Source organism: Onychostoma macrolepis, chromosome 03, assembly GCF_012432095.1.
Source record: "Onychostoma macrolepis isolate SWU-2019 chromosome 03, ASM1243209v1, whole genome shotgun sequence".
Lineage (NCBI taxonomy): Eukaryota > Metazoa > Chordata > Actinopteri > Cypriniformes > Cyprinidae > Onychostoma > Onychostoma macrolepis.
Genome location: NC_081157.1, coordinates 32,443,587 through 32,687,379, shown reverse-complemented (window position 1 = coordinate 32,687,379; position 243,793 = coordinate 32,443,587). Strand labels below are relative to the sequence as shown.

The following is a 243,793-nucleotide window of genomic DNA, read 5'->3' as shown; positions in this document are numbered from 1 at the left end:
ATTTTTACAAATATAAGTACAATGTAAAAACATGTATGTACACAATAAGTGCAGTGTATCAAATGATTAATTTAAATGTAAGTACATAGTAGTTAATTAAGGCCACCTAATATAAAGTGGGACCAAATACTTAATATCAGTTTTAATGCAAAAGATACAAGATACAAAACGTAAAATAAAACCACACTGTGTGTCCCTGAACTTTTCGCCTCTCAAACTAAGCAGTATAAAAAACAAAACACTCAACAATGTTTCTTAAGTTATCAGTATCTTTTATGTTTGCAGAACAGCAGTAGGCTTGTTTTAAATGCGGGTAGCAGTTTTTCAAATAGTTTTGTGGGTTACAGATATACAGCTATTCGTGAATTAGGATAGCAAGGTTTGCATTGTTACCGCTAAAAGTTTCCCGCGGTTCTGCCGCTTCACGCGCTTGACGTCAGCAGCGTGTCTGTGGAAACAGGCAGGATGCGCCAGTGACGTCACCGCCGGCAGATCAAAAAATAACAAGAACGTTAAGAGTTTGGTTTGAAGGAGTTCTTTTCGAAAGGTGTTAACTAGATGTTGATTTTCACTCTGTATTTACAAGGTGTCGTTAAAGGCGGGCCGACAGCTGAGTCTTCATGAGGCAGCTCGTGCTGGAGGCAGAACTGGAATAAACCTGTTTTACCCGGCAGAGGCTCCAGTCATGCTGCGCGTGCACGAGGCTTCACAGACTCACTGCAGTGATCCTTCTCACAGGACTGTTGATGTTTCACATTGTTGTGCATGAAGTGTGTTATCAGTAACTAAACTATCTATGAAATACCTGTATTTCCACAGAACACAGGCTTAAGTGATGTCGCGGTTAAATAACACTATCTGCTGTGGCATGTTGACTCCCCAGATAGTCTCCAGCAGGATATGAAGAGTTAATAACTCCGTTTTTATTAAGTTTCATAAATCATATATATTTTTATTGTGTTAGTTAGCTGTATTTTTTTTTAGTTATTATTATTTCATCAAAACAACCCAACTGCAGTTTGATTGATAATAATTTTAATGCAGGATAAAATGTAAATAAAACCCATATGATTTATCTGTTGTTATAAACGAGCTCTTGGTGTGTTTGTGCTGTGTAAACAGACATGTGAGATTTGAACTCAGTTCCCAGCGCGCTCCCGACTCGCTGTACTGCTGTCGCGCGCGCGACTGAAGACCGGCTCCAGCCGGTATAAAATCTGTCAAGCTTCAGTAAGAGGAAACAGAGACAGAGAGCTGGCACATAGTACTTGATCTAGTTATCATTTTAGTGTTTAAAAATTGTTAATGAAGTCCAACATAAGCCTGAAACGATATATTCGAGCCGGGTCATCTTCACTCGGTTGTCTTTCTCCTCAGAAGTGACTGATGCTCAGAGCGATGTTCTCCAGTTAACACTTCAACAGAGAAGCTGCTAGCTCTCTTGCTTTTTCTTTTCTTTTAATACCCAGAGTTTTCCTGTTTCTTCAACGTTTCGGTAAGTTAAAACCATTTATACTCAAACTATATTGTATTTGTGGCGCACGAGACTGCCACGTTTATCTAGTGAAGATATGGGCATCAAGATATATATATATATATATATATATATATATATATATATATATTTTAAATAAGGTAAAAAATTACGGGGTACGTGATTCACTTTTTCGAGTAACCTGTTTTCACAGACGGTAATGTGAGTCGCTGGAGTAATTGATCACGATACCATGCAGTCCTGCTGCACTGCGTCTGAGGACAGATACCCTGATAAAGTTACTTATTGCGACTTATTATATTGCCTATGACATAATAGTCAGCTAGGTCATTTTTGAATTATAACAGTGCCTATATTTTTTCTTGATAGTTAAAAAGTCCATGTCTTGAGAAGTTTATTAGTGTATTATAGACACTACTATCTTGCGAAAGTAAAAAAAATATATATTATATATATATATATATATATATATATATATATATATATATATATATATATATATATATATACAGTCATGGCCAAAAATATCAGCACCCTTGGTAAATATGATCAAAGGCGGCTGTGAAAATTAATCTGCATTGTTGATCCTTTTGATCTTTTATTTAAAACAATTCACAGAAATCCACCTTTCATTGGATAATAAGAATTTAAAATGGGGGGAAATATCATTATGAAATAAATGTTTTTCTCAAACACACGTTGGACACAATTATTGGCACCCCTAGAAATTCTTATTCCCATTCATATTCACAATTTTGAGCACTCCAGGGTGATTATGAACATGAAATTATCCAACCATGGCTTCCTGTTTCACAGAAATATAAATAGGAGGGAAAACAAAGCCCAAATTCCCTTAATCATCCATCACAATGAGAAAAACCAAAGAATATAGTTCTGATGTGCAGCAAAAGATAATTGAGCTTCACAAATTAGTGAAGTGGCTTTAAGAAAAGAGCTAGAGCAGTGAAAATTCCCATTTCCACCATCAGGGCAATAATTAAGAATTTCCAATCAACATAAAATGTTACGAAACTGCCTGGAAGAGGACGTGTGTCTATATCGTCCTAATATACAGTGAGAAGGAGAGTTTGAGTGGCTAAAGACTCTCCAAGGATCACAGCTGGAGAATTGCAGAAAATAGAGTCTCGGGGTCAGAAAACCTTAAAAAAAATTGTCAAACAGCACCTACATCACCACATGTTGTTTGGGAGGGTTTCAAGAAAAATTCTCCTCGCTCATCCAAAAACAAACTCCAGCATATTCAGTTATCAGACACGACTGGAACTTCAAATGGGACTGACTTCCATGGTCAGATGAAACAAAAAAATGAGCTTTTTAGCAGCAAACACTCAAGATGGGTTTGGTGAGGGATAAGAAGTACCCCATGTGTACGATGAAATATACTGCTGTATTTTTGATGTTGTGGGCCTATATTTCTGCTGGAGGTCCTGGACATCTTGTTTAGACACACGGTATCACTGATTCTATCAAATACCAACAGATAAAAAAATCAATAAGTGACTGACTCTGTTAGAAATCTTATAATGGGGCATGTTTGGATCTTCCAACCGTACAATAATCCAAACACAAACCTCAAAAACAACACAAAAATGGGTCACTGAGCACAAAACCAAGCTTCTGCTGGCCATTCCAGTCCTCTGACCTGAACCCTGTAGAAAATGAGTGGAGTGAACTGAAGAGAAGAAGCACCAACATGGAGCTGGGAATCTAAAGGGTCTGGAGTGATTCTAGATGAAGGAATGGTCTCTGATCTCTTGTCAGGTGTTCTCTAACCTCATCAGGCATTATAGGAGAACATTTAGAGCTGTTAAACTGGCAAATGGAGGTTTCAAAAAGTATTGAATAAAAGGGTGCCGTTAATTGTGGCCAATGTGTATTAAAGAAAAAACATTTATTTTATAATGATATTTCCCTCAATTTTAAATTCTTATTATCCAATGAAAGGTTAGACATTTGTGAATTTTTTAAATAAAAGATCAAAAGGATCAACAATGCAGATTAATTTTCACAGCCTTCTTTGATCATATTTACCAAGGGTGCCGATATTTTTGGCAATACTGTGTATATATTTATGTTTGAAAGTGTTGCTTGGCTCCGGAACTCCCATTTTTCTCTAATATCCAAACAGTGGTTACATAACAAATGTTTTATGCAAACTGAGTTTTAGCACCTTGAAAGGTAAAATAATCCAGGAGACAGAGCTGATTAAAGACATGAGCGGCTTGCAAACACAGCCCGCTGTTGAGTTGACAAGGGCACACCATCAAAGCCGATATGGAAATTACATCATACCTAAATTTGTCTGTACTGTAACTTTGCTTTAATATACAGAAACGCCAGTGTGCATCATGACAGGAATAATGTCTGCCCTGAAGGGCTGCATGAGCCCCAATGTGTACGATGAGGTGCCAGACGGAGGCTGGGGTTGGCTGGTGGCTGCTGCCTTCTTCTTCGTGGAGGTTTTCTCCTATGGCATCATCAAGATTTTTGGGATCTTCCTCCAGGACCTCATGACAGACTTTAATGAAACCAACAGCAGAGTGTCTTGGGTCGTCTCCATCTGTGTCTTTGTCATGGCCTTCTCAGGTAATTCAGTCTAGATGTTTAAAGATACAATACGATAGTACTAGGTGTACCTCACAGTGTTAACACAATACGAATGGTGTTTACACAAGAGAAAAATACTGTGTGGTATTTCAGAAAGATTTAAGAATGTTGTATGGTGAATGTTTTTGCAGGTTACTCCAGTTTTGCAAACCTAAATACATTTTTAATTACTGGCTTTTGCTTTTACTATCATCTGTACAGGCCATTGTATACTATTTTTAAGTTCGTTCCATCATTATCGGTGCAGGTTTTAATCTACAGCGACCACAACTTCAAAGCTACACCGAACACACAACTCAGTTATAGTTCAGGGAAGTTGAAGGCAAAAATAGGTCATTATAAAAAGACTGGGCATATCCCAAAAGGCGGGGCGTGTATAAAGTATAAAATTATGAAACAAGCTGTGTCATCAGATCTGTCATTTCCATATAATTCTCTCAAGCCTCAAGGGTATAGTTGACCTATAACAGTGAAATTTTTGCCATCATTTTCTCACCCTCATGCCATTCCAAAAGAGGATATTTTGAGAAATGTCTTTTTTGGTCCATTCAGTCAAAGTCATAGGACTCCAAAACTGTTCAGTTACCAACATTCTTCAAAATATCTTCTTTTTCATTGTTTCACAAATGAAATAATGGTGAGAGATGTGTCAACTATCCCTTTAAAATATGCATGAAAAAGATACTGAGTTCCTTCAGTGTGAACCTGTCAAACTGATTCTGTGTCCCAAGCTCATCTTTTCATATTGGCATTTGTGCTGAGAGCGAGCAATGCCCCATTTAGTGCATGTGCTAAATTGTGCTGTGTAAGGACTGCCGGCTGACTGGAGATTCACTCACTTTGCCCAGTGACAAAGCAGCCCCACCATTACATGACTCAATGGATGGATTCACATTTTTCCAGCTGAGAGGGCTTCAAAGGATCATTCTTGTTCAGACAGGGGCAGTCACTCAAATGGCTCAGATAGAAAGTGACTAGGCCAAGCAAAACTTGCTAGTGATACTGTCTTCATGCCTTTGCTGCAAAAATGAAACCACCATTAATGGACAGTTTAGGACAGTCGTGAAAAGAAAGTGCATAGGTTCACTGTGTTTGTAATTGAATTTGAGCTGTAAGACTGCAAATACGTCACAGCTGTTCTGTGTCTGAGTGTTACTGTAAGTGTTTATGATTGGCACCTTCTGTCCCACAGCCCCTCTTTCCACAGTGATGAGTAACCGCTTTGGCTATCGGCCGGTCGTCATGCTCGGAGGACTCCTGATCAGCCTGGGTACAATTACAACAGCCTTTACCAACTCCATCATTGAGATGTACATTACCATGGGAATAGTTGCAGGTAAATCCAGCTCGAGTGTGAGTTTATATTTGTGATACATGTTATGTCCCGTTTTGTCATATAACAAAATATGTAAGGTAAATGACTGCTGAATTTATTCAGTACTTGCTTTTTTTGTTGCAAGTGCAGTGTGTAACTGAAAATATTTTTCCTCAGGGTGGCATTGCATGATATTGTGAAAACTGATTAATATTGAATTTTTATATTGACGAAGGAACCGATTTACTATGCATAGCATTTGCAAAGTAACAATCTTTCTTTTTGTTTAAAGGTCCCATGGCATGAAAATGTCACTTTAAGAGGTTTTTTAACATTAATATGAGTTCCCCTAGCCTGTCTATGGTCCCTCAGTGGCTAGAAATGGCGATAGGTGTAAACCAAGCCCTTCGCCTTTGAGAAAATGAAAGCTCAGATGGCCCAATCTGGAATCTTCCCTTTATGTCGTCATACGGGGAAAGGTCACCTCCCCTTTGTCTGCTTTGCCCACCCATGAGAAAATGAGCTACTACCGTGCGAGGCGAGCGCAATATTTTTTTTTCCTCGAGAGACATCATGGTTTGCAAACGAGCGAAGCATGACAGTTGCTCAGTGTTTGGATGAACAAATGAACACCGAAGTATTTTTTTAGTTCCTTCATTCGAGCCTATGGCTAGCATTAGCTACATGATAATAACTGTAACAGCATACATAAACAAACCAACTAAAGTACCATATCCAGACACAATATTTTAAACTAACCATTCGGAGACGTCCTGCTGTAGCCGCTGAGTTGCAGCTTCTTCATCCGGTGCTTCTCCATCCGGATCAGATTCTGGGTCAAACTGAAAAGCTTGAATGACTGCGTGTCTATGAGCCATTGCGATACATCCACTGTCAACATTAGCGCATGGTAGCGCAAGCTGGTTAAGGCCACACCCCCACCCTCCACCTTGCCCCGCCTCTCTCGTCCTTAAAGCTACAGACACAGAATGGCATGTCCTAAGGAAAGCTCATTGTGGGACTGGCTCATAGTGGCTGAAATTCTGCACCAAGGCTGAATTTCGGGAAACAGACTTCAGATACAGTATTAGGGACCACTTAGGCCTATATAAAAGCATCCAAAAAGCAGCATGTCATGGGACCTTTAAAACTTTTAGATAGCTCTTAGAATCTGAAGTTCTATTTCAAATAAATGCTGTTCTTTTGAACTTTCTATTCATCAAAGAATCCTGGAAAATACACACAAAAAAGTATTCAAATAGAAAACAGTAAATTTAATTTGTAATAATATTTCACAATATTGCTCTTTTACAGTATTTTTGATCAAATAAATGCATCCTTGGTGAGCATAAGAGACTTCTTTCAAAAACATTTATAAATCTCACCAAGCTCAAACTTATGAATGGTAGAATATTTTCTGTCATATAAATAATAGACATGGATTCTGTCATTACCCATATTTATTTTCTGTTTCATTACTTTATGATTACGTATTTGTCCCTAGTAAACATGATGTTCTCTTCTATTCGCTTACTTTTTTTAAAGACAGTGAGGGAATTCAAGCAGTGCTGTAACATACACCCTTATATAACAGGATGAATGTATCATAGTGTTTTTGGGTGGAGTGTTGCGGGATTCAAACACATTATCCAAAAGTTAAATTGGCTTATTTCAAACATCCTTCTTTTAAGAAAGCTGTCAATTATAAACAGACACTAATTCGTTAAAATATATCTCAATATATTTATTCTCAATATAACACAATATGTTTAAAGATTAATTTTTATTGAATAATTTATTCATATGGAGAATTCCTTTTTCATTTATTGTTAAAAAAAAAAAAAGATTTTTAAAAATATAAATAAACGCTCTCAATTGCTCAATTTTGAATTGACACTCAATGTGACCACATAATAATTTTTTTTTTTTTTCAGATTTCTCGAAAGATGCACTGCTAGCTTTCCCCAAATATCAAAACACTTCCTCCCCACCATCATTAGTTGATCCTAACCTCACCGATCTTTGTTTCTCCTTGTCTCTTTTTTGTCTCTTTTAAATACAGTTTTCTTTCAGCCCTTTGTCCAGTTTGGAAAAGTTTTGTCCTACGGAAGAGAGTGGCCTGGTTCTTGGTGTGCTTTGAGCACGGCCCCTCAGACTGACCTGAGCCCCTTGTGTTGAAGGGACCAGTGGCTGTCATCTCCCTCTTTGCTGTTTATTTACAGGCCTGGGTTACTGCCTTACCTTCCTGCCAACAGTTACCATCTTGTCGCAGTACTTCAGCAAGCGCCGTTCCCTCGTCACATCCATAGCCTCCACAGGAGAATGCTTCTCCCTGCTAGCGCTTGCACCAGGTATGATCGCCAGAGCTGTGCAACATACTCATCTGGATAGTTTGCGCAAAATGGAAATTGCGTCATTTTCTCACCCTCATGTCATACATTCTTCTGCATAACACAAAACATACTTTGAAAAATGTTCCATCTGATTTCATTCAAAACTGTATTGGACCCCATTGACTTTCATTGAAACAAAAACACTGGGACATTTTTTAAAATATCTTCTTTTGAGCTCCACAGATTAAAGACTAAAGGTTAAAGGTTTGAAACAACATGAGAGTGAGCAAATGATGATATATTATTAATTTGTGGGTGAACTAGCCCTTTTAAAGCACAGGCAGACTTGTTTTGAATGTTATATATTAGCTAATCATGTACATAACATGATAAAAGTCTATTTGGAAGTCAAATATATTTGCATAGCCATAAAAGACTATTATTTTTCACAGATAGCCTAATGTTTTTCAGACATGTTGGAAAACTGGTCTTTCTGTAATTCATTTCATTTGAATTCACGTTGCAGCTATGAATGTGCTGAAGGAGCAGATCGGCTGGCGTAACTGCTTGATCATGATTGGAGTTATGCAGGCCTCAATTATTTTCTGTGGGGCTTTACTAAAGCCAATAGTCATTAAACACAAACCCGCCGCCCCAGAGGGTTCCACATCCCCCCTTAAAGAACCTGAATCCAAATATGAGCTGGAGAATGAATTCACACGTACCTCTTTCGGCTCTGTGGACTCAGGGGTCCAGTCCGTCACCTCTTCCCAGATCAACCTGTCTGAGGGCCAGGAATCTACGGAACAGGAGAAAAAACCACTTAAGGAAAAGGAGGAAGAAGAAAACGAGCCACCAGTGCTGCCTGAGACCCCACTCAAAAAGGAACGAGAAGACTCAAGCATCTCCAGGCCCAAGTTGTTGGACTTCTCCGTGCTCAGAGATGCCAGCTTCAACTGCTATGCACTGTTTGGCCTGTTCGCCACCCTGGGCTTCTTCGCTCCTCAGCTCTACATCATTCAGCTGAGCGTGAGCCGAGGAGTATCACGTGACAGCGCCACCTACATGCTCTCGGCCATGGCCGTAGCTGAGATTCTAGGTCGTCTGTCCATGGGTTGGATGCTCAATCGCAGGCCCATCCACAAAATCTACATTCTGCTGATTTGCACGGTGCTGCTGTGTCCGGTGCTGGTCGTCTTCACCTTTGTCACTGAGTTCTGGGGGCTCATGTCCTGCTCCTGTTTCTATGGCTTCCTGCTGGGCGCTGTGGCCTCCAGTCACATCCCAATGTTGGCTGAAGATGACGTGATCGGCATTCAGAGAATGTCATCGGCTGTTGGAGTCTATGTCTGTATCCAGAGCTTTGCAGGACTGGCCGGTCCACCTTTAGGAGGTAAAAGCAGCCTCTGTAAACCACTCTGAAGACCTTAGCAAACACATAGTGATCTGGCAACCGGTTAGAACAGGGGTTTTAAAAGACATTCAGATATGCTGTGAGGGACCCCGTTACTAAAATACAAAAGCAGCTATATATTTTAATGCATAAAAAAGCCATTTATATTGTGTGAGAGAAATAAAAAAGAAAACCCCCAAAGAAATAATATTAAATTACATTTTATTTATGTATATAATTCATATTATTAAATGAAAATACAAATAATTAAATTAATATGACATTTTTCACATTGTCATTGTACTAATGTAAAAGCTACTTGAAATATAAATAGCTATTGATCAGGAAAATATTTACTTTTTATTGTGATGGCAGCATATGAATTTAGCAACAGTCTATAGAAATATGATCTAAAATATAAAGGAAGCTACATATTTTCAAGCATAAAATTTTATTTATATGTGAGAAAAATACAATTTAAAAAAGGTATCGAACATCATCAAATTTGATTAAATTATGTATTCAATTACATTTTAAGTAGACAACAAATTAAATAAATATAAAATTTCTCATATTAAATATTTTACATTGTCAGTGTACTGCTAATGTGAAAAGTATACAAACATTTTAAACTAGTTTTAGAAATTTATCAACATTTGGTTGAATGTGAATGTAAAAAAAAAATCATGTTAAACCCATTTCGGTAGCACTTTATTTTACAGTACGTGTACTTCCCTGGTACATACATGGTAAATATCTTGTACCTACAGCTACAGCAAATGAGTGGTAACACAAGGTACTTACCTGAAGTGTATGTACATGGTAACAAATAAGAAACACGGCTGTACTCAACAGTCGTACATGCATGGTAATTAGTTTGTACATAGAGACAAGTGTGGGTAAGAACAGTCACTAACAGGTAGTTCCCGGACATGATAACTAATTAGATACTTACTAATGTATATATATCGTAAATATGTAGTACTTACGGACAAGTGGGTACAAACAGGCACGTCCTTATACAGTATATACAGTATCCATATGTGGTAACTAATATAACTAATGGTAACTAATAAGACACATTACTGTACAAACTAATAATATGTACATGCAAATGTGTAGCACCTACGGAAAAATGTGTTACTATGTGGTAACAAACAAGACACATACTGTTCTTGGTATATACGGTACGCTTGGTAAGTCTTAACTGTACCTAATAAAAAGAGGACTGTTTTTCAATTGCTTGTGTAGGACTGTTAATGCTAAATTGCTCTCCACAACAGTGCTTACAAAGTTAGAAGAACTGGTAATTCCTGTGTAATGTTTATGTAAAATGGTGCACTTTATTTTACAGTCCTATTTCCATATACTTCCTATATAAGTACTGGTGTATGTAACTATTAGTAATGTACAGAATAAGTTATGCGGTACTCAAGTTGGGTACCAACATGGACCAAGGTACTTATTGAGTAATTGATGGTAGGTGCCAAGATATTTACCATGTATGTACCAGGGAAGTACACGTACTGTAAAATAAAGTGCTACCCACATTTCATTTATATATTAAGTGCATCTTAACTTTGATAGCACTAAAAATACAGTGTAAAAATACACTAAAAAGATTTTTTACCTATATATTTGCCTCCCACACACATTTACGGAGGTCATCTTGTGTTTTTTGTTACAGGTTTTCTGGTAGACCGGACTGACAATTACGGATCAGCCTTTTACTCCTGCGCAGCTGGGATGGGAGTCGGGGCTCTGTTTCTTGGACTGGTGCGTCCAGCCAAAACCGGCCTTTGCCTTGGGAGGAGAAGAAATGACCAGCAAACAACAGACAAAGACTCCAGCTCACAGGGTAGTGATGAAGGCCCTGCTGACTTTGTAGAAATGGACATGGATATCGACAACAGTCCAGCAAAGAGCAAACCTTGGCCAGTATGAATACCGCCTCACCTCAAGAGTAAACATAGTTATCCTCCACTTGAATGATCATCCCAAAGGCTGCCATACACAAACCCAGTGCAAACAGGGTAAAAAACTAACTTTACGTAAATTAAAGAAGAGTTTAATCACTCTTCATTGCACTTTTTTGCTGACCACCCAATCATAATCCCAAAAACACGTTTACATTCCTTGTGTCATTATTTATTGAAAAGAAACAAAAGTTTTGAGGTTCCTTTCCTGTCACATTGTGTACCGCGTACTAGTCTCTACAGATAAAAACGCTTTTAGAGAGGACAAGAATTAAACCCATTAAGCATTCAATTCTATTCCTCTCGTTTACCAAAGTTTTAGTGTGAACATGCAACTTCACTCTTTATTTCATTATTATATTGTCCACAAACCATCATACCACTTTTACTTTTGGCTTTAACATCTAAAAAAAAAGAAACCTCTGGCTGTTTTGCTGCTTAAAGTGAGGCCATGATGCATATGTATATTACATTAGGTTGCATAAGCCTCATTCAGAGTTGAAGGTGAGACGGGTAGAGCTGTCTAGTGTTTCAGGGTTATATATCATTCGCTTGCCTATAGATAACGGGTCCGTGTTCAACGGTTTAATATTTAACTAGTATTGCTATTGCAAATGGAAACGAAGATGGCAACATCTCAGCTTAGATGTTAATGTAGCTCTGATGATAAAGCAGGATTTGGATCACTCGGTATTCCATTAAGACTGAGTCAGGACTGAATGAAGGATTAGTTATGCTGACCCAACATCTAAGGCTTCAGTCGTCTCAATTCCTGCTCAGAGATGTAGGCTGTCTAGAAACACCTTCAAGAGTTTATATAGAATGTTGTTATCGCTGTAAGTTGAAGTGCGCCGTCTGTGCCTTGTCAAAGAATTCTGCGGAATTAAGTAGAGTGTTTGACTTGAAACAAGGAAGCTTAAAAGGGGCCGTTCACACAGAAAGCGTTTTTTCATTTTAAAACAAGACATGCATTTCGAACAACTGTATGCGAGTTTTTTTTTTAAAACCTTTAAATATCAGTTTCAAAATCATTCTGATGGTACACTGATTTCTAGTAAGGCGAATATCTTCTGTGTCTGTTCTGAGTGTCTGTATGTTTGGTGCGCAGGTACGAGATTCTGCGAAGAGGGTGCATTGTTTTACGGCAGCAACAAATGCACGTGTACAGCTATACACTGGTATTACTACAGTGATATGTGCACAATAGTAAATTCCTCTCAACTATTGGGGGTTCCAAAGTCGCAATAAAATAAAACTACATACAGTTGCTTTATTTTTATTTTTTAAGTAATGCACATCAATGATCAAGAGGTAAAGTAACGCAATGGAATGGTGTTCGGTGAGAATCGGCCCTGAAAACAATACACTGAATGAGCATCTTGACTGTAGTATTTTTTTTTGTGTAATTCACTACATGGATTACAGAAGAATGGGTAATTTAATGGAGAGAAATGACAGTATATGAGCACTAGAGTCAGTTTAAAATGAAAAAAGAACGAAATGTATTCTAGCACCATGTACTGCATATGAGAAGAGTCTGTAGGTAAAACCCATTAAAGCACTTACCTAATGACTTGAAATCTTATGTACCTCTTATGTGTGTAAACTCTTTTAATTTGTCATACGTGCATTTAAATACCGTTTGCTTAGGTTTTGTATTTTTGATGAGAAGACATTTTGCGCGTCCTTCTTTAATTTGTATTTTTTTTAATGTAATGCAGACTTTTGAAAGTGAGATCCTGCACTTCTTATTCTGAATATTGCAATGACAGTACGTTCAATGTAGAATAAAAGCAATGATTTTTGTAACTGAGTCCTGTCATCCTTGATCATTATTTGATACTACACAGGTTCATCCTCATTGGGGAACACCACATAAGCCTACAATATGAAGAAATCACATGACCATTTACAAAAAGCTGAGTCATGTTGCTGTGCTGCAGCAGTCGCCCTCTGCAGAAGATAAGCACAGCTCATGCAGTAACCGTAACCTCACCCTGTGGAGACAGCAGTCTGGTATCTTAGGAGAGTAAAGTTCCCTGGAATGCCTTGCCCCATAGACTACAAACACTGAAAATCCATTGTGCACATTATTTTTTTAGATACATTTTAGATTTAATATAAATCAAGCATAATTTATAAAACTCTTTAAGAACAGTACTTTTTCATGCTTTGCCATCTATATTTATAATTGAGCATATACTTATAGCATACTTGTGCATATAGTGTACATGTCAAACATCACCCCCTTTTTTTTAACACCCATGAATATAAAATGAATAATGCATCCTTTTAAAAAGACCTTAATCTTTAATGTTAAAACCTTGGATAAATTTGGTGTAACACTACAGCCTAGTGTTCCCAAAATGGAATTGCACTTTTACTGATTTGTTTTAAAGAAATATTTGCTGAAATTAAAGCAAGTTGCAGAATTGCTCAGTTATTCCTAGTCAAAACAACAACAACAAAATGACTGTTTTTGCAAAATGATTTTATTGGGTCAATGATGAAGAATGAGGAAGCATAGGTTAGACTGTACAATGAAAGCAGGTCTATATTCTGTACTGAGCACAAAACTTGTGAAATCTTTAGTATGAATTATTTTGATATGAGGACTCAAAGCATCCACATTAATCAAATTTTAAAAAACCTAAGTACAAAAAAAAAAGGACCAGAAATGTCTGGAGGCACTAGGAATTCTTTGTGGCAGGCATAATTCTTGCATAATTATTAATAATCAAACTTGATTATCTGGGCAAAACCAAAAACAGCAAATCAGCCATCTCTGATCAGAATCACGTTTCAGAAAAGGCTACAGTGAGAAAGACTCCTTTCTTTATACACCATCCTAAACAATTCTTGCAGTAAGAGTGGAAAAAACGAACGTGAATGGCTAATGAAAGCCAACAGAACTGCAACAAAAATCACGCCTCAGCAGTGTACAGAGGAGAAATACAGCTAAAGTAGTGTATCTATCTGCAGCATTGCCCTTCCTTTAAACATGTCAACCGTTGGGAGCACTCTGACGGGGGTGATGGTCATACTGACACATCTGGCACGGCTACACCAGACAGCGCCATCATTTGCACAAGCACTTGGGCTTGCCCTCAAGGCTCCCAGATGCAGGAAGTCTTGGACTCGTCAGCATCCTCAGCTATTCCTCTGGGTTTTGGCAAGTACACAACACTTGCTTCATTAAGGTCTTTAAGCTCAAAAGGCAGATAATACAACGTTTTAAGACTCGGCATGCTAGAAATAGGCAGCAAATACTAGAGGTTGATACTCAGTATTTCAGCATCAACAAAGGACACTGAAATTCACTTTAATCAGTCAACATCTTGTGCTTGGAACGGTTTGAGTTTGTAAAGTTAAATACTTAGAAGGATACTACGGCTTTACTACCATCGGACACTAAGACGACAACAAAAGCTCTGCAATGCCCGGTTTCCTGGCATTGGGGGGCAGTGAATGGCACTAGAAAACACAGGACACTGTCAGTGGAGAGTGAAGACGTAATACTTGCTTTTCACGAGCCTCCCGGGACTTCAGCCAGGGGTGTAAGGCAGAATTCGACAGCAGACAAAGAGTCCTCTACCGCCAGGCCGAGCTGCAGCCATCTGAATGCATAGACGACATATACAGGCACCATTCAGCTGAGACGCACCAGCCAAAAGAGCTACAAGAGCAACCCTGAATGGGGCGAACTGCGGGCGGGGAGTCAGTATCTGTGGATTTCTGGGTGCACAGTGGCAAAAAGAAGTTATACATTTCAGTGTAGGTTACATATCCGTTAGAAAAGAGTGGGTGAGGAGGGTGAGGTACAGACTATTTACATAAAATACTTACTACAACAGTAGTATTCAGGGCGGACATGGCACTATACAAAGTAGCTATACACAACTGTTGAGGGAACAAGGTTCACAAAGTAAGATCTATCCCTTTTGAGGAAATTTGTTCGAATTATTGGTACCTTAAACACGTGGCACTTGTGAATACAGACGCTTTTTGTTAGCGGGTTCTGACTGAGAAGCCAGTTTAGTTTGGTTGTGAACCAAAAAAAAAAAAAAAACAAGATTTAAAAGCAAGCAAATAAATTAACAAGAAACCGTTTTTCGTTCCCTGATGGATAAAGAAGGTCTTCCAGACTCTAGCTAGGGCAGAGCGGAGGATGTCATCTGCAGGCCAGCAAGGAAATGTGATTTCCAGCCACCGATGGAGAGCTACAATTAGTGGATGTTCCTGAAGGCGAACAGTTGCGCTTAAGTGGTCTACATTCAGCCCTGAGTTTATGCATACTGCATCTATCAGCTCGCCTAGCATGGCTAACCACAGTACGAGTTCAGTTTGTCAAGTGGTACGAATCGTGAGCATTATCCATCAGCAGAGGAAAATCAGAGTGTAAACTTTTGAAACATAACTTAAGAAGTTTATCGGCAAATATATTCATAAATCTATATAAAAAAACCGAAACAACTGAATTCTAAAATTTGTACAATTGATTAGACATCTACACGTTAAAAACACGAATCAAAACGAGGGGGGAAATTAAGGCCAGGCAGGCATCGACAGAAAGGCTCAGAGCATAGTTCCTGTTAAAAGGTTAAAACAGCATTTACATCTCATCTTGCTATTTGGTCAGTAATAAAAGGCTCAAAGGTAACAGATCAAAGAACAGTGCTAGGATATCTCATCCAGCTTCTCTCCTCTTTTTGAGGGAGGAGCGCATTGCGTTTGGCACCTTCGGCGAGAGGGTGACACGTTCAGCTTCTCTTGGCGGGACGAGGGCGAGTGGCCAGACCCACTCTCTTCTCGAAGCGCACTCTTTAAGAGAATAACTACCCGCCGCCCCATGCTCATGACAGACCACTAGGCTAGGCCACCTTCTTCGCATAAAAGCACGTCAGAGCTATTCAGAAAGGTTACTGTGTGGAGTACAAACATTGGAGTCAGTTTCTTCTGAGCAGAAGAGGGTTATTTCGGAGAGATCTGAAGGTAATGGCTGGACCAGCATCACTGCAGCATGAGTTGTTTGAGGTTGTCGTGCAAGATGGTGTCCTTGACGTCGCGAAAGACCAGGCGAATGTTCTCCGTGTTAATGGCAGTGGTGAAGTGGTGGTATAGTGGCTTCTGCTGCTGGTCTCGGCGCTTGTTCCGGAAACAATCCACCAGGAACTTCTGCACGTTCTCCAGGCTGTGCGGATCCCCTGTGTACTCAGAGAAGTAGTCCTTGATAGCCACTGCTTTGACCTTCTCCTCCAGCAAGTCTGTCTTGTTGAGGAAGAGGATGATGGACACGTTGCTGAAAACGCGGTTGTTGACAATGGTATCGAAGATGTTGAGCGACTCCATGAGGCGGTTGGTCTGCCGGTCCTCCATCAGCACCTGATCGAACTCGCTGGACGAGACGAGGAAGAGGATCGAGGTGACGCTGTCGAAGCACTCGAACCACCTGCGGCGCTCCGACCGCTGGCCGCCCACGTCCACCATCTTGAAGGGCACATTCTTGATCTCAAAGTCGTACTCATGAATGCCCTTGGTGGGCTTACGTGCCAGCAGGATGTCTTGCTGTGTTGGTAGATAGTCCTGTAGAGAGAGAGAGACAGTGGCCGTCAACCACAGAAAACCAAAGATTCAAAGCAACATTTGAAAGGAACTTCTACTTCAGGGTCGAAAAGGCACCAAACGGACAAATGAATGCTATTCTCTTCCTGATGTTTCTGATAGAAGGACTGTGGTGTAGCCCTATAGCTTCTAATGAAGATGTGAGCTGTGAGCTGTAAACTGACTGATGCTGGAATGAGATTTGCATGCGGTGGATATATGATATGATATGATGATATGATATGATATTAAACGAAATCATGTGGCAGTAGTTTGCATACCACATATCCACTAAATAGCCCTTAACAGTTTGAACACACTATACAACTTTTAAAATCTAGGCATCATACACTTTCATTTTTACACATTGTTAATGATTACAGAGAAAATGTGGGAAATTTCTGTGATTTTCTTTGAAACTGATCATCTCTGAATGCCTGAAATCAAACATTTTCAGTACTGTGTTTTCAGTACAGCCTACTTTAGTTATTGACAATCATTGTTCAATTAAAAAAGGCATTTAGCCTTAGAAGTTTCCCTAAAGATACTCTGTGTATACACACAGACTCTTAATTCAGCAGCAATTGTCAATTCATAAATGTCTTTTTAGCATAATACAAATAAAGAAAGAAATTACGGAGGATTTAATTTAGAAGAGAATTGTTCTAAGAGAATTTAAGAATTTATACATACATATATTTACATACACATACAGTATCTCACAGAAGTGAGCTAACACATTTTTGTAAATATTTTACACCCCTCACATTTTTGTAAATATTTTATTATATCTTTTCATGTGACCACACTGAAGAAATGACACTTTGCTACAATGTAAAGTAGTGAGTGTACAGTTCGTATAACTGTAAATTTTCTGTCCCCTCAAAATAACTCAACACAGCCATTAATGTCTAAACCGCTGGCCACAAAAGTGAGTACACCCCTAAGTGAAAATGTCCAAATTGGGCTCAATTAGCCATTTTCTCTCCCCGGTGTCATGTGACTCGTTAGTGTTACAAGGTCTCAGGTGTGAATGGGGAGCAGGTGTGTTAAATTAGGTGTTCTCGCTCTCACTCTCTCATACTGGTCACTGGAAGTTCAACATGGCACCTCATGGCAAATAACTCTCTGAGGATCTGAAACAAAGAATTGTTGCTCTACATAAAGATGGCGTAGGCTATAAGAAGATTGCCAAGACCCTGAAACTGAGCTGCAGCACGGTGGCCAACACCATACAGCGGTTTAACAGGACACTCAGAACAGGCCTCGCCATGGTCGCCCAAAGAAGTTGAGGGCACGTGCTCAGCGTCATATCCAGAGGTTGTGTTTTGGAAATACACATATGAGTGCTGCCAGCATTGCTGCAGAGGTTGAGCCTGTCAGTGCTCAGACCATACTCCGCACACTGCATCAAATTGGTCTGCATGGCTGTCGTCCCAGAAGGAAGCCTCTTCTAAAGATGATGCATAAGAAAGCCCGCAAACAGTTTGCTGAAGACAAGCAGACTAAGGACATGGATTACTGGATGTGGTCCTGTTGTCTGATGAGACCAAGTTAAACTTATTTGGTTCAGATGGTATCAAGCATGTGTTGCGGCAACCAGGTGAGGAGTACAAAGACAAGTGTGTCTTGCCTCCAGTCAAGCATGGTGGTGGGAGTGTCATGGTCTGGGGCTGCATGGCACTGGGGAGCTACAGTTCATTGAGGGAACCATGAATGCCAACATGTACTGTGACATACTGAAGCAGAGCATGATCCCCTCCCTTCGGAGACTGGGCTGCAGGGCAGTATTCCAACATGATAACGACCCCAAACACTTGCTAAAGAAGCTGAGGGTAAAGGTGATGGACTGGTCAAGCATGTCTCCAGACCTAAACCCTATTGAGCATCTGTGGGGCATCCTCAAACGGAAGGTGGAGGAGCGCAAGGTTTCTAACATCCACCAGCTCCGTGATGTCGTCATGGAGGAGTGGAAGAGGACTCCAGTGGCAACCTGTGAAGCGCTGGTGAACTCCATGCCCAAGAGGGTTAAGGCAGCGCTGGAAAATAATGGTGGCCACACAAAATATTGACACTTTGGGCCCAATTTGGACATTTTCACTTAGGGGTGTACTCACTTTTGTGGCAAGCGGTTTAGACATTAATGGCTGTGTGTTGAGTTATTTTGAGGGGACAGCAAATTTACACTGTTATACAAGCTGTACACTCACTACTTTACATTGTAGCAAAGTGTCATTTCTTCAGTGTTGTCACATGAAAAGATATAATAAAATATTTACAAAAATGTGAGGGGTGTACTCACTTCTGTGAGATACTGTATATGTGTGATATACATCACATTTATACATAAATACAGCCCCATTTCAACCTAGAAATGAACATTAAGAAGTTTAAACAAATAAAGGTTATGACAGAATGAATGAGAAACAAACATTTCTAAAATTGCTAAGCTACTATCATATTTTTTTTGTAATCAATCATTTTGTATTAAAAAGGAAGGAACATGATCTCAGTCTTTTGGACTCCATTGTTTGATTTCATGGTTTTCCGTAGAGGAAAAAAAAAAAGTTATACTCTGATAATAAATAAGTAGAACATAAAACTCAAACTGTGGGGACAGAACAAGGGAGAGGAAAAAAAACAAAAAAACAACTATGACGGCCAGCTCATGGCTCATTCTCCACATTGCTGGCATACCAGAGTTGGAGGTTGGGGGTGGGGGTAAAGCATTAGCAAAAAGGTGTATCTGGATCCAAGCACTGGCCAATACAGGGTGTAAGGGCAAATGCACTCCAAATGCACTAGATGAAACTCTACACTAAAGCAAATGCAAGACATATCAAGTCGATAAGAGAACAGTGCTCAGTGCTAGCACATAAGACCTGAGATAGATTTCTGAAATTCCAGACAGGATGACGTCAAAGACACCTGCCTTGAGTGGACGAGCCATTCATCATGGACCCATCATCATGGAAACTCTGCATTGTGTGTTATTTTCAAAATAAATGTATTTTATACCAAAAAATCTTGATTATTATCGCTAAAGTTTTAAATTTTAGAATCAAATTTGATCAGTTTAAATGACTCCCCTTAGAAACTGTCAACATGTTTTTGATTTATTTTTATAAACTGAAGTACAAGTGAAAATTATTGTGTATTAATCATCAGCTTGCTGCATATGCTGTCAACAGAGCTTAAGTTAAGTATTTATTATACCTTTATGATGATAAATAAGGATTTCTAGTCATATAAAAATGAATTGCTTTTTCTATTAAGTTCTATGACCAAACAAACACATCTCTCTCTGACACGTGCTCTGCATTGCCTGCACTTTGTCACATGCCTAAGGTAACCCTTCTTCCTCATCTCCTCCCAAATATTTATGAGTCTGGGCTGCTGAGGTCTGTCTCTCCCCAAACATCTGACACCCACACTACATCCAAGGATGAACGTAAACTGAAACAAACACATACTTTCCAACAGAGTCAAGTGGCCATTTCCCTCTCTGAACACACTCGGAAGCATGCACTATTTCCTCTTCCTGTTTGTCGATGGAGTGATTGCAGAAGTGGGTCCACATTGCTGTGACGTGGCTGAATGAAGAGTAGCCGTTTGGCTCCAAAAAAAGAAAAAAGAGGGGCCAGTCTGAGGCGTGCCGCCAGAGCAGAGCGCATTCAACTTTGCTTCCTCTTTCTCAGAACATAAAGTCAGAGCGATAGACACGGGAACTGAGACCGTGCGACAGAGTGACGTCAAGGAGCATAATACAGAAAGTGAGATATGCGGGGAAACAAATGAATTGTCCTTTCGCTCTCTCTTCCCAATGCGGCATCAGTGATTTGAACAGGATGACTGAGCATGCCTGTTTGCATAGGACGTGACTTTAAAACAGGTTATCTGATTCTTTGTCCTAAAGCAGAGCTGCCTGGAGTCAAAGCTGAGATACTAATCATCACAATTACTGCAGTCAGCAGCGTCTAGAAAGAGCACAAAACCACAAACATCCGTTTAATACTGAGAGAGAACATGAGCAGCAGGCGGCAAGTCACATGACGCAAAGGGAACTGCACTGGCGCCTCGTGCATCAGTCCGACACTGATGCTGTGACAGCTGCACAGATGCAAGTCTCAAAACTAATCTGGCAAAACTCCACATATAAAACGCCAAGGAAGTGGGAACAAATATGGGCCATAAAATAGAGAAATCTAAATAACTAGGGATCTCAAAAGGTGCTGGAACTTAAAATAATTTCTCTGAAAATGTACTACTGAAATGGGACAGCTTTATTTATAACTGGTGGTCAGCGTTGCTTGTTAAGAAAGCATATGGTATTTATCATCATTCCTCATCAGCGTGAGCACACAGATCATCTGAATGAGTAAGAAAACCCTCATGAGCAGATGAGGAACTGTCATATGGTCATCCTTAATCACACAACCTGATGACACGCAAAGTCTTCAAGACTGATTCTTTCAAATATCTTACACTTTAAAACTGGTGAACTTAAGTGAAAAAGGTGCTATAGAAAGCGTTATGGTAAAGGGTTGACACACGTGACCCTTTGATGTCGGCAGAGCTAGTTTCACTTCTCTGTCTATGCTGGCTGGTGAACAGGGTAACCCTGTCACACCCTACAGCATCGCGAGGGAACAAACAGATGGGCAATTATCAGTCTCACATCATCTTCAGCATTTGCCATTCAGTATTTTCTACATCCACTGCTGAAATGAATCATATTTGCTGTATAAAGTGACTTATCTAATGCTGCTTTGACTCTGTGAATATAAAAGAACGCTTTAGCGATGCTAGCTGTGACAGGACTGTACTTACTAATCTTTCAGTATGAAATGAATCAGTCTCCTGAAAGCTAGTACAGATTGACATTTTTATTTTAAAGAGATATTTACTATGAATTTAAAGGAGTAGTTCACCCAAAAATAAAAACTCAAAATATTTTGAGAACCGTCTCAGAAATGCTACTTATTTGTTTGTTTGTCCATACACAATGGAAGTCAATGGGCTTCAATTGCTGATGTTTTTAAAAATATCCACAGAAGACATGCACAGGCGTGGAATTACATGACTGAGTAAATGATGACAGAACCTTCATTTTTGGGGGAACTAACCCTTTAAATCATAGGTAACAGGACAGCAAGTTTCCTATCCTTCTATTCCAAAACCGATACAAAGACAAATGAGATTTGTCATTGAGGTCAATCTCCATCTCATCAGTTTTCAGGCCTACATGGAATGTGTGCCCACAAATCTCCAGACAATTGAAACGTTGCCATTTACAAAGATGAAAGCGTCTTTGTTTATTACACACTTTGGCTAATTTGTTAGTGCTTTCCACTTGCAGTAAGAGTCAGTTCCATTACCATATTTTATCACATTTAAAGACATTCTGCAGAATTGACTCTAAAATCAATGTTAAAAAAATAGAGAAAAAAAGTGTGGACAAAAAGTCTTTAAAAGTTAAAAGCATCCACATTAGATTAGCATTGATACTAAACATAAATATTACATCTAGTAAGAACATGTGAGGCGAGAAACCTCAGACAGACACATGCTTACCGGTGTTCCGAGTTTGTCCAAGTTATCCAAGAAATATTTCACTGATTCACCCTGTGAGGATGACAAAGAGCAGAGAGAATCAGTCAGGTTATCAAAGCACTGAGAACTGACAATAAAACAGCTGAGCACAAACTAGACATACAGACAGCAGTTCAGAAGGTTAACAAACTTCCTTTCTTCATACTTAATGTATTTGGATTTATACACAAAGTATGTTATTTGGTGTTCATGACAAAAAGGGTATTACAGTTGAATGTTCTCAAATAAACCAGGCAATATGCGAACACGTAAAATGTGCAGACATAAGCACTCAATGTAATGAGGGCCTCATTCAACATGAGAACACACAGACATGAGTCATGAAAAACCCTGTCACAGGATGTCAGTAATTACAAGCTTACTCTATTTTGAAAGCAAATGTTACTGGCATCTTTTGTTTACCCCTGTAGGGGAAATTCTGTAGTGTTATTGGTTATCTGCATCAGTTTATAGGAGGTGACTGTACTAGTGCTGTACTAGCACCACCTCCTGCTTCAGCCATGAATTCGTGACAGCTGGTCTCAGCACGGCACGCCACCAGCAAACACAGGACACTAGAAAATGCACAAGCAGGGATGAGGAAGAACACACAAGGCGGGCTCTGGTTCGGAAAATGAAAATCTTGAGTAACAGGAACAAGCTGCCCAGGAAACAGCTACAGGCCTTGTGTTAATGTTCCGTGACGCTCAGATGTACAACGGACCAATTAGCCTCTTGCAATTTCAACAGTTTGGCATGCTGACAGGACAGCAGGAAGGAGTTCTGTTCTGCTTCCTTCACAATGCTCATCTATCTCAGTGCATGATGAAACCGTAAAGCTCTGTAGGAACAGTCAGAAAAAAAGTCTTCCTCATTGCCTACATAAAATACCCTTTCAAACCATTACAGCATCTATTTGCATCTTGGGGTTAACTGAGGTCTATAAGAGGTACATGCAGGTCTTTCGAGGTGACTGTCAGTAGAGAGGGGATTATGTCATAAGAAAACCCCTGGTAACCCTCCCCCAGCTGGGCATGAAGCCACAGCCACACTGTGCTGTTCATCTTCAATGAAGGGTGTGGGCACACAGGAACAACATGGTCAGAGCAGGCCAGGATATCAGTTTCTGAGCAACGCTAAAAAGGAAGTCCTGTTAACTCTGAAGCTAAGCCTGAAGCAAACGTCTGCTTTTGAACACAAAATCTCTACATAAAAATGTAAAAACCAAAAATAAATAAATATATATATATATAGTTTCCAAATATATATACAGTCATGGCCAAAAATATCGGCACCCTTGGTAAATATGATCAAAGGCGGCTGTGAAAATTCATCTGCATTGTTAATCCTTTTGATCTTTTATTTAAAAAATGCACAAAAATCTAACCTTTCATTGGATAAGAATTTAAAGTGGGAGGAAATATCATTATGAAATAAATGTTTTTCTCTAATACACGTTGGCCACAATTAATGGCACCCTTTTATTCAATACTTTTTGAAACCTCCATTTGCCAGTTTAACAGCTCTAAATTTTCACCTAACAAGAGATCAGAGACCATTCCTTCATCCAGAATCACTCCAGACCCTTTAGATTCCCAGCTCCATGTTGGTGCTTCTTCTCTTCAGTTCACTCCACTCATTTTCTATAGGGTTCAGATCAGAGGACTGGAATGGCCAGCAGAAGCTTGGTTTTGTGCTCAGTGACCCGTTTTTGTGTTGTTTTTGAGGTTTGTGTTTGGATTATTGTACGGTTGGAAGATCCAAACACGGCCCATTATAAGATTTCTAACAGAGTCAGTCACTTGTTGATTTTTTATCTGTTGTTATTTGATAGAATCAGTGATGCCATGTGTCTAAACAAGATGTCCAGGACCTCCAGCAGAAATATAGGCCCACAACATCAAAAATACAGCAGTATATTTCATTGTACACATGGGGTACTTTTTATCCCTGTGTTCACCAAACCCATCTTGAGTGTTTGCTGCTAAAAAGCTCATTTTTAATTTCATCTGACCATTTTGGATCAGCGAGGAGAATTTTTCTTGAAACCCTCCCAAATAACATGTGGTGATGTAGGTGCTGTTTTCTGACCCCGAGACTCAACTATTTTCTGCAATTCTCCAGCTGTGGTCCTTGGAGAGTCTTTAGCCACTCAAACTCTCCTTCTCACTGTGTATTAGGACGATATAGACACACGTCCTCTTCCAGGCAGTTTCGTAACATTTTATGTTGATTGGAAATTCTTAATTATTGCCCTGATGCTGGAAATGGGAATTTTCACTGCTCTAGCTCTTTTCTTAAAGCCACTTCGCTAATTTGTGAAGCCAAATTATCTTTTGCTGCACATCAAAAATATATTCTTTGGTTTTTCTCATTGTGATGGATGATTAAGGGAATTTGGGCTTTGTTTTCCCTCCTATTTATATTTCTGTGAAACAGGAAGCCATGGCCGGATAATTTCATGTTCATAATCACCCTGGAGTGCTCAAAATTGTGAATATTCAGATATTTTACTCATAAGAATTTCTAGGGGTGCCAATAATTGTGTCCAACGTGTATTTGAGAGAAACATTTATTTCATAATGATATTTTCCCCCATTTTAAATTATTATCCAATGAAAGGTTAGATTTTTGTGCATTTTTTAAATAAAAGATCAAAAGGATTAACAATGCAGATTAATTTTCACAGCCTTCTTTGATCATATTTACCAAGGATGTCGATATTGTTGGCCATGACTGTATTTCCAGAATATAAGTTGTTCTTTGTTTTTTGGTTTTTTGAATCATCTGAATATCACAATGCAAACACAGCGAGCAAAAGCTTTAAATACATTTGTTTAGGCTTGGTACTTATAATTGTTTTTTATAACACAACAGTAATTTAGGTTTGTTTTTACTTATTTTATAGTTGTATAAACCTCTTCTGTTCTGAATACTGTTACAAGACTTACAAAGGCCACGTTCGCACAGCAGCAGAATACGGTTTTCAGTCCTGTATTTGAGTCTTTAATACGGTTACGTTCACACACAGTTCGGTTATTTAAGGGTGTGACAACCGCATTCTGTAACTGAACACACACTCGTACATTTTCAGGACTCACAACCGCATTCTCGGAACAGGACTGGACAACTAGTTGTCTGTCACATCATACAGCGTGAGAGAGAGCCGCACAAACGCGCGTCTACCGTGTGTTTCGTGTTTTCGATAACTTACAGTGACGGAGAAATGAGCTGCGTGTAATCAATTTTTTTTTTATATCCCATCAATTTTCCACCGGAGCCGCTCCCGTCAGTTCTGTGTTCTGCGAGTGTCCGCGCGATTCAAATGCTCTGCTCTCTACCCAAATTTAAAAGCTGCCATCGGTTAACGAAGATTTGACGAATGAATTCGCGGCTCGATTGGACTCTTGTCGTGTCAGAAAGTGACAAGACTTTCAGTTTTGTGGCCGGCGCCATCTTTGATTTTACTTTGGTCACTGTCACTATGGTTACTGGTGAGGAATACGGGCTTGACTCCTGTTGCACGTTCATACAGACAGTATTCTAAATACAACTGTAAGTGGCTGTGTGAACGAGACTCACACCTGTAAAGAAAATGCGGTTGTCAATCCCAAAAACTGACAGTGTGAACGTAGCCTAAAATACATTTATAGTTAGGGATGTAACGATTCGATTCACAAATTATAAATTAAATGTGTCCTTTTATTATTGCTTGGACAAAATGCTGCACGTTGTGAAATTGAAATATAACACTATAATAATATACTAATATAGCAGTTGCATATTATTGCTCTTTTGTTGGTTTTGATTGCTTCTATTGTCCTCATTTGTAAGTCGCTTTGGATAAAAACATCTGCTAAATAACAAAATGTAAATATAAATGTAAATGTATTTAAAATTGAAATTTTAAAACAAGCCCCAAATCAAATAAATAAGTAACAAATAAAAGAAATCTCTTCATAAAAACAAAAGGCTTTGTCTGTGCTCTTTCCATTTAAAATTAAGAGGCAACCACTGAATTTTAATCATGATCCAAACAAACCATGAGCAGGTTTTAATCTAAATTAGATTGTATAATTTCGAAATTTGAAGCAAAAACAGAATGGTCTGACTTCAGGTTTTGTGATACCATACACAGAAACAGCAGTCGAGCTGAATAAGCTTGGTTTCCGCTGTAAACAAAGCAGCGCTGCACTTATGAACTTTATTATGCATTATACAGAGGCAAGATGGGAAATTTTTTAAAAGACAGTAAGCTCAGACATACATTCATATAAACTCCTACCCCTAATTGAATCGCGATTTGTTTAGCATCTCAACCGATTTGAATCGTCACATATTTTAATCGATTTCCAATCGGCTCGCGGTTAATCGTTACATCCCTATTTATACGGTTTACGATGTTTGTAAAGATTTTATTTACCGGCATATTATAAATGTGACTTATACAACAACGTAACTTGTGTGTTCTTTTCTCTCAACAATAGAATTTTGACCTATTGCAGCTCCAGAAAATACAAAATAAAGACAGAAAATATGAAAATGATCTAAACGATAATATTGTAAACTTTTTCACAAACAGTGGAAGAACTCACAAGAAATGTGAAGGTTAAGGGAATAGTGCACAAATTAACGTTATATAAATATCCCCCACATTGAACAACTTAATTTGTCAAGATAACTGGCAGACAAAATTATTAATAAAATAGCCCAACTGCTATCAGTAATGCATAAATACCAATAATGAGTGCAAGTGAAGGTCCGTGAAATATCTCCTTCCCTGGGCCTCAGATTTACAGGAGTGCAAAAGAGTCATCGTTTTAAATCACAGCTCAACATTCCTTCACGGATCACGCAATCCTTCTCCCAGATCCTAGTAATCTCAGGCCGAGATGAAGGGAAGGGAAGACGGGCAAGCCTGGGACTTCAGGCCTGTCAGCCTCCACAAAGTGCTCTACACCCAACAATGACACCTACACACAGAAGTTAAGAGTACTACAAAAATGGAAACAGAATTCTTTAATGCTTTCCTATCCGTCCCCATATGGGGTAGTGTTTGGGAAAGCAGGAGAGATCCCACTTGGGTGGAGGTCTCCTATCAAAATATCTCTTCCGGTGACTTGAGATCATGATTCCCACGGGGAACGCAGCAGAGATGTACAGCGCTGAAGACAGTTTCATTTTATGAAGCAGCATGACCATCTAAATCGAACGGGCAGTCGGCATTTTGGAAATGCACCATCTCTACAGTCACTACAGTATTACCTAAATCAGATTAAGCCTTCAATAAGTGGGGTTAAAATGAACCTCACTGACTCGCACAGACTATAAGTAAACCTTGTAATGATTCACCAAACTGAATTTGACAGTTATAAACGATGTGCTGGCTTTTTAGTGCAAAGCAGATGTTAAAAAGACAAACAAAAGAAGACAGATGACAGCACTGCTTTTCGGGGGTAGTGAGAGCAGAACAGCAAGGAATAAGGCAGTGGATTAGGATTATGCAATGCCTAGCAATAAGAGGAGGGGTGGAGTGAGGAGGAGCCAGAGGCGAAGGGATCTTGGCTGAAGGAATCTAGAACAAGTTTTGTTTTGTTGCATGTCGGGTGCATACCATAACCCCCAGAGGCTAGAGGGGCAGAGTTGTGAAAGCAGGAAGCCTGATAATGTTTTGCACTCGACACACGTGGTTTGTGGATTACAGGGCACAAAAGTGTTTTGTTTTGTTGCCTTCACTCACATAGACTGCATGCAAATCACCAGAGCCTGTGGCAGAGCCGAGGAAAGAGGCTGCCTACTTAACGGGCAAGCTGTATGGAAACCTCAACGGTAACAGACGAATTTGCCTTTGACCAGCCTTGGTTCAGCATAAATGGAGATTCCTGAGATTGGGGATGAACAGACCTAGCCTGTTATCAGCTCGATACATCTGGGCCGCAGTAAAGCGGCTCAGTGTCGTGTTGTTTCTTGTCCTCAACAGCATGCATCCACTGCTCTGCTTGAGTCCCAACTTCACTAGAAATGGGCAAAGACTACCTTTATCCCTCACCAAAAAAGCAAACTATCTGTGCATGACACCAGTGATGGATGAAATAAACTACACTATAACTCACGCACAGGAAAATATTGTGTTACATATGTTCTAAAGAGAGTTCAATGACAATCAAGAAGCTGCCTTGGGCAGTCACGGTCATGTCATTTTGGCTGACAATTGCTTTACAACGAATTATCAACTGACATTTAAAACTTCAGTTTTATTCATGTCATTCAGGGTGAATGCTTGATATACATATAACATAAATAGCCATTCATGTTGGAATCATAAAATGAATGAAAAGTGAAAATAACCAATTTGCACTTGCAATGCATGTTAAATTGTTTAGCGTCAATGTGGCACAATTAGTACTACAGCACTAGAGACATAATGGGACTTTCATGTAGCATGCATGATTGTGATCTTGTGATGTATAAACGCCACTGCCCTAATTCCTCCTCATCAATTTTACTCAGGAATGTTGGGAAAACATGAAACAGTCTGTCTCTGCAATCTCTCTTTCTCTGTAATCTCTACAAATCAATAGTAAGATTCAGTTACGGGGTGTAAAGTGCTTTGGTGAAATCAACATTTAAAACGGGGAAGTAATGCACTAGGAACTGAGAGCGTTTAGAGAAGTCTGAAGTTGCTAAGATGGCACTTGCTTATGTCAGGCCCTAATGAGGAATCATTTGAGATTTATTGGGGAAAACCAAAAATTACCCAACCAAACTGATAAGCTAGCTAAATAAAAACAGGAATAGCAAATGGTTACCTAGGTTTGATAAGTCCTCATAAACAGACAGATGAAAAATGCACAGGCCTGAACACATCAGTGATGTGGTTTACACATCCTCCTAGATATACACACACCATCTTGGCAAGCCAATGTGCGAAACTTTCAGTTGGGGTCTCTAAAAGTCTTTAAAAGGTTTTTTGTTCACCACAAGACTTCTGTCAACTGCCAAAAAACCAACATACTCTGTGGTGCACAGCAGGTGACTGTAGTTTGTAGTTTAAGACAGTTAAGATAATATTCACTCTCTTAATAAATACTGCTGTTTTTATTGTGCACAGTGTGCAAAAATTTTTGCTTTCTTGTGTCATCAAAAGGTAATAATTTTCAATGCCTGCAAAATACATTTTTTGCTCAACAACTGTCAAAATCCCACTGCCTGCTAAATATTCGGTTTCACTAAAAAAAGCATCACATTACAGAAGTGAAATTAATTACAACTTCAAGTCATCTTTACAGAGAATCTTTACAGTTGGGCAACTCACCAGCTGAAACTCTCTGCGCCGGTCATACGCGTTCTGTATGCCGCTGTCATCCCAGAGGGCACGGATTGAAGGCAGGTACTGCAGGAACACTTTGGTCTCCATCATCCCTTGCGACACCATGGCTGATCGTGTATCAAAAGCCATCATGGTGTCTCCATGTGCCTGGTTTGAAGGGTCTCCCCATGGGATATGCAGCTTTTCTCTAGCATCCACAAGCACTCGAACACCTGTGATGGCAGAAATAGGAGGAACAATGTAAATATTTATGCATGTTGTTGTGTACACAAAGTAGAGCTGCACAATTCTGGATAAATTGAGAATCACAATTTTTTGTCTCAAACAGAGATCACGATTCTCCCACAATTGTGAACTAAAAATAACGTGAGACAAAATATTATTGCTGCAGTCTATTTAAAATTGTTAAATTTATTTGAATTAATTAATTTAATATACATGTATTTAAAATATATTTAATACATGAATTTGTAATTTAAAATGATGAAAAAGTGGTTTGATTGAATGATTCAATGGCTCACACATAAATACTTCACTTGTTTCATTACTGGATGAATCAGCATTTTTGAATGAATCTCTTGAATGATTCAATGACAAATAAATTTTTTAAGTCACTTATCTATGCACTCGAAACAAACGTAATTTGAAGCGGCAGTTACTTTCAAAAGGGGATTTGCTCCATTTTGATCGCTACCATAGACATCAATATTTATATCTGAACTATGAAATTTCACCCCAGTATTTCTGTAATAATATAGTTGAAAAGACTATTTGTGAAGCCATTTCTTACTCAAACATGGCAAATGTCTGCTCTCTGTGTCAGTGGCAGCGCAAATGCAGATTTGAATGTTCCGATGTGTGTTTTTTTTTTTTTTTAAATAGACACGGGCGGATTGTTTTCATTTAAAAATGGTATCGCATGAGTGTTTGAATTGAGATTAGGGGTGGGACAATAAATCAATATGGCGATATATCGTTGTCCTTCTCTGTGCGATACGAGAATCGATATCTGGCACCAAATATCAACATTTTAATTAATACAATAAGGCACTCTAAATAGCTTCCCCTGTTCCCAGCGTCTAGAAATGCGTGAAAATTGCGGCCGCACCATTTCCACCTTATTCCCAAAACACTGAGCAACCATGAACCGTGTTCTCTATGAAGATGGGGAAGCACGAGGAACCGAAGTATAAACAGATTCCTAGCCACTGTATTAGCTCTACTGCTGTATCATATAGCCTATGTTTATGGAGATAAGAACTAAAAAAAAAAACAGGAAGTTTTTATATTATATATTATAATATATCGATCTATCTATTTTTTTTTTCTGTTTGATAAGCACATTGAGTCACACATTAGTCACATTGATAAAATGTGTTAGTTTACACACAGAGAAAAAGAAAAGTGTAAGCTTTTAATAAGTACAAGAATAAACTGATTAATTTAGCCTACTCAACATGTTAAAATTGATTTACAGAACTTTTTTTGCCATTTTCTAACAGTTTGGACTTTAGTAAAGAAAGAAAACTTGCACTTAACCTTTTCACAGGCATTTTGTTTTCATAGTTAGACAGATATCGTGATGTATCATTATATGATTGTCTAGCAATATATAGATTAATTGCAGAATCGCTGTATAATGATATTATCATTATAGTGAGCCATGTATCGTGATTATATCGTATCGTGAGGTACCCTGCGATTCCCACCCCTAATTGAGATTGCGATCTTTTAACGATTAATCATGCAGCTCTAAAGCCTTGTTCAGACTGTCAGCCCAAATCTGATTTTGTGCATATCCGGATGTAATCTGATTTGAATAACTGACTGTCCACACAGCGTATCGCAACGGTTCATATCCGTTTTGTGTGTCCATAAGCGCTCTTTTTTACTAGAGGTGCAACGGATCACAAAACTCACGGTTCGGATCAGCAAAAAAAAAAAAGTTTGCTTTTCATTAATTACTAAAAGCTTACTTTAAGTACTTCTCTACCCCAGCAGAAACTACTAGCTTAACTACTAAAGTCAGTAAAAAAACAAGAACAATTACACAAATTACAAGCATAGATGAACAGCCTACAACATAAAATTATAAATAAAGACAGTAACAGTAGTATTCAGGTGCAGAAATGTAAAAATGAAGTGTAAAACAACACAATGCTTACTGCATAGGTTAAATACAGATTCATCTTTCTTAAAGGGGTCATATAATGCCCATTTTCCACAAGTTGATATTATTCTTTAGGGTCTTAATGAAAAGTCTGTAACATAGTTTGGTTAAGATTTTTCATTGGTAGTGTAAAAAACACCTTTTTTACCCTGTCAAAAACAGCTCTTGTTAGAGCAAGCGTATTGTGTCATTCTCCTTTAAATCTGAATGAGCTCTTCTGAATCTGGATCACGAATGATTCCGGCGAACAGACGCATTTAGGTAGATCAGGGGAAGCATTCCCTATTCAGAACCAAACCTAATCCGGGAGTAAATGACTACTGCTATGTTCATTATTACATCCAACAACAAAAAGCCTCAATCGCTTAGGAGTCATTCTTGTCTACATCTGCTCCGGCAGAGAAACAACTGATGACAGCTCACTCAGGGCGGGTCTGAGGTAAGACACCAGTGCAGTCTGTGCTAAAACACTGCTGTCAATCAAACTATCGTGGGAGAGGCCTTAGTCCATGTGACGTCACACAGACAGATGGCTCGATTTGAGAAAGGGGTAAAGATTTTAGACCACTGGATGGATTTTTATCATTATAGGGTGGTTGTGTACACACACTGCCAACACACATTTCAGTTCACACAACTTAAAAGTGCATGTAGCATTATATGACCCCTTTAAAGCTGTGGTGTTGTTTGATTAGCAGACAGAAGCAGGAATTATAGGCTGCTGTCTCTTTAAGACTAAATGCACGTACCTAATACTGACACACATCCGGTTTCTTTCTCAGCTGTATACGTTAACTTAAGACATAACTGACTGTGTTTACCAGAATACTTGCCAAAACAGGTATTTTAACATAACTTTGTGCATATGTATCCATCCGTTGAGGCGTTGTCTGAAACACAGTATCTGAATCGTGCCTCTCTCTCTCTGCGTGTGCAGCAGCGGCTGAGCACAGAAGACGGTGCGCGAGTCCCGATTCGACTTCTCCGTCTGAATGGTCAGAAATTGCTTGAATGTGTAAATTGGCAAGACATAACACGTGCAAATGATAAACTTTCACTCTATGATGGTTAAACTTAACAGTTAATCCGAGAATCACATGCGTGCCGAACTGTGGGGACTGGTCCGTTGCACACCTAGTTTTTACAGAATGTGCATTGGTTTCTATGGTAATGCTGTTGCGTTATGCCTACGCTAAAAAAAAAACAGTAACAGCAATGCAGTTTGAAATACAGATGTTGTCTTACGACATGACATCATGTTGCCATCAGCTGTGTCTCATTTAGAAGGCTGCGTCCTCCGGAGGTCTCATTCGAAGGGTGCATACGTCATCGAGGCTGTCTCATTTCAGAAAAGCAAGTAGGACACTCCGAATGCAACCTTCGAATGCAACCTTCTTTCACGTGAATTCGGAGGATGCATCAGGTGTATCCTTCGCTGCAACAGATAACCCACAATTCTTTGCGTCAATAAACAACTGTCGTTAATTTGAAAAATGCCGGTGCCGGCAGATGTACACACAAGCGCAGATGTGGTGTTTTCAACTTAACTTAAATTGCCTCCAATAAAAACTTTGAGGTTGATATAGGTTAAACTTTGTTCTTAATATCCTCCTCCTTTTTTTCTCTAACAGCTGTCTGTTGTACGAACGTTGCAGCTCCTCAAACATTGAGCGAAATAAAACAAGCTTTTTTTTTTAAATTACTTTCCAAATTTAGAAACATTTTTCCTTAAATTTAAGTAGTGTGAGAGTGCAACAATGCTCTAAATGTGTTGGCAAATCAACGTGATACTTCCTGTTTTTTTTCTCCGCCCGTCCTACGAAGGCCGTCTCGTTTAATTCTAGGTTGAGGACACTTCGTATACGTTATGCATCCTACAGAGGATGCAACCTCCAGAGGATTCGACCTCCGGAGGACGCAGCCTTCTAAATGAGACACAGCCAGAATTACAGTTACAGTTGTGCTGTATTATTATATTTCGTCTTGTGAGGCAGCGGCAGAAACACAGGAAGCTGGAATGTGCAGCTTTATTCCGTGCTGCTATCTCCGCTACATTCAAAACTCAAAGAGGTACGTGTACTAGCAGTATAATGTGTTTTTCCGCTTGACTAGCACTTCGCAACGACACAAGCTTGTTTCTGCAAAGATGTTCAGCATGTTTTCTGCAAAAAGTGTCTGACGTGTTTACGTGGCGTGAGGACATGAAAAAGCTACGCTAAATCCGATCTGACCGTTCAGACTGAAATGGATTTCCAGAAATGCGATTTGAATAGGATCCCAAACCACATACGAATGCAGCTCAAAACGGATTTGCACAAATCCGATTTCATGTAGTTCAGACTATCTAAATATGATCGGTTTTCAATCGGATTTGCACAAAAATTGGATTTGGGCTGACACTCTGAACGAGGCTTATCACAAGTTCAATATGATGCTTTTTGAGTGTAACAAAGTAAACAACATTACACCCCAGTTTTTCAACACATGGAAAATTAGGATGTACACAATTAATAACAAAGACATTTTATCACAACTTTATCATTTATCTATTGTGACAAATGACAAGTGGTCTGTAAGCAAGCAATTGTGCAGTGGCATGCTATTAAGGCTTGTGGTTTTGTTGGGTATATACATCTACACCCACACATACACAACGGAGATCTCAGGACACAAATGAAATGCAGAGCTTTTTAATAACTTCACACAGCTATGTAGAAACTTTACATTGCATTTAAAGGAAGAACAGTGGCAGGTGAACTAAAAGACAGTTCCAGTGTAAACGTATTGTGTAAAGACTAATAGTTTTACATTCCTGTATTTCAGTTGAATAATTTATGGGATACTACTCATTAAAATGAGTGACCAGATCACAAGTGTTTATTATGCAAGAATTTAAAAACACACAAAAAAAAAAAACTGGCAAAACAGGGCTAGTGACACTCATCACATTTAAGATATCAAGCCAGAGAAATGGCACTCATTGCATAGAAGAAAAAAAAAAGTCCATCAAAGTGACATGAATTATTTATTTTACACTATCATTTCTGCATTATCATTTTACATTTAATAAGAATACAACACAAGAAGTTAAGAATATTATTTTTAGAAACAAGACAATAAAGATAAATAAATAGCCTAATAACAATTACATACAATCTTTCAAATTGAGCAAAAACATTTCCAAGTATCATTTAATAAAGCAGTCTATCTGACTCAAAGTGACAAGATTATTTGATAAATAATGATTATTTTTAGTGCAAACTCTGCCTCAAGAGTTTCGGTTGTGTGCTGATAAGAGAAAATGCATTGTCATTTACACCTTTGTCAAATCCATCCCTCCATCTCTAAATACTTTCGCAGAGACCACGATGACATCTCGGGTACATTTAAATTGGGCTTTGAATGTGGTGAAGTGTTTTCTGAATGTGATGCATGTTCACAGTCTATGCTGCTCATTACCGTTTGCTTGCCGTCTCTCTCGCCTCAGCCTAACTGTGCTGTCATCATCAGCACGTGCTGAAATAACTCTGCTCTTGTTTGTCTAGATTATTACTGAACATGCATTCAGTGCAATAAACTTCAAAATCCATTCTACATATGGAATAAATGTGATTTCTGCAGTTCCCACAATACATGCTGTAAATATCACATACCTAGGTATAGGAGTTGCAAATCTCACTTTAATTTATTCTTAATCGATAAGTGCAGAAACTACAGTGAATCTTAGTTGCACTGCACCAGAATATTTCAGTTGAAGAGCAAATGAGCTATCATGTGTCCAACGAAAGATATAAATCACCAGAAAAGCTTCAGTCAAGTCCTCAAAGGCTATCTGTCCAATTCTGTGACGCAGTACAGCAACAACATGAAAATCCTGCTTGTATAAACAGAAAGATAAAAAGATTAACGTTTCACTGATGTACTGGCAAGTCCCGAGCATCAAGCATGTGGCTACAACTTCCTACACCACTCCTGGGCAAGGGTTTGATTATCAGTAGTGAAAACAGTGGTGATGTTGGTCTCTAGTTTTGTATACTCAGATTATCGGCATAGCAGAGTCTCGTTGTGAGCTGGTTTTCACACCTGGCTTTCTCTTTCAAAAACTGGCGTCCCAATCAGTCACAGTAGAAATAACCTGCTAAACCAGTTTCCACTTGTAGCTGTCTCACAATGACAAAGAGCAAGAGCACTTTTGACCTTTTAGATATTATCCTTTTGACCATTTTAGTGGAAAACACTTGAAGTTCTTGGTAATTAGGAATAGAGAATGAAATTATGAATGGAGTTACTTTGCGGTTATCTTCCATTCTGCATAAAAACAAACATCCCAGATTTATTTGGGCTGCTTTTTCTAAACCATTTGTTCACCAATATAGCTCATGAAGCATATGATTTATGGAAGACTTCACACAAGATTCCTCATCCTTCTGGACCTCACGTGCAGTTATCAGCACGTTCCGGGGTCCTTTCACGGCATAAGTCCTTAATTGTTCTCGCCACACATTCCGGCATGAGGTGACGCCAGGTCAAGTGTGTTTAACCGAAAACCTTTTAAGAGGTGAGCAATGTCCAAGCAGAAGCCCATTACTGCAGCACAAGACTGCATGTAGAAAGAGCTGTCTATATTATATGCACGTCCTGAAGCACAATCAATAACAGCAGTCCATAGATGCACATTAGTGAAAGCAAATAGCCATTCGGTCTAAAATACTCATGCACTACATACAGTGCAGTTTCTGTCCTGTCCCTACAGAGTTAAGAGCATGTCAGCCTTTGCAATTTCATCCCTAAAGTGAATTACACAGCAACTAGGGATGCACGATAAATCAAAATGAAATCAAAAATCGCGATTAGGCAGAAGCTGCGACTGTCATGCATATCTTTCAGTGAAGCATGGTTCTGTGACCAGTAGTAAATCTTCATTCGAAGGCCAGAGGGCGCTCCGAAGAAGAAACCCAGGAAATGCATATCGCTGCAGCTGAAAAACAGATTTAACTGCTTTCATTGATTCAACGTGATAAATACACGACTACGACAATATATGGTTTATCGAAGTTTGTCTTATTATAATGAAGTATATAATAATGCAATGCTCACTGCTTAGAATACTATGAAATATTGCGTGCCTTAATTATTCTGCATAAGAAGCCACATCATCTCACAGAAGGTTTTATTTCAAACACTCGACTGATGTTATGAAGTGAGTTTGGAGTAAAAACATGTAAAAAAAAAAAAAATGACCGTATCGGAGTCGATACCGATACTGAGTTCGATGCAACCCTAATTTAAACCACAAAGATTTTAGGCTCAAATGTATATCCATGTGAAAAAGTGTCTTAGGGTTCTCCTGTAACTGGTCTCTACAACTTCTACAAAGTTTTACACCACTGTTAATCTTTTTTTTTTTGCCTTCATTGTTTTATTTTAAATGGTTTTAGTGTGACATTCATTTTTAAAATAAACAATTCAATTTAGCCTTTTGGGAGCTAAAAAGGACGCTAAAATATTTTTATACAAAATATAGTATGTAACAACACAGGACATGTCAACTAACCATATAAAGTAAAAGGCATCAGACAGAAACACTTGCAGGGCTACAGTGACACACTCCATTGTGCAGGAAACTGAAAGTACAGAGGTGCTCAAAAGCATAACCCCTTTGACACATCCCACATCTGTTGCGAAGTGGTGTGGCCATGTGACTGCGGCTATGAGGGTGTCCTCATTATATACAAGTACATGCACTTTCACCTTAAAACTGACTATGTCTAACAAAACACGTCTTTAAATCTTTACCATAACTGCAGATGTTAATGGGATGTTTGGGAGATGAGATCTGACATCAGCGAGACATAATTTCACATAACATTCTATAAACAACAGCAGAAAGCAACAAATGCATGCTGGGCTAAACTATTTAGGATTATAAACAGAATCATGGCTGAGTTAGAAAAGATAAACAACGAGCTACAGCCTGGAAGAGAAACCACAGAAGGCAGGATTTCATCCATATTGTCCAACAAACTCATAAGATAAACTACACTGACACACAGCTGGTGTTTCAGTCTGGTTATACAATGCGGATGCTCAGGACCGTTACTCTGTTCTCAAGTGAAATCACTTAGAAATGTGTAGTACATTAAATGAACCTGACTATCAATAGGTACTTAATTAGAGGAATTATAATGGGGACAATTACGACCTTTCATAAAACATCTTGATAAGTACCTAATGTCTACTTCAGGCTCTATCATATATATAAGTAGTTCACATCTGCACTCAGACATTTCTATACCAAAGAGAATCATCTGTACAAGCCTGGGTAAAAGAAAAAGGTAAAAAAAAAAAAAAATTATTCAGCAAGCATGCATTAAATTGCTCAAAATTGATAAAGACGACTTCTGGAAAAACGTATCATGGTTTCCACAAAAATATTAAGCAGCACAACTTTTTTCAACATTGATAAGAAGAAATGCTTCCTGAGCACCAAATCCATGAATTTAAATTATTTCTAAAGGATCATGCGACACTGAAGACTGGAATAACAGCTGCTGAAAATTCAGCTTTGCATCACAGGACTAAATATCAATTTAAAAAGTAGTTTTGTTTTTGCTGTACTTTTTTTCTTTCTTTCAAATAGGCTAATTGCAGCCTGGGTGAGCATAATAGACTTCTTTCAAAAACAATGAAAGAAAATCTCACAAACCCCAAACCAACCTGTCAAACTGAGACACTATTCTGCTTCAAACCCAACATCTTCACAGGTACATGTGAGCAGAAGCTGGAGTGAAACATGAGAAAGCATTCGAAATGCTACTGATTGTTAAAATGCTTTTTCTGTCTCAAGGCATTATAAGAACAAATTTCTGTGTTTTCTGGAATGCCTTAGGATTAGATCCAAGCAGCCATTTGACTAAATACTTCCTGTTTAAGTTGAGCTAGGGAACAATGTGATGTTAACGATGCTACAGACAGACGAGTCGCCATGAGATCACAGCTGAACCATTTGTCATTGTGGTGCCTCCGTAAATGATGACCATCGTGACATATTAATCTCATACAGGAAATCTCAAATCTTTTCATAGCAATAGGCACTGGAAATCCCCAGCTGAGGCAGCCTAAACGGGGAGCCCCGTATTATATAAGGTGAGTACTGATCATTTATCACATCCCCTTTTGAAAGACAAAAAGCGAGATGATGGAAACCCGACATGAACTCCTAGGAGAAAAACACACACTTGCCTTAAACTCTTAACTCACATATGACAAACTGAGGATCGTCTGACATGCTCTTTCCAAATTGTCTGAAAGCTATGGCTGAAACAGTAAAGCTGGTTTGTTTCCATAACAGGTGTTAGTGCCACTGTAAACCCATGTTGTCTTCTCATCATGTGCTAGTAGTCCAAGAGCTCTGGACTCCACCCATTTCACAAATGCCTAAACACGTGAATTCAGACACTTCCTTTACTACTAATACACTTGAAAAAAATCACCCTTTCATTCAAAATGTAAAAATGCCACAATGAAGCCAATACATAAGGGTCTGTAGGCTTTGAATATGAGTTGAGCGAGTGGTGTGCCCTCGGTAGACACCAGTCTCTTTGTTATTTATGAGACGGGCTCAGCATACCAACAAACAAGTGAGAGCTGATTTACAATTTAAGCCGGGCTTTTCATACTGGATTGATTTATTTTACATAATCCAGTTTCTGTTATGGCATTACCTCGGTCAGACAAAACATTAGCACGCGGGGAGAGATTTAGCAGCTCTTTGAACAGCCCCGAGATTCTGGTAAAAACCCAAAATTAGGATAATCATCAGCATACACTTTCAGAAATGAACATTTATGCAACTTCTAAAGTAGTAGTTTTGAGTTTACATGAAACTAGGGAGTCGTGCTCTTTACTAAGCCGTTAAAAACTTAAGCGCAAACGTTCATTTCTGATGAAATTCAAACCCGAGTCTAACGTTAGTCTTTCCAGACCCTCTGTAAAAAGGAGTGCGAGGGAAATCACACTTTTATTGAGGCGACGAGCTAGGAAACGATTTAGACAGCAATCAAGTCCTTCGCGGAGGTCTTTGTTTAAGACCGCGACGCTGAAAAGTTGAGAGAATAACATGGGCGTTTCTCCTGGGCAGGTTACAGCGCAACTTCAGCTAACGCTAGCTAAACCTCATTTCGCTAGCCTCTCATCCCTCCCGCGCCCGTTAAAAGTCAAGTTTAGAGCCCACATGGCACTTTGTATAGGTGTGTGGATGAGAAACGCGCCTCCTACCTTTCATAACATTACTGTAAATGGTGGCTCTGAACTCTTCTTTGGCCCGCTGATCGAAGTCCTGGCCGTGTATGATGCGCATCTGCTTGAGGAAAGTGGACTTGCCGCTCTCTCCGGCGCCGAGCAGAAGTATCTTCACTAACCGTTTCACATAGGTTTTGTCTTTCAGAAGACCTCGGTCTATTTCTTTAGATTTCCTCAGTTGTTCCGCCTCGTTGCTGTTGAGAAGACAGTTTGGAAAACAAACGGATAGAAAGGACCGGGACGGCAGGAAATCCGCCATCTTTGTGCAACTTCATCGATACAGTAGGGAGTGAAACTGCGCGCGCCGCAGTGCTAGAGGCGGGCGGGGCGCCGTTACCATAACAGTGGCGCGAGCGCAGTGCTCTGAAAGTTTTGGGCGGGTTCGAACTTCGAAATGTACGAGGCAAATGTTCAGCCACACGAGGTGTCCGCTACTTAAAGGTGCACTCACTATATTTTTAGTTCTAAATTAAAACTTTTACACAAAGAATTTAACCCTTCACAGTCAGAAAAAATCTACTTTTTATGGAACAGTTTATTGGACCTTTAAACAAAATATTTTTTAAAAGTTTGCATATGTGTTTAGTTTTTGTAGTGGTCGACCCATATTGTTTTTTTTTTTTTTTGACAGCGATGCCGATATCTTAGAAAGCAGGGTGGCCGATAAAAAGCTGATATGTATCATTTTTATTTACTCTAATTAATATTTAAGAAATTTGAAATAATTTGAAAATGATAAATGTGTAAAATAAACACACTTTAGATGACAACTTCTTGATTCTGTAATCTTATTACAGTATTTTTTCACAAATAAAGTATTATTTATTTAGTAAACACTGTAACCAACAGGGCTCTCAGTAATCTGCAAAGTTTGTGTGCATTGGGAATAATTTTTTTTATTGCCCGAACACATCGGCCAAATAGAAAAACTTATCGGCCAATGCTGATATTTGAAAAATATCAAATATCGGCCGATATATCAGCCTTGGTCGACCACTATTTGGTATCCTATTTGATCAGGCTTTATCACATAATATGATATACTGAGAATATGAAGCTCACATTTGAGGAATAAAAAAAAAAAAACCCACACATTTTAATTAAAGGTCCAAAGTGAGCAAAAATGTACAGTTTGGTGCAGCTGTTGTAATGGCCAAAAATTAAGATAAATATTTTTAAGTTTTAATTAAGTTATATATCAGTAGGCTATAGCAGGCTACTTAGTAAAACATATCATTTGTCACTGTATATATAATAATATGATATGTAAGTTGTTTTTGTAAGTTGATATTTAAATGCTTAGTTTTATGATCAGAGCTCTGTATTTTGTAAGATATAATGCAATGCTGTAAAAAGATGATTAAGACATGTACAAATAAAAGTTCCTCAAATGTCTGATGTATTATTTGATACATTTAACATGATTTTTAATTTTAAAAATGCTTTGATGCAGTAAATGTTCATCTTGAAATATTAATAACAATATAAAGTTATTAGTATGTTTGCTTTATCAAAGTCATTACATTTTATAGCAAAAATAACATGGCCTGAAGGTGGAGCATTTTGAATTCTAATAAAAGACCTTTTATTTGCTAAAAGAAGTATGAACTATCAATCAGAGGGCAGATTGCATACATAGATGATTGTGTGCAACAGGTTTTTCAGATCAAGTGTTGATCATGTTGGTAATTTACAGGCCTTAGAAATTCATGTATCAAATATGATACAGTAGCATTTTTGAGAAATATCATAAAATGATTTATAATCACATGAGATGATAACTAGATGTATGTATTTTATTCTGCTTGGAGCAGGTTACATACACTGTAAAAAATGACCGTGATTTTAACGGTAAAAAACTGTGAAAAAGCTACGGTAAAAACCTGTTAAATGGTTAATGGTAAGTTCCCCTAATATATACGGTGAAAAACTGTAATAGACATTTCAGACAATTTTACGGTGAAATACCACTTTTGGAAGTGAAAAAGAATGTAAAATTTACAGGGAAAAACCGTAAATTGACGTTCCCAGAATTCCCTGCGTTGCATTTCAAATTTTGTTTGAATTTGATGTTTTTTCTTTGAAATAACTAGGTTTCTTAGTTTTTTCTTATCAGTTATGTTTATTAGGGTTGTATGTTACATCTAATGTTGTTAAATTAATGTTTATTGCATATTTCAGTTTAATGAGTCTCACCATGATGGTGTTTAGTGTTTGTGTGAATGACACTGTGCACCTTCTATACAGGTGCTGGTCATATAATTAGAATATCATCAAAAAGTTAGTTTATTTCACTAATTCCATTCAAAAAGTGAAATTTGTATATTATATTCATTCATTACACACAGACTGATATATTTCAAATGTTTATTTCTTTTCATTTTGATGATTATAACTGACAACTAAGGAAAATCCCAAATTCAGTATCTCAGAAAATTAGAATATTGTGAAAAGGTTCAATATTGAAGACACCTGGTGCCACACTCTAATCAGCTAATTAACTCAAAACACCTGCAAAGGCCTTTAAATGGTCTCTCAGTCTAGTTCTGTAGGCTACACAATCATGGGGAAGACTGCTGACTTTACAGTTGTCCAAAAGACGACCACTGACACGTTGCACAAGGAGGGCAAGACACAAAAGGTCATTGCAAAAGAGGCTGGCTGTTCACAGAGCTCTGTGTCCAAGCACATTAATAGAGAGGCGAAGGGAAGGAAAAGATGTGGTAGAAAAAAGTGTACAAGCAATAGGGATAACTGCACCCTGGAGAGGATTGTGAAACAAAAGCCATTCAAAAATGTGGGGGAGATTCACAAAGACATGGGTTTCAGCTGTCGCATTCCTTGTGTCAAGCCACTCTTGAACAACAGACAGCGTCAGAAGCGTCTCGCCTGGGCTAAAGACAAAAAGGACTGGACTGCTGCTGAGTGGTCCAAAGTTATGTTCTCTGATGAAAGTAAATTTAGCATTTCCTTTGGAAATCAGGGTCCCAGAGTCTGGAGGAAGAGAGGAGAGGCACACAATCCACGTTGCTTGAGGTCCAGTGTAAAGTTTGGTGTCCTGGTGTTGGTCCACTGTGTTTTCTGAGGTCCAAGGTCAACGCAGCTGTATACCAGGAAGTTTTAGAGCACTTCATGCTTCCTGCTGCTGACCAACTTTATGGAGATGCAGATTTCATTTTCCAACAGGACTTGGCACCTGCACACAGTGCCAAAGCAACCAGTATCTGGTTTAAGGACCATGGTATCCCTGTTCTTAATTGGCCAGCAAACTCGCCTGACCTTAACCCCATAGAAAATCTATGGGGTATTGTGAAGAGGAAGATGCGATATGCCAGACCCAACAATGCAGAAGAGCTGAAGGCCACTATCAGAGCAACCTGGGCTCTCATAACACCTGAGCAGTGCCACAGACTGATCGACTCCATGCTATGCCGCATATGTATATGTTATTATTTAAAACCTGCTTGTGATGGGCTTTGGTTCATCATGGTTCTCATCACCTTCTGCATTTGGTGGTTATCAGTGTATTTCAAAGGTACAAAACAGATTTCAGTACTTCAATAGGTTGGTATATTAACATTATATCAGTTAAATAATTTACAGTATTTAACTGTAAATTTAAGTTAAAACCTAAAACGTTGCTAGCATATATTTTATGGTAGAATTCCGGCAACCACAGCTGCCGGTTTTTTACCGTAAATCTTACGGATTTTTTTTTACAGTGTACATATTCATGGGGATTGCCATGTTGACATCCCAAACTGGAATGCACCTGTACAATGCATCTGCTTACTTTTTCTGAAAGATTACATTCAGCCCATCTGAATGAGGAACTTCTTCTAGGCCTTTAAATCAGGCTGTAACTGAAACGGCAATTTCTGGTGATGGAAAAACATCGCAGATAAAATGAAATGAAGTAGTCCTACAGACAGTTCCCCATGGGAAGCATCGGCGCGTCTGTCTGTCCTGTCGCCGCCTGTCGGTGTGTGAGAGCAGTGATGGCAGATAATAGAGCTGCGCTGTGATTGGTCCGCTGTCACTTTCTCATGTTTACTGCTCTCTGTCTTCTCCGGTGTGTGTGTGGCGTGCAGCAGGGATCTGCACTGTCCACCACTCTTTAAAATATATACAATTATATTCTCATTAAGGCTGGTCACAACAAAATTTGTTTTCTGCCCTTAAAATAATTTTTTTACGGACTACAAAATGACTATAAGATCGGACCGAGACCATGGACAACGTTATCGGCCACGGATGTCCTGCCTTAAAAAGGTAAGTCCATTCTTAAGGCAAAGTAATTACTATTGAACGTCATTGAACAATTAACTCCTTATTAAGGATCTTATGCACTTTATAATTAGCTATTTGTTTCTATGTTCATTCTGTTGTAAATACGGCTATACTAGTGTAGTGTTGTTCATAAAAAGTGACTTTCCAACATAATTATTTTTAAAGTTATTTTTATTCATTCATTTTATTTAAAAAACTATTTAAATGCTGTAATGTGTGATTCTAACAAATTAATGATTTTTAAATGGAAACTAAAATCATTTTATCTCAGCCTTTGCATCGAACATCCAAATCTTTAATTGTATCTTTATTTTATTCTATATCGTTTTGTTCTTGTTTCTGGAGTTCCTGCTTGTTCTTAGCTTCTTGGAGAGATCTTGGAGTCATTGAAAAGATTCGCTCCAAAAGAGCTTTCTGATTCAAAGCCAATTAGCCTGGCATCATGCCACATCTGACAGCTTGCCTTAAGAACTTCATGTCTTACTCTAAGTTCAAAGGGCATGCATGTTGCCATTGTACAGGAGTGTCAAACTCATTTTAGGTCTGGACTAATTGGTACCTGTAATAAATATTCAGTTTATTTGTTAAACTTTGGTGTAGTCATGCAGAGCCTACTGAGTGTACAACACATGCTTAGTGGAGAATCAGCTATGCTGATTTAATAACTAATACTGGAGTAATCCATATACATATGAAACTTGTCATTAGGGAATATTAATCAACCAGCAATATTAACAAGGCGAAAAACCCCTTGAGATGTCATTTGAACAAATTTATTATCAAATGGGCATTCACAGAAAATAAAAGTTGCCTTGTTGACTTATAATGAATAAAATATTGATTAGAAAAAAATTATGTTTTAAAAATAGGCTGTATGAAATGTTTTGTTCTACGACAGAGTTTATATGGCTAACCTACAGCATATAGAAACCTTGCACAAATAATTAATGGCAAAAACTAGAAAAAATAAATTGGTGTAATTATGCAAATATATGACGGCTGTGAAAAAGAAATCCAATGTTTTAATTTAATCATTTAATGTATTGTCACTTTTTTTCTCAGGCCATTCTGTGGCCATCTCTTTGACACCCCTGACATAGCACAACAGCTACTGGAAAAATTATATATATATATATATATATATATATATATATATATACATTTTATTTTTTATTTGTTTTGTCAATGGTGTACAGATTTTAAAATCCTTATTTGTAAAGTAATCTTTTGGTACCTGTACAACTGAAATGTTACAGTCATGGCTGAGTATGACACAGCTGAATGGGGAACCCTGTCTATAGTTGTGGGGATTGATACTGCCCTTTCCAGAGCATTGCATTTTGTCGTTTAGCACCTGATTTTATATATTACCATTTTTAATATTTTATATATTAATCTAATTTCCTGAATTTCACAGGTGGAGGCCACAGTGGTTCAGATGCAGGACCCATCGACTGGAGTGAAGGGAACAAATCAGAAGCTCAACGTTACAACCATTCCCCATGCCATCACTGGTGAGTTTGTAATTTAGTGAGGATCTTACAGAATCCTAACACCGTTCGCGGATCACCATGTATTGTACACTGTATGTTCCCTTTCGGTCTATATACAGACACAAGCGTTGTGCTGCCAGATCATAATCTGACGGCGCTGGCTATATACAGCAGCCTTCAATTGGATGAGATCTTTGCTACTTTAGGTTCCAAAGTTGCTCTTTAATCTCCACAAGGGTTGTCCACAAATCTAGTAAGCCAGGAACTTTAACTTATTCTTGCATTTGACTGGTTCTTGTAGTAATGGGCTTGAGATTTGTAAAGCACACATGTTCAAAATGCTTGAAAACTGATATAAATATTTTTGACAGTTTTTCACTACAGTTTAATATTTGTACATACACTGAGACCCTTAATCATTATTTTAATAATTATATTTTTTATTCATTTTATTTTTGTTTAGTTTTTTTTGTTTTTGGTTATTTGATTTTATTTTTAAACCGCATATCATGTTAATTTTCAATAGCTCAGCACACATTTTTCTTTATTTGCTGTTTTTACAGTTGTCATGACATTATTTGATTGATTGTCTGACAGGTCAGGATATTGTTGCATGGATCACCAAAAATATGAACATGGACAATGATGGTAATTGTGAAATGTATTGTTTTTAATAAATAATGGTCTGGAAAAAATATCCTTTATATATGTTTGAATATATTACCCAGCACATTAATGTCCTTGAATGCCTTTTGACAGAGGCTCAAGCATTTGGCACAATATTAGTGGCATTCGGGTACATCTACCCTCTGCAGGACCACAAAAAGCTTGTCCTCAGACCAGATGGCAGTTTATACCGCTTTCAGGTAAATGTGTCAGGAAACCTTGTATCTTTGAAAATGGTTTAATAGGGGTGCATAGTAAACAGGTGCCTTTTCCCCTCTGTCTAGACCCCCTATTTCTGGCCTGTGCAGAAATGGAAGGCTGAGGACACTGATTATGGTTTGTAATCTTTTATATATTAACAAAATCTGAGAAGTTTCTGGCCAGAGGCCTTTCATCTACCCATGTAAAGAGACATGTTTTTGTCACCATCCCCTAATAAAAGTGTTTTCTGTCACTAAAGCAATCTATCTGGCAAAGAGAAACATTCGAAAAAAGGGAGTGCTTGATGTTTATGAGCAGGTATGTAAAAATATTCATTTAAATACTAATTTAGCTATTATTTAGAATCATTTGACATATTTAGAATCAGCTTGACTGTAAGAAAGTGGCGGGATTTAAGCATTAAAAATTACAGGCTCAAATTTAATAAAAAAATCAAACATAGTAATGGATGAATCGTTCACAATAAGATGCATTTAGATAGTGTGAATTTCATTTTCATGCCAACTTTAATATCCTTATACTGCAACACTGATGTTAACAGGAGGAATACAACAAACTTCACAAATGGATGAACCACAAATGGGATTTTATCGTGATGCAAGCTAAAGAGCAGTACCAGTGAGTTTCTCTACTCTCCTGCTTTCTTAAAAAACATTTTCTGTGTTTTCAGTCTCTGTCAGCTATATTTGTGTCATGTGGTTTGTCCTTTTTCTTCCTTTTCTGTAATTCTTCATCGTCAGTACTTATTGTTATTGGTACTTACTTTATGGGTCCCACTTTATAGAAGGTGGCCTTAACTACTATGTACTTGCATTTAAATTAATCATTCGGTACAATGCACTTATTGTGTACATGTTTTTACATTGTACTTGTATTTTTAAAAATACCTGCATGTAATTGCATCTGTAATTTCTGTAATTACATTTATAATTACACTGTTGACCCATCCCTTACACCTTAAACCAACCCACACCACCAAACCTGTCCCTAACCTCACCCGTATCCCAACTCAATAGCAGCAAAAGTATTTTGCAATACAATATGAACACAATAAGTACATTGTACTCATCATTAAGGCCACCTAATATAAAGTGTGACCACTTTATGGTATTGTGTTCCATCTTTCAAGTGCCGGGAAGGCGCGTCAGAAGGCAGACAGAGTTGTGTTTGACTGTCAGGAAAGAGCCTACTGGATTGTCCACAGGCCTCCAGTAAGTGGTTGGCAGAAGCTGCTAGTTTACAGTTGCTTTGAAGACGCTATAAGGAGGATACATTTTCTTTTCTCTAAACTGTCTCCAGCCACAAACTCACAGCGCTATGGATTACGGCCTGGATCGTCACATTGACCCTAATGTGGAGGAGGTAACTGGTAAGTGTACATGTGACCCCTTAATATCTATTAAGCTAAAGTCACCGCACTCACTCTTCTGGAGTATCACTCAAGATTGAGGTCACTTGCTGATTCTACTTTAAAGCGTCAGTGTTAAAAATCACTAAAGCTATTATGGCGTTAAAGGGATAGTTCACCCAAAAATGAAGCTTCTGTCATTTATGTAGTTCCAAATCTGTGTGACATTATTTCTTCTGTGGAAGACAAAAGAAGATATTTTAAGCACAGATGGGAACCAAACACCATTGACAATCCACTGAAACCTATTTCAAATCATCTACTTTTGTGTTTCACTGAAAAATAAAGCTGTACATGTTTGAAACAACATGAGGGTAAGTAAATCATGACATAATTTTCATTTTTAGCTGAACTATCCCTTTAAATGCTGTCACATGTTACTATGGGAGGGACTTGGTGCTTTACAGGCAATACTGCTGAATGCTTTGACTAGAGCTGATTAGCAGTGTGTCTGTCTCAGTCCTGGGATGGCCATGTAGATTCTCCCACAATCTGCTTTGTGATATAAGAGGATTCTTGACCTGCTGATCCTCTGAGGAGTTCCCCTCCAACCCACCCACGCTTTCCCCTCATAGAGCTTTTTAGAAATACACCAGGGCCGCTTATCATTGCTTTTGCTGCTACTGCTGATGATAACTTGTAAATTTGAAAATTATTTTGAGTTCTTTAAACCCAGTTTGAAACATTAAAACACCCAACAAAGGGTCTGTTTAAATGTGAGGAGATTATGTTGATGTGATATTATATCACTCTTTGACGCATGATAGTTCACCCAAAAATAAAAAATTCTGTCATTTACTCATCCTCGTGTTATTCAAAACCTGAATGACTTTCTTTCTTCTGTGGATCACAATATATAATTTGTCAAATGAATGAAGTAACTGTTCTTGTCCATGTAACGAAAGCCAGTGGGGTCCAAAAAAATGCTCAGACATTTCTCTAAATATATTCACTTATTTTACACAGAGTAAAGAAAGTCATAAAGGATGAGTAAAAGAAAGTCAACATGAGGATGAGTATATTATGGACATTTTTTTTTGGGTGAATTATCTCTTTAATATTTAAATGCATAAAGTCAGAATACTGTAAGTTACACTACCAGTCAGAAGTTTGGGGTCAGTAAGATTAATACTTTGTGAAAAAAATAAAAAGGGTATAGTAAAAACATGTATAATGCTACAAAAGTTTTCTATTTTTAAATAGATACTTTTCTTTTGAACTTTCTATTCATCAAGTTTCCACGAAAAATATTAAGCAGCACAACTGTTTTCGATATTGATGATGATGATAAAAAATGTTTTTTAGGCACCAAATCAGCATATTAGGATCACATGACTGCTGAAAATTCAGTGCTTGGCCCCTAATAACTGTATTTACTGTGTTTTTGATCAAACATATGCACCATTGGTGGTGAGCAATTAAACATATTTTTAAAAAACCTTACCAACCCCAAACATTTGAACAGTAGTGTATCTGTTATGATTTATCATTGTATTACAATACAATGTAACCTGATAATATTCTGTGTATATAACTTGGACTGCTTTGAGTTTTTTTTTAGATTGTGACTCTGTTGGTGACTCTATCTTTTTTTCTCTTTTCTTTCCACACAGATTTTTACTTCTAATATGTCTTCAGTTATCAAGATGATTCATACACACACACACACACACACACACACACGAGAGAGCACAAACTATCAGTTCCAGCCTTGAATATCATTCAGACACTTTGTAAGCAAGTGTGTGTATATATAGTGTGCCACAGTACTTCCCTGGTTCTGTACCCTGAGCGTTGTTTCAGACCATTGGCAATTAAAATGACTGTCCCTGTTATATTAAGAGCTTTATGTTGTTCCTTGTGCTAGTTTGTGATTGGTAGGATATGTAGATATCACAGTCAGATATCACCTGTATTTGGCAGGATAGCATGTAGCGAGTGGGTCTTGTGGTGTCGTATCAGAAGCATTTTGTTTGTAAAGTAACAGGATGCTGTTTCTCCCTTTTTCCAGAAAAAAACCTATGATTATTACAGAAGAATTGTAAGTGACATTGCTTCTTTACAAAAAATATAGAGAACTGATTGTTGTTGTTTTTTAATTTCTTGATACTGATTAGTTGGTTCTAATTGTATATTTTAGAACATCTACACACAACAGGCCATCATGAGGTCAAGGGTCAAGTCTACAGTATCTCTTGGAGCGTAAGTCAAAATTAGCCACAAACAGTCACAAGTAACACGACAAGTAACACATTGAATTAGATGTGAAATACTGAAATAGTATTTTCTTGTAAAACATAATAATCTGGGAAAACTTGTAAAAATCGTTTTTCCGGTTTAAATGTGCTTCATGGGCTTTTTTTCTAAATCTCTATTTCTTTTTCAGCCTGGTCAAGTACATGACGACACTTAAGAACCATGACCCATTCCTCGTTCCCTGCCTCCCAAGCAATCCCTGGCAAACTGATGACGACTCTTACTGGGAGCTGAACACGCCGGAGTAAATTCCTTGAGTAAATTTATATTAGTTAGATAATATTAATGAGATTTTAAATCACTGTTGGTGTATTACATTTTTTTTACAGTGTTGAAATTCCCACAAAGATGAGAGTGGAGCGCTGGTCCTTCAGCTTCTATGAGTTGCTTAATGATCCACGGGGCCGTGCAGACTTCAAGATTTTCCTAAAGAAAGAATTCAGTGGTTTGTGAATATTTCATTGATGCTTTGACAATTTGTTGGTATAAAGTGAGAAACTACTGCTCGCTCACACACACACACACACACACACACACACACAAAAAAAACAGAAATCTGTCATTTACTCAACCTGAAAACTTTTGTTTTTCTTTTTTATTGGATCATTCCATTTTAGAATGATATTTTAGACCACTTTTCTAAACTGGATCAGCTGATTAATTTTAAAGTTCAGACTCCTTTGAGTACTAGTCCTTTGATATACTTTTATAATGCTGTTGATAATATTGGAGTCAGTGTTATTTTATTATTATTTATGTACTCCTATTAAGAGTCTTATTAGAAAGTAATTTGAATTAATTTTATATTTTAGTTTTAATTTTAATTTTAATTTGGTTTAGTCATTTTTTTCATGTACTTTTTTAATAGTTTTTAAAAAAATATTTCTATTCAATTTATTTTGATTGCAGTTTTAGTTCTGATCATTTTAGTACTTCAACTTGTTTTATTTTAGTTACTTTAATTTTTTATTTAAGTTTTTAAAATTGAAGCAATAATTATATATTTTTAATTTCAGCTTGGTCACTTAATGAAAATTACTTTTAATAGTTTTAGTTAACTATAACAACACTGATTGGAGATTGACGTATTTACAGTTGAGGTCAAAAGTTTACATCCCCCTTTCAGAATATGCAAAATGTAATTATTTTTTTTAACAAAATAAGAGGGATCATACAAAATGCATGTTTTTGTTTATTTAGTACTGACCTGAATACAATTTCACATAAAAGCTGTTTACATATAGTCCACAAGAGAAAATAGTTGAATTTATAAAAATGACCCCGTTCAAAAGTTTACATCCCCTTGTTTCTTAATACTGTGTTGTTACCTGAATGATCCACAGCTGTGTTTTTTGTTTAGTGATAGTTGTTCTGTAGAATAAGTGAGTGTTTGAACCTTCTGTAATAGTTGCATATGACTCCCTCAGTTGCCCTCAGTAAATACACAAAACGCTGCAAACCCAAAACAAAAAGAATTTGTGGGACCTGAAGGATTTTTCTGAAGAACAGCAGGCAGTTTAACTGTTCGGGACAAACAAGGGACTCATGAACAACTATAACTAAACAAAAAAACCACAGCAGTGGATCATTTAGGTAACAACACCGTATTAAGAAACAAGGGGATGTAAACTTTTGAACGGGGTCATTTTTATAAATTCAACTATTTTCTCTTGTGGACTATATGTAAACATCTTTTATGTGAAATTATCATATTCAGGTCAGTACTAAATAAACAATAACATGCATTTTGTATGGTCCCTCTTATTTTGGTAAAATAATTAACATTTTGCAGATTCTGAAAGAGGATGTAAACTTTTGACCTCATCTGTACTTTCATTATATTTGATAAGTCATATGGTTGTGAAACAATATGAGGGTGAGTAAATAACTGAATTTTCATTTGTAGACTTTTTTTTTTTTTTTTTCACTGCAGGTGAGAATCTAGCTTTCTGGGAAGCCGCTGAGGAGTTGAAATGGGGCACAGCAGCTTCTATGTCAGAGAAAGCAGAACACATTTTCAAGTGAGATGCACATTATTTGTGCACATAATAGTTTTACATGAATTTGCATATCAGGCTTCCATTTCTCAGCATCTCATTTTGACTTTATTTTTGTAGAACCTTTTTGGCTCCAGGAGCACCACGATGGATCAACATTGATGGCAGGACAATGGGTATAACAGTAAAGGGACTGGAACATCCTCACCGATACGTACTGGACGGTGCCCAGACCCACATCTTCATGCTGATGAAAAAGGTAGGATCGCATCTCCGCTTCTGTTGTTGTGTCTGATCACCTACAATCTGTATGCTTGCTTAGTAATTTGAACTCTGCGTGTATGTTGTTGGTTTTTTTTGGGGGTTTAATAAGGATGCACACCAGACATTTATAGACCACTCTATATTTCCTATTTAGGATACCTTTTATCGCTACCTGAAGTCACCAGTATACAAGGAAATACAGAAAAAAGCCATTTCACCTGCACCACACGATTTCTCGTAAGTCAATTTTTTTGTATATGCATGTCGACCAATAATTCATCCTCTCTTGTACAATGTAAAATTTCAAATTGTTAATAAAATAAAAAAAGATTGGAGTATGTACATTAGAAATGTCTTACAAGAAAATACTATTTTCATTTTTTTACTTCAGCATTTCTTATTTGATGCATTGTTACTTGCCATTTCTTTGTAACTGTTTGTTAAATTTACTAGCAGTTTTTGAATGTAAATTGTTTATGCACCAAATCTTTGTTGGTGTACTTGTACATTTTGTTGATATTGCTACTGAGTGTCTTTATTGCAATTTCTACACCAGTAATTTCAGAAATATAAAACACGTGTCACCAAACCAACGTTATTTTGCTATAAAAAGGCTTGTTCTCCCCCCTCAGTGAGGCCCAGCTGCAGCAAAACATGAGGAACCGCAGACCGAGCATCAGCCCCATCATCACCTGGGAGAAGGAGCAGGAAGAGAAAGCAAAAGCAGCAGCCGCAGCTGGACCCGTAGACATTAAAAAACTGATGGCCAGCAAACTAGATCGCAAATAGAAAGTCGGAGACAGAAATACATGCTGGAAATGCTTTACCTAACAATCTGACTAATAAAAAGAGACCCATACAAAGCTTAATAACTCTTGGGTGCTCTACATGTACAGATCCATTACAAGGTCTCATATAATAGAGCTAAACTTAGACTCTAAGTTTAATTCTTCCATGAAATTTGCTGTACATATAATTGATACCAAATATACATAAATAAGAGTTAAACTATGTGCATATGACTCCCAAACAGCTAGTTCCATGCAGTGATTCTGTTCATCCAGTACAAAGATTGAGTTTCTTTCAATCCGTTTACCTGTATAGCACTTTCCCATTATAGTGTAAAGATGTTTTGTATGTGTGCAGTAGTCATGGTGATACCTGTATATCTTCGTAAAACAATAAAGACAGCATGTTTATTGGTTCCTTGGTGTATGTTTGAAATATTGCCTGCAGTGTTGAAGAAGCTTCTTTGAAAATGTAGCTAATTTTTTCTTAATTCAAATTACAAATCTACAGTCAAAAAGCCATTTTATTCAAATTTATATTCTTTACTTAAATAGTAAAAAATAGCCCCTTTAATTATTTCTCAGATACAAAAAAATTTAAATGGAATATACACAATCAAACTTATAATTAGGGTTACTAATGAGCATATCATGATAAAATATACATTTACACCAAAATGTAATTTCCAAAGAAAAAATTAGAACTAAATTGTGTTTCTGATTCACTCAATTACAATTTTAATTAGAATAAAATAATTAAAATGCCACAAAATCATAGTTAATGTGCTTGATAAATACAAAGGTGTAATTTTCATTTAATCTCACCCTTTTATTAATATGCTTTGCATTGCAATTTCTCTTTATATTGTGTGATTTTGTGAGAATAGGCAATACTGGACACAGTTTTAACATTTCAAAATGTATTTTAAATATTATTTTACATAGTGTTGTATACGGTTAAAAAAAGACCAACTTTTTAATAAGTTTATTTGGCCATGCCAGAAAGCCAGCCTAATTTAAAGAGAGAAGGGGCAGCGGATTCCTCTTCTTGATTGGCTAACTGCCTGAAGAGATTTCCTGGGCGGAAACTGTCCTGTGGAGCAGAAGCAGAGGAGGGAGCCACCTAAAATAGAAAAAAAATAAAATTTAAACACTCATGTAAACTGCCTTAAAAACTGATTTGCATTTCATAATGTTGAGCCGCAGAGCTTTAAATAGTTTTTCCACACAGCAAAAGCCAAAAAGTGTCACCACAAGCAAACATTTTAGCAGTTTTAAGGACCAGTGGAGAAATCTGTAACTATATGATGGTTGTTTGCTTATAATACAGAAGTATTAAGCTCAAGATGAACTGTTGTGATTGATGATGCTAAAACTGCTCAATATTCATAATGTATTAGCTGCATTTGTGTGCTGCTATGCCATGTGTTGCATTCACAAAGCATATCAGCTGATGCAACCAAAGTGATTAAAGTGCAGAAAATGCAAAACTATTCACTGCAAGCTCACTGCAAAAAATGAAACAGCACTACACAATATCACATCACCTATCGCCTTGAGATCCAGTAGCTCTTCTGCTAGGCCATGAAAAACTGGGAGCATTGGTAGAAAGTGACTCATTTGCAAAGCCATGAGAACATAAAACACCAACTGAACTCGTTTTTTTTTTTTTTTTTTAATAAATATTATAATGATTTCAATGGTTTACTATTATAGAGGCTCAATGGTTTACTTCTGAGTATTGTACACATCAAATGCTTAAGCAACCTACCAGTGGTCTAGTGATATCTGCTCCATGTGTGGATAAATTAGTCTTCCGAGAGTTTGTCATACTCAGTGGCAGCAAACCAAACCTTGAGGAGAAATAAAATAAATAAAAAATTATAAATAACATTAAACATAATCATAACATAATGAACTAAAATATAAATGAATTAAATGATTGCATTTAGAAAATATTCCTTTTAAAAGATATATTTGTATAATTTTATTTTACATTTTAAATTTAACATAATATTAGGCTCAGTAAAGTGTGCTATTAAGAGTTTATGATGTTTCTAAATAAATATATTTTTATTGTCTTGTACAACAATGAAACATACAGCATGACAGCAATAAACTAGCTATAAATACATAACAATGAGTTAAACAGTGTGAAGGGTAAGATAAGAGCTTTAAACTGACCGGATCTGGCTGCTTGCCAAAGGAAGGATGTTGTATGGTTCCTGAGAGTTGATATTGTTGGTCCTAGAGGTAAACTGCTTCTCCGTGCCAGTCAACAATCCTAAAAGCACCTAGAAACAACATGAGACTCAATCAACATTAGGTTGCACAGAATTGCCCACAGGATAAAACGCTGTTAAAGGCAGCAATCACCATGCCAATCTAAATCACATGAGAATAAGCAAATTGGATGGGCCAATTAAACAGCAGGATGTTTAAAACAGGGTTCGTTGGAGAAAAATTGGCTGTGCTTACAGAGGTCCTTTGTGAGAGTCGGTTCAGGTTACTGTTCAGATGTGGAGTGAAAACATCCAGGTCAAACGGATCAATGTGACTTTCCAGGGAGTCACAGACCTGCTGGATCCTTTAACAAACAGCAAGAATTTAAGGAAAAGTGTAAAAGGTCTGCTTCTTAGGAAAGAGCTATTCTTGGTGTAATCGGTTGTGCTTTGTTTTGAAGTTGGAAGGTCAAGTCACGCTATGATTGTGTTTTCATGACCAGTCATTGCTGTTACTTCCTACTGAGGACTGAGTGCTCATCCTTAGCTTATGAACAGGTTACCTTGGGTCTTGCTGAGAGCGGGAACTCCTGCCCTCTTCAAGGCGGGACCCTAGAGTGGCACTGAGATAGCGAAGGTCAAACAGCAGCTGCAAAGCTCTGTTCTGGGTCATGGGGAGGGCTGCATCCTAGAGACAGAGGAAAGAAGGACAGGAGACAAACAAGGTTTTCTAGAATTATTCCATTATTATAGTGACTAGGCAGGAACGGATAAAAAAAAAAAAACATTTGATCGTCTCACCTTGCTCTGTGTTTTCTGAGTGAGTTTTTCATACTCACTCACCACCTGGTCTAGACAACCCCGCAAGAGGTCCAGGAGAGTGACCTTTGGTAACGCGTGACCTCCGACCCTATTGACCTCAAGGCACAGATGGAAGAGTAACGACTGAACATACCATGATGGCTGTAGAGAGAGAAAGAAATCAAATGATTATTCTACAATTTATATAGCACTATTCTTTTAGTTCAATAAAACACTTTGCATGGGGTTTCAATACAGGTGGCCACAAGAGGGTGCTAGGGAGATTTTTACTTATTTTAAAGGAATAGTTCACCCAAAAATATAGAGATGAAACTGTTGAATAAAGTCATTATTTTTGTTTTCTTTGTGCACAAAAGGTATTCTCGTAGCTTCATAACATTACAGTTGAACCACTGATATCACATGGACTATTTTAATGATGTCCTTACTACCTTTCTGGGCCTTGAACGTGTCAGTTGCCTTGCTGTCTATTGAGGGTCAGAAAGATCTCGGATTGCATCAAAAATATTTTAATTTGTGTTCTGAAGATGAAATTTAAAAAGCTATTTTAAATTATAGTAATATTTTACAATATTACTGTTTTTATTGTATTTTTGATTAAATAAATACAGCCTTGGTGAGCATAAGAGACTTCTTTCAACAACATTTTAAAAATCTTACTGACTCCAAACTTCTGAAAGGTGATGTAGCATATTTGTTTACCTTCTGTTAAATGGGTCATTATAAACGAAAATACATAACTGACTTTATTTTTTTTAAGGAAGGTGGTCCCTTAAAAGTGTATCATCATATTAGAGAGTTTCAAAAAAATTGAAACACAATATGCAATAAGGTATAATTAAGTGGCCCACATTAGGTCTCATTAACATTTAATATACTAATAATATTTAATATATAATATAAATTAATATATTAACTTTAATAATAATAAAAGAATAAATGTAGCTGTTACCTGCACAGGGAGGCGTATTTTGGACATTATATTGTTTCCTGACTCTGTCTCTTCCTGTATTTCAAGCTCTTCCCAATTTGTCGCGGTACTCAGGATGGATCCAGCGGTTCCACCATGAAGAGTCATAGCAAAGCTGCCAACAAGTGCCTGAAATACATTTTTATTTATTTTAATTTTATTGCAGAATATAAGCCTTAAAAAGCTACCCTAATACGTGTTCTCTGCATAAAAACATCCACGCTGGTGATTTCCTGTTCTCAGAATGCATTGTTAACACCTCCAGCTCTTAAACAAACAGTGCGTTCATCACCTTACCCTGGTGAGTGCGGAGCTCCAGATACCATAGGCCTCCATGCTGCAGGACAGGAGTTCCTCTTTTAGACAGATCCACTTAGACTGAGCTGGGCTGACATCCGCTGCCTTGGCTGTGTTGCCTTTACCTAACTTCTTGCCTTGTCTTGGAGTGCCTCTGCTCACGGGATCCAAGCTGCCCTGCTTCCCCAGAATGCACTGTTTCAGACTAGGACACAATTCCCCCATTGACTGACATAGTCTGGCCATAAAGAGCACTGAACTTAACTGGCTGGGGCTGTTGGTCTTAGCCTGGGCGTTAGCTAGCTCGGCACGCACGCTGGAAAGGATGTCCCTGACACATGCCAAGCAGTGCTCTCTAAGAGTGTCCTCCACCGCTCCAGCATCCATAAAGCGGTTAATAGGGGAGTTAGTGGTGACTGGGACCGTCTCTGAAAGCTCCTTGCCATTTTTTTCAGAGGGCAAGTAGTGCTGCAGATCATCTAATTTGGCTTTGAGCTTGGAGTCCAGGGAAGAGCAGAAGGTCTGAACACAGGGGGTGAGGGCCTGGGTCTTCATGGACAGGCCGCTCTTCTGCTGTGGGCTGCGCTGGGCTACACTCACCCAGGCTGTGTCGCTGAGCAGGTCACCTTGAGACTCAGACCACAGGAAAGCTGCAACGTCACTCTCGTACTGCCCCCCGCGGCTGAAGCTCCCAGCTGTGGCTTGACCGTGCAGATCCCTCAGAGCTGAAGACAAGAGCTGTCTGGAGCTGCTGGAGATCCCTTCGGTGCCCTCCTGAGTGATTGCCTAGAGAGAGAGAGAGAGAGAGAGAGAGAAATCAAGGGTAAACAAGACTAGTGTTTTCATTCAATTGCCTAAAAAAAATGCACAAAATGATAATCAATAACACATTTATGAATTATCAAAATAATATTCTAATAATCAGAACAACAGTGTTCCAACTTTTTCTGATATATATATGATTTTTTTTTTTTTTTGCTTTATTAACAAGCAGTACCACCCTGACATAGTGAATTATGTATATAGTCAGATACCATACACTAATTACAGGTGGTCAAAAGAGACGCGTTTAAAACACATATTACATCCAGGTGAGAATAGCAATCTGTCTTGCCTGAATACTTGTAAAGGGATCACAAGTGTATGATAATAGCAGTTGTGAACAGTGCTAACACACTTATCAGACTAGTTAAACTAGTTAAATTTGTTACGAGTACCTGAAGTCGCTGCAGGAAGAGCTGCTGCAAAAGGTCATCCCACAAGGCCAGAGGTCGCTCGAGGAGGGACTGACACACAGTACTCCAGTGCTGACTGATGGACTCGCTGCTGAGCAGTTCCCACACTGCATCCCGAATCGCAGCCAGACCCTTCAGACTCTTCACATAGACCAGAAGGCTGCTGACTCCGCTGCGGATATCCTCCTTACAGCTATTATAAGACAAATGAGGGTTTAAAACAAATCCCGAGTAATGTTAATTAACATTTGTAGGAGGGACATACGTATCAATCCACTGCTGTAGCGTGTCTCTGAGCTGCTCCCTCTGTATAGGCTGCGCTAGTGTCCGAAGGGCAGGCTGGAAGTTCATCACTGAAGGGGGAAGGTATTTAAACCAGCTTCCTGTGCTCATCTCCTTGTCCAGAACTTTCTTCTCTTTCCCTGGATTTCACAGAAAATCACATCTTTGTTTTTAGTCAAGTTAGTTAAAACTTGATTCTTAATACTGCGTTATTATCTGAATGATCCACAGCTGTGTTTGTTTGTTTAGTGATAGTTGCTCATGAGTCCCTTGTTTGTCCTGAACAGCTAAACTGCCTGCTGTTCTTCAGAAAAATCCCACAAATTCTTTGGTTTTCCAGCATTTTGTGTATTTGAATCCTTTCCAACCATAACTGTATGATTTTGAGAGCTTTTCCATCTTTTCACACTGAGGACAACTGAGGGACTCGTGAACAGCAGGCAGTTTAAGTGTTCGGGACAAACAAGGGACTCATGAACAACTATCACTAAACAAAAAAACACAGCTGTAGGTATCCAGGTAACAACACAGTATTAAGAAACAAGTGTATGTAAACTTTTGAACGGGGTTATTTTTCTAAATTCAAGCTGAAAAATCACTGAGGCTGTCTACACTGCAAAACAAATCTATTACATCATGCCTGTATTCTGATGTTTACGATGAGAGAATATGTGAGAGTGCAGAGTTCATTCAGTGAGCAGCATGAGCATTGAACAAAACCATCGTTTTCAGTGGTGACTAATCTAAACACCTCTGATTGGCCATTGCATTTATTGCACTGGCCAGAAATGTGTGCATCTTGAATTTGGGGGCATATTTGTTCCTTTTGGTGGCATTTTTGCCCCAAGCTTTCATTTTCAACCCTGGTGACCCCTTACACCAATGTCTGAACATCACAACGGGAATGAAAAATCGATAACCCACCAGATGTGTTGGAGGTCACATTCTCCAAGGTAGTGAAAAGCAGGCCACATCCCAAACCGGTATCGGACACTTGGCCCTCCGGGGGCACGTAAAACACAGCATACGCCTGGTACAGTGTGGTGACCAGCAGCTCCACCAAAGAACAAACCTGTGCTTTAACACCAGCACCTAACAGAGGGACAGCATCACATCTCAATAAATAAACTAAGAACAAATAAGAGTAAAACTTTACGTATTCATAAGCTAAAAGGTTATTCATATATTATTAAAGTTATTCACCATGCTGGGGCTGATTGAGCAGTTGTTGAATGGAAGCTTTCCTAGCCAGCAGGAAATCAGCAAGCGCCTGGCGAGGGGAGCTGTCTTCCAGGAGCATAGTGGAGACCAGCGCTTCAGCGATCGCTTGATCAGACACCGCTCGGCCGCGCAGCACAGACTTACTCTCCAATAAGATGGTAGACCTACAGATAAAGACAAATAGCTTTTAGTAAGAGAAAAAAACTGAGCCAAAGCCTTTAAAAGTGGTAGTACGGCCAATAATGACAATTCTGTCATAATTTACTCATTCTCATGTCATTCCAAACCTTCCAGACTTTGGTTAATCTTTGAAAAACAAATTAAGATATTTTTAATGAAATCTGAGAGGTTTCTGACCTCCATTAAAGGTCCAGGTGATCAAAACATACAAGACCCAAAAAAGTTATTAAGGCATTAAAAATTTATTAATCTTATAAAACTATCAATGAATCTTCATGTGTGTTTTGAAGATGAACCAAAGTCTTATGGGCTTGGAATAACCTGAGGGTGAGTAACTGATGACAGACTTGTCATTTTCGGTTTTCATTGTTGGGTGTAATTCCATAATGTACCTGAAATGACCAGCAGCTGCTACCTGGCGCACCAGGATGGGGAAGTGAGAGAGGATGGGGCTGTACTGATGCCCTCCTCCCTCCAAGTGTAGCTGGCTGTGAAGGTGACAGCACAGCAGGTAGAGCTGTGTGGCCTGCAGGTACTGAGAGGACTCCATCGCACTCCACACACGCTCAGGGATCTCCAGAAGGAGCTTTATCTGTGACGCCATTGTGTAGAATTTCTCCTGCGACTGTTTCTGACCCTGGCAGGAACAAAACACGTTCCCAACACATGAATATCAATCTCAATATACTCAACATAACCAATCTCATGAATATCTAACAATTTGGGGATTTATTGTATAATGATAGAAACTGGTTACCAATAAAGACTGGAGGCATTGACAACAATATATACACAATATAAAAATCTATATATGCATATATAAATATTCCGTGGTGGCCAAAATTATTAGAACACTAGTATTTTCAGCAGCTAAAAATGGTGTTCACTCAGTTATTATCTTTTGCTGTAGTGTGTCAGTAGTAAATATCAGTTTACATTTCCAAACATTCATTTTGCCATTAATTGTAATAATAATCCAGAGGTTTCTGTTTGACAACAGCCAGTGCTCCACACAGAGATCTGATCATCATCCAGTCTGTCTGGAATAACATGAAGAAACAGAACAAACTGAGACTACATCCAGAACAACCGTGGCAACGTCTCCAAGATGCTTCAAGAAACCTACCTGCAAAAAAGCTCCCTGAAAAACTATATGCGCAAGTGCACCGAGGCCAAAAGTTGCTTTAAATGCAAAGGATGGTCACACCAAATGTCGATTTAATTTAGTTAATAGAAGTTAAATGATAAAGAAAATTCATGACTTAACTGACTTAAAACCATTTTTAGCTGCTGAAAATACTAGTGTTCGAATAAGTTTGGGCACCACTGTATTTATCAAATACATAAATTGTGATACTACACCTTATACGTTTGAGACAGATAGATAGATAGATAGACAGACATACAGACAGACAGATAGATAAAGCTGAAAGAAACAAGTTGCACTCTTGCAGGCGAGAATCTCTGACCACACTGAATAAATTAAGTCAGAATAAAATATACATAAACTTTATTATTTTCATTTTTGACAGGTTGTTTTGTCCCAGTACTCCAGAATGAGAGCAACACAAGAGCTTTACCTCAGCTTTGCCGCTGGACTGAGGGGCGTGTTTCGCCTGTTTCAGTTTGTGGCAGTACCGGTACATGTCCTGGATGGACTGAACGACACTCTCCGAGCACTGTCTCATCTCACCGATCGTGTCAGCGGCGTCGATCAAATCCCGGTAACGTTCACCGACCATCTGTCGAAGTTCCTCCTTCTTCTGCTCGATCTCTCCGCGCACTTTCCTCTCGACAGCGCGGATCTCCTCCGTACTGTACCGTTCAAATAAAAGGGTGGGGTCTTTAATCTCTGAGACCCGGAGAGACTGGACCGGTACCGTAGCCATCTCTTTAAAACTGAGCAGATAACTGCAGAACTAAAACCCGGAAGCACGAACAGGTCTCCTTCCACGTAAACAAAGGGTCAGAGGTCATTCCTCACATAATGAATAAAGTGAGACAGCGACCCCTGTAGTGGAAGATTGGTACTAGACCCTCCATCACAATAGTCTTTTTCTTTCTTTCTTTCTTATTATCTTTCTATTGTCTTATTACTGACACTCCACTTCTCCTTTTAATACTATTATTATTCATTTTGTTGTTGTTGTTGATTGAGACCCTGGACCACAAAATCAGTCATAAGTAGCACGGGTATATTTCTAGCAATAGCCAAAAATACATTGTATGGGCCAAAATTATAAATTTTTATTTTATGCCAAAAATCATTAGGATAAGTAAAGATCATGTTCCATGAAGATATTTTGTAATTCCTACCATAAATATATCAAAACTTAATTTTTGATTAGTAATATGCATTGCTAAGAACTTAATTTGGACAACTTTAAAGGCAATTTTCTCTATTTAGATTTTTTTTTTTTTGCACCCTCAGATTCCAGATATTCAAATAGTATCTCGGCCAAATATTGTCAAACATACATCAATAGAAATCTTATTTATCCAGCTTTCAGATGATGTATAAATCTCAATTTCAAAAAATTGTCCCTTATGACTGGTTTTGTGGTCCAGGATCACATATTTTTTAATTCTGTTTATGTTTACCTTACTTGAATCTGAATAAAGAACATTGAATACATCGCAAATCTAAAGAAATTATTTATTGAATGGACTACAGACCGCATATTACACCTTAGTCCAGGTGATATGTGCAAAATTTGAGGTGATATGTTCACTTTTTCATAAAAGCATGAAACTTGATACAATTGTACAGGTTAGGGCCCTGAACATTTTCAGAAATGGAGCCATCGCAAAAACACCTCGTGGTTGCCATGGCGACCATTTTACTTTCCGCCATAACCAAATTATGTATTTTGTGTCATATCTCCTGAACCAAACCTGACAGTGAAGGGGATGTCTACCCCTATGTTTTGATGGTCAATGATTACAACGATACCATACACAAAAACATAAACTGTTCAGGTGAAGAGTTAATGGTGAGCTGTCAATCAGTGGCAGCGCCATTGGCTACATTGCTCAGCGTGTACTGGACCGAGTCGAAATAGTCTTGGTGACCCACAACCTGACTGTGCTTGTCATCGTCCGGCCCGCACTAGCACCACACTCTACACATAAATATTATTCCACCCGTTACATTAAATATTAGTGGTTCACCTACGTGTACCCGCCCGCATGCAGGACCCTGGCTTCCCCCTTGTGGACAACATAATATACAACTCAGAGACTGATTGTAAATTAAGTTAACATAAAATATGTTTGAAATTTCATTCTGCATTTTCTTTGAAATCCTTCTCATAAAGTCACTGAATTAACCATTAACTGTTCACCTGATCGCGATAACGCCGTCTGTGTGTGATGTTAGAGCGTATGTTGAGAGAGAACAAGAATGTATTGGAAACACACTACACTTACCAGAGATTTTTTTTATATATATATCTCTGAAATAGTGTTAGAGATAGTATTCTTGAAAACAATCTTTTAATGTATTATTGAATGAAATATTAGTTAATTATCAAAGAAAGTAAAAATTAATAGAAATAATATGGACTGTTGTAAATGCTGTGATACTGTGATGCTCAGATACTGTGATTTCTTTCTCACATTGCTGATTTCACCATGAACTCTTCACCTGAACAGTTTATGTTGTTGTATATGGTATCGTTGTAATCCTTGGTCATCAGACCATAGGTGTAGACATCACCTTTTCTGTGTTATCAGGTTTGGTTCAGGAGATATGACACAAAATACATAATTTGGTTATGGCGGAAAGTAAAATGTTCGCCATGGCAACCACGAGGTGTTTTTGCGATGGCTCCATTTCTGAAAATGTTTAGGGCCGCAAACTATACAAGTGTACCAAGTCTCATGCTTTTATGAAACAGTGAACATTTATTTCACATATCACCTGGACGACCTGTCAGCTGATTTAATATTAAGTAGGGTATGGTGTATTCTCTGTGGTTAATATTTTGTCAACACCACATAAAGGCCAATACTTTATGACTAGATTCCTGTAGTTTTGTGCAATCATCGCACTTCCGCAAAACTGTCTGAGAGGTTGAACAGTCTGCTCAAAAGCGCCACAGCAACAGGTGTGTACGCAGTAACCGGAAATACCACAAACGAAAACAACAGGTGAGTGATCGATAATTCCTCTGAAAGATACATTAGGACAGTTTGTGAAGTAGAAAATACGCCACATTAGGCAGATTATTAAAAGAGTATCTGTTTATATACGATTAGTCTACATAAGGATGGAGTTCTTTGATTTTCTTTGAAGTACGCCATTTTTTTCCCGTATAATATCTAGTTTCTTAATTCAAAATACATTTTTCTGAAGTTTAGAATATAGTTTATACCTTAAGATTCTCGTGGTGGTTTATTTCAGTTATTTTCGTCGAAAACTAGAAAGAAAAACTTCCTGTTTATTCAGGAAGTCATTTGAGTACATTTGTATGTTGAACAGGTTGGATTCGTTTAGGGCATCAGGCTTTTATTTTCATAGTTCCTCTTTTAAAAATATTCGTTAACAGCTTGTGTAATTAATAAAATTCCCTCCATTCAGGAATTGTACTGAAGTTATGGATAAGAACATTCAACAGGATTTTGAGAACCAGTTCAATGATGTGGTCTCAAGACTACAATCAAAGAAGATGTTTCAGTCGGACTGGGACATTGCCTCGTTTGCAGTTTTCTTCATCTTTATAGGTAAGACAGAATTATGCAAAAATAAGAAATGCAGATAAGTAATTAAGAATCAAGACGATGTTAAATGTCCATAGGCATGGTCCTGTTGCTGGTTATCTTGGTTCTCATCCGCTGCTGTTGCTGCTGCTGCTGTGATGAGAAGGTCAGACTGCTACTGGTGTAATCTCACAGATAACCTCTCAATAGATTCATGAAACAATATAACTGTCATGACATTTGTGGTGACGGCAAGTGTTTCCACGTTACAGCCGAGAAGACAGAAGGTGGGCATCGACAATATGGGAATGGAGCCATGATCTTCCAGAAACAACAGGCACCGCTACATCTATTTTTTTCTCTATCTGTTATGCCACCTAATCATTATTTATATGTGAAGAAGTAATATAATGGAAGGAGAAAGATATTTTAGGTAGATACTTCCTTATAGGGATGATAAAAGCAAAAACCGGGTAAAACTGCTGTTAATATTTACCCAGGAAATCACATGATTTAAGTTACATTGCAGATACCAGATTCACTTCATCAGAGATCTTATTTACAAGCTTGCTTACCAGTTTTGAAGACATTGGTTATTTAAACACTTTATTGAAGCACGTTATAGCAATTTTCCTGGATGGATCCAGTGCAGGCCATTAACAAATGGCATCTATTGAAACTGACTTGTTTTTGGTTGTTCTTTGAGTAGTATGGTTAATCTGGAACCTGGCTGTTAAAACTGGTCTTCCCAGATGCCACTTAACCTACAATCTCTTCTTCAACCAGCCTTGTCCAAGACTTATGTGTTTTTAGTGGATTTCTTTCTAAAGCTTGACTTAAATCTGAAATGTATATAATACAGAACCTACACACTATAGAAGATAAAAAAAAAAAAAAAGTTTAAAATGCAAATGAGACTTGCAAACAGATAAGCAATGCTTTACTTGTTAAAAACTCTACCTTAGAAAAATGAGTGTCAATGTTTGGTTAACTTTTTAGAATGTATACATTTAAACTTTGTAAACAAAATCAAATACATACCTTTAAATGAACCGCATATACCAAATAAAATGTACCTTTGCCTATACATTTTATTTAGACATAAGCACTGGATAATTTATTCCGTGTAAAGAATATTGAGAAATGGGAGAAGAGCAAAGCAAAGTTCATAATGTTGATAGTATGTTTATTGCACAAAATATTCCATATTAAGCATGAAATATACATAAAAATAGCTTTTCCTTAAATGTGAATCAATATTCAAATTAACATGCAAGAAATCAAGGACACAAATTAAGTGCATTTAACATGAAATAAATACATTTTTGCAATAAATAAACAAGGCTGACAAAGTAAATGAACCATCAGCACAGCGAAACCTTTCTGTAACGATCAAACCCTGAACAGCATCTGAACTATCGCTTGACATAATAATAGTCTTTTTTTCATCACGGAATGCTGAACTCTGCTCCCTAATCAGCCATCCTCAGGAATGTGTGTAATTTTAATCAAATAATGGAATATGAAGCCCTGACCTGTTCACGGTTATCGGTCATTTAGTGTTAATAGTCATACCACAGTTGAGTCACAATGGCAAATACACTATTGGTCATTTATGCACATTCATAAGCATATGATAATGTCTCAATGCTTGTACTTTTCTGCATTGATGATCGTCCCTGGCATCAGATAATGTTCAAGTGTTACAACCCCCTGGACTAAAAGGCAAAAACACTGGTAAAATGAGTTTGAAGAGGTCTCTCAACAAATCAACTAGAATATTTCACAGTTTCTGTGACACGAACATAAGCATTGTGTATTTAGTAGCATTTCCTTCCTAAAGCCTAAACACATATTAGATGAGGTTAACTTCAATAGCGGCAAGATTACTGACAGAGTCAAAACTGACAGTGACAAATACTGCATAAGCACAAAAACATGTCACTGAATACCTTCATCTGAAGAGCCTGTTGCTTCAAATGAACGAATTCAGTTTGTTTACTACATACACCGCGCACTCTACTTCTGCTGCAGGACACATACTGAACAATAAAGCACATAAAATGAATACATGGTCATATAGTAAAGTCACAGATTATTTCAGGGAGCTTGTTCATGGAATTCTTTGTTCCTAGTGCATCCTAGAGCATAATAATTTTATCATATTTATTATCACTGACTGTAGGGTTTTGGTCAGATATAGCTTAAAAGGGTCTGTAGTTCCAGAAACTAGAGAAGACAGAAATCTGCAAATAAAAGGAAAGAAATGAACATGTGAAATGATCATCTATTAGGCAATGACACATTGATTACAGCATTCCATTTAGATCTGCTCCCCCGTGTCAAAGTTTTGCTTTGTGTTTTGCAAAGTAAATGGCGTATCACACAGATATCTGAATTAGTCTACAGGACAATCATTAACAACAACTGGTGAATTTTACCTGGGCTACGTTTCCCAAAAGCATCGTAAGCCTAAGTTGATCGTAGCTCCATTGGTTTCAATGAGTGTACGATGTACTTAAGCTTACGATGCTTTTGGGAAACGCAACCCAGGTCTGATCCACATTTTACAGTAGAGTTCAATGTTTGGGTTTCATAAGTTTTTTTTTTTTTTCTCATTCAGAAAGGATGCATTGCATTGATTAAAAAGGTACAATAATAGAGAATTAGGTTTAAAAAATTTATTTCAAATAAATTCTGTTGTTCTTTTAAACATTCATCAAAAAAAAAAAATCCTGAAAAAAAAAATATATATTCACAGTTTCCATTAAAAATATTAAAGGACAATGTTTTCAACATTGATAATAAGAAAATGTTTCTTAAGCAGCAAATCAGCATGTGTGACCCTGGACGACAAAACCAGTCTTAAGTGTCAATTTTTCGAAATTGAGATTTCTACATCATCTGAAAGCTGAATAAATAAGCTTATTTAATTATTATTAATATTTAGCCGAGATACAACTATCTGAAAATCTGGAATCTGAGGGTGCAAAAAAAAATCTAAATATTGAGAAAATCGCCTTTAAATATTGCTAAGAACTTCATTTGGACAACTTTACAGTAGGGAATTTACAAAATATCATGATCTTTACTTAATATCCTAATGATTTTTGGAAAAAAATCTATAATTTTGACCCATACAATGTATTTTTGGCTATTGCTACAAATATAACCCAGCGACTTAAGACTGGTTTTGTGGTCCAGGGTCACATATTAAAATGATTTCTGAAGACTGGAGTTATGGCTGCTGAAAGTTCAGCTTTTCCGTCACAGGACTAAATTACATTTAAAAATATTAAAATGGAAAACAATTACTTTAAATTGCAATATTATTATTTCACAATATTGTTTTTACTGTATTTTTGATCAAATAAATGCAGCCTTGGTGAGCATAAGTGACTTTTCAAAAACTTTTTTTTAAATCTTTAAAAAAAAAAAAAAACCTTTGAAGGCTTAAAGCTTTGAAAATCATTGTCAGTAATTAAGAATGATCGTAGTAATTCTATTAATCAAAATCAAAAAAATGTTTTCTTAGGCATTACAATATCAAGTAATTAATCAACAATCAATGCAGCACTAATTCAAAACTCAATAGCTCTGATAACCCTCTGACATTGTTCTGTTACCATGCATTGTTCTTAAATTATGACAGCGAGTGTGCACGTGAGATGACATCGTTACCATATCAACAGGCCACACCCACCTTATCTTTGAGCTGCTGACAGAGCTGCAGGGAAATGGTGAAAAACACCAGCGTGTCATTCAGCCATGGCACCACACACTCCACCTTATGGACGTGGCTCACCTCAAACTTGGTATTGCTGTATTCACTTGAGAGAAAAAAATAAAATAAAATAAATAATCATCTAATGTGACAAAAACACATTATGAAACTGTTTGAGACTGACTGCTGGTGTTGCAGCATGAAAACAGGAAACATGAGCACTTACAACATTGCTCCTGGATTATGCAGCACTGAACTTCCTGCTGATTTGAAGTTCTAACAGAAATAAAAAAAGATTGTGCATTTAAAAAAAAAAAACACACACACACACGTTCTTGTTAAGAATAACTGTAAAAAACTAGTCGTTTTATTTTTTTTAGTGCCAATGGTTTGATACCTTAGTAGTGTTAGGCTGCAGTACATGTAGTTGATACACTGTCAAACACAGTTTACTGAGATTGATATAGAAGTTCACCATCACGTCACCAGGCATTGGAGGCGTGAACATTTTCTAGAAAGAACAGGAAAAATATTTCACAAGAGCATATGGAGAATCCACATTTGATGATCAAGTGATGGTCCACTACTAACCATTAAGCCACTGGCTGCGAGCTCAGGAAGCGTCATGCTGGCCGGGGTCGTCAGTCTGTTTCTGGCTCGGGTCAACTGAAGCATTACTGCATCCATAAGCTGAAACACGAATTATGTGCAATCTCACTTCACATACAGTACCAGTGAAAAGGTTGATTGTAAGGAAAGAGTGGTCCTATTCTTGAGTAACCTGTAGCGCACAACAGCTTCAAATATACTCATGGGAGAGTTCAATTCTGCACATATGAGCCATAGAAGTACACATGAAGAAAACCAGGGGCCAAACATCGAACATTTCTAGAGAGAAAACTTGTGAAGAATTTGGATTACTGAAAAGAATATTCTTAGAAATCATTCTAAGTAAACTTTTATAGTTAAGGTGAAGGAATGGATTGCAGATCTACAATGGCCCTCACAATAATGTTAATTATAATATTTCTTGAATAATAGTTTATCAAAGTTACATTTATGCATGTTAGAAAATAAGTTGAATATAGCTTTAGTCTGCCTTTTTACTCTCTAAGAAGCTGATCTCATTGTGTGTGTGTGTAGTTAACCATATTTGATAATATTCAGGGCAGAGCCCGGCAACTTTGAAGTACAGATAAGTGTTCTCTGCGTATGTGTGTGAATGTCTGTCTTTGCAGCTAGATGCAGAGAGAGATCTCTGGGAGGAAATCGTCATTTGCCGTCACCCTGATGTCCAGGGTAACAGATATACGTCTCTGGAGAGACCTACTGCGTCTGACCTCTGATCAGTTGTCACCAAATATAATCACTACAAGATATGCTTCGAGTTTTACGTCCATGTGTGGAGATTTTCTAAGTTTATCTACCAACCAGAATCTTGCTTACCCATGTATTGACGTAATTAGTGACCTCTGTTAAGAGTATAACTGTTGGTGTCTAGCACATGAATGCAGAGCGGCCTACGAACTCAATTGTGAGTCTTGAAGCTGATTTCTGCTGATGAAACTGCAAACTATCTTCAGTAAATTTTCTTCATTTTTGATCGAATCTCTTGACTTCTGGCCTTCATTCAACACACCTGGTCCAAGGGTCTTTACTGTAAATTCCCCTATAAAGGCAACTTTTTGGACCTTGTTTTTTTTAAATTTCATTTTAAGTTACATCAATTTTAGGTAGTATTTAGCACGTTCATACTAGCAGCACACACACAAGAAAGATGGAGCACATCTTGAATGACTTTAAAATAGACAAAAAAAAAAAAAAAAAAAAAAAAAAGGGAATCTGAGTGCAGACAGTAATGAGAATATAACCTGCAGGCAGCACAAAAAGACAGTCGCCTTCTTAAAATTAAATGTTGTTAAGTAAACATGAGAACTTATTAAGAGTGTACTTGTGTACAAAGAATGTATGTATTTGTTTTTAGAAGTTTCCTATATTCTTTTTTTTTTCTCAGAAGATTTTTGTGAATCTGTCCCCTGGACATCAACTCCAAATATTAATGAAATATAAACCTTATTGTATGGTGAAAAACAAACCTTATTGACTTCAGCGCCAGTTTTGAAGGTGTAACTCTCGTCACGGCTGCTTAGTAACTGCAGGGTCTGATTCACATGGTTTCGGGCATCCTGAATCTGAGGAGGGGCAAGATGCGTTTAACAGCCATTTTTATAATATATAAACCACCCCAAAAGAGATTATGTTGAAATAAGGCATTTTAAAGATCTTGTTTTGATTTATTCATTTATTAATGTTTTTTAAAGATCATTGAGAGAGAGAGAGAAAGAAACATTACCTGTTGCAGTTTCCATTGTTTATCGTCGCGGAATGCAAAATGCATGACTTGACTGCTTTTAGAGACTTTAATATTAATATCCTGCAAAGAAAAAAAATGAAATAAAATTATTCTTTCCATTTTATATAAAGTCTAATAACAGCAAAAGTAATCAATGAGCTCAGATAAACTGCACTGCAAAGTGTTGCAATTCCACTGGCTGACAAAGAGGTTTTGTTAAATATAAGCGGTGTCCAAAATGACACACTACGCATGATTGAGTACATAGTGCATGAAATATATATAAGTTATTTTGTCATTCATAAACAGAGTCTGATAGCCCCTCCCCCTTCACTATGTAATTAAAGCTGGAGTGTCCAACATTGTTTCCCCAGTTATTTAAGTGCATTATCCGGATATTTAAAGTGCACTTTCCTTTTTGGAATTTTCAGTGTGAACACACTACTCACACTATTTATACTACAAAACATCACAGAATAGTACACAAGTACGTGATTTGGGGGATGCACCTATAGTCTTTTATAAATTTTAAAAAGTCCAATTGAAGCACCAGAAGCAAAGCAGTGCCTTTCTTGCTGAAAGCTGACTTTATTTTCATGATGTTGTGAAACATACTCACAGCCTGAGTTAGAGCTTCTCCTTGTAGTGTCAAAACCCCTTTCACCTGGTCCATCCTAAATCATATGCAAATTTAAAATAGTTTAATTTAAAAGTATTTCTATACGTGTTGTACACATCTTCAGCACTGTACATGTTCCCATAAAACTGTAATAACAAAAACCATTCATTACTGTATACTTTAAATCTAAACTTTTCCAAACTAGAGAATAGTCTGATTTCAGGGCTCTTACGTTGAGCTGCCCAGAATGAAGTTCTCTTGTTTCAGTTGTCCTTCCAGACCTGGTGATGGCATTGAAAAACGCCTTGATGCCTCCTTTAGTGAAAGCAGATAAATACCATTTTATTAATGCATTTTTTTTTTTGCTTAATAATACAAAATTATTCTGTCGTAAACCATGTAGTAAGTATCTGGAGATACCTTCAAAATGTCTTGCAGCTGTTTTAGCACCGCATGGACCTCTTCTTTCAGCAGCCAATTAAATTCCTCTTCCTACAGCACACAAAAGTTGCACATAGTAAATACATATTTCGCTAAAAATATACATTCTGTCAAAAATGTATTCACACATCATGACTAAGGTATGGCTTCCTTTCTTCTGTGTAACTCGAAATAAGACTGAAATCCACAATCACTTTGACTGCAATTTTTTTTTTTTTTACAATCCAGTGAAAGTCAGTGGTGCCTGAAGCTGCCGTTATTTTAAACAAAATAAGTCAACAACATAAAGGTGCGTAAATTCTAACCATTTTCATTTCTATCACTTTAAATCTGTTGCACAATTAAATCGATCGGTGCATTGCTGGGAAAAACAGCAGTCAGTATCAGACTTCAGTAGCACATCAAAGGATAAACTGAACAGAGCTACGATGATAAAGCAGGACAAATCACTGTCACGATTGCTGAACTATTTACACTGGGATGAATTTGGACTTTGTCCCACCAGCTGCTCTGCAAAACTGCACCAACAAGCTCTGCACGGCAAAGCAATAAACACATCCGCAGCTGCGACGCACCTGAAATCTACATCTGAATATGACTTGTTCATAGTCAAATCATAATGACCTAGCATATGTCTGTGAAGCAGCTTAACGTTGGGTGTATTCAACACAAATCAGTCTCTCACCAGCACAGTCCTCTCTGCTTGACTCGCGGCCGTCATCTTCGCTAGTTCAGACAGAGTAGATTGCTCTGCTCCGAGCATTACAATTCAGTGAAGCTGTCCTAAATCTGCTGAAAATAACCGGAGCAGTCCGCTATTTAGTGTGACTGGCCAGACACTGATCACACGTAAACAATTAGGCTTGATACGCCTCCTTTTCTTGAACTTCCGGTTTGTGTAAGCTTGAAATCTTCCGGCTTGGAAAGGACAGGATTTTTTTTTTTTCGTTTACTTTTTATTTTTTTTTTTTAACGACGCCAAACCCTGTTTGAAAATTTATTTCGATTAATAAAAACTACATTTGAAAAAAAATAATAATAATAATAAAAAACAACTTTTTATATCATGGCATTGCGCTTTCATTTCATATAAACTCATACGGACATTAGACCTAAGAATAAATAAACAGCTGGACATTCGGTTTGTTTATTCAGAGGGTTCAGTTGACCGCACAAACAAAAAAGAAAAAAGAAAAGAAATTTCACATTTACATGAAATTATAAATAACTCCAATTATAACACCAATACCTTCCTTGCACAACTGGAATCAAGTCGTCAATGTGTCATTACCAGCTTTGTTTAAGCCACAAAAATCAAACCATTTACAGTAAATAAACCCATTAGCTAAGACAAAAGAACAGTCTACAATATTAAGACAACAGATGATTAATAAATTCAGTAGAGTCAAACTGAAAGCATGTTATTCCATGTATTCAAATAACCCAACCCTTTGATGGGGATATTTACAACGTCTTAATCTTACGGAGTCCCTGCTAAATCGCCAAATTTTCTTATCCATAACTAAGCACTTCAGAGTCTTTTTTTTCTCCTTTTTTTGGCAGAACAACAATTTATAGAAAAGGAATCACCCTGTATTTGCTCTGAAAAAAAAAAAGACCAAATTATATGCCACTGAATTTATGGCTTGTAATGTCATTTAAAATTAACAAAAGCAATCATAATTTAGGGATAAAATGCAGCATAACGTTAGCTTGACAACTTTGTTTTACATCTCTTTTATGAATCATAATGGTAATTTAAAAAAAAAGGGAATTAGTCAAATCAACAGATCACTCTGCCAGCTGACTGACTTGGACAAAATATGACACGTCCAATTTAAAAAGCAAAGCAAATAAAGCAACTTAAAACGTCTTCAAATTATTCCTCTTTTTTTTTCCCCACAACAGCCAAAAGATTTAAATGTTGTGAAACAAATCTGTCCGTAAAATAGTCAAGCTGGAAAACAGAAACATCCATTGCAGAGGTGACAGTCAAGACTCAATAATGGGGAAACTACTGGATGCGTTTCAGCATTAGCTTCATTGTAAATGATAAATCATTTCAGGATCTTCTGTGTGATTATTACACAACCAAATTTCAATAAAAAATAAATAAAAAAAATACTGCATTTCTGATAAGGCAATAAAAACAAAATCGTTTTCTAGTGAACAGGTGTGCTCCAAAACTGAGAATAAAAAAAAAAAAAAAATACGGCCAAATTGCACCTGACATGATGGTGATCTTTAAGAGATAAAATAAATAAATACATCTATCTTATATGGGTATTAAGGCAATGCAGTGGCTTTTTCTTCGTCGTGCTCCTTAAGCCTGTTTGTGATCAAAAGTTCATACTTTACAGATTTCTGAACATCGAAAATTACAATGTGGGAATTCATTTGTAAAGTTATGAATGATAAATAAAAACCCTAGCATCTTCAAACAACACTGCATCGTATGCAGTAGCCTTAACGAAATGCGGATATAATACACTGCACGTTCTATCATAAAATAATCACTCGCAGGGAGTTTAATAACCTCCCTTTGAGCATACGTGCAGCTATATTACAGTCAGTGCAATGCTCAGATTAGGCTGCTAAAGAGATCCCATTATACATGGGAAAACATATCACTGGTGCCCAACAAAATTCATCAGCAGAGGAGAGAAAGACAGAGGGAGAGGAACAAAGTAGTAGGTGAGGTTTGTGGTCCAGGACGTAGAGCACATCTACAGGATTAGTGAATGTAAGCTCTGTAGACTGCAGACATGTCATTATCCGACTGGTCCAATGCTTTTGCTCTCTTGTATACCTGCAGAAGTATAAAATAATGCATTACTTCAAATGGAAGCATAAGCCGAAATTACATTTAGTCCTAGAAAAGTTAATGACACTGATAATAATTTTCATTATATGGCCAAAATTTAAATTCTATATTATTTTGTCTCGAAAAAAAACAAACAAAATGTATCGTTTTAAATACTACAAGTCAATTTAGGCATCACAACATTATGTATAATGAAAAATTTATATTTATTTTGAGATTACATTTAACAGATTTATTAAATTAGTATTTTTAAAGATTAAGTGAGCATTATATTTTATTAAATGTAAAAGCAGGGGAAATTAATATTAAATATCCATATACTACAATTAAATATGTATATTATAGTTCAATTCAGTTCTGTGGTTTAGTTTAGATAACTATCAAACTGCATTATAGAATCTAAAATACATACATTAGTTAGCTACATGATCACTCTACCAAAAATCAACAAAGTACCAATTGTGGCCAAATGATAATCCATTCAGTTACCAAATGTTGTTTTACCTCATTTGCAGCAGCTGCCATTGGTGTTGGATGATTAACCGAATCTCCCATTGAAATGGCTAATCTCAGATCTTTCTGAATATGTTTCAGGTAGTAATCAGGTTTGAAATTGCCCTGCAAGATATCTGAGAAGAAACACATCAAATGTTAAATAAATGAGCTCAATTCTAGTATCATTTTAATAGCTCCAAAGGTTAAACTGTCACACTGTGTTGCCTCTAGATTCTAATAGTCACCAGTTCCATTGAAGTTTTGCAATAGTTCTGTAATGTTCCTTTGGAAAATTTGTGCAATAAATGACTAAATAGGCATTTGGGTGGACACCGTTTGACATCGAGACCAAAGGTTATAATGTCCAAGCAGCACCATGTTACAGGAAATGGTTAATGGCAGGAAGATTCAAAGGCAAACTCAAATCTAGACACACACTTCTTATCAGTATCTTATAAACGTTAACAAGTAAACCTACTCTGGCATTTCTGGTCCACAAACGTGCTTGCCATTTGTCCTTGGCAAAGAATATCCAAGAATGTTTGTTGTGACTGTCCTGTGGCCTGCGCCAAGGTCAATCCCTCTGCGATGGTTGCCATGAAACTGCCTTGAACCATGTTAAGGATCAGCATCATTCTCGCAGCATTTCCTGCTTCCCCTGCTTCGATGGAAGAGACAAAGTTAATATCATGTGGAAACATCTACCTCGTACACAGCGACACTGCTGTAGTACCTATAAAGAAAGACGTCTTCCCCATTGCCTGGAAGCAGCTGCTACAGTCTTCATAAACACTGCGGTCTCCTGCAGCAACAATGACCAGCATACCATCATTGGAAAGCTGCTGGCTGCCTGAAACTGGAGCTTCTAGGAATCTGCCGCCTCTGGATGTGATGACCTACAGATTCAAATGAACCTTAGTTACTGACTTCCCCAGGTAATGTCATGAAAGACCCGTCAGGATGATGTTGGTTACCTGTGCGAGCTCTGTGATGGTTTCTGGATCAACGGTTGACATCTCCACGTAACATTTTCCTGGTCTGATTCCCTGTAGGACTCCACTAGGACCTAACACAAGCTGAACGGAAATAATATTTTATAAATGTAAACCAAAGAAAAAGCAGTTTTGAAAAAAAAAAAAAAAAAAAAGAGAATAGCCATTTACAAAACATTGACCTACATCTCTGGCAGCTTTTGGGTCTGATACACAGGAAAATGTGATATCGCACATGGACACAACTTCTGCTGGTGTTCGTCCTAATCTGGCACCTTCTTGGATGAACAAATCACACTGGACAAATGAGAAAATAAAATAAAATAAAAAAAAAGTTAAAAACAAACCATTCACTCACTTTAGTGTAACATAAGCAGCAACCATATTTAAACTAGTGCTGTCAAACGATTAATCGCATCCAAAATAAAAGTTTTTAAATTTAAACACCTTTGATTGTACCTTTTCTGCCGTGCGATTCCAAACAGTGACAACATGCCCCATCTTCAACAAATTAGAAACCACACCACTTCCCATCAGTCCAAGTCCAAGGAACCCTATCCTGTTGTGAAAACAGATACATATTGCAAACATTACAGGTACTGTCAGCATACTGATTTAAAGTGGTCATCGGATGCCCATTTTCCATAAGTTGATATGATTCTTTAGGGTCTTAATGTAAAGTCTATAATATACTTTGGTGAAAATTTCTCAATGGTAGTGTAAAACAACACCCTTTTTACCCTGTCAAAATCAGCTCTGTTTTCAGCAACCCGTTTTAGTTCATGTTCCTTGAAATGCTAATGAGCTCTGCTGACCCCGCCCTCTCTTCCATGGGGTGAGGAGCCGTTCTCATGATACAGTTTACTTTAGCGTGAAACTTGCCAACTAGCACGTTATTAGGAAAGGAGACAAGCAAAGATTCATAAAAGAACCTTATACTCTGTAGCAGGGACGTGGGAACTATATTTTGAGAGGGGGGGCGGGATTCCTCAGACGACCGTTATTTAGAATGTGTCACTTTATGGTTTCCATGGTGACGCGTCATTGCTTGTCACGTGACACACCGCAGCAGCAACAGCGCTGAATGAATGATGATCTGCTTAAACTGCTTTTATGTCATTTTTCCTTTTTTATTCAGAATATTCACAAATGTGTTAACTATGGCATGAAATATCTGATATTCCGATTGTCAAATACATGCAAGTGGAAGTGTATTGTTGTTTAAACACCTTTATAACGATCGCGTTAGTCGAGCTGTATGCGCGATGGGCGCCGCGATGTTAGTTTGTGCCGCAGACGCAGTTCAGAGAATCGGATCTGTTGGATTTACAACACGTGAATTCATGCACTTCTCCTGAAATACTTAAAAGTAAGTGGCTGGTGAACTGGGAGAAGAATAGAGTAAACATTAAAGTTACTTACACAATGTGTATCTGATATGAATAAAACGTGTCAAATTATAAATGGAAAGGATTATTATTACCTCTTCCATAGACATCAGTGTGTATTTTACAAACTCTAAATGCATTGTTTTTTTTAGTACTTATGTGCATTTATATGTCTGAAACCTAAAATAAACAGTATGTGGTTGAAAACACTGAAACGTTGTGATATATGACAGCTCTGAGCACGCCTGTCTCTGGCTAAATTCAACATTTGCTTAAAAACAAGAAATTTTATGACAAAATTTTGAAATGTAGGCTTAAATCAAACATTTTAATTCAGATTCTGTATTATATATATATATATATATATATATTAAAAAAAACGGAAAACAAAAACAACGAAAAAAAACAGCTGGCTGACCCCTAGAGGGGTGGGGTGGGGCGGCCGCCTCCCCGCCCCCCCTGTTCCAACGACTATGCTCTGTAGGTGAGGCTGGATCACAAATGATTCGTGAGAACAAATGCATTTAGGCAGATCGGGGGCGCATTCCCTTCAAAAACAAAGGTAATCCTCTGCGTCTTCAGTGGCTCAGATGTCGGGAGTAAATGACTGCTATGTTCATAATTACACCTCAATTGCTTAGGAGACATTCTTGTCTACATCTGCTCCGGCGTCGAAACAGTGGCGGAACCACTGAGTGGATTTTTATCATTATAGGGTGGATGTGTACAAACACTGCTAACACACATTTATGCTCAAACAACATGTAAAAGTGAATTTTGCATCCGATGACCCATTTAAGTTAATGGTTTAACAAACATTAGTCGTGCAGTATTTTTATTTTTTTTATTTACTAAAAAGAACCAGCTCAGAGTCATTTGTTTGTGAATCAGACTACACTGGTAGTGTAATGCAGTTGTTTTTGCATGCAACCAAACAAAAACACAGGTCAGCGCAATACAGTGGTATCTGCATGAAAGGAAGCACTGCACAAATGCAAATAAATAATACTCTAACAATAAAAAAACCTTCCCTGGGATCACAGAAAAAAAATGAATTGAAATAAAATTCAATATTAGATGAAAAATGTATTAAATTAGAAATTAATCTCAGAAACTAAAACTTCTAAAACTGAATTTCCAGATTTTTAATCTCAGAATTTCAATGTGGTCTCAGACATTTGGACTGTCACTTTTTCTGACCACTAAAACATGATCCTTTCTTATTACCTTTTGTCTGTAGGTGTGATGCTGCCGTTGATGGCTGTGCTGTCTGCTGCTTGAATAGATGTTGATCCTGTGTCCTTTTCAAGAAGAAAACAGACAATTATTAAAATTACCAAGCAATGCTAGCTGGCTAATTAGCAGGTAAATGAAGAAACCACAAGCTGTGAAATCCTAGACCGCTCACCTCCTCAATTATCTTTAAGCGTTTGGTGATGGGCTCCATTGATGAAGCTGGCTGTAAGGAAAAGGGAGATTTTCTTGTCAAAGTCAATTCAGCAGATTCATTTTAGATTGTTTAGAAATAGCAAACAGTCTTGCACTCAAAGGATTCTAGACACATTTATTGAAAACACCAAGTACAGAGCCAGGGGAGGAAAACCAGGTGGAAACCTTTTGGCCCAACAGTCACAAATGATCTTAAAGGTGCAATAGGTGATTGTCTTCAGAAACATTTTTTGTTATTCTGGTTGAAAGTCTCTTCACATTCCGATAGCAAACATTAAGTTAAGTGCTCTGCGCACCCGGTTCGCGCAGACAGGATACGTCATCAGCGCATTCACGTACACTATTGCAGACAGAGCCAGAATGGCAGACAAACAACAACAACCCGATCTTCCTTCCTGGTATTGTAGTACTTTTACTAACTGTCTATAAAGTTCTCTCACCAGTGAATGACATGTTGTAGCCCAGCGGTTCCCAAATCCAGTCCTCGCGCTACCCGCTCTGCATATTTTGCATGTCTCGCTTAGTTAACACACCCGATTCAGATAACCAGCTCATTAGAAGAGAGTAGGGATGTAATGGTTACCGGTTTGACGATAAATCATGATAAAATACCCCAAAGTTAGTATTACTGTTTCATATTTAAATTATCATTAAAACCGTATTCGATTACCGCGATTTGAACATCTCACGATAAATAAATACTGTCCAGCATAAAGCACAGTTTTCAGTAACAGTCTCACGTGCGCACAGCAGATAACAGAGTAACTTAGTTTAGTTTTGAGTGAAAACTCGGTGGAAAGGCTGGGAGGTTTTAAAGAGTGCTGAGGGAATTATACAAATAAATATATGAATGAATTAATTATATGAATGTACCTCTGGAGGTTCTGACTGTCTTCAGAAACGATTCGATGGCATATTTGTTTTCATCTTTGCTCCATGTAATACCTAAAGGAAGTGTTCTTAATCGCAATACTGCTTTGTCCACGGAGTTTATGGGAAACAGCTGTATTCAGCTTTTCCATATAAAGCGCCACCTGCTGCTAGTGAGTGGATTTACAGAGACTTATATTTACAGTGGGTACGGAAAGTATTCAGACCCCCTTACATTTTTCACTCTTTGTTATATTGCAGCTATTTGCTAAAATCATTTAAATTTCATTTTTTTCCCTCAATGTACACACAGAACCCCATATTGACAGAAAAACACAGAATTGTTGACATTTTTGCAGATTTATTAAAAAAGAAAAAACTGAAATATCACATGGTCCTAAGTATTCAGACCCTTTGCTGTGACACTCATATTTAACTCAGGTGCTGTCCGTTTCTTCTGATCATCCTTGAGATGGTTCTACACCTTCATTTGAGTCCAGCTGTGTTTGATTATACTGATTGGACTTGATTAGGAGAGCCACACACCTGTCTATATAAGACCTTACAGCTCACAGTGCATGTCAGAGCAAATGAGAATCATGAGGTCAAAGGAACTGCCTGAAGAGCTCAGAGACAGAATTGTGGCAAGGCACAGATCTGGCCAAGGTTACAAAAAAAATTTCTGCTGCACTTAAGGTTCCTAAGAGCACAGTGGCCTCCATAATCCTTAAATGGAAGATGTTTGGGACGACCAGAACCCTTCCTAGAGCTGGCCGTCCGGCCAAACTGAGCTATCGGGGGAGAAGAGCCTTGGTGAGAGAGGTAAAGAAGAACCCAAAGATCACTGTGGCTGAGCTCCAGAGATGCAGTCGGGAGATGGGAGAAAGTTGTAGAAAGTCAACCATCACTGCAGCCCTCCACCAGTCGGGGCTTTATGGCAGAGTGGCCCGACGGAAGCCTCTCCTCAGTGCAAGACACATGAAATCCCGTATGGAGTTTAAGATGGTGAGAAATAAGATTCTCTGGTCTGATGAGACCAAGATAGAACTTTTTGGCCTTAATTCTAAGTGGCATGTGTGGAGAAAACCAGGCACTGCTCATCACCTGTCCAATACAGTCCCAACAGTGAAGCATGGTGGTGGCAGCATCATGCTGTGGGGGTGTTTTTCAGCTGCAGGGACAGGACGACTGGTTACAATCGAGGGAAAGATGAATGTACAGGGATATCCTGGACGAAAACCTTCTCCAGAGTGCTCAGGACCTCAGACTGGGCCGAAGGTTTACCTTCCAACAAGACAATGACCCTAAGCACACAGCTAGAATAACGAAGGAGTGGCTTCACAACAACTCCGTGACTGTTCTTGAATGGCCCAGCCAGAGCCCTGACTTAAACCCAATTGAGCATCTCTGGAGATACCTAAAAATGGCTGTCCACCAACGTTTACCATCCAACCTGACAGAACTGGAGAGGATCTGCAAGGAGGAATGGCAGAGGATCCCCAAATCCAGGTGTGAAAAACTTGTTGCATCTTTCCCAAAAAGACTCATGGCTGTATTAGATCAAAAGGGTGCTTCTACTAAATACTGAGCAAAGGGTCTGAATACTTAGGACCATATGATATTTCAGTTTTTCTTTTTTAATAAATCTGCAAAAATGTCAACAATTCTGTATTTTTCTGTCAATATGGGGTGCTGTGTGTACATTAATGAGGGGGAAAAAAAATGAACAAATCATTTTAGCAAATGGCTGAAATATAACAAAAAGTGAAAAATTTAAGGGGGTCTGAATACTTTCCGTACCCACTGTATGTGTGCAGGGGACGTGGCTTAAGACGGCAATTGCAGGGAGGGTGGGACGTTCGCTTTCAGTGCTATCAGGCTAAAGTTAGCATTTTCCAAGATCTCCTACTGCATCTTTAAGTGCATGTTATTCATTGCTCTGTCGACTTCCAGTAAGGATTGCACTTATAATATCCTCTGCTGTCATGTCATGCAGCTCTTTCTGCCATATCTGATGTGAGAGCCAGGAGCGAAGCCAGTGTTAGGAACTGAAAATCAAGTTATCATGCTCAGCCACATGCTCAGTTTCAGTTTAACTGAAACTTATACAGGGCAAGAAAAAGGCTGACGCAGCCTAAATGAACATTTTTGAGAAAAACCTCAGGCAATTAAGATCACCGTGTCTCCTTTTTGGAGATATAATTTTAAGATCAATTCGTTTCTGACTGTGGTGCCTGAAAGCAAAAGGGCAAAAGGACAAGCAAGAAGGAAATGTTCCTCCAAAGAGGAAGTGCCAAGAGGAAAGGAAGAGTCATTTAAACAGTTTGTTGGTATAACTGGCACATGAACAGAAGCACAAGAGTATTTTGGCTGGGCGGCTTTGCTGGCTGAAAACAAGCTTTTCCACTACAGTTTTTTCCTCCAATCCAATCAATTATTCAGACACACTAGCATGTAACAAACTGTGCAACCATAGCCAGAGTCCAAAATTAACTTTTTGCCACAAATAAATAAATATTTTTTTTTTACTGCCTATTTATTTTAATATTTTTTCTATAAAAAATTATTTTTGACCATTGTAGCTCACAAATGCTGTGGCATAAAAAAAAAGAAAAAGGTTTGCTTTATTACAGCATTGTTTCCATGGTCTATCACCCCACTTTTTGAGCACAAGATTGACAACTCTATAAAATGGTTGCATGTAACAACTTCTTTGTATTAACAGGCATACATATGGACATAACGGTCTCTTTTATCCAAAAGTCAAATTTTCTGAAATATTGTGAACACTACCTCTCAGACGTTTGAGGTCAGTAAGGTTTTTTTTTTTTTGTCTCTTAATGTCTCTTATACCCACCAAGGCTGTATTTATCTGTGCAAAAATACAGTAACAGTAACATCATGTATTATTATTACAATAAAAAAAAATATATGATTCTAATATATCTTAAAATGTAATTTATTCCTGTGATGGCAAAGCTGAATTTTAAGTAGTCGTTACTACAGCCTTCAGTGTCACATGATCCTTCAGAAATCATCCTAATATGCTGATTTGCTGCTTTTATTAATGCTGCTTTTTTATTTATTTTATTATTAATGTTGAAAACAGTTATTGCTGCTTAATATTTAATAACCATGTAACTATTTTCAGGATTCTTTGTTGAACAGAAAGATCAAAAGAAAAGCATCTATTTGGAAATCTTTTGTAACACTAAATGTCTGCCAGTTCTGATTAGATTTAAGGGTTACTCCACGTAAGGGTTTAAGGGTTACTGAAGCGACGAGAATACTTTGTACGCAAAGAAAATAAAAATTACTTTAAACTTTATTCAACAATTTGTCTCCTCCGTGTCACTGTAGCACCGTTTTGTAGAATATTTGCTGGACGCAAACAGCGTACGCTGATATGCGTCTGCCGCGCCACATAGATACGCTGTTTTCATTCAAATCAAAGCATAAATAAACAGAACGTATCCATGCAGTCGGCTGACACAGAACAGCGATGCCGTTTACGCTCAGTGGATATTCTCCAAAATGGCTCTACGGTGACGAATTGTTGAATAAAGTCGTTATTTTTATTGTCTTTGTGTACAAAAAGTATTCTCGTCGCTTCATAACATTCAGATTGAACCACTGATGGCAGATGGACTATTTTGACGATGTCTTTCATACTTTTCTGTGCCTTGACAGTGTTAATTACTTGGCAGTCAATGGGACAGTCACAAGCCTCCCGGTTTTCATCCAAAGTATCTTAAATTGTGCTCCTAAGACGTTAAGGGTTTGGAACGACATGGGGGTAAGTGATTAATGGCAAAATTTTCTTTTTGGTGTGGAGTATCCCTTTAATGTGTCCTTGATTAATAAAAGTATTATTTTCTTTCAAACAATAAATCTTATTGATCTCAAACTTTTAAATGGTAGTGTAAATAATTAGAAACTTCTAATTCTAATTCTGGATAAAACAAAAATAATTTCATTTTGGACCCTGACCACAGCCGAGACAAAGACCTTGTACAAAACCATAGCCAAAAATAGTTTTTAAACTGCAAAGTTGAGTACATGTCAGCTCACAGTCTCAGAGGATCAACCAATAAGCTTGACGTTGTTGGTCCTGTTAGGTAAAAAAAAACTCAGTACAACTGCCATGCTGCAGATTCGGCCGACTAGCATTGCCAGAAGCAGTTTGAGGGAGGATATTATTCAGAAATTATTAGAGCAGCCATTGTGTGCAATGTGCAAGAGAAAGGGGTAAGGTTGCACTAACTAGAAAATCATTCAGCATCCCAGCAAAGGGTCTCCTTACCTTCTCAGACTGGCTGAGCAGAAAGTGATGAAAATGTGGGTCATCCTTTACTGGCTATAATGGAAGAGAGTTAAATTGGAAACTATTCTCCAAAGAGACTTACTGACCTGATAATCATTTCATCTGCAACTAATTACAGCGACATGTGAGAAGTGCAACTATATAGTGAAGGACATAATGACTTGCATTTTGAAAGTGAGGTGTTTTCACACCAGCCGTGCAGCTGCTGTGAAAATTCACAGCTGTGACTGCACCAAAATCAGCCTGTGGGTAAGTCTTACTGATAACTAAAAAAGGGCATATGTGCAAATCCCATAAAAGTACAGAAGCAAACTGTGAATGTAACCTACACTGCTCTCCCATTTGAATCCTGATACTGTTCCAGCGACCAGCCGTCGTACAGAGGATGGCTCTGGGTCAGAATCAGTCTGTTCCTTAAGGGAAAGAGAGACACATTCACCGTGTGTACAGAATGGCTTTTTCATGAAACAAAGCCTTAAAATAGAAGCATCTCGACCCAGTCAAAATATGGCCAGGCGGACACACTGGTCACACTGCAAAAGATGACACCAGTCTCAATGAATGGGTGGGTCGCACTCGACAAATCCACCTCTAAAACATACAATTGTAACCTGACTCCACAGCAGGTGCAACAGCAAATGGCCTTAGCAAAGGACTTTGATGAAGCTGACAAAAAAAAAACGTGTTGGGTTATGACCTAGCCTTTCCCCTCCACAATGGCATTTAAGGGTAAAGCAATATTTTCCAACCTTGTCCGACGAGCCACCCTTGAAGGCATCTTCATCATCTTCTTCAATGATCTTCATTGGTTTAGCTGCTTTACGCCCTTTATCTGACTTGCTTTTGTCATCAGAGTGTGTCTGTAAAACAAAGTTTACACAACATGATGAATTATTTCTAAAACACTACCTGGTGAATTTCGAAGAACCTGTTTGTACCTGGTACCAATGCATTTTGGGTGTCAATAATAAGTCGCAACATAAAAGAGGGGTGTAAATAGAGCCCAGAGCTTCATATGGAATTTACCATCCAACAACAACAAAAAAAAATAAAATAGTGTTTGACAAACATTCATCTCAAAATATCCTGCTTACAGTGAGATTAAACTTAACATATGCGGAAACAACAGTTTGTTAACTTTGTGATATAAACACTGGCATTGTGAGCAATGTAAGTCCAATGGTGACCGGAAACATAAATGCATGTTACAATCGGGCGTAAAGAGGGATTTGTCTTGACTGACCACATCTTGATAACAGGTGTAACTAGGGCCTTTCACCCAAGAGACATATTTCACCCAAAGATTACAATTCACTTACTCTCTTGTCCAAACCTGTAAGACTACTTGGCAAACATTTTGGTAACAGTTTTGGTGCCTACTTACTTCCATTGTACAGCCAAACAAAACAATGAGTCATTTCTTAAAATATCTACTTTCGTGACACAAAAAAGTCAAACAGGTTTGGAACCACTTGAGTAGAGTTATATTAAAAAAAAAAAAAAAAAAAAAAAATTTTCATTGAGTGAACTATCCCTTTAAGAACAAAAACAGACCACATGGTTATTTTAGGCATTTTACAGCTGGTATTAAGAGATGCATTTTCATCAATCCGATTAGAAGTGAACAGTGCTAAACACAGGTGTAAACTGGGTCTAAAACATTTTGAGCTTGTTCACATTCCACACATCGAAGCAGACTGCTTTTGTAGTGTAGGCGCTCATGTGATCGAATACGTTCGAACGGTCACAAAATACCACCTACTGGCCTAATACATAATCATTGTAGGACGTCGTGTGAGAAGGCGCACCAGAACAAGCAGTCTAAACTTTGCTGTGTTGTACCAAAGCATATGAGTTACAATCAAAAAACACACCTGCTTTCTTTATCCTTTAGGCCATTTTTCGATTGCTCAATCCACATAACGCAAAATCATTTTATACATGTACAGTGTGAGAAAATAAGGGGATGACGCATTTAAGATGCAGTTTAATACCAGCCACAAAACGTCTCAGCTGACCACTTGCGATCAGATCACAGAAAAGCCACGGTTTGTCAACGTACTAACCTGATCTTTCCCCTTGGCCTTCTTTAGGTACTCCTCAACTGCATCCACAGCTTGTTGGAAGCGCTTGCCTTTGTTTATCTTGATCATCTCCTCTTTGTGGGGGTGGTAAGGCTTCAGCTGCTCTACCTTTATCCAGGCGCTAAAAGGGCAAAGCATACCAAAAGTCAACATCTGCTTGGTTTAACCTCTCAAATCCTCTGCAAACAAGAGGAAGCGATGGTAAAAGACTGCGATCGTCTCTGTACTCACTGATCTTCAGTTCCAAAAAACTTCACAAAGAAACATTTTTTGCCTCTTGGCTTTTTCAGATCCTTCGGAGGACTGACGACCTGAAAACACAATGTTTAGGGATGAGTAAATGTAACAAACCAACACATTATCCAAATAGCCTGCTGATACAGTAACTGTATCTCAAACCTAGTGAACGGTCTACATAGAAAACCTTTCTGGACTTGTTTTAACGTTTAATTTGAAGCATTCTTGCTTTGGCTTGATTGAAAGCAACCAAAAACGCTTTCTAGACAGCTAGCTCACTAGGTTTTGAAAACAGCCGGCGACTTCGACCTCTATATGCAAAAGCCAACAGCTGACCTCAGAAAAAACAACAACAACAAGTTCAACTCAATCGTTTACATGAAAAGATCTTACCTTGCCTGGCCAAGGTGGATAGCGTCCAAGCTTACCCCTGAAACATAAATTGAGACGATAAGTTAGTGTTTTAAATAAAACGTGACACGATTGAGCGTTTATTAGATGAAAGATCTCGTCCCTCGAAACAAGCTAGCTAGTGTATAGCAAAACCCGTTTCGACAAACTGCACCGAAGCAGCTTGTATTAAATTCATTGTTTATATAATTACACACCTAAACTTAGGATGAAACGCTCTTTTAGCGTTAAACACACTAACATCGCAGGTTTTCCCCAAAAATAATATAAAATAATCGTTAGCTTGTATGCTAAGCTCTCTCAAGCCTGCTGCTCGGTGTTTGGCTTGACGACACATAAACTGGGCCATATGTTAGATTTTTAACAAAACATTTTATTGCAGCCACGACAAAATGCCTTTCACGAGCACGAAAGAGAATTTAATCTTGACGTAAAATTAAATTGTACAGAATTAAATGTGTTATCTTACCAAACCAGGTCCCCGATCCTTAGATGCACGGTCGCCATCTTAAACTGTTAGTGAGAAACGTCGCACTGAATGCAGGGAATGAACACACCCACTACACCCATCTACCCCTGCGAGCGACGCGACGCGACGCGACAAAAGCAGTGCGCGCGTCTCGTCTCGTTGATCAATGGAGGCTGTTACTACGAGCGTTGTAGCTTCGCTCGCCGCTCACTAGCAGTGTAATGACACCGACCTGCTTCATGTATTTTTAAACAGCGGGTTCTGGAGAAATTATACCGAGTTTAAGGAGAAATTCAGAGAACCAGCTCGGAGAGAAATATGAATTTACTAAGATAAGCTTTGAAAGCGACCTTACTCAGTATCTAATAATGAAACGGTTCGATAGTATTTTTGTTATTTGTTACTGAGTCAATTTATTTTATTAGACAATATCCATTAAGATAGAATAGAATAGACAATGGAAGAAGCCCAATAGAAACCATCACAGAAATTACAATGGTTTCCATTAAAATACCATTATAAACCATTAGCTTTTTCCAGTAAAACCATTACAAAATTCCTTTTTGTAGTGTGTTTTGGGCATTTTTCCAATAGGATTTAACATCCCACCAATAGAATCCATCACATACCAGTAGACACCATTATAGTTTCCATTAAAACCAATACAATTCCCATTATAACCATTAAATCCATTACATTTTCTATTGTGTTTTGGGCAGGGTTCTATTGTTTTTTTCTTCTTCAGCAGGTTGGATATGATGGAGAAAGGGAAAAGGAAGTGTCCTTGAAGCTTGGGAACAAATTTGAGATGCGATGTGCAGTGAAAAGTGAAAACAAAGAAAATATAATTTGTAAAACAATTTTAAAATATTTTATTTTGTCAAAATATGTAAAAATTAAAATAATGTAAAAAGTGTGAAATTATGTGTGAAAAATTTGCGAGAAAATGTTTGAAAAAAACTTTAGCTTAAAAACATTGGCCATTTTATTCCAAATATGTATAAAAATGTCATTTTCAATTATACTAAACACAATAATAATTTAAGATGTGATAGAATTGACACAGCATTTGATTGCATTTCATAAAGCTCACGTGAAATTACAAAATTGCAACTGTGGTCTGAATGCTTAATTGTAAATTTACTTTACTGCAGTTCAACAACTGCCCAGACTTTTTAGTTCCAAAATTTAAAATAAATTCATGCAAAAACTCTTTTTAAAATATAAATTGAATAATTGAGAGTCAATTTAAAGTCTACTTTACATATTTTTAGTCTTTTTGTGTGTGTGTATTGTTTGGGAATCATTTAAACCATTGATGAAATAGATGAAACAGGTATTGTTAACTAAAAGTGATTGCAAAGACAGCTTGAGCTTTTATTACTTCGTGATAAAGATGAAGGAAAAGAACACAGTACTCCGATTTATCCTCATTTCATTTTTTAATCTCAAATCAAACATGAAAGTAGAATTATCTGACACAAGTAAAAAGTGCATAAAGAGAGACAGATAGGGCCATAACTTAATCATTAAGGCACACATTTTATATGCATATATTAGATCAGATTACAGTAAAACTGAACTAGATTTCAGTAAAACATTCTCAAACATGTCTCGTCTGCTAATCTTCAATGAAGATTCATAGGTATAGTGATAGAAACATTAACCCAAATTCAGCACCATAACCAAAGGAACACCATCTTGCATTGATATAAGAATGCATTTAAAAATAAATACATACTGTATTGAGAAAGTGAATATAAAAAGAGATTTCAACTGCAATTTGGGAACACAAACAGCACGTTTACTTAAGCTCTATTTGATGCTTATTTGCCTGTGCCTGACAGCATGACACCGAACTCCTGGATGCTGATCTCTTTGTTCTGATATTGTTGCAGCTGACGGTTTGTGATGTTTCCAGCCCTCAGAGCGTCTTCAATGGAAAACTTCTTGCCCGATTTTCTGTCATGAAGAACGGAGGACTCGCCATTCGGACCCTTGACTGTGATCTCCTCCCAGTCGCATTCTTGACTCTGAAGGTTGACGAACATTTTCCAGTCGATCAGGCCGAGCTTGTAAGCCTCCTCAGGCCTCATCTCCTTCCCTGTGTCTGGATCGATGACGACAATCGAGCGGCGGAGGTGACTTTCTCGCTGCTCCCTCTTCACTCTCATTGCAGACAGACTCTTCTGAAGCTTTTCGATTTCTTCGTCTTTCTCGAGCCGGATGCGCTTAAGTTCAGTGAGTTCTCTTTGCAGGGAGTCCAATCTAATTTCCAGGTTCCTGCTGTTCTCCACCGTAGAAGTCTCAGTGATGTGTCTGGTTTCTTTTGTCGTGATCTCGATCTCGGCTTGAAGCTTCCTTATTTCGTTTTGCAGGCGCTGGTTCTCCTGCTGTAACCGGTTGCTTTCATCGCGAGTGTAGTCCAGTTCTTTGGATGATTTTGTATTGGTGAACTCCATCTCCGAAAGCTTTGAGTTTAGATTGACAATCTCTTGGTCCAGCTCACGACGTCGCTTTTCCTCTTCTTCAATGCTTTTCTTTAGCCTTATAATGTCCACCTCGGCTTCTGGGTCTCGCTCGACTTGAACTTTTTCGGTTCGCACAACTTTTTCACGCACTTCCGTCCTCTCGAGTATTTCCTGCTTTTGCAACAAGACATTATACTCCTTCTCCAAGAGCATACGCTTGTGCCTCTCCTCTTCAACCTGAAGACGTAGGATAGAGTGCTCTTTTTCTTGTTGCGGGTCCTGCTGGAGTACAACCTTTTGCTTTACTGTAACCTTTTCTCTGTTTTCCTTGTCCCTGATCTCCAGTTCATTGAGCCGCACTCTCAGCCTCTGGATTTCAAGCTCAGCTTCTCTGCGGGCTCTGCGTTCACGTTCCAGCTCCTCAAGCTGAATGTCCAATTCAGCCTTTTGATGCTGCAACCTGATCAGCTCTTCTTTCAGGATCTCTCTCTGTTTCTGCTCATTGTTGATGTTTTGAGTAAAGGTGTCACATTCAGACTTCAGGAGTGGATCCTGCTCCGTCTTCATTACTTCTTGCTGAACAAACTTCTCCCTCACCTGTGACAAGTCGATCTTCTTAATCCTGATCCTTTCTTCATTTGAGGCCCTTTCGTTTTCCAGGTCCAAACGTTTCCTCTGTTCCTCAGCCAGTTTACGCTTGAGACTCTCAATCTCCTCCTTGGTTTTAGGATCTTCTCTGTATTGCAGGACCTCATTTACAACCTCTTTGGTATGAATCTGAGGCTTAGTGTCTTTCCATCTTTGAATCTCCTCTTTGAGTTGGAGCATCTCCATCTCGAACTTCTCTATTTGGTGGGTTTTGTCCACAATTTCATTTCGGAGTTTCTCCAGTTCTCTTTCAGTTTCCGGGTCAGTCTTGTATTTGATGACTTCTTTGATGATCTCCTTGTATTCAATTTGCGGGCCTCTGTTTCTTAGCATTGTCAGTTCATCCCGGAAGGTCTTCAGCTGGAGCTCTGAATCTCTGCATCTTCTCTGCTGCTCCACCAGGTCAAGTCGAAGATTTGCCACCTCCGCTTCCGCCTTCGGATCAGGTCGAACAATCTCACGCACTTTCTCCTGAATGATGACCTTCGACTTCTCTTCCTCCAGGCTGGTAATCTTGCGATTAATGTCCGTTTTCTCTCTCAGCAAAGAGCTGCGCTTGGTTTTTTCATCTTCATATTGTCTTCTCAGGTTTTCTACCTCTCTCTCCAAAGCAATATCTTTCTCAACTTTCAGTACTTCATGGATGGAGATCCTTTCCTCAGCCATTGCCTTTTCCTTTTCAAGACGCCTTAGTTTATCCTGCAGGAATCGAAGCTCGTCTTCGAGTTCCTTTCGGCTGTCTATTTCTGTTTGTTTCCTGTCAAGCAATAGTCTGTACTCGCTCTCAAGTTGAGGGTCATTCTGAAGCTTAATCACTTCCTCCTCTCTGATGATTTCCTGCTCCCTGCTTTTCTCCTCTGCAAGAATAGTCACTTGCTTATGAATCTGAACGATTTCATTCTCTCTGACCATCTTCAGTCTCTTAAGTTCCTCTAGCTCTTCTCTCAGTCTCCTGAGGTCTTCCTCTTGTCCCCTGTCCCTCTCAATGCGGAGCACCTCTTTGACTGTATACTGCTGAGCTCCTTCTTTCATTTCGGTCTCAATCCCACGCAGCTTTACACGGAGGGTGTCCAATTCGCTCTCTAAGACACGAGTGGTCCTGCTTTCTTCTAAGAGCTTCTGCTGAACCCGGTGATATTCTTCATCAAGTTGAGGGTCATGCACCTTCTTGATGAGCTCTTTCTTGACGAGTGTATCCTGAGGTTTCTGGCCCTCCAGTAAATAGATGTCACTCTGGACACTCTGAATTTCTCTTTCCATTTGGTCTCTCCGCTGAATTTCCTCCTGAAGCTCTTTTCTGATTCTCCAGGGCTCTTCTCCTGGGGCTGATGATCTCACAGACTGGACATTTTGCTGGATTACTGTAACTTCTGGTTGCTGTAAAGAATATTGCAAAAATATTGAACGTGTTAAAACGCAAAGCAATGCTTATGCCATACTATGCTTGTTAATGTATTTTACCTGGTTAAGAAGGCTTTGAGCAAACTCTAGGTTCTGCAGCCTCTGCTTGTTCACAGCATTCGCTTCAGTGAATTTGGACTCAATTGCAGATTCCTTTAAAACACAACAATAATGTTTAAACTTTACCAGTCAGAAAAACTGTTGTTAAAAGGCCTTAAAAAGTACTAACTACTTGATCCAGGAAACGGTTTACTTGTTGAAAACATTCACCTCTCTCTTCACTTTCAAGGCAGGAGACTCAAGTCTGCTCCTTTTGTATGTCTGAGGTACCAAGCCATCTTCAAGGTCAAGGATGGATTTAAACCGCTCCGCTTCATTTTCGTAGTCCTGAAAGTCACAACACAAAGGAGTTCACATGGCTTTGCATAAACACGATAGTAGGATAATGCTCTGTAAGTAATACACTGTGGTTTTTGTACCTTGACTGCTTGCTGATAAAGCTGTGCATTTCTAGACACATTGTTCAGGTCTGATTCCTTTCTCGTGATGTCAGAGAGCAGATTCTGTACATTTCAAACATAGTTTTGGTGAATAAATGTAATTTGTAATATTATAATGCAATTATTGTAATGACAGAAGTGATTAAATTCTTACTCTTTGATTTTTCAGTTTGTCATCAATCTGTCTGATGTCATCAGTTTCACGTGGCTCATAGTTTGGCAATCGAGAAAGCCAGCTATTAAGGTTGTCATAGTCATTGTGGTAGTTGCCATAGGCGGTTTTGGCTTTTTGCAGACATTGTGATCTGAAAAGTGAAAACATTTGAAAGCAATTAAAGATGCTGATATTTTGTGATTAAATACACTTTCTGTAGGACCTATGCTTTAGAAATAAGAATGTATCTATATAAAATAAACAAGAATAGCACTTTACAATAAGGTTCAGTTCATTAACATTATGTACATTCGATTGCACAAGCATGAATGAACAATAGCAAATTTACAAATGAAAACAAATTAATAAATGCTGTTCTTGACACATAATGAAATATTAAAAAAAAATCAACCTTGCATGAAGTGCAAGCATAAACAGTAATAGTGAAATCAGTCCTAGTAAAGTGAAAGTGAAGTGACGTGTGGCCAAGTATGGTGACCCACACTCGGAATGTGTGCTCTGCATTTAACCCATCCAAGTGCACACACACACACAGTGAACACACACACACACACACACACACACACACACACACACACACACACACACACACACAGTGAACACACACACACACACACACACACACACACAGTGAACACACACACACACACACACAGCAGTGAACACACACACACACACACACACACACACACACAGCAGTGACACACACACACACACACACACACACACACACACACAGCAGTGAACACACACACACACACACACACAGCAGTGAACACACACACACACACACACACACAGCAGTGAACACACACACACACACACACACACACACAGCAGTGAACACACACACACACACACACACAGCAGTGAACACACACACAGCAGTGAACACACACACAGCAGTGAACACACACACACAGAGCAGTTTGGGGGTTCGGTGCCTTGTTCAAGGGTCAAGGGTCAGTGGTTATTCACTCCCCCAACTGACAATTCCTGCCGGACTTGAGACTCAAACCCATAACCTTCGGGTTTCAAGTCTGACTCTCTAACGACTGTGTAATAGAAATAATATAATCACAGCACAGAGTAAACTACATAAGATTAATCCGTGGAATTAAATTCTTAAGTCATTTTTAAGTACATTTCCATTTAAAATAACTTAAAATAATATGAACTCACCTTGATTCTACCTGTCTGTTCAGGTTGTCAAAGCGCTTGGTGAGTTTCTGAACATCAGCCTCTTGCCTCTCAATATCAGGGCAATGTTCTTGCACTTTGTTGGTCATATTGTTGCAGCTGGCCTTGGCATCTCTCAGGTTCTGCTCAGTCTCTGTGATAGTAGATCTTTTGCTCCTCAGCTCAGATGCAATATCCTGGAGACAGGAGAACGAGACATGAGTGCATGGTATACTTTTTAAAAAAAGTGGAGAAAAAAAGTGGCATGTATTACTAAACTTACCGCCAACTCACGCTGGGTCTTCTCCAGTGAGTTGGGGTCCGATGGGGCGACCTCCTCTCTTGCCATTTTGTTTTCATAAGAAGAAAGCAGAGTTTTGCCATTCTGCAGAGAATTCTCCAGCCGATAGGAGTTCTGCAGTCTACAAAAGTGCAATTTTTAGGCTCACAATTCAAGCTCTCAATTAACATGACATTCTTGATTTCCACTGTAAAAAAGAAAGTAATACTTACTTGTCATCAGCACATTTCAACAGCAAATCAACTTTATTGTATTTTTTGTTTGCCTCATCCACCTTGGAGAAGAGCTGTGGTGCACTTGCACATTTGGGAGAGGATCTGAGGAAACTCTCAGATTCCTGTACTTTTGCAGACTTTTCTGGCTCTATCTTACGAACAGCAGCAGAAATGTCCTGTGAAGAAGATACTGGATTAAGGTATAAGGTCAAAACATTAATTCCCACTGACAGTAATGCTTTTGTGCTTAAATTTCAAATTCTCATTCACTTTCAAACATTTAAATCTACCATTTTTTGATAGACACAATCAAATTTATGTGCAGTTTCTTATTTTTAACATGTTAAGAAAAATAAAAAAAAACACCAAACTTTGTACCTTTATGTCCTGTAGCCTGTCAGCGCTGTCTTGCACAGGACGTGTCTGCTCCAGTGGGGGGCGCACACGAGAGTAAATGGCCTTCTCCTGCTTATTAAGATCACCGACCACTTTATCCAGTCCTGCCATCAGTTGACGGCATTGCTGCTCTTGTTTATCTGAGGTTTGAGAAATGAATGAATTGAGTATTTTACTCTCTTTTGGAGAGCTCTGCATCTAAGTTTATCATAACATGAGACAAACCTTGACCTCCCGGACTCTCCTTCTTCAGCGCTGCCAGTCGTGTCTGTAGTGCAGATTTGCTGCTGCCTACTTTCTGTTTGATACCTTTGTGCTGGTTTATTAGACTGCAAAGATGTTTTCAGATTAGACTCATTTGTAAGTGTATACATTCTAAATTGCACATACAGATCAGGGAATACCCACTTATCAGCAACGCCCACAGCCTCAGGGTCGGTCGGTGGGATTATGAAGCACACTGCTGGAACACTCATGGTGCGGCCATTTGCGTCCTTCACGTCCCATTTTGCCCCATTGTTCCTGAGCAGGGTGTACCGTTCCCCTCGCAAAATTGAACCCTGTGTCATAAAAACGTGCAAAGTAAGCTCTGTTTCAACTTGATATTGCAGCACAAATTCTTAAAATAAATGTGAAATCCGTGCAAAATCCCCTGCACACGTCTCCAGAGGTTTATACGAGATGAATCGTTTGGGTGAAGGCCTTCTTAAGGATTTAAATACATTAGATGGGGGAATCCAAAACACGAGCGGAGACAGAGTGTAACGTTTTTCTGTGCTTACTCATGATAATAGCTGATGTTTCACTGACTGGTATTAGTGGAGCTCTAAGCCGCATGCATAAAGTGAGCGAGAGCTCAAACTCCATACCTCATTAGTCTCGTATTCACACAGAGCCTCGATAGGGAGCAGTTTCTCAGGAGTCTCCCTGCGGTACTTCAGAGGGAGCACCTGCAGGCTGCGCTTCTGAAGAGCTTTCAGCCGCTCGTCGTAATGGTCCATGGCCTTTGCCTGATCCTATCAATACAAACACAGACAGCCTTAGATAGCAAAGACACCTTTTAGTTCAGCAATTCAGTAAACATTTTGCAATAGGTGCCAAAGTAGAACCATGTATTTACATCCAGGTCAGCAATCAGGACCTCCATCTGGTACATGTCTTTAAACTCAGGGTTATACTTCTGGTTGATCTCAGTTTCCAGGCGCTTCAACAAATCGCTGGTGTCTCTTGCATCCTTGTGAAACTGGAAAAATAAAAAGAACGCAACTGAGCAAGTCTGACAGCAAACATAATGCAATATAGAATAGGAAATGATGCAAAATGCAAACTGACTTTGTGATAATCATCCATGTTCTTGAGGTGGTTCTCTTCACAGATAAGCAGGTTGAGGTATTCCTTCCAATCCGCATGTACGGCATCCATGTGTGCCTAAAAACAAGACAATCATGATGCCACTGTGATATTAAATGTAGGCATTAGTGTTGTCAAACGATTAATCGCATCCAAAATAAAAGTTTTTGTTTACATAATTTATGTGTGTGTGTGTGTGCTGTGTATATTTACTGTGTGTGTATATATATATATATAAATAAATAAATACACACACATACAGTATATATTTTGAAAATATGTTCATGTATTTACACATATATATTATACATATTATATTCATATAATTTATATTATATATAAATATATTTAATATATAAACATAACATTTTTCTGAAATATATACATGCATTTGTGTGTATTTATATATACATAATAAATATACACAGTATACACACAAACACGATTTAATCACACGATTAATCGTTTGACAGCACTAGCGCAAATGTATGTATGCATTTATATAGAAAGGGACTTTTGAGAATTCCTTTAATGACCATTCACTGATTATATTCAATTTAAATGTTTTTTTCTTATTAGTTATGTGCACTGAATGCAGTGTATCGTTACATAATGTGTGCTAGCCTGATAGTGCTTTGTCTTTATTGGATTTTTCTACAAGTTAAAATTCTGCAAGATTACCCCAAACAATAACATACATTAAACAGTACAATAAAATACCCAGCAATGAAATAATATCATAATAAATGTATTTAAAAATAAATAAAATCGACTGGCAAAAAGTCTAGTCTACACATTATCCAAATGGGACATCATAACTTATCAATTGTTTTTAAGAAGCCTGTGGTTGAGAATCTACATATCAATTATGGTGGTTATTTTAAAGTATGAAGCAGATTATTGTGCTTAAAATAGATGATATATATGGCATATGCTGTTTGGCTTAGCTATGCTCAGAGAAAATGTGAAAACTGATATCAGATCAAAGTTTTTTGGTGCTGTAATTACTGCATACTACTCTGCAGTGCAGCACAGTTATGCACGGTAAAAAAAGACATCCCATGATGCCTGTGGCAACCACCACTGCGAGTTTTTGACTGTAAATGTTTTTTTAGCAAATGACTTGTAATTACCCCAATGACATTTTTTCCAGGATGGTTCTGCTCAATAAGTTCCTCTCCATCTTCATTCAGCTGGGTGATGCTTTTCTCCTTAGCCTCCAGACACTTGCCAATAAAGTTCTGATGAAGTTTTCAAGTACAAAGCAGCATGTTAAACATATACAGATTCATTGTTTGCATTTCAATACTATAATCATATCATATGTAGGAGGTTTGAATCATGAAAGCATATTTAAAATGTAACATCAATACAAGTTATAATCCACAGTTTTAGTACAATCTAGAATTACGACTCATTTATGCATGACCTATCATTAAAGAGCTGTTTGTTTACCTCGTACTGCCTCTTTCGGGCAGGGTAGTCCAGGTTGTTGTCACTCCAGTCATAAGCGGTTCGCTCGTCAGCTTGCTGTTCCATCCAGTAGAGCTCGCTGGTGCAGCGCTGCATGTAGTCCCTCAGACCGAGCAGGTTTTTCTGACGTGCGGAGGAGCTCGCCTGAGACAGACATGGTAAAATCCAGTGTTTTGAGAAATGAGAATTGACAACTAGCTATTACAACTTCAGTGCATATCTAGGTTGAAAATTAAAAGTAGAACATGAAGTCTCACCAGTAGTTTGCTGTACTTCGCCTGCTGGCCATCCAGACCGTCCTGTTATGCAAGTAAACAGATGAGTCACAGATATCATTCGCATGACTGTTCAAAAGAGTCAACTATACTTCTTTTAGTCAGAACTGCATTTAAAAAGTACCCGGTCTCCAGTGATGTACGGAGCCAGTGCCTCGACTTCACTGTGAAAAATATTGTGCTCCTCCACTTCATTCTCGACGATCAGGAGATCTTGTCCGTATCCTTTGTTGTTCACATTTGCCTGCATCAGAACACATTTGGACATGAATCGATTGCATTTGAAACCGTACATTCAAAAGAAAGATAGGGAGGTATATTTAGATACACACCAGTTTCTCATCAACTATCTTTCCCCAGTTGACGGTGGGAACCTGCTCTGATCGTGTGATGTGGTAAATGCGATCATGTTCCTCGCGGAGCTTCATCACACGCACTCGCAGCTGTCTCATACTTTTCCATTGAGGAGGAAAAAAAATGAGTCATCCACAATCCCAGCAAAATTCACAGAAAAAAAAAACCATTCACACCATAGAATTCTGCTTCCATGGCATAAAGCATGAGATGCTATTGGATATTTCAGTTTAAAGGTGGCTATGTAGACAGAGTTATAATGTTAGTACTCACTCCTTCTCAATCATTTCAGCTTGAGGGTGCTGCAAACGAGAGGCTTGGGCTGCATCGTCATCCAGACTATTTAGCAGCTCCAGTGAGTTTAGGATCCTCTTGTTGGTGTCCTCCTGGTACAGGGGCTGCTTGCCCTCATTGATCTTCCTGATATCCTAGAAACATCAATGAGCAACACAATTAAGGATAGTTATGTATCAATAGTTAAAGAGATGGTTCACTCAACATGTCGTTCCAAACCTGTATGACTTTTTTTCATCTATCAAAAGAAGATATTTAGAAAAATATGCATATTTCTATTTAATAATATATTTGAAATTAGTGTTGTATATACAGTATATGTGTGTACATGTCTGTATGTGTATATATTATACAGACATGTACACACATATACATACATACACAGACACAACATATATTTGATGTGCAAAAACACAACAAAATTACTAAAAATGTAAATGGAAAAAAAAGCTAATTCAAAATACTATAATACTAAAAATGATACTAAATAACACTGGTATACACTTTCTTCTATTTGACCCCAAATAACCCTAATCTGGCATCTTTGAAGGGGTATCGACATGCTTATTGGTGGGAAGACAGGAAGCGTGACTAACTCTCTGGTTTTGATTTGTAATCCACAGAAAGAGTCGCTCTGTACTCACTCTGTTGAGATTCTGTTCGGTCTCAGTGATGTTCTTCTCCACCTTGTCTGCATTCTTCTGCAACTTGTCAATCAGGGTTGCCAAATCAGTGTCAGGCGGTCTGAGGTGAAATAACAGAAAGTTTTTTTTATAGGAGCAGTTTGAGTAAGCCAGATATACACATTTAAGTCTGCATTTTCCCCAAAATACTGCTGTAAATGTAGTAGGTTTGTTATGTTGTATCTCTGGACCTAGGACAGAACACCTCACTTCACTTGGCTGTCAAGCTCTGAAAATAAATACAGGACTTGAAACACTTTCATTCCACATCATCTGGCACAAATTTCAGATCTGTTAGTAAGAAGAACCATGGTGCTAACAAAAAAAAAAAAAAAGTTCTCTTAGCTGAGCCTAATTGAAAAAAAAATAAAAATGCAGAAATGCTGTTTAACATTACAGCAGTCTTGCATAGTTTTTAGTGCATTCTGCGAATTCTAGAAAAATGCCATTTGACAGTGCATGGCAGACATGACTAAACTTGATCAGAAACAAATTACACACTATGGGTCGTATTTGCCTCAAGGACAAGGCATGTTGTTTTAACATCCAACAGTATGAATCATTAGTAATGAAGTTCATGGCAGTTAAAAATATCTCACACGGACTAAAATGATAATCCTGTCCTGTCAGGAAATACAACACAGTTTTGTGTTCACTGTGAAACTGAGTTATGAGTGAGATATGTTAATGAGGCTGATAATTACAACAAGAAGGTGGCTTTAATGAGGGCGTTAGAAACTCAAACAGGTCTAACAAGTTTACTAATGTGTCACTACACATGCAAGGAAGATTTTTAATGTCGTCTAATCTGAATGAATCTGCATGTGAAACCCATCAAAATGAGAGGCAAAACACAGCTGAACTGTTAAAGCATGAGATTATGTAACCAATGTTGCTGTTGTAATTTATTTAATCAAAAACAACTATTAAAGCAGCATGACATACAAAAACAAAGCTGCAATTTTATATTTGTAAAATTGGCAGATTTATGTAACACAGATGATGGGACAAGCAGCAACATTTGAACTGCTGTCTAAAAACAATTATTTAATCCGATTTGAGATGAAAATCTAGGTGTGGCAAGTAATTATTTGATGCTCGCTTCCCTTCCCTAGAGGCGTTCCCATATCCAAAATATACAAATGCAAAAACAAAATAAGAAATGTGGGCGTCTTAAGCACAGTATTAACTAGCCTAAGGTTTTGTCCTTTTTAGCCCACTGCAAACAAACTGCCCATATCTCAGTATGACATGCCTTGTTTCTGTCAAAAGCTGACAGACAAGTCACAAAACTTGGCACATTTGACACTGAGTGACCCATTGTGTGTAGCGCAGTCAAACAACACCCAAAGATGACCTAAACCGAAAACTATGCGTTTAGAAAAACCTCTTTTTGGTACATCTGTAACCAATAAAATAATTTTGACTCAAACTGAAACCATACTCCTAGAGTAAAATCCTTCATAGCTGCAGTGAACGACGCTGCATTGCTTTCACATTATTAGTGTCCGATATTGAATCCTGCTGGAACGAAGCTCGAGGCCAGACACATCTCTCAATTCATCAGAAGTTCATGCTTGTTTGAACTTGAACTTGTCACTTTGATTACATTTCTCTCCTTAACCAATCAGCTTTCTTTAAAGATTCCCTACACATTTTGACAGCCTGTTCTAATTCATATGTAACTTGAGAACTACATACAATAGGAACAATAAAATGTCTATTACTGTAAATTAATAATAAAAAAATACTGCTGCACATTCCTGTAATATGCATTTCACAGTTGCATGACTCAACTCTGCTCAGTACAGAATAACCAACAAGTACTGTGGTCTTTGACAAACTAGTTTACACAGTCCTGTCAGTCTCATCTTGGACTGTCTTGCCTGAACTTCTCAAATGGAGTGTGTCAGAACTAAAAGATCTGTTTGAAGGTTATCTAGTTGTTTATCACAAAGGGTCTAGATATAGTCAATGCAATCATTCAACACATACACTCCCTCACTATAAACATGTGTCTTAAGTAGACTGCAGTTGGAACCAGACATAAAAATTTAATTTTAATAGTTTTGTCACTCGCACAATTAAAAAAGTTTTTAAAAGTGAGCTGAGACAACCCAGACGAGTTGCAGAGAGACCACCCAAGTCAAGCAATATGTATCTCAGAGAAAGGTTATCCAACCTGTTACGGCGCCACACCCTTACTACAGTAACCTGAAGTCAAGCAAGTAGAAAACCGATTTAGCAGAAAGATATTTTAAAATACGGGTTAACTTGTACAACGCGGTTAGTGTACTACAATCCAAACGACAATGAAACGCAACCCAGTTAAAACACCCAATGACACCCAATTTAAAGAGCTCAGCGCAACAAAACAATGCAAAGCGAGAATGTATCGGGTCACCACCGACCTTTTATCATTGATGGCCACGCTGCTCTTTCCGGTCTTCTTTCTGAACATGATGACAGCAGCGGAGTTTCTGCTAAGATGGCACAGTTAGGATCCCACTTTGCTGTCTGTCTGTCGTTTAACTACCTGACGCTTCTCCCAGGACAGGTACACCTCACATACAACGCCCACAATGAACGAAACAGCCACTACCCTCCCAACAACACGAGCTCTCGCTGTCCGACGAGCTTAACCGTGCTTTTAACATCAAGCCCATTTAAAAGTACGGGCTGGTGTCCACCCCTTTCTGAGAGACATACCTGTAGCCTATCCAAACAGAGGCGTCGTCCCTTTTTCTTCTGTACAAGTTTCGTGGGATAGATTCAACAGGCTACAGTCAGAGCAAACTTTTACTCAACATTGGACTGTTTCATACACAAAAGTAAACAACAACAGCAGCAGCTGCGTTTTTACTGTGATTATTTGTACATTGACTGTAGCCATGGCCAGTGTGTACAAGGCTCAGTCCACATTTACAATATACTTTGGCGTCTCATGACTTTTCAAGTGGCATTAGAAGTACAAAATGTTTGAGACCTAATGAGTATGCTTCATAAACGATTATCTAACATAAACATATATTAAATTTTTTAAACAAATTTGAACATAATTTATAACGTATTAAAAATTAAAATTTCGTTAAATTATTTGACAGGAAAAAATGATCAAACCTTCTTTAATTTATAGGATATAATAATAATAATAATAATTATTATTATTAATTTAATCTATTTAATTTTGATGATCAAACATTCTCACATTTTTTGGAAATATAAGTTTGTCAGAAACTACACACCAGCATTTGATACATAACTTAAGCTTTGTGCAACCATATATATATATATATATATATATTAGTGCTGTCAAATGATTAATCGTGATTAATCGCATCCAAAATAAGTTTTTGTTTACACACACATAGTGTATATTTTGAAAATATTTACGTTTATACATTTATATATTCATATTCTTATATTTTATATAAATATTTTGAATATATAAACATAACATATTTTTCTTAATTATATATACATGCATGTGTTTGTATTTATATATACATAATAAATATACACAGTACACATACACATATTATGTAAACAAAAATGTTTATTTTGGATGTGATTAATCGTGATTAATCATTTGACAGCACTTTTTTTCCCTCATCAATGGAAAAGTATGAGACACATATATATATATATATATATATATATATATATATTCATTTTGATGTTTATTTAACATTTAGCTTGAAAATTGCAAAATGCCAATCCAGCAATTTTATTTATAATGACTATTGCTTTTTCATGTAAACAAAACGAACATATGCAGCATAGTACAAAAGTAGCATGTCTTATTTATTGATGTCTTTTTTTAGGCATAATGCTCTGGATTGACATAAGTCATTCTTCTCTCATGTTGGTGTCAGCTCAACAGAGAGTTTACATAACCTGTTCAACCTTTGTTTGGGATGCAGCTACTTTGTAAGACTCAGCGTCATGAAGAGTTTTAAAAGCAAGACCTCTTCTTAAAGTGATTGCTGATGTTAAACTTCCTGAGCAGTTTTCATTTTTATAGCTGGTACATATCGTTAATAGTTTTAAAATATCGCAATTGTTTCTGAACAGGGCCTCACACTCAGAGCAGCTAAGTCGTCACTAGGGGACCGTTTTTAATGCCAACAGAGGAAAAGTCATGAGAACCGGGTATTGTTGGATGGCTAGAAACAATGAGTCATCGGGGGGGGGTGTATGTGTGCATTTGTGTGTGTTCCAGTGCCTGTTTTTGAATGGAAGCAGATGGAAACGCAACAGAAATACTGGTTTGGTGTTCAGTATCTCCCTTACTATTCCATTTTACACCATGCCTTAGGCTTCACGCCATATAAATAATAAGGTCTTTCTTTCAAAGACTATTTCAGCAGGTGTCAGATGAAGACTGCAATCCAACATAAACAAGCGTACATGGGTAAACAGCAGGTGACAAATTATTTCAGAGGGTGTATAATTTGAAGTGTTAGCATTAGCTGACCCAGTATGCATTTTGATTGTCTGAATTAAAGATAATCAAAGAATAATGTGATACAGGGTAAGCTCCAGAAGTCCATAAATTAGACTGAAAAAATATCCTAGTGTCCATAGACTTCATCCCTCAAATGCAGTGAGCATTTGAATTGACCGCAAACCCAATTCAAATCAGAATATTTAAATATATTATGCTAATATTTACACTGATGCAACTTCCTGATCATGCCAGTCTCAGAGAAGCTAAAGTGCATTTAAGCATGCACCAGGGTTTTAATAATCTGCTTTGCCTTTAGTGCAGTGACAAAATATTTAATTTTAACTTCTTGTTTATATGAAATGAGTCTTTGTGCATGAAAATATTTGTATGGTTTGGGGATGTTTATAGCATTAAAAAAACTGCAAACCCCTGCATCAGAATACAGTCTGCAAATTGTAAAATTATTTCAGTATTCACAGTTATGATGGTAACAAGAGCTTCCATAATGCCTGACACTTTAGAAGACATGAAATGTGTTATAGTCCTATCTTACTACGGCGATAATGAATATAGCTGCGCGGCAATGTGATATCACTACTTTAAAGGAATGCCCAAAGATAAGCTACAACTGTGTGAAATTGGCTAGAAGTGAACACAGTCCATTCCAAGGGCTTAAATATTAACTTTGTCATGTACCCAAACCTACCATGCAGCGTTTATTTACAACACCTCTAGAGTGATCAGATGCCAATTGTTACACTGGGATCTAGAGTCTCTTTCAATGGCCCACAGAGTTTCTTCTGTGCCAGATGTGCTTGTATGGACTGTCTCTTCAACTGGTGTGGCCACATTCTAGCGGTTACACACATGCTATAAGTGAAAAGGGCAAGAAATATATTTGTCATCACATTATGCAAATAAATAGGTGTTTGCATGCGCCGCTGATAATGAATACTGTTCAGTGTAAGTGGTTCTGGAACCAAGAATTTCTGAAACAGGTGAAAGGCCGGAATTCCCTTACACACCCATATGGTGCAGGTGAGGAATGGAGGCGATTAGAGCTCCTGACTGACATGCGTGGATCATTATGCCAACACAACTCAGCGGCGAAACCTGTGCGGCCAGATTTGAAGTTCCGTAGTGAATTTATGTGTGTGGGTTTTTTAACATTCCTCTGCCAGGATGGGCCTGCTTTGGAACTCAACACACCCTATGCAAAGTTGTAATGATGAGCTTGTGTGCAATCAGCCATCGTGAAGTGAAGTTTTTAGTGGTGGGGGTACCAATGAACATTCATTCTCCTCCAGGAGAGAGTCTTGTCTGTGATAAACGTGTAGTATGGACTATGGGGTGTGTACTTCCTGTCTCTCAGTGCAAGGTGCATTGTCCAAACATGGGTGGAGAGAGTTCAAACAGGTAGACGTGGGCTATCAACCAAAACAGACTGTCCATACTCAACATTTTAAGAACAAAGCATGCATTTCATACCAAGGATTCCTTAAAATCTTCCATTAACAGACAAACGTATACAGTATAAGTTAACATTTGATTGGAACATAAATAAGCAAAAAGCAAGTCATTTACATTATTGATTCATATATATTTTTAAAATATATGTATAAATCACTCTCATCAATATCCTAATTTCAAATGGGAGAGGAGTGTCGGTTTTTACGGGTGTGAAGATTAAAGGTTCAATGGCAGGAGTGTCAGCACTTGTTTTGTTAAACACACAACAGACACTGAAGGTGTGTCGCACAGTTTCTCTTAGCAATATGTGCCTAAATAAATGCACCTAGAAACTATAAAGTGCAAATATGCTACCTATCCACTGTGGTATGTTAAGACATTGTTGGTGGCAACACAGCTTTTGTCTCTGTAGGGAATACCATTTAGTCTTGAAGCCCTGCTTTACACTTGTTTAATATAAAAGTGACACTTGTGGTCTTTAGACAGATTACTTATCCTCTCTTTCTTTAGGTCATTGAGGAACATTTACAATCACTGAATATGCTGTTTCAGTAAGAGGCCAAGAAAGGTCATTACTATTAAGTGTTATGTTTTAGTCTGGCTAAAGCAGTAACTTATAATGTAAATGCTGCTTATTATGTAAATGATTACGTAAAAGTCCGACTGAAATCATTCAGTTTGTGAAGTTGAGATAATATGACTGTTGCTCGTCTTCACCCAGCATGTATACAAATCGGACTAGAATTGACCTCATCGTTGTGTGTTTGCTCTACAATATTCACCTTGTGAAGTTTTTCCAGAAAAAAAGTGCATTGTCCACTGTCAGTAACAATAAACAAATCAATAGTGATGCATGAAGCACCACTCACACAGAAGTCCCACACTTGAACCAGATGTGAAATTTGTGTGGGGAAATGTTTTGCCCTTACGTGAAAATCCTGTTCATGTGGATTCATATTGGCGAGTAAATGGCAATGGTAAATGTCACCATACCATTAGTGTTTTGTTGCATAAAATGCAGTTTTGGTGAGAGGCTGAGTAAGGTCATTACATGCACTTTAACAGTTCCGTTTCAGTCAAATTAAAGCAATAGTTCATCATGTAAATGCTTTAGTCTGACTGATACTGTAACAATTGGATGATTCAGTTCATGAAGTCAGACTAGATAATGTGATTGTAGCTCAACTTTGTCCAGCATGTATACACATAAATCTTATTGCAATTGGCCCTCGCCATTATGTATTTGCTCTGAAAAACAGAAATGCCACGCTACATGCATTTAATCTTTGAAAGTCAATCATTTGGCAGAGAGATAATGATTATAACTGTGAATGTGAACATACTTAATTACTGACCCAGTGATAGTCACTTCCTACTTTTCCACATTATTCACCTTAGAAAAATTTTGCCAGCAAAAAGGTCCATTGTCCATTGTCATTAGTGATGTGTGAAGCACCCGGTGTTGGGGAGTAACTAGTTACATGTAATGGTGTTACATCATTTAATTACAAAATAACTGTAACTGTAATGCGTAAAAAATGTGTAAATTAGTTATTTACGAAAACATTTTAATGATTGCAAAGAGGGTTACATCTGAATATTTTCACACACACATACAGATTTGATTGATTTCTTTCCCAAATTGCATTGACTGCTCTAAAATATAAGACACCAATATTTCAGGAGTTTAGGACACATGCTTATTTCATAACTCTTTTATTTCCTATTTGGGTTTATTCATATGCTTTATTTTTTTTTTTAGACTAACTGTTTTTTTTCCCCAAGGCAGTGTTTCCTGTCATAGTTATGCAAAGATTTGATTTCAAGAACAGTACGATAGCTATTTAACTATTTTTTGTTATGATTATGATTGCAAATCTGTATTTAACCTCAAAATGTAAAAGTAAAAGAGGTGCTAACGCCTGATTTTGTGTTGGGTGTGCTTTAAAATGAAATGTTTATAATCTTAATTCAATTGATGAAGGATTTTGAAAGTCTGACAGTAATCAGTGTCGAGTACTACTGTAAGGTTAACCCTATCAAGTTTAAATGTTTAAAAATGATTAACAGTTAAAAACATTAATTGGAAATTTAGAAAAGTATCCAAAGAGTAATCAAATGCAATCAGTTACATTACTTTAATAAAGTAATTGTAATAGTTACCCTACTTATTACATTTTAAACAGGGTAACCTGTAATCTGTAACCTATTACAGTTCCAAAGTAACCTTCCCAACACTGGAAGCACTGCTCACACAGAATTCACTTTCAAACAAAGCTGCATTTATTTGGTCAACACAAATTTGAGTGAAAAATTTAACCTTGACCTTTAACCTTACACAAACTTCCCAATCGTGTGATTTTCTATTGAAATGACTATATACCGCCAACAGAATTTCACAGAGCAAATGTAAATGTGACCTCACCTGTTGGGCTCAATTTTAGTAACATTATTTTATTTTATTTTATGTGGTAAATGTGTGTTTTAGCTACATGGTAGTACCACATTTCGACGCTGTTGGGGTCGGGAACTCTTTTGGGCATGCAGAGCGAGTCCAGAGAATGGCTGAATCCTCCCCGAGACTGTGGACAAAGCAGGATGCCAAGGCTCAGTGAGTTTGAAAACCTCCCAAAGACCCTCTGACACACAAAACTGCTGTGTTGCAGCAATCCTGTTACGACCCAGCCACAGTTCAGCAAACCAGACTGTCCATGGTCTCAAATCTCAACAGAGCAATGATTATCAGCCGCCGTTGGCTAATCACTCTATTCATCCCTTCAGAATTTGCTTTTGTTTTTGGCATCGTAGAATGTCATAAGCCTGGAAATCTGTTTGGAAATTGTACAGCTGAAAGCAACTATGTAAGTTCAACAAGTATGTATAAAAGAGTAATGGAGTGGCATTGACACATACGGGTGACAACCACACCCAGGTCAAGAATGAGACTGAGAAGGAACCTGCTCGGCTGGGTCAAACATTGCAGACAGTGCAGCCCCACCTACATTCTAGAACGGGGAAGGTCTGATAAAACCAGCCAATCCTGCCCAGCCCCAGCCATTCATTTTAATTAAAGAGAGTGTTAAACGTGCTTTAGAGTTTTGTGACTAATATGCTGTGTTGAAAACATTACTTTAGGGAACCTGCTGTCAAAAGCTATGATTCTTCTCTGCTTGCTTAAGACAGAAAAGGAACATTGCTTTACAGATAAGGAGGGATGTTGACAGAGTGATTGTGAACGCAGAGTAATGTACACTGATCTACTATACTATCTGAAACATGCTGCCACACCCATCTTGTCACTCTTTCTATCACTTTTCGCCTCACATCGTGGGCTTGCTCTCAAATTTAACACAGACCTGAAATGATGCACTCTTGGATTAAAAGCAGAGTGTAGACAAACTGATTAAGTGCCAGACATCTATAACATGTGACACACATCTTAAATACTGTGCAGAACAGAAGTATACATGCACTGATGTCTCACTTAAGCAGCAATAGCCTATAAATACCTGTTCTCTGCGCGTTACCAAACATCACCACTAGGGGGAGTAGCATCGTTTGGAAAGGTATTTCGTCTCAGTTTTGCGCCATCATTTAGAATATAAACAAAATAGAAGATAAAATGTGTGTTTGAAGATAAACAAGATACATTTAAGATACAACTATTGGTGGTAATTATTATTCATATTCTGAGATAAATTCTGATGACCAGGCTAATCAGAATTTTGACTTGAAAGAATTGGCTCAAATACAACAAATACAAGCTCTTTTACATTGTAAATATAAATGCAACAAATTTGATCTCTTTGACTTTTTTTAACCGTGGTAACCATAGTTAATAAAATGCTGTTAACTTACTATTAGTCACACACAGGCAGATTCAACACCCTCCTTTTAGTGTAAAGTTGCTATACATGGTTAAAAAAATGCAAGAAAAGACAGACCAATCAGAATTCAGTATGCAAATAGCTGTGAGAAAGAACATAGAGCAAGATTCTGTATGCAAATATTATGTTAATTTGGAATGTTGAACATTCTTTCAAGTGAAAGGGAGAATTTTATACATGTGATGCGACCATGGTCCACAAAACAGTCATAAGGGTCATTTTTTCAAAATGACATAGGACAATATTTGGCTGAGATACAACTATTTGAAAATCTGGAATCTGATTCTGAGGGTGCAAAAAAAAATTTCATAAAAATAAAAATTCAGAAAATTCAGAAAATCGCTTGTTGTCCAAATGCAGTTCTTAGCAAAGCATATTACTAATCAAAAATTAAGTTTTGATATATTTACGGTAGTAAATTTACAAAATATCTTCATGGAACATGAAAAGAAAAATCGATAATTTGGACCCATACAATGTATTGTTGGCTGTTGCTACAAATATACCCGTGCTACTTAAGACTGGTTTTGTGGTCCAGGGTCACATATTATTAAGCACATTTACAAAGGTCACCAAGTTCACCAAACTGAAATGTTCTCAAAAAGTTAAATAATTGAGCATTAGAAGTTTGTCTATGCATTACTGCCATTATCCATGTTTCTTTACACTACTTACACTATGAGTCCTGTCCTTTATTAATTTATGATTTTACATTAACTACAATAGGCCTAACTATAGTATTTTCAACAAAGTGTGATTATCATGGTAAATGTGTGATTAAAGTAATTACAAACAGTGACAGTTTATGCACTAAAAGAACAAATGTAGACACAGGTTTTGATTTAGCTTACAGTGTGAAGCTACAGGGACAGATAGGCTATTGGTGTTACAAACAAATGTCTATGTGAGGAAATTGGAAACTCCCCTGGTGTTTTGGCTGCAGTGCAGCAGATCTCTTAGGACAGGTCAAAAGCCTTACTATTAATCTCAGTTACCTGAAGCTGAACGGTCATATGGCGTCACCTCATATGGCGTCTGACTGCACACTTAGCTATACAAACTATTGTCTCTATATAGCCTATTTATCCATGCCTCAAATTTTAGTTAGCTACCTATCTCAGCAACAAGCCTATATGTGATGCCTTAAAATGCTCTCTAGAATAGTTTTTGAGAGGCAATCAGTGAATCTGATCCTCACACACATCTCAGTATATAGAGACGTTGACTTTACCTGGTACCTAGGAAAAGTCAAAGTAATGTGACCAGAGGGCTGTCGACAAGATGTAGATTTTGTCTAACAGACGGCCAGGTCAGCATGAAAACCACGTGTCTTACAGATTAGAAACAGGCATAGTTGAGTCTCTCTCTCTCTCTCTCTCTCTCTCTCTCTCGCCTGGCAGTTGCTGTATCGTTGATTTAATGCTGAATGAACGCTGACTCTTGAGCGATGCTGCGAACCACGAGCATGACATGAAATCGCGGTGATGTGTCTGATGGTAATATTTGGAGGCAGCATTTAATTCCGTTTCCAGAGCAGACTATTTTTAACCTTAACGTTTCTGTTGGATGCAATGTCCTATCTGAACCCCCGGGGAAGAGAGCTCGAGCGTTTTGATGGACTTTCGCTCATTTACTGGTAAGAACTGAATATGTTTGTAGAGTTGTGCATGCCGTCTGTTTATTTTTCTTTGTCATTTCAGGCATTAAATTTAGTGTAAACTGTAATATTCATATAAAGTCTCAAGCTGTATATGTAACAAGTGAAGATCTTTTAATGAAAAGCATGGAGTACATACAGTACTGTTCACATAACGTTAGCGACGAGGTCCCGCTATTTCTCAGAGGACAGGTATCTGTGAGTTTCTTCACATTGTCTGGTTTTTTGTGGCATTGGCAATTTTTGAAAGAAAGAGTCGCTTCAAAAAATTAGAAGTCAAGTTCGCACGCAATAAAAGCATGTTTAGTTATTCAACCAAAAAGTACATCTGACCAAAAAAGAAGAAGAAGAAAAGAAAAAAAATTGTCATTTTGCGTCTATAAAGAGCCTATACGTACAGTATATAGATGAAGTTAACCGTATCTTTATGGTGCTTGCTTTTTTGCAAGCACAAGGGATTTTTGATGGCAAGAACCCCAAATATGATCATTCCCCCGCCTATATAAAGGCATAGCCTAATTATATTTTCATAAAGACTTGCATGTACTGAAAACTCAAGTATTAAGCCTGATATAATATAGTCAATATTATTCATTCAACTTTATTTCCAAACTCAAGGTCCATTAGCAAGAAACACACAATACAAATCAATACACATTAAAAAAGACAGCTATTGTTTTCCAAAATTAAATAGGCTAATTGTTGTAAATAACTATGTTGTTGGTATTTTAATTGTCAGTAGCCTATATTAAAGAAATGATTTAATATCTGGAGGATATTTACATTGCATATTTTCTACCCACTATTAGAGTAATGTAAAATGTTTAAACCTTTGAAAAAGATGTGTTTTCAACGTACTTCAGTTTACTTTTCAAAGTAGGTTTTCAAATACTTAGTATTAAAAATCGAGGCTGTTATGTGAATAAAACAGTTTATAGTGATTTAACCTAATGATTTCAACCAGCATTTCGAAAGCACAAACAATACATTCTGCTAATGTATTAAACATGTTTCATCAAAATCTTAAGGTAACAAAATAACTTTGACAACCCTAATTTCTTTTCTCTCTCAAAATGTCGGGATTATGCCTAAGCACGTACCCCTTTGCCCCCAGGTAGTCAGTTTTAAAATTGTAATTTTAGCCTGTTTTAAATACAGTATGGCACAGATTTTTTTGTTTGTTTGTTTACATCTAGAGACATTACTCAAATGTAGATAAGGTGTACATTTAAGGTGAGTAAGGTGAAGGGTTTTTAACACAGCTTACGGTTGTCAGCAGCCTTCAAATTCATATGGAAGTCAACGAGTGCATGTGACTGACACGTGGAAGCATTTCTGTGAGCGTTTTTGAATATTTTACTCATTTATATTAAAAGATAAGAATAGCTAACAGTGTGTGTACCTGAGAATGATTCTGCCCGGTGACGTGCTAAATTTAGAGTTTGGTGACCGGGACTTGAATAGACTGTTGGGAAGAGTAGGAGACTTAGAGAAGTGATGCTGTCCATGACCTGAAGAGACAGTCTAAACATCACAGCAGGTCACCGGAATAGTGGATATTTACTCAGTTTATACAAATGCACATGTCTAGACAAAACCAAACTTCCTTAACACTGTGAGGTCTGTAGAGCTGTGCTGAACAGACTTGAATAAAAAGCATGTCGTTTTTGAAAAAAAAAACCAAACAAACAAAAAAAATCTATTATTTCTAAATTTAACATTATAACATCTTTAAAATATAACAAAATGTAAAAAAATATAACAATCTGTCTTTTCATGTTTAAATCTGGTTCCAGTTTGCCTCAAGATGCTTAGGTTTCATTATGCCATTTTTTAGTCTTTTAATGTTGTTTAATTGGACATTTAATTTGTACTTCAACTTCATAATGTTGGAGAATTGTCACTTTTTATCAATAACTCAAATGTTATTTATTCTATGCTAAAATAGTGAACTAAGGAAACGTGTATATTGCATGTACTTGAGAATATGTGTAGGAGTAACACCGTAAAAACTTGCGTGTAAATCATTGATCTGATAATGGAGACGGTGTCTGTATCTTGTGAGCGCTGTGCTCAAATAATACAAAATTAACTTAATCGCTTAAAGATGCTGTTTGATTGACGCTGAAGTTAATCATCTCATCCTCACACACCTGTGATGCTTGTGCCGCAAATAGCATAACAAATGAACATTTTTAATAGTGACTTTATTTACCATTGTTTTTACCTGCATATGGTCTTTCACAAACATTGCATCATGTTCATTGCTGATGTTGCACTTGGAAAATTATTGCATTTCTTTTGGCTTTGACTTTCTGATTTGAAACAAATATAAACCAACCACAGGAGAGGATTAGCTGTGTACAACATCATGCTTCTGGTTTGTGTTTTGTCCAGTTTTTGCAGAATGAAACTCATACCCAGTGTAAAAGTTTTGGACCTGTATGAAGTTTTCAGGAAAGGCCTCCCTCTACCACAGGGGTGTCCAATCCAGTCTTGCTCCTGGAGAGCCACTGTCCTGCAGAGTTTAGCTCCAAACTCAGTTAAACACACCTGAACCAGCTAATCAAGGTCTTAATGGGCATACTAGAAACCTCCAGGCAGGTGTGTTGAGGCAAGTTGGAGCCAAACACAGCAGGACAGTGACTCTTAAGGACCGAGTTTGGACACCCCTGCTTTACCATGAAGCTTCAGTGTTTTTGTGTGTGTGTGATTGCATGAGTCTGTGACTGTTATGTGAATATCTGTGGATTAAATACTTGACAGCATTATACATCGAAAACATTTATTTGAAACAATTTTCTCTCAGAAATTACTTGTAAATTTCACAAATAATTAAAACAATAAAATAAAATAAGTGATTTAAACATGAAATTTTAAGTTGAAAATCTTTAGTATATTCTTGTGAAATGTACTCCAGTAATCTGTTTAAAAAATAAATAAATAAAATGACAGTGTATAGCACACTATGTGCACACAGCTTTGAATGCGACCTTTTTTCTCTGGATTAGAACAGACACAGTCAGCACTAAATCTTTATCTGCATGGTGCATTTTTTAATTGATTTGTCCCATGTTTTTGGTAGTAGCCATTATCAATGAATCAACATCATATTTTTGCTGACTTAGCTGATTTTTTATTTTTATCAGCCTTGTTAGTCTCGGCATTGCCTAATAATAAGGCTTTGTTGACTGGTTCGTTGCGTCAGCTTTGATGAGATTCATTGATTTCTCTGCTTTTTGCTACGTTGTTAGACAGTCATTAAAAACAGGCATGTTTTACAGTAGCTGACTGTTAGGGTTTAGTATATATATATATATATATATATATATATATATATATATATATATATATTTAATATTCACAGTTCATACACCTTTATTGCCGCTAAAGAAGTTTGAATTTATTCATCTGTTGTATTTTTGTCAGATCAAAATATATTGTGATTTCTTTCCCTCTTCTTTGCTTTCAGCAAAAATTAGACCATTAATAGACATGTTGGACCAAAATCGTCTCATTAAATTGCAATCTCAGTCCTTCCGTGATATGAGAAAAATAATTCCAACAATCCCTTCATGATTGTTCATCCCATTCAGTGTTGTTTTATGCTGACAGCATCAAGCGTGATTAAAAGTGGATGATATGTTGTGACATTTCCTGGGATGTGTTTCTGTTTGTTACCTATGGAGGGCAGTCATGGGCCCAGAATGCAGCAGTTAGTAAACAGGTCAGACTGGCCTGTCAGACTGTTTCAGATTAACCCATTTCACCACACTCGGTGGTCCAGCATGGAAACTTGGCTCCTGAGTAAAGCTGCCACCCTCATTTCCCATTCTTCATTACTGCAATGGGTGGCACGTTTACTGAGCTTTGCCTTGATGAAAAACAAGAAGCGGGACTGGCCAAAAACTGACATAGTGTGTCTCCACCTCTCCGCTGTTATGATTTCTCAATGTGGACTGGATTATCCGATAATCTGATAACAACCCACTGTGCAGATTTGGTGATTAAAGTTCTGATGCAATGGGTAGTTGCCATGGCTGCTGGAAGGAAAGGGGATAGTACGCATGCGTGTATTGTGGTTCATGCTAGTTTAGCTTGTGTTTAGGTGTGTGCATGTATTTGCAGTCAGAGACACTAATATATATTTTTACATATATATTCTTACATTTTTTACATACATATTTTTGACTGGTTGACATGACTTGCTGTTTCTGTGTTCTCAGGGTGTCTAAATTGTCTTATTAAATATATCATTTGTTGTTTAAACTTTGCTTGAACAAATATTTCGTCTCGTTACTGTGTTTTTTTTTTTACAGTAAACTAATAATAATTTATTATTTAACTAATTCAAATTGAATAACTAAAATCTAAAATAAAGACTGCTATTTAAAATGATTAAAGAATATGTATTTATTTATGTGTATGAGAAATTGGTAACATGTTTCTAGTTCATTCAGTAGTAGGCATGAATTCTGACAAAAAATATTTTTTTGCTAGCACCATATTTATATTATGTAGGCTATGTTTTTTGTTTTTTTAAGGGCTCTTAAGTGTAAAATGGATTAATATTTTTCCCTGCCTGATGTCTTTCAGGTCACAGCGTAGGATTTTGAGACTGTGTGTGTGTTCTTGTGATGCCATTAGTCAATCAGTGTTGTCGTGACATCAGTTCCACTCCAGCGTAATTAGTCACATGGCATTTACAGCTCAGGTGATTGGCTCAAAAGCCGATGTTTAGAAATGAATGCCAAAGAGCAAAGATAGCAGATATATTATTCAAATGATTAAACATGCGGTTTTCATATTATTTGGGAGACTAGTTATAAAATTCATATTTTTAAAAAGCATTGAAACTAACAGGTTAAATCAAAAAGTCAATTAATTGCTACAAAATATGCATAATGTTAATAACTTACGCATTTATACACAGTTACGCATTTGTCAAAGATTTCAACACAAACCATCATCATTTAAGCCTAAAACAAGTATATGATTTTCATGCTACTTGTTTGTTAAATCTCACCCATCCATATATGTGTGTGTTGCACAATGGATAATACACGTATATTGTTTACGGTTCCTACAAGTTCTGATCAGTATGAACAGAGTGACGATGGAGAACAATCTTTTCTATTGTAAGACTTCCATTTCAGATAAGCCTAATATATAATTAATATACAGCCATAGTAAACACTTTACATTATCACAATAAATACTCAGTCTATGGCAATAAATCATGATATAGATACATGGCCCATATAAATTCATTCTCTGCATCATGAGAAATCACATGGACAGACAATCTGTCATGAATCATCATTCACAGGATTTACAGCTTCAGAGATTTAAGAGGGTTGAAGGGCTGTTGGCTTTCTGAGATTCTTGAGTGGTGAGATATAGGATACTTTGCAGCAAGAATTTATTAAATTTAGAGATACTGGTACAAATATTTACATTTAGATTTAATTATTTATTTATTTAAATTCTTTTATCCTAAGCTTCAATGAAAAAAATCTACAGCACAATGTAAGTACTGCAACTTCAACATGCATGAACATTCTACAAATTTTTTTCCTTTTGATTAATAGATGTGTATTTGTGTTATCAAACATGTTACAGCATTCTGCACTGGACAGTAATGCCAGTGTCTGACAGGCTGTGTGAGTTTGTGGATCAGGGGTGGTTGGTGGGTGAAGATTATGAAAGACATAAATAGAATACATACGTAAATATTTTGTATCATGAGTAACTGATGATTATGGCTTATTGTTTTATGTAGGATTTTTCAGAACGTTCTCTGGGACATTTGAATAGTTCATTTCAGATTGTCTTCTAGCACATAGTCTTACGCTAAGCCTTCCAGTGCTAAATATCTGCCATTCTGCCTGAGCTTTATGTTCTGTCATTCTCGGGCAGATTCTTGAATAAAGAACAGCTGCCTCCTGTATCACAGAGGCTGCCCTCAAAGACTATTTATAGACTTTTAGTATCAGGCTTTGTAAGTGTAGGCACAGTCAGTTTTTAGAGCAAATGAGATGAAAAGTCCTGTACTTCTGTTGTCAAAGTACAACTCTTTCTCTTTCTTCGTCCTGAAGTGTTTTTTTTTAAATGGGTTATGTGTTGGTTAAATGCCTATAATAAGGAATGTGGTTAATGCAATTCCAAGATTTATTTATTTTTTTGGAACTACAGAAGTTGTCGGGGAAATTAAACGTCATCATGCTGAACAGGAAAACTCATCTACTCACTTGTCCACTTTTTTTCATTGTGTTGTAATTGTGCTTCTGCAGACTACTGTAAATCAAACTTTCCAAAAGTTGTCAGACGCTTAATGGTGGTGACAGTGAAGTCATGTAAACTTTATACTGTATGTCTGGCAATTGTATATAGTTTTCGAAATCCATAAATCTTCTAGATCTTCTAGAATCTTCATCTAGATTCTAGATGAACAAAATGTATAAGAATCATAAACTTTTGTTGGTCACAGAGTGATTGAAAAATCCTCTTGACTTTTTATTTATCGAGGTAATCAGGGTGATACTACTTCCTGGTTGGCCTATAAAATTATATCATTCTTGGAGTATGAATAAGAGATAGATGGAGTCTGGTGAAGTCTGAAGATGCCTGGTGTTTCTAAGTTGTAAGAATGCATCACACATCATTGTTTTTCAGCTTTTTGAAAATACTGCCTCACAGATCTTAGTCAGGATATTTATTTTTTTCGGCTTTTCAAATAAATACAAAGCCGTGACAAATAGATATGATGCCTTAATTGGATAGTTCACCCAAAAATTAAAATTCTGTCATGATTTACTCACCCTCGTGTCGCTCCAAACTGTCATGGATTTCAAAAGATGATCATTTAACCAAACAGTTACTAACCCCAAAAAAAAACAACACTGAGACATTTATCTTCTTTTTTGTTCCACAGAAGAACGAAAGTCAGTTTTTGAACAGCATGAGTGTGAGTTCATATTTAAAAAAAATATATATTTTTATAGGTGAACTATGCTTGTAAGGTCCTGTCACCTTTTTTAAAAGATGTATTTACATCTGTCCCTCACAGTAAAATATTTTTTAAAATACTTCAGCAGTACAAACTGGAATGCTATTTTTCATTTTTAATATTTGTTTTATTTTAGTCTACCAAAACACATTTTTTTTTAGGATGAGGTGTCTGTGAAGAGGGGCGGTTGAGGTTGGGGGACCAAGGGTCTCGTGGGACTATGACCTGGCCCTGCATGTGGTTGATTGACAGGTTGTCCTAGCAGATTATTGTGCACAAAAGTACTCTGTCCAGTCATGGCTTGATATGTGAATGTGCAAATCACACTTGACATATTAACCTCATGAGAGGATTTACAGGAGAAATTTAAGGCAAGCCAGACAGAATGCTGTAGTTTAGTGTGATCATTTTTAAAATAAAGCTTATCATGGCCGGGTGTGTAAAAGCTATCCTCAAATTACATCATTACAGCCTGTGAGTTTGGCACAAGAAAGGCTTAGTCCGGTCACTCTGTGACTGCCACAGAGACTTGACAGACTGTGTACAGTAGTAGATACATTATTTATATTGTTAAATAAGACATCTGATGAAATTTTTTTCACTTTGCCTGATAACATTATCCAAGATGTAGCATTCTGTTAACTACAACACAAACAACAGGCATAAAAAACTAAAGCACACTTCTAAAGGCTGGAATACACTACATGACTTTTGCCCTGATTTCCCCCGATTTACAGTCTGGAAAAATTGCTAGTCGCTAATCTTGTGGCTTTTAGTACAACCTTGTGTGACTTGTTTTGGATTGTAGCTCAAGTTGCCAGTGAAAAGTGGACTCTGAGTCACAGGACATGTGTCGAGGTAAATGACGTTGAGGAGTTACACAGTGACAGTGCATTTAAGGGAAAGTGTCAATCTGACTCTAACTAGGGCGCAAGCAACACTGTTTGTAGAGCACTAAATGACAATAATCTCTTTTAACAGGTAGTCAGTTCATTACATCATGAATGCAGTTAGTCATTTCAAATAATGTTTTTTTAAGCCCACTAAGCATAAAGACTTGAAAACATTACACATGATATTGTAAGAATACAAAAACCTGAGTAAATTTGGACAGTGTAATCCAGATACTGTGTAATTTTACCTCAAGCATGTGTGTATAAATCTGATTGCTGTGCGAGAGGAAAGCACTCTAGCTTTGCATGGGATGACCATAGAAAATAACACTGGCTAAAAATGGAAACAGTCGAGAGATTAAATATGTCTTTCTGAGTTGACAAGGATTTAGAGTTTTCTGCTTTTGCACAAATGTCGTTTTCTCCCCAAAAGCAATAGCGTTTCCTGTTTTTCCATTTTTTCATGACTACAGTGAAATGGCTACAGTGACAATGTGATTCCATCATCAGGAAGTTAAGAAATCACAACCGTCCTTCAGTAGCCTATACTGTAAAAAGAAAAATATGCTATACTGTCTAATTAGACTTTTTCCAATGACGTTTGTTGGTGTAACCAAGTTTGATTTAGTCATATTTTTCGCTTAAATAAAAGCAGTTGCATCACATTTTTCTTCATTAGACTGTGCATGGGCTTCATCTGGATGTGTGGTCCAGTGATATTATTTTGTTTTGTAGATCCTGTGTCTTGTTTGAAGTCTCAAGAGATTAGCTTGTCAGTTTTAATTCCCATATCATGTTTGATCTGATGCAAAATACTTTTTGGTATTTCTATACTACAGTTCAGTCTGATGTCTTTGAAAGACCCCTTGGATTGAAATAGTTTAATGTCAGCAACACTTTGTATATCACACCACCTTTAAGCCTTTACAGTCCTTTCATGAACATTTGGCTTCCACTTTGGGAACCACCTGTTCCAGTCATTGTTAAACAATGACAAAAAATCTATCTATAGAAAAAACACTACCCCTCATTTCTGTTGCATAAGATTTAATCTGTGGGCAAAGTTGGTGATGTTTAGGATCATCTGTATTAGAGGGCTGTGGCAGTGAATCATGTGGCTCGCGCTGTATCGGACCTCCGCGAGGCGCTGATCACGAGAGGAATGGGCATACGGTACACGCCGCTGGATGCGCAGAAATTTCTTCAAAATGCCTACATTTTCGGTCATGTACAAGGGAGCAGTCATGATTAGCAGGTAATAACCTTTCTTTTGTAATTTTGTGGTAGCTGAGCTGCATTACGACTCGTTTTTTCAGCTCATTAGCTCCAGTGAGCAATAAGCGCTCGAGCGGTCTTGACAGATGCGTCGACATAACGCGCATCTTCACTTCGTCCGCTACTGTTTTTGGAGACTTTTGGGCAGTTTATGGTACCTGGGCTGTGCTCAGGTGTGTCACTAACAAAGCGTGTTACTAATGTAATTGGTGAGAGAAAGGAAAACGTGAGTAAAATGTGTTGAACGACTGTTACTTCACCATTTGTTCTTAGACAAATCGCATTGACTGTAGTTACAGCGTGGAGAAGTGCGTATTTCATTTCATTTCACCCGCTACGCTTTGAAGAATCCACAACACTATAAATGATGTACTATTAATGTGCTCTAATCACCTGGAGATTATAATGTATTCGTGCGTACTCACTAAATCCATTCATACATACCTCGTGGAATTCATCAAACTTTGCTAGGCTTTATGCGTTTTAAATCAGAGGTTTTTAAACTTTTTGATGCCAATCACCCACCCAAAATGATGATACATTTGCAGGGGACCCACTTTGTAAAATATAAAGGCAGCTGGATATTTTCATGTACAAAGAACATATGTGAGCACTAGCCTATATTAAGCATGATATTCAGGACAACATGGTTGTTGCAAAATTAAATAATTGGCTTTTATATAGCCTATCAGTTACTCTAAAAACCTAAATAAATCATTCAAATATTGGTAATCTGGAAAATATTTACTTTGTATAAAGGTAACTGTATGTTAATGTTAACATGTGCAGTTAAATTCAAATTTATTTGTATAGCACTTTTTACAGTACGTATTGAAAACATTTCCAGTGAACAAACCAAAAAAGGATACAAAACAAGTAGGCTATTAAATATTCTAGAATGTATGTATAAACATTTGATGAACTCCTCTCAGAAACCCATATGTTTTTTTAAATTCTTATTAGAATAAAATAACCGTTATTAGTTCCACATTGATAGTTCAGTGTGTGCCAGGAACTTTAACAGCCCTAAAAAGATATATATATATTTTATTTCCACTGACCCCCTACTATTTTAAATGTCTGTTTTAGAGGGTGCTGTGCTGGGGACAGTGGACACTCTGATATGTAACTCTTGTGAAGAATGTTTAGCTTGAATTGTAGCCTCAGACAAAGTCTTATAAGGTTCAAACAATCTGAAGTACAATTTCAAGGACATTGCAGTGAGTCTGCAGGAAAGGCTGGAATCATGCATCTTTCTGGTGTAGTACTGGTAAGTCACATAACAACAAAATGCCTAAAGAATGTCAGTGTCCTGATATATTGCCTACTAAACAAGAAACGTCATAATATTCATTTCTCTTTAACTGCATGAAAACAGTGTTTCCACTGCCAAAGGGGTTGAGTTTCTTTAATAAATTACTTCATTTTACTTAACAATTTAAGTAAAACATAATCACTGTTCTCAAAAATCAGAATCACACACAGATTCTGAGTTCATGAGAAAGAGGAGCCTGTCCAAAGCAGGACATTTATGCTAAATAATTTATACTGATCCCACTGGAATGAACTGGTCTTGATACTAATAACAGTCCACAGGCACAGTGTGTTCAGAAAATTCACCCCCAGATAAACTCACAGTGAATATTTTTTTTCAGTATTCAAATATGAATTGAATCACCAGCCTAAAATGTAACAGAATTTCAAGAGTTTGTTTCACATAAAAAGGTTTTTCTGAATCTAACAAGCCTCACTATGTTACTAAGTTTTCCATGTTTTAACATGGATGCTCCTTTTTTTCTCCATCCTGCACAGGACACTGATGGGTCCGTATGGAGTAGATCGAGCAGTGCATTCTATGGAGTTTACAGACTGTGAGAATGGATTAGGTAAGTGCCTCTTAACATATTAATTTCATTGTATATTTGTGTGTTTGTATAATTTACCAAATATTCCATCAGATCCTCTATCAGAACACTCTGTCTTCAATCTTTGATGACCACCTTAGAAATCACATTTCTTTTGATAAATGCTGTCTTTTGTGTGCGGATTGAGAATGACGGGTTACTAAGAAATATTCAAGACATAAGAAAGGTATGGAGTAGCACATCTTTTAGTCGATTTTAATGAGGCCTATTGTACAGCATGCGTCTCTGATCTGGTCATGGGGAAGTGAAATAAGGTGTATGGCGGAGTCTCTCAGCGAAGCGATGGGATATGTTTGGGGTATGGTTGTTTTCCAGTCTTTCAAGTCTTGTGCTGTCTTTGTTATATTTATTCCGCAGCCTGATCTCCCTCTTCACAATAGATCAAAAACATTATTTGAAGGCAGCTCTAAGCTCCTTAAACCTGTCCTTCTTATATCCCAACTTGCACTGTCAACAATCCATTGTGTTACAAGACGATTCTGTTTTAGGAGACATTTTCATGAATACAGACTCAGGAAGTGGAGCTCTGTATAAAAACAGCACTGATAAATCAAATATTTTACAACACATATTTGCAGTGCTATCATGTACATACATAAGTGTGATGCTGTCATAAGCATTCAAGGGTTTTTTCCAGGACACAGTCCTTACTTTGCATTTATTTTTGAGTTATATGACATTTTTTGAGTTTGAGTTTAGTAAAGAACACGCTTTGTGGATAACCGGGTTGCAGTCCTTTTCATTAAAGTGCTTCCAACTCTGAAGATTTATCTTGAAGTGAATCTATTAATATGCAATACCAGCGCAAAACTCAATTAGTGCCAATACATTGTCTGTCTATTAATACCAGATAAGCCTGAAGCAAAAAGAGGATATTTATTATTCCATGAGTGTGACTAAACCGTGTGACCAAAAGCGAATCTGAAGCATCTGTACTGTCCATCAAGGGAAGTGTCTTCTTAGCATGTATTCTGCCTTTGAACTGCCTGCTAATGGATCTTCCACAGGTATGGGTGTGAAAGATGCTCATCTCATTAAAGGATTTCATGTTTTGGTGGCGTCAAAGCTCTTTGCTGTTGTTTCAACAATTAATGGCCTGACAACATTGATTTGCAGTTGCTCTCTCACATAAGGGATCAGCCATTGTTTCACACACTGACATCTAGTTTATTCAATATAATAGCTTTTAGATGAACCCTAAGTTTTATCAGTTTTCTTATTTCTTATTTCATCGATATGTTTTTTTTACCACCTAATTTTTAATCAAAATATCATACTTGGGTCTGTTGCTACTTCGCCACAACTTTAACTCAGTATTTTTTGTTTATGTTGTACTGGACCCGTCTTGTTGTTAAAGGGATAGCCCACTCAAAAATGAAAATTCTGTCATTAATCACTCACCCTCATGTCGTTCCAAAACCGAATACTCGTGGTACTCGTGGTGCTGTCGTGAACGTGCGTCGAAAACTGACACAGAGGAGAAGAAATTGTTCAATAAAGTCGTTATTTTTGTTTTCTTTGCACACAAAAAGTATTTTGAGAATAATTTTAAAATGATTTTAAAATATATTTCAAAGGTACCATTAGGGCTGTGCGATTTGGGGAAAATATCTAATTGCGATTTATTTATTTTTGACAGATATTGCGATTGCGATTTGATTTGCGATTTTAATTTTGCAAAGTCAAGCTTCAGCTCAATATTGTCAGTAGTGTGAGGCACAGTATGTGTATTGTTCTTTGCTGAAAAAAACAATAGAAACCATCACAGAGTGGTTTCCATTAAAACCATTACAAAATTCCTTTTTGTAGTGTGTTTTGGGCATTATTGCAATAGGAATTGCTGTTGTTCTATTGGTTCCCATCTGCCAGATTACATCCCACCAATAGAATCCATCAAATGCCAGTAGACACCATTATATTAAAACCAATACAATTCCCATTATAACCCTTTATAATTATAACCCATTACATTTTCTATTGTGTTTTGGGAGGAGTTCTATTGTTTTTTCAGCAGGGAAGATTATAATGGTATTACTACTTTTACAGAATTTACTTAATTACTGAATTGTATAAGATTTGTTTATTTTGTGTAAATAAAGAACTGTATTACTTTAGTCAATTATTCAAGTATTACATAGGTTACATAGGCTGATTTATTCATTTTTAAGTATTTGGGATTTTAAGAACAAGTGGAAAATGTGCTGAATGTTTCATTTCATCCAAGTGAAATTAGCAAACATTTGTTTCAAACGTGGAGCCAGGCGTGAGTTGACACAGGTTGCCGTCAAGCCTCCTCCATACTGCCAGATGCGCTCGTATAGAGACTTGCGGTGCGTGTGTGCAGCAAGTGTAAATGGCTCGTCCGTGAGATGCGGGATACGTGCCGTGTGAGGCAGAGAGGAACGAGTATGAGAAGCATTCAGAGACGCAGACTGTGTGTGCGGTCTACTGAATTGGGAATAGCGAACATGCATTATAAACTTATTTCAAATTAGAATCTGTTGGGGAGATAAAATGTGTAAGATAACGTTCATGTACTAATAAAAACAAATAAGAAAATGTATATTTTATTCTCCAGTACTAAAAGCAGAACCGATAAGGGAGCTCTTTTGCATTGTGGCACAGCTCTTGCAAATTAACCTTTTTTGTTCGGTGTCTGTCATTTCAAAGCCGAAGTAATCTCATATTACATAAAATTTTCTTTAGTATTACTTTGCCTGACTATTGATCTGACCTTGTAGATGCCATAATCCCACTCGCGCCGCTTTCTATTTTTATTTATTTTTTGACACTCAAGGCTGGCAGTCATGCATTTGCGTTTGATCTGGAACAGAGAACATTGCGTCCACATCGCAGGCTTTGCGATTAGTTAAATCGCAACATCTCAAATCGCGATTGCGGTTCGATTTCGATTAATCGCACAGCCCTAGGTACCATTCATTTCGTTCGATGTAAAACTGTCTTTAAGGTTTCCTTTAAACTCAGTACCTTTAAACTCAGTGAAGTGAAACAGGATTTCTTTGTGTTTAACTCACTTAGTAATCGATTCAGTGCAGCACAGAGTTTACATTACTGGAAGAACATCATTCTGTCACCAGGGAGATTTGGAGCCAATAAACTCATTTCAGTCCACTTGATGACCTCAGGGGGATGCAAACCTCACAACATATACCTGAAGCTCTGAAAGTCTTATGTGTGTAATACCCAGGGTTCCTACGCGTTTTGGAAAAGTATGGAATTTGATTTAAGTCATTTCCAGGTGTGGAAAAGTATGGAAAAAAGAAAGCAGATTATGGAAAAATATTAGCATTTCCAGACTTTTGCCCCTATTGAGATTTTTATGATAGAAAATTAAGAAATTAATGAAAATAAATGTATCAAACAAGAAGTGTGTTTTCATGGCAGCTGCTTAGTGATTCTTTAATGATTGTCAAACATGACTACGTGCCGAGATGAGGAAATGCCTCCCCGCTTAGAACGTGAATTTGAAAATGCAACACACGCCGAGCCGAACATCTTCCCTTGTAATGACGTGTTATGAGAAGCATTTCTAAACCTGTTGTCCCACAAAACAGAACATGTTTTTACTCCACAACATCAGTTGAGTGTTTAAAATAACTTCCTTTTGTGATCTGATGTAGCTTCTTTATCACTGTATACTGTAGATTAGCAATGGAATATAAATATACTTAATTATTATGAAAATACCCGAGATGGCTTGAAGTACACACATAGACTATACATTGTTGCAGTCGAGTGTTTATTGTCTTCATGTTTGATCATTTAAGACGTTTCTATCATCTTTTTATTCAGTGAAATCGGGAGGCCTTTGCCCATATTAGGGATTTCCTGGAGCTTCATCAGTTCTGTTACTTCTGTGATACTTATGTGGAGTTTCTGCGCAAGGGTGCCCTCCGGCTGCCAGTATGAATGAATCAGACAATAATGCTCAATAATGGCCAATCCATCCAATTTTGGGTAAAAATAGGAAAAATAATGGTTCTCTCGAAAGAAATTTGAAGTAGACATGTGATAATCCATGTTTGTCTCCAGTGTACCAAAGTGTTTTTGTTAATATGTTTTTAAAAATCACATTTTAAATCGCCAAAAACACTCTGATGTGCCAATCCATCAGAACTGAACCAACCCAAAAACTGTGGTTAAAAACCGATGTAGAGCGGCCGGGGACAGTTCACCTCTCCCAAATGGTGCGGACAAGGAGGGCTTATCCGCTACATTAGTGGGACAAGTGGGCTAAAGTCAGTCACACCTTGACTTTCTTCCAAATAACGCACATTTCATTCATAATATTAAAACTAGGAGTGTCAACGTTAACGCATGCGATTAATCTAAAAAAGTTAACGCGTTAATATTTTTTTTACGCAAATTAATCGCTTGATAAGGTTTGACCCCAACTTCTTCCCGTCATCGCAGCGCGGAAGGTTATTGTGTGATGAGGGGACAGCACCAGTGTTGCCAGGGTAACGTTAGGCACTAGTGGGCTATTTTGAAAATACAGTCGCTGGAAAATTGCAGAGCCGTGGTTTGCGTTTTTTTGGGCTACTTTTATAATGTACCGCGGCCGCCCAAAGTGTATATAGACAAATAAAATTAAAATAGATCCTTTTACTAATGTGTATTATACTTGGAATGTATCCCCGGCAACTTAAGAACAGAGAGGCGGTTGTAACATCACAAACAACGTGAGTTTCAGCAGAGCACACATGTCTTTTACACAGCAGAAATAAACATGACAACAGCCACTATAGATTATATAAGATAATATACACACGATTACGATAGATATGGTCTGTATGTGATTTTCTTGAGAATGTGTACATCTGAAATGCTAATTTGTGCAGTGATATACAAGGTTATAAATAGCATATTTTAACAACAGTAAACGACCAAATTCCACATGTGATCGTAAAAGGAAGTTATTACTTCATGTAAGGTCGCAAGAAAATCTTTTGTTGTATTTATTTAGAAATACTTTTGATAATAGTTGGGTAAATGTATACTGGGATTGAAGCGATGTGGCTTGGTAAACGTTTTATTGTCAGTTTAAAGGCTGATAATGGCTGAATAAAAACAAAAGAATAATGATAAAAGAATAATAAGGATTATGTCTCATACCTGGCGGAAGTGTGAAAGCTTCTGTTTCCTTAAAACCGTTTGTGATGCATCTTTATTTCAACACATTTACAGGTAAATCCTAGTATTTTAAATTTGTGATTAATCATGATTAATCACAGTCCATGACTGTGTCTTGACTTGACTTCTGGTCGTGAGTGACAGTGTTGGGGGATAAGAAATCTGTTGATTGTCGAGTGCCAAATAAACACAGAGTGTTTATTATGTATATAGAGTATATTTATTTAAGTTCTGATAACTTATACTGTTTTGTGCAGAATTGTGTTTTTCAAATGTTCTGTTGAAGGATTTGTGCAATTGAGAAGTATAAGCTTGTCTTACACTTATATTGTTATAGTAAAACATGGCTGTTTGTGCAAAATTGTTAGTAAAAAAACCTACAATTTTTTTTTCTCGGCCGGGGGGTGTTGGGCACGCACAGAGGGGGTCTCGCCCGGAGAGTAATTCAATGTAGAACCGCCACTGACTTTTATGTGTGCATGAGAAACCATTAAATTTAGCATATAGGATGATGCACACTGAGCCACCTAGTGTGCCATGAGCCCATTTCATGGTGTGGTTTCTTAACCGCCACAGAGTATGCATTAAAGAGACCTAAGGCTTTGAAATATGACATACTGCCCTATAACGAAAGCCAAATTTTGAACACTTTTTTTTTTTACAGTACCAGTCTTTTTTATAGATCCTTGTACTTGGCAAATAGGAAAATGCACACAGCCGTATTATACCATCAGCCCATTTCAAATAAGCTGCCACAGAGGAAATTTAGATCTCTATTAATTCATGTGCATTCATTTTTTCATAATAAGATGGCAGTGATGCACAAAGGAAACAGGTTATAAGAAACTAGAAATTGTAATGCATAAGCATGCAACAAATCACCATGTGCATGTAAATAGTTTCTCGAGGGCACAGAAAAGTTTCTTGTGTGCATTATTTTTTTTTATTTTAGGGGCTCTGTATGTTGTCACTTTGAGAAAATCAATGAAAAGAACCCTGAGAAAATAAAAATATTTACAGATGATGGTACCACATACCAAATATAAAGCTGAAAATAATGCTGTATGAACCATTTATGTTAAATATGGTCTAGAAAATCTACCGAGAGGTTTGGAAATTTGAGTCGGGAAAGGTATGGAATTTTGAAATGGAAAATGTGTAGGAAACCTGAATACCTAAAACTAATACTGACCCGAGTCAGCTGTAAATCCTTACTTTAGGGAGACTCATTTGAACATAAGCTGTTTAAGACCTCTATTATCGGACTTGAAATCAGACACAAATGGACACATCTACAGCAGCTGGGGTGCAGTATTGATCTATTTATATTAGGATTAGTTTCCTTACCAGAGTGACAAATAATTTAATGTACAGTACCATTCAAAAGTTTTAGGGTACTGTAAAAACTGTTATACTGTAAAAATATTATTGCCATTTAAAATAACTGTTTTCTATTTTAATATAACTTTATTCCAACAATTAACAATTTATTCCTGTGATGTCAAAGCTGAATTTTCAGCATCATTTCTCCAGTCTTAAGTGTCACATGATCCTTCAGAAATTAATCTAATATGCTGATTTAATGTTGAAAACAATTGTGCTGCTTAATTCTTTTGTGGAAACCATGATATATTTTTTTAAGGAATTTTATTTTTATTTTTTATGAATAGAAGTTTCAAAAGAACAGCATTTATAATATACATTATAAATGTTTTACTGTCATTTCTGATCAATTGTATGCATCCTTGCTGAATAAAAGTATGAATTTATTTTCTTTTTTAATATATTATGACCCCATTATGACTTTTGAATGGTAGTGTATGCTACAATTTACATTACACACAGCACAAAGTACATTCAATGTCAAATGTTTTTTTTTTAACTACTAAAATGGCTTTGGGTTTCTAAAAGGGAACAAATGAGAGTTAAAGCTTTCAGCAGGCATCAGGTAAAGCTGTCTATTGTTCATGGTAAACATCATAAGTCTGCTTTATCTCCTCTTATTTAGATAGAAATAGAATGATTCACAGTCTGTTTTGTCAAAAAACAATAGCGAATGTTCATTTCACAGTCACCTGTGAGCAAATTTTCTGTGCATACTGGCAATGTAGTGGCATTCATTTGACAATGAAAATGGCCACGCAGTCCTGATGTAAGGAACTGTGGTATGATTTCTGTGTTTTGCTTACATTTATTTGACTGGAAAATACAATATCAACACCTAAACAAAAGTATGGAAGAATAATATTTTACAAGGTCTTTGAATGAAGCATGCTTTGTCTCTTCTTAAGGAATCAAAGTGATCGGTGGTGTGAAAGAACTAACAGGGGAAGAATATGGTGTTTATGTGAAGAGGATCTTACCTGGTGGCCTTGCTTCCAGTGATGGTAAGTTTTCTCAATGTTTTAATTTTAAAAACATTTTTTCACAGTTTGCCTTAACATTTGGTGTTCTAAAATTTATAAACAATGTTATAGTCCAGGTGATATGTGAAAATAATGTTCACTTTTTCATAAAAGCTTGAAACTTGGTACACTTGTAAAGTTTGCTGCCTTAAACATTTTCAGAAATGGAGCGTAAAAACACCTCATGGTTGCCATGGTGACCATTTTACTTTCCGCCATAACCAAATTATGTATTTTGTGTCATCTCCTGAACCAAACAAGATAACACAGAAAAGGTTATGTCTACCCCTATGTTTTGATGGTCAGTGATTACAATGATATAAACTACCAACAAACATAAATTGTTCAGATGAAGAGTAACGGTGAAATCAGCAGCGAGCATCACAGTATCACAGCATTTACAAAAGTCCATATTATGGCTATTATTTTATTTTTTTCTTTCTTTGATAATTAACTAATATTTTATTCAATAATACATTCAAATATATTTTCAAGAATACTATCATGTATTTCAGAGAAAATCATCTCAGGTAAGTGTATTTTTCCTTAGTCAGGTAGGCGATAGTGTGACGGCAATGCTATCAGGTGAACAGTTAATGGTTAATTCAGCGACTTTATGAGAAGGATTACAATGAAATCTCAGAAGATGCAGAATGAAATTTCAAACATTTTTCATGAAAACTTAATTTACAATCATTCTCTAGGGCCAGAGTTGTCTATTATGTTGTCCACAAGGGGGAAGCCAGGGTCCTGCATGCGGGCAGGTACATGCAGGTGAATTGCTAATATTTGATGGAACGGGTGGAATAATATTTATGTGTAGGGTGTGGTGCGGGTAGGACGGTGACAAGCACGGGCGGGTTGCGGGTCCATTAACCAAGACTATTTCAACTGGGTCTAGTACACGCTGAGCAATATAGCCAATCACGCTTCCACTAATTGACAGCTGTAGTGATTATATTAAAGTGAGTGCTCTTTGCCTGCTTTCTGTATTTAATCTATTCACAATTTGAATAAAAGTTTTAATAAATGAGTTTTGTCTACCTCATGTAGGAGATTTAATACAGGTGCGGTTCGGGTACCAGTTTTTATGTCAAATGGGTCAGGTTTGGGATTAAATTGGTGTTTCTGTCAGATAACGTGTCGGGTGTTCTGTTAATTACTGCGATTGTGGGAAGATCATTTCACCAGCCAGGAAAGGTGAACGAAAATGCCTCTCTGTGATGTTACCACGAGACATTGCTTACTTACAGATCTCAGGCTTCTGGAGGGGATGTAGATTCATATGACTGAGTGGAAGTAGGAGGGTGCTGAGCCTGTGGCTGTTTTGTATGCAAACATCAGTGTCTTGAACTTGATGCGAGCCGCAACCGGTAGCCAGTGCAGGCTCATTGAAGACCAGTCGTGCCGCTGCATTCTGAAACATTTGTCGAGGTTTGATTGCGCATGATGGAAGTTCAGCCAGAAGAACATTGCAATAATCCAGCCTAGAAATGACAATTGCCTGGGCAAGACGTTGTGCAGCATGCTTTGTTTGGAAGGGTCTTATCCTCCTGATGTTGTGCGACGCAAACCTGCCTGATCAAGCTGTCTTTATGGTACTTGATGCTCAGTTGGTCGCCAAAGAATGATTTTTGATGAACCTAGCAGGATGATGAAATCATGCTGTAGAGTTGGAGTGGCAGGCAATATGAGAAGCTCAGTTTTTGCCAGGTTGAGCTGCAGGTGAGGATCCTTGATCCATGCCGAGATGTTTGACAGGCAGCCTGAGATCTATGCAGCTACTATTGGATTGTCTTGTTGAAATGAATGATAGAGCTATGTGTCATCAGCATAGCAATGGTAGGAGAAACCATGTGCTTGTATAATGGGTCCCAGTGATGTAGTGTATATGGTGAAGAGGAGGGGTCCAACAACTGATCCCTGAGGAACCCCTGTGGCCAGTTTATGTTCTTTGGATACCTCTCCTCCACAGGAAACCCTGAAAGACCTACCTGTGAGATAAGATTCAAACCAGTGGAGTGCAGATCTGGTGATGGTAGACAGGATAATCTGATGATTCACAGTGTCAAAAGTGGCAGATAGATCCAGCAGAATAAGACCTGATAATTTGGAATCAGCTTTCGCAATCTGTAGGGCTGTATGGCCGCTTCTGAAACCTGATTGGTTAGTGTTCAGTTGGTCATTCTGTGAAATAAATAATGTAACTTTGTCTATAAAGGTGTGAACCAAATGGTCCATGCCAGTAGAATAACAAAGGAACAGCATTCCTCAGGAACGTCTTGTAGATTGCAGGATCTCCAGTGGGAAGGTCCTAACAGTATCTGTTGTTTCTAGTCCTTTTGTCTTCAAGTATAAAATTATATTCCACAGACAGAACTTTGGGAGAAGCTAGGATTCACAAGGGATTGTATGAAGGAAGACATGCTAACATCGCTATTGAAGAACTGCTACACTACCATCTTCAATAAATTGTACCCACAGAAATTTTGGTCAAGCCTTAATTCTTTGTATAAGAGAAATCTAGTACATTGGTGAGCCACCCAAAAGACTGCTCACAAATATACAGTAAATATGATGATACAATACAAATATGATGGGGCAACTTTTTAGGTTAGAAGGGGTAGTATGCACAGGTCTGTCTAGACAGATATTGTCTTGACAAGAAGTTAAAGTGGATCATAAAGTGTCAGTTGCTGTATTTACATCCAGAGATGAGAAATGGGTGGGTGAGGGAAGAGAAGATGACACTACAGAGGAAAGATGGAAGGGTAAAAGGGAGTGTAGGTTTTGCTTAAAAGTAACTGGTAGAGGAATTGGTTTCACACAGGTAGTAATATGTAGGTTAAATGTAATAAAGAAATGATCAGAGATGTCTAGAAGTTTCACCAAATGTTGTCTGTGATACAACTGCATGTGTGAATTAAGTCAAGCTGGTTGCCTGATTTGTTAGTGCTTGTGGTGGTAAGCTATTTGAGATCAAATGAAGCTTGGAGTGGAAGTGGAAATCTGCAGTGTAAGGCTTCTCCAGATGGATTTCGAAGTCACCAAAGACTACAAGTGGACTGCCATCCACAGAGAATGAGGACAGCAGCCCATACATCTTCTCTATAAAGGTGCCCAGTTGATCAGGAAGGCGATAAATCATTACAATATGGAGTTTAACAGGAGCTGTTACCATAATAACATGAAACTCAAAATAATTTTTATTGCATAGTGAAGAGTGGGTTGAGTATTTCCAATTATTAGAAATGAGAAGACCAGTACCCTTCCAACCTGACGGGGGGTGAGAGAAAGGGAAGTTGTTAGAGAGAACAGCAGGAGTTGTAGAGTCTTCTGGATGAATCCAGGTCTCAGTCAAGCCCAAGATACTAAGAGTAGACTGAGAAGTAATGGCCAGAATGAAGTTTGTTTACAGCTGACTGACCATTCCAGAGACCCACAGAAAATGACAGAGGTGCAGCAGAATAGGTGCAGATAGGACACAGTTTAGCAAGATTGCACTGTTGTTGAGAGAGAACAAGAAAATATTGGAAACACACTATCGCCTTCCTGATTCTGCCTGAGAGGTAAGGAAAAATACACTTACTTGAGATGATATTTTTTTTATATCTCGGAAATATATGATTGTATTCTTGAAAACAATCTTTTATTGTGCTATTGAATAAAATATTAGTTAAGCTGGTGTGTGGTGGGTGTTCTGGCTCAATATGGCTGCTGTCATCCAGGTGGATGCTGCACACTGGTGGTGGTTGAGGAGATTCCCCCTTCAATGTAAAGCGCTTTGAGTACTCAGAAAAGCACTACATAAATGTATCGAATTAATAATTAATTAATTAAAACAATATTTTATTGTACTATTGAATAAAATATTAGTTAATTATCAAAGAAAGAAAAAAATAATAGCCATAATATGGACTATTGCAAATGCTGTGATACTGTGATGCTCAGATACTGTTATTTCCTTCTCACATTGCTGATTTCACCATTAACTCCTCACCTTAACAGTTTATGTTTTAGTATATGGTATCGTTGTAATCTTTGACCATCAAAACATAGGGCTAGACATCACCTTTTCTGTGTTATCATATTTGGGTCAGGAGATATGACACAAAATACATAATTTGGTTATGGTGGAACGTAAAGTGGTTGCCATAGCAACCACAAGGTTTTTTTTTGCGATGGCTCCATTTCTGAAAATGTTCAGGGCCCTAACCTGTACAATTGTGCCAAGTTTCTTGCTTTTATGAAAAAGTGAACATATCGCCTCAAATTTTGCACATATCACCTGGACTATTAGAACATAAATTTATAGTTACCTATCTATAGTTATAGACCAGTGTGAATTTCCATGCTGGTCCAGGCTAGTTTATGCTGGTTTGGTGCTGGTCTAGCTATTAGATTATTATCACATTGTTACCTGCAAAACGTAGCTGGTGAAGCTAGTCATCCAGCATGGGAACTTGAAATCAGCTGTGACCCGTGAGTTTAATTAAATTGCTTTGATCCACATTTTATTCAGCAGCTTTTGCTAATAATCAAAATGAATCAATCTTGTCATTATCAATCAAAGCATCTACTGTGGCATCTAGAGATAAGCTTTACATTTACACTGAAATCTTTTGAATGTGAAGTATAATAGCCACATAAATTGAACCTGAGAAATTTGAACATTCAGACACAAAATTAGAAAGGAAACCATGTCAGTGCAGCTGTTTACATTTCTGCAAAACAGATTGTCTGTCTCACTGCGTATACCTCTGCTTAAGTCTCTCACGTGTGAAGGGGAGTTTAGCGTCATCCCTGTGCTTAGAGTTAATGCCCCTGACGGACTGGAATTAGAGTCTGTCTCCCATTCTGCTGCTGCCGCCGAGCCTGGGGTATATGGGAGCTTATATGGGCGCATGCGCTCTGAGGACGCTTTGCTTGTTTTTAGCCCCGAACACACAATTCCTGTCAGCTCACCATTCAGAGAAGTCAGCATGCTTCCTGGCTGATTTCTCTGGTTTGGTGGAAAGACAAACCAAGCATGCTGGTATTTACCTGGCATACAGGTATTCTGAGAGAATCTAGACAGCTTTTCACAGTACCGATAATCCAGGGTGACTGTAAATTCTGACACTGGAAAGGTGATATTTGGCTGAAGTGAAGTGAGTAGGACATAGGTGACCCCTTTGAGACTTTAACAGCTTGTTCCTTTCCAGATTTGATTTGTTCTGACAAGGTATCTCTGAAGTGATGGTAGAAGGGGTCGAGAAGACGTAACCCTGACCTACATTTGAGAGAGATGTTATTAATATGGCCTACGAAAATAAAACTAATTGAGAGCTGTATGCTGTATCTTCTACTGTCACAGTTTGCTAAAACACTTGAGGAGTTGCCAAAGTATAGCACTAAACATTCTGAACAGCAATGATGACTAGTTTGGGAATCTATTCTTGGCTATTTACTTTTTTATTTCTCATACAGAGCTGTTGAGGAACTTTTATGATCAAGGTCAACAGCATTGAAGTTCACATCACAGTCACCTTGCAATTACCTTAGCATGAAAAAAGTATCTGTTTTTAGTTATTTAAGTTTTCAGCATTAGCTCTTTATGTTCTTCATTTTTGACTCCTTCATAGTGGACTACAGATTTAACGACTGCATATATTACCGTTCAACAGTTTGGGGTTGGTGTGGTTTTTTAAAATGTTGTTGATAGAGGCCTTTATATGCTCATCAAGGCTGCATTTATTTGATTAAAAAAAATACAGTAAAACAGTTAAATATTTGTACAATTTTAAATAACCATTTTCTATTTTAATATATTTTAAAATGTTATTTATTCCTGTGATGGCAAAGTTGAATTTTTCAGCAGCCATTACTCCAGTCTTCAGTGTCACATGATCCTTCAGAAATCATTCTGTTTTTCTTATATAGAACCATGATACCTTTTTTTTTAGAACACCAAAAATAACAAAAAAACTGCATTTATTTGAAACAGAAATCTTTTGTAACATTATAAGTGTCTTAACTGTCGATTTTGGTTAATTTAATGCATCCTTGCTGAATAAAAGTATTAATTTCTTTTGAAAAAGATCTTACCAACCCCCTTGAACGGTAGTCTGTCTTTATATGGCAAAATGATTAAGAATAATATGTAAAGAATACTATATAGAATGTAATATTAATATATTTGTCAAGTCATTACATGGGTTTTTATTTATGGTCTTTATGGTTTTTATTTTATTATTGTTTTATTAGGAAACCTGCAGCCTGGAGATCAAATCTTGGAGGTGAATGGTGAAAGCTTGATTGGCGTGACAAGTGAACGGTACATACCTTGCTCTCCTATTTTTTATTGATTTATTCTACTATTCTGTTTGTGTAAACTTTCTGTGATGGCTATAGAGAAAATGAAGTCTGAAAATGCCTCAAGGACTGTAATGTTTTGGTCATTTATTCTCTTTTACCTCTTTTAACGGAAAAGTCCTCTACCTGCAAAATTAGGCACTTTTAAAACACTTTATGTCTGATATTGTTGTTTGATTGCAGAGCGGTGGACATTCTTAGAGCAGCATCCTCAACCAATCATATGCGCCTTCTCATAGCTAGAGATGAGGAAGCCAGGTAAGCCACTGATCGATCCTGAACATCACAAACTTTATTTCCGTTAAGTCTTTAGAAGAGTTTATTTTAAAAGCAGCGTCTTTTTATTCAGCAAGGATGCTATTATGATTCCTGAAGGATCATGTGACAGAGTAATGGCTGCTAAAATTTCAGCTTGTCATCACAGGAATAAATTACACTTGAAAACAGAAAAAATAATTTGTTATTTTAAATTGTAAAAATATTTACCGATATTACTGTTTTTTTTCAAGTATAAGTGACTTCTTTCAGTAACAGTACAAAATCCGACAGACCCCAACATTTTGAACTGTAGCGTATACGTTCAAAATATTTTTTTAATGTATAAGTAAAATTTATATTTCTAAAGATTTAGCTTTTTAAGCAAACCAAGGAGTTGTTTGTTGCTGTTTTTTTCGGGCTTTACTGCTAATAGTCCCTTTCATCGCAACCTGCAACAGTGGCATTTAACCAGCATTTGCAATCGCTTAAACACTCTCATCCACTGATATTGATCTGTGGATATCTGACCTGAGTATCTTTCATTTGAATGTCCACCCCTTAGACGACATGTTAAATAATTCAATGAAAGATGAATAATTTTGTTCATAAACTAGATCTGACTGAGTATTGGCAGTGCATGCGAGTCTCTTGGCGTGCTATTCAAAGACAAGCTTTGGACCCACAGGGCTCCCATACTGCTTCCTTCCACTGTTCACTTCACTCACTAGAAAAACACTATAAATGGAAAAACAGCATTCCTGCTTATGGAAATGCCAGTGACCTTTTCACTCTCTAAAACTTTAGTTAAATTAGGTCTATTGTTTTTAAGTAATGAGCAATCATTTTTCAGGCTTGAACATTTATAATTCTCTCATTCCCCCCCCCATTTTTCATGCAAATGTGAATTTTTTCCTATTTTATGTTATTATACAGAAACAATTATAAGAAAGCCATTCACAGGTTAATTTCTTGAGGTAACTAAAACACTGTGATTCTAGAGACTTTATAAACAATATTTTTCAACAATATAACAGCTTCACTGTCACTTTTGATCCATTTAATGCATCTTTGATGAATAAAAGTATATATTTCTTAAAGAAAACTGTACTGACCCCAAACTTTTGATTATAATATTGTATTAGTGTATGTACTTATGCTTGCTCATTTCCCCTACTTTACAATTTACTTTCACCTAAAATGCTCACTTAAGGTTAATCTTTAAAAACACAGATAATTTAACAGTTAAATGTAATATTTAGCAAAATTCAAAATGAGTGTCCATTTTTCATATGGTACACTGTACACATTTATTTTTAAAAGCTGTAAATAAAACAAAACAAAAATGTTATTTTCATGTTTAGTTCAGTGTAATACTTCCCATTTCTCTGTAAATATTTATGAAATCTAATAGCAATTTCTGAGTGAAAATTGTTTCTACATAAATTTTTCTACATACATTATAATGTTGCGATCCCTAGACAGAATAGTGCAAAACCACCTGTTCGTGCAGCTTCTAGTTCAAATGAGTGAGTAAGCTGCTAGAATACTATATAATATACTAAAGGATATTATATATTACTGAGCCACCATTGGCTTTAAGATTAATAGGTATTTATCCAGATTTTGGTACATATCAGACACATATTACGCAGAATCCCAGATGTGAGAGTCAGTGGCGTGACCGCAGTGTACTTTTGAACTTTACATATGGACAGACTGGCAGGAGATTCAGTCCCATGGCTCTGGACTGGCAGCAGATTGTATGAATGAAGGAAGAACCCTGCATTGCGTGCATGGAGATACTGAGGGAGCAAGAATGAGGGAGAATGCACTGCAAAAAATGCTTTTCTTACTTAGATTTTTTGTCTTGTTTCCAGCCAAAATATCTAGAAATTCTTAAATCAAGAAGGATTTTCTAGACAAGTAAAAATTATTGTTTTGTTTTCAGAAAAAACAAGTCAAAATTAAGTGACTTTTTGCTTGAAACAAGCAAAATAATCTGCCAATGGGGTAAGAAAAATAATCTTATTTTCTGTTTGAAATAAAATAATTTTTCTTACATTGGCAGTTTATTTTGCTTGTTCATCATTCTTGATTTAAGAATTTCTAGATATTTTGGCTGGAAACAAGACAAAAAAATCTAAGTAAGAAAAGCATTTTTTGCGGTGTGAGAACAGACTCACAGTTTAAGCCATGATGAGATGAGTCCTTGCGTCTCCATGCTTTAATCTGCGTTCTGCCCTTAACCAATGCGCATTGAGGGGATTACTCCGCTGCCTTCATGCAAAGACCTCCGCTGCCTTCACCCGCATATCAACAACCTGGAAGTCTTCAGGGACCGAAAGACTGAGAGCAGCATTTCTGGGCTTTTTGTTTGTGTGTATTTATGAGGAAGACGGTTTAGAATGTGCATGTATCCACGGTGGTTTATTGAGACAACACTCAAGCCTTTTAGAGCCAGCTCCTTACCATATGTATCACAACCTTGTCTAACCTCTCTCCCTTTAATCCGCACCGATAACCCGTCCTGAGGACGAAGGAAAAGGAGGAAAAGGCTCTTATTGCATTGCATCATGTACTTCGAAAGCTGTCACTTTGAGTACACATAGATATTTTGGGCTTAGAATAAATATGAATCGGCTCTGGTATGGAGGAACGCAGATGTCTGTGGGTCTACAGTAGATCTTGGCTGTCCTTGTATAGTCTTTTGAACCCACAAAGTGGCTTTGCATTGTAGTTAAAAGAAGCAAAGGTCTGCTCAGATTTGCATGTGTCTTTGGAGCCACTCAGGGACACCTGCATGTAGGTAAAGAGGCCAGTGGCCGAGGCTGTGCACCAGTGCGTAATGAACACATGTCCATAACTGAATATGGTTTGAGTCCAGTGACAGGACATTTCTGTTGACCTATATTTGACACTCAAGAGGTGTCTAGGGGAAAATGGACTGAGATGGAGGGGAATATTTAAATAGCCCAACTAAAGGCAACTAAAGAGAACTCAGCATGTTTATTTTTACTCAATAGGCCGATCACAAAATCCATTGGCATCGCTATATATTTCAGTAACAGTACAATGATTTGGTAGGACCAGTTGTTTTCCAGCAGTATATGACAACTACAAATTCATAAACACATTTACTGGATAACAGCTGGTCCTATATATAACATATATAAGATTATATATATAGTTTCCAGCTATTGTTCAAAATTATGCTTTATTTAATTTAATTTTTTATTTTAACATTTGCTATGTTTTTTCCTTCTTGTAGTGATGTGGAATATTTTAATCACTGTCTGCTGCCCTCTAGAGAGTTGTATATCTGCTTAGAGCATATTTGGACTGTAGATAACATTCCCGAGTCCTTCACAAACGAATGAACTGACATGATATTATTTTGGAATAGTGCAAGCTGTTCTTATGTAATCTGAGGGCAGTAAGAACTGTTATGTCATTTAGGTGTCTAAAGGTATTTGGGTTGTTTTTATGCTGGTATTGAAGGTTTTTACTTTTTTCTTGGTTACATTGTGTGTTATTTTTAATTCCTCTTCCGTCTTTGTGTAGGCGAGAATTTGTAGAGCTCCTTGAAAAATACGGCTCAAACGGCAGCACAGGATCTACCAGGAATTCACCTATTCAGCATAGTAGGTTTCTATTTTTCAGTCATTGTCAAGTTTACAGTACATGAAATGTACATATTTTAAAGGCATATTATTGCCTTTTGTAAATTCATTCATTTCTGTGCTCAGGTGTACTACAATGTCTCTTTCCTAACCTCACTACTTCCCTGACATAACAAAGGTTATGAAATGCTGATGATCATGCAATATGATCCTCACAACTGGAGGAGGAGAGGGAGAAATTCACATCACATCTCTTCATCATCATCCTCTCTCTTTTTTTAAATATATTTTTGGGGGGTTTTATGCCTTTTATTATTAGACAGTGGAATGCAGACAGGAAAGTATTGTTTGGAGAGAGGGGGGCGGGATCGGCAAAGGACCTAGAGACGGGAATCGAACTATGTCGGCGCACTAACCACTAGGCTATCAGCACCGACATCTTCCTCTCTTTTTAACACTTTCTCATATATATATATATATATATATATATATATATATATATATATATATATATATATATATATATATATATATGTAAAACCGGAGAAATACAAACTGTTTGTGTTTTCGAAAAACAATTTGTTTTTTTGGACTCAAGTCAATTATAATTATAATGTTTAGGCGAGAAACAAATCAGCCCTTGAAAATGGCTTAAGACAGCGCATTTGTCCATTATGCAATTTTGAACATCTGTTCCTGCCGGAGGGAAGACGCTCCACAAGAAAAGTTGTTGGGAGCGGGAGCGTGTGCTCATGCACTGGCTGCTCAGTCTCCCCTCAGTGTAGAATATTCTAATGATGTAACTTGCTTTAAGCACAGCAAAGAGTTTCATTCGAGTCTTTAATTTAAAAGTGCAAATGAGACGGAGCTTTGGTCAGAGGTCTTCATCTGGACATTTTCTTTGACAATACAACAAAGTTCAATTTGCAAACTAAAACTCATGACTTTTTATGGGCATGACAGCTTCTCTTGATTTCAGCACACCTTTTTATGTACACTACTGTTTAAATGTTTGAATCGTTCACATAACTGTTTTCTATTTTCCATTAATATGTAATTTATTCATATGATGGCAAAGCTGAAGAAATATTCAAGAAATATTCTATCAGTGTTGAAAGCAGTTGTGCTGCTTCATATTTTTATGGAAACTGTGATACACTTTTTCCAGGATTCTTTGATGAATACTAAGTTCAAAATAACAGCATTTTATTTTACATAGAAAATTTGATAACACAGTTACGATAACATAATATCCTTATTTAAATTTTCATAAATTCAGTGCATCCTCATGCTGAATAAAACTATTAACTTGTTTAAAACTAAATAAATCAATCAAGCTTTTGAACAGTAGTGTATAACAAGGAGAAGTTTTGTATCTTGATTTTTAATTGATTTAGTTCATTTAACACTCTAGTTCCTTAGATACTGAAACCGCTGTTATTGTTGAAATAGATGAATTGATGGGATGTGTCACTGCCCTCTGGTGGTTCTTATAAATGCTTTCATAATTACTAACTACCTAGTATTATGTCAAGGTTGATATCAGGCATTTTGTGATCATTCATTTTTCACTCACGTCTTTATCCATCTTTTTTGTGCTAAAGCAGGCAGATACTTGGACAGCACATCATCAGGGTCTTCATCCAGATCTCAAAGTCCTCTGTTGCTTAGTCCTGCTGGGTCTCAGAGTAACTACAACAATACAGGACCCTTGCTACGCTCCCTAAGGTTCTGGAAAACAATGATTTAGTAGTGTAAAGTTTACTTACTGAATTGTTTAATTATTTTAACCAACAGTTCATTCTAGTAATACAGAGTTTGTGTGTGTGTTTGGTTTCAGTCACCCAGGTGAAGGAGTGATTCAGCTGATATCAATCGCTCGCTCCTGCAGTTTGGGTATTACCATCGGCGGTGGCTCCAACAGACCTGATGGTCCTGCAGTTTTCATCCAGGAAGTGCTGTCTGGAGGAGATTGTCATCGGGTGAGAGAGTGGGACTCTGTAATGAACTGTGTGTGCATGTGTTTGTGCAAAATCTGGGTGTACACAGAAATCATGATTCATCAAAACGTTTAAACTTTTTTTAAACCATCTAACACACCCGATTCAACTCGTCAGCTGATTAATAGTCAGAAAAGGTGAAGAGAGTTGAGAGAAAATATGATATGTGTCAGATCCGTGTCATGTTCAGCAGCGACAGCTCTTGAAGAAATAGCAGCCAAAACAACCTAATAACCAGCTGCTGTGATGTCTGTTCATTACAGAACAAAAGAAAAAAAGAGGAAATCAATAACTTTTATGGCTTTAAGGATTCATCTGTATTTAATGTAGAATTTAGTGTTTGATAACTTCAATTTCAATTTCTGTATATTTCTGCTGAAGGGCACAGGTAAATATGACATTTATTATAATGGCTTTATGTGAAGATTGTTTTAAGTTCACGTAAATTAAAAGTTATTTTTTCAAAGTCTAATAAATGTTAAAATTGATAGCTCTCAATTATACTGTAATGTTGAATGGCTATAGTTCATATAGTCTATATATGGCTATAGTCTATAGGCTACAGTCCGAAGGGCCATTTTATAGAGAAATCAGTACTATTGGTGTCAGTGATACTGTCCTTCAGTCATAAAAAAAGATGGCATTAAACAAATATTAAAAAATATACTGTCTTTATGTTGTTTGTAGATTAATTTGAAGATTGAATGTGAAATTATTGCAATATAAAAGTATATTAAAAACTTAGGTGGGATTAGTCGCGATTAATCGTGATTAATTTCAGAAAAATGTGCGATTAATTAGTTAATTTTTTAATTTATTGACAGCACTATATATATATATATATATATATATATATATATATATATATATATATATATTGTCCATATAGAAACATTGTCCAACAGCAACACCAGCAGGAAAAGTTACAGCGGAAGTCCGTGTCTCTCTCGCCTCCCCTGAGCCCATTGAGTTTTAACAGACACCCTAAAGCATGCGGTGGGTTTAGTGGGGGGTAATTGAGATTGAATGGGGGAAAGTCACGTGAGAGGAGGCAATGCCTCCATCGTGATGTGACTGGATATGACTGGTTATGATCGACTGTGGTTGGTTCATGCGATAAATCCCACCTCTTGTGTTTGTGTGCATTCTACATTTGCAAATCAGTCTAAATAAACAATATAATGGCATTAATGGGAAGACTAATTTTTAAAAAGTATGTAAACAGCTCACACACTTAGATATAACCACTTTGTTACATCAAAATATATACTTAAATATACGGTTTCAACTCAATAAATGTTTTAGAGCTTGATATAAAGACATATCTGGAGTTTTAGTTGTGTCAGCTTGCTTTGATGCTTGTTTTGCTCTATTTAAATCATCTTGAGCCCCCCTTGGAAGTTAGCTGAGGCCCCCTGTTTGAGAACCACTGGTTAATTGTGTTATAACTGTTTAAGTTTGAGAATAGTAAGTGCTGAATGGCTGAGAAGGTGAGGTTGTGCAGGCAGCTCGTACATGGAGATGGTTTGGGTGCCTATTAAGCTAATTACTAATTGTAAACATCATTATTTGTCTTTAAACTCTGATTAAATGTGACAGAGAAAGAGAGAGATCAGTGGACGTAAATGAGCAGGATATGTCACACAATTCGAGGAAGTGTTTAGTCTGAGCTGGAGAAGAAACAGATTATAAACCTCCAAGAATCTTCTCCCCCAAAGCAAGGATCACTCAGCTTTTTACACCTTACCATTAAGCTCAAACACATTTAGCCATCTTTATCGCAAAGGGGGTTTGGATTAAAGTGAGGATGACATCCTAGAATGTCAGACTACTGAGTTATAGCCTGAGCCAGTGCAAAGGTTTCCTCTTAAGCAGGTAGACATCTCCTGGAATCCGTCTAAGCATTTATTTATCCCCTGCTTTACATTATCTTGAGTGTTTTCCCTGGCTGTGTTGGGCTGTTCTGGGAATGGGCACTGCTGTCACAGCAGACTGCAGAGGTCAGGTATACAGAAGGCCGTCGAGGGCATCGCCCTCCCTGTGGAATATAAAACTCAGAATGGGGAGGGGAGCTGTAGCATTCACCTACAGGACTATTATGCTGAAACTCAGATATTCAATATCACTTAGATTTTCAGTGTCAGATTGTTGGCCAGCTGCAACACCTATTATATAAGGTCCCATGCATGTCCGTTTTGAATCGTTTAATCAGAATCAATGATCAGAACTATCTGAAATAAACCCTGTTTTTTGTTTTGTTTTGTTTAGTCCTTGGTTTTAGCGTTTACTTGCATGTAAGTGGTGTCTCCAAAAACAAGAATCAATTTTATTATTTGAAATTAATATTTTTATTCAGCAAGGATGCATTGATATTGATCAAAAGTGACAGAAGAGACATTTTAATTTATAAAAATATAGCAGCACAACTGTTAACAACTGTTAATAACATTAATAATAAGAAGCAATGTTTTATAAGCAGCCAACCAGCATATTAGAATGATTTCTGGAGGATCATGTGACACTGAAGACTGGAGTAACGATGCTGAAAATTCAGCTTTGTAGCAACAGGAATAAATTATATAATACATTTTAAATTTTAATATTAATTTGCAATATTACTGTTTTGTTGTATTTTTGATCACATAAATGTAACCTTGGTTAGCATAAGAGAAACACTGTTTTTTTCTTTCTTTCTATTAGAACGTGTTATTTGCTTTCCATGCCTTTCTGAATACAGACACCAACCCACCCCTGCACTTCACATCCCCTGCACAACCTGGAACATAACATTTATTTCCATGATCTGCCATTTTCGCTGTTGTCCTCGCTTGTTTCTTCACAATACCTGCAGAACTTCTGATGGTTCGGCTGGTGGCTGGCCTAGAACATGGGCGTGTATATGCAAATGTTGGGGGCGTAACTATTAGTGATCCCAGTTGGTGTTATGTTCTGATTCGCCTATTGTTCAGTGGTCTTTTTTATTCACGAGATTTAAATAAGAAGGAGGAAACAATGGTGTTTGAGATTCACAGTATGTCATTTCCATGTACAGAACTCTTATTATTCAACTATGCCAAGGTAAATACTGTTTTTCATTCTATGGCACCTTTAAGAAAATAACCAATGTATTGGCAGATACCAAATATCAGTCTAAAATTTGTGAGACTAAAACAAACAAAAAACTCTGTATGTTTTAAATATCTCCAGGCATCATGTACATACAGTGAAAGCGGCTTTTAATTAATGAGAACATTTTTTAATTTGCTACTTTTAGCAACTTTTAGTTAATTTGCTACTTTTACTTACTTTTAATTTGCAGAAAAATTTAAAATTTCTGTTTTAAAAGAAATGTATCTTCAAGAAATATCAGGTGGTCAGGTGGTACAAGTTGTAGCTCTTAGAAAATTCCCAGTTTACAAGTTGTAATTACGAGTTCTACAAGGATGTGAATGCTTTTTACAAGTTGGGATCTCGTAATTCTGCTAATTACGACATGGCGTGAATGCACCTTAAGAAACAAGGTGCCATGTATAAAAATTTTTAACAGGCTCTAAGTAAACATTATTTTACCTGTGTTATAGGTGCACCAAAAGCAAAACTGATGACTTTTTTGGCCATTACTGATATGACTGCTAATATAATCGTGCATCTCTAAATCCCCAATTTCTGGAAATGTTATAGGGAGCGGATAGGATTCCCTCAAATCAGAGACTTTTGTCACAGTTGTGTAGTTTTAGTGTCTCAGAGGGGATGGAGTTACTGTAGTGGTGTCCTCTGTGACATGAGAGAGGTCTCCACCTGGTGATGAGTTGTACTGTGGCTTATGTTCCTGCTGATCCTGTTGGCACAGCTTTCTCAAACTGAATGTCTGCCATGAATTGTGACTGATCAGCAATTTTCATTCCTTTGGCCTTATAGGATGGACGGCTCAGACCCGGAGATCAGCTTATCGCCATTAACAAGGAGTCATTGATAGGAGTCACATATGAGGAGGCCAAAAGTGTGCTCAATAAAGTCAAATTCAGGTATTCACTCTGTTCAGTGTAGCTTTATGTCTTTTGATCAATGTTTAATAATTAATCAGTATCATTGTACTTCTTTCTTTTACATAATGTATCTTTTATCCCTGTTCTTTGCCCTTGAAGTCAGGAACCAATGGTGGATATTGCCTTCATCCCAGGAAAAGGACCTTTTTCCAACAGCCCATCGTTACATAATGGAGTTCAGAGGGGGGTTGGGAACGGATACAACTCCAGCCGGTTAAAGGTTCACGTCCGATCTCCTGAGGTCAGTGTTTACTAGTGTACAGTTCATATCATGTCTTTGACATTTCAACAACAAGAGAGTCTTGTGGCTTATATAATACACACACTTGTCGTGGTCTTTCTGCTAAGCATGCAATGCTTCATAATTTTTTTCTTGTAGATGCGACGAGAGGAAACAGCTCCAGTGCTTTCAACCTCCCCAGATATCTGCCCTCCAGACACACAGGTTTCAGGTACGTCACGTAGGTGGACTCATATGTCTAACCCCCTTAAATCTATTTTAATAAGCTTTACGGCTAGTTTTCTCCCATTCTCATCACCCACATGAACAGTGCAGGTTTTGTTATTTATAAGGCTCATATTTCCCTTTTGAAAGGAGTGCTCTAATTTCATAACCTTTCAAAACGAGTGCATTTTGTGCAAAGTAATCACAAGACTTTCTGTAATACTACATTATTGTTTTGCTGCATAAAAATTATTTAAACATTATTTAAACAAAAGACACAGTTACTTGAGAGTCAAAATTTCATAAATACAAAATTTAGGGTTAGTATTAGCATTAAATTGATCAAATGTGGCAGTAAATACATTGATAATGTTACAAAAGATTTATTTTTCAAATAAATGCAAAATAATTATTTTGAACTTTCTTTTCATCAAAGAATCCTGAAAAAAAATCCACAAAATTATTAAAGAGTTGATGATAAGAAATGTTTTTTGAGCAGCAATTCAGCATATTGGAATGTTTTCTGAAGGATCATGTGACACTGAAGACTGGAGAAATAATGTTGAAAATTCAGGAATAAATTACATTTTAAAATAAAAACAGTTTAAGTTTTAATAATATTTAAAAATATTGATCGAATAAATGCAGAGCATAAGAGACTTATTTAAAAAATGTATCTTACTGTCCCAAACAATAACAATAGTAATTCTACATTATGAATAATAATTATAAAACTAAAACTAAATTCAGAATATATTTCCAGAAAACAATGATACACAATTTTTTCTTGTCAAGTAAATTTACCTTGTTATAAGGATATTTACAAAAAGATAAGATTATATTCTTACTGGAATAAAAAAGACAGACATTTGTATTTTCAATATTAACTTTTAATTTAATATTGATATTTTGCAGGAAATTCATTATTATCGAAAAGTACATACATTTTCATTATCATTGTTTGTAAAGTACATCCTTTAAAATCCTTCATGGCTAAAGACTAAAAGGAAAAAAGACTAAAGACTAAAAGGAAAAATATCAGTGGTGTTCAAGTGCAGGTCCATGAATACAGAAAGTAGTTGCTCTTTAAGTTACTGTACCTTACAGATTGCACCTAGCCTCAGTGCAAGTAGCATCTAAAATTAACCAGTGCTCAGAGAAACTGGATTTCTTGCAAAGCAATTATTTGTTTTCAGAGAGAAAGATTGGGGATTAGTCAGTAGCAGTGTTTGGATTTTAATCAACGGCTAGTTGCAAAGTAATCTCTCGGTGCTGCAGGGGTCGGGCATGTATGTGAGGTGTTTAAATTACACAATCAAATTCTAGAAGACGTACCAAAATAAGAGAGGAAGGCTTCTTTCATGTCGAGTCAGATAGTGCTCTTATCTCAGTTCACAGCAGCTGGGTAGCTGTTTGGTACAGATTGGTTTGCCGTGCATAGTGTGTAATCCTTTCTTGGGGCACAAAACGGGATTGATAAGTTGTTAAAGAAACCATACAGAGAAAGCCACTTAAGTCCATTTTATGCTCTTAGATACTTTGAAGCAGCAGTCAGAGTGGATGTTAACATGTCAGGTCACTTTTCCAGACACTGAAATCTTTCTATGCTGAAATAATGCCCAAAATCAATTCACCATTGTGAATCAAGACCCCAAAATCATTTTGACACATAATTCAAACTTAAAAATGGCTGATTGTCATTCTAGTGTGTTTGAATGTGTCATGTATTAGATATATCAAACCTTGCTTGCCAAACAAAAATGACCGTGAAGCATATTTTATTAGATTGTGCTGTTTTTAATGTAAATAGGTTTTATTCAGATGTGTGTTTAACTGATTTATGTAAAAATGTATCACCTGAATGTATTTTAGAATTTTTGTCTAGTGTAGATTAGAAATATCTTTTATAACTTTTTGTTAATTGTATACCTTGTGTAATTTATTCTGAGATCGCCATGAAAATAGCCTTGATGCTGGCATGGCGTTAAAAAGTGAATAAATAAATAAATAAAGATATATCAAACCAAGTGGAATATGAAAAAAAATGATGCTAGACATATTTCAGAATAACAATTACTGAAATTAACTATTTTGACCAAGTTAATTTTTATTTATGAAATTACCCCAATGTTTTTTTAACAATATATTGATTGATTTTAACAATATATTGATTTTATTGTATTGTTTTAACCTAATAAACGTTTTAAAATGTGAGCTATCAAATAAATTAAAATAGAAAACTATATAGAAATTATTTTCAATTGTAATAATATTTCAAAATATATTTATGTTTACAGTTTTTTGATCAAATAAATGCAGCTTTGATGAGTATAAGAGACATATTTTACTGACCCAAAACAGAATTTTTGTTTTATTCCATTAGTTTTTATTTTGGGGTGCAAATCTAACATTACTTATTGAGATGTATGCTTAAAACAAGAAGTTGCCAGTGGATAAAGTAAAAAAATAAATAAATAAATAAAAAATAATTCATAATTACAAAAAAATTGGCAGTGGATAAAGTTCAAAAACCTAATTATTAATATTAATAATTAATATTATACATATTAATGATAAATTCTAAAACCCTCAAAATATATTCCCTGAAAGCAATTCTTATTATAATACACAATTTCTTCTTCCCAAGTAAATGGAACTTGTTAGGATATTAAAAAAAGGTAAGATGATAATTGTTACTGGAATAAAAAAAATACAACAATACTGGTTAAGAAACTTATGTCCAAACCTAGATGTGTACCATGCACCTGTCCATCAGGCTATCCCTGGCCCAGAGCTTAAGGTTAATCTAGACTGGATGTAAGCATGCCTGGCTTGCCCTTGAACTCTGGATGCTGTTGTGTTTACACGCAAAGCATTCTAATCATTCATGACATCTATAAAGTGTATAGAACTTAATTACCCATTTATCCAGACTAGCTGATTAAATCTTATAAGAATAAGGAAGATCTGTCTGATCTGAATTAAATAGGTGCTGTAATCCTGCAAAAGCCCTTTTGGGTGTCCTTCCTAGAAAGGGAGACTAGATGCGCTCAGACTCAGAGACATGCTTATCTTTGTTCGTTGTCATTTTTAATCATTGCGATTTGTATAGATATAGAGATTGTTGTAGAATTCTGCTCACCATGGAAGAGTGATGTTTACAACTGGTTTGCACCCTCTTTCAGTTAAATTAATGTTATTACAATACTCTCTCAGAAAAAAAGGTTAAATGCTGTCATTGAGTACAAAAGCAAAAAGATACATTTCTTTTTACCTTTTTAACCCCTAAATGGTACATATTAGTACACATTCTAGAACACAAAATGTTCATGTTAGTACCTTTTGAAAGGGTACTACCCCAGTGACGGTTTTGTACCTTTTTTTCTGAGAGTGTAGGTTAAACATGACACTATTAAATTTGAATGTGCTTATGTGTCAGATTTTGAGCTTGGCCTTTGAATTCGAGATTTATTATTTATTTATTTGAGATAGATTTTATTTTATTTATTATTTTTTGATCTCTTATTGTTTTTAAAGAGATGGATCAGACAAAAATAAACATTTGGTAATCATATACTCACCCCTTGACCCAGATGACATGAAAACCAAAAAATAACTTTCAGCCTAATTTTGCTATATTTAGTTTGAGAACAATGGGAATACTGCACTTAAAGGAATAGTTCACCCAAAAATGAATATCTTGTCATCATTTACTCACCCTCATGTCGTTTCAAACCTGTATGAGTTTCCTTCTTATGTTGAACACAAAAGAATATATTTTTGAAGAATTTTGAAGTTGTTGATTGACTTCCATAGTAGGGAAAGAAATACTATGGAAGTCAATGGGGGCCATCAACTGTTTGATTACCAGCACTCTTCAAGATATCTTTTGTGTTCAACATAAGAAAGAAACTCATACTGGTTTGGAACGACATGACGGTGAGTAAATGATGACAAACTTTTCATTGTTGGGTGAACTATCCCCTTAAGTTTTATGGACAATTTTAATGTATTTCATTGTGATGTTGGAGCTTGATAGAGTGAGTCCCCATTCACTTTCATTATAAGGAAAACAGTAGCCAGAATATTCTTCAAAAATTCACATTTTGTGTTTCATAGAAGAAAAGGAATTTATACGTTTGTACAACATGAAGGTGAACAAATTATTCCATTTTTATGTGAACTAGTTACGCTGGCTTTCCACAAGTTTGCAGTTCTGGTGCAACATTCGTAGAAACACCATTAATCTGGATTGTTTTAGTTGTCCTGGATTGTGTACCATCAGTACCACCTGTTAAATCCACTCCCCTGAGCGAGCTCCTGCTGTGTGTGTTGGTCCTGAATTACCAGCATGGGACCTGTCTGAGTCTGCGTGAGTCTGACGTGACTGAGCTCAAGCTGTCAATCATGAGCGTCAGAAGGCAGATAAATCCCCTGCAGGAGCGTGTCCCCGGGGTGGGGGTGATCATCTCATAGCTCTTATAGCCAGCGTTGCTTAACAATACACATGCCACTGAAAGCACTGGTGTTAATACCTGACTTTCTCTATCGCTATCTCTCTCCACCCCTCAATTCAAATCCCTCACACAGTTTATAATCTTTATTGTATTAATATAATACCCATTCATTTGAGCTCCCAGACAATGAAAAAAACATTAAGGCCACAGTATCCAATGCAGCTAACTAGCACTCGCCACTAAATGCTCTAATGTGAGTATGACTCTTAAAGTAGGTGAATTACTGTCCCACTTTCCCCTCAGCCTCCACCGCGCAGAGACAAGCCACTGTTTCCAAACCCAAGATCTCACTGGACCCCCACATACGGCTCAAATCAGAGAAGCTTGATCTGGTAAGCCTGGTTTACACAAACACTTCTGCATGTATACAAAGAGTGATGCTTTAAGAAACATTCTCAGCAGTCAGGTGCTGTTAATGGTAAGTTTGCATTTGACTGATAATCCAGGACACATTCTGCTGACTTAACTGGTAATATTTTCACTGACCTCACACAAAAATCAAATTTTTTTTTTTTAGCGTGTAATGTTTCTTGAATATGTTAAATATTGCAATATAATACATAAAAATTGCACAAAATTTAGCTATAATTTAAGTCTTTTATCATTTTCAACCCATCTAACAGATGCACTCTAAGACTATCACAAATAATGGCTAGCAAGATCAGTGGTCAACATTTTTGACTTGAAGGCCCCTTGTTCTTCAACACAATATTCAATGACTCACGTATATTATGCTGATATACTGTAATTATGACAAAGCTGCTTGTTTTTGAACTTTTTTAATAAAACAAAGTATATTGAGTATTAACCTAATTAACATTATATATATTAAACTAATTCATTTAGTGATTTCGGCTGTATGTTCTTTAATTAAATCCAACAGTTATTCAGTGGGAAGAAAGAAATATAATTTTTATTTATTACTTTTTTATATTACAATATTTTATCTTTGTAAATTTCAGCGTACAACATGATTTTATGTTTATTTTAATTTAGATTAGAATTTGATTATAAAAAATAATGGTAACACTTTATTTCGATAGTCCACTTTAGACATTCTACTAACAGTAAGTATCTTTGCAACTACATGTCAACTAGCAGTCATTAGAGTATTAGTAGACTGTCTGCTCAATATCTTCTAACATTTTATTTTGATGGGTCCACGACATACAGCATGCTGACTATGAGAAACTTTGCAAGTATATGTCAACTTATTCTACTAACCCTAAACCTACCCTACTGAGAGTTAGTAGACACGTAGTTGCAAATTAATGAGAATTAGTTGACATGTAGTTACAAAGTTACTTATAGTTAGTAGAATGTCTAAAGTGGACTATCAAAATAAAGTGTAACCAAAATAATTTATTTAGCTAAGTACTTTTTTAGATATGTTGAAGCCCCCTAATGGTCCCCAGCCCACTGACTGAGAACCACTGAGCTAGATAACATTGCAAAATATGTCTACAATTCACATCAGCAGTTTATTTCCATGAGTGAATGTATGACATAAAATGAGTAGTATACTAGTCATGTGAACTTAAAGGGATAGTTCACCCAAAAATGTAATTTCTGTCATTAATTACTCACCCTCATGTCGTTCCAAAACTGCAAGATCTTCGTTCATCTTTGGAACACAAATTAAGATATTTTTGACCCTCCATAGACAGCAAGGCAACTGACATGTTCAAGGCCCAGAAAGGTAGTAAGGACATCATTAAAATAGTCCATGTGATATCAGTGGTTCAACCTTGAAGCTACGAGAATACTTTTAGTGCGCAAAGAAAACAAATATAATGACTTTACTCAATAATTTTTTCTCTTCTGCGTCAGTCCGCTGCCATTCATGAGAGTACCATGACATGACAAGACAAGCATTTCTCTGCTTGAATGACACAGAAGACAAGAATTTGTTAAATCAATTCATTATTTTTGTTTTCTTTGCACACAAAAAGTATTCTTGTAGCTTCATAAAATTACGATTGAATCACTGATGTCACTTGGACTATTTTAATGATGTCCTTACTACCTTGAATGTGTCAGTTGCATTGCTGTCTTCAACTCATATGAGTGGATTTTCTTGTAAGCATTTAAGAATAAATGAATTAAAATAAATACTGTTAATTTGGGTGTAAAATATTTGATTAGTAATGACAGGATTGGACCCAGCAGTTCAGAAAACAAGGGGAATTTAAAGGGTTAATCCCCATTGAAATCTGAACCAGTGACTTCAAGAGGAGCCTGTATTTCAGTGTGAAGTAACTGACAGAGCACTTATGAAGATAACCTATCATACCTGTCATAGATCTCTGTCTCTGCTCTTTGTTATGGTGCAGTTGTTTAGCAGAGATTTAATTTAATCCTGCTGATCCCGAGGCTGACCCTAATCTACTGGCCCATTAATAGGATTAGGTCTCAATGGACGAGAGCACTTAAATGTGGACTAAAGGCACAATGCACATGATATTAAGTGTTGCACGAACAGGTATTTGACATGCTCCAAAATTTTGATGTTACTTTATGCTGTTTATTCCGCTGTTTGTCTCATCTTTAAGTAGATGTTTTATCTGGAACAGGACAGTTTTCTTGCCATTGGTGTTTGAACAGTATATCTTACTTTTGTGGCAGTATCAGATTCTAGGTTTGAACTTAATCTGATTAGCTTTATTAATGCCTTTTGAACTCTTACGGACCATAAGCCTGGATTTATTGTACGCCACTGACTTGACCTCTGTTACCACACTGCCCTCTTGTGTACATGGCTGTAACACTCGTTTCAAGCTTGGATGGATGCTGTACAGTCGAGAAAGAGTCATCAGTCAGCTCTTAAAATATCTGTTTATTCACTAAACATTTAAGCATGATAGTTCATAGTTATATATATTTTTTACTTTTGTCTGCTCTGAGAAGTAAATTCAAAAGTGCTGTAATATATTAATTAAAAAAATAATAATAATTAAATAGGAGAATGGCATTGCAGACCTCTCAGTATGCCTGAAATACTATAATGATGAAGGTTTTTGACAGTTTGGTCATTTTGCAGGCTCTGTTGTACCTGGGTCTGGATGTAACTGATGAGAAGGGGCGGCAGCTCAGAGAGAGTCTCACTACAGACCCTCAGGGAACGGTCTCGTATGGAGGTATAGACACATCTTTTACACCTTTATGCTGCACCTGCATAACATGATCCTCAGCCAGTCAACTAGATGAAGGAAATAATCACTATTTTCACAATCATTTTGGTGTGGACTTATACTCCCTTTTGAGAAAATCACATATTTCAGTATTGGAAGTGAGTCTAAAACAGGGGCCATTTTGATCTAAAGTGCTATTTTTAATCATTTTCACTTCTACCAGCATGCACACACTTACATTATGTATTTGCACCACCCATGCAATAAAATCAGATCCTGTGCAAACGTCCTTGAATGAGTGGGGTTTTATAGCATATTTAATTTAACTGCTTAGGTAATGTTAATTATTTTAACCAATTCAGGGGTTTCCATTTTACGATTTAAAGTTATGATTATGATTTTAAATACGAAATTACAATTTAACATCGATAAAAATGTATCTTCATATTTACAGGTAATGCTTAATTTTATAGCTTTCATTTGACCTTCAGGGGGATCAGATACCACAAACCTAAATAAAACAGGTTGCATGACAAAGAAAAAAGGTTACTGCAGTTTAGCAAAAAAGGAAATTGTAGTTTAGCATGCAAATGTGGCGGAATTTAACATTACTGAAATAACTAAAAAAATGTAATACTAATCTCTCTAGCACTCATTGCTCGGATGCCAGTGATTAAGGTTTCCAACCTCTGAAATAACCCGAGGAAATAATCACATTTTGACATGGACGGAAATACCTATTCTGAAAAGGGAATCACAATCCTTATTTGGATATTGAGTTCAAGTTTACACTTTGAAACACTTAGAATGAGTTTTTAGAGACAGATTGTCTGTCAGGGTGGAAAAATATTTGGGTTCAGTACAAACTTAGACAGCTAAGTATATTTCCAGGCTGCTCACGACAGGGAGTTACGCTCCTCAGCAGGAAGATGCCACCGCGGCAAATCCTGATCAAAGTGCTTGCAGTGGAGCAAGAGTTCTGCCTGTTTTCTTGTACTTCAGCTGTGCAAACACTTAGAGCAAGCACCTGAACATAAATATTCCCTCTAGACGCTCTTTCTCCTGGAATATTCTGGATAGATTTCACTGAGTGACAGGAGAAGGGAATATATTGCACCCATTTTCTGTGTAGCAAGCAAATGTTGTCCTGAAATCACATATTTTCAAATCAACATAACAGAAGTCTTGATGGTTTTGATGCTGCAATTCCTTACATGCTTTTTATGTTTGTAGTGCTATTCTTGGCTATTTCTAACTACGCCTCTGTTTTCTTAATAAGACTTTGTGGAAGCCACCCGCAGTGTTTATCAGGAGAAGCTGGAGGAGGCGGGACTGGGACAGGGTCCCTTCATGTTCTCCTATCAGGAAGCAGCTAGTTTGATGGACACCTCTGCCTTTCATTCCCCAGTAAGTAGACCCGCAGGATTTAGCAGTGACTTTGATTGGGGCTAAACTTCAGCGCAATCCTCAGAGCACCTCCTCACATTGAGACTTCACTTTCTCCTGAAGTTGAGCATGTCGAGAGATTTACTCAGGGTTCTTAAAGGAGCTTTTCTGCTGCTCAGGAAAGTTATCAAAGCTGTCTTTTAAGCTCTTAAACGCTTCAATTGTCAGAGTTTGCCTGTTCTGTACCCTGCGCTTTTGGATGTCTCACATCGATGTATGAGCACTGAATTGGTCCTGGTTTTAATGTTCTTTTCAGATCTCAGAGGCAGGGTCACACACTTATGAAAGAGTTGTTTTAGGAGTGTCACTCTCTCTTTCAGACCTACGAGTCAGAGTGCAGCTACAGCAGTGAGGAACTCGAGGAGTTTCAGACTGAAGTCAAACAACTCCAGCTGCAAATGAAACAACTTAAGGTGAGTTTTGAAATAATCACTGGATTGTGTTGCGTCTTTCCTGCAGGGTCCACAATGAACACTCATTAAGTGCCAAATGCAAGTCAAGATTGACTTAATAAACAGTTACTCGTAAGTTGACCTGTAACTCCATTAGGAAATACAACATAATACATATTGTTTTAAGTCAAATTATTAAAATGTTAGTCTGACTGATTCAAAGACATACAAATCATCTTAAGAAACACAACTTAAACTGCTTATAACATTTTTTAACCACTTTTTTTCTTTATTTGGCAAGTTTTTTTCTTTCATACCTTTTGTTTCAAGAAATGTAGGGGAATATTTCTCACATTAAGCCACTAAAACAAAATTAAGAGTAACAAAATCACAATGTGACAGGTGACTCGATGTTAAATAAGGTTTTTAAAAATTTTTTCTATTTTCCACCATTGATGTGGCAAAAAAAGTCATGATTAAGTAGAAGTAATTACTTTTTTTGTATTTTGATGTGAATTGATTGAGTGAAATTGATTATTGAAAAAAAAAAAAAGCAGGCTGGGAACTTGGATCTATTCATTGGATGTTGATTTAAATCTGAGTATGAGGCTGAAAGTGGCAGAGTTATAAATGATTGACGTTTAGTATGCGTCACTATATCATTTCACTGGAAATTGAGTTATAAAAATTGGATTAAAAAAATTGCAAGGTCAAAAAAAAAAGAATATATGCATGGATGAATCAGTCTATAAAAACAATATCATACATTTAGAGAACAGAATTTGCATTTCATGGTCATTTTAATTTTGAACCCTGCTTAACTTTCTATAACATTTTACGAGACAGCTGAACATCTTTGCAGAGAGCCTTTGTGACATGAACATTTATCGCAATGCTCTCAGGTGTTACTGAAAGACACAGAAGACAGCAAGAAGACTCTGGAGGAGGAACTGCAGAAGACAGCTGAGGTAACGCCTGCTGCATCTCAAATAAACAGTTTGTTTGATGTGACTTAAATGCCTCGAAATATGCCATCCACATATTAAGAGGCATGTGAGCTGTTTTAATACATCAGCACTTTGTGATGGCCATACCTCACTATATTTGTATGGAGTATACCAAACATAAGCTATTAACACATGAACATCTGAACTTGTTTAAACATTTAAGGGCCAGATTTACTAAACAGGGCAAATTAGCATTAGAGCGCAATTCCATAAAAGCACCGATGGGAGGGAAAATTCTGCGGGTGATTTACTGACAATGCGCATATTAAAGAACAACTTCTCATTTCCATAATGACCAGCGCAATCTACCAAGAGCAGCTCAAATTACCGCCTGCTTTAAGACATGTTGTTTTTGGACATTAAATAATGCCACAAATACCAGCAAATCTTAGTATATCGCTAAGGGAACTCATACAAATACATATACAATAAAGCGAGTTGCAAAAATAACTGTGTCCACGCCTTTTCAGCACTAATTTCCCACAGCATGTTTTTAGTAAATTCTGACAGTAGTTTTTTAATGCCGAATGAGGGTTTTCACTGGTGCAGGCTGATAGTAAATCTGGCCTTGTGATGTTTATCAGTTTTTCAGTTCATCAGTTTATGCATTCCCTTATTTCCATGTATATGGGTGAAACAGAAGGCCACAGCCACAGTGGAGGAGAATAAGTGTCTGAAGAGTAAGCTGCAGGTAGCAGAGGCTGTTCAGAGACAGACTAACAGTGCCGAGCAAGACTATGAGGAGGTCATTCAGCTCCTGGAGGCTGAAATCAAAGATCTGAAGAACCAGCTAGCTGGAAAGAAACAGAGAGTCCTGGAGGCTACTAAGGTAAAAATCATCCTCATCACATCTCTCTGTTTGATGAAAAATGATTTATATTATCTTTAAGAAGATGATGCAATGACTGAAAACTTTGTAGACTGGAATGAGTTGGCAGGTAACTGTTATCCAGTATAACACAGGCCTGTTTGTGAAACAGTGTTATTTTGGTATTTGTATAGCATTATGAATTTTGAACGAGCTTTTTTACATTTTGATTTTAGTTTTAATAAATTTGTGATTTTTATTATTTTTTTTTTTTACCTATTTAGCTCTACTTTTATTTAACTTTTGGTTTTAGTAATTAGTAGACTTATTTTATTTCAGTTAGTTTTAGTTAGCAAGTTTTGCGCTTGTCATCAATAGAATGTTATCTTCATTTCAGTTAAGGAAAATAAATACACTGCTTTTAAAGGCCTTTTCCTTCACAGGACGATATGATGGAGCTGAACAGTAGGCTCACTGTCATTGACAGCAAGTTAAGAAGGTCTGAACTCACACGGAAACACCTGGAGATATCCAACAAGAAGCTACTTGGCTTTGCACAGGTAAACACAAACCACATTTTTTGACTTAACCCTTTAGTTCACCCCAAAATGCAAATTAGGTCATTTACCCACCCTCATTTCATTCCAAACCTGTATGAGCTTCTTTCTTCTGTTGAACTTGAAAGAGGATTTTTTTCTGAAGAATTTTGGCAACCAAACGGTTAACAGTCGCCATTAACTTCCAGTATTTTTTCCATACTATGTAAGTCAATGGCTACCGTCAACTGTGTACCAATATTCCTCAAAGTATCTTAGAAGAAGAAATAGAATAGAATAGAAATAGAAGAAACAAATTCATAAAGGACTGGAATGACATGAGGGTGAGTAAATGATGACAGAATTTGCATTTTTGGGCGAACTATCCCTTTAAAGTTCACTGGTGTATCTCGGTATCAGTGGTGCTTCAAAAACACACAAAAAAAACATTGAAATTTGCGCTCTGTTTTTACAGAATGTCCACAAAGTTCTCACGAATACCAGTTTGTTTGGGACTGAAAGTGGGTAAGTTTCTCCAGACAAACACTGAAAGTTGCAGTGTGTCTCCCGTCGGAGATCATGACTTACCTTCCTCATCCCGCAGGTGCGCTCGAGTGTCTCCAGTGACCGACAGCCCCGACACACCCTCCCCGATCCCTGACCCCGCCTGCCAGCTCGCAGCTGAGGCCAAAGAGCTCGTAGATGGTGTCTGCTCACTTTGCACTGAGGATCACAGTGAGTGAGAAATGTGCACTCGATCATCAACAGCTCTGGCGGTTTAAAGCCTCCCTCCTTTATTCTGATCGTTTGAAGCCGCTTCAGTCTGTTCCAGTGGAGTGTGACTTACATAATCATTAGGACAATTTCTGGACTTTTAACTCATTTGAACTTGTGTTTTTGCATCTGCGATGCCATTATTATTCGTGAAATGTTTGGTTGTTTTGCAGCATTAGTGCAGTACGTAGAGGGAGACGTTGTGAAGGCTGAAGAGGACTGTGATTCAGAGTGAGTGGCCGGTTTTGTTTTGTTATGAAGCAATCAGCATTTTTGCCTTCAACTGCTGCTGTCAGCTGAGTTTAGCTCAGGCCAAATGTTCAGTTCACTGTCACAAAACCCTTCACTGTAACTGCTAACCTTGCAAAGTCTCTCCGTTATCCAGTTTGACAAGGAGTTTTGAAAAACACCAAAGCAGGAGTCACGTGGCTCATATTTTAGACATGTAGAGGTTTAAATGGTATTAATCATGCCATTTTAAAATGAGAATCAAGGGCAGCCTTGTTGTAGGGTGAATCCTAGCAGAAGTGCTCAAGAGTGCATTTCAGAAGATCCTTTGAATTATTAGTCTTTATTAGTCTTACTAGTCTTTATCATTCTGAAATTTTAACTGGATTATTGTTATATCATTTATTTATTGAACATGCTCTGTACATTTGTTTACTGGTATATATGTGTTTGTTTATTTATTTATTTATTATTAAAATAATAAATTTAATGCATGAAGCATATTTTCTTTATTTTCATTCAACTATATATTTACTGAAGAAAAAAAATATATATATATTTAATATTTTTCTTCATTAAAGTTGCATATTTATGCATATACATATGTGTGTTTAAATAGTAGTAATTTGAATAGTATTCAAATAATATATAAAATTTTAGGAATTTATTATTTCTTATTTCTTCAAAGAAAATAAAAGTTTTATTATATATTATGTATTTATTATATTAAGCTTTAATTATTATTTTAATAATTTGAGATTTATGTTTTCTTAATTTCAACTTTAACTGTTCTTAAAGTCTAACTGTTTTAAAAAAATGTTTACATTATTAAGAGGTTATTAATGGAAAAAAAGGTACAACAGCCGTCCATTAGTGTCAGCCATTGTGTGTTGGTAATATTGACTCTGAATGACCCCTTTTTAACTTCCTGAGCTCTCACTGTGGAAAGTGTACATTCAAATGCATATCATTTCTGAATGGAACACAATCGCAAACATGCTTATGAGATTCTTCATCATATTTACATTAGAAGATTATAGTCTTACATAATGCCACACTTAACCTGCAATAATTCTCTTTTTTCCTGTAGCCTCGTTCAGTGGCCACAGCCTCCTGTCCTCGGGGCTCCTGCAGTAGAGCGGAGAGGTCAGTAGAGCATCTGGGATGGACAGACGAACCGGGCTCATTCAGAACACCAAGGTCAAACTGCAGCTGTACTGTGGAAAATAAGAGACTGTGAAGATTTGCAGTGTGGTTTGTACTCTTTCAAGCAGTTATCAGAGGCCTGAGCTCTACTGATCAAACTCATACTCATTTTTTAAAGCAGTCCGTGTATATATTTAACATGTAGAAGTACTGAGTGTCATAACATAAAGGCAGAAACCTACCAAGGGAATTGAAATGTGAAACACAAACGTCACTGTTAACAGCAGAGGTGACTTTGAGATGCTCAAATGTGATTTCAACCGTGTCTTATAACACTCATGGCAGATGAAGCAGTTACCACACACCGTTATGAAGATGATCTCATTCGGACGGTATATTTCCCCATTTCAACAACTGTAATGAAAACACATGTGGCTGTGCAGCTGACCTCTCTATTAGAGTTAGGGATATTATACAGTACATGTATTAAATTTCACTTAGGGATCTTCGGGACAGTTCCCACACTTCATCATTTGATATGATGCTTATTTGTATCTGTTCTGAGAAGTTCTATGATGTTTTAAAGATTTTATATTTTCGGTCCGAATATTTTATTATTCAGAGACACGTAGACAAGCTCGCTTCTAAATATGTGCGCGGTTGCCGTCAGAAACCTTGTAAATCTTGCCGTCGAACCCTTCGATGTCCTCTTCATGTCTTTGCCGATCATGTCAGTCTACGCTGGGACGCATCTGCGGTGCAGGTCAGTCCAATGTCACCCAGCATCCACTGCATTACGATCAGTTATTGTCTGTTAAGTGCTTTGGGGGGATCCTTCGTGGTTTGTTTCGTGATGGACGTTGATTGCTCCATCTCGGTGTCCTTGGGACTATACTGATTGTTCCGGGGGGGATTTTCTCGTCATGGCACTGGTGTCGAGTAATGGGAGTCATATTGCAGTGTTCCACCCCGAATGCATCCATTCAGCTGAACAATGCGCATGGTTCGGGTTACTGTTTTCATAAGCACGCTGTATTCGGCTGTTTTGTCTTGCCGTAAAGGATCTACAGTCACTTATATCAATGTGTAATAAGCTGGTGTCATTCATTTCCTGAGGATAGAGGTGTACGGTTATGCAGATGGTTTGTTGATATTAATAACAACACGTGCTTTGGAAATGCTGACATGTAGTCCTGTGATTTAACTAGATTGCATCATATGTGTGGCCTAAATATCTTTCTTTTAATGTTTTTATTAAAGTCGGAACAAATGTGTGATGTGGTTTTTGTTTTTGTATTACATGCAGTGGAATTCAGTACAACAGTGCTGAGATTTAAAAAAAAATACTCGAGGATATGTCTGTCATTTTCAAATCCACTGTGGTCAACAGACAGACACGCTCATGCTTACATGTCTGCAGGAATAGCAGTGCAGGCGTGCCAGTCTGCAATGTTGAGCCAAAGCTGGTGTATGGCACAATATTGGAAAAATTTATTTGGCTACCAAGGGTTGCATGCTGACACAGTTTTAATGCTTGCATAATCTGCAACAGCTTGCGTGAGTCTTTTTTTTTTTTTTTTGGTTATATATGACTACACGCATTTGTACAGTTTATATTAAGGATGCATCACTGAATTTGACCTTCCCGTAACCTTTTTATGGTAACATGCATAGTCATCGGTTCATCACTTTGTTAGTATATACATATACACATTATACACACACAGTGTAAGCATACAACGGAGAAAATTAAGGCGAGAACCATTTTGTTAATCTGCAATTAAACATTTTATAATTATTACTGTAAATTATAATTTAAATGTTACATTTCTGGTGGAAGAAAAGAATAAACAGCAACTAGAGTAACACATCTTTTAAAAAGTCAACAATTAGATATTTTCCACATTGTAATAAAACAGCTAGACCATTTTATTACTTTGTTAATTTCAAAACTGTAGCTCCAATTCAGTGTGGAGGTTTGGTATTTATACAGAATAAGCAAAGGATGACAAGAGTTAAAATTTCAACAAATAACACAGAAAACCATCTTTAAATGAAGGTATTCTATGCATGTCAATTTTCTACAGAGTATTTTGTGCAAACAGACACTGGTTTAGTCAGAGCTCAAACTCATAACATGGGAAGTGACACCCATTTACCATTGAAACACACCACCAGCCAATTCTGATCTCTCAAATCATTTCAGAATAAACTGAAAATATATTAAAAAAAACTCACATTTACTCAAAGTGAGTAAACCGTGATAATTTCATTAAAACTGTCACTACATCTGTGCTGACAGTTTGTCCTGAAAACAGAAAATACATCAGACTGTCTACTTGAGAAACCACCAATGTTTCTTTCATTTTACTATTAATATAGCACAAGTGTGATAAACACATTTATATTTTATGATGCAGTCTTAAAGTGAAGTAGAGGGTTTAGTAAAACTACTGCCAAACTCTGGGGTCAGTAATGCTGGTGTGTGATGGGCTCCAGTCAGATCTGTGCTAACACAAGCACAAGCAGTCCTTGAGCGCCCCCTCCTGGTGTGATGTTGAGCCGAGCAGCCCATCTGAGACCGGTTGAGTGCTACAACAGTGGATCAGAAAGGCCGCTGCAGGAAGGAGACAGGGGGAGAGCCAACGCTCCGCGGACTGTGTAGATGGGAGTCATAAGAGCCCGGAGTCATGCCCACTACTGAGTCTCCATGAGGGGTCTCTCCATGCAGAAAGTCATCTTCCTCCTCCATAGACCCCTGAAAGACATGATCAAAGTGTCATTGGATATTCTCTGAAGAGACTAAACTACTGAGATGAGCCAAAAAGAGTCAGTTTTCTTATGATGGCTTCAAAAAATATATATATGGATGGACACTTAAAATTGCCTGAATATGCAGACAAAATTAAACTAAAAAAAGACAAAATATTTGAAATATTTAAATCCTGTTTGTGGCCACTGTGAATGTGTATCACCTTTCTCACTTCCTTCTTGGGCACATCTATCATGCAATCGGATGGCTCCTCCCACACCTGGTAGATTGGCTCAATGAGTTTTCCAGAGCTGTTGTAAAAAAAATAAAACAAATAAATAAAACTAATAAATTATTTTTTTTTAGTGAACTTGCATTCCAAGGCCAAGTTTGACAGGAATGAGCATGACTTTGTTACCTTTTCAGGAGATACGGATCAAAAGGGAAGAAGGTATCCAGAGGGTTTGTGTTAATGGACACCGAGTTGCCGCCCATTGAATTGCTCACCACTGGCAACAAGTTCCGGTTGTTTCGCTCAATGATGGTGTAACAGAAGACGAGCTGGTACTTCCTGCCAACAGTTGGGTGAAATTGCCCTCATTTGTCATGCTTTTATTTTGTGAAGTTTTGTAATCTGATGATCGATCTCTCTTGTGCTGTACCTGGTGATGGCTGCAAACATGTTGGTGACAGCAGGTAGACAGACCCTCAGCGGGTTGAGCTGGCACATCACTATACGCTCGAGATTCAAACCCTGAAGGTACGCCAACCCTGCAGAAGGGTCGAGGACAAATGATACAGTTTGAAACACATTTGTGAAGTTCTTGTCAAATGCTTTTGTATTTGTTAGTTTTCATGAAATTAAAAGTTTTTGTAAAAAAAAAAGACAAAATTAACATGCATTTTTTTCAAACATCATGAATTATTGATTTAAGGTGCCTTTGTCAGTTTAATTGAACATTTAAATACTGAGTAATAATAGTAATATGTCCTTACTTTAGTGTTAAGTTTATGATTAGGGGTTTTGGTAACACTTTATTTTAAGGTGTCCATAATACAGAGTAATTACATAAGTACTTAGTAGTAGCTGTTGTACTTACATGAATCAAAATGTACTTACCATGTAACTAAGTAATGGAAAAGCCTGTACTTACAGTTTGTAATTATGTAGATGTAATAGGCAGCTACTGTTACACATATGTAACAGACCGAGTCTTACACAGCTACTTATGTAACCAAAAGATTGTTACATATGTGTTGCAGACTTTATACAACGTAACTATAAATGTAAGCACACAGACATAAGCTACTTAAAATAAAGTGCATCAAGATTGTACTTAAGTTTACTTCATGTGTATCTATACTGTACACCTTATCCAGCTGCATCTTAGTTTGATTTAACCCACCAGTACACAGCTTAAATACATCTAATTACATTACAATTACATAAAATTACACAGACATAAGCTACTTAAAATAAAGTGCATCAAGATTGTAGACTTAAGTGTACAAGTAGCTGTGTAACACTCGGCCTGCTACATGTGTGTAACAGTAATTACAGGCAAGTACAGTTAAGTACATACTATTAAGTACTTAATTAGGTAATTACTTTCTATTATGACACCTTAAAATAAAGTGTTACCAAGGTTTTGTTTAGGGTTTGTTTCATGTAATTATGTATAATTTACTGTAATTACTTTAGTAAGTACATGTAACTTGTAACAAGGACACTAAAAAGGGTTAATATTCATTTTAATTAAAAAAATATAAATTAAAAAAAAAAATGTTGTTGGGCCATCACACAACATTTTACACCCTGAACTGACCTTTCCTTGCTGTAAAAAGTATTAAAGGTTTTTTTTTTTTTTTTGTGCACATGTTGGTTGGAGTCAGACCACATGACACTGATTCGGAAGACAAATGTTTTTCAAATATTAAGCAGTGAAGCATTTTGTTAAAATAATTTTTCTAAGAAATATTTATAAAAACCTTTTTTTTTTTCCTCAAGCACTTTGTTCTTTAAAGAGTCTTTTTTTTCTTGCTTATGTTATAAGAATAGATAGAGGGATCACTGCAACATTTATTTAATTTAATTTATGACCCCCAAAGTACTAAAATGAAACAGAAATTCAGTAATAAAACAAAAATACATTCTAAAAGTGCTGAATTCAGGTCATTGTTTGTATGATTACTTTAATAAATTAACAGATCAGGGCAAAAAATTGTGTATTTGACCCAGACTTGAAACAGATGAAAAAAGTTTTAGCATCTCAAATGATTTTCACACCTGTGCTTCATGTATAAACAGGTAAATTCCACATGTACTGACCTTTCTTCATATTGCCCTCCAGAATGGCATTATGTCTGAAGATGAGCGTGTAAAACACAGCCTGGCAGGCTGTATAAAAGGGCCCGTGCAAATTGACGTCACAGAATGCTTTGGATCCTGAGTCCTGACTGTCAATGTAAAGGTGCAACCAGGGAACCAACAGGTCCAGACAGGCCTTGACTGTTCTGTGGAAGAGAAGAAACTCTACAGCACCGGTTTTGACATGTAGGTTTCTAAGGATGTTTTGACAAAAATAGGTATCTGCGTCCAATCAACCCTTTTTCTTTTCCAGATAACAACAAAGAGGCATTAATGTTTAATTGCTTAATCAGGTATCAAACCACTGCCAAGAAAGATGATTAAATATTTATCTCCGCTGCATTTGATAAGATAAAACTGCATGATAAGGTCACGTACGATACTGGCAAAAACTTGGCTCTTGCCATGAAGCTGCCCATGTATCCAGCAGCGGCCTGTCTAATGACGGGGGGCTGGTTGGGGGCTTGTAACATCTTCCATAAGTGATCCAAAAAAGCTTCCGCCAAACCCTAAAAAGAAAGAGATTAAAGTTATGTTGTTTGTTTGTTTGTTTATTTATTTGAGAATGAGAGAGAAGTGGGAACCTACCAGGCGGAAGCTGCACAGGTAGAACATGTAGTACTGCACATGACAGGAAGCGTGAGTGGGAAGCACCACCTTATCAAACACGGACACCAGGTCTCTGTAGAGAGCTTTGGTTTTCTCAATATCTAATGGGCCTAATGAGATTGAAACAATTTTAAAAAACAAACAAAAAAAAGATTATTTTAAAAATTCTGATAAAAGGTTAAATCAAAAATGCACGTGTGAATGCCATTTATGATATATGTTTAATGCACTTCTTTACATGAAGGTATAAATAAACTGGCTAACACAACAATTACACATAGACTGCTGTTCAAAGATCTTTGGACGTTCTTGAAAGTACTTCTGCATTTATTTGCTAAAATTTACAGCATAAATGGTAATATCGTGAAATATTATTATTTAAAATAACTGTTTTGTACTAGAATATATTTTAAATTGCAACTTATTCCTATGATGCAAAGCTGAATTGTCAGAATCATTACTCCAGACTTCAGTGTCACATGATCCTTCAGAAATCATTAACTAATAAACTGATTTGGTGATCAAGAAACATTTATTATTATCATCAATGTTAAAAATGTCTGCTGTGCTGTTTAATATTTTTATGCAAACTAAAAACAACTTCTATGGTTCATCAAATGGTAATATCCTGACCATTGGCATGGCAAATGTCCTTAATATAAGCCAGCAGGACAGTCATCATTGTGTCCAGTCTCTCTGCCACAGGATGGACCATCACAGCTCCATCAGGCCTTGATAAATCCTGCGGAGAGTCCTCTTCCTCATCCTGAATAAACCACACAAAATATGGAATTAAAATGAGTAAGATCTATGACTATTCAAACATTAAAGGAAAGACTACGATATAAATAGGTTACTTAATGTTGCTTTCAAATTTAAGTTGTATCGACTACTTTTATGATGCTTTTGTATCTTTTTTGAAGCTTGAAATTTCCAGTCCTCATTCAATGCATGTAAAAGAGTGACTACAGCACATTCTTCAAGATTTCACAATAGAAGGAAAGTTGTACATATTTGGAGTGACATGAGGCTGAATCTATGATGACTGAACTATCCCTTTAAATAGGTTCTGCATACATGCGTTTGGTTTTCAAGTGTTTTGGACTCACCATGTCAAAGAGGCAGTCATCCTGTGATGCTCCATTAGCATCTTGCTGAGCTCCACTTTCCACTTCTTCAATCTCATTCCGTGGTGCACTAACCTAAATGTCAAAAACAGCCGTCAAACAGCTGCACAGCTGCAAAGATATCAGTACAGTGACTAAACACAAGTCCCTCACATCTAGCATGAGCATCTTGCTGATGATGAGCTCTAAGATGTCTCTCCTCAGGTCAGGGATGTAGACCGAAACTCTCAACAGGTTGTGCACGTAACACTCCTGTGTGGACAGACAACACGGCCTCAGTGCAATCACATTCATGCATGTCATGGGATTCATTTACTCCAGTACTGGATTGAAATGCTTTCTACATAACTCACAAGTGTTCTGGAGGATTTCTGCACAAAAGGGAACTTATCGGAAAGGATTGGCATCAGGAATCGACTGGTTCTGAAAGAACACGGAAAGGGTTTATTAGTCACTGCTAAACTTCAGGCTAAAATAAATCTTTTGGAGGTTTCATGAAACACTTACGATGGAACATATCTTGTAATCAGCTGTAAGGCATGATGACAATGTCCAAATGTCCTCGGCAGATCTGTGTGAATTAAAAAAAATTATTAATACATCATAAAATTAATACATCAATTATGATGTAAAGTAGAAGGTATATTAATGGCATACAGATATGATTTAATTGGTTGATGACAGGAATGGCTTCTATACAATCATTAACAGCAAAATAAGACATGCATTCAGATGTTTTAACTTTTTTATTTTTTTCTGTTAAAGGAATCTTTTATGCTCACCAAAGCCACATTTATTTAATCAAAACAGTAAATCCGTAATATTGTGAAATATTATTATTAACTATTTTCTACTACAAAATATTTATTCCAAGGCTGCCATTCCTCCAGTCTTCAGAGTCACATGATCCTTCAGAAATCATTCTAATATGCTGCTTTTCTGATCAGGAAACATTTAATATTTTCATCAATGTTTAAAATATCTGTTGTTGTGCTGCTTATTATTTTTGTGGAAACCGTGATACATTTTTTTTTAAGGATTTTTGATAAATAGAAAGTTCAAAAGAACAGTATTTATTTGAAATAGAAAACCTTGGTAACATTATCAATGTCTTTACTGTCAAATTGGATCAATTTATTGAGTGCTTGCTGAATAATTGCTTTTAAAAAATCTAACCCCAAACTTTGTATACAACATTGAAATAAAACACAAGCTTATTTAACAATATCTAAACAAACTGGCTAATCAGATTAGTCTAAACGACATTAGTTAGTCTGACTGGCTGCTATTATTGGTCTATAAACTTTTGACAGGGTAAAACACCATGTTGGATTTTACCCAAATGAGCAACAATTATGTGAGGTATAAAAATCTGTCTGTTTTATGAGAGTGTATGTATGTTTGTTTATCCTGACTCCATCACCAGGGTGGATCATAAAACCCGGTATATGACTTTGTGTATAATTAATCAACGAAAACATAAGTCAGTAATACAAATTAAATCACAAAACACAAGCAGTTGATTTTAAAAAGTACACCAACTTTCATCTTCGTCATCAGAATCCGAAATATCCACATTTCCTTCCTGGATTCGTATTCTCTCTGGAAGAAAAAGAAAAGAAAACGTTATTTTAAATCATCTGAGCAATGTGAATGGAGTGAAGCATTATCATAATAAATCTCACTTGGTGCAAAATTAGTGACGACCATTCTGAGACAGGCCCTGAGATAAACTGTCTGGGCCGACACCAGGTTACTCAGAAAAGCCAGATATTCTTCCACCACAGCCTGACTGCGACCGAGCCATGGCAGCTTCTGTATGGGGAAACATTCTTGCATTAACACACAGTGAAAATGACCGGACTGCTTTTGTTTATCATTTGACACAATAGTGTTTCACTCACCAAAACAACATATATTAACTGCTCATGATCTTTGCCAAGTTGAGTGACACAGGTCCTGAATTCCTGCAACCAGCTGATAATTTGAGCGTCCTACAATGAGACACATTTCTGTTAAAAACACAAACTTCAAGATTCCCACGCCAATCATTTTGATTCAGACCATTTCGCTAATGAATCATTTAGACTGATTCGTGAGTCGGTTCGACCAACTCAATGAAAAGTGGCTCAAGTAACTCCGCAACATCTAGCCAATGAAAGATTTTAAATAAAAATATAAATACAGATTTATTCGCCATATAGTATTATTCATACCATCTGTGGTTTTTTTATGTTCCATGGTTTTTACAGGTCTTAACAATTTTAAGCGTGGAAACGTTGAAATGCCGATTACTTGCCTTAATATCGGGATCTGAGAGTTGATGTTTTATCAGTTCATAATCACTGGTGTCGCCCTGTAGAAGTCACATCAGACATGTCAGGACATGTTTTACAGACAGTGACATTTCATTAGCTTTATTTACAATCTCACCTTTTGTAGCTTCGCTAATGTATTGGCAACTGTGCCTCCAAAACGCACAGTTTTCTTCGGAGGTGTATTGAGAAAATCTCTGCCCTCAATTTCCATTATTTATCACAAATAATTTTACTCTGCGAACACAAAACAAAACGACGTTAAAGTCAAGTGAAACCGAGCTAACGACAACTAAATCCGCTTCACGTTTCATTCTGTAGACGATATCCGCTGCAGCCACACACTCAAGAAAACATACACAATTAACATAAAAGCTGTCTGAAGATAAAATGGATAAATATAGGCTGCGTATAGTTTATACATATAGTTATTAAACGGTCCACATCACGAGAGTTAATAGATCACAACTTACCAAATAATTTTTATTCAAAAAAAGTCTATAATTATAACAGGCATTATAAGTGAGTTATAGGAATGAATAGTCACATGCGTAACCATGCCGAGCTCTGCGCGACCGGAAGTGCTGTATTGTTGTTACGGAGTAGCGTGTTTAGTTCAGTTGTTCTCAAAAAATGAAAGTTCTGCCACCTAGTGGTTTGAAGTGTGATGACTCAATGAATGATTGTTTTGCGCTACTGGGCATGCGCACATCAATACAGCGTAATTTTTGTCAATAATTAATATTTTTTCATTATTGTAAGGGGTAGGTGTAGACATTAATAAAACACAATAACCTTTTTCATACAGCTCCGACCGGAAATGAACAATGAAATTAATATTCTACCTATTAGATTGTGTTTTATTAACGTCTAAACCTACCCCTTACAATAATGAAAAATTTAATTATTGTTACACTGTATTGATGTGCGCATGCCCAGTAGCGCCATACATATCCCTTATAGCCTCAACCCCCTTATAGAGATGAAACAGGTAACTTGAGTGTTGAATTTTAAGCCTGGTCTAATAACGTGTACATACAGGATACTTTACAATGCTTAATGCTTACATTGTAAATTCAGATAACAATATAAAATAATTATATGCTCTTACATTACTTCTATAATAAATTAATGTGGGAAATATTAATCTGAGTTTTCATTAAACTTTGTTTTAAAAAAATCACTGTATCTTCTTTCATGTTTCATGGAAGAAATTCTACAGGGTTGAAATGGCATTGTTGAGTAGCCTAAATGATGATTTTTATGGTTTTGATATTCTACGATATTTGTGTAAAATTTGTGAGAAATCAAACAATAATTGGTGGACTCCTTATTGAAGACCACTGGCACATAGAATTTGAGAATTTTGTTTTCGGTTTTGTCATGAAAAGAATGTCACAATACAAATTACTCGCTCATAAGATTTGTCCTGTTGAACAGTACAGTCTTACGTGAAATTATCTTTCCTAGTAAATGATCTTTTCCAGATTATTTGGTTTGCTTAATTGTGCAAAAGTTTCAAACAGGAAGTCTTTAGTGTCAATGCATGAATGCATCTGAAATTACATAAAAGGCATGTATGGCCTGCTGAGAAATAAAGCCGTAAATCCACCTGAAAGCTGCAATTTTTATTTTTTGAATAAAAAACAGAGTTAACTATCAAACCGCCTGCCACCCATCCATCTGGTTCATTTACACCTGCTGCTTCTAAATTGGTATGAGCAAACAAAGATAAGAGGAAGCAAACCTAATAACACTTCTCAATGTCCAAAGGTTGTACAGTTTGTGCGAGATTCAATAAAAGCAGGACACTAGAACATGTCCGGGTTACAATCATGTTGGTCGAAACTCAGATATAAAACAGACAATTAAATGTAGGAAAATACATTATTGCATTTATTTTGTCATATAGCCATTCTTGTCAGTGCATAATCTCAAAATAGTGTATAGTACAAAGCACAAAATCAATCAAATCAGCAAAATGTCCAAAATGTAATTCAATTGTAAACATTTTCAATAAAACGCCAGAGTCAAAAAATGAATGTTTCAACAGGAGAGAAAAACAAAAGTCCGCTTAGGCATAATAGGCAATGCCATATGGTTGAATATCCTCTTCTGTAACCTGTTAAAATAAAACAAGAAAATGTTTAAACACTTTTATTTTTGTCATTTAAAAGGTCTATTTCTCTCTCTAGAGTCTATTTGTTCTATTTTATTTGTAGAATATATATATTTAAACTATTGAATCCATTTGGAAAGCATAATGCATTTTTGTGTTTTCATACACAGTTTACAAATCCTAAGTTTTGTGACTTTATTTAGTGATGTGTAAATTATGAGCTAGGCCTATATCAGGTGGTAAACAATCTTCATATAGTACATTAGTAGGTCGAATCTTCTTAAAAATGAAGATACATCTGTTATTCTTTAGACTGTAAGTCTCCATTGTTTATATAAGCTATTGTTGGTTTCGTGGTTGATGTTTAACAGAGTGATCTGCCCTTACTTAAGATGCAAATACTTCCTCAAAGTCATTTGATTGACATGTTTCCTTTCTATGACCAACTTTAATATCATGCCAATTATTGAATCAAGAATATAGAAAGTCATAAAACATTATTATTATTTTTTTTAAACTTGCTTGAAACTTTTCATCAAACATTAAATACTAAATTGGTGAAGGTGGGATTCTTATTAGACAATTAGACGTAATGAAATGCAATTAACCTGTCCGTGATGGTTCATATGGCCTGTGTTTCTGTTCTGAGAGTGTCTCCTCCGCTCACTGTCGCAGACACACTGCTCACATTATCCTGAGGGTTCATCGCAAAAGACACTGGTGCTTGACTGCCGTCTCTCCTGTGCTTTGTTTGACCGGGCTCCGCGCCTTGACCTCGGGGCCCCCCATTTCTCCTGAGCGAGTTTCTGATTCCGCTCGAGACGCGGCTGGAGAACCTCCTCACAACCCCTGCCAACCCTCTGCTCTTCTTCAGCAAACCCACATCGTCCTCAAGCTCCTCGGGGGGCACCTCAATATTACCCGTGTACCAGAAAACCCACCAAATCAGACTCAGAAAAATGATGATGGCTCCCGCATATATCAAGAAGTCGTAGAAAAATAAGTCTCCAAACACGCCAAGCAATAATATGATGAGACCAAGAGCGTCGAAAGCCACGGCGAGCCAGAACGCGCAAGAACAGCGCCCGAGACCGGCCGGCGCTGCCTCCATCTTCACGCTGCTTTCACTGTTATGCTTGGTCTTTTGGGACAGTTGAATTGCTTTTTTGAAAAACCAGCCGTCTGAAGGAAGGATTTGAAAGTGTTTTCGTTTGTTTCATAGGTTAGCGGCGCGAAGGAAGGCTCTCTCTCTCCGTTACCACTTCACCTGGAAGGGAGTGGCATAGAGCGGTGGGTGCGTCTTAACTACACAGACTCACCTAGATACTGTACACCTGAGCTGAGCTGTGCTGCCCCAAGTGTTAGAGACACAACACTAGATGAATATAAACACTTACAGTGTATCTTCAATTGTCTTGACGTTTTTGTTAAAACATACACTGAAGATGTAGAAAACATTTTAGCTCAAATTTCACAATTTATATTCTGCAAAGAATGGGCAAAGTAACACACTGGATTGAACGTGACATTTTGAAGTAGAAAGACTGAAAGGTAAGCTATGTTTAGTAATCTTTGTTGTATTTACAGCTTCGAAAAATGTAGTAGGCTAGTATCAGGATGGTTTTAGAATCTTTCTCTGATCTTTTTCTGCATGACCGTAGTCTATATACATTTTATTTTTTATTTTTTTAAATGAATTTTGATAAAACAATGTGATAAGTTTGTATAATTTCAACTTCTCTAAAAATGATACTTTAATTTTTATATAGACTTAATAATAATAATAATGTTTCTGTTTGTTTATTTATTTGCTATTATTATTATTTGTTTTTGTTTTTTGACCGTAGTGGCTATACCAAGCCTTTCAGTGAAAGTGTTAGGTAAGTGTTCAATGAAAACTTTTACTTGGTAAAACCTTATCTGAGCTGTATTTCACAAAAGCAATGTGAGTTTGGTGGCAATGATTTCTACAATGAACTTGTTCCCGATGCTTTTGGGAAATTTCTGAATATATTCAGAAACTCAAAAGTTGAAAAAAAGAAATATAAAATACACACATTTAGAACATATACACATTTCAGTGGTTCTTAACCTTTGATTCCAAGGCCTTGCATTATACAAAACAATATGTGACCCTGGACAATGAAACCAGTCTTAAGTGTGAATTTTCAGAAATTGAGATTCATACATCATCTGAAAGCTGAATAAATTTGTTAGGATCGGACAATATTTGGCTGAGATACAACTATTTGAAAATCTGGAATCTGGGGGTGCAAAAAAATCTAAATATTAAGAAAATCGCCTTTAAAGTTGTCCAAATGAAGTTCTTAGCAATGCATATTACTAATCAAAAATGAAGTTTTGATACATTTACGGTAAGAAATTTACAAAATATCTTCATGGAACATGATCTTTACTTAATATCCTAATGATTTTTATCATAAAAGAAAAATCGATAATTTTGACCCATACAGTGTATTTTTGGCTATTGCTACAAATATACCTGTGCCAGCCCATATAGATTTTTGGCATTTCTGCTCTAGTAACGGAGTTTCTTGTTTTCAAACTTTTTAATGTACAGAAACCAGGAGTGTCTATATGGTAAATAACTAAAATAATTTTAAAAATACTTCAGAATGACCACAGCACTCTTGTGACTTAAAAGCCTCTCTCATCAAATGGCTACATCCAAAAAAATGCCTTTTTAGGTCTTTTTTTTTTCTTTTCTTTTCTTCTTTTTTTTTTTTGATGGACTTTGTTTGAACTAAAATGGTTATTTTAAAATTGTTTATTTATATATATATATATATATATATATATGTGTGTCTGTGACTTTTCCACTTTGTGATTTATTGGATACAGTTTTAAAAGTTATATTCAACTCAATAAAATATTTTAGAGCGTCTCTCTCACTCACTCACTCACACACACACACACACACACAATTTCCTTGACTTTTAAAGATTTTATTAATTTCCATGATTTTCCAGGTCTACAATTTACACTTCGAAAATTTATGTTGTATATTTAGGTTTCTTCTTAAATAAAAATAACAAAATAATTTTTCATCTTAATTTTTACTTTTTTTTTTTTTTTTTTTTAAACCTCGTCTTGAGGCCTCCTTGGCATTTTGCTCAGCCGCCTGGTTGAGAACCACTGCACAATTAACACATTTAGAAATAATTTTCTGAAATCTTTGAGTTTAGGTTTAGTTCTTCTTGAAAATACGTTCCAATAATTGCAGTGACATTCAAAGTTCTGAGTGTTTTAAAGGACCCATACATTAAATAAAAAATAACTTGATGCAAATGGTGCGTGTCGTGCAAATTGCATGTAAGAAATGGCAAATATTTGATCTATGGCAGCTTTGAATGAAGCATGTTCTGATGTTTATTCTCATCGTTCTTTTTGTCTAAAAATAAAATACATTTAAAAACCAAAATAAAAAGGCATTTTGACACTAATATGCTGAAGTCATGACATAAATGACTACAAAACCTAAGAGTTTTTTTTTCTGTCCTGCTATCAGAGGTCATTGCATGCAGTGAGCGCACACCAGACATTTTTGCCTTTCTAAGATTAGCAAGCGTGTGATCCTGCCTAATCCAACACAGACAATCAGTACCGGAAAAGCTGTTTATCTGTTACCCAGCATCACCCTCAGTATCTCATAAAATCTACATTAAGCTGTCGCGTTTCACAATTCTGCATGTTTAAACACATCACCTCTTACATACGCTTTCATTAAAAAAAGCACCACAAGAAACTATACAACTCCCCTACAAACAAAGTGAACACTGCTTAATCTAAAATAGTGTGAACTCTGCAATAATCACAATAAATATATTGTTCTATTACAAGTTTAATAAGATACAAATATTTTTAATACTGCATCCCTTATGAATACATGTGCATGTTACGTAAACCTTGAGTGAATGAGTCTTCATTTCTCTTTAGAAAGACAGTTACGTTTGGATAAAACACTGCACAGTATGTCCATTTTTAAATATTTCGATAAATTAATAAGGTATTTGGGTTGATGGCAACCTAACCTGGGGCACAAATGTCACAAGGCCCCTCCAACCCACCCAGTTAAATTCATAAAGACACAATGCATATCCCTTCAGTAATAAATAAATTGAATATATACTATATAAAGTAAAATGGGCTTGTTCAACATAAATATAAAGTACACAAATAAGTTAATTTAATATCACTCTTAATAAGATCATGAGCGACAAGATTTATAAACACAACACAGCCTCAATGCAGTACCATTCTAGGACAGAACTGTCCATCCGCAAAGGCACAATGTTGTTCATGTGCGCCAAGGTGTCTCTATTTCTCCTTGTCGGTACTGCGAGGTAGAAGCCGTTTTTTGGGGGCCATGATCCAAGCTAAGGCCACTGCTGCCGTGCCGTCCCCACTCTGTCTTGAGAAGCATAAGAACGTGGCCCACAGGAACGCTGAACAGCCCATGAATGCTGTCCTCAGGTAGAGAGGCATCAGAACAAAATTCAGAAACTGAAAGAAAAAACAGGTTAATCAACATAAATAGCGATTAGATGTGAAAAATGAACAATGCAATTTAAGAATATTGACAAAGCAAAGGATGAAGACGTGCTTATGGCACGTTTATATGTGTATATATATTATGTGGTGACAGAATGTGGTTCTTACCTGCATGAATGGCCAGTACATCAGTCCAGTCTGAAATGTAAAAATATATTTAGACTGTCAGCCATAAAAGATGGATGTTCTCAATATCATTTTATAATAAATTTAATATATAAATTACATTTTATCTGTGGATTTTGTACATCATCTTGTATGTGTTTTAAATCCTTTAGACTTTGTTCTCTTTTTAAGTTGACACTTCCAAGTTGAGATTTACATATATATATATTAGTGCTGTCAAACAATTAACCGCGATTAATCGCATCCAAAATAAAAGTTTTGTTTACATAATGTGAGTACACTGTGTATATTTATTATGTGTATATATATAAATACACACACATGCATGTATGTATTTAAGAAAAATATGTTAAGTTCATATATTTAAAATATTAATATATAATATCCATTATATGAATCTAAATATATTTGGAAATATTTTCAAAATATACTACTGTATGTGTGTGTATTTATATATAGGCTACATAATAAATATACACAGTACTATACACATATTTATTATGTATATATAAATACACACACATACAGTGTATATTTTGAAAATATTTCCATGTATATATTTATATTCAATGGTTAAATATTAGGGCAAATTCTTTTTATAGGAAATCAGTATTACTTGGTATCAGTGATACTAGCCTCCAGTCATAAAAAAGGTGCCATTAAACAAATATTAAAAATATGTTGTTTGTACTAATATATATATATATATATATATATATATATATATATATATATATATATATATATATACATACATACATAGCATGTGTATAGCTTTTTTCTTTTTATCATCTTGATGTGATCTTGACGTCAGTAGAAAACCTTGGCTCTGGAAGGACATGAAAGGTTCAGAAAGACTAGAAAGGTTCAAAACTTGAACCTTTGAAGGACTGTTCAATTACTGTAAATATTTGATTTAAACTTTATTCTCTGTAAAGGAGGTTGTTCATGGGCTAACTGGTAAAAGATGACTTCTTTTTGGTGGTTCTTCAAGGGCCTACCTTGTATGTGTTAAAAAACTTTTCTCGCCAGTCTGCAAATATGTCCTCTTTGCCCTCCAAGAAACTCACACCTGTGAAGACAGTGAACTGAGTGATTAAACAAACAAGTGTAATGTATGAGACTGTGACTGACATTAATGCAGTAAGGCTACATCACCTGTGTAGAAGACACTGGTCGCCAAAGGTGAAGCAAAAGTTTGGTCCAAAAGCAGTTTGCGGAAAATCATACTGGCCGATCTTCCCGGGAAACGATGTTCTAAGGCTCGTAACCAGAAGTAATTGAAGTTCCCATGAAAACTCAGCGCCACGATCGCCACGTTTCTCGTGTGCCTCCAGTCCATTTCTTCCCTCTGCGCGATCATGCACTGATGCACGGAATCCCCGCCGGCGAACAAGCATCCGTACAGAGTCACATTGCTTATCCAAGGCAATACCTTTGCTCGTTTGAAAAAAGATTTTCTCATGTTCAACAGAACAGAAATTGTTGTAGGCCTACTTCGTAACCTTTGCAAATGATGTCGATGGACAGGCAACAAAACTGCAGTGACCTGACATTGACAGACGGCCGTAGCTAAGCTCATAAAATATGACCTTTTGTTCTTCAAGTCAAATGTTCAATTAAACTCTATTATTTCTAGTCAGTCTGGTTCAATATTTTTAAAAGGCACATTAAATTACAGATTAATAGTTTGACAGCTCATTGTGAGTCTTGGTGAACATCCTTCAGCTTCTAAACATTAGAAGATCATTACAAAGCAGTGCCAAATAAAACACACATCAATCGAGTACTTAGATTCAGTCCATCTTCTCTGACTTTAAAAGAGACAGCAAGGCAAAAATAAGAATTACGCTTCATTAATCCATTAGCAATTAAATTAAAAGGTTCCAGAGCGCGTTCATCCAGTGATCAGCAGTTTCCCGTTACTTAGTCAGGTGCTCAAATCCCACATTAATCTGCCCGCGCGCTCCTGCGCCTTCATGGGTGGCGCGCTTAAATCTGATCTCTATGTAATAAAGATCGACCACATACTCAGTAAGACCACGCACTAGCTTTTATCAACATTTAGCCTACTGAGACTTGTTTAACATATTTCATCTTTATATGCTATATAAAGCTAATGTTATACTTCCCAAAATATTGTTTTATTTGTCCACCTTTTTCTTGCTGTAAAAATGGGCGCGGCCATTTGTAAATTCTATGGGTCTAGCTTCCGGTCTCATCGCGTCCAGCTATCTTTAGCTGTACAAAAAGTTCGTTTCGCTGCTTGATATTGAAAATTGGTGTGTCTTACCATATTATTTTAATGTATTGTCTTAATTGTGAACACACTGGTTTGTAGTGCAAACCGTTTTACCGTTTACTGCACGTTGTTATTTTTGTTATTTACTTATAGTGGCTATAATGAACCGGAAGTGTCACCCATAGGCTTACTTCCGCTTTGAAGAAAAAGGTGAATAGGCTCTGGTTCTTAGCATATTTCTGGGTTCCCTCTCATAGGTCACTTCGATGCTGCAGTGACGTCACCGTATGGGAACACCCTTTGGTGTGACGAATGTCTGAAGCCCTGTACCATCCCGCCAATCTTATTGGCCAAATAGCGCTTGGCGCCGCCCTACATCTGCGTCAGCATAGTATACCTGCGTGCCGCGCGCTATTTCGCTCAGATTTCATTTCCTTCAGGAAAGCGAAAGCGAATTCTCTGTGCCCTAGGAAGCATCCCGCATTCTCATTTTCCGAGCAGTGTTCAACTCCTCTTTGCGGACGCAATGGGTCATCGGAGATGTAAAGAGCCGTGTAGCAGATTTATCACGGCGGGGGACCCTCATGATAGGTGCGTTGTGTGCCTGGGCCTGCATCACGCGCAGGCAGCACTTAGCGGCCTGTCGACATGTCTCCACTGTGACAGCCTGTGACTGAAAGTTCTGCGCTCGAGGGTAGAAGTTTTCTCCAAGGTCGCCCCCGTGTCCAACCCCCGCCGTGTCACTTCTGCGGTTGCCGAGGCGCCGCACGAGGTGATGGCTTGGGGCGACATGTGTGACCTGGACCGTGAGGACAGTGCTGCGCTGAGTTTTCTCCATTTTGCTCGCTCTCCCCCATTCGAGTGCAAGAAGCCGGCAATAACTTCCTGGAACCCGTTGTTTTTGCTGACGAGGATCTACGGCCCACCCCGGAGGCCTGCAGTGTAATCTCCTTCGGCTGCGGGCTGTATGACAACGATGTTTTGTCCACTGCGGCCTCGGAATCGGAGTATTTACTGGCCGATACATGTGGATCTCTCCCTCCTGGCGGACAGTAGAGACACAGCTCCCCGTCCTACAGCGAGCTGTTGGATGTGGTTACTCACGCGGTGGATAAACTGGGGTTGGATTGGGAAGCGGAAGCGGCCCAGGCCCAGTCCCAATCCCAATCTAAGATGGACGACCGTTTCCTAACCAGTCGTGCACCTGCTCAACCCCTTAAACCACTCCCTTTCTTTCCGGACCTCCACCAGGAGGTTTTGTGGTCCTGGAAACAACTATTTTTGGCGCGCATCACTAACGCCGTGGCCACGGATTTCACCACTATTACAGACGGTAGAAGAGACTTTGGCGGAGCATCTCGTGCCGAACTCGGCCGCAGCTTGGAAGTCTCGCCCCCTCCTTCCATCGAAGCCATGTCGAGTCACATCTAGCCTCGTCGGGAAATCCTACTTGGCTGCAGGTCTGGCGGCGGCCACGCTCCATTTGATGGCGGTGCTTCAGGCCTACCAGGCGGAGCTATTGAAGGAGCTCGACGAAGGAGAAGGCATCACACCGGAGGCTGTGAAGGAACTGCGGCGGGCCACGGACTTGGCGCTGCGTGCCACTAAGCACACCGCCCGAGCAGTCGGCCGTTCGATGGCAGGGATGGTGACGGTTGAGCGCGACCTTTGACTCAACCTCACTGACATAAAAGAAAAGGACAAATCCTTTCTTATGGATGCTCCGATCTCCAAGGATGGACTGTTTGGAGATTCAGTCACCGCGGTGGTGGAGAAATTTAGGGCAGTGAAGCAGCAATCGGCCGCTTTCCGCCAGCTGATTCCGCGCAGGCCCAGGGACATAGAGCGGCGTAAACCGCCGCCGGCAGGGCGCTCGCGCTCCTCGTCCTCACACCACCAGCAGAGCACCCCGCGAGAAGAGTCATCTCCTGTGGCACCCCATTCTTCCCACGATCGTGAGTTCAAAAGAAACCGCAGTACTGCGACAAGAGGTGTCATCTCTGCTGAGGAAAGGGGCTATAGAAGAAGTACACCCCTCCCAGACGGAGTCAGGTTTTTACAGCCGATATTTTGTTGTGCCCAAAAAATATGGCAGCTTACGACCAATATTGGACTTACGCCGTTTGAATCTTGCACTCAGAATGAGCAAATTGAAAAAGATGTTGACGGTAAAATCTATTCTGTCTCAGATTCAACCGAACGACTGGTTTGTCACGATTGATCTGAAGGATGCATACTTTCATATTCACATCATCAAGAGACACAGGAAGTTTCTCAGATTCACTTTAGAGGGCAAAGAGTATCAGTACCGTGTTCATCCTTTCGGATTAGCCCTGGCTCCATGAACTTTCACAAAATGCATGCACACAGTTTTGGCCCCATTGCGGCTCCAGGGCGTTCGTGTGCTAAATTACCTGGACGATTGACTGGGATTAGCACAATCATAGACTCAAGCTCGCTCTCACCGAGATCTCGTGCTAAATCATCTAAGCAGCCTGGGCTTACGCACAAATTTCCAAAAGAGTGTTTTGATCCCTTGCTAACGGATAACCTTTTTGGGGATAGATCTGGATTCTCGCGCTATGAGGGCACAATTGTCTCCCCCGCGCGTGTTCGATTGGGGATCTGTTTCCGCTGCGAGACTGTCACGACAGACGCGTTGTTGATGGGTTGGGGGGCTGTTTGTCAAGGACGCCCAGCCCACGGAACGTGGACGGAGGCACAGCGAGGGTGGCACTGGAGCTGCTAGCGGTCTTTCTAGCTCTCCAACATTTCTCAAGACTGCTGAACGGCCGTCACGTGTTAGTCAGGATGGACAACACAAGGGTTGTGTCATATTTGAATCACCAAGGAGGGTTACGTTCTCGCCCCCTGTGCAGGCTGGCAAGGAAGGTCCTTCTATGGACTCAGGACAGGTTTCTGTCGATCCGAGTGGTTCACGTTCTGGGGCACTTGAACTGCGGAGCGGAGCAGATATGCTCTCGAGACAGAGCCTGGAGGCTGGGGAATGGAGGCTGCACCCCCAAACGGTGAGCTACATATGGAAAGTGTTTGGAGAAGCGGAAGTGGACTTATTCGAAAAACCTGACTTTAAAAACAGTCCTATTGTTAGCTTTATCCTCCCTCAAGAGAGTTGGGGATTTACAAGCTCTTTCTATTTCACCTTCGTGCATGGATTTCGCACCAGGATTGGTGAAGGTTTTGCTGCGACCAAGACCTGATTATGTTCCTAAGATCGCTTCGAATCCTTTTCTCTTCCAGCAGGTGGTCTTGGAAGCTTTCTCCCCCACGGAGGCGGGGTCAGAAAATCTAAGCCTTTGTCCTGTGAGGGCGCTGAAGATCTATGTTGATCGTTAAGCCCAATGGCGTGAGTCCGACCAGCTGTTCATCTGTTTTGGGAGTAAAAATAAAGGTTGTGCTGTCACAAAGCAACGCATGTCCCATTGGCTGGTTGAAGCTATCTCCTTGGCCTATGAGGCGTGCGGGCTCGCTTCGCCTTTAGGAATCCGGGCTCATTCCACGAGGGCAGTAGCTTCAGCGCGAGCCTTCCTTAGTGGATCTTCTATGGATGATATATGTGCTGTAGCAGGATGGTCCTCACCGAGCACTTTTGTCAAATTCTACAGCATGGATGTGAGGATGGCCCCTGGCTCCCGGGTTCTTTCCGTTTGAGCAGATGCTTTCTTCGGATCCAAGCTATCTCATGTACGTCAGGTGGGATGGTATAGCGTTCCCACACGGTGACATCATCGCAGCATCTTGTTCCCTATTCAGGGAACCATGGTTACATACGTAACCGAGATGTTCCCTCTCATAGGTCACTTCGATGCTGCGGTTCAGGCCGTTCCGTACCTTTGATGGCATTTCCTTAGTCCATGAAATCTGAGCGAAATAGCGCGCGGCACGCAGGTACACTATGCTGACGCATGTGTAGGGCGGTGCCAAGTGCTATTTGGCCAATAAGATTGGCAGGATGGTACAGGGCTTCAGACATTCGTCACACCAAAGGGTGTTCCCATACGGTGACGTCACCACAGCATCTCGTTCCCTATTAAGGGAACCATGGTTACATACGTAACCGAGATGTTTTTTAGCAATGTGAGAGAATTGTTAATTTGAATCGTATATCTTTTCAAGATATATAAAAAATAAACGAATCGGAGAAGTCTATTTCGAACATTTCAGATTCATAATAAAAAGTAAATGATGAAATATTTGAATAACAGCAATTCTACAATCAGGGTATCTTCCATTAATTTGTTTTTTTAATTTAATATTAAAAACAGAAAAATAAGAAAATGGTTCCTTTTTTCATTTTTCAATAAAGTAAAAAAACCCCCCGAAAAAACAAGAATTATGCTTGATTTTACGTTTTTACGTTCAGGGCTAGAAAATTATGCATGTGGGCGGGAATAAAACGCCCCTTTCCGCTGATTGGTCAACCAAACATTAAACTGTGCCGTCATCAGTTCTTCCGCAGTTCCGTGCAGCAGAAAACAGTCCTGCTGCTATAGTTGTATGCATTCTTAACGCGTTTATTGCGACTATATTTCATCACTTTCTCATCAAACAACCAGACTAACAAATGGCTAACAAATAGCCCAGAGCCTATAGACAGGGCTTACTTCTGTGTAGGCATAAATTAGGCAACCTGCACGAGAAATAAAAGTTATTATTTTCTCATAGCCTAAATATTAATTTATTCACATCTGCACCCACAGCTACCCCCTAGCCTACATCTTTGGTACATTGCCTGTTTTATTTTTGCTGACATATCAAAGTCTGTGTGGCAAAGCTGCTTGACCATGGGGGCCTGTACCATGATGGTAGATGAACAAATTCAGAGTTACAGGATTAGTTTCGAGGCGACAAAACCAAACCACTCCAATCCGGCTTTGTTGGTACCATAATGCTGATCTTCAACTTTCTTTGTTAACTCAGGCTTTGCACATGAATGTGTGACATCACTGGTGAACAGCCAATCACGAGCCTTGGTTAAAGGTTAAAGGTTTTGCTAAAGGTTAAGAGATTGAAGAATATGATGAATTTAAATGCATTTACAATGAAAAAAGTACTTTCATAAAAGAGGACAAATAAAAGAAATTATCGTGCTTTATCAGTGCAGTCACAAGTGAAACTTGTTAAGTTAGCTTATCGAGGGGTGAGAACCAGAAGGGCGTAAGTGACATTTCACCAACTTTACAGGAGAGCCAAAACAAAAATTCTACCATAGTTTGATCTGACTTTGTGTACTGATTTCAATTGTTTATAATACAAATTTGTACACTCATGGATGACAGTACTTTTGCCAGTAGAAAGAGCTCATTAAGAGCTTTCATTTGATGTACTGTATATATCTCCATTTCACCAAAAATATCACTTACGCCCTTCTGGTTCTCACCCCTCCTTATATAGTTGGAAATATACAGCGATAGAGACTTGAACATGTAAGGTAGTCATTTTTAAAGCGTTATCTATTGATTCTACAGCTTATTTATATTATATATATTCTGTATATATTAAAATTCATTTAAAATAAAATGATTTAAAAGAACTGTTAAACTAAAATTGCTTGTGTGTAATGGATTAATAATAATATAAATCATATAATAATATAAATCCTATAAAATAACTCTAAGTAATTATCATTAAAGCCAGATCATTTTTTTGTCATTTATTTGATAGTTATGTATGCATAATTTTATTTTAAATGGTAGAAAAAACAGTTTTTGCCCTCAAAATAAAGCACTTTCCCTCTGTACATGGCTGTGGGGACGAGCAGTTTTGTGGTGCTTGGAATTCTTTATAATTAATTTAAAACAAATATTGCCTGATGGCTCAAGAAGGTGTAATTGTTCAAATAACACATTGTTTCATTTTAAAATATAAAAAAATTGTAACCAAGTGTTTTTCAAGTGTAATATTTCTGTAAAGGCTAGGGACAGAAATATGGAAATTTCCATAGAATGACCCCTATATATTTTAGGCTATAAATATGTGGCTATGTTACAGCTCCCCTTTGAAGCTCTTGTGCTTTTCTCCTTTTCCATCTCTCCAATCCTATTCTGCTCACAGGTGATTGGAGATGAGTTTTGTTCCCACTTTTGTTGCAGTTTGCTGATTTTTGTGAAATAACTTCTGTTTTTGCTTTTCAGATAAAAGAGTGGTTTCAGTTTAATATGTCGCAGGCTCATTTATCGGTAATAAATAATTTATAACAAATAATCTTGATGATAATAAATCATCAAAAAAATATTGAGTTTGTTTTGGGCTTGTTTTTGAAGCTGCAGTTGCTTATTTGTCTCGCGAGAGTTGGCAACAGTGCTCATTGGTCCAATTTCAGTTTGAGATCTCTAACTCAGAACATAACCTGCCCCCGGAGCAGGTTAGCTGTGGAGTGTATGTTACTATGGCAATGAATGCTGCTAAAAGCCAAGCCACTTTCATGGTTCCTAAAACCCAGGATTGGAGCAAACTAAACTGAAATTTACCTGGCTAGCGAGCTAATCCAGCTTCATGGTACAGGCCCCTGATCTGTAATAATAATAATAATAGAGTGCACACGACGCACTGGACAGCGCGGAGCCAAAGCATTTTGCACTGTAGTGGAGTGCAGACCACTATCGATTTAGGTGTAAATAAGCAACAGTCATAGCTTTTGTTTTAAACAATATGCTGAATTTATTTCATTATTCAGTATTAATTGATGTTTCACAAAATGTTATTTTATTTTTCCGCCAGATAAACATCTTAAGTAAAAACACAGAACCGCTTTGCAACTGACTCCCAGCATAACGCACATGAATGTGACTCTTTGATGGATCTCAAAGCTGGCTTTGGTTGATATTGATTTATTTGTTAACAGCCTATATGTGTCATATTAATCTAAAATAACTGAATTAAAAAATTTAACATTAAAGATGACATATTTAATAAGATTAGAAAAAAACCCTTATAAAAGTAAAAAAATCAACTGCCTCTTATAGCAATACATACTTAAAAACTACTAATAATAATTGGCTAAATTACTAATAAAACTAATAATTGTCATATTGCAGAAATAAATAAATAAATAGTCTGGCTTTTTTGTTCAAAGAGTTATTTCAGGGGTTCGATTCTTGTAACTGAGATGTGCTATTTTATAGTAGCTATTTAACATTACCCCTAAAATTTAACAATGATAAAAATAGAATAATAGACCATATACTACACTGATATGAAATAATGTCATATCTTTACATATCTATATAATTTCAACTTCATCTCTTGTCCAAAACTCAGCTCAATAAAACAGGTGATGTGCCAAAGATGTAGGCTAGGGCTGTGGGTGCAGATGTGAATAAATTAATATTTAGGCTATGAGAAAATAATAACTTTTATTTCTCGCACAGGTTGCCGAATTTATGCCTACACAGAAGTAAGCCCTGTCTATAGGCTCTGGGCTAGTCGTTAGCCATTTGTTAGTCTGGCTGTTTGATGAGAAAGTGATGAAATATAGTCGCAATAAAGTGTTAAGAATGCATACAACTATAGCAGCAGGACTGTTTTCTGCTGCACGGAACTGCGGAGGAACTGATGACAGCACGGTATAATGTTTGGTTAACCAATCAGCGGAAAGGGGCGTTTTATTCCCGCCCACATGCAGATGTCATGACTCGAGTAGGCCCAGATTATTATTTTAACAAAAACAACACGACAATCAATCAGTAAGAAAAAATATGGTCATAAGCCTTAATAAACTTGTTATTCTTATTGTTATCGATGTGTTTAAGAGATTTAACAATAAGCAAAATCTCTGCAAGAAAGACATCAAATCTAGGTAACTGAGAAATTTGGTTTTATGAATAAAAAATGTACAATGCAAGACAAAAATTAACAAGATCGATAGCATTATTAGCACGGTCCGCTTGAGATGTCAGATGCGATGACATAAAAGGGCTTTCGCACCAATTTAATTAATTCATTCATTTTTTTGCAACTATATCTGTTCGAAAGAACCTATTCGGCTCGGACTCCACATCCTTCACTGTGAATCATTAAAGCGAGGAGCTCACGAGACTGTAAAGGGGGCGTATGTTTAGGCTACGTCAGCGCTGCCAGCGTGGAGCGGCATGACACCAGGAAGTAGCACAATTCAATTGACTATACAAATATCGAAGAGAAAGGAGACCCGAGGTGGATTTTTGTGCTTTTTGGATTAGCTTCCGTAAAATACACAGCACGCGCCGACGCACGGGGGACACGCAGAGTCCCTGCGACTGGGTTTTCAACGCTGCATGGATAAGCCGCCTGTGAAGGTAATGTAGAGCAGCGTTTCATTCCCTGAAGGACTCGCTCATTTGATTAAAGTGCAGGAAGCTTATTCACTGTCATTGCCACGGGGAGGAGGATGCGGAGCTAAACCGGATTCATTAGAATCATTTACATCGAGTATTTGCCGTTGATTGATGCTCGCCGTCTTCTTTAATGGAAGTGTTAATAAATGGTGGTCTGCAAACCGCTTTCATGTGCAAGTTTGATCCAATTGTGTGTTTGAATCAATTGTGTTGCAGAATGAAGTGTTGTGTTAGAGTAGCATGAGCACGAGGAGGACATGACATTAAATTTTTCCTTGTCTGGACAAGGTGGACGTACCAGATGAGTGCTAGTGTATTGAAATGAGCCTTGTCATCCGACAGGTTTTCGTCTTTAACACGCCTCACATCCTGAATATCAGGAATTATTAGTGTAGAGCTGATAAAGCAAGCATTAAGACGACACTGCAGGCTTACGTTACACAAATTAGCACGGTTTACAAATAGAACAGTCTGCGAATAGTGCTTGTGTTATTTATTTCACTAAAGGACAGAGGCCTAAATGTTTCCTCATTTCTCATAGTCAGCGAAAGTGCCCTACAGGTGAAATATGATGAGTTTTGTTAAAGCCTGAGGAATCATTTTATTTAATGTGACAAGTAATGTGATATACAGTCATTGTCATCACGTTTGCGAGTTCTCCAGTGTTTCAGTGCAGTGCCCTTCAAGGATAACCATATATATTTACTGTGTAATTGTAGATGATGGACCCTACACTTGCTGAGATGGGAAACCATCTCTCTGACGCCATGAAGATTTTGGAAAGTGGAAAATTGTGAGACTTCACCTTTCATATTACAATATTTTCAGAAATCACATTTAAAAATGCCAGTGCTAAGCTATCTTTATGTTATGTTGACAGTATGTCCATAGTTTAGTTTCACGTAATATAACATTGTATTCACAAAATGTATTCAGGGAATCTGAACAGGGCGAAGAAAGAAGAAAGCTGAGTTGGAAAGACATTCCAGGACCCTTGCAAGGAGAGTGAGTGAGACTCCAATACTGTAAATCACAATTTACATTTACACCGTTTCTTGTCTTGCTCTGTAACTCTACCCTGTTTATTTCAAAGGCATTTTGTGGGGTTTAAAGTCAGCGCATATTAGCTATAAAACACTTGAAAGCCTTTCTTATCCTTTTCCCATGTTTTTCTGACAGTGGACAGGATGTTGTCAGCATACTCCAGCTTGTCCAGAACCTGATGCATGGAGATGATGACAAGCAGGGCCATCGGTAGGTCACAGCATGCTCCGTTTGTCATCCTAAAGCCAAGAAATGAATCCCTTAAGAATTATGAACAGGTTTATAATAATAAAACACATTAATGCTTTTATTCAACAAGGTCAAGGATGCATTTAATGAATCAAAAGTGATGGTAAAGACTTTTGTAATGTTACCAAAGATTTCTGTTTGAAGTAAATGCTGTTCTTTTGAGCTTCCTATTCATCAAAGAATCCTGAAGAAAAGTTTCCACTTTTTAATCTGTTTTCAACACTTAAGAAGTATTTCTTGAGCTGCAAATCTGCATATTAGCATGATTTCTGAAGGATCGTGTGACACTGAAGGCGATGCTGAAAATTCAGCTTTGACATTATAGGAATAAATTACATTTTAAAACCTATTACAATAGAAAACTGTTATTTTAAATTGTAGTAATATTTCACAATATTACTGTTTTGCAAATGAATGCAAGCTTTCGGAGCATAAGAGACATCTTTCAAGAAAATCTTACAAAAAATCTTACAGACCCAAACTTTTGAATGGTGGTATACGTAGAATACTTTAGTAACATAAGGTCTGTGTTATGTATTACTTGTAGAACAAAATGGAAAAGTCTCTTTGAGGAAAGTCGTAGTCCTTATTTTACTCATTAACCAAACCTATGCTGAAATAGTCTTTATTTGGTTTACAAATTGATGTCAAGACCAAACAGCTCCGTTATATTGCACCGAGAGCATGTGTAAACCTCTCTGCGTGTGTCATAAAACTATGAACGTCTGTTTAGCAGGATGCAGTATGTCGGAGAGCAGGGACACATGGCTCTATTGGGACACAGTCTGGCTGCATATATTTCTGTCCTGGAACGAGAAAGATTGAGAAAGCTGACCACCCGTATCCTGTCGGATACCACACTCTGGCTCTGCAGGCTTTTCAGGTATGCTCAAGTTTTCTCAGTGATCTCATGTGGTTTCGGGGGTCATATAAACACTTTTAAGTGATTTAAAGCTATTTATAGAGATGTCTTTTAGAGCATTAATAATAGGCTACACCTTTGGTTCACCTCAGCAAATTTTATTGGCAGTGTCTTCACTTGAAAAGCTTAGGCGGCAAAACATTGAGCTTTTCATTAGAACAATGACAGATTTAATGCTGAATAAGAGTGGACAAGGGGAATCTTTGTCTCAGGCTGTTTTTTTTCAGTGTGCACCTATTATCACACAGATGGGTCATTCTTTGAAATGGGTGCTTTTCCGGTTTTATAAGATGATTTTTGAAGCAAATTACTATAGTATTTTGTTTAAGGATCCACTGATTTTACAATCTTGGCTGATACCAATAAGCAAATAATTACGTTCATATAATGTCCGATAACCAATAAATGGCCAGTGTTGAAAGTTTATAGTATTTTCTATAACATTTTAAATGTTGCCACATTTAGACATCATGATGTTATAATGAACCGAATGAAAATGAAAATCCATTTTGAGATTCGCTAAAGATTACATTTAAGATATTTCAAAATTCATTCTTTTTCATAGATATGAAAATGGCTCCGCATATTATCATGAAGATGATCGTGAGGGTCTGGTGAAGGTGTGTCGCTTGGCTATTAATACTCATTATGAGGACTTCACTACAGAGGGCTTTACATTGCTCAGCTCTAAACATCCTGTGATTTACCAAAGTGCTGCATGCAGAACTGGCCTGGGACAACATCTTTGCAGCCAGGTACAATGTCACCTCCACGTCACATGTCAATGCTGCAGGATCTGAAATGTTTCACATTACCTCACTATATCAAAAAATTTGTGTGTTTATGTTTAGTGGATACTGCTTGCTTTGATTAGACAACTTTTTGTGTTTGCTTTTCAGCTGGCACTGCCTCTGTCAAGTCTTTGTATTGTGCCATGTAACACCATGTTTGGCTCCTTGCACCAAATGGTAGGAAGTTGTGTTTTGGTAGATAAGTTTAGAATTTATGTTTTTAAAAGGGATGTTTCTTGGGCTCACCAAGGCTGCATTTATTTGACCAAAAACACAGTAAAAACAGTGACATTGGTAAATATATTGCAATTTAAATGAACTATTTTAATATATTTTAAAATGTAATTGATTCCTATGGTTGCAAAGCTGATTTTTCAGCAGCCATTACTTTAGTCTTCAGTGTCACATGAACCTTCTGAAATCATTCTAATATGCTGATTTGTGACCCTGGACCACAAAACCAGTCTTAAGTGTCAATTTTTCGAAATTGAGATTTATACATCATCTGAAAGCTGAATAAATACGCTTTCCATTGATGGATGGTTTGTTAGGACAATATTTGGCCAAGATACAACTATTTGAAAATCTGGAATCTGGGGGTGCAAAAAAATGTAAATACTGAGAAAATCGCCTTTAAAGTTGTTCAAATGAATTCTAAGCAATGCATATTACTAATCAAAAACGATGTTTTGATATATTTGCAGTAGTAAATTTACAAAATATCTTCATGGAATATGAACTTAACTTAATATATTAATGATTTTTGGCATAAAAGAAAAATCAATAATTTTGACCCATACAGAGTGTATTGTTGGCTATTGCTACAAATATACCCAGCGACTTAAGACTGGTTTTGTGGTCCAGGATCACATTTGACTGATTTTAACCTCTTAACTGTCACCGTCCCCTCTGTGGGACGCCTACGTTTACTTCACTATTTTACAATTAAATCCTAATCTAATCATGACGAACTATATATCGTTGGAAAGGTCTAAGACTCCTAAATGGGTATTTTACCACGTTTTTTGTTAAAAAATTATGTAGGAAAAGTAATAGATTAATTTCTGACAAGAGTGGACCTGAAAAATCTACATCATAACAGGAGTTCTGACCTTTGTCAAAGAAAGTCTTCTTGCCTTTTTCTCTATCACGCTTTAGAAATCATAAGAAATTATATTTCAGTTGAAAACTTAATCTCAAAATTCATCCTTTGAAACCCATTTTAAAATCAGACATTGCATTACCATGGAAATGGTACATCAAAATCATGTTACAAAATGTTTTCATTCATGAATTATAAAAGTTTAAGTTTGGATAGTGCACTATAATGTCTATGTTCAAAACTGTGAGTGACAGTTAAGGGGTCAAGGTAAATAGACAATAGCTATATTTAGAAATTGGTTTAGCCTGACTGATCTGTTTTAAAAAGTGTCACCTAAGTCTATTTTAGAATTTGTCTAGTATTAACCTTAAATGTCTCACATAGCTTCTTATTAATTGTATGACTTTTGTTATTTATTGTGTTTTCACCATGGAGATAGCCTTGCTGCTGACATGATGGTGTTAAAAAATTAAATAAATAAATAGGCTAGGTTGCTGCTCAAACAATTGCTATCAAAGTTAAAAACTGTTGTATGTAATATTTTTATTAAAGCCGTGATAATTCTTTTCAGTATTCTTTGATGAATAGAAAGTTCAAAAGAACAGCATTTATTTTAAATAGAAATCATTTGTAACATTATAAATGTCTTTACTGTCACTTTTGATCAATTTGATGAGTCCTTGCTGAATAAAAATATTACTTTATTTAAAAAAAAAAAAATCTTACTGCCCCCCAACATTATATTAAAGCAAGTAAAAAATAAACAAGGAATTTGCCTTGGTGCATATGCAAAACACAACAGACAGACACATGTAACACATTAAATTGAAAGACAAATTAAATTGAAATTCTTTGTTCAGAAAAGTGCAAGTAACGAGACATTATTGATGCAATTAATAGAGAATGTATTGAAATGGTGTGTTTTTCACTAACTTGTCCTTTCACAGGATGTTGCATTGCTTGACAAGCTCATCAAAGATGATCGTGAATCAGGGAAGCTTCCATTGCTGTTGATAGCGAATGCTGGTCAGTTCACTGTTAGACCTTATTTATTCAAGCAGAATAGTTTTTGCAAGCATTTGTTGGTTGTCAGTTTTGCATGCAATTATTAAAATTCATTTTATCTCTCAGGAACGCCAGGTGCAGGTCACACAGACAAACTCAGTCGTCTCAAAGAGCTCTGTGTTCAGTACAATATGTGGCTCCATGTGGAGGGGTTGGTGTTAGCTGGTCCTGTTTTTGTAGTGCCTCTTTTAGTTGATTTACTGTTATACATTTAAAAAACAGATTTGATGTTCATAATCAATATTCATCATAGTATGAATTTGTTTTTCTGTGCCATTCTTTCAGGGTGAATTTGGCAACACTTGTTCTAGGTCAGGTGTCTTCTACTGTCACGGTATGTTGTGGGTTTTTGTTTTGGTACAAATATGCCAGCATTTGTTTCCTTTCGTAAAGTATGTGCTATTATTTTCTTCCTCTCTCTATCAAGGCGGCAACCAAGTGTGATAGTATGACTTTAACTCCAGGCCCGTGGTTGGGCCTGCCAGCTGTGCCTGCTGTCACCCTTTACAGACATGAGGATCCGGCCCTGGTAAATTGGACTGTTATTTTAAACACCAATCATCATTTTACAGCACGTCATATGGAAATGCAGTCCAAAGATATGACTGTACTGTGTGCAAAAACCTGATGCTTATTATCCTCCCTGCCTGTTGGGAGCAGTCTCTAGCAGCAGGTCTAACCTCTAGCCAACCAGTGGAGAAGCTTCGGGCTTTGCCTCTCTGGCTGTCCCTTCAGTACCTTGGGCATGATGGGATTGTACAGAGGATTAAGCATGCCTCGCAGCTAGTGAGTATCCTGCCAACTTCATTTAGATAATCCGACGCATTGTACTTTAAACACAAGAATTACTCTGACCTTGTTGGGAATTGATCTGTTTCCCTGTAGAGTCAACAGCTGTTGGAGCATTTGAAGACACTGGCTTCAATAAAAACCTCGGTAGGTGAACTTGTCTTCATCCATTTAGCTGTATGTTGTTACAGAGTCTTTTAGTGTTACATCATAATCACCCCAAAAATGAATGTGAATCAAAAGGATTTTGAAGCTTCTGCATATCAATATTTCATATGTCCTGAGGTGGTGTTGCTTCCTTCATTTAATAAATGGATAGTTCACCCAAAAATGTCAAAACTCATCCCGTGTTGATCCAAACCCATATAACTTACTTTCTTCCAAGGCACACACACACACACACACATGTTTTGAGGAATTTCACACTTTTCATACTTTCATATAATGAAAATAAATGGGGACTGGAAAGAGATGCTCCTTAAAAGTAGCATAAAAGTGGTTCATGTGATTTGGGACCTATATTCCAAGCCATACGATAGTTTTGTGTGAGGAACAACTTGAAATATAAGCCATTATTCACATATCCGCTTCCCTCAAATGGCACCACAAAAAATGTTTGGTAAGAGTGTCAACTAAAACAACTATTAATTTTGTTTCATTAACTGAAATAAAATATAAATAGTAGAATTAAACTTAATAGTAGAAAAAAACTATACAAATAAAATCTCATTCAAAATACTAATATGTAATAGATTTGTATATAAATAATACTAAAATATCACTGCTGTATGGCCTTTGAAGACAAAGTAATAACACAAGTTGACTACTTTTAGGATTTTTTTTTATTATAGTGCTTTATTTTTAATTTGGATTTCGACAGCCCCAGTTCCCATTCGCTTTACATGGGAAAGAACAGCCTAATATATGTTTAAAAAATCACCTATTGTGTTCCACAGAAAAAAAAGAAAGGTTTGGAGTGACTTGAAGGCAGATAAATGATGACAATGACCAACTTTAGCTTTTTTGGTGAACTATCCCTTTAAAATCTCTGTGACATGATCAGCACCTGGCAGGCATTTCTGCCATTTACAAACAGACAATATCAGCGTGTTAAAATATGTCAGCTGAAAATATTAATACATATTTGGTAGCTTAATGACACAACTCTTTGCACTTTATCTGGCAGCTTCTTGAAATTTTGTTCTTTTCTATCTGTCAGTGGCCCACTTTTTCCTGTCACTCAGAGCATCTAGGCTAAAACCTTAAAAGCAAACACCTCTGTTCTGTGTCACCACCATTAGGATATCCTTGACAGTGAGGTGTCTCTCATCGAGGCTTTGCGCATGGTAAAGAGCAGAGTGTTCGTCATATGTATGTTGGCGGTGTGGTTTGTGACCGTCAGCACTGTGTGCAGCTCTTATACTGTATACATAGTGTGGTAGTGAGCGTGGGTGCCTTGGTTTCAGGATGTGGTGTCTCATTCCCGGGTCCCTCCCATCTCCGGGGGCTCGCTGCGGGACGTGCTGGGCTCTCTTATACTCTCTATTGTAGGTGGGACCAACCCTCTGCCTGCTTGATCCCACTCCACTCCTTCTCCCTTTCACTTGCGCTGTTTCTCCCCTGTTCCCTCCCTCACCATGTCCACCCATAAGTGCTGGTGCTCAGTTTGAAGGCTTTTATTCATGTAAAGGCCTGCCAGTGCTACAGGCATGTGCAAAAACATTTGAGAAATGTCACTTCACAGAGCTTGATGACTAGTTGGGCATCAATGCTGGACCTCGCTTTGGAGCAATGATGCAGCATCATGGGAATTGAGCAGAATTTATTAAAATGGCCCTTGTGAGAGATGGAGCAAAATTAAGCGGTGATGTTCCTGTGTATAATACTAACAGTTGTTTGTTCAAAATAAAGTTATTTATATGATAGCTACAACTACATAGCTATAACAGGAACCACATTACAACATTTATTTAATGTTTTTAAGATATTCAAAGAGGTAGAAACACTTGGTGACATTTATAAGGCTTCATTTCCTTAATTTATGTCAATGGTAGTTAGACATTTGTTCATGAAAATGTCCATTAGTTATGAAGGAAGCATTGTTTGATAATTATAATAATGGGCTTTTGTCTTGTAATTTAACGACATAAGCTTTTTTTTAATTTTTTTTTTAGTTATAACAAAGGTTCCAGCATCATATAGACATTCCAGCAGCACTAACGCATGACTTTATGTGTCATGTGCCACATTGTCCAGATTGACCTGTCAAACCAGTAGCTAGCAAACAAAAAGCCTCTCCATGACATTGCATCACAACATTTAAATACTAAACCAATTTCACAATAACATGGTAGTGCTCACAGCATGACATTAAGGCCTCCTGTAGTGAATGCTGATATGTGTAACAGGTGTTTTGAGACCCCGTCCCCACCCTCTGTGTCTCTCTGATGTTTGTAGGTGGAGGATGAACTGAATTCTCCTGTGGTGGTGTTCAGGTTCTCACAAGACAACAGCGCTCGTAAGTTTGTGTGTGTTTATGTAAACCATTCAAACTTTTTGGGTCAATTTAAAAAAAAAAAAAAAAGCAAAAAAAACAACACTTATTTAGCAAGGTTACATTGTTATCCAAGATGATCATGTCTTTCTTTGTTCGGTTGAAAAGAAAAATTAAGTTTTTTGAGGAAAACATTCCAGGATTTTACTCCATATTGTGGACTTCAATGGTGGCCAACGGGTTGAACGTCCAAATTGCAGTTTCGGTGCAGCTTCAAAGAGCTCTACACAATCCCAGCTGAGGAACAATGGTCTTATCTAACGAAAAAATTGGTCATTTTCTTAAAAAAAACAATAATGCCACAAATGCTCGTCTTGCACTAGCTCAACCTCAAGCATTACATAATTATGTTGGAAAAGTCACATGTGACGTAGGTGGAAGTACTGACCCAGTGTTTACGAAGCAAACATGCAAAGAAAGGTAAAACAACGATGTTGGGCGATTTTGAAGTTGGAGGAGAACCTTTAACCGGAGTACACAGACGAAGAGCTAACTGTGCATGACGTTTCACACGTGATTATGTAATGCATCAAGTAGCATATCGCATAGCTAGTGCAAGAAGAGCATTTGTGGTTAAAACATATCTAAATATTTATTTTTTTAAGAAAATGACCGATCGTTTAGCTAGATAAGACCCTTATTCCTTGGCTGGGATCGTGTAGAGCCCTTTGAAGCTGCATTGAAACTGCAATTTGGACCTTCAACCAGCTTGAAGTCCACTATATGGAGAAAAATCCTGGAATGCACAATATATCCTACTTTCTTTTCGACTGAAATAAGAAAGACATGAACATCTTGGATAAATACATAAAAATTCAGTGTTCAAAACTATCTCCTTACCTTCGCCCGATTCACAACGGTAAGTTTGTAATAATGCTTTCTAATTTGAGTGGTACTGGTTGGAATTCACGGGAAATTTGAGCATGCCGCTGTGTCATTTTGACAAATTTCCTTTCGGGGACAAATAAAGTTTATCTTATCTTTGTCATGTCTGTAAATATAAAGAAGTTGTCCCGGCTGGGCTATCATGTGTATGATACTGCAGGTGGTGGATCATTTATAGCCTTTTCTCACAACAGCTGGAATAATAAAATTGAACATCTAATTTTACATCTAATTACACCTATGTGGGATTACACCAGATTATCACATTTTAAAGAGATCCAGTTCTAAGGAGGAATAATTTGCTTTTTGGGTTTAAATAATTTCTATATGAAATTCGAATGGTATGACAATTAGACATTAAACTGTACAGAAATTGAAATCTACATGTAACGCTAATACACACTACATAGTACATACTTTTAGTCATGCAATGCTGATGTTGTTAACATTAACATTTTGAGAACAAAGTATAACCGTAATAATAATTTGCACTGTTTGATGTGATTATGAGCTAAGTGATCGTTAAATTTAATCACTGTTGGTAGCAAAATTCATTGTAAAGCTTTTTTGCTCAGTTGGTCAGAACAAACGTGGCAGACTTGTTACTTACTCGTTCAGATGACGATATCCGGTGAAAATTCTTAAGTGTGTCATACTTTCAAGACATAGGCTAGAATCTGTGATTCCGAAGTACAGTATCCACACCGGTGCGGTGACTGAGCCACACATACATAGGGTTTCTCGTAGTGGGAATAGGGACGGGTGGGCAGTATGACCATGATATAGAACAAAGCAGCAAATTACAAACAAAAAGACAAATACGATAGAGCTACAAATGAAATTAAACTTGTTTTTCAAATACAGTAGGTTTATTTAACATGTATACATGTATTTAACATCTTTTGTTGTTTGATTAATATTAATGACACAGATATGTATTTAAGGCTACTGTCCCTTTAAGACCGAATGCATGGATGTAATATACTGACAAATATCTGGTTTTCACCCACCTGTTTACGTTCACTTAAGCCATAACCGACTGTATTTATGTGAGGTACATCACATTATGGATATTTTGACAACTGTGTGTGTATTTGACAATTCAGGTGCAAGGAGAACTGATCGCACGCTATCTGAGAGGGATCGCGCGAGGTGCAACTGAGAGAATGCTTCTGTTGTGTGTCATTCAGCGTGATTTCGCCTATCCCGCCTTCGCTTACTGAAAGTTAATCGATAATGAATTGTGATTGGAATGGTGATTTTGTTGTAAGACAAGCTTGGCTACCTTTAAATAGGCTGTTCTTGTGTGACAGAACATTACTACTACTACTACTACTACTACTCGCTCTGATCATCCGGTCTAAAAAATTAGAAATATGGGACAAAACATGATTTTTTCAAAATAAGTCAGGACACTAAAAATAGAGCTGAAATATGGGACTGTCCTGGGAAAAACAGGACGTCTGGTCACCCTACACATAAACATCAAACATTACATTCATCCATGCTGAGGAGCCATGCCGGTGTACGACCCACGTTTAGAAAATAACTCAGCAAATAATTGTAATTGCAGGTTTCAAACAGAGATGGCAACAGAGGCAAAACTTACGGACTGCAGCTTTAAAGGGATATTCTGCCCCAAAATGAAAATTGTCATTAATCACTTACCCCCATGTCGTTCCAAACCTGTAAAAGCTTCGTTCGTCTTCAGAACACAATTTAAGATATTTTAGATGAAAACCGGGAGGCTTGTTACTGTCCCATTGACTGCCAAGTAAATTACACTCCATCTGCCATCAGTGGTTCAACCTTAACGTTATGAAGCGATGAGAATACTTTTTGTACGAAAAAAAAAAAAAAAACTACTTTATTCAACAATTCGGCACGTCACGTCACCGTAGCGCCATTCTTTATTTCCATACAAAAAGTATTCTTGTCGCTTCATAACGTTATGGTTGACCCACTGACGGCAGATGGAGTATTCTGAAGATGTTTTTCATACTTTTCTGGACCTTGACAGTGTTATTTACTTGGCAGTCAATGGGACAGTAACAAGCCTCCTGGTTTTCATCTAAAATATCTTAATTTGTGTTCCCAAGACGAACAAAGCTTTTACGGGTTTAGAGCGATATGGGGGTAAGTGATTAATGACAAAATTTTCATTTTGGGGTGGAGTGTCCCTTTAAAGTGGCAGTAAAGGCATTTGTCACAAAAGAATTTGAATGCTGCTCTTTTCTAACCTTCTATTCATCAAAGAATTTTGAAAAAATGGGTTTCTACAAAAATATTATGCATGTATATACTGAGATATTGACTAAAATCCACACAACTTTCATTTTCAGCCTCAAGTGGTGGCTCAGTAGAAGGCTATCTTGCGGGGGAAAGAGATATCCTTGATGCCCTTAACAGATGGGTAAATGCTTCTCTTACTCAGTGTATTATGAGAAATAAGTAGGCTGAATTGTGAGCATTTATAATTGAGTGCTGAGATCATTTTCTTACAAATGAGTGACCTGCTTTGATCTGATTTGATAGTTGGGTGAGCAGTTGGCGCAACAGGTTCCCCTAAGTGGTGTGGATGTGGTCGAACTGGAAGATGAGGGCACATGTGTTCGCTTCAGCCCCCTCATGACTGCTGCAGGTAAGGCATTTGGGAGATAATTAAAATCTGGAATGCTAACACAATATTCAGGCCCAAGCCATAGTAGTAGTAGTAGTCGTGGCCTAATGGTTAGGGAGTCGGGCTTGTAACCTGAAGGTTGCCGGTTCGATTCTTGCGCCGGCAGGAATTGAAGGTGGGGATTGTGAATGAACAGCACTCTCTCCACCTTCGATACCATGACTAAGGTGCCCTTGAGCAAGGGCTCAAGGGCACCTTGCCCTGTGTGTGTGTGTGCGCACTTGGATCGGTTAAATGCAGAGCACTAATTTCAAGTATGGGTCATGAAGCTTGACAATACGTCACTAACTTAATTATAAATTTAAGAAATCCTAGGTTATGTGCAAGCAGCTCTAGACGTTTTAATAAGCCTATATTAGGAGAAAATCAGAAGAAATTGGCTAGATAGATTTCTGACATTTTTGTTTAAATATTTTCATAAATAAATAAATGTAGAGAGAGAGAGAGAGGATTGAGAAAAATATTTCAGCAAAAATAGGGACTTAAGTGAACTATTCTCTGTCCTGATTTCCATAGTGCGCAAAGATATAAAAGTATCATTGATTTTATGATTTGTCAGTTGTTTTGCAGTGGTGAGACCCAATTCATGTTAACATGTTTATGCTAACAGTGCTGTTTATGTGTGTAGCTCTTGGCACTCAGGAGAATGACGTGGCTGCACTGGTGGAGAAGCTGGGAGAGATGATTCCAGTGCTGAGCTGCACACTACGCTTCAGACAGGACTTCAAGGATGAGGTTCTACAACAAGCTTCACTCTCGTACATTGAGGACCAGAGCTGGTCTGGTCTTGGAGGTGTGAGGTAAGACTCTGGAGTCAAACCTGCATCAATTTACAACACATTTTACATTACATTCATGCATTTGATGGACGCTTTTATCCAAAGTGCATTTGAGGTATACATTTAGTCAGCTTTGTGCTCTTTGGAAATCGAAAACGTGACCTATTCTGCCAGCTGAGCTAAAAGGATACAGTGACCCTAATACCCTCTATTCCTCACTCGAAGAAGGAAACTTGCATTGTTGTAAGTTTACACAGTGTTAAATATGTTCTTTTTGTTTGTTGTTTGTTTTTTAAAAGGTATGAGCCCAGAACCACAGACCTGGATGAAGACAAGAGTCAACACAGGGTGGAGAAGATCAACAGTGACTTGCTTAAGAAGCTGATGGAGCTGGATACTGAGCTGTACTTCTCTGATGGTAAATTCCTGATGGTCTTATGATTGACAGTTGTAGAATTGGTGTAACTCACATGAAAACTTCTGTCTTGTGTGCAGGTCCTGAGTTTTGTGAGGAGAAAAACTGCATATTCATTGGTATGGCAACAGAAGACCTGGATGTGGCAGAGTTGGTGGAAACTATAGTATCTTTTGGAAGAGACATTGAGGAAAGTGGAAAGGTTTGCACTGACTTTTGTTTTGTGTTTAATAGTTGAAGCAGAAAATGAAAATCAGAAACATGAGATATAATGCATCTGTGTATGTTTGTGGCTAGTTGTTTGAGAACATGACGGAGGTTGTGAGAAGAGGCATACATGAAGCTGAGCAGCAGCTTCAGAAAGCAAATGAAGAGAAACTTATGGAGGAGGTGAGTGTATATGTCTAGGTGGACAGTGGGGTCCAAAAGTCTGAGATCATAAGATCTCATTCAAACCTGTAAAATAAACCGAAGTAACCTTATGGCATAAAATGGTCAATAAATATTTAAAGGGGTCATGAACTGCTATTGTTTTTTATTGCACTCTGAGGTACACTTATGTTATCAAGATCATTGTCAAAAACATAATTTGGAAGTAATAGGCTATTTTCTTTGCTGTTCTTAACCCCCCTCATCAGAACTCTCTGTCTGAATAGGCGCGGTGGATTGTAGACTCGGACGTAAACGCCCACTGCTATGATCCGCGGGAAAATGAAGTGAACAAAGGACCAAGTTCTTACTGACGCTGTCTGAATCTTCATTAAAAATAGTTAATTCACTCTTTCCTAATGTTGGGATCAGAAGGAAGGCGATGCAAAGACTGTTTTTTCACAGTGTGGCAATGCAAAGTGTCTTGTTGTCTTCAGACCATCTTTATCGTTTAGTTTCTGCGTTTGCCTCTCATTATTCACACTACATGGGAAAATTAGTGGGTGGGGCTAAACAGGCAGCGATGTAGAAGCAGGCGTTGATCATCTTCTGCGGAGGCGGTGCTTATCCACACTATTACATCATAGAGTCGTACATTTCACAAGCTGTTGTTTTGGCAAATTGACTTCAATATAAGCTCTTTTTAGACTAATGAGAAAGATTTGAGTTCTGAAACTTGATGTTTTTATAGTACAGTGACCTCTTATATGTCAAAAGATCAAGGGAATTTTGGTTTCTCAGTTCATCACCCCTTCAAGTTTTAGTTTTTTCTTTCACTTGTTTTATATGTCAAATATTTTAATATGTGATATTTTGCATGTGACTCATGTGGGATCATGATCAAATCTGATGAAATCATTAAAAAATTTTACTTTTCAGGGTGTACTTCGACAGATCCCTCTGGTGGGCTCTGTGCTTAACTGGTTCTCCCCAGTTCAGGCCTCTGTCAAAGGAAGAACATTCAACCTAGCTGAAGGTATAGATGTTTTAAAGTTTGTAATGCACAAAAATATCAAACAAATATCAGTTTAATTGTAGTTTTCAGGTTTTTAAAGCATCTATTTTGCCTCCATAGGTTGTCTGGACAGCACCGAGCCTGTTTATTCTGTAAAAGCCCAGATGAATAAAGAAGCTTCCCTCGATTCCCCCAAGTCCGTCACCAAACGGTTTCCAGGTAACGGTAACATCTTGATCTAAGATCAGTGTGACCCTAATTACACCTAATTACTTCGTGTCCACAAGATAAAATTAAATCACATTTGGCCTTTCATTGATGTTTACAGAACTCTCAGGTTAATCAAACCATGTGATTCACAGGCCAGAAACTCTTCCGGCGGCACGGAGCGGGCTCAGACTCTGTCAGTGATACCAGCTCTGTCAGCCAGCTCGAAGAATCGTTCAGGGAAACGGCACCCGTGCAGGCCAGTGATGCGGAGGAGGCAGAGGTCCCTCAGGAGCATCATGTCCACATAGTAGAGGAAACGGCTTCGTCAGACCAGCGTGTACCAGAGGGACAAGAGACAGAGAGTGTGGACACCCTTAGATAAGACCACTCCTAAAGGGATGTCCCAGAGGTTGGCTTTGTCTCATGGAGGAATATACGTCCGTGACCTTGATGCCTTGAGCAAACCACTCTTGAAATTAAGGAAAGCAGCAGCTTTAAATGCAAATAACAAAACACTGGAATTTCGTTGAAATAATGTCTGAATATACGTCCCTTTTTCTTACGTAATCAGTTGCACATTTTTAAGGTTTGGTTAATCATATATTATAGGGTCTCCTCACAGTTCTTTATGTGCACTGCCAGTATATCTTTCCATAATGGGTGACACAGCCGTTATGTTTTGGTTTTAGACGCTTATCTTTGTCATCTATAGGCCTGTCTGACAGGTTTTTCTGATCCATTTCCACACATTATTTACACAACGAAAGGGCTATTGTGTCCTTGCCGTCATGTACATTAATGTCAAAATGTCTTGTTTGCCAAAAGCTGGTCTTGGTTTTATGTACTCTCCACAGGCAGACGTGTGAGAAGGAAGGTTGATGCTAGAAGACTCATGCAGCTGTTTCTAATCAAACGATAGCCTTATTGCACTTTTATGTACAGAATGTCACACTTTAATCAGAACAGCAGAATATTTATTTATTCTATAAATAATTCTCTTGAAGGACATTAGGCTATTTAGAGATAAGTAACATTTGCTATGTCTAAAATAAGTTTAAATCAGACAGGTGTCCATCCAGCACTTTTGGCTTTACCAATAGTGAAATGATTATTATATACTGTTCTCACTGTGAAGAATGTTTCAGAGATGTCTCTTTTGAGTAATTGTTACATTTTTGGATGTGTATGAAGGCTAAATATAATGTACCGAAATGAAGATCCTTATTTGTTGTTTACACCAATGTTAATTGTTTTAGCACATACAACAACAAAAAAAAAAAAAGCTTTGCTATTGGGGAAATTATGTAGTTTAATTTAGCATATGAATATTGTAAGAATTATTCATGAGTAAATTCACTACAGCTAGAACACATCCATCCATATTTTTTTGGGGCACAAAGTGCTCTTTTCGTAACTGTGCTTCCTTACTGAATAATGTAATTGTAGATCTGCTCATCTTTTCAAAATGATTCCGTCTTAACTGGTGCAATAAATCATTGGGGGTTTTTTCTTTGGGATGTTGAACACTTGAAATGTTGTGTCAAATGTAAGAATTGAGTGGTTTTTATAATTACAATTTTATTTTACAATGAGCAGTTATGTAAATGACAATAAAGAAAATGGTACTAAAACAAACAAAAAAAGAGCTTGGAGTTTTTTTTTTTTTTTCTTCCTCAAAACTGTCCTGAACTTATAACTGTAACTTTTACATAATTTAAGCAGTTATTTAAAAACGGGTGCTTTATCACATCGTTAAAAACCTTTAAAGTTAAGCTTCACTTACATTTTAACAGCAAATTTAAAGACTTCGAGTGCATTTTTACACAATTTAGTTGCGGTGAACGGAAATAGGCTCTTTACTAGTTTTAAAAGAGTTCAACAAACGATCGGGTTCATACATAATGCGGAAATGAAGTTTATTATCGACACCGCTTCAAGCGCCTTTCGCGTTCTTTCAGAAGCAAAACCACTACATTTCCCAGAATCCCATTCGCTGTTGCTCCGCGAGGTCAGGGGAGTCGTCAGCACACACGAGGACTCATTCCGAGTGCTTAGTCAAACCTCCCTTTTCTCTCGCCCCTCGCTGAGAGACACCGGCTGTTTGATTTCAACCAAACGGGGGCAAGGCCACAGTCCGCTTACAGAAAGTTTTCACGACGCACGGCGTGACCCTAACAGCGGCTAAGGCCGGACACGAAACTGATCAAGTCCGTGGCTTGAAAGCGTGTGTGTGGAGCAGCTTGTGTGGCGATGGACGCGATAGACACTGCCCCTGATTCCTGGGATCAGGAGGACGATGGCGAGGCCCAGGTCGACGAGCAACTTTCCAAGGCTTTAAATACCACCCTAAACGTGGAAGCCAAGCCGTTTGTCCCCAACGTGCACGCCGCGGAATTCGTCCCGGGCTTCCAACAGAAGAGCTCCACGGAAACGGTGGAGTCGGCGGGTGAGTTCCCGGTTATTTAACGACTGTTAGCCGCGTTAGCTGTTAGCCGCACACACGCTTGTTCGCATGAGCTTAGCACGGATGCTAACGTAAATCAGAGTTGCAGTCAACGGCTCGAAACGGAAACGGGGCAAACGTGTAATTTGCGATTTAACAAGCTGAAAAACTTTCTAGACGTGAATAAGAAGTGTTCCTTAACACTGTAATAACACCATAACAGCTGTTCGTGCTAGAAAGTGATTCAGTTTGGTGGAGACTTTGTGTGTAGGTGCTTATAAAGCAATTTTAGACGTATAACAATATATAACTGGCTGGAGAGAGATAATTAAAAGTGTATTCGGTTATTTATTTTGATTAACTGGACAGCTTTAGACAGATTATCGCCTTTTTATTAACACACGTGAACTTACACAAAAGGTGCTCGGGTTTGTTTGCATGATAATATCATCAATACTGTTGATCAGAGGCCTGGCGCTTCATAAACAACCATTTTTTTCTCCTTGCTTGACTGCTTTGTTTGAGGGGCCTCTTTTGGTTGGTTGTTTAAAGGTAGGATTTGGCCCCCATGCTGTCTTACTGCAAACGTGATCTACCATTATGTGTTTTGCTGTTATAGCGTAACAATGAAAGTCAGTTGTTGGCCTGATCCGCTTAAATCACGACACTAGAAAACTGGACATGTTCACCATCATCTGTATAAATGCAGACGTATTTACAACCGGAATTTGGCTGATGCCAAGGCAGCTAAATGTTTTCACTACAGCTAAGTTTCTAAACTCTTATCTGAAGCCTTTGTCAGCTGCTGTATTGGGATACAAAGTGTTTATAAGGTTCACACTTTAGGTCTTCTGAGAAAGATCAATGTAGTGTGTAATGGAAGTAAAGGCAGTAATGTGATCTGATCTGCTTATTAAACTTTTCCAAGCTTATTTGCGTAAAAAAAAAAAAAGGTATGGTATTCAGACTATGTATTTATTTTAATAAGTGATCATGTTACAAAATAAAATGGCCATTTGGACAAAAACATGGGAGTTTGTTGGAAGACCTCTTAATATGCCATTCACATACTATTATTACATAGTGCAGTTTGTTGTCTGTAAACGTGTTGAATGTTGACTTGCAATTTCCCTTTTTAAGATGATTATTCTTAGTAACTAGACTGTCCTGTGTAATTACAGCTGTAAAAATAAGCATTTTATATTCCTGCAGGTCCCGATGCAGATGCCAATGTGGAAGTATCAGAGCCTGAGGGTAAGTAAATGCTGAAACGCACAACCACAGTTTGCTTCACATCCCTGTAATAATAATGATAAACATACAGATGAGTCTGTGGCTAGTAACTTGTGCTTGTTCACGTTCCAGTTTCTAACAATCGAACAAAAGTCCTGTTCACACCAAGATGGATGTTTTGTGTGAAAGATTCAATGTGAAAAACATTTTAATTTGAATTAACATGTTAATGCTTCTGTTTAAGCAGAACTTGAACAGAAGAACTTGTTCAAAAAACCTGTTCAACCGATACAGACCGTGCTCTTGGTCATAAGCTCAGAGCTGCCGCTGTTACATAAAACCATGACTTGGTGGCACTCATGAGCCGAGTATTTAGCCAAATTATAGTGTATTTAGGTGAAGTTTGATAAACACCATAGTGAAGGGAAAAATCTAAACGGCTGTTTGAAACATAAATATTGTTTTACATTCTTCTCAGTAAGAAGCTGGTATCAGAAATGAAAAGTTGCATAGTGATTTGTGAACTGGGTTGAAGATTTGCATTTTCATTCAGTCCGTTTGCCATTTTTTACACATGTGATTGAATTTTCATGCTGAACATTCATGTTGGTGAGAACAGACCTTCACCTTAGTAATAGACACAAGGATTCATTATTATAATTGAAGAGCCAGATTGTTTGTTAAAATGTTCTAGTGGTTTGTTGCTTTTATATATTTTTTGATTGTTTTCATGTCATCTTGATTGTACGTTTTGTTGTGGTTTAAAACAGCTCTTAGGCACAATTATGTTGACACCAAACACAGCAGTATTAGTCAGAAAGGAAACGACTGAAGTTATTGACACATGACCAACAGTCACAATGATTGGGTAAACAGTGTAAAATGATAATGTTGCTTTTGACATCAGCTCCGCCCTTGGAGAACGGTGATGCAGAGATGGCAACAGATGACACCTGGGAGCAGAAAGGGAGTGAGCCTTGCAAGGCTGAGGCAGAGCCAGGAGGCAGCCCTGGAGGAGACGGGGGTCAGGCTGAAGAAGACTCCCCACAAGAGGAAGGAATGGAAGAGGAAGAAGAAGTAGTGCCAACACCTAAAGTAGTCCCCACACAGCCAAATGCCCCCAAGAGGGAACATGTTAACGTGGTCTTCATTGGCCATGTCGGTTAGTGTTTGCATACTGCATTTACATGATATATTTGATGCTAGTGTCCAGTTTAAACTCCTTGAGGACTGCTTACTTTTGGGTTGATTCTAATGAAATTTTTTTTTTATGTAAGGCCAGATTTAGTTTTTCGATTTAGATAGACTTAAAAAAAATATTACTTTTACAGTTTTGTTGTTTTAACTTTTTATCTTTAGCTTCCATTTCAGTTTCTTAAAATAGGCAGTTCCAATAACGTCAGTTTCAATCATCTCATAATTTTTGCATTTGGCTCTAATATGCTTGGATTTGTTACATTACCACTTTATTATTAATCAGTTACCATCAAGGCATCTCAGTTCATGCATATCTCAAGAGCATCATGGAGGACACTTTTAAAATGTCTTTAGAGAACAGAATTTTACAGTCTTTATCTGTCCTGGCCTCACCCTCTCTCTCTCTTATCTCATTTTCCTCCAGATGCTGGCAAGTCAACTATTGGAGGACAAATCATGTGAGTTGTTGAATTTGCCACAGTGTATTTAGCAGATATTGTTGGTTTTTCCATCCCACGTTTCTGATAGCTTATATTCTGCCCCTCCGCCACAGGTATTTAACAGGAATGGTGGATAAACGAACTCTGGAGAAGTATGAGAAAGAAGCCAAGGAGAAGAACAGGGAAACTTGGTAATTAGCTTAGTTAATAAGTTTATTTACCAGAACATCTGGTGGGCAGTCAAACAGATTCTCTCCAGACACAGCTGAAACTCGTAACACTTTAGTACTTTTTTTTTTTTTTTGGCCTAAGGTGGAGCAGTTTTTCATAGTTAATGGTTTTTCTCAGGTACCTCTCTTGGGCTCTTGACACAAACCAGGAGGAAAGAGACAAAGGAAAAACTGTGGAAGTTGGACGTGCATACTTTGAGACCGAGAAAAAGCACTTTACCATTCTGGACGCACCAGGCCACAAAAGCTTCGTGCCCAACATGATTGGTGGAGCCTCACAGGCTGATTTGGCAGTGCTGGTGAGTCATAGCATTGAGTAGGCACTCAAAAACAGCCGTGAGAAATATCCACTCATGCTACCTGCAATTCAGAAAATCTCCATGGGGAAAAAACCCTCTCCACTGCTGAGCTGTGAGCAGGTTGAATGTGATAATGACACAGTAGAGGGCGCTATTTGAATACCGATGTCTGTCTCAAAAGGCTTGACTTTCACTCACCGACCCGAAACTGCTGTCTGTTCATTCACTTCAGTGTCTGAATTAATTTTTCATTATTTCTATCTGAAGGTTATCTCTGCAAGGAAAGGAGAGTTTGAAACGGGCTTTGAGAAAGGAGGCCAGACGCGGGAGCATGCCATGTTGGCCAAAACTGCTGGAGTCAAGCATTTGATTGTACTTGTAAACAAAATGGATGATCCAACAGTGAACTGGAGTCTGGAGAGGTCAGAAGATGTACATTTATATAGAGAGACTGTTGTTATTGTATTTTACGAAAAAATGGTAATGGGTGTTAATATTTTTACACTGTTTGCGCACAGGTACGAAGAATGTAAGGAGAAACTTGTTCCGTTTTTGAAGAAAGTTGGGTTCAACCCCAGGAAGGATGTTCATTTCATGCCATGTTCGGGACTTACTGGGGCCAATCTAAAGGAGCCAGCGGAGTACTGCCCTTGGTATACGTAAGTGTGCTGATTTGCGGTTATGTAGTTTTTGCTCGAATGTTTTTTGACAAGTATAAATATAAATCAGTGGCTTTCAACCTTCCAACTCCAAGCCATCCCTTCTAAGCTGAAATATACATCTGGTGCTTCTGTAATAAGAATTAATAAGCTCAAAAATATGATGCCAGTTTATTATTGTACTTTCTCCTATGAAATATTTAAATTTAGTTCTATTACCATAGGCTTTATGGTACTTACTGGGGCCCCCCTAGAAGTTAGCTGAGATGTCCTGATTGTCCGGGGCCCCCTGGTTGAGAACCACTGCTTTAAATATCATAAAAGTACATGAATAATGTGTCTCACTATTGTGTATTATGGACAGAGGGTTACCATTCATTCCACATCTGGACAGTTTGCCAAACTTCAACAGATCAAGTGATGGACCAGTCAGGTTACCCATAGTAGACAAATATAAGGTATGTAGAGTGGGAACATTTTTTTTTTTTTTTTTTTTTTTTTATTATATATATAATTCCCCCTCCCCTTGTTATCTTGAACTGTCTGAATACTTTGAAGTTCATCATGTCATGCATGACTTTCTTTTATTTAGAAAATCTGATGTTCCTTCACATATTTAAAAAAAATAGCTTCTGGTGTGTTTTTGCAGGACATGGGTACTGTGGTATTGGGAAAATTGGAGTCGGGATCAATCAGCAAAGCTCAGCAACTTGTGATGATGCCCAACAGGGTAAGATTATTTCAGTGTAACCCTTTAAAACATCAAGTTTTGTGGCAAGAATTGGCTGACTTATCTGTGCCTGTCTCATCTGTGTGCAGCACACTGTGGAGGTGCTGAGTTTGCTCTCTGACGATGTTGAAACCGATGATGCTGGCCCGGGAGAGAACTTGAAGTTGCGACTCAAAGGCATTGAAGAGGAGGAGATATTGCCAGGCTTCATCCTTTGCAATGCTGAGAACCTTTGCCACACTGGGCGCACCTTCGACGCCCAGGTCAGTGAACTCCACTGCGAGTCATCTGTGTCACGTCACCTGTAGCGTTTTTTTTCCCCTGTCGGCAAAGGAATGGACCCGCCCTACTCTGCCTCTGATTGGCTTACCTTAATGTTCTTTCCCTCATCCAACCAATCTCACTCCTGAAGCCTAACTTTTAGATGCTGCAGGCATCTGTCCATATTTCCAGAGGCTACGTAAAATGTGAAGGAACAAGCTAACGGCAAGCAACTTATTTTTGAAGTAATTGGGCTGTGTTGTTGGTTAGATTAGCCTGTTTGTAGCTAGCTAAGTTAAGTTTGCTGTAGAGCAGGACGGATGCTGTTTTTTTTTTTTGCGTGAGGCTGCTGTTGCAATAGCTATGAAGATTGTAAGTTACGTTATCGCTACATTAGTTCGCTTCCCTTTGCAAAATGCTCCTCAGTTTTAGTTTGGTTTGTCACCTTTTTCACCCCTGACGAGTTTGCACCCCTGATATTAAAAAAAAGTATGGTTACCCATACTCAGAATTTGTGCTCTGCATTTAACCCATCCAAAGTGCACACACACACCGTGAACACACACTCGGAGCAGTGGGCAGCCATTTATGCTGCGGCGCCCGGGTTGCAGTTGAGGGTTCGGTGCCTTGCTCAAGGGCACCTCAGGTGTGGTATTGAGGGTGGAGAGAGCGCTGTACATTCACTCCCCCCACCTACAATTCCTGCCGGACCTGAGACTCGACTCTCTAACGACTTTAGGCCACGACTTCATTTAATAGTGCTTTTGTCTCTGCCATTTCAGATAGTCATCATTGAACACAAGTCAATCATCTGCCCAGGTTACAATGCAGTTCTTCATATCCACACCTGCATTGAAGAAGTGCAAATTACGGTAATGGCTGCAGATGTTTTTTTTTTTTTAGTTTTTACATTTAGTATTTGTGCAGAAATACTGTTATGGTGTAAATCTAAGCCTGCAGACTTAAGCTTGGGTGAGTGCCCTCATTTACAGCTAGTTCTGTATCAAAGTGGTTTAAATGTGCCTCTGGCCCCTTTACAGGCCTTAATCTGTCTGGTAGACAAAAAGACAGGGGACAAGAGCAAAACACGACCCCGCTTTGTCAAACAGGACCAGGTGTGCATTGCTCGCCTGAGAACAGCTGGGACCATCTGCCTTGAAACCTTCAAAGATTTCCCTCAAATGGGACGCTTCACCTTACGAGATGAAGGTGAGGGCACATTATTGGCAAAAGCAGATCTCTCACTTGTCTTTAACTTGGATTTTTCATTTTATATGTGTTTTGTTAATGTCTTGTCTTTTAGGGAAAACCATTGCCATTGGAAAAGTGTTGAAACTTGTTGCCGAGAAGGACTGAAAAGTATGATTGGTGGTTCTGAAACGACTGACCGAGGCGGAGGTAGATGCTGCTTCAGTCGCAGCAGACTTCATAGCCCTCCTGTCCTTTCTCCTATCTGCCTCCCGAAGACCAGCTTAAAAAAAACTTCTCTTAAAGAAATCTGTTTTTAAGCAAATGAAAATGAAATCAAGTCCACATGTGTCAGCTTTCTCATATTGAGAGCTCAGCGATGCCATTGTTTTAGGTTCTCCCCCATGACATGTTCTTCATCAATCTGCACACGTTAAATGGCAAGAGATCTAGCTCTCTTCCAAACTTTTTATTTTTTTTTATTTTTATAATTTTTCTTTTTGCTTCCATCAGAGAAATATAATGGCAGCAGATACAGTAAACGTATGTGGACCAAGATTTGCTTGTTAACAAAGTGATTTATGAGCAGTAAAGTTTGAATGATTAACCAATTGAAACCAAAATGTTAATATCTTGGTTGTACATGTCTCCCATTGCTTATTCCCATTTTGGTTTCTGTTCATATAACGTTCTTGCAAAGTGCATGAACGTGTTCACGTTATTAAAGCATCTTCTATGACAATAAAATATAAAATTGGGGAAAAAATGAATTGTTGAATTCTTTTGTGCTATATGAAGTTTATTCTTAAAAAGGAAGAAAATGTGCTAGAAAATTTATTTAAACCTATATCTCTGTCCTGTTAATTATAAGGATGTCTTGGTAAACCCTTTTTAAAAAATGCTTTGATCTGTGTTGTCGCTATATTTCTTTAACTTGGACTCTATTTCTATTTTTTCCCCCCATGTTAAGTCAAAAGGCAGAAATCCTAAGTATTATGCATTAATAATTTCTATATCACCGAATACACTGCATGTGCAAACTGCAATGATATTTGGAGTGTTTGTAGCTGGTATAAATCCCTTGTCCTGTAAAAGATGGGTTTGTTATGAACTATGTTTAGCCCTTTGCTTAAACCGGTTGCAATGTGATTTTTGTATTTGTGGGTGCAATTACTCTGAGACACAAATAGGGCAGTGTGGTTCAGCTCCAGATGTTCATACTGACACACCCACAGGGAGTGGCTTTCTCTCCACTGTATTTTGAGGTAAGATACAGTAACTGGCAGGCAGAAGTGGAACAAGAGCTTCTGTATAACCATTGATGGGCTCTGAGCTTTCGAAGTAAGTACTTCATTTTTTGATTTATGTAGTCAAGTGATGAATGATTTTTCTATAAGAGCAGTATTTTTTGTATATATGTATGCTTTGAATCCTCTAAGGCTGAGTTTACATTTCTGTAGATCAAGATGCATTCCAACATATCTGCTATGCGGACGGAGGCTGATGAAGCTGGTTCATGTCCTGGAAAGACTTCCCACAAAGGAGTGAAATGTGTCTGGAGCCACTTTAAAAAGCCAGCCCTGGCCATCTTCATTGGGGGTCTTCTCTTTGGCACCGGCACTGCACTGTCCTTGTTGTACTTCACCCAGGTGGGCAATGTGCCCTATTTAGTAGGACCTATATTCTTGTCTGTGGGGCTGATGTTCCTAGTCACTGGACTTGTCTGGGTGCCCGTCATCAAGCAGAAGATGGTCCACACAGCAATGACCCAAATGAGCCATGGCAGATCTCTGCTACCTGAGCAAGGAATTCATACGCAGTCCTGTGTTACCATTTCATAGGAACTCTTGAGTTGATTTTTTTTTTTTTTTTTTTAAATTTATATAATGTTTCTTTTATCATGTGAAGTGAGAAATTTAATGTTTTTTGTGGGCTCTCTATAGATGTGTCTTCTGTTGTAAGTGCTTTTTTGTTGTTTTGCTCCCGGCAAATCCCTACAACTGGATTAAAATGGCTTTAAATGCTCACCGCTGATGTCATCAGAGGTCAGAATTAATTCAGACCAAACTGAATCGCAGAGCTATGCTGAATACTGAAAAAACACAAATATGTAGGTCAGCTCTGTGGAAAAAAAACTTTAGATTGAAAATATAAAGCATTGTGTTTGCCTACCATTAAATCATATTGATTGTGATTTAATGAATTCGGTTATTTATCAATTACTGTTACAATGTTATAACATACTGATGAGTGTGTTCATTGTGACTATTTGCACCCAAGTGTAGCTTTTATATATTTCCCGATGCATGAACGAACATGCACAAAAAGATTCGTTTACTAATTAGACCGAATCAGTCTGCAATCGACTCATTGAACCGAGAACCGTCAGTGTAAAAGAGCAACCGAGAATTTGAGTAAATTATTCTGAAAGTTATTCTGAACAGCATCAAATTTATTACGTATTTCAAATTAAGTTATTAAAATGCTCATGGTTGTATGACAGTTTCGTCAACACACATGAGAAAAATTGTTTCAAAGGATAATTATAACACAGACATAAAAACACACGTGGACCAACCTACTTTGGGAAAATTGGGAAATAAATTACTTGATAAAACCAACAGTACTCTTTTAAAATTGAATTTAGTGCTGCATTTTTGTGTGTGTGACGTTTTTCTTTTATAAATGTTCTATATTTATTTTTAACTTTATTTTTATTCTTTTTAGATTCATGCGTTCATTCCTGCCTGCCTTCTGCAGGTGTGGTCCTCTACACACACATACACACAATTTTTCAGCTGGAGATGTAAATGAATATTGTCAGTATTATATAAATTAGTACTGTTCAATGTAATGCAATTATTTTCTAAATGACTGTTTTAAGAGCTGAATCATGACTGCGTCTAACTCAACTGTGAAACATTGAATTACAGTAAACATTATTATTTGGAAAAAAAAAAAAAAGTAACTGGGAAAATGCTGAATTTATAAATGTACCCTGCTACCTTACGGAAGGAATTTAAGGTACCACGTCATGACGTAAAAGAACCACTACCGAATCGAACCGTTCGAAAAAAAACAAAAACAAAACTATGCAACGAAACTTTTAATCGCTTCCGTGAATCATTAATATTTTAGAGTCGAGCAGAACTTTGACGTCACTTTGTAGGCGGATCGGCAGTTAGCATGAAATTATCGCAAAAAATAAGCTCTGTGTTCAATCATAGTATCAATCATCAATATAATCTGAACAAAATAATATAACTTTGATGAATTTTGAAGCCTAAATACAAGCACCAAAACTTAAAAGCTAAACTTAGGCTATAAATGAACTACAGCACCGTCGCTCGCCTTCAGTGTCACCACCAGCACGATACGGCAACTGTTTCAAACTTATTTTTAACACATTCAGTGAAAAGGATTTACTCTGTGGATGAATTTTAATCCACGCTACATGAACCTTTTCATATAAACTGGAATAAATACAAAACTAGAGCCAAACTGAAATGAGACATTAGTAATAAATATTATAGTGAATAAATTAAATAATCATAACTGAAGGACACACGAAAGCACGTATTTCTGTACATTTCGAAATAAGGTGCATTAAAAGTCAATAAATCCTTGATTTAATATGAATATTTTAATTAAAAACGTGTTCACTTACTACTCAATAAAATTCTAGTGCATTTAATCTATTAAATAACAGCAGAGTGAGCGAGTTTTTGGATATGGTAAGATTAAACTTATTTTAGTGAATAAAGTACCACATTTCAGCTCTTATTTTGTTAGGGTGGGTACACAATGTTATTTTATCCTTGCTTCTAGGAAATCCTCAATCTATGCTTTCTTACAGCTTCTTGTGGCCGTAAACATTTAATTTTAATGTAGCTTTAAGCACTATGCATCATTAAAGTTTCACTTTGACCACGTAAAGCCTGTAAATGTGGTGTTTACATGTAATAATCGTAATATGAGTTTACCTTATGATACGAACCCAGAGTCTCTGTATCAGTAAGCGATAAAACGAGCATCTTCCCTCCGAAGACTTGTTGTATTTCAGGACAAAGCAAAAAACAGCCGAACAACAATATAAAATGCGGGAAACTATTCATTGGTTATTCTACAATTAATTGTATAACAAATTATACTACAACTGGAAAATACTGTAAATTGACAAACTGTTCGGCGTGATGACGCTGAATGTCTCCGACAGCGCCTGTAGTCCCATCTAGCAACTTGTTAACAACCGTCTTTTTTAAGAAACATAACAGTTTAAAAAAATCACGCGTGGGGTGTAACTGGTGTGTTTTATGTCGTAGAATAAAACGTGAAAGTATCTTAAGCCTGTCTGAACCACGGACCTTATTTAAGGGATTTAACCAAAATCCCATTCAAAAAACCCATTGACTCTGGGACGATGGAACCGGAAGTGCTAAAATGCACTCGCTTCCGGGTTTTTGCCTACAAAGTGACGCCATAGCTCCCCCACTCTATTTTCAGCGCCTTCTAGTGTCCGGCGCAGATAAAGGAGGATCGGTGGAGACACCCAACCAACCGACGGCTTGCAAAATGATAGCATCATTACAAATCGGCCAATCAGAAGCGGGCATGAAACAAACCACGAGCTCAGAGTTTTTACACAACAGAAGAGTGCCATTGTCAGGAGTGTAACGTGCCAGAAAACAGTTCGTATAGTGTTAGTATTTTATCCTCAGTATCGTGAGCATTCTGTTCAGTTTAACATATCTCTCACAGGAACTGAATAAATATTTGGAAGAAAGCAACTTTGAGCATTAGCCGGAGGTAAGTTGCTAGCTAGCGTGATGGCTCTTGAGAATAGTGGGGGTAGTTGTATCAGTTCGGTTGAGTTATGAGATGCGTTACTTCTCTAAAGCGCTGCGCAACAAGCTGTTAATTATAACGTTATGTAAATATAAAACAATTGAGGCTACATGTTAACGTCTTCTTCATTCGTTATTAAAGTGATTTCTGTCGGAGACTGAATCCGCTGACTGTTAATAACTTTAAGTGGCCGGTTTGTTGTTAGCTAGCTAACATTAAGTTAGCAATTTTAAGACTGATGTGTTTACATATGATGGTGACAGAAAGTTGATGTGTTTTAAAAATGTTTACTTTATCGGGACATGCTTATTTTATCCGAATTCCGAAACACAACTGCATACCGCTTTATTGCAGCTTTTAAATAGAGAATTAATTTTGGTGTTATTTTAGCTTAGGTTATAAATCCTTAAGAAGTCTTCAGATAGTCTAATAAGTCACACAGTCCTTAAATACTGACATATTGTTACTGTTAAAATTGTAGCCTAATAGTGAGTTGTACGCCTGAGGGGAAATATCTTTAGGTTTTCAAAATCATCACAAGACACGCCCTTCCTCTTCTGTTTTTTTCTCCCCTACTGTTACAAAAAAAGCTGTGCATCCTTTCAAGAAGAAACTATTTCAGTAACAGAATATTCTAGTAAGTTTCACAGATTGTGCTCAGGTGTTATCATCTTCATCATCATCATCGTGATTGCTTTTGGCTGGCACCTCGACAATGTTTTCATATAATTTATATATTTTAGCCATCAATTAATTTTTATTACTACATTTTGTAATATATTGATGGCCATTATTTTGCCAGTAAACCTGACTGAACAGCAATGAGTGACCCTGAGCCTGCAACATTTGCATCTGTTGAACAAGAGAGGGACTACTGGAAGGAACAGGCTGCCAAATACCAGCAAAGGTACTTCAGTGTTGTTTTTCATTCATTATGACATTTGATCTACATTGGATATGAAGGAATCTAAGGAAAAGTAAGGCAGTTTTGCAGAGCCCATGTTTGTTCCTAAACACTTTGGATAGAACAAAGTATAAGATCTTCCTTTACAGCCCACATTCAGTCATCGCATTGAATAACTTCTTGTTCAGGGCTGAGGAGGCGCAGGAGGAGCTGCAGGAGTTTCAGCAGATGAGTCGAGACTATGAGGCAGAGCTGGAGGCAGAGCTGAAGCAGTGTGATGCACGTTATCGCGAGCTTCTTACAACCAACAACAGACTCCGCATGGAACTAGAAAATTACAAGGTACTGTGGTGCATCATAACCACTATTCGGACAGGACTAGTTTTCCAGGGGGTCGTTAGAGAAATTTGTGTTTCACAGACGTACTTGGTGATTTTAATCCCGTCCGAATCTGCCACGTCTGTGTTTTTCTCACACAACATCTGTAATAATTCCAGAGCAAATTACCTACTGTTTTTCAGCAAACTCGGTGATCCTCTGAGAAAACTAATCCTGTCCGAATACGAATGTCTGTGACTGCCGACGATAATTTTTCACAATGTTTTTTTCTTGTGTGTTTTGGCCAACGTGATTTACCGTAGACGCGCTTACTGCACTTATATTATTCGATTATATTTGCCTCCCGGCAAAGAAAAAACCCCAAAAACAGTAGTAAAATCAAGATCTAGATCACGTAAACTGTTAAGACTGGCTATTGTAATATCAGCTTCAGGCAAGATTACTCGCGTTCATTTCTGCACTCAATCACATAATGTTTTAATTACATATGTACCTTTATGAAAATTAAACATGGGTTTGCTACAAATAACTAAAAAAATAAAATAGTTAAACTAAAGTAACCACACATTAACATGATTTTGCTATACTAGCCATTAAGCTTCACTATGGTATTTGTCGTAAAATGACTGACTATACGCAATACACGCATACAGAGCACGTGATCTCTGCAATGCCCAGATGTACAAAACAGACCCTCCCACCTCTGTAATAAACACGGAGATGTCAGTCCCGTCCGAATTGGTACATGAATAGAACCGAAACTCAAACGTAGTTTAGAAAACTAGTCCTGTTCGAATAGGGCTATAGACACATGGTTAGTCAAGTCAAGTTGAGCATGTGTGGACACATAGTGGAACGAAATGTCGTGTCTCACAGGACCACGGTTCTACATACTAGTTAAACATAAGATAAACACACAACAATACAAGTATAGGAAAAACAATAGAGCTATACAACAGTTAACCATCTGACTATACATATATTATAAATACTATAACTACTATACCTAGTTGACTACACATACACAAACTGAGACTGTACAAGAACTTTACATAAATACTGTACATGAAATTGTGCAAAAGAGATATTTGTATATGAAATTGTGCTGAAAAATATATATTTTGTACATTAAATTGTTGTGTTGAAGAGGGATTTTGTGGGAAGCAGCGCATAGTGCAAAAAGATTTTGTAGTGCAATGCTCAAGTAAATGTATATCATCTTAATGAGTCTTTGTAGCAGGGAGTGTTTATAGAAAGTGTCTAGTGTGCATATAGTGAGATGAGTGCGTTACTACAGGTGGTTTGTATAGCTCACACACTCACATGTGTAGAATACTCAGAATTGCACTTAGGAAAAATTGTTATTAATGAGTTGGGGGGCTGAGGTGTTCATGGTTTCAGAGGGGGACAGGGAGATTGGAGTTAAGAGCTCACAGTCTGGGGAAAAAAGCTGTTGAGCAATCTGACAGAACGAGCTTTGATACTCCGGTACCTTCTACCTGTTGGTAGGAGCTGGAAGAGGCTGTGGGAGGGGTAGGTGGGGTCCTTTACAATGCTGGAGGCCTTGCTGGATAAACTGATTTATAAACTGATAAACTTAATAAATTGATTTATGATAGTCGCTTGTAGATTTTGATGTATTTGGCTGAGTAGTCGTTTGGGTGGCTCGCCAGTGTGCTAGATTTCTCTGATACATGGAGGGCCCATGATACATTGACCTAATGCTGACCTAAGGTGCTAGTTGACACTTTGCTGGGAGTTTGATTGACAGGAGATCTGACCAATCACAATGCTGAATTTGCCATTTTGTCTGACAAACAAACCAGACAGGAGAGTAGATTAACCTTGGTAGACTTAAACTTGAAAAATGGTGTATAGACATCTTTCCGCGGTTGAAACAAGATACCTTCTGATGTTCATTCATGTTTATTTCATGCTATAACTAGTAAAGAGAAAGAGATGATCGTTTTAACGTGCCAGTTGAACTGAGGCGCTACAGCGATTTGTCACGTTACGTTTGTCACATTAAAGAGCCACAAGACTGTATTTATTGTTAGAATTTCTTAAATGACAATTTGAAAGCTAAGACTTTGTTTCATACCTGAAGTAACCTGCTCTGTCTTGTTTGTCGTCGTGTTGTCAGTTTCCTCTTTGCTCTGCAATGTATTTTTCATTGCAGGAGAACGCGTTGTGTGGCGTGATATGCCATGACTTGTCGGACATAGCAACAGTAACTAAGGGGGCGAGTTTTTGCAAAGGGTCAATTATTTGACCCATACTTTTGTAAGCAAAAATGCAGATGACTACAGTTGATTGCAAATACATTATATTCAGGGGCACAGTCACAATGTAAGTGCCTCTGACTAAGTCGGAAGTCGTGGCCTAATGGTTAGAGAGTCGGACTCGTAATCCAAAGGTTGCGAGTTCGAATCTCGGGCCGGCAGGAATTGCAGGTGGGGGGAGTGAATGTCCAGCGCTCTCTCCACCCTCAATACCATGACTGAGGTGCCCTTGAGCAAGGCACCGAACCCCCAACTGCTCCCCGGGCGCCGCAGCATAAATGGCTGCCCACTGCTCCGGGTGTGTGTTCACTGCTGTGTGTGTGCACGTTGGATGGGTTAAATGCAGAGCACAAATTCTGAGTATGGGTCACCATACTTGGCCGTATGTCACTTCACTTTTTTTTCACTTTTTTTTTTTTAAAGATAACTGAAGTACATATAATATTTTATCTCCAACCTCTTTAAAAAAAACTAGACTATGGGTTCATTTAAATGAAAATGTACCCAAATCACTCATTACTGCAGACTGCATACTGCAGACTGCATACTGCATATTTTGCTGAGCAAAAGGTGGCTCAGCAAAATATTATGTGAAAAAATAGGATGTATGTGCTTATTTTTCTAATACATCAATTTGCACCCTTGGTAATATGATCAAAGAAGGCTGTGAAAATTAATCTGCAATGTTAATCCTTTTGATCTTTTATTTAAAAAATTCACAAAAATCTAACCTTTCATTGGATAATAAGAATTTAAAATGGGGGGAAATATCATTATGAAATAAATATTTTCTCTAATACACATTGGCCACGATTAACGGCACCCTTTTATTCAATACTTTTTGAAACCTCCATTTGTCAGTTTAACAGCTCTGAGTTTTCTCCTATAATGCCTGATGAGGTTAGAGAACAAGAGATCAGAGACCATTCCTTCATCCAGAATCACTCCAGACCCTTTAGATTCCCAGCTCCATGTTGGTGCTTCTTCTTTTCAGTTCACTCATTTTCTACAGGGTTCAGGTCAGAGGACCGGAATGGCCAGCAGAAGCTTGGTTTTGTGCTCAGTGACCCCAATTTTTCTTGAAACCCTCCCAAACAACACGTGGTGATGTAGATGCTGTTTGACAATTTTTTTTTAAGGTTTTCTGACCCCGAGCTCTCCAGCTGTGATCCTTGGAGAGTATTTAGCCACTCAAACTCTCCTTCTCACTGTATATTAGGACGATATAGACACACGTCCTCTTCCAGGCAGTTTCGTAACATTTTATGTTGATTGGAAATTCTTAATTATTGCCCTGATGGTGGAAATGGGAATTTTCACTGCTCTAGCTCTTTTCTTAAAGCCACTTCACCAATTTGTGAAGCTCAATTATTTTTTGCTGCACATCAGAACTATATTCTTTGGTTTTTCTCATTGTGATGGATGATTAAGGGAATTTGGGCTTTGTTTTCCCTCCTGTTTATATTTATGTGAGACAGGAAGCCATGGCTGGATAATTTCATGTTCATAATCACCCTGGAGTGCTCAAAATTGTGAATATGAATGGGAATATACTTCAGAGGTATTTTACTCATAAGAATTTCTAGGGGTGCCAATAATTGTGTCCAACGCGTATTTGAGAAAAACGTTTATTTCATAATATTTCCCCCCCCCATTTTGTATTAGCTCAAACCATATGTGAACAACGTAATGATAGGCTGTAAAAATGTACTGTGAATAGCTGTGACACAGATGTCTCATGAAGCACATTAATGAGGTTTTATCTGTAATATTTGAATACAGATTTTTATCTCTAACTGACGTTCATTTGTAAGCATATAACCACAGATAAAAGCCATTTGAATCTCCTTTGGATGAATGTGTACATCCAGAATGTCTGTGTCTGGTTTTTTCAGTGCTTACTGAGAACACAATCACACATTCACAGACAAACAACAGAGATCCAATTCAGGATGAGGAAATCAGCTGATGCTTATTTCTGCATCAGTGTCTGGAGGGTATGGAGGCTCACTCATGTTTTTACTTGGCGTTTGTTGCACAAACATGGTTGTAAAGCCATGTTGCTAGATTAATTTAAAAAGAGACCTAAGTCAAGGTGCATTTAAATGCATAATCTCATAGCAATTACATCTAGGCTACAATTACATCTAGGGATGGCTCAATACCACAATTTTGGCTTTGGTACAAGACCAGAATCTAGTACCTTGGAATTGATACTAAATCGATATTCGATACCATAGGTGACATATCCACAAGTTTCTGGGGGGTGCTACTGTAAAAAAGAACGTGGGTAAAACTTCCGGTGAGGCGGCGGAAGTAGTATACCCATGGTATTTTGTGTGCGAAGAGGCTAAGCCTGCGTCCCAATGTGCATACTATCCATCCTAAATTCTATGTGACATTAGTAATTTTCAATACTATTTAGGGCAGATAGGGTGGATAGTATGCACATTGGGACACAGGGTAAGTTTTTTTTTCAGGTCTTTTCCACTGTCGGAGCCAGTGCTTTAAACGGGCCGGGCGGGGCTAATAACCTCAGACCTGTTTTAACAATAATAAGTGCTACATTGACTAATTAGTTTGTGTCAGGATCGATAACTAGTCATACAGAAATAAAGTGGTATTTACTGTTATTTAACAAAAGAAAGACAAACACAGCCAATTATTCAGTCGCGTCTGTTTCTGTTTATTTGTAGTCACAGACAGTTTAGGTCTACATCACATTTAGATAGAATGATCATTTCTTATACTTTTCCATTAAAAATACGACCATGAGTAGCTTTAACACTCTCTCCAGTCCCAATACATTGTTATATTTTCAGTAAGAAGAACAGGGAGCTCCCGAACAAAAATTAGGTTAATGATTTATGACATACGCGGAGCTATATATGAACATCAGGTATAAAGAGAGGAGACTTATTGACAGATAAAATATGTAAATACATCACTTGTCTGATTTTTCAGGCGGTCGTATTTACTATATTTACCTTGGTAATGCGTGCATGGTCTTTTGCATCGGATTAAGTTACATCGGATCTCACACAGAAGTTATTTCAAACACTTACTGCAGTCTGAAAGTGTGTTTTGAGCTAAAATTATTTTACGAGTCTTTAATGTTTATGTTAGCTGGTAACTATGATCTGCGGCGCTGACGCTCTCCAGACGCGGATGACAGTCCCGCTTGTTTACTTCGAACCGGAAGACACTCCAACTTTTGACGCAAGGCCTCATGGGGCGTAGGAAACTTGTGGATAAGCAGCCTGAAAAGATAACTGAATTAAAAACAGTTTTATTAAGTACACTGCATGAAACACGTGTTGCATTTTAATGATACAAAAGTGATCCAATCAAAATTTTATTTTATTTTTTTTTAATTGAGCGATTATTGAATTATACCAGAAGAGCAATCTTCCTGTAAAAATAACACATTGCATAGAACAAGTGGCAGATCTATTATTTTGCATTTGCATTATATCAGCATTCCCAAAATTCTCTTATTTTTTATCGTCAGCACAATTGTTATTTGGTGTATCTGTTTGATCCAGCTTGTTCCTCTATTTGCCGGTTTCTCATCAGTTTGGGTAACACTACTGCAACGCAGTGAACAACACTGTGTCATAGACCGAAATGAGCAAAATCATAATATTGTACTGTTTGAAATAAAAAATGTACTGGTATTTTTTTCCAGTACCGGTATATCGCGCAACCCTAATTACATACCAGTTGATTAATCAAAATTAATTGCCTGTATCATTATTTTCTGAGAAAGCCCCCAAATGTTGATAATTCAAAGACATTACTTTATTGTGGCGGATGAATGCAATTAAAAAAAATAAATAAATAAATAAATCAAATGTTTATATAAACCATTCAACATTAATAATAAGAGCATATTAGAATGATTTCTGTTGGGTCATCTGTCTGAAGACTGGAGTAATGGCTGCTGAAAATCCAGCTTTAGTTCAAAAGTTTTAAATAAATTTAAATATAAAAGAGTCATTTTAAATTGTAAAAATGTTTCACAATATTACTGTGTGTTGTTTTTTTTTTGATTACATAAATACAGCTTTGGTGGGCATGTGACATCTTTAAAAAAAAAAACATAAAATAATATGACCAACTTAATAGTGAATAGTGGTTTATTATTTTTTGATATTTGTATATTTTTATTTCTAGGATTGTACATAAGTACGTACAATACTAGGAATAAATAATATAAGTTTAAGTGTAATTTCTCATATGCGTTTTTCTTTCTCATTAAATCTATTTGTGTGGTCCTTTGTCTTGTTTGCTAACAGGAGAAGTATGAAACGCAACACACTGAGGCAGTCAGGCAGATCTCAACTCTAGAAGGAGACCTGGCAGAGACCACAGCCATCAAAGACCAACTGCACAAATATATCCGGGAGTTAGAGCAAGCCAACGATGACCTGGAAAGAGCTAAGAGGTGCGTTTAGTGTTTTTGCCAGGAATATATGTCATACATTCTAGATATTCAAAAGTTTATCAATTTATTACTAATACCTGTCTATCATGTTCTTACAGGGCGACTATAATGTCACTTGAGGACTTTGAGCAGAGAATGAATCATGTTATAGAGAGAAATGCCTTCCTTGAGAGTGAGCTTGATGAAAAAGAGAATCTTCTAGAATCAGTACAGAGATTAAAAGACGAAGCCAGAGGTAATCTCAAGGGAAACCTCTTTGCATATACACCATTCACGCGTATCTAACTGACAAACTTCTATTTTCGTCGATAATCAGTAGAATAATCCTCTGATTTGCCAGTCTCAGATGTTTTAACAGACTCTGATTGTGTTTACGGTCTCCTTTCTCCTCGGGGCAGATTTAAGACAGGAACTGGCTGTACAGCAGAAACAGGAGCGCAAGCCATCGATCAGCCTTCCTAAAGATGTAGAGAAGCCAGAGGCCACACCTGCAAGACCCTTGTCTGTTGTTACCTCCGCCCTCCCATCTCTCCATGCCACACCCTCCAGACCTCCAGGCTCAGGGACTGCATTCAACACCCCCTCAGCTTCCTACAGCAGAAGTGAGCACAAACACAGCATGGCCACTAATTTCTGTAAGGGCTGCCTAACTGGCCCAAGGACAGTATCCAATGGTGTCACTCAAAGTTTCCTATTCATGTCTTTTGCATGCTGTGCATTATACTTGAGTTATTGCAGTTTAATGATACTAATTCATTTACTTTCATGCACAATATCAACATTGTATTTCGCATACAAGAATTTTGAGTTAAAGAAAAAATGGGGAGAAAAAACAAATTTGAAGGAAGGAGAGGAAGAAAAGAACATTTCCCGCATCTTCCAGCCTTAGATTTCTAACACTTAAGAGTTTTGATTTATTAACTTTTTTTTTTTTTTTTTCTGTCATGTCCAGTTGAAGGTCTGACTGGAACTCCTCTCACCACATCTGCAAGGATATCTGCCCTCAACATCGTTGGAGAACTGTTGAGGAAAGTTGGGGTGAGTCCAGCTGTAACTGTGGATATTACCAAAAAATAAACACGCTTTCAACTGAGGTTGGTCTGTAGTTTTGATAATAATGTTCTATGTCCCTTTGTTCCCTTTTCAGAACCTTGAATCGAAGCTGGCATCGTGCAGAGAGTTACACATCCATGAGAAAACACCCAGCCGTGCATCGATAAGCCAGGGTACACCGAGCATTTCACGGGAAACCCCAGAAATCCCATCCAACACAAATGGATTGTATGATAAGGGGTTAGTCTCACTATTAATTTCAGTACATCTCTGTAATTGTCCAAAATTATGTAGATTGTATCATATCTGACTTGTTCATAATAATTCTTCTCCAAACTTTCTCTGTTTTGTGTTGCAGGATGGTGAAACGGTTGGACTTTGGAACAGGACCCAAGATAATGCTGTGAATAAAGTACTATTCACTACCAGTGCACAAGCATGTCTTTTGCTCTCACATCATTGGGAAAACAAGTATTCCTAAACCATTAATATGAAAATGCTTTATTTTCAGGAACTGAATCATATCTTATGCCCCAAGTCTTCCACTATCTGAGAAGGGGTCTGCTTTTACATTTATATCAACCCTGTTATTGTGTCTGTGGACTGAAACTGCTACCTGTTGTTTTACTATTTTGTTGGAGATTTGCGTTGTGTTTTGCAGATGTACCATCTCTTAAATTCACATTGTTTGTTTTTTATTTTTGTTTATGTTGTTTTTAGATATCTTGTGATTTATAGCAGTATAAAAATGTATCTGCACTGTAATTTTTATTTGCTCTTTTTGGGGCCATAAATTGGGAGACTGTTACAGGTGACTAGCAGATTTACCCCTGCAGTCCCATTTATATTTGGCACTAAACTACTGATCAATGTCCAATGAAACGTCAACTGCTTATTGCTTATTGCTTATTGTTGGTCACAGGACTGGAGCAAGGTATATAGCAGGTTCATTTTTAATTCAGAAATACCGGAGTTTATTTTTTAGAAACTAGCATTTTAATGATATATGAGTTTGTTACTAACTGAATGTCATGTCTTTAGTGTTTTGATTTAAAAATTCTAAGGAGGTTGGTGAGATGTTATCAGCTGAAGCTGTTGTTCATATCGTTGCCTTGTAGGGGCTGACACAAGTAACCAACAGTAGCCGAAATGTTTATGCATGATCCTCTCTGGGGCCTTTTTGTTTCTAGTAATAGCTAGTGAACTCAGTCAGTGCCATCTTTGTTTTCAAAGATTACAGTGCTACAGTACTGGAGAGTAGTTGCTGTCATATCATGCGCTGAACATGAATTTAATGTGCCTTAATTTTGTGGCCATAATAAGCTTTGCCTCAGAGTTAATTTGGAGATTGGGGAACTTACTAGCCTGAAGGGAGTTGCAGCTTCTCTCGCTATTCTTCCCAATGTATTAATTCTCTGATATGTCAGGGATTCCATGAAGAGGAGAAAGTGAATTCTGAGTAGAGTTTAATTGCTTAGTTTTCACATTTCTCTTTGAGTTGTAGATTTAAATAACAAGCAATATGAATACTTCAGTGAAGGGTACAGATATTTTTATGTTAAAAATAGAAATGCAAGGAAGAATTGATACATTATATTATCCATTTTTGCCTAGAGGTACTAATTAAAAATTATAGAAATAGTTTGATGGTTGATAGGAAAATTTAGCACACTTGATCGCACCATCTCAGGGCCTCATGTAAGCAATAACCTCACTAAAGAAGTCATTACAGTTCAAATTCTGTCGAGTAATTTGTCTCTGTATGCAGAAGACATGCACAATTGCCAATTACTGTCATCATGGGTTTTCTTTGTTATTAATGAACCTAAACATCTGCAATGTCCATGCATTCCTCAGCAAAGGCAATGCTTAGTTTATCCTGTCTGTAAAACCATTTCATTGTTGGTTAATCCATAACCTTCAAAATAAATGTGTAGTTAACAGGACTGATTATTTGACTTTTATTTCCCCCCAGAAATAGTATTGTTAGAGAAATGATAGAACTCTTGGTTATGGTCCTAAATGCTGTATCGCATGCAAGGCACAGCTATTGATCCATGTAGAAGCAGAAAATACAATTTAGGTCAACAAAAGCGACTTATACACTTTGAATTAAGAAAACTTTGACAATTTTTTTCAAAACATTTCTTTAAAGGATAAGTTTGCAGATTTCCATCCAGCTTTACATTGTTGCAGTGTCGGTATTATATGTAAATGAATGTGTACTGTTTCTCTGTTACCTGCACCCAGATATCCCAGTTAATTTGTCAGCAGGAATGTGGAAGTTTGATCTGTAGTTTTAGTTGTCATTTTGCATCATCTGGCAGATTTAAGACAGTTCCAGGGATTTTGTTAAAAATACAGATTGAACTTCTTCATTTTTGTGATCTTGCCCATGGACAGTGGATTAAAAATGCATTATGGGTGTTTAGGTTTTTGAGAAAAGGGAATGCCACTGGGTTTTTTTGTGGTTTCTGTAGTTATGTAGACCTACCCTCAATTTCTACTCCCTTGACAGCCAAGTTTTATTAAAGCCTCAACTTGAAAGCGGCGAATTACCCCCTTAATGCATAACAATATATAATAATTACAGTTATGTAATAATAACAATCCATACCATGCTACAGTGTGGTATCACACTTAGTATCACTTTGTAGTACTTTGATATATGCTATGGCACTTAACAGTTGATAGAACATGGTATTACTATGGTACATGTTCAAAAACCATGGAGGTACCATGGTACTTTCTGAGTGTTAAAACCCCATTAGAATTAGTCAGCTGTTGGAATCAGTGAAGAACAGAAATAAATACCAAACCTCCTTTTAGGAGATAGTCAAGATTAAATAAGCATAAATTATCATTCAGAAATGGCAAAAATAGATAGTGAAAGGCTTTGGGAATGAATTCTTTAGTTGTCATCCTTGGTGCCATTGATTGGCTCGATTTGAGGTTCCTCAGGTTGATGCACAGGAGTAGCAGGACCTTCATCTTCTGGGACCTCGGATGCTTCCATCATGCTCCTGCGTGTTCTTCTAAAGCTCCCACCTCCACTACGCCTTAATGGACTGCTGAAAGATGAGTCACTGCCACGCCTGAGGAACATACAAAGAATTAAGAAACCACACATCTCCAAACGTACCCCATGCAAACTTATGTCTCTTAATGTATGTTACTGTTGAATGCAATAAGGAGGATGTCAATGAATGGGATTATGGTTTCACATACATTACAGAAAGGGGTTACTGCAGAACAACCTGAGTTTGCTCCTGAGTGAAGACACTTCTCGGATCAGGGCGTCATTGGCCTCGGTGGCCTCGTTCAGCTCTTTCTGAAGTTTACGACGGGCAGCAGTGGCACGCTGAGACTCCTCGTCGCTCTCTTCCACCTGCAGCTTAAGCTGCCTTGCTCGCAGATTTGCTTTTTCAGCCTACAACAAGGATGACATCAGTCAGTTGTCAAAGTTATGAGAAAACATGGAACCTCAAAAACTCAAAAGCTGAACAAGAATACTTCATACCTGGTCCTTAAATTGCTCTGTCTGTTTTCGTTCATCCTCTATCTGAATCATCAGTTCTTTTAGTTTCTTGTCTTTCTGACGCATGGCCTTGGCAATAGTTTGTCTCTCCCTGTTACAAAAAATGACTAGTTGGAATCCCTTTGTCTTTACAGCCAAATCCATCTTAACACTGATGATCTTACCTGCTCTCATGGTCCACTTGGTCCTCCATTTGTTGTAACTTAGTCTCTAGTGCAGCTACAGAAGCCCGTTGCTTGGACTTGACCTGTCCCTCCATCTCCAGCAGCTTGGCCCTCAGCTCTTTGTTCTGCCTCTCCATTTGCTGCCAGCCACTCTCCATCCTCTGAGCATTGGAGCGTTCAACATGCAGCTCGCTGGTCAGCTGATCCATCTAGTTATAGATGAAAATGATCTGCGTTATCACCTCAAAAGAACACCTTCACTACAGCATACAACTGTAATCCATACACATTAATCCAATCACCTCCTGCACACTTCTCCGCAGTCTCTCGTTGAGCGTCTCTGTGTTTGCCTGTTCCTCATCAAGTTCCTCTTCCAGCTGTTGAATTTTGGCTTCCAAACGACGCCTCTCATCAGACGTGCCAGATCTATCAGTGGACAGTCATTGCATATTGTATTTTACAGTTTTAAAATTTAAATTTAGCAATTTTGCAAATATCAATTCCCAACATACTTTCCAAATGAGCCACTTGCCATCTCCCCTGCTATCTCATCTCTCTCTCGCTCAGCCTGTTTGCGGGCTCTCTCTGCTGTAGCCAGCTCCTATAAAGAAATTGGCAATTGTATGGCAAGATATTTAAGCCTATTGCAATCAGCCATTTGATATCATGTATACCTCCTGTAGGTGTAAGATTTCTGTCTCCATGGCTCTGGCCTTTCTCTCAGATTCTCTAGCTTCGGAAAGAACCTCCTTGTGGGATGCTCTCGCATCTTCCAGCTCCCTCTGGAAATCTTTCATCTGCGTCTGTCATGGGGAAGAAAACTAACACACATGAAGCTTGATAAAGGCTTGGGAAACTCCAAAAGAATTTGAAGGTTTGACCCTCTGACCTGAGTCTTGCGGAGCTGTTTAATGGCCTCATCCCTCGCCCTACTGATTGCATCAACTTGATCTTCAAGGTCCTGCAAATCCCCCTCAAGTTTCTTCTTGGCAGCTGCGAATGAAGCTCTCATTTTCTGCTCATCTTCTAGCTCAGTCTCAAGCTCACGTACCTGTGTGCCAAGTGGGAAAATATTACAACAGAAGAACTTTTTTCCCCAATTGCTGAGTGGAGGAGGGTAAGGAGTCTACAAGAAGTGTCATGCAGTTCAGGAAGACCTACAAAATCAGATATTGCTTACCCATTGAGCAACACAAATAAAAACAAAGAAATCAATCTTTACCTGCTTGAGCAGTTGTTTTCTCTTCTCTTCATTTTGCTCTTCTTTGACCTGCAAGTCTCTTTGATACTGGACTTTGAGGGCCTGCATATTGACTTCCAAATGGAGTTTAGCATCCTCTGCAGTCTGTAATTCATCCTCAAGTTCCTCCATTTGAATTGTCATCTCTTCTACTCGAGCCTCCAATCCACGTTTTTCCTTCTCCAGCTCATGGACCTTCCGTAGTTTTTATATGCAACATTTAGTAATCTCATTTCAGACAACTGTCTCTAAGTTGACTATGAACTACTGTCCAAGAGTCACGCTACTGTAAAAAACAACTTACATTTCTGCCCACGTCGTCCTTTGAACTGATCAGGTCTTCCATCTCAGTGCGAAGTGTCTTATTGAGTTTCTCTAACTCTCGAAAAGAAGCCTGGGATTCTTCGAGCGCTCGGGTGAGGGCCAAACATTTGGTCTCCTTCTCCCGTGCTTCTGCCTCTGCGCAGTCACGCTCCTGAGCATACTTGCTGGAGATGGTCTTCTCATCAGCAAGCATCTTAATGAGATAAAAAATCACTTAATAGCAAGACCAGATGAAACTTCTAAATTATCTAAGCTAACAGTTAAAAATGTAAAAGACTGGATGACCAATAATTTTCTCCTATTAAATTCGTATAAGACCGAGACAGTACACAGAATCTCGTAGATTAAAATTTGCATCTAGACGGATGTACTGTGTCTTCCTCTACAGTCAAAAATTTGGGTGTTATATTAGAAAGCAACTTATCTTTTGAAAATCATATTTCCCATGTTACAAAAACGGCATTCTTCCATCTTAGGAACATTGCCAAGCTACGAAACATGTTACCTGTTTCTGATGCATTCTCATGCATTCATGACCTCTAGACTGGACTATTGTAATGCACTGCTGCTAGGTGGTTGTCCTGCATCTTCAATAAACGAGCTACAGGTAGTCCAAAATGCAGCGGCTAGAGTCCTTACCAGGGCAAGAAAATATGATCATATTACCCCAATTTTACAGTCTCTGCACTGGCTACATATTAAGTTCCGTATCAGTTACAAAATATTACTACTTACTTTTAAGGCCCTAAATTGTTTAGCTCCTGCATACCTAACTAGGCTTTTATCACGCAACTATCCAACCCGCTCCCTAAGGTCACAAAACTCTGGACTTTTGGTAGTACCTAGGATAGCAAAGTCCACTAAAGGAGGTAGAGCTTTTTCACATTTGGCTCCCAAACTCTGGAATAGCCTTCCTGATAACGTTCGGGGTTCAGACACACTCTCTCTGTTTAAATCTAGATTAAAGACATCTCTTTAGCCAAGCATTCACATAATGCATCTCTTAACCTTGTACTTCAGTTACATCTGATCAAATGCACATTTTCATTCTTTTGCTTGGGTTGAACACAATTTTTTGCTTAGGTATAGCTACGCTATTTTTTTTTTTCTTTTCTCTATTACTTTCTCTGTTTTCTCTGTTTGGGATCCAGCCCTTACAAAGACCTGAGATGACTGAACACCTGAGAAGAGATGATGCCAACCCCCTTAGAAGACCTCAGAAGATGCCAACCCTCAGACAACATACAAAACTACCAAATTTTGCATTACATGACATTAACTAACTGCTTGATTTTTACCATACATTTCTGCCATATGGACATCAACTTGAGATAGTCACCACTGATAAGCTATTACTAAATATAATGTAGAGACTTTAATTTTCTGTAAAGCTAATTTGCAACAATTTGCATCGGAAAAGCGCTATAAAAAATAAACTTGAATTGAATTAATTGTGCTGACGAAATTAGGATAGCTGATATTAGCTGAAGCATAGAAATGCAACCTGATCAAATTTCCGTTGTTTCTTCTCCAGATTTGAAACCAGCTGTCTCTGGTTGTCCAGGTCCATCATCACATCCTCCAACTCTTGCTGAAGATGATTCTTGGTCTTCTCTAGCTTGTCATAGGCTGCAGCTTTCTCCTCAAACTCTCCAATTGTGGCTTCCAGATCCCTCTGTAGCCGTCTCTTGCTTTCTTCAAGCATTTGGAAATTGCTGGAGTACTCATCCAGCTTCTTCTTTGCATCTGACAACTATAGTAGAAGCAAACTTATTGTAAATGAAATTTGCCTCATTTGTACATTTTTATTTTTTTATTTTGGCATAACTAATTGTCATATACTGAGATGCTTAATGAAATTTTTGAGGGTGTTCTTTGCAAATGTGAGTGACTGGCCTGTGTGGTAAGGCTGGAGGCCTGTCTCTCCACATTCCTTCGTGCTTCTGCCTCTTCTTCTAGTTGTTCCAGCAGACTGTTTCGTTCATCCTCCGTTTGACGTAGCCGAGTGGAAAAATTAAGTTTTTGACGGGTCTCCTCAGCAAGTAACTCCTAGATGGGCAAATAGGCAAAACATCAAGAGCCAAGTGCTTCTCAAAATCATAATTCTGTCACAATTCTTTTTTTAACCCTAATTATGATTCCTAAAATATAAAGGAAGAAAAAACAACAATGTAAAGTTGTGTAAAATATTATCTGTATATCATTGTTTTTATCTGACAATAAAATTTAAAAAATGACTTCAGTGTTTAGAAATCACAATGAAATGTTTCTTTTTTTTTTTTAATTATGAACTTTTCTAATGACTCCAGTTTGAAAACCCCTGCTTTAGATTATACAATACCTGTGTATCCTGGAGCTGTGAGTTGAGACTTGCAACATCTTTACTCAGCTTGATGTTCTTGCTCTCTGCTTCATTGAGGATGCTATTCACATTGTTATACTCCATCTGAGTGTTTTTACAAAAGACATCCATAAATCAGGTGTTTCTATAGATTATCTATTATCTATTCAGAGCACATGTCTGAATGTAAAACTCACAGTCAGTTTAGACACTGCATCTCCAAGTTCTTCCCTCTTCTTTTCGCTCTCACTGAAGCGAGTCTGAAGGTCAGCAAGCTGGGTCTCCACCTTTTTCTTCTTCTGTTCCACATCCTGCTTGGCATTACTCAGTGAGCGAAGGTCTCCATTCAAGCCTACAACCTCCTTCTCTAAGGCCTGTTTCGCCTTCTCCAGATTGGCCTTGGCCTGTGTTTAAGGTTCAGTTTAGGAAATTTAAATTTATTTCATTTTAATCATTTCGCAGGATATTACTTACAAGATTAAAAGTACTGGATTACCTAACTGAATGGTTGATGTTGTTTTAGCACTGCAATTTTTCTTATGCCAATGTTATAAGCAGTTTTCTTACCCGTTTGGTTTGCTCTAGCTGTTCACCAAGTTCATTTACAGACTGAGCATGTTTTTGTTTCATCTCATTCACTTGAGCCTCGTGGCTTCGGCCTTCGTCTTCTATCAACTTCTTCAGCATTGCCACCTCCTGCTCTCTCTTAGCCCTGTCCAATAAAGAGGCTAAGACTTATATCTACTCTACTATGTTCCATGTAAATAGTAAAAAGTAATAAATGACTATTTGAAAGTTACACATTTAAATAATCACCGTAGCTCTTGTTGTACTGCTGTGGTGTCTAGTGAGTCCTCCAGTTCAGTCCTCAGGGCCAACAGCTCTTCTTCCAGCTCCTTTCTGGCCTTTTCTGACTTTCTACCAGTCTCCCTCTCAGCTTCGAGCTCATCTTGAATCTCTGTGACAAGCCCGTCCATTTCCTGTATCTTTTTCAGAGCATTGCTCTTCTGAGCTGATTCTTTTTCTATGCTGGTCAATATACAGATGATCTGGTTACAATTTACAATGAGCAGTGAAGCAATGCCTTTGAACTGTCGTGAGAGCAACAATGTACCATGCCTGAAGCTCCTGAATTTCCACTTCACTTCTGGCTTGTTGTGTCTTGAGCTCTGCTATCTGGGTCTGTGTGTCTTTTAGTTGTTCCTGTACATCATTATACTCAGTCTCCAGTTTACGTTTAGCTTTCTCGACATCCTGCCGACTTTTCTCTTCCTTCTTCATTCGAACTGCACAGACACACAGAAATGGGAAATGCTTCACGGTATGTACTTAAGGTATTTACTTATAATTTGATATACCAATTAATTTGGTTAGGATTCAAATTATTTTCAACTACAGACAATTCCATACTATAAAACCCAAAGTCACAATGAAAAAAACCTTCAAGATCTGAAATCATAGATTCATGTTTAGCCTTCAGTTTAGTCAAGTTTTTGGATTTCTCTTCCTCCTCAGCAAGGTTGGAGCAAAAGTCAGCTAACCGCTCCTCCAACTGTTGCTTCTCCTAAACACACAGAAGCAGCAGGCATATTACTCAGATCTGATATTCATTTTTCACAAAAAGTATAATAATGATCCAGATAAAACTACCGCCTGGTGAAATTCAATACAAACCTTCTGCAACTTGCAGTTTTGATCTTCCACGATGAAAAGATCTTCCTCAAGTTTCTTAATCTTCCCATCTGCAGCCCCACTTTCCAGTTGAAGCTTCTGTCTGGCATTTTCTTCTTCTACTAAATGTTTCTCTAAATCCTGCACAAAACAATAGATGAATACAGGTTTCTTATTTACTATTTCCATTTTCTTTTCCAAATCTTATGCTTTGATGAAAATGAGAGCGAGAGAAAAAATTACAGTAAAATTACAATTAGCAAATTAAAGTCTCATTATTGTTCCACTTAGTCTGTGATAACTGATCACCGCTTAACCTTGAGTTGTTGTTGCAGATTCGCCTTCTCTTGCTGAAAGACCTGGCTTCGCTCCTCCTCCTCCTCGAGTCGAGCCTCCATCTCATGCAGCACTTCCTCCAGCTCTTGCTTCTTGGCCTCCAGCCGTATCCTCACCTCCTCAGACTCTGCATACAACTCTGCCTCCTCCTGTATTTTGGCTTGTAGCTGGTTTCTCTCCTCTACCACCTGCACTCCAGCCAATATGGGTGTATTGATAGTGAATCAGTATGAATGAACACACCATTGTAGTTGAGTTTGGATCACATATTGTTCTGCTCTTGTACCTGGTTGTGTTTCTGTGTGATCTCCTTAAGTTCAGCTTCAGACATCTGGGCAGTTTCTTTGGCTTTCTGAAGCTCCTCCTCCTTTTGACTCATCTCCTCTTCTTGCCGAGTCACCTGAAGCAGGGGTTTTACCTAAACAGAAACATAAATTGACCACAAAATGACCACATTTAAATTTAATTGTATTTAAATTTACATAGATGTGTGTAGTTCTGTCATGACAACTCTCGGAGGGTTTGGCATGGCAATGTACATGACAATGGTAATGTGTTTGGTCTTGGCAGAATAGATCTGCTGCTGCAGCAGACCAAGTACCGAGACTTGCTACTGCCAATACATCCACAACGTGCTGCTGTGAGCATGTAAGAAATACTGCTGCGTCACATATAACAAATGAAATAACCCCCAAATAGCATACATGAATCACCCGGTAGCAGATTTATGCAGGTGGAGCTGGGGAAGGAGGAGGGTTTCTGAAGCGCAGCAAGCACTAATCAAGCATTTGAATGTTGAGCAGCGAGCTCATTAGCTGCTGATGTGAAAAGAACCAATCAGCTGCGCCATGTGATAATGTCATTATGTCAAATTGAGTTTGACCTATCGGACTGTGCCATCAAGAGTTTCATGCAGGAACTCTGGATTTGTGTTTAGGACTTACTTTAGTGAAAAGTCTCCACCACTGCCAGTTCTTGAGTGTCAGATAAACAGCACAGTTCCTCTGAATCACTTTCATGGATGTCAGCTGCTTTTGTTTCTTGCTGAATGCCCTGTAAATTTCAAGATTTTTAGATAAAGTGGCTTACTTTTTGTCTTTAGCCACAATGAAACTACAATTACAACAAGAAGCTTCAAAGGTAGATGGTATACAGTATATTTGCATTTATTTAACAAGAACTCACTTTCTGCTAAGAAAGCCACGGGCCTGGGCCTGGAAGGCAATTATGACATCAGTCAGTTTCAGGTCACGTTCTTCCTCCAGCTGTGCCAACACTCCTGTGCGGAAAAATATCTTGCTCAGACCAATCCGGTACAGGTTGGGGTCCAAGTCTAGATGTGTGATCTGATGGTTAAAAAGCAGGGAGGAATTGTCATCAATGAACGATAAAAAAATAAAAATAAAAATTGCATTGTCAGTACAGTGTAAGTATATACATATTTTGCTCAAATCACCATAAGTGTACAGGCTTGTTTTCCATCCATGAATCCTTTAGGAATAGCCCCAGCAGCAAGGATCTCATAGCTTAGAAATAATCAAAGATTGAAGTCAGTATTCTGGCCATTTAGAAACATCCAAATCTACAAACTCTGTATTTGAAATTATCAAGTATGTTTCAGAAATGACTCACCGCTGGCGGAACTCATGAAAGACGATGCGATTGGGGAAGCCCTGGCGACAGATGCGGATCCCTTCCAGTACACCATTACAGCGCAGCTGCTCGAGAACCAAGTGGGCAGCTATCTTGCCAGACTAAGGACAAAAGCAGTGAATTTTCACTCTATTTTACTACTATTTGTACTATATATATATATATATATATATATATTTAACTGTATGCATACTCTTGGGTTAAAGAGTATAATTCATGTTTAAATTCCATATAAAACAAATCTTGTGAAACCTGCATCTTAGATATACCACTAAATACAGATATGAATCACTATATTTTGATATTTGCTGTGGCATACCCTTTTTTCATGGTTGGGAATGATGCAGCGTACAAAGTTTGGTTGAGTGTTATTTAGAGTCGTCATGAGCTTGCCAAGAGACTCTTTGTACAGCTGTCCTACGGTGCGGAACATGCCTTTCTTGGACTTGGAAGCAGTAGGAGCTACGCTATCAGACTTAGCCATTTTAGCCATGGTTTCCAAACCCACCACACGGTCCGCTGTGGGAACACAAGGATTTCTTTCAAAATACATTTTAGACCATTTGTTTTTTAAATTCATTATTTGAGAAAAATAAAAGCTTTCTTTATAGAGAATACATTACTGTCTTTCTGCTCAGACTTAAGTAAACCGTGGCAAAATCCTGACAAAAACTAACCATCTTTCCAGATGTCCTGAACAAAAGCACTGGAAGAGTTACACAGCAGGGCTGTGACATTGTCATTGAGTGGGTCCATGTTTTTAGTCAACCAAGATGTGGCATTATAATCCACCTAAATCAAATTAAAACATTATTATTATTATAGCAATCATATTTTTTTTTCTCATAATGATCTTATGTTAAGTACTTTGCTTTACAACTGCTCAACTTTTAATCAGTCAATTTAATTCATTTTTATAACTGTATTAATATTTTAAATGTATATCTTTTCTGACCCCAGACTTTTGAATACCTTGCCAGCATAGTGTTGCACAGTGAAGAAAGTCTTCTCCTTTAGATTCTTAGGCTTAGAGAATTTGCAGTGGCTTGAGTGGGTGTTTGTTAGTTTTTCGACAAAGGAAACATCCGTTGCCTTTGGAAACCAGCACTCCTCATCTAGCAGGGCTAGGATACCTGGAGGATTGTTCTGTAAGAGAAAACCAAGAGAAATGTCATGACTGAGTGACTTTTAAAGATAATCAAAGATTATTACAATTAATATGTACGAATGGTGTTGTTTATAAACTGACCGGTCTCTCAATGAGCTCAATGCAGGGTAGGAGGTCCAGACCAAAGTCAATAAAGTTCCAATCAATGCCTTCCTTTTTGTACTCCTCCTGCTCCAGGATGAACATAGTGTGATTGAAGAGCTGTTGCAGTTTCTCATTGGTGTAGTTGATGCACAGCTGCTCAAATGAGTTATCCTGTGAGAAAGGCAAAAAAGGAAAGCCTTGAGTTTGAAAGTTCACATTTGGATTTTATAATCTGTTAATGAAGACTTTCGGACTCACCTCAAAAATCTCAAACCCAGCAATGTCTAAGATGCCCAGAAAAGAGGCTCCCTGACGCTTTGTCTTATCTAGAGCCTTGTTGACACGTGCCAAGATCCAGCGAAACAGACGATCATACATAGCCTTGGCCAAGGCTTCAACTGCAAAGTCAGCCTGATAAATGGACATATTATATTATATAAACTTACATATACAGTAGTCAATATTTGAAGTGGATCAAAACCTTTCATCACAGTTGTCCTAAAACCAAAATAATACCCTTTCTTGACTTAGGACAACTTTCATTAACTTTTTTGATCCACTTCAAATGTTGACTACTGTATACAAATTTAAAAAATCAGCTGGAATCTTAAAAATAATGCATTATAGCTGCATGGCGTCATGTGGTAATGCACCTGTTCTTTGGTCTGTGCCTTCTGTACCAGCTCTCGGCCAACTTTGATGCGAGGAGTGAGCATAGCTTTGGTGAAGTCAGTCACATTAATCCCCTGCAGATGGCACACTTTCTGTGCAGCTGGTGGATGCATTTACCACAACATATGAGCATTTTGGTTTAGTCGGGATAGTTCAGGATAAGAGCAACATCACAGATTAATTCCTCTGGACTGATTGTTTACCTGTGTTGTCTGGCATGCTGGCCTGCTCCTGGTTTTTCTCTGCTTTGAACTCAATGTTCCCCAGTTGCAGCACAGTAGAACATAATTTCAACATGCCTAGAAGTAACACAACACTTTTACTCATGTAAAACAGCATGAAAAGATAGGATATTAAGTTATAAAACTAGTCATGGTTTTGTTAAATACCAATTCTTTCCTCCTCATTGAAGCCCAGGACCTCCATGGCTTCCAGAGTCTCTTCAAACATCTCATCATCTTGCTGGTTTTGTACTTGCACATGCCCAGCCACCAGGAAACGGTAGTTACCAAAGTCCTCTAGCAAGAGCTCATCTGTGGAAGAGAATGACTGCTAGTGGTATATCTGAAATGGTCTACTAAAACTAATAAACTGACAAAATTAGCTGATCTGTATTTGTGACCCTGGACCACAAAACCAGTCTTAAGTCGCTGGGGAATAGCCAAAAATACATTGTATGGGTCAAAATTATTGATTTTTCTTTTATGGCAAAAATCATTAGGACATTAAGTAAAGATCATGTTCCATGAAGATATTTAGTAAATTTCCTACTGTAAATATATCAAAACTTAATTTTTGATTAGTAATATGCATTGCTCAGAACTTCAACTTTAAAGGTGATTTTCTCAATATTTAGATTTTTTCAAATAGTTGTATCTCGGCCAAATATTGTCCTAACAAACCATGCATCAGTGGAAAGTTTATTTATTCAGCTTTCAGATGATGCATAAATCTTCAATTATGACTGGTTTTGTGGTCCAGGGTCACATTTGTGAATGTAATTACATAAGACTCAATACAAAGCTGCTGTAATAGAAATTCTCAGTCCTTACCCACCTTGCATTTTGTCTTTGGCTCCAGCCACCATGTAGTAGAAGATGTGGAAGGATCTCTCGATTTTGGACTGTCGGATACATCGAGACTTTTCCAGGAGGTCTGGATTCATTATGTCATTAAGGTGAAAATGAATGTGCTTGACTATATGATGTACAGTAAGTCTAAATATTTTTGGAAATGATTGCTCTAACTGATTTGGATATCAAACTCTTCAGATTCAGTGGAAAGATTTATTAGGATACAGGTTTCAATGTTTGCTCCAACGATGTAACCAGTGTTGTCAAAGTTGATTTTAATAAATTTACCCTGAGAAGGAAAAAACAGCAAAAGTTTTTACAGTAATGTTGATTATAATGATAATGAGCAAATATTCAGTACCAAAACAATGAATTGTTAACTCACAAATCTTGAGGAATTATCATTTTTGATGGTCTTTGCATTGCCAAATGCCTCCAGAATAGGATTGGCCTGCAGGAGTTGCTTCTCTAGCTCACCCTAAACAAACGGACAAAGCAAATGTTATTCATTGTGATTCAATGCAGTCAAACTATAAACCTAAAGCTATTCTAGTGGACTTTACATGTTATAGTTTAGGATATATTAAAGTAAAAGGCCTATCAGGTTTTAGCCATGTGTAATTCATAATTCATGATTGACATCCAAAAATGTATGAAAAGAAGCTTAGGTACTCACAAAAGCAAACTGGGGTCCTTTTTGTTGCTAAATGGGGGTAAAGAAATGAATTGAGTTAAAATTGAAAAGCTGTGTATTTGATATCCACTGCTATTATATATCAGATCTGTATATTCTGTTAATTATTGCAAAACATAATTAACAATAATCAATCCAACAGTTGGGTTTTGTTTCATGGACAGCCTTCCGAAATCACAAAGCACATGCAGAAGCATATCTGTATGGACAAAATTGTAAATGACCCACCGCAATATTAATGCACAGCACCTTGCATGTAATAATTAAATATATCTTGTTTAGTGCTGAAGCGTTTACAGCCTATCATAAAGACATGACTATTATACTAATCAAACACTACACTGTTATCAAAGCCTTAACAGTAATGAGGGCATGCAAAAACTGTTATTATAAGAGATACTGTATGACATGTTAATCAGTTTAATGATGATAACTTTGAACTCACAGATCCAGCATCTCTCTTCCCTTTGTGTGATGATGCCACAACTGCAAGGTACTGGATGACTTTTTTGGTGTTTTCCGTTTTTCCTGCACCCGACTCACCACTGTTAAACACACATTAAAGAATGCTGCCACATGTCACATAATCATTTGCATAAACATTTACATGTCAGGCTGCTTAGCAAATTTGATTATATAGTGCATATAAATGTGTATTATTTTATGGCCCATGTGATATTTGACCAGTCAGTCAGACTCAAGCTTTGGTAATTCTTGCAAATGTATCAGCTGATTACATCTTTACTGAATGGTGCCTCACAGACACAGTGGATACTTCTTTCCTGGGTCAACCTTGGGCTAAATTCTTTATTATTAAAGGAATAGTTTCATTAGAAATATATTTTTAAGAGTATATGGAGCAAACAGTACGTAAGCGCATTTAGAACTCACGTGCAGAGAATAGACTGGTCTTCACGCTCTGTGGAGAAAGAAACAGAAACATTTGAACTCAGTACAAGGACAGGACAAGAAATGCATGAATTGTCACAATTAAGAACCTGAACGAGATTAACAAGGGGCCCGGATGTCTAAACACAAACTCCACTATTGCTCACCCTACCTCCAAAATCTTACATATTCTAAATTGAGTACAGGGTGAGATTAACTTCAGTTCATCCTTCCAAAAATAGCTGTAAAAAAAAATTTAGTGAGAAAGGGAAAGGCCCCTTGTATGGCAATACTGATGCCTTTAATCCACAGCTTGTAAAACACAGTCCCTGACACACACACACACACACACACACTGTCCAATACACAGCTGCATGGCTCTGCTGGACTGAACAACTATGAATAATCTTCATTTTTACAATTTCCTTATTCTATATTTGTGTTGCTCAATTATACAACATTGAATTACTTTTGGGAAGAAAGACATGATTTTTCTGTAACAACCACAGTAAGCCTGTGAATTTACTAATAGTTTTTATATGGTGCATTCAGTTAAGACTGGTGGTCACCTTGCAGCATGTTCCTATAGGCATTATCAGCGACGGCATAGATGTGGGGAGGAGCCTCATGACGCTTCTTCCCCTTGTACATCTCAATGATCTTCTCAGAGTAGATGGGCAAAAACTTATAGGGGTTCACCACCACGCAGAAGAGACCTGAGTAAGTCTGGATTGGAATATCAAATATATATTCAAAATGTATGCCAGGAAACTGCAATATTATGCATTTTACATACATATATTGGTACAAATATGCTTCATTTTATTCACACTTTAAGGCATTTTCAACTTTTTAGATACAAAGACTCCTGGATATGATGATGCCCTGGGAAGTGACCCCCATCCTAAAGTATAAATGCATATATTTTAAATAAAATAAGTATAATGCATAATATTTAATGTATTAAGACTCATATACACTACCATTCAAAAGTTTTGGGTCAGTGAGTTTTCTTATTTTTCTTTTTGAAAGAAATTAATACTTAAAATTTAGTCAGCAAGGATACATTAATTTGATCAAAAGTGACTGTAAACTCTTTGAAGTGTTACAAAATGTCTAAATCAAATACATTCTGTTCTTCTGAACTCTCTATTCATCAAAGAATCCTGAAAAAAAGTATCACAGTTTCCATAAATGCAAATAAGCAGCAAATGTTTTGACATTAATTATAATGCAGAAATGGGAGTCTGTGTACCCTGTTTTGAAAACCCCTGAGACTGAGCTATGATCGTAAATAAAGACTTGTAGTTTAACTGACTGTGTAAGGTGAAGTTTGAATGAACTTACATAAATGAGACCTGAGAAATACCTCTCCTTGAGGTTGTGCAGCACTGAGGCCTCATTCAGACAGGTCAGTGCAGCCATATCTTCCACCTTGTTGAACTTGGGTGGGTTCATTTTCTGGATTTCATCTTTGCTGATGGTCATCTTCTGTCCATTGTCGAGCTCAACCACCACGTCATTCCCTGTCTCTTCTTTGACGCTGGCTGACTGAAAACCTTCCCTTTCTGAAGGTATCCACACCATCTTTTTGGTTGACCAATCGGCCTGGGCCACCCCGCTGTTTTTGAAGTCATTGTCAAGGAAAAGGAACTTGCTGCTGTCTTCGTTTTCTGGTTGCGTGGTCATCTTGACGTATTTCTGTGAGTTGTTCTAAGATGTAATAAGGAATGTGTTTTATCATCTGTCTGTATTATAGCTTTTTTTTTTGACACTCCCAATGGATGTGCGAACATGTAGCCTTATTTTATATTCTAATCAGGCAAACCACAGCCATATCTTTGCCACTCATGGGCCACTTATTCTCTACAGCTGTAAACCTGTTGAAAGGTGATAATAAAGTCCCCATGATCATTCCTTATATGGAGTGTGTCCAGTAAAAGCTTTCTCACACACCACTGACATATTGGTGCCAATTTATATGGCCCGTTTTGTGTTTAAGTGCCAGATTTGCATGACAAATTTCCAGGACATTTTACAGTCGGCATGTCCTACACATTTATATTCTTCTTAGAAGTTTTTTTTTTTTTACAGTTAAATATAATAGAACTACAGATGTTCTTATGGTCTTTGCAATATTTAAATAACCCTGCAGTGCATAAACAGGTAATTCTTACAAAACATTTCAAGAGTTCCAACCTGCCACCCTAAAATATGGCAAATTTGAGGAAAGCAAACACTGGTCAATTAACATTTGACAAAAAATTTATAAATAATAATTACATTACAAATAAATGAAACTACAGTTAACAAAAAAGTTTGCTTTTTTTATTTTTTGAAGAAACCGTAATTTAACTCAATGCTACAATATATATATATATATTATTTATAATATATTTTAATAAAAGTTTTAATTACATTTATAATGTATATACAATATATAAAGCAAAGCATAAATCTAATACTTACATGCTACGACAGCCTCTTCTTTTTGCAGTGTCTGTGTATGCTTAGAGCAGTATCCAAAAATGAGTGCCTTGGATGATCTTTATTCATTTTTAAGCCTTAATTTATGGACAGACTTGGCTTTGGTGGGTGGAGCAAGTAATTTGGACCATCCTACAGCCAAATTCATCAGAATATAGCCTACAGCCTATGCAAATGATGAGGCTTTTCTACTGAAAGACAGTTTTGTAATGGTCATTAAACACTAAATGACTATCTGTAACCTATCTGTTTAAGTGCCTTGACTGAAGTCGATATTTTAAGTCATTCTTGAGAAGAACAGGGTGAAAAATTGAAAAAATAAAACCTTGTACTCAGACAAATGAAACTACATTTATGTATCTTATGTACTAAGCTACTGAGCTACACTGATAAAAATGATTTTGTGGTAAATACTACAGAAAAACAAATGTAATTTCTACATTAAATAATTTAATTCAGGCAAGAATTTAAATAAAAGAGTAAATTCAATATTAGTACTCAATTTAAGCTTGTAGAATTTAAAGTTTGAACTTATAAGCATATTTTACTTGGAATTGTTTGTTGTTGTTGTTTTGCACTTGGGCATGAATAATTAATAAGGTAATTTTTGTTGTTGTTGCTGTTTTCGAGATGTATTTACACTGTTTTGTGGTTGCTTTTGTTGTTAGGTTAAGTAACTTGCTGTTTTGTGACATCTGGAGTTAATTTTTTACTCAGAATGACCCATTCATACTCAAACACTATACGCTGATTGTCACCGTCATTGTGTATCATGTGCCAAGTATTCAGGTCTCTGTGT

The 243,793-nt window shown here is 37.5% G+C and overlaps 16 protein-coding genes and 1 long non-coding RNA gene across 34 annotated transcripts; 7 read left to right on the top strand and 10 right to left on the bottom strand.

The window, feature by feature from the left end:
* Positions 1 to 478: 478 nt before the first annotated feature.
* Positions 479 to 15,212, top strand: slc16a6b (solute carrier family 16 member 6b). 3 transcript variants are annotated; one of them, XM_058768874.1, is made up of 7 exons: positions 479 to 1,230; positions 1,378 to 1,495; positions 3,848 to 4,102; positions 5,316 to 5,459; positions 7,661 to 7,789; positions 8,298 to 9,164; positions 10,852 to 15,212. In XM_058768874.1, the coding sequence occupies exons 3-7, from the start codon at positions 3,865 to 3,867 to the stop codon at positions 11,106 to 11,108; spliced, it is 1,635 nt and encodes a 544-aa protein (XP_058624857.1). In that variant the 5' UTR covers positions 479 to 1,230; positions 1,378 to 1,495; positions 3,848 to 3,864; the 3' UTR covers positions 11,109 to 15,212. The 3 variants fall into 3 exon arrangements, with proteins under 3 accessions (XP_058624857.1, XP_058624856.1, XP_058624855.1); XM_058768873.1 differs by having other exon boundaries at positions 479 to 1,264; XM_058768872.1 differs by having other exon boundaries at positions 479 to 1,495.
* Positions 3,989 to 7,494, bottom strand: LOC131536153 (uncharacterized). Its single transcript, XR_009269870.1, has 4 exons — positions 6,198 to 7,494; positions 5,302 to 5,389; positions 4,963 to 5,142; positions 3,989 to 4,112 (listed from the first exon to the last, which is right to left on the bottom strand). It is a non-coding gene; the product is annotated as an uncharacterized LOC131536153 (long non-coding RNA).
* Positions 13,615 to 40,545, bottom strand: gna13b (guanine nucleotide binding protein (G protein), alpha 13b). Its single transcript, XM_058768876.1, has 4 exons — positions 40,111 to 40,545; positions 29,649 to 29,875; positions 22,316 to 22,366; positions 13,615 to 16,723 (listed from the first exon to the last, which is right to left on the bottom strand). The coding sequence occupies exons 1-4, from the start codon at positions 40,391 to 40,393 to the stop codon at positions 16,151 to 16,153; spliced, it is 1,134 nt and encodes a 377-aa protein (XP_058624859.1). The 5' UTR covers positions 40,394 to 40,545; the 3' UTR covers positions 13,615 to 16,150.
* Positions 40,546 to 44,193: 3,648 nt separating this feature from the next.
* rgs9a (regulator of G protein signaling 9a) lies at positions 44,194 to 53,924 on the top strand. Of its 2 annotated transcripts, XM_058771246.1 has the most exons (17): positions 44,194 to 44,406; positions 45,842 to 45,938; positions 46,515 to 46,565; positions 46,677 to 46,783; positions 46,868 to 46,919; positions 47,044 to 47,102; positions 47,347 to 47,423; positions 47,935 to 48,016; positions 48,105 to 48,167; positions 50,225 to 50,254; positions 50,354 to 50,415; positions 50,600 to 50,713; positions 50,799 to 50,914; positions 52,403 to 52,490; positions 52,587 to 52,725; positions 52,885 to 52,967; positions 53,363 to 53,924. In XM_058771246.1, exons 1-17 carry the CDS (start codon positions 44,341 to 44,343, stop codon positions 53,517 to 53,519), a joined length of 1,443 nt encoding a protein of 480 aa, XP_058627229.1. In that variant the 5' UTR covers positions 44,194 to 44,340; the 3' UTR covers positions 53,520 to 53,924. The 2 variants fall into 2 exon arrangements, with proteins under 2 accessions (XP_058627229.1, XP_058627230.1); XM_058771247.1 differs by lacking the exons at positions 52,885 to 52,967; positions 53,363 to 53,924 and having other exon boundaries at positions 52,560 to 52,698.
* Positions 53,925 to 54,024: 100 nt separating this feature from the next.
* Positions 54,025 to 62,712, bottom strand: cog1 (component of oligomeric golgi complex 1). Of its 2 annotated transcripts, XM_058771245.1 has the most exons (15): positions 62,328 to 62,712; positions 61,140 to 61,384; positions 60,550 to 60,731; positions 60,271 to 60,438; positions 59,330 to 59,486; positions 59,047 to 59,257; positions 57,830 to 58,615; positions 57,515 to 57,661; positions 56,542 to 56,703; positions 56,304 to 56,428; positions 55,997 to 56,105; positions 55,703 to 55,812; positions 55,290 to 55,371; positions 55,066 to 55,110; positions 54,529 to 54,641 (listed from the first exon to the last, which is right to left on the bottom strand). In XM_058771245.1, the coding sequence occupies exons 1-14, from the start codon at positions 62,634 to 62,636 to the stop codon at positions 55,096 to 55,098; spliced, it is 2,808 nt and encodes a 935-aa protein (XP_058627228.1). In that variant the 5' UTR covers positions 62,637 to 62,712; the 3' UTR covers positions 54,529 to 54,641; positions 55,066 to 55,095. The 2 variants fall into 2 exon arrangements, with proteins under 2 accessions (XP_058627227.1, XP_058627228.1); XM_058771244.1 differs by lacking the exon at positions 55,066 to 55,110 and having other exon boundaries at positions 54,025 to 54,641.
* A 2,036-nt stretch (positions 62,713 to 64,748) lies between these two features.
* Positions 64,749 to 66,535, top strand: smim22 (small integral membrane protein 22). The gene is made up of 4 exons (XM_058768726.1): positions 64,749 to 64,899; positions 65,330 to 65,472; positions 65,547 to 65,614; positions 65,721 to 66,535. The coding sequence occupies exons 2-4, from the start codon at positions 65,346 to 65,348 to the stop codon at positions 65,766 to 65,768; spliced, it is 243 nt and encodes an 80-aa protein (XP_058624709.1). The 5' UTR covers positions 64,749 to 64,899; positions 65,330 to 65,345; the 3' UTR covers positions 65,769 to 66,535.
* Positions 66,536 to 66,617: 82 nt separating this feature from the next.
* Positions 66,618 to 73,472, bottom strand: rogdi (rogdi atypical leucine zipper). Of its 2 annotated transcripts, none has more exons than XM_058768724.1 (11): positions 73,271 to 73,472; positions 72,565 to 72,636; positions 72,377 to 72,459; positions 72,145 to 72,199; positions 71,526 to 71,606; positions 71,269 to 71,364; positions 69,764 to 69,862; positions 69,570 to 69,683; positions 69,399 to 69,448; positions 69,152 to 69,278; positions 66,618 to 67,694 (listed from the first exon to the last, which is right to left on the bottom strand). In XM_058768724.1, the coding sequence occupies exons 1-11, from the start codon at positions 73,346 to 73,348 to the stop codon at positions 67,653 to 67,655; spliced, it is 897 nt and encodes a 298-aa protein (XP_058624707.1). In that variant the 5' UTR covers positions 73,349 to 73,472; the 3' UTR covers positions 66,618 to 67,652. The 2 variants fall into 2 exon arrangements, with proteins under 2 accessions (XP_058624707.1, XP_058624708.1); XM_058768725.1 differs by lacking the exon at positions 73,271 to 73,472 and adding an exon at positions 72,891 to 73,078.
* A 246-nt stretch (positions 73,473 to 73,718) lies between these two features.
* On the bottom strand, positions 73,719 to 88,258 carry glyr1 (glyoxylate reductase 1 homolog (Arabidopsis)). Of its 7 annotated transcripts, none has more exons than XM_058768718.1 (16): positions 88,129 to 88,258; positions 87,642 to 87,678; positions 87,243 to 87,322; positions 86,994 to 87,132; positions 85,677 to 85,787; positions 85,257 to 85,340; positions 84,907 to 84,960; positions 79,693 to 79,743; positions 79,512 to 79,585; positions 77,344 to 77,455; positions 77,083 to 77,193; positions 76,879 to 76,980; positions 76,638 to 76,800; positions 76,383 to 76,562; positions 75,914 to 76,038; positions 73,719 to 75,394 (listed from the first exon to the last, which is right to left on the bottom strand). In XM_058768718.1, the coding sequence occupies exons 1-16, from the start codon at positions 88,164 to 88,166 to the stop codon at positions 75,320 to 75,322; spliced, it is 1,536 nt and encodes a 511-aa protein (XP_058624701.1). In that variant the 5' UTR covers positions 88,167 to 88,258; the 3' UTR covers positions 73,719 to 75,319. The 7 variants fall into 7 exon arrangements, with proteins under 7 accessions (XP_058624701.1, XP_058624700.1, XP_058624703.1 ...); XM_058768717.1 differs by having other exon boundaries at positions 76,383 to 76,565; positions 88,129 to 88,253; XM_058768720.1 differs by having other exon boundaries at positions 77,356 to 77,455; positions 88,129 to 88,253.
* A 1,293-nt stretch (positions 88,259 to 89,551) lies between these two features.
* Positions 89,552 to 102,490, bottom strand: ppl (periplakin). The gene is made up of 22 exons (XM_058768716.1): positions 102,255 to 102,490; positions 99,805 to 99,904; positions 99,140 to 99,294; positions 98,845 to 98,965; positions 98,637 to 98,756; positions 98,495 to 98,536; positions 98,220 to 98,381; positions 97,898 to 98,005; positions 96,747 to 96,842; positions 96,535 to 96,657; positions 96,284 to 96,430; positions 95,823 to 95,974; positions 95,640 to 95,743; positions 95,397 to 95,554; positions 95,016 to 95,194; positions 94,786 to 94,924; positions 94,506 to 94,699; positions 93,303 to 93,453; positions 93,128 to 93,211; positions 92,919 to 93,035; positions 92,709 to 92,801; positions 89,552 to 92,624 (listed from the first exon to the last, which is right to left on the bottom strand). The coding sequence occupies exons 1-22, from the start codon at positions 102,302 to 102,304 to the stop codon at positions 89,955 to 89,957; spliced, it is 5,265 nt and encodes a 1,754-aa protein (XP_058624699.1). The 5' UTR covers positions 102,305 to 102,490; the 3' UTR covers positions 89,552 to 89,954.
* An 8,540-nt stretch (positions 102,491 to 111,030) lies between these two features.
* si:dkeyp-72e1.9 (syntaxin-binding protein 4) lies at positions 111,031 to 162,909 on the top strand. Of its 5 annotated transcripts, none has more exons than XM_058771461.1 (22): positions 111,031 to 111,286; positions 122,297 to 122,370; positions 129,855 to 129,950; positions 136,215 to 136,284; positions 136,506 to 136,580; positions 140,142 to 140,221; positions 141,805 to 141,928; positions 142,041 to 142,182; positions 146,119 to 146,225; positions 146,346 to 146,487; positions 146,626 to 146,698; positions 151,452 to 151,540; positions 154,249 to 154,345; positions 155,619 to 155,746; positions 156,106 to 156,198; positions 157,080 to 157,145; positions 157,825 to 158,013; positions 158,436 to 158,552; positions 159,004 to 159,053; positions 159,133 to 159,263; positions 159,476 to 159,533; positions 160,621 to 162,909. In XM_058771461.1, exons 1-22 carry the CDS (start codon positions 111,222 to 111,224, stop codon positions 160,682 to 160,684), a joined length of 2,130 nt encoding a protein of 709 aa, XP_058627444.1. In that variant the 5' UTR covers positions 111,031 to 111,221; the 3' UTR covers positions 160,685 to 162,909. The 5 variants fall into 5 exon arrangements, with proteins under 5 accessions (XP_058627444.1, XP_058627445.1, XP_058627443.1 ...); XM_058771462.1 differs by lacking the exon at positions 111,031 to 111,286 and adding an exon at positions 120,347 to 120,464 and having other exon boundaries at positions 141,808 to 141,928; XM_058771460.1 differs by lacking the exon at positions 111,031 to 111,286 and adding an exon at positions 120,347 to 120,464.
* On the bottom strand, positions 162,336 to 170,457 carry rrn3 (RRN3 homolog, RNA polymerase I transcription factor). Of its 2 annotated transcripts, none has more exons than XM_058771466.1 (18): positions 170,321 to 170,457; positions 169,966 to 170,084; positions 169,832 to 169,888; positions 169,437 to 169,526; positions 169,218 to 169,347; positions 169,075 to 169,134; positions 168,040 to 168,103; positions 167,886 to 167,955; positions 167,686 to 167,784; positions 167,515 to 167,607; positions 167,039 to 167,171; positions 166,385 to 166,515; positions 166,175 to 166,305; positions 165,758 to 165,942; positions 164,091 to 164,199; positions 163,847 to 163,999; positions 163,652 to 163,739; positions 162,336 to 163,434 (listed from the first exon to the last, which is right to left on the bottom strand). In XM_058771466.1, exons 2-18 carry the CDS (start codon positions 170,059 to 170,061, stop codon positions 163,282 to 163,284), a joined length of 1,842 nt encoding a protein of 613 aa, XP_058627449.1. In that variant the 5' UTR covers positions 170,062 to 170,084; positions 170,321 to 170,457; the 3' UTR covers positions 162,336 to 163,281. The 2 variants fall into 2 exon arrangements, with proteins under 2 accessions (XP_058627449.1, XP_058627450.1); XM_058771467.1 differs by having other exon boundaries at positions 170,395 to 170,455.
* A 999-nt stretch (positions 170,458 to 171,456) lies between these two features.
* On the bottom strand, positions 171,457 to 173,619 carry si:dkeyp-72e1.6 (transmembrane protein 238-like). The gene is made up of 2 exons (XM_058770967.1): positions 172,575 to 173,619; positions 171,457 to 171,969 (listed from the first exon to the last, which is right to left on the bottom strand). The coding sequence occupies exon 1, from the start codon at positions 173,075 to 173,077 to the stop codon at positions 172,589 to 172,591; it is 489 nt and encodes a 162-aa protein (XP_058626950.1). The 5' UTR covers positions 173,078 to 173,619; the 3' UTR covers positions 171,457 to 171,969; positions 172,575 to 172,588.
* A 1,755-nt stretch (positions 173,620 to 175,374) lies between these two features.
* mpv17l (MPV17 mitochondrial membrane protein like) lies at positions 175,375 to 178,804 on the bottom strand. The gene is made up of 4 exons (XM_058770931.1): positions 177,823 to 178,804; positions 177,666 to 177,736; positions 176,647 to 176,676; positions 175,375 to 176,490 (listed from the first exon to the last, which is right to left on the bottom strand). Exons 1-4 carry the CDS (start codon positions 178,244 to 178,246, stop codon positions 176,305 to 176,307), a joined length of 711 nt encoding a protein of 236 aa, XP_058626914.1. The 5' UTR covers positions 178,247 to 178,804; the 3' UTR covers positions 175,375 to 176,304.
* An 8,151-nt stretch (positions 178,805 to 186,955) lies between these two features.
* On the top strand, positions 186,956 to 203,327 carry pdxdc1 (pyridoxal-dependent decarboxylase domain containing 1). 2 transcript variants are annotated; one of them, XM_058771238.1, is made up of 23 exons: positions 186,956 to 187,203; positions 187,962 to 188,035; positions 188,179 to 188,247; positions 188,422 to 188,496; positions 189,272 to 189,418; positions 190,023 to 190,212; positions 190,357 to 190,425; positions 192,298 to 192,376; positions 192,482 to 192,566; positions 192,701 to 192,749; positions 192,843 to 192,944; positions 193,076 to 193,201; positions 193,301 to 193,351; positions 195,662 to 195,722; positions 198,986 to 199,056; positions 199,179 to 199,284; positions 199,952 to 200,123; positions 200,402 to 200,520; positions 200,598 to 200,719; positions 200,815 to 200,907; positions 201,826 to 201,922; positions 202,022 to 202,120; positions 202,264 to 203,327. In XM_058771238.1, the coding sequence occupies exons 1-23, from the start codon at positions 187,183 to 187,185 to the stop codon at positions 202,491 to 202,493; spliced, it is 2,307 nt and encodes a 768-aa protein (XP_058627221.1). In that variant the 5' UTR covers positions 186,956 to 187,182; the 3' UTR covers positions 202,494 to 203,327. The 2 variants fall into 2 exon arrangements, with proteins under 2 accessions (XP_058627221.1, XP_058627220.1); XM_058771237.1 differs by having other exon boundaries at positions 186,957 to 187,203; positions 189,269 to 189,418.
* A 746-nt stretch (positions 203,328 to 204,073) lies between these two features.
* gspt1l (G1 to S phase transition 1, like) lies at positions 204,074 to 211,561 on the top strand. Its single transcript, XM_058771356.1, has 14 exons — positions 204,074 to 204,557; positions 205,767 to 205,808; positions 206,695 to 206,949; positions 207,409 to 207,442; positions 207,538 to 207,615; positions 207,773 to 207,953; positions 208,221 to 208,375; positions 208,472 to 208,612; positions 208,977 to 209,070; positions 209,262 to 209,342; positions 209,432 to 209,605; positions 210,386 to 210,475; positions 210,644 to 210,812; positions 210,907 to 211,561. The coding sequence occupies exons 1-14, from the start codon at positions 204,362 to 204,364 to the stop codon at positions 210,957 to 210,959; spliced, it is 1,743 nt and encodes a 580-aa protein (XP_058627339.1). The 5' UTR covers positions 204,074 to 204,361; the 3' UTR covers positions 210,960 to 211,561.
* Positions 211,562 to 215,331: 3,770 nt separating this feature from the next.
* nde1 (nudE neurodevelopment protein 1) lies at positions 215,332 to 226,604 on the top strand. Its single transcript, XM_058771905.1, has 10 exons — positions 215,332 to 215,597; positions 216,439 to 216,543; positions 216,729 to 216,882; positions 223,460 to 223,608; positions 223,707 to 223,843; positions 224,007 to 224,210; positions 224,561 to 224,646; positions 224,756 to 224,901; positions 225,020 to 225,073; positions 225,173 to 226,604. The coding sequence occupies exons 2-9, from the start codon at positions 216,458 to 216,460 to the stop codon at positions 225,066 to 225,068; spliced, it is 1,011 nt and encodes a 336-aa protein (XP_058627888.1). The 5' UTR covers positions 215,332 to 215,597; positions 216,439 to 216,457; the 3' UTR covers positions 225,069 to 225,073; positions 225,173 to 226,604.
* A 967-nt stretch (positions 226,605 to 227,571) lies between these two features.
* Positions 227,572 to 241,965, bottom strand: myh11b (myosin, heavy chain 11b, smooth muscle). The gene is given in 41 exon segments (XM_058769326.1): positions 227,572 to 227,756; positions 227,919 to 228,091; positions 228,182 to 228,290; positions 228,364 to 228,572; positions 228,666 to 228,789; positions 228,876 to 228,964; positions 229,038 to 229,166; positions 229,253 to 229,414; positions 229,586 to 229,798; positions 229,908 to 230,120; positions 231,432 to 231,680; positions 231,824 to 231,976; positions 232,269 to 232,373; positions 232,466 to 232,672; positions 232,836 to 232,980; positions 233,085 to 233,297; positions 233,383 to 233,554; positions 233,709 to 233,832; positions 233,943 to 234,080; positions 234,257 to 234,463; positions 234,562 to 234,693; positions 235,220 to 235,328; positions 235,461 to 235,621; positions 235,732 to 235,801; positions 235,908 to 236,029; positions 236,248 to 236,447; positions 236,480 to 236,554; positions 236,606 to 236,720; positions 236,901 to 237,074; positions 237,178 to 237,351; positions 237,439 to 237,591; positions 237,834 to 237,952; positions 238,056 to 238,151; positions 238,242 to 238,385; positions 238,909 to 239,007; positions 239,151 to 239,214; positions 239,311 to 239,403; positions 240,065 to 240,164; positions 240,511 to 240,538; positions 241,077 to 241,233; positions 241,855 to 241,965. Coding segments are annotated over 41 exon segments (5,814 nt in total). The 3' UTR covers position 227,572.
* Positions 241,966 to 243,793: the final 1,828 nt, after the last annotated feature.

Bases quoted from the DNA above. Each gene is read 5' to 3' on its own strand.
- slc16a6b (XM_058768874.1), top strand. From the start codon at position 3,865: ATGACAGGAATAATGTCTGCCCTGAAGGGCTGCATGAGCCCCAATGTG. The intron at 7,790-8,297 runs GTATGATCGCCA...TTCACGTTGCAG, and splicing joins CCTGCTAGCGCTTGCACCAG to CTATGAATGTGCTGAAGGAG. The intron at 9,165-10,851 runs GTAAAAGCAGCC...TTTTTGTTACAG, and splicing joins GGCCGGTCCACCTTTAGGAG to GTTTTCTGGTAGACCGGACT.
- gna13b (XM_058768876.1), bottom strand. From the start codon at position 40,393: ATGGCGGATTTCCTGCCGTCCCGGTCCTTTCTATCCGTTTGTTTTCCA. The intron at 29,876-40,110 runs GTAGGAGGCGCG...CTGCCATCACAG, and splicing joins TTACAGTAATGTTATGAAAG to GTGTTCGAGTGCTTGTGGAT. The intron at 22,367-29,648 runs GTGAGTTGCCCA...TCATCCTCACAG, and splicing joins GGCGCAGAGAGTTTCAGCTG to GGTGAATCAGTGAAATATTT.
- rgs9a (XM_058771246.1), top strand. From the start codon at position 44,341: ATGACTATAAGATCGGACCGAGACCATGGACAACGTTATCGGCCACGG. The intron at 47,424-47,934 runs GTGAGTTTCTCT...CCATCTTTCAAG, and splicing joins CAAGCTAAAGAGCAGTACCA to TGCCGGGAAGGCGCGTCAGA. The intron at 48,168-50,224 runs GTAACTGGTAAG...CCCTTTTTCCAG, and splicing joins TTGACCCTAATGTGGAGGAG to AAAAAAACCTATGATTATTA.
- cog1 (XM_058771244.1), bottom strand. From the start codon at position 62,636: ATGGCTACGGTACCGGTCCAGTCTCTCCGGGTCTCAGAGATTAAAGAC. The intron at 60,732-61,139 runs GTACATTATGGA...CTTTATCTGTAG, and splicing joins GCAGCTGCTGGTCATTTCAG to GTCTACCATCTTATTGGAGA. The intron at 56,106-56,303 runs GTAACCTGTTCA...TGTTTGTTAAAG, and splicing joins CGCTCTCAGCAAGACCCAAG to GATCCAGCAGGTCTGTGACT.
- smim22 (XM_058768726.1), top strand. From the start codon at position 65,346: ATGGATAAGAACATTCAACAGGATTTTGAGAACCAGTTCAATGATGTG. The intron at 65,473-65,546 runs GTAAGACAGAAT...AAATGTCCATAG, and splicing joins AGTTTTCTTCATCTTTATAG to GCATGGTCCTGTTGCTGGTT. The intron at 65,615-65,720 runs GTCAGACTGCTA...TCCACGTTACAG, and splicing joins GCTGCTGCTGTGATGAGAAG to CCGAGAAGACAGAAGGTGGG.
- rogdi (XM_058768724.1), bottom strand. From the start codon at position 73,348: ATGCTCGGAGCAGAGCAATCTACTCTGTCTGAACTAGCGAAGATGACG. The intron at 72,460-72,564 runs GTATCTCCAGAT...CTTTCACTAAAG, and splicing joins AGCTGCAAGACATTTTGAAG to GAGGCATCAAGGCGTTTTTC. The intron at 67,695-69,151 runs GTGGGTGTGGCC...TTTTATTTGCAG, and splicing joins GTCAGCAGCTCAAAGATAAG to ATTTCTGTCTTCTCTAGTTT.
- glyr1 (XM_058768717.1), bottom strand. From the start codon at position 88,166: ATGGCGACCGTGCATCTAAGGATCGGGGACCTGGTTTG. The intron at 85,341-85,676 runs GTTGGAAAATAT...CTTTCCCTTAAG, and splicing joins AGGGTGGCTCGTCGGACAAG to GAACAGACTGATTCTGACCC. The intron at 76,039-76,382 runs GTAGGTTTACTT...GTTTCTTCTCAG, and splicing joins TGTGGACCAGAAATGCCAGA to ATATCTTGCAGGGCAATTTC.
- ppl (XM_058768716.1), bottom strand. From the start codon at position 102,304: ATGTTCAGAAAGAAGACCGGAAAGAGCAGCGTGGCCATCAATGATAAA. The intron at 96,843-97,897 runs GTAATTACAAGT...TCTTGTTTTTAG, and splicing joins CTGGAAAAAATGTCATTGGG to GCACACATGGATGCCGTACA. The intron at 96,431-96,534 runs GTAAATACATGG...TTGTATTGATAG, and splicing joins TCCTGATTGCTGACCTGGAT to GATCAGGCAAAGGCCATGGA.
- si:dkeyp-72e1.9 (XM_058771460.1), top strand. From the start codon at position 120,397: ATGCGCAGAAATTTCTTCAAAATGCCTACATTTTCGGTCATGTACAAG. The intron at 142,183-146,118 runs GTGAGAGAGTGG...TTGGCCTTATAG, and splicing joins CTGGAGGAGATTGTCATCGG to GATGGACGGCTCAGACCCGG. The intron at 156,199-157,079 runs GTGAGTTTTGAA...CAATGCTCTCAG, and splicing joins TGCAAATGAAACAACTTAAG to GTGTTACTGAAAGACACAGA.
- rrn3 (XM_058771466.1), bottom strand. From the start codon at position 170,061: ATGGAAATTGAGGGCAGAGATTTTCTCAATACACCTCCGAAGAAAACT. The intron at 167,172-167,514 runs GTGAGTCCAAAA...TGGTTTATTCAG, and splicing joins ATGACTGCCTCTTTGACATG to GATGAGGAAGAGGACTCTCC. The intron at 163,740-163,846 runs GTAACAAAGTCA...TTTTTACAACAG, and splicing joins GATCCGTATCTCCTGAAAAG to CTCTGGAAAACTCATTGAGC.
- si:dkeyp-72e1.6 (XM_058770967.1), bottom strand. From the start codon at position 173,077: ATGGAGGCAGCGCCGGCCGGTCTCGGGCGCTGTTCTTGCGCGTTCTGG.
- mpv17l (XM_058770931.1), bottom strand. From the start codon at position 178,246: ATGAGCTTAGCTACGGCCGTCTGTCAATGTCAGGTCACTGCAGTTTTG. The intron at 176,677-177,665 runs GTAGGCCCTTGA...TTTACATTTCAG, and splicing joins AGTTTTTTAACACATACAAG to ACTGGACTGATGTACTGGCC. The intron at 176,491-176,646 runs GTAAGAACCACA...TTTTTCTTTCAG, and splicing joins TGTACTGGCCATTCATGCAG to TTTCTGAATTTTGTTCTGAT.
- pdxdc1 (XM_058771237.1), top strand. From the start codon at position 187,183: ATGGATAAGCCGCCTGTGAAG. The intron at 192,945-193,075 runs GTAAATTGGACT...TGTTGGGAGCAG, and splicing joins GACATGAGGATCCGGCCCTG to TCTCTAGCAGCAGGTCTAAC. The intron at 200,521-200,597 runs GTAAATTCCTGA...TCTTGTGTGCAG, and splicing joins TGAGCTGTACTTCTCTGATG to GTCCTGAGTTTTGTGAGGAG.
- gspt1l (XM_058771356.1), top strand. From the start codon at position 204,362: ATGGACGCGATAGACACTGCCCCTGATTCCTGGGATCAGGAGGACGAT. The intron at 204,558-205,766 runs GTGAGTTCCCGG...ATATTCCTGCAG, and splicing joins GGAAACGGTGGAGTCGGCGG to GTCCCGATGCAGATGCCAAT. The intron at 208,376-208,471 runs GTCAGAAGATGT...GTTTGCGCACAG, and splicing joins GTGAACTGGAGTCTGGAGAG to GTACGAAGAATGTAAGGAGA.
- nde1 (XM_058771905.1), top strand. From the start codon at position 216,458: ATGAGTGACCCTGAGCCTGCAACATTTGCATCTGTTGAACAAGAGAGG. The intron at 223,609-223,706 runs GTGCGTTTAGTG...ATGTTCTTACAG, and splicing joins GACCTGGAAAGAGCTAAGAG to GGCGACTATAATGTCACTTG. The intron at 224,211-224,560 runs GTGAGCACAAAC...TGTCATGTCCAG, and splicing joins CTCAGCTTCCTACAGCAGAA to TTGAAGGTCTGACTGGAACT.